The 278,172-nt window shown below is 48.8% G+C and overlaps 12 protein-coding genes, 2 long non-coding RNA genes and 5 other non-coding genes across 90 annotated transcripts in view; 4 read left to right on the plus strand and 15 right to left on the minus strand.

The window, feature by feature from the left end:
• Positions 1–360: 360 nt before the first annotated feature.
• Positions 361–21,817, minus strand: YTHDF2 (YTH N6-methyladenosine RNA binding protein F2). 2 transcript variants are annotated; one of them, XM_050983389.1, is made up of 6 exons: positions 21,585–21,817; positions 21,140–21,164; positions 20,791–20,870; positions 15,302–16,864; positions 7,406–7,473; positions 361–1,311 (listed from the first exon to the last, which is right to left on the minus strand). In XM_050983389.1, exons 1-5 carry the CDS (start codon positions 21,609–21,611, stop codon positions 7,417–7,419), a joined length of 1,752 nt encoding a protein of 583 aa, XP_050839346.1. In that variant the 5' UTR covers positions 21,612–21,817; the 3' UTR covers positions 361–1,311; positions 7,406–7,416. The 2 variants fall into 2 exon arrangements, with proteins under 2 accessions (XP_050839346.1, XP_009095774.1); XM_009097526.4 differs by lacking the exon at positions 7,406–7,473 and having other exon boundaries at positions 21,585–21,813.
• A 1,170-nt stretch (positions 21,818–22,987) lies between these two features.
• GMEB1 (glucocorticoid modulatory element binding protein 1) lies at positions 22,988–34,816 on the minus strand. Of its 3 annotated transcripts, none has more exons than XM_050983390.1 (10): positions 34,415–34,816; positions 32,838–32,998; positions 31,841–31,923; positions 30,833–30,957; positions 29,906–30,009; positions 29,334–29,488; positions 28,083–28,211; positions 27,239–27,376; positions 26,056–26,178; positions 22,988–24,984 (listed from the first exon to the last, which is right to left on the minus strand). In XM_050983390.1, the coding sequence occupies exons 2-10, from the start codon at positions 32,963–32,965 to the stop codon at positions 24,278–24,280; spliced, it is 1,692 nt and encodes a 563-aa protein (XP_050839347.1). In that variant the 5' UTR covers positions 32,966–32,998; positions 34,415–34,816; the 3' UTR covers positions 22,988–24,277. The 3 variants fall into 3 exon arrangements, with proteins under 3 accessions (XP_050839347.1, XP_009095775.1, XP_050839348.1); XM_009097527.4 differs by lacking the exon at positions 34,415–34,816 and adding an exon at positions 33,760–33,899; XM_050983391.1 differs by lacking the exon at positions 34,415–34,816 and having other exon boundaries at positions 32,838–33,728.
• Positions 34,817–34,914: 98 nt separating this feature from the next.
• On the plus strand, positions 34,915–45,305 carry LOC103822612 (discoidin, CUB and LCCL domain-containing protein 1-like). 8 transcript variants are annotated; one of them, XM_050983381.1, is made up of 16 exons: positions 34,915–35,066; positions 37,145–37,549; positions 37,640–37,861; positions 40,084–40,221; positions 40,690–40,741; positions 40,927–40,999; positions 41,166–41,299; positions 41,443–41,480; positions 41,600–41,794; positions 42,481–42,602; positions 42,692–42,860; positions 42,964–43,056; positions 43,246–43,336; positions 43,529–43,566; positions 43,733–43,849; positions 44,300–45,305. In XM_050983381.1, exons 1-16 carry the CDS (start codon positions 34,967–34,969, stop codon positions 44,686–44,688), a joined length of 2,376 nt encoding a protein of 791 aa, XP_050839338.1. In that variant the 5' UTR covers positions 34,915–34,966; the 3' UTR covers positions 44,689–45,305. The 8 variants fall into 8 exon arrangements, with proteins under 8 accessions (XP_050839338.1, XP_050839342.1, XP_050839337.1 ...); XM_050983385.1 differs by having other exon boundaries at positions 34,917–35,066; positions 37,145–37,207; XM_050983380.1 differs by having other exon boundaries at positions 34,919–35,066; positions 37,094–37,549.
• On the plus strand, positions 44,426–52,111 carry TAF12 (TATA-box binding protein associated factor 12). 4 transcript variants are annotated; one of them, XM_050983393.1, is made up of 6 exons: positions 44,426–44,540; positions 48,269–48,519; positions 49,690–49,767; positions 50,595–50,709; positions 50,896–50,984; positions 51,654–52,111. In XM_050983393.1, the coding sequence occupies exons 2-6, from the start codon at positions 48,352–48,354 to the stop codon at positions 51,687–51,689; spliced, it is 486 nt and encodes a 161-aa protein (XP_050839350.1). In that variant the 5' UTR covers positions 44,426–44,540; positions 48,269–48,351; the 3' UTR covers positions 51,690–52,111. The 4 variants fall into 4 exon arrangements, with proteins under 4 accessions (XP_050839350.1, XP_009095776.1, XP_050839349.1 ...); XM_009097528.4 differs by lacking the exon at positions 44,426–44,540 and adding an exon at positions 45,447–45,607; XM_050983392.1 differs by lacking the exon at positions 44,426–44,540 and adding an exon at positions 45,493–45,567.
• Positions 45,029–45,158, minus strand: LOC115484723 (U11 spliceosomal RNA). The gene has a single exon (XR_003945431.1). It is a non-coding gene; the product is annotated as a U11 spliceosomal RNA (small nuclear RNA).
• Positions 52,112–53,339: 1,228 nt separating the features above from the next.
• LOC103822551 (ras-related protein Rab-39B-like) lies at positions 53,340–54,936 on the minus strand. The gene is made up of 2 exons (XM_009097530.4): positions 54,671–54,936; positions 53,340–53,864 (listed from the first exon to the last, which is right to left on the minus strand). Exons 1-2 carry the CDS (start codon positions 54,883–54,885, stop codon positions 53,432–53,434), a joined length of 648 nt encoding a protein of 215 aa, XP_009095778.1. The 5' UTR covers positions 54,886–54,936; the 3' UTR covers positions 53,340–53,431.
• Positions 54,937–55,422: 486 nt separating this feature from the next.
• Positions 55,423–56,823, minus strand: LOC103822613 (ras-related protein Rab-42-like). The gene is made up of 3 exons (XM_050983146.1): positions 56,738–56,823; positions 56,398–56,631; positions 55,423–55,837 (listed from the first exon to the last, which is right to left on the minus strand). The coding sequence occupies exons 1-3, from the start codon at positions 56,821–56,823 to the stop codon at positions 55,423–55,425; spliced, it is 735 nt and encodes a 244-aa protein (XP_050839103.1).
• A 919-nt stretch (positions 56,824–57,742) lies between these two features.
• LOC103822552 (uncharacterized) lies at positions 57,743–60,663 on the minus strand. Of its 4 annotated transcripts, none has more exons than XR_007779411.1 (5): positions 60,218–60,663; positions 59,895–60,010; positions 59,309–59,354; positions 58,831–58,933; positions 57,743–58,198 (listed from the first exon to the last, which is right to left on the minus strand). It is a non-coding gene; the product is annotated as an uncharacterized LOC103822552 (long non-coding RNA). The 4 variants fall into 4 exon arrangements; XR_007779412.1 differs by having other exon boundaries at positions 59,895–60,013; XR_001991877.3 differs by having other exon boundaries at positions 59,309–60,010.
• LOC115484681 (small nucleolar RNA SNORD99) lies at positions 58,326–58,396 on the minus strand. The gene has a single exon (XR_003945388.1). It is a non-coding gene; the product is annotated as a small nucleolar RNA SNORD99 (small nucleolar RNA).
• Positions 59,154–59,270, minus strand: LOC115484715 (small nucleolar RNA SNORA61). The gene has a single exon (XR_003945423.1). It is a non-coding gene; the product is annotated as a small nucleolar RNA SNORA61 (small nucleolar RNA).
• LOC115484710 (small nucleolar RNA SNORA44) lies at positions 59,472–59,602 on the minus strand. Its single transcript, XR_003945417.1, has one exon. It is a non-coding gene; the product is annotated as a small nucleolar RNA SNORA44 (small nucleolar RNA).
• Positions 60,210–60,352, minus strand: LOC115484701 (small nucleolar RNA SNORA16B/SNORA16A family). The gene has a single exon (XR_003945408.1). It is a non-coding gene; the product is annotated as a small nucleolar RNA SNORA16B/SNORA16A family (small nucleolar RNA).
• A 5,482-nt stretch (positions 60,664–66,145) lies between the features above and the next one.
• TRNAU1AP (tRNA selenocysteine 1 associated protein 1) lies at positions 66,146–82,929 on the minus strand. Of its 3 annotated transcripts, none has more exons than XM_050983280.1 (10): positions 82,766–82,929; positions 80,444–80,520; positions 80,230–80,327; positions 79,292–79,391; positions 76,775–76,827; positions 75,997–76,128; positions 72,499–72,618; positions 70,891–71,053; positions 69,960–69,993; positions 66,146–67,539 (listed from the first exon to the last, which is right to left on the minus strand). In XM_050983280.1, exons 3-10 carry the CDS (start codon positions 80,313–80,315, stop codon positions 67,403–67,405), a joined length of 825 nt encoding a protein of 274 aa, XP_050839237.1. In that variant the 5' UTR covers positions 80,316–80,327; positions 80,444–80,520; positions 82,766–82,929; the 3' UTR covers positions 66,146–67,402. The 3 variants fall into 3 exon arrangements, with proteins under 3 accessions (XP_050839237.1, XP_050839238.1, XP_050839235.1); XM_050983281.1 differs by having other exon boundaries at positions 80,438–80,520; XM_050983278.1 differs by lacking the exon at positions 80,444–80,520 and having other exon boundaries at positions 82,766–82,922.
• Positions 82,930–88,208: 5,279 nt separating this feature from the next.
• Positions 88,209–184,514, plus strand: EPB41 (erythrocyte membrane protein band 4.1). 41 transcript variants are annotated; one of them, XM_050983346.1, is made up of 26 exons: positions 88,209–88,292; positions 133,380–133,822; positions 135,005–135,073; positions 136,462–136,692; positions 139,021–139,125; positions 142,095–142,137; positions 144,072–144,147; positions 144,587–144,805; positions 146,972–147,059; positions 147,598–147,750; positions 148,537–148,634; positions 148,937–149,109; positions 150,605–150,721; positions 151,976–152,104; positions 153,309–153,422; positions 154,917–155,122; positions 156,880–156,936; positions 157,051–157,095; positions 157,844–157,906; positions 160,840–161,019; positions 174,158–174,628; positions 175,834–175,962; positions 178,010–178,111; positions 178,550–178,630; positions 180,035–180,142; positions 181,032–184,271. In XM_050983346.1, exons 3-25 carry the CDS (start codon positions 135,059–135,061, stop codon positions 180,131–180,133), a joined length of 2,994 nt encoding a protein of 997 aa, XP_050839303.1. In that variant the 5' UTR covers positions 88,209–88,292; positions 133,380–133,822; positions 135,005–135,058; the 3' UTR covers positions 180,134–180,142; positions 181,032–184,271. The 41 variants fall into 41 exon arrangements, 40 of the variants coding, with proteins under 40 accessions (XP_050839303.1, XP_050839289.1, XP_050839292.1 ...); XM_050983332.1 differs by lacking the exon at positions 88,209–88,292 and adding an exon at positions 88,316–88,339 and having other exon boundaries at positions 133,363–133,822; XM_050983335.1 differs by lacking the exon at positions 88,209–88,292 and adding an exon at positions 98,335–98,483 and having other exon boundaries at positions 133,363–133,822.
• On the plus strand, positions 88,350–130,739 carry LOC127060408 (uncharacterized). Of its 2 annotated transcripts, XR_007779410.1 has the most exons (3): positions 88,350–96,035; positions 96,131–97,229; positions 130,474–130,739. It is a non-coding gene; the product is annotated as an uncharacterized LOC127060408 (long non-coding RNA). The 2 variants fall into 2 exon arrangements; XR_007779409.1 differs by having other exon boundaries at positions 88,350–97,229.
• TMEM200B (transmembrane protein 200B) lies at positions 181,124–199,253 on the minus strand. Its single transcript, XM_050983362.1, has 2 exons — positions 199,203–199,253; positions 181,124–191,131 (listed from the first exon to the last, which is right to left on the minus strand). Exon 2 carries the CDS (start codon positions 191,106–191,108, stop codon positions 189,792–189,794), a length of 1,317 nt encoding a protein of 438 aa, XP_050839319.1. The 5' UTR covers positions 191,109–191,131; positions 199,203–199,253; the 3' UTR covers positions 181,124–189,791.
• A 20,025-nt stretch (positions 199,254–219,278) lies between these two features.
• LOC103822554 (lethal(3)malignant brain tumor-like protein 4) lies at positions 219,279–258,330 on the minus strand. 9 transcript variants are annotated; one of them, XM_018922475.3, is made up of 22 exons: positions 258,202–258,330; positions 255,990–256,079; positions 252,465–252,569; positions 250,922–251,030; positions 250,517–250,625; positions 249,130–249,187; positions 248,029–248,117; positions 246,778–246,882; positions 246,018–246,153; positions 245,452–245,543; positions 244,359–244,510; positions 243,525–243,601; positions 241,247–241,332; positions 238,780–238,890; positions 237,508–237,622; positions 237,308–237,407; positions 236,318–236,494; positions 234,868–234,999; positions 234,425–234,486; positions 231,107–231,273; positions 226,603–226,665; positions 219,279–223,303 (listed from the first exon to the last, which is right to left on the minus strand). In XM_018922475.3, coding segments are annotated over exons 3-22 (2,070 nt in total). In that variant the 5' UTR covers positions 252,466–252,569; positions 255,990–256,079; positions 258,202–258,330; the 3' UTR covers positions 219,279–223,174. The 9 variants fall into 9 exon arrangements, with proteins under 9 accessions (XP_018778020.1, XP_018778021.1, XP_018778022.1 ...); XM_018922476.3 differs by lacking the exon at positions 258,202–258,330 and having other exon boundaries at positions 250,517–250,622; positions 255,990–257,119; XM_018922477.3 differs by lacking the exon at positions 258,202–258,330 and having other exon boundaries at positions 219,279–223,300; positions 255,990–257,119.
• SRSF4 (serine and arginine rich splicing factor 4) lies at positions 258,255–267,210 on the minus strand. Its single transcript, XM_009097534.3, has 6 exons — positions 267,044–267,210; positions 263,633–263,775; positions 262,678–262,790; positions 260,771–260,985; positions 259,854–259,937; positions 258,255–259,691 (listed from the first exon to the last, which is right to left on the minus strand). Exons 1-6 carry the CDS (start codon positions 267,148–267,150, stop codon positions 258,920–258,922), a joined length of 1,434 nt encoding a protein of 477 aa, XP_009095782.2. The 5' UTR covers positions 267,151–267,210; the 3' UTR covers positions 258,255–258,919.
• A 388-nt stretch (positions 267,211–267,598) lies between these two features.
• Positions 267,599–278,172, minus strand: part of MECR (mitochondrial trans-2-enoyl-CoA reductase) — a 10,599-nt gene continuing 25 nt past the window's right edge. Inside the window, exons 1-10 of one of the 5 annotated variants that reach the window (XM_050983416.1) lie at positions 277,590–277,806; positions 276,237–276,334; positions 275,931–276,062; positions 274,323–274,466; positions 274,137–274,239; positions 273,825–273,927; positions 273,339–273,412; positions 272,873–272,933; positions 272,306–272,378; positions 268,939–269,137 (exon numbers count right to left, since the gene is read on the minus strand). In XM_050983416.1, coding sequence (XP_050839373.1) covers positions 269,049–269,137; positions 272,306–272,378; positions 272,873–272,933; positions 273,339–273,412; positions 273,825–273,927; positions 274,137–274,239; positions 274,323–274,466; positions 275,931–276,062; positions 276,237–276,334; positions 277,590–277,750 — 1,038 coding nt within the window. In that variant the 5' untranslated portion in view covers positions 277,751–277,806 and the 3' untranslated portion in view covers positions 268,939–269,048. Of the gene's footprint in view, positions 269,138–270,694; positions 271,513–272,305; positions 272,379–272,872; positions 272,934–273,338; positions 273,413–273,824; positions 273,928–274,136; positions 274,240–274,322; positions 274,467–275,930; positions 276,063–276,236; positions 276,335–277,589; positions 277,814–278,002 lie in introns of those variants that run through there. The other 4 variants (XM_009097531.4, XM_050983414.1, XM_018922484.3 and 1 more) reach the window with 4 other exon arrangements.

The following is a 278,172-nucleotide window of genomic DNA, read 5'->3' on the forward strand; positions in this document are numbered from 1 at the left end:
GTTTTTTATTATTTTCTTCACTATGTGTTTTTCCCAGGGAAGATTATTTGGGCTGTGAGGTGTCTGTATTCCCCACACCTGGAAGGAACTTGGATCATCCCCAACTTACCCATGACATGGGAAGGAATCCTGGGAGCAAGGCCAGGTGGGCACTGCCCCTCACATCTGGAGCCAAGTGACACTATGGAGCCACAAAAATCCCAAAGAGCTTGGAACAGCCCCAGGATTGAGCTGGGGATGCCAAGGTGAGAGCACTCTACTTCAAAATCAAGGAGAAATCACCTCTCCACTCCTTTTTTCAGGTATTTTTCCAATAGTTGAGGAGCTGACAGCAAGGGGAAGGGAGCAGGAGACAACAGCGATGCTCAACAGGATCTCACATTTATTAATGAGAAGTGATTAATGGTGAAAAGAAAAGCAACGCCCAGTCCTCATTGGCTTAACAAGAAACTGAAACATAGTTACTACACATTTTACAATATTTCTTCCTTGGTTTGTTTTGGGCTTTTTATTGTCCAAAATTCCTTTTCCTGTAAACAAGACAATTTTTTTACCACTGTTCTCAGCTTTCAAAAATCAAATTCATCCAGACCTAATCTTTAAATCTATATAATGCACAAGAACAGAACGTTTCTTAGGACTCCTAGTACTTGACTTTTGAGTAACAAAGGGTCAGAGAAAAATAAACCACCTTTAAGACATAACCTCTTGGACAATTTTCTGTTCAATTCTTCTTAGACCAAAAACCCCAACTTCCCCATAGAATTTTTCCTCTTCCAGTCCGGGGAAAGGAAAAAATTTAAAGTTACTCCACTTTGCATGGTGGATATTATAATTCAGTGTTCCAAGTGCAAATATCAAAACCAGGGAAGGAGGCCCAACAGGGTGGAAAGAAGAGGAACAATGGGATTCAAAAATTAGACCAAAAAAAAAAAAAAAAGCATATGCCACTTATGGACTTGAAAATCCAAAAACCATAGTAAAAAGACAAAAACAAAGTGTATGCTCTGAAATCACAACCAAAGCCAAAAGTAAGGGGACAGGTTTTACCTCTACTCTACCTAGAAGGGATTTTTTTTGTAGTTGTTTTTGGTTTTTTTAGTCCTATGTCTTGTGATATTCCAATACCTTTTTTTTTTTTTAATTGGAAGTTTGTAAAAGTCTTTTTGAAGTCAAAGGAATTAAGAAAAAAAAGTCCTAATTCTTTCTGGGATACTCTTGCTCCTTTCTCTCTCTGAAAGACAGCTGGGATGCAATCTCTGCTGCAATCTGTGCTGGAATGGCCTTCTACTTGACACGGCCTTGGCGTTCCTGCAAAAAAAAAAAAAAAAAACAGAGATCACATTAACTGAGAGCAGTTTTATTCACCACTGTTACACATCAGCATTCCAAGACATGGCTCTCCCATGAAGTCTGTCCCATAGCCAGCAAAGCCAGGAAAAGAGCATTTTTCTTGTCAAAAGAAGTGCTGCTTCTGCATCCAGTCATTGCAGAGATGAGACATTGCTGAGTTCAAACAGCTCCTTATTCTCCTTTTTTTTCTCATCTCAGGTGATTCACCACCTGCAGAGCTGCATCCAGCTCTGGGAATTCCAACATCAGAAGGATGTGGAGCTGCTGGAGGAACTCCAGAGGAGACCACAGAAACACTCTGAGAACTGGAGCCCCTCTGCTCTGGAGATAAGCTGGGGGTGCTCAGGGGGACCCCTGAGGCCCTTTCTGGTGCCTAATGGGGCTCCAAGAGAGTTGGAGAGGGACTTTGGACAAGAGCCTGGAGGGACAGGACAAGGAGGAATGGCTTCCCACTGCCTGAGGGCAGGGTTAGGTGAGATCTTGGGAAGAAATTCTTCCCTGTGAGGGTGGTGAGGCCCTGGCACAGGGTGCCCAGAGAAGCTGTGGCTGTCTCATCCTTTTAAGTGTCCAAGGTCAGATTGGAGCAGCCTGGTCTAGCAGAAAGTATATCTGCATTGGAATGAGATGGTCTTTAAGGTCCTTCCAACCCAAATCATTCCATGATTCTATGAAAAAATGCCACCTGAACTCCCACGTAGGCGACAAAGTAGCCTGGAGCTCAAACCCAGGGAACACTGACATCAGCCTTGGTCTGCAGGGACTGAAACAGTCCCGGTCACCAGCAGAAACGATACCCCTGACACAACTTGATAGTGTCTCACTTGAAAAAGAAGAACTTCCCAGGAATTTCCCACTAATTGCTATCACCCTGGGTTTTCATCCAGCACTGTGGAAATGCCATGTCCAAACATCTGCACCAGAACAAAGAGGCAGCAGAGCACCAAATGCCCCCAGACACCAAAGGCTGCCACGCCCTTTGCTGTTCTCAGCACACCGTTCTCATCTCTTCTGAGTTCTGTTTGGGTTTAACGGAGAAGCTCTCAGAAAAGTAGGTCCAGGCTTCCCCAAAGGGTTATAACGTGTTTCAAGGGTCATTCCCAGATCATAAGACACGACCTCAAAAATGAAACCTATCAGCAGCCAGAGAGCCCTGAGCTGATGCTTCTCCCTGGCTCTGCCTCTTCCTTGAAGACAGGCAGGTCCCTGTAGTCTAGGCATGACATGCACTTCAGGGCTCCGGCTCCTGTGGAGTGAGCCTATCACCACCTAACTAGTCCGAGAGGTGCCAAGTCCATCTCACTTCTACAGCAAAGCTGTACCTGCAACACGTACCCACAGGTACAACAGGTTTTCCCTCTTCACTCAGAGAGGAGACGCTGTCAGGGCTCTGAACCTAGTACTTTGGTTCAGCTCAGGATGTCTCCCTGCATGTTCCTCTCTGCCTGGGGTTGTATCACCTGAAATAAGGGCAGCAACAGAGTCCTCTGCCTGCTTCCCATGGTCCCATGCTAACCTGCTGATGGGGGGCACCTTCCCATCTTGACAGCTCACACAACCTCTGCCACAAGCACAGGCTGCTAAAGGAAGCCCCATCCTTTCCACTGCTGAATCCAGGGAAAGCCCATCCTTAAACAGCTTCAATCCTGGGACAACAGCATGTGCAGCCATATATCCTTAGAAACCTTCCCAAAAAGGGAGGCCTGGCCTCCAGCTCAGAACACCACCACTGGCTTTAGCCTCTCAGCCACAGACCCAAGGAGGCTTTACTTCCCATTCCTCTGTAGGATGCAGAGCAAGGCCAGCATGATCCTCTGCTGTCTTCTTGGGACAGGGTTTAGACAAAGCCACATGTTCTTATCAAAAACAGTTACCCAAGTAAGTAAATTCAATTCCCCTTTTCCTGTAATTCTGCCCAAGTCTGTTGCAGGTGCTTTCATTCCCAAAACACCACAACAGCACAGCAAAATCCAACTGCTAGGTTGGGAAGCAGAGCCAGGCCTGAACACAGGGCACAAGAAGCACCGCAGGGAGAGTCACAAATCCAAAGGAAGGTGCCAAGCCCTGTTCCTGGTTCAGCAGCTAGCATGTTACATTACACAGGGACAGATGGCAATGTCACACATCCCTTTGGGAAGCAGCTGCAACTGCCTGAGCTAATGTAACCGCTTCCCAAATGCAGACATGGGATGATGGCTGCTGTGTTCAATCAGCCCTGTGCATTTCCAGAGCCAGTGTCCTGGGCTGGGACAGTGGCCAAGGTTCCTGCTGCACACATCACACTGTTTGCTGAGCAGCTGGACCCCAATCAATCACTTCTTCCTGCTGAGAAGATGACGGCCTGCGTGCAGCTAATAAGGAGGCAACCCCAGGGAAAATCCCCCCCTTAAACACCGATGTGTCAGAACAGAGCCTAGAGCAGATGTCCCCCATATCACCAAGCTAGAGAGGGGGCCAAAGTGAACATCTTCACTTCAGACCTGCTGTAAACCAGGACTGGGGAAGGGGGTCCCCAAAAGGTCCCCATTCCCCTTCAGTCAAGAGCCTGCCTCAAAGAGCAAGCCAGAGGGGAATGGAGGAAAGGTGGCTGGATATGAAAGGAGGTGGATCCCTGATCCAAAACCACAGAACCTAACTGGTTTGGGTTAGAAGAGAGCTGAAATCTCATCTTGAGTGCCTGTGGGCAGGCACACTTTCCACTAGACCAGGTTCTTCCAGGCCCTGTCCAACCTGGCCTTGAACTGTGGGGCAGCCACAGTTTCTCTGGGCACCCTGTGCCAGAGGCCTCACCACATTCCCAGGGAACAATCCCTTCCCAATATCCCCTCTGGCAGTGACAAACCATTCCCTGTTTTTTGTCCCTCCATTCCTTGTCCAAAATCCCTCTTCAACTGTCTTGGAGCCTCTTTAGGCATTAGAAGGGCCTCTAAGGTCCCCCTGGAGCCTTCTCTTCTCCAAGTGAACACCCACAGCTCTCCCAGCCTGGCTCCACCTCTTGGAGCATCTCTGTGGCCTCCTCTGGACTTTCTCCAGCAGCTCCGCATCCTTCTGATGCTGGAATCCCCAGAGCTGGATGCAGCACTGCATGTAAGGTGTCATCTGGGTGGAGCAGCGGGATCCAAGACATCTTGTCCTTAGGAGCATTACAGTGAGTATTCAACAACCAGCCAGATCTACCAGAATGCATAGCAAGGCTCAACCACATTGCAAACATTTCTCCTTCCTGGCTCATCCTCATCCAAATCCACAGGCTATGTAACAGTCTAAGTGTCACAGCCCATCCAGCTATGCAACAGCCCCGGAGGACAAAGCAGCATCTGCACACGCAGACTGGGCGTTGCTCTGGGATACAATCCCTTGAGAGCAAAGGGATTCCATCAGGAAGTGTTTTATGTCCTTTGGCTGCACTTTCCTTAAACTTGGGTCATATCTTACTGATCCATATGGGAAGAAGCAAGAAAGACATTGGCTCAGACTCATCCCCACCCATCAAACCCCTCAGGAACAGGAAGGGCAAGAGCAGCATGTCATGGAAATGGCTGATACATGCCATGGCTCAAATCCTGTGCTGACACAAAGCTCACACAGGACAAGTATGCAAACAGGAGCTCTCTCTGATCATACCACTCAAAGCAACTTCAGTCCTGTCACTGCTGTCCCCAGGGGCTGCAGCCATGTCACAAGCCAGGTCCTGATAATAGCAACTGAGCAATATGAGATCACCTTATATATTCACACTGCAGGGGAACCAACCACAAAAGGATCAAGTGTTTGCACCTGACAAAATGACAGCGAGAGACAACACTGCCCAACTGTTCAGAGGCTCTTGTCTTGATTGACAACCAAGGTTCAGCATCAAGACCCCTAGCAAAGGTAAGGATTTTATTGCCACACCACAGATTAACTTAGTCTGGCTATTTCCCTAAGGAGGACCTGAAGAAGCCAGGGCACAGCTCCCAGCTGTGTAGCATACAAACCCTAGTTTGTTGGGACCTGCCTGAGCTGCAGGCTTGCCTTGGAAAGGCCAGGCCAGGCACAGTCTCAGTTTGGCCTGAGAAAGTCCTCCAAGCAAAAGGCATCACTCACCCAGTGCCTGCCCATAGAGGAAACAGCAGGCAATTCCTTCATTGGAGCAATGGAACTCCCAGTATCATTACCCAAAATGCTAAGACACTCAATCAGAAAATCCTGAGTTGGACCCACAAGTATCATCAAGTCCAGCTCCTGGCCCTGAACAGGACACAGCAACAATCCCACCCCATGTTAGAAAGCATTGTCCAAATGCTTCTGGAGCTCTGGCAGCCTTGGGGCCCATGACCATTCCCTGGAGAGCCTGTAATCAAACTCTGGCCTTGGTACACACAGATACACACACACACAGATCAAGCACCTCAACAGCCCCACTCAGCCTGTGATGTTGCACTTCACTGTTTGATGCAATCCCAGCCAAACAACCCAGCGGGAATTCCACGTGCCCGTATCTCCAAGGCAGACATCTCAGATCACTGCCTTAGAAATCATGAGTTACTGCAGCCCATGGCCCTCCCAGCAGGATTTGCTCAAGGAAGACAGCACAAATTATGGATGATGTATCACTTGTACATTATGCTCAACAAGCAGTCTCAAGTCCCAGTACTTTCAAACCAAACATGACTTTTCCTGTTGTCAGCATTAGAAAGCCATCAGGGTTACCAAAAAAAGCTACATCCTCGTCTAGAAAAGGGGATAAAAATTGGGTAGTGATCTGCTTATAGCTTGACACCTTCATCCTACTTTCCATTCACTTAATGGGGAACCAAGGAAGACAGGAGATAAGGCAAATAAAAGTGACACTTTGTCATAGCAGGACAGGCCTTTTGTTCTACAGATCAAAATCCAAAACAGCAAACCCAAATATCCACAGAACTCTCAACAGAGCAAACTCATATCACTGAACAAGCAGGAGCCAAGAAGAGACATGGCCTTTGACACCTAATTTCCATGTCAGAGCAACCAGCCTGAGGACAAGAAGGGCATGAAGACAGCCAAGGCTTTTCTTCTACAGGAGGGTTTACACAAAGTGGTTCAAGCTATTGGATATCCTCAGGCCCACTGCTGTTCCCCAGAATCCTTCCAGGCACCTTTTAAAACTGATGCAATCAATTGCAAAGAACAAACCTCCTCTTGCTTAAACATCACATTTAATTGCCTGAATAAAACAACCCAATTCCCATATAAACATTCATAATTACTCTCACATAGGAACCCTTCTCCCACAGGGCAGGTAACAAAATGGTGAAAAGCTGAGAACATGCACGAATATTTAGAGCAAAGGAGACAGAGCAAGCTGGGAGGATTCCCAGTGGCATTCCATGGAAGGACAACTTCCAGTTCCCCCAGCCTGGAACTGGACTGGCTGACTTTGGAGCACAAGAAAAATAACACACATCCTTTCCAGTCATTAGGAAGAAAGAAAATTCTCCTGGTCTTCAACAGCCAAGGAGATTTTTATTCTTCCCCATCACCACAATGGAAATGTAATTCATTACTTTGGTTACCTTAAGCGATCGCTCAGGCAAGAAGTCTTACCACAAGTGCCACAAAACTCTTCAGAAAAGGAAGGAATTCCACTTTAATGTTTCAAAATCTTCACTGCTGTAGAGTTAAAGCCTTGGCAGTGCCCTCTGTCACACCATGCAGGTGTAATGTCAAGGACTGAAAATCCACAGAGCTTCAGTGGAATTTGTGGCTCCACATATTCACAAAACATCTAGAAAGAGGACTGACCAAGTTTATTGATGACATTAAGCTATTCAGAGTAATAAAAATAGCAGTTGACTAAGTGGACAACTTTGTGAAAAAAAGCTGCTGAACTTTACAGGTACACTTGAACTACTTGGTTGAGAAAAATTAAGCGATGCGTGTGCAGAAAACCCCTGCCCTAATTCCAAGGCTACAGGTTCCAAATTGACCATTAACCATCAGAAACACGATCTGTAATTCCAGAAAACTGACTAACCTGAAGAAAAGCAAATGTCACCCTGAACAAAACATACCACTGTGCTGTTATACAAACCCAGATAGGATTTATCCTGAGCAGAGCGTAGCTTTGCTCCTCTCCACCTCCACAGGCATCAAGCGGAACTGAAAAAGTGTCACAGAAAAACAGGGATGAGCAAGGGACAGTAGCATTTCCATCTGCAGAGCCACTGTGCTTTAACTCTCTGGCCTGGAAGACAGATGACTGGAAAGGCAGAGTAGGCACAGAAGAGAGTGAAATAATTGCTCACCACCTTTTCTCACACAAGAAAAAGGGAGAATCATGAGGCAGACTCAAAGCAAATCAAAAAGACACATTTCCCCACACAACACAAATTAGCTGAAGAACTGTAGATACTGTGGATGATCAAGGAGTTCACTGAGATCATGGACAGCAAAATCATTATTTGAGAAAGACAAAGATGCATCCTTGGGGTCACGTAAATTCCAAAGCCAACATATTGTTCAAGGGAAAGAAAACCTTCAGAGATGAATATGTGCCTGTACTGTCCTCACAGGTGTTTGCTCTCAACTGTTACTGCCAGCTGGACACAGGACTTTCTAAGAGGAAACAGGAGAGATACCCAAGCAACGTCTCCCTCTGTGCCCAGCAGACATGCAGCTCCTGCAGCCACATGAGACACACTTACACAGACTTCGATCTGACCGATGGCAGCTGACCTGGTATTTGAGGCTTGAACACCACCTCCATCCCAAGTAAGACAGAAGAGACACTCCATGCTATCACCGCTAAGAAAAGGTGCTATGAAAAAGACACCACAATATTCTGTATTGAGAATATTATGTACTGTGAGAGGACAAGAGAAGATCTATTTGCCTGCTTCTGTGAGCCAACATTCCCTATAGCATGTCCCATCATTTTACAGCCACTTGAAAAGGAACATAAAGCCACATTCACTGGATGAGAGTTTTGTATTTCATTTTTTTTTTTTCTTCCTCCTCTAAGTGTATCAAGAACATGGGTCTGGAATCAGCTGAACTCCGAATCAGGCTGCGACAGCCAAAAGGCTGATGATCAAGACTTCTCGATTTCCTTAATTTTGCAATGATGATTTGGAATTTGGAAATTCTCTGAAGGTATTTTACAGATGGTACCACAAATAACAGAGCTGAGATGGAGAGAGCAGAGCCTTTCCCCACTGTGCATAGAATACAAAGAAGGAAACTGAAGAGTGTGGTTTCCTTTCCCCCCCCAAGATTAGAAACAAAATACAAGCCTTTTAAGGTAGGTTTTATCAAAATCTTCCATACTGGGATTAGATTACAATAGTTCTGCAGTTAACCACACAAAAAAGCAGCTCAGCATTGTACTTTAAAAAAAAAAAAATTATAAAGAACCAGAAATTTCCAAGTTCTTGCAAAAAACCCAAATGGTTCATTATTAACTGCTCAAACACACTGTTATATGACTTATATGTCGATTTAAAAGGCTCCTACTGGGGACTAGTCACTGGAAGGAGCTACAAACAACTTCTATCCTACCCATCAGTTTGAGTAATGACCATCCTTGTTTAACAGGGACTTCCCTAGGAACTGCTGTGGTAGAGCAGGGTGCTAGCACTGTTTTGGCTGCCAAGCCTCCAGTGGTTTGTACCACTAAGGAACTAATTATTAACTCACAAAGCCGTAAGACAGCACAATTACTACCAGGTACAAACCAGAACATGCAGGAAAATGAGAGGACTAATGGTAGTGAGAGTGACCACACAGCACAAAACAAGGAGCTTCATGGACCTGAAAAGAATAAAACCGTTTCTTTCAGGCAAAAAGCTGGTGCAGAATTACAGTTTCAATAAGAACAAGGAAGGAACACTGTGCATGGAGCTGTTCTTGATTGACTGCTCACAGAACAATGCACTTCAACTGTTTTCTTGGGATCTTAATCGGCTTTCAAGCAATGTCTTGTGACCCACTGTACTTCTGCATTAGGGAAAAATCCAGGGAACTGAACCAGACCATGCCCTGGGGTTTCACTGAATGAAAGAGATGGCAAAGAGTTTTGCTTGGAAGACAAGAACTTTTTCTGGGGAAGCAGATGTTAATAAAATAACCTGAAAAACATACCTGTGTAAGTAGCTCTTAAACTTGGTGCCAGAAATTTATCCAGAACTCTTGGCGGAAAAAAATCAGAGGAAGAAAACCAAAGCAACCCCTGCTGCTGACAGCTTACACACTCCCTTCTGCATTCCAAGACCTCCACAGTATTTCTAGGGAATTTGCCAGCCATACACACACCGTTTATCACAGAATCACAGGCTGGTGTGAGTTGGAAGGGACCTGAAAGCCCACCCCATTCCACTCCCTGCCATGGACAGGGACACCTTCCACTAGACCAGCCAGCTCCAAGCCCTGTCCAGCCTGGCCTCGGACACTTCCAGGGATCCAGGGGCAGCCACAGCTTCTCTGGGCAACCCCTGCCAGGACCTCAACACCCTTACAGAAATTAATTTCTCCTTAATATCCAATCTGAATCTACCCTACTTCAGTTCAAGGTCATTCTTCCATCTTAATTCATCTGCTGAAGGGAAAAAAAGTTTTTTTAAATTTTAAAACATTAATTTGAAGTCATTCATATGTTCATAATCAATTCAATTAACATACTTATAAGAACAATTAGTTCAGGGTATTCTGCAGCTCAGAGCTGAAATCATGCAGCCAAGATAATCTGGAGTGGGGGGACATGAAGCTTTGCCCACACCGAGAGGGCAAGAAGTAGGTTGGGTACAAGTTCACAAGAACAGGGTGCAGAATAAACTCCCCCTAGTTGAGGCCATACCTCTAAGAGGTGTGAAACCCCATTGCAGATGGCCTGCACTTTGTCTGGCCCAGCACCAATCCCAGTCCTTGAACCCTGGAATGGCCTGGGTTGGAAAGGACCTTATAAATCTTCTAGTTCCAACCCTCTGCCATGGACAGGGATAAAATAACTGAAAAAATTTAAACAGTGCATCTCAACAGGCCCTTAAACTAACATCAACAAGTCAACTTTAAATATTATTTTATAATATTAACATTACATTAAAATATTATTTTAAAGACTTCTAACACAACACTAGTAGTGAGAGACAGGACTACAAGGCAAGTGCAAGTGGTTTGCCCTTTCACTGTTCTGATTCCACTTCAGTTGCAGTGAAAAGGCTCCCAAGCCCCAGCTGCTCCTGTTTTAGGGATGAGGAAACATATCTCCCTGTCTCACAGCAGAATATACGGATTAGAGCATCAGATGGATCTAAGTCTTCCCTCGAGTTTTCTCCTTTCTTTAGACACAGCTAGAATACAAGCAAAAGTCTGTGAGTGCTGTTAAGGGCTGGCTTAAAAATACTGTAAGCACAAAATATTCCTTACAAACAGCCAGTGCCAAGCCACTGGAATAAAGAGGATGGTTTGTTTCCTCCACTCCTGGGCAAATATATGAGCACTGACACAGACCTACAGGATTTAAACAGCCTGGAAATAAACTGAAGCCATATGCTGAGCAGCATAGCAGAAATTCTGTCTCGGTGTATCAATCAATTAATTTCACTATGGCCACAATTTGGAGCAGAAAACAGCAAATAGCCCTGGGATCACCAAATGAAAGGAACTGTGTGAGTGGAAGGAGTGTTCCCTTGCTGCCACAGAGAACAGTTGGCTTTGCCTTGATATGGAATATCCAGGAATTGAATCTTCAAGTCAGAAATACTGTCCTGTGGAACATGGTAAAGCCAAAGCAAATGCAGCATTCTCCAGAACAACTCTAACAGCTGAAGGAAAGAGTGCTGGTCCACCATACAGGGACTATTCTCTCTCCTCCCCTCTGAAATTACAAATTGGGAAGAAGAAAAAAAGAGCTTTGCAAAATCCATCAGAAAGCATTCATGTATTCCAGTAACTGGGAAATAGCCTGCCCATTTCACACAGGCTCATACAACACCCCTCAGTTTTCCCTTAAATCACATGTTCCAAGGAGGCAGTGACACTTGACAGTATTAATACTCCTTTAACCGGCAGACAGTATCAGCTGAGGCACAAAGCAGCACAATTCCAGAAATAATAGATCTAATCTGGCCAATCTGACCTCTGTGCTTTGAGAGCGATCCTCATCATGACAAACCCCAGCAGAGCTCTCCCTGTTCTGCACTGCTCAGCTTGACTCAACACTCAGAGTCCCAGCAGTGTCTCAGCTGGAAATCTGACCACTAAGCAATCTACACAGCACTGGTTTTCACGATAGCCTTCCTAAAATCCCTGGAACCTGTGAGTAGTCAAACATCTCAAGCCTGGGTAGGCAGAAAGAATCGAAAGGAATTTCCCTTGGAGTTTTCTACTGATTGCATTTCCACAAGCTGTCAACCTCACAGATTCTCACCAAGCAGATTATTATGGGAGACCTTTACTACAAGGTCAACACAGCATTCCTAGAAATCCAAGCACATAACCATGGGGCAGGGATTGTGTTGCTGTTTTGATTGTTTAAAGCAAAGATAAAATAATTCTTATGTGGAAGAAGTCAGTGACAAGCTCTACCATAAAAGCAGCTATTCTGGGTTTCAAGACTGCTCTGGGCAGGATTGCACTGTGAGTTGGCTCCACCATTTTGGGTCAGGAGAATATTCAAACCTTTTAAAAAAATGGATTAGTAGAACAAAGCAACACATGGAAAAGGAATGGGGATTAGCTTTAGAGGAACAGGATGGGCACAGGCAATGGGAAAAGAAAGAGGATTATTTCAGTGTTTTCAACACTGAACTACCCACCCGTCTCCCTTCACTGGACAACAGAAACAGTATAAACACTATACATTTTTCATATAATTTCTTGGACCTGCTTTAGGGGATTCTGAAGAAATGACTAACAGTGAGAAGTATAAAAGAATATTCAAGAGTTTCCAGACCTTCACAAGTGATCATCCATCTGCTCAGGCAGCAAGCTGCAATCAAACTGCAAATGAGACAAAGATTTGGGCAACCTGCAGCTGAGTGAAACAACTGCAGCTTGGGATAAGTTTGAAACAAGTCAAACCTTGAAACTTTTAAGCTTCAAAGAATACAACTGCAGAGCATCAACATCTCACACTTTAGGAGAAATAAAAGAGCTGGGAGCAATGGAATTTCCCCTGCACAAAAAGCAAGCAGGGAGCTACTGCCAGACCAGCATTTTAACTTTCCAGTGCTTCAGTTCTGGTTCCTCATATATTTTTTTAAATTCAGGTGATTACTTGAGATGCTTCAAGTAGACAGAGCATGGTTTGGGCTTTTTGGCACCTCTAGTCCCTTGGTAGGGATCACTCCAAGAAAAAAGAAAACCCTCCTTTAGCAAAAATAACTGTTTCTCAATGAAACCATGAAAGAGAAGTTACAGAAACCTTTACCACATTCCAGGCTGTGTCAGTGAATGATTGAGGAGGTCAAACTGTTGCTGTAAGAATGACCAAGGCCCAGAGAGTCACCTCCTCCATGCCGGATGTCACAGGGGCCCGAGCATGAAACAAAGGATGAGTAAATAGCAAAGAGCATACACCAACTGTGTTTACCCAACTCCCTTCTCCTCTGTGAATTCCAAAGACCTATGATTAAGTTCCTTTGCAGAGAAAGAGTGCTTTCCTAATCAACTACTGCTGCATCCACTAGAATATGGCTCAGAAAGGCAGCGCTGGCACTCACACTATTGCTGCTGCTTTCGACTTTCCACACCAGCACATCTCCAGAAGCAAGCAAGGGGAGGAGACTTCAAAATGCAATTGAGAAGATGAATAAAGATAGCTTACAGCTTTAAGAAAACTGCCAAGCCTCATTGCTAGTATATTCCTGATTTTCAGACTTTACATGGCAAACACAGCAGCCTTCCAGAACAGCCCATCATTCTGTCTGCTTTTCCCAAAGCCTTCTCTCTTTTCCTTCTTCTGCTTACCCATATCTAGCATTAACTCTTTTCATCCATCCATCCATCCCTAACCTGCCCTTAAGGAGCATTTTCCCCCTTCCCCTGAATTCTCCCACTGTGCCAAGGTCTGACTCTCTAACAGTGCTAACTGTTGCTACCTGAAGTCAGGTCTGGAGGGTTTCACAGAACACCATAATGATTTAGGTTGGAAAGTACCTTACAGATGATCCTGCTCCACCCCTTGCTGTGGGCAGGCACACCTTCCACTAGACCAGGCAACTCCATCCAACCTGGTCTTGAATACTTCCGCAGATGGGGCAGCCACAGCTTCTCTGGGCCAACCTCACAGCGAAGATAAAGGCCGGACAACAAGTGAAACAATTCTAGGAGGTCAAATCACACAAAACAGTCAGGTCCTCACAAAACACCAGTTTACACCTTCACACCTTGCCATTTATTATTCCTCCCTTATAGACTTTTGCTAAGCACTGCAAGTAACCACATTTGTGCTTAATTATTATAATTTATATGATGCTCCATGTAAAATATATATATATAAAAGAATTAAAACTGCATTCACTGTCACAGTGAGCAGCTGCAGCTCCTGATTCTGCTCTTCAAGTCTTAGGGGAAAAATTTCCCATTGTTCAAACTAAAGAGATCATCGGGAAACTTGGCAAACTCCCAGCCAGCTGTGCTAATGCTAATTTTTACAATTATCATTTTGATCAAACATAAGCCAGACCCACATTGAGGAGAAGGGCAGCCCCAGGTGACTTTACTACAGCTGAACCCAAGAAAGATTTAAAGCTCACTGGTTCCTGAATTTGGAGCAGGATTTTCAATTAATGCATCGCTAAGGAGTAGATGAAGACAGGAAGATTTGAGAGCAGCTGCAAGGCAAGTTGGGAGCTCAGCTCATGTACCACACTGCTGGCAGCACCACGCAGGTGACAGCCCACCATGGCCCCAAACAGAGCAAGGAGGAACACAGCGACCATGTCCACAGGACAAGCAGGCACAGACTTCAATCACAGTGAGGGAGATTTAGGTTGGGCATTAGACAAAGCCTCCTTACAGAAAGGATAATTAAGGAGAGGGATAGATTGCCTGGGGAGGGACAGGAACTGCTGTTCCTGAAGGTTTTACAAGTGGAGGGAGACATCTGTCATGCTGACCCCACTGTGGCCAGGGGTTGGATTAGCAGCCATTCGAAGACCCGGCTCTGGTTTCTAACAACTTCCCAAATGCCTTGCTGGTCTCCAGCTTCAAACTGCTCTGATCCAGGAGCTGATAATGGCACAGAAATACATTTTGTTTACATCACAGCATTTGGCAAAGGCTGAGATTCAGCATAACCAACACACACTCGCAGGCAGGGCCCTCGGCAAGGCTTCTCACCCTGCTCTGCCAAGTGCTAGCACCTATTTCATAGAATCATGGAACAGTTTTGATTGGAAGAGATGTTAAAGATCATCTAATTCTAACTCATGGGCAGGGACACATTCTGCTAGACCAGGCAGCTCCAAGCCACAACAAACCCGGCCTTGGACACTTCCAGTGATGGGGCAGCCACAGCTTCTCTAGGCAATCTGTGCCACGGCCTCACCACTCTCACAGGGGACAATTTTCTTCTAATATCCACTCAAAATCTCTTCTCTCAATTTAAAGCCATTCTCCCTTGTCCTGTCTCTCCAGGCCCTTGTAAATAGTCTCATTTTATCTTTCCTGTGGGCTTCCATCAGGCACTAGAAGGTCACAATTAGGTCACCCCAAAGCCTTCTCTTCTCCTGGCTGAACAATCCCAATTCTCTTAGTCCTTCCTCACAGGAGAGGTGCTCAATCCCTCTAATCACCTTGGTGGCTTCTCTGGACATACTTCCCCACAAAGACAGGCTATTATTTGGGTGTGGGTTCCAGGTATGAGGGGGCAGATAGCCAAAAGTCAGGCTAATACCCACAAGTCCACACCCCGGAGTTTGTCCAGTGCAAAGCAATGCCCACCACCTCTTGCCCTAGAGAACTCAGACAAAACACACAAACATGTTACCTTTTTAACATTCTCCTCCTCCTCTTGGCGTTTCTCATAGTGTGAGAAGTCATCAAAGATGGAGGTGGTGTGCTTGTAGGTGGCAATAATTTTCAACACCTGCTTAGCCTTTTCCAGAGGCACCTCCTGAGTGTCCCTGGAGTTGGTCACTGGTTTATTCTCGTTGTTCTCTAGGCGGATGTGTCGCAGCTGGCTGTTGGGAACGTCCTTCACAAAAATCCACCTGACATCAAAACGTCCCTTCCATTTGTCCTGGGACCACACACCTGCACAGGTGTTATAGTCCACAGCAGATTTCATTTCTGCTACACCGCAGAAGTGACCACTACCGTTGACACTGAACAATAAGTATACGGGGCCCTTCCCACTCATGGAGCGATAGGCTGCATCCAGTCTCTTGTTGCCATGCTCCGTACTGCACCAGATGTTGTATTTAATTGAACGGTGGATATCGTCCTCAGAGTAACTCTTAATGATGAAAACCCGCCCATGCTTTGGGTTCCAGTCAAAATCCTTGGGGTTGTAATTGTTAACAGATCTCAACTTCTCCAAGACTGGGTGTGGCTCAGAGAGAGAACCAGAACTGGCCTGAGCTTGTCCCACTCCATTACCGTCCACTCCATTCTGGCCAAAGCCGTTGCCACGATTCCGAGGGGCGACCCAGCGGGTGGGCTGTGCCGGTGGCACAGGCAGTGGGGCTGGTGGTGGCAGTGCCTGCGACTGCTGCCCACCCGGAGCCTGGGTCACTGGTGGGCTACTACTGATCTGTTGGCCCAGGGGCTGCGGAGACACCTGTGGTGGCTGCTGAGCAAGATTCTGGACCAAGGTCTGTGACGGGGCTTTTGCCACTGGCCCTTTGTTATCCCAAGTTCCAATATCCATGTTATGTTTTATGGGAGGTGGCGGAAGACTTGGCCCTGCAATGCCATTCTTGGCCTTCAGCTTGGGCTGCTGCTTGGCAGGTTTGCTGGCAATGTCAGCCCATGAGGTCGGCTTTGGTGGTGCAATTGTTGCCGGAGGCAAACTGTTCGTCACAATATTACTGGTGATAGATCCGCTCCCCACGGCTGAGCCAATGACTTTTGGGACACTGCTTGCCACCTCCGTGCTGCCCAGCTTGAGGGCTGCCATGCCCTGGTCAATAGTGTTCATGCCAGGAGCCTTGTTGAGGGTCTCATTGGTAAAGGCTGACTGCCCATCGATCATGGCCCCTCCTAGTGAGCTGGGAGCATAGGCATAATTGCTGCTGTAGCCAGAGCTCTGAGTGGATTGTCCCTGAGAACTGTTATTTCCCCAAGCTGAAAAGTCAATCCCACTTGGAAAGAAGTTAAAGCCGTGCTGCCCAAGGAATGGAGTGCTGCCAAGGGCCCCTGGCTGCCCGAACATGGCATCAGGAAGGAAGTGAGGCTCCCCATTGCTCAGCTGTCCATATGAGGTCAGGTAGGGCATGGGGGGGTCTCCCCCCGTGGACCAGGCAGCTTCACCTAAGGAGTAGGAGAATCCAATGGAAGGACTGAAGTAGCTTGGTAAGTAGGAATCAGACATTGCAGTGTATGCATTATTCTGAAAGAAAACCACAAAAACATAAGGACTGAAATGTTAGAAGGAGTTGAACCAATTTTAAGGGACTAGGAGTAAAGGCACCTTGGACTTCCCCATGCCCTACTCCTTCCTACTTTAGGGCTGGGCAGATAAATAGGCCCAGCCTTGAACACCTCCTTTGTTAGAAGGGCTCTAAAATCTGTTCCATTGTCAGAAAGGTTAAAGACAAAGGCTAAGAAAGGTTAAAGACAAAGGTTCTCATGCCAAGAGGGGAGTGTGTGGTATTCCTGACATACACTGGACACTGGGAATCCCCGGAGCTCCTGCTCAGGCTATAAATGCAGTATCTTGCATCCAAATATCATCTTCTGCTAGCAGCTACTTCCAACAAAGATTCTTCCTGCTCCTGTAACATACTTAAACCTTATTAGGGGGTTCCAGGGAGGATTTGGGGAAAGAATGCAGAGAGAAGGGGAATAAGAAAGAAAAGGATCCAGTGGAAACACACAGTGAAAATCACAAGTGTCCCTGATTGCTTTCCTTAAACTTACTAGCCATGAAAACAGCTTTATTCCTACAATTTAAAGTTCCACACTTCACAATATTCCAAGCAATTGCAAACAAACAGGGATTTAAGACCTATTCCTCAAAACACAAACTCCTCCAGTGCTGTGGGTACACAGTGAAAATTACCTGAAAATCGAAGTAATCAACAGGAGCCTTTTGCAGCATAGTGACAACACCAGCACAAGCAGCTTTCAAATTCAGAGAGGAAAAAAAAAAAAACCCACTTCCATGCCTTGATCTGTCTTTTAACATTCAAGTAGCCTTTAGGTTACAAAAACCAAATGCGTAATTTGACAATTAGGGAAGTCTCAGACATCCCCAAGATTTGCCTACATGAAAACATCCGTCATTTCCCATTCAAACCCAGGTCCCCTCTGGGGAGTGGTTTCAGTCCTGCTAAGGGGCATCATCCTGAGTAATGTGAACCTGTGAGCAGCAGCCTCTTGCTGCCCAGCCCCTAAGACACCAGCCCAGTACAGACAAGATCAAAGGTACATTCAATTCCTAGCTAAAAGCTTGGCTTTCAGCATGCTCTGCTCCATTTTTCGTTGAACCACGTATTCACGTGCTAAGCGCAGCTCCCTGAGGATTTTATGCCACACTGAAATCCAGGGAGTCTCTCAAGATGGCTCTGGCACCCTCCAGAAATAGCTGGTTTGCCACTACCTTCTACTTACAGGAGATCAACAGGTTTGGGGCTAACCACCCCCCAACTTCACAGAAATTAATAGGAATTATTTAACACCATTGTTCAGAGACAAGATTTCTGTGGTACTGCCTGAAAACTCAGAGATGCTCTGTTCAACCTCTGATTTCACAAACATCGCCCAAAAGCAAATTAGTTAAAAAACTCCCTCTCATCCAGGGTTTTATTAACTGAGGAATTCAATCCTGCTAAACCCAGGACTCAATACGTCCAAAAGCAACAACACTGACACTAACTTGTAAGACAAATGAAATTTAAACTTCCTATTACTATTTTGAGCCAGCAAAATCACTTCTTAAGTTTATTGCCTCAACGATAAGAGTAACATTTTCTCTCCTGAACTCAGCTTTAAAGAAACAGGAACATGCCTAGCCCATCCCTAAACCTGAGGCAGAGCCTCTCTCCACAGGAGTACTCAAAGCACATCACTGTCAGGGGGAAAAAAAAAAAAAAAATCTTTCTTCTTGTCATCTCAAAATATTTTTCCACAGGTCAATTATGTTCAACTTTCAACTTTGACATATTTAACACAGGGTGTATTAAGCTATGACCTGTAGAATACTAAGCACCTGCATACAGGTGGTAAGAAGGGAGCAGAGCAGTTCAAGAATTGAACATAGGCAGCTCAGAGCAGATTTGGGACTTCTCTTCCCCACCTGAATGTCTCCAACACTGCTTTGTTATCAAACACACCACCTTGCTCTGCTCCCCTGCCCTCGCACAACTGACATGCTTGCTGACTACCATGCAAATAAAACAACACCTGCTTCTCATTCTCTCCATGACTAAGACTCTTCATAGTTATTTCCTCAAATTCACTGCTCCTCTTCACCTCAGACCAAGGTTCTTAGTCAGCCTTGCTGTTGAGCTTTCGGTTTTAAAGGGTTAAAAAGTAATTTACTGTGTATCTGAGCTTTAAAATACACAGTAACCTCATGGGAACTGAAAAGTAACAGTCATACCTGAAAGAGAAGGCGGGGAAAATAAGAAGCAGTGAAACTTTACAACTTGGTTACCTCACGGGCGTGTGGAGAGCTCAGGAAGCAACTCCAAAACTCACTTACTTCAAATATTCAGAGCAGTTTCTCTAACTTCCTTTCCCATCTCCACCAAAGAGGTGTACCTCTGGATACCTATGTATTTTTGCCTCTCTCCAGACTGAGCGTGGGAGGTTTTGGACTCTACACCGCACAACAAGGAACTGAGAGTCACTCAAAGGTTCCACTCCAAGTTAACTTGGTGGTTTCACCTTGCTTTGGTTCAGTTTCTGCCTCCTGGGGCACACACAACCACTTCTTTATTTTTAAAATTAATTTTTACCAACCTGAGACACACTGAAAGAAATTAAAGATCCAGAAACACTTCATCAAAACATGTAAAAGAGAGTAAAACACTGTGTTGCTTCAAAATTATAGTAAACTTTTTTGTCTTTGGGAAATTAAATAAAACTGCAGTTTGTATAAAATACATCCATATTCAGAAAGAAGCTGGGAATTAGGGATGCTGATAGCTGAGAAAGAAAAACCAGCATTAAATGACAGCTACTAGGAAAGCAACTGCTTTTATTCAAGACTTGAGAAAGCAATAACGTTCTTTCACTCTATGAAGGCTGAATTTAGGCTTGTAACTTTTTAGGGGGTTGAATGCAATTAGTTGTATTGATGGACAGGATAAATTCTGAAGATTATGAACAGCTGACAAAGAATACTTATCCCTCAGATCTTTAGCACAAACTCAGAAAATACTTGCTGAAAATTTAACTGAGACAGTAACCTGTCCATGTGTTCCAATAAACCATGCATCACGTTTACATGAAAAAAATAATGTACTGAAAAATAAAAATATGCAAAAATACAGCAAAGGGAAACCAGAAGAGCTTATTTTTACTGATCACAACTGGAAAGAGAAGGCAAGAGAACAACCTGTCTGCTCCAGTACTATTACAGATGTTTATCTATGTACTCACTTGTACATCTAATCAGCCGAACTCCATCTGTTCTGTGTCACTCTCCTGCAGCTCATTACAGAAAGCAAACAAACACCAGTTAAGAGTGGTGTTACTCTAAGAGAAAGTGAAGAGGAAAAGTAGCTGCAAGTTTGACTTCCAGGATCTGGTCACAAAGCTCCAAAACTGTCTGGTTCAACTTGTAACCAAAGTTCTCAGAAAGTCTCAACACTTGTATCACATGTGGGCTCTGGATTTGGGTTTTTTTTTTTTGAAAAACAGAGAAATCCCCCTGATAGGCATCATCAGTTGACTTGGTGTTAAGAAGGTTGATCTGATCCTCTGAAAGGTGCAGTAGCCTGCTGTGAAGCAACGTCACAACCCAGCTCTGCACATTTCTCTGATGTAAAGAGCCAGAAACCAACACAGGCACAAGACTAAAACTGAAAGAGACAGTCACAATGAAAGAAAAAAGCTGGACACTAACTCTAGGAAATTCTCAAAAACTTGCTAAAAATCTTCCTACTTTACCCACCACAATCTAAGGGCAGTCAATGCTTTCTACCAGCAGAAATGCAGATATAGGATAGAATATTAGTTAAGGCAGCTGGCAAACATCAAAATGTAATCAGTGGAGATGGGGAACATACAAGGAGGCCAAACTTCCCTCCATTGGAGCAGCAGGAAACCTTGCTGCTCTTGGTCCTCCTGCCTACAACAGGTACTCACCGGGCGAGCCTGGGGACTCAGGTAGGGTTCAAAGTCATCATCATTCAACCCATCTTTTTGGTGCACAGAGCCGTTTTGCACTGAGAAAATATGTGTAATGTTAGAAAAACCTATGCAATAAGCTCCCATTATTATGAGCTTAAAGTATTTAAAGCCAAACCCTAGAATATAATGAAATTCTGCCAATTCTAACACACCACGTTCAGCCCACGGCACACAGACATTTTCCCACCGCACAGGCATCACCTGCAAACTATCCCCAGCCCAACAGCCAGGCCTGGTCGCAGGGTTTACTTCCCTCCCGGCAGAGGGATCCTCCCGCTCCCAACCAGGCCTGCCGGGATCTCACCTTTGTTGCCTTGGCCCTTGGGTCTCTGGCGCGACAGCAGCGACGTGGGGAAAGAAAAAGGGAAAGCGGTGAGTCAGAGGTACAGACCCGTCTCGGGTGAGGATACAGACCCGGCCCAGTGATGGGAGGACAGAGCTGGGAAGGGTAAACAGACCCGGCCGAGTGAGGAGAGGACAGATCGAGGGTGGGTAAACAGACCCGTCGCGGCGGGGGAAGCCAAGACCCGGCAGGGACAGACCCGGCCCGGAGAGGGGAGAGATCCGACCCATCAGGGTCGAGCCCTGCGGGGACAGGCCCGACCCGGCCGCATCACAATAGAGCGCGGCCATGCGACGAGAGAGGAGTGAGGCCGCAGCCGCCGCCCGGCCCGGGGCGCAACCCGTTAGGCCCAGAGCCGCGGCCTCGCCCAGCAGGGCCGTCCCGGTTTCGGCGAGGGGACTCCTACCTGCTCCAGGAGGCTGCTAGCCGACATGGCTCCGCGGCGGGGCTGCAGGCGGGGCGGGGCGGGGCGGGACGCAGCGGCGCTTTGTCCGGGCCCGGCGGGCTCGGGGCGGCCCTGGCGGACTCGGGGCGGCCGCCGGCAGGGCGGGGGGACGCTCTATCCCACCATTTCCACCCCACCCCCCCGGCCGCGCGTCTCTATGGCCCGGGCCCGCCGCCTCGCGCTCCCCCCGCCCGGTCACGCGGCACCGCGCGCGCCCAGGCACAATGGCGGGAAATAAGGGGGGGGAGGGGGGCAGGTGTAGGGTTGGGGGGCGCAGTGCATGCCGGGACAGTGGAGGACCAGAGCGGTGGGAGCAGCGCCCCCATTCGACTGGAAGTGGGAGACCTCTTAAAGGGCAAGGCGGGCTCGCTGAGGTTTTAAAGCAAAAAATTGCCAAATCGGGGCCCGGCTGCGGGCTCGGCCCAACCTCAGCCTGTCATTTCATTTTAGCTCCTCCCGTCCCCAGTCCAGCACTCCAGGGTGCAGAGAACCCAGGGAACATCGCAGTCCCATCAGACCCCCACCCAGGTCAAGGGGGCTACGTGGGTGCTGGGTAGGTGTATAGCGATCAGGGAGCACAGAGTCACCCCACTTTCCGGCCAAGAGAAACAAACAGCTCCAGCAGGGACCTGACAGAATCTGCTGTATGCCTGGATTAGGGAAGGGGGTCCCCAGAAGGTCCCCATTCCCCTTCAATCAAGGACCTGAGGAAGCCAGAGGAGAATGGAGGAAGCTGGCTGGATGTGGAAGGAGGTGTACACCTGATCCAAAACCACAGAATCCCAGACTGGTTCGGGTTGGAAGAGACTTGAAAGCTCATCTTGTTCTACTCCCTGCCATGGGCAGGAACACCTTCCACCTCCTTCGGGCTTGGAGGAGTCCCAGGCTCCTCCAAGCCCGATCCAATCTGGCCTTGGACACTGCCAGGGATCCAGGGGCAGCCACAGCTTCTGTGGGCACCCTGTGCCATAGCCTCCCCACCCTCACAGGGAAAAATTCTTTCCCATAACTCCATCTAACCCTGCCTTCTGGCAGTGGGAAGCCATTCCTCTTTGTCCTGTCCCTCCAGGCCCTTTGTCAAAGTTCCCCTCCAGCCCTTTTGGAGCCGCTTTAGGCATTGGAACGGGCTCTAATAATCTCCCCAGAACCTTCTCTTCTTCAGGCTGAGCATGGGATCTGGCTCCCAAAGCTGTTCCCACCCCCACCCCAAGCCAGGAAACACTTTACAGAGGCCAAGATCAGAGCAGCAGCAACCACTCCTCAAAAATCGAGTTTCAGGAATCCCTGCCCATCCCCTGCTGTCCCCAAGGCAGTGGAGGCACCACCTTTCACCTCTCCAATGAAAAAATCCATTGGAGCTTGACTCCATTTTTCCTTTTAATGCAAAAAAATAGGCCGATACATCTTCCTGCCCTCCCCCCACCCTCCTCAGGTGTGTTTCCTTTGCTTAGTATTTCCAGCCAAGCAGCTCCCACCCCCCCAGCCTCCCAAACCTCTGCACCTCTGAAGCCACCCATTGCTTTTTCCCCCTCCATTTTCCCAGGGTGGCAAAGCCCAAATGGATCTCCAACCACTGGAAAAAAAGAGGGAAAGTGGAAAAACAGCAGAGTGCACCGTATTTCAGCAATGTGCCAGTTCAAACCCTGCCAAGAGATTACAGGGAGAAAGAAGAAAAAAACAATACAAAAATAAAAACACCAAACAAGAAGCAACAAGCACAGAGCAGCCTCAGCACACAGTGTAAACAGAAGCTGTCCTGATCTGAAATTTGTCTCTCCCAGAAAGCAACAGCACAACATGCTTTGTACACCCTTAAAGGTCCCTGGAGCCAAGGGGGAGGATCTGGGTTTGAGCTTGAGTTGATATTTTTTGCCTTATACAAAAGGCTGAAGTGATCTCGGAGTCTTCAAGTGGCGTTTGCAGCACCGAGCCTTGCCAGGCAGGGAAAGGGATGGGGGAAAAGTGCCATGGGAAGAGGAGGGATTGGGATACAGGGACCCTGAGAGAAGGTCCCAGGGCTTTGCAGCTGGGAAATCTGGACAAGGGAAGGGAGAGAGCAAACAAATACAAAAAAACAGAGATACAAAAACAATTTGTGTGGAGGAGGAGAACATGGACAGTAAATTCATTGTACTGTCGGCCTCCTCAAAGCAAGAAAAATAATAAAAAATCCTATTTGAGGTGACAGTGAAGGGTCCAACGGAATTCCCTTTCCCTGGGGAAAATAAAAATACAAATGAGGTACCTGTTCCACCCCAAATCCGTCACCCCTTCTCACAGCCACATCCACACTCAAGTGTTATTGTCTCTAAAATAAAGTCTCTGGGCCAGGCAGCCCTGGAGCAGAAGCACCGAGGCATGGCTAGTTCCGCCTGGTTGGGTTGTCCAGCAGAGATCCAGTCTCTCCTTGACCCTGACACAGGAGGTATTGTTCAGTGCTCCACGGAGACAGAGCCTTATCCACGTCTCGTGTGTTTCTCCAGCTTTGTTTAAAAAAACAAAAGCAAACTTTTTACATATATATATGTAAAAATATACAGTACAATGAAAATATCCATGGTAACAAACGGGGTGTCTGGAAAAGATGCTTAACAAAAAAGCCTGAAATAAAACGAATTCCCAACTCTTCCCCTAACTGATGCTTGCCTTCCCCACTAGTCTTCCAAGACCACAATCTCCACATTATGGACCTGGTGCTGATGGTCTTCCACATCTCCCATCACTTTCTCCTCAGTCCTCAGCTCTGTCTCCAGGATCACAGCTTTGCCCTCTGATTCGTCTGTGTCTGCCTCAGGATCTGGCGCTGGGTCGATCTCTATGATGGTCTGCCCATCGTCCGAGGTGCCTTCCACAGCTTGGATGGTGGAAGTGATGCCAGACTCCATGGCCACTAGTTCCACAGGGTTGACCATGGTTGCCACATTGGCCAGGGCCCCAGTGTCCTGCATGGCTGCTGAGCTCAGCAGTGCCAGGCTGGAGGACGGGTGCAGGGTGACGGTGTCCGAGGAGCTGGTCTTGGAGGATGAAACCACGGTGGCATATCGGAAGAGCTGGGAGCCAGACGGCAAGGTATGAACAGTCACCGGGCTGGAGCCTTGGCTGAGGGTTGCCACTGGGATGTTGCCCACAGAGAACTGTTGTCCAACGGGTGCGATGGCGATGGGGGAGATGACAGTGAACTGAGGCTGCTGGATGGGGGTGGAGGGGCTGAGGATGGTAGCAGAGGCTGGGCGCTGCAGACGGGGTCTCTTGGGAGGCTTGGGAGTGCTCATGGGCATCAGCACCACATTCTGGATGGTTTGAGACTTGGTCTTCTGGTCCCTGGCAAGTTTCTTCTGTTCTTCCAGCTGCCGCTCCAGGTCTGCAGAGGGAATGGTTGAGCAACATGTCACGCCAGGGTAAGTAGCAGCTCCTGGGGCTCTAGAACCAACTACCACTCCCAGGTTTGTGACAGGAGGTCACCCAACCACCCAGCGAGCCTGATCTTGGCTTCTCTCTTGAGATCAAATGGCACTGAAGGAAAAGGGTAGGTTCTCCTGCCACCTACATAGACCTGGTCAATGTTCCAGCTGCCAGCACCTGGGTAAGACACAGGTAACATTCCATACATGCTGGCTACTCCTACTGGCAAGGAGATGGATATTTCTGCTCCCCAGAAGCTAAACCCACCTGCAAGGGAGAGTGGATAAACCCCCCCCGTCTAGGCAGTTGGAATTGCCTCCTGAGCTTGGCTGGGTCACCTCCCCAGGAGCCAAGCACCTGCACTGGGGACAGCCAGCAGGATGCCGGGGTCAATGAAACATCCCCCTCAACACCGATCAGTGGAAACACTGGGAGCCAGAAGTAGCACAGTGACCTCATTTATCCAGGGCAGTAGGGGACTAGGACATCTCAGATAACAACAGATCCTACAGTACATGGTGAGAAGGGAGACACATCCAGTGAGCAGCTCTGGGGATCCCGGGTCAGTCAGTGGCTTCAGCTCAGAGAAAGCTAAGCAGGACACCCAATAGCATTATAAGACAAGAAGACAGTCCTGATAGCCAAGACAGGCAAAAGCTCAGCACCCCATACTCAGAGAGGCTTATTAGCTCGGGTACAGCATAACACTGTCCACAGCTCAGGTGATCATGGCACAGCACTGAGTTGGTGGGTCCTGTCCATTGTCCTGAGGGAATTGGACTGAGGCCTGCAGCAACCCCAGTGCAGCAAAGGGCATAGACTTTGAGTTGTCCAATGTCCCAAGCAACTGCTCTCTATGAGACAGGGGAGAGAGGAAATTTCATTCAAGCTGTAGGACAGAAAAGGATTGGGATGCACTTGCTTTGGGGCAGCCTGTACTGAACACTAACCCTAATTAATTGAGGAAAAGGAAAGTCATGTCCATTCCCAAGAGTAGCAGCAGGATGTGAACTCCTGTTAGGCCCTTTACCTGCCAGTGTGTAAAGAAACTGTTCCTCTCCTTGCTCTGTCTGGTTTTTCCTGTTGTCCAGTACCTTCTTGACTGTGTCCATTAAGCCAAATGTATGGGCGACGTTGTTCAGGACTGCAGCATCTCCAAGGAAAGGGCACAGGGATGTTAAGACTTTGTCACTCAAAAGATGCTCCTGTTACACCAAGAATTTTCTACTACTTTTTAAAACTCTCTCTGTTCTTTCATAAGGGCTAGCTGAAAAAAAGGAAACTCAACTCCCTCATCGTTCTGACATTCCAGGATTAAATCATCCCATTCACATGATAAAGCAAATTTGACAGAGCTGTGTCACTCCAGCAGCTCCTAATTGCTGCAAATCAAAGTGTAATTTGCAGTCACAGAGATACAAATGAGCTCTCCACCTACAAACCATCACCCCCATGCTAACAGTGTCATTAACATGCCAAGCTCCACTGAAAGCTGTGCAAAATGTCTGTTATAATCCACTGACTTAAATCACCCATAGTTCCCAAAAAACTGACACCTATCAGACACAAAGATGCGCCAGCCCAAAGTTAAATTAGAAAAATTTTTAAAATATATCCTGGGTAATATGAAGTTTGTGGCTACATGTATGTTCTCTCAGGAAGAGCATCAACAAGAGGTGTTCACAGGGGCATTTGCCAAACCAAATTAGGGAGCCTGTTACAATTTAAAAATAACCCTAAAAAGGGAAGGAGGATTTATTTTTAACCCAGATAATTTCCCTCATCTGGTTCAGCCCCCAAAACAGGTTTTCTGGTACCAGTAAAAGCAGAACAAGAAGTGAGGGTGCAGGACCTGTTTAGGCCTGCAGTGTCACAGAGAAGTGTTGGACTAACTTCAGTCTAAGTGACTCTGGGAAAGCTTTCAACAGGGCTGGGAGCTGTGGACAGTCATCTGATGGTCTGAGCATGCTGCCAAGGTCACTTTGCTCAGGGAACAGGAGGGAATTGTGTATCCTTGTGCTTTGAAGCAAAGGCACTTCACAGCTGGGCAGGCTGAGAACACAGACTATGCTCCCACAACTCAGCTAATGAGTGGGAATTCGCTCCCCATCCTGACTCACCAGCTTCACATGGTGTAATGGACCCTTAGCACTGTTTTGTTGGGGTTTTTTTGCCTGCAACTGCACTTTTGAGGCTTTTTCCTCACAACCTACCTGTCATCTGGAAGGGAGACTGACCCAACCGCTGCTGCACACCTTTTAGGACTTCTTCTATTTCCTTTTGGATGTTGCACACCACCTCTTCCATCAGCCCCACATCAGCTATTCCTTTCCAGAACATCAGCGTGTCCTCTGGCACAAAAGAGGACGAAAAGTCAACATATACAAGCATTTGGCATTTTTCCCACAGGGCCACCTTAAACCTCTACGGCAAATGTATCTTTTCAAGGTAACTACCTTTGCAAGGTAGCTTGGCTACTGGGGTGGACAGGACATGCGAAAAAAATAACCAACCCCAAACCAAGTAAAATAGACTCAGGCAGCAAATAAGGAATAGGTTTTTAAGCAAGTCCATGACTTCCAAGGCAACGTCTCACATTTTTGCAAGCTTAAAATCATCATTGCAAAGCTTAAAATCATCATTTGAGGAAATTCTAGCTAAGCTTCCATACTGATACAATGGGATGGAAGGCCAGAGAGACACAGAACAGAGTTGACAGGGAACAAACATGACTCTGCTCTTTGTTGGTTCCAGCCTGGTTCCAGGCTGGCAGATGTCTTTCACATCCTTTGAATAAAACAGAAAAGCCCCTCACTGCAACCAGTAACATCAGATCTGAGGGATTATCCATCAGCCATGAGGCCAGGGCCAAAGTCCTGCAGTGGTGTGGAGCTTCATTGGCAGAAAGCCTGGATGCCTGGGTAATGCTGGATATCCAAGGAGCTGAGAGACAGCTTTGTCATTGCCCTAACTTTACTTATTTGCAAGATTTAGGTTTCCAAAATGTAACAGGGGAGGAGAGGGGAAGAAAACACCCAACAAGCAGCCTAAGCTTACCTGAAATCTCATCCGTGTCCTTTTTCATGCCTTCCTCAGTGGCCATGGTGACAGCAGCTGTCAGAGCCGAGTTCCACTCTATCCCCTCCTCCATACTCTCCTCTGACAGCGCAATCTGGGTGATGCTCCCTGCCAGAAAGCCCCCATCAGCTCCCTCTGACAGCCTGAATACTTGCTTTACTTCCCAACCCCTCAGCCCTCCTCAGGCTCTCTTTCACTCTTTGGGTCAGGTTTGTGCTTGGCTTCTTTCAACCAAACCAGTTAAAAGCAAGTATTGCTGCTTTCCATTGGAACTGTGACTGTGAAAAGCTCTGGAGCTTCTGGAGGGAAAACCATGTGCCTTGCACAGTAGAGTCCTAGCTCAAGGGAACAGAAAGAGATCAGAATAAAGAAAGGAACAAATAAGGCTCAGCCCAGCCACCCTTCTCCCGTCACATTATCCACAGGAAGCTCTGCACCCCTAATCCCTCATGAAATGGAGCTGAGGTCCCAGCTGGTTTACAAAAGGGAAATGGATCTGACACAATTCTAAGTTTCTGGATCAAATTTGGGACTTAGCAATGTGCAGCCACGGTAAGTTGGCTATGGTGCTTTCCAAAAGATTCTCCTTAGCCTATGGACAACTTTGCCATGTCACCCACCCAGGGGCTCAGAGAAATGTAACCCACCCAGCTTAACAATGGGGTAGAGCTCGGAATAGTCTTCTCCCTTAACCTCAGCAAAGAGATCAGTATCTGCTTTGGAGCACAGGATCACTGAGAACTTGTAGCTGGAATGACAATCAAATCATGTCCAACCACCACATCCTGTTCATGGATGTTCTGAATGAGGACAGCATTTCTACATTCACTCCTGAGACCAACTCATGCCTTTATAACAGACTCACAAATGGGAAATATATCGGAAAATGCTATGCAAGCTCTTACAAGTGTCTGCTCCTGTGATGATCCCAGAACAAAGATCCCTGCAAGGCTCTCAATCCTGCTCCTGGCTATGAAGGCTGCCTCTTTGTAAAGCAGCTTCTTGATGCCAGCTGTTTTCCAACCTTACCAGTCCCACAGAACAGAGCTCCCTGACAGATGCTGCCAAGACTTCTCCAAACAGATATAAGAAGCATTTTCCTTCCCATAAACCAGAGCAATCTCCTGGTGGGACTGCCCTGATGTGCCCAGGAAGAAGGCATAAAGTGTATGTAAGAGGGAGAGGAGCATCAGAGGGAAGTTCCCATGGCATTGGTAACTGGTTTCCTACCATCAGCTGAGGTTGGAGTCTGTACCACGCTCTGCTGCCCTGGCACTGGTGCTCTGGCACTGCTAATCAGGAGATCAAACTTGGTGCTTCGACAGGTGTTGGTGCAAACTTTGTCGTGTTGGTAGAAGTCAATCTGCCCTGAATCCATCATCTTCCTGTGCAGGGAGTGGGGATAAAATCAGGCTCAGTTCAAATCTCAGCCCAGAGACAAAAGGGAGTATTCCACCTGGGAATTGTATGGTCATGGGAAGGAAAGAGAAAGGGAGATCCCAGGGCTACTTTGCACCCAAAAAATCTCCTGCAAGGCTTTCAAATGGCAAACACAAGAGACCCCCAGCTTCACACACACAGTTTTAGTCCTGTTCCACCCCAGGTTCCCCAGACAATGCTACTTCTGTCCAGGGTGAGGAATCCTGACCCTCACATCATGGGCCAGGATCTCTGCAAGCTGCTGGCCAGGTACTGTGGGCCATCAAGAGGCCTCCTGGGGACAGCAAGACAGACAAAATGCCTGCTGGGGGTCTTGCAGCTGCAGGGCTGTAGAGCCCTGAAGCTGGACAGGGGTCAAATACCTTAGCATGATTCCTCCAAGGCGAATGGCTCTCTTCCAATCCTTCAGGGTAGACTTCCCAGCCAGGTGAACAAAGTGCTTCGGGCTAATCAGTTGGTCATTGAACTGGCAACAAGACAAGCAAAGGCTCAGCAAACAGGGTAATATCACTTGGGAGGACTGGAACATCCAATACAGCTCATCTGAGCCCCCACTTCCACCCAGAGAGAGGAACTGCTTCTCAGATCCCTCCCAGCTTTGATCCCCTGGGCACAGCAATGCTCAGAGCTCCAGGAAGCATGTCTGTAGGGATGACCTGCAGACCATAGGCATTCACTGCCCTAACCAAAAACAACCCTGAAGGGTTTATATGAACCAAATAATCTCCTATGAACAGGAGATTAGGGTATGGTAATTAGGGGTAATGTAGGGTCATTTTGGAGATCATTACAGGAGGTTTCTATTACATCCAATGGCCCAGCAGCATCCAGCTGACACAGGTCTTCCCTTGAGCATCTATTCTGCCCTGCTCCAGTGACTTGAGTAGTTCCTGCTGAGGGGCAGGAACACAAGGGGCTTGGCTGTCAAACTGCAACACTCTCAGGTGGGAAAAGGTAATATCAAGATTTCCCTTCTCAATGCAACCTGCTCGCCAAGGAAATGACAGAAGTGGAATACCAGGACACCGAGGCAAAGCTCTCCCAGATCTCAACACATATCTCCCGCCTGCCTTCAGTCTTTCTTCAAGGGCAAATACCACTGAAATATGAACTGGGTGATATCCTTCCCTCCTTAATCCACTCTTTCCATGCTTATCCCCATCAAAAAACAACTTTGGCACCAGCAATCCAAGGACTCAGGATGAAACACAAAAACTAAGGAATTCCTGTGGAGCCCGACCAGCACACATGAAGAGCAGAAAGCAATCCATCGTGAGTTTCTCCTTTACCTTCACACACTTAACATTAATTCCTGGACAGACAAACTTCTTCCAGAGGAGGATGGCTTTGCTCTCCCCACAGGTGATGGGATAGGCGATCTCGATTTCCTCACTCGTTTCGAGGGTGCTGGGGTCTGAGGGAGGAATGGCTCAAAATGAAACTTTCCACCCAAGAGGCTCCAATCCCACAAGGCGGGAGCTGAAAGCTCTTGGGTTATGAGACCTGCACTTAGGAAACCAAAAAAAATGGCAGATCCCAGTTCAGGATCAGTCCTCTCCATCTTCTCAGAGCTAGTTCAGATTAACTCTAACAGCAACTGGCATCTGCTTTTTGGTATAACAATTCTCCAAATGAAGCTCATCTATAAGGAAACATGAAATCAGAAATCCAATACATCTGTAAGGGGGGAGGTGTCAATGAGAACAATCTTAGTAGCAACAAAATGGTAACGATTAGCAACGATATCAGATATTTACTGATAATATATTCTCTTCATGTGCAGAGTTTCTGCTAATCCTGCCAAAAGACCCAAACCGACACAGGAAGCAGAACTCTAGTCAAGATCTACTGACAACATCTGGTGACAGGAGCCTTTTTCCACACACTGCTCAGGATATGAGAGAGCAGTTGGAGCCAACCTGCTCAGTTTTTATGAACATCCAGTCCAAACCATCAGGCAGCTGGTTCAGCAAAGACCCCACAAACAGAGCCTGATGCTTCAGCCACCACATCCTCATCACTATCATTCCTGCTGCCAGTGTCTGCACAGTCTGCACAGGACTAGGACCCCATGGGAGCCCTTACCATTCATTGAAGGAGAGCCAGGATCTCACTTCCAGGACTTTGAGACCAAGCAGTAACAGCAGACTCTTATTCCAGAGTAAGCCCAGCCCCTTTACCCACATCCATGCCTGGGAATCAGTATCTGCAGGGGCAGAGCCAGAAAGAAGCCCAGCGAACTGGAGAAAACCAGCCCTGCACAGGAGGGGATTCATCCACACCAAGTGGGAACTCACCAATCCCTTCTTCCAGCTTGTGGATGGTGTGGGTTTCCACGGCCACCACAGCGGCGCTGGCCTCGGAGGCCTCTTGATAAATCCTGTGGTGAAACAGGATCCATAAACAAACTATATAAATAGGATTCACAGAACAGGGTTAAAAAAAATCAGTAAATTTCTTTTTGCCTGTCCTTAAGGGACATTAATTTTGTCTGATGCAGTTGCAATCACCTGGAATTTTTTGGCGAACGCTAATAAAACACAACACTAGCAATCCAAAGGGCTGACAGACGCAGAGGCATTTCCAGTGCTGTCATCCCACCCTCCACTCTGCCAGCACCACTGAGGCAGCTCTGCAGGCTTCCCTGTGCTTTTTCCTCTGCTTTTGGTCACCCTCGACAACAGGAAGCAGAGCCCAGTGTCCTAGGATTTCCCTTCCAGCCCTGTGTGACACTGCAACACAGACAACCACAACGGGAAGCCACTGTCAGGCCCACAGCCATCTTGCCCCTGCAAATATTATCAAACTAGAGCCAGGTTTTTTTCCATCCTGATTGATCCAGAGTGAAGATGAAGCCACTCTCTGCAGCAGCTGCCACAGAGCTACTAAATTCCCTCCACATCCCAGCCCCACTTTATTTTAGAAGAGGATTATTTTAGGAGAGTGCTGGCACAGAGGCATGTGAAGGTCTGAACACACAGACCACCGCATCCAGCAGCTGCAGTGTGGCAAAAACCAACATGGGGACTGGAGAAGGAAGAGAGAGACTGGGACAGCACTGCTTCCACGATCTGGGAGCACTGCACCAACACACCCTCACAGGACAATTTCAGCCCTCGGAGGCCCCATGACAACCATACACACAAAAGATTTAATCTGTTGTATTTTCTCTCTCCCCTTCATGGCACAAAACCGACGCAGACCTGGAAAACACAGTGACACTCTGTACCCACACCACAAAAACCCACAAGGTTCCCCCCCATCCCCCCTCCTAGGTAGTATCATCCTACTCACCCTTGCTGCACCGGCTGGAGCTGCAAGATCACTTGGGTTTTGGTATCCTCCGGGTTCTCCCCTTCATTCCCGTCACTTGGTACAACCACCACATCACCCACAGGGACGCTCACCTCGGCATTCGCCATCTCTCACATGAACCTGGCAAGGTTTTCTCCTCCCTGTGGATCATGAGAGCTAGGAACAGATCCCAGAGGCAGATCCCCCCCAATGTCATCCCACTCATAACTTCCCGAGCCAGCAGGTCTCTCCAGCTCTGAACCCCCAACTCGGCACTAAGGAACAGACCCACATTGGTGGGTTTCGGCAAGAGTGTGTTTTCAACACATTGCTTCTCCCACTGGCCCTGGACAGCAGTGCCTCCAGCCACCCCTGGAATGCTCTAGTCCACCCATGGCATGCTCTGATCCCTCATTATCAGGAACATGCCTTCCCAGTGGAAGCTGGTGTCAAGGTATGGTGCTAACACAGGAGGACCTGACAGGGGGTCCCATAGAAGCTGCATTCCCAGGGGATGTGCCTATGGTTGTGCACAAGGCACAGAGGTGGTTTGGTTACAGTGTGGCTGGAGGTCATCCCTGCAAGCCTAAGGTCAACAAGCTGCTGGGAAAGCCAGTCTCAGAATTGTGGAACGGTTCAGGTAAGATGGAACCTGAAAGCTCATCTTGTCCCACCTCCTGCCATGGGTAGGGACACCTTCCACTCAACCAGGCTGGTCCAAGCCACATCCAGCCTGGCCTTGGACACTTCCAGGGATCCAGGGGCAGCCAGCTTCTCTGGGCAACCTATGCCAGGGCCTCACCACTCTCATAGGGAACAATTTCTTCTCAGTATCTCATGTAAATCTGAGATTTCAGGTCAGGATCTCCTGGCGAGTGACCGGGGTTTCGGTATCCCCTGCTTGGGATACACCAGGACAAACCTGGGGAGCCGCCGACACAGGGGCCACGCGCCCACCCGGCTCCAGGCGTGGGACTCCAGCAGTTTCCCGCACCTCATCCCGCTCCGGGGGACAGACAGAGCCACCCAGGACCCCTCGAGAGACGGCAGAGCTTTGACAGGATATCTGGCACGGGTGGGGGGGGTCAGTAGGACAGGGACGAATCGCGGCGGCGATCACGCCGAGGCCTTAAGTGAGAAGGGGGGAACTACACAAGGGAACACCCGAACACCGCGGGGTCTCCGGGTTGCAGCTCGGGGGTCGCCGCCTCCCCCGCGCCGGGGGAAGGGGGCGGGGGGGGGGGGGGGGGGGGGGGGGGGGTGTCGAGAGGTCACGTGATCCAGGACCCACGGGACCACCCCGCGGCGCTCACGGCGGCGAAGGGGCGTGGTCTGCCCGGGGGAGGGGGTGTGGCCTTGGCCCCCCTCCCCACGGCGCTGGCTACCCCCCGCTGCCCCCCCTCCCCCCCCACACCGAGCGGCGCGCGCGCGACGCCCGCCCTTGCGGCAGCGGCGGCCGCACGTACGGCGGCGACCCCTCCCTCCTCTCTCGGCGGGGCCAGGCCCCCTCCCGCCCCGCCCCTTCGCGCCGCATGGCCCCTCCCGGCCCCCGTAGCGCGGCGTCGTCTGGGCCTTACCGTCGGCGAGCGGCCGAAACCGGGGGCTGTGGGACGGGGGAACGGGGGGATGGGGAGGGGGGAGGCGGGCCGGGCAGCAGAAACGCATGCGCAGTGCCCACCGCGGCCTCGGCCGCCAGCACTTCCGGCCGCCGCCTGCCTTAAAGGGGCCGACCGGTGAAGCAGGCGACGTTTTGCTGCTCCCTGGTGGCCGCCGGCAGTATCGCCTTCGCGGCGCCACCCGCCAGCCCAAGCCACGAGTTGCCGGCGGGGGTGTCACGGCGAGGTTCGCTCCCCCCTGGTCACAGCAGCGAGTCGTGGAACGCGCTACAGGGCATCTCCCGCCCCGCCCCAAGCTAGCCCCAGTGGGACCACCGGGACCTCCCACGGCCGACCCGTCGAATCCCCCACTGCCCCTGCCGTGCCTGCCGGTCGACTGACAACGAGGCCGACCAATGGTGACGCGGGGTCGAGCGTCGACAGCCAATGGGCGTGGCAGGGCGGAGAAGGGCGTGGCCGGGGCGACGCGCTGCGGAGCCGTGGCGGGGCCGGGGTGGCAGCGGAGGGAGGAGGATGCGCGCGGGCGGCAGGGCGGCCCCGGGGGCGCTAGCGCTGGTCCGCCACTGCCTCCTGCTCGGCTCTCTGGGGCTGCGCTCTGCCAGCGCACAGGACGGTGAGTGCTGATTGCGGAGCACCGGCGGCGGGACATCCCACACCGGGACGCGACACCGGGAGCCCCACTCCCACCGGTACCGCCGGAGCTTCTGGTTCGCTCGCCGGGATGGGACCGGAACTTGGTGCGGTATGGGGACTGGGAAGGGGTCGCCTCTGCCCCGACACGGTCCGGAACGGGCTCTTCGCTGTGTCTGTACCGGGGTCGAATCCGGATGGGCTCCCGGGAAGTTCCCCCTTGTGACCAGAGCAGACCACACCGGCACAGGGCCGTCGTGGTGCGCCTGCCCCGGTTCCTTTCCTGAACGCGATCTCTGCCATCCCTCTGTCCCGGTACCCGACTGGACGGGGTCCCCGCCGTCCGTCTGTCCTGGTACTGGTCCGGGACGGGGTCCCCAGTATCCCTCTGCTCCTGTACCGGACGGGACGAGCTCTGTCCCTGCCCCCACCATCCCCGCATCACGCTGGTTCTGCACCCGCCCATTTTCCCCGCAACCCCCCCAGCTCTCTCAGTCCCTGCCCTGGTGGCGACTACGCCGGGGGTCCCGAGAGTCCCGCGTTCGGCTCCATCCCGCCTGCAAGGCTTTCCCGGGGAACCCCCAATCCACGGGTTAAGAGGATCGCTGGAGTTTACATGCAGAGCCGGGCAGTGGCCTCCATCCCGGGAATGCCGCTCCCGGGAGGATTTGTAGCCGTGGGGTCCAGGACGAGCCCGAGGAAATGATCAACGTGATCCCAAAGTTCATGTTTCCCTGTGTCACTCGTCCCCAACTCATCCAAGAGCGAGGAAACAACGACGGGTCATCCAAAGCATTATCCCCGAGGGGAAACTGAGGCGCTGGGACAGGCTGGGATCACTGGAGGCTGAATCCCAGTACGTTCCCGGTCAAAAAGTGTGGTTTGGGGCCCATCATGCAACGGGTTTCCACCGGATCGCCAACCCACTGGACCCGGGGGAGCTTTCCCGGGGCCAGCAGCATGACAGAGGCAGGAATGTGCTGGGCTTTTGTCGGAGCATCGCCCTGTTGTGTCTTTCTTGCATCCTGTGAGAAAACAAACAAATCCCTGGCAGCAATGATCCCAGCGGGGCCCGGCTGAGTTCACTCTCGCCCACCGGAAATCCAGTTTTCACATTTTTTGGGAGAGGAGTAAAGATTTGTTGCTGGGGGCAAGTCCCCCTGGCTCTGTCTTGGCTATTCCTGGCCCCTTGGTATCATCTTTGGAGCCAAATTCCCAGGAGTGCCTGCAGCTCTCAGTTTATCTCTGGCATTCCCTCTCAACACGTGCTGGTCACACTCAGGATGTTTTTAACAAAGATTTCCTTTCCTTGGATGGGTTTTTCCCAGAATGTGTCCCCACACTCTGCACTCCCAGTAGGGATATAGAGCTGGGGGGATCCATCCAAGACCCCCCAGCTGGGCTCACATGTCCAGCTGTCCTGGCCATAGAGGGTTTTCCATGTAGATCCCAGTGGCTTCAACTTTCTGTGCTAGAAACTCCTCCCAAATACCCCAAATTTCTCTCCCCCAGCAGAGCATCCTTTCTGGGAGCTGTTGTCCTGGCAGCCCTGGGGTCCCCGCTGCCTCCCACCGGCCTCCATTCTTGGAGGGTCTGTTCCTTCCCAGCTCTGTTTTGTCAGTGGACACTGCCCAGAAAGGGGAAAAGTTGGTGATTTTTCCCAGTCCCACAGGATAAACCTCCCCCAGTTTGGATGCAAGCCCTTCCCACAGGCTGGGGAGGAGAGGACTCAGTGCCGGGGCTGGCATCTTTTCCTCCAGTCCCCTGTTTTTTATTCCTGTAGGATTTTCCCTTGCTGGCGCTTTATGTTGTCTCCCAGCGACAGCGAGAGGAGCCAAGGCTGGGCAATTCTATGCCCACCATCCCTTTTCTTTCTGGCTGTGCCAGGATGATGCTTGCCAGGAGCAACAGCTTTTGGGGGATGTGAGGAGGAGGTGTTGAGCACTGGACCCCTACAAACGCCTGGCCCACATAGTGGGGCTAAGTGTTGCTTTCCCCCTTTCCCTGCAGCCCAGTTTTGCCAAGAAATTATGGCCAGGTCTCAATGCTTGGTGCTTTCAGCTTATTTCCAGGATATTCCCTCATGCCCAGACGCAGTGAGCCCAGAGAAAAGCCCCTTTTGTGGTGAGTCCGGCATCGCCCTGGGAAGGATACAATGGGGATGCAGCTGCCCAAGGTTATCTTCAAGGTCAAGGCTGCAGTCAGGGGGTCTTGGGGGCTGCTCAGTCCTGTATAGCCCCATGGAGTGGGGATATTCTCTCCTTCAATCCTTTTATATCCCCCCCAATTTGAAGTTCTCCTGGACTGCAGGATGTAGAGGAGCTGGAGGTAGAGGGTCATGCTGGGTGGTGTGGGGGAAGCTGTGGCAGCTTCATCCCTGGATCCGCCTGTGGACGGTTCCCAGTGCCAGGAGCATCCAGAAGAGCCCCCAGAAAATGATGCTTTGGATGAGGAAAATGTCTGCAGGTGCCCAGGGGTTGTTCTAGGGGCCTCACCAAGGGGGGAAACTGAGGCAGGGAACAGCCTGTCTGAGCACTATCCCTGGTATGTCTGCAGGAAACGGCTGTGGCCACACACTGCTGACACCCCACAGTGGCACCCTGAGCTCCAAGAACTACCCGGGCACGTATCCCAACCACACCATGTGTTGCTGGCGGCTCCAAGCCCCCCCAGGCACCTCCATACTCCTGGCATTCGGGGATGTGGATCTGGAGCCCTCAGAGCACTGTGCCCACAGTTCCTTGCTGCTCGCTGACCCCCAGACCGGCACTGCCTACGGTAAGGGGGTCCTGGGGGAACTGAGATAAGGGTGATACACTGTTGTGGATAGGGAGAATATCAGGAAAATCTGGGGGTTTAGCTGATTTCATCATGAGGAGGGAGAATACCTAAGGAGGGGGGTAACCAGGTGGGGCAGTATCCAAGGAGGGGTGTATTCAAGGAGGAGGTATTTAAAGAGGGGACTATCAGAGGATGAAGAGTATCTGGTATCTGACAAGTGGGTTATCCAAAGAAGAGAAATATCCAAGGAAGGGGATACCCAGATAGTGGGGGTGGGGATACCCAAAGATGAGGGTCAATATCCAAGGAGAAGGATATAGAAGGAGAGTAATGTTTGCGAATGGGGATATCTGAGGAGGTGGGTACCAAAGAGATGATTATTCCGAAGCCTGGGGGGAAACTGCCCAGCTGGGACCAGATGTAGCCACTGAATAATTAATTTGTTGGTCCAGCTGCTGCCCAAACACTTCCAGGATTTTCCCAGACAGATTTAATGGTCTTGGAGGGATTTGGCAGCACTGGGAACATGACGAATGCTGAGGAAAACATCTTGTGGGTGGGGGGAAGCATCAAGTGATGGGGTAAGATGGAGGAACAGCCCTGGAGAGGGGTAGGGGCTACACAGGAGATGCGATGGGAAATTTAGGATGGAAAGGAGCTGGCTTGGATTCATGGGACTGGGAGTTTTCCCTGTTCTTCAGGACTTTCACCCTTTCTGGGCTGGTCCCCAAAGGGGTGAGAGCACGCAAGGTCCCTGGTCCCCATCCCCTCTGCTGTGGCTTCAGGGACATAATTGTTCCCAAAGCTAAGAGACATCCTGGCCCCATGCTGAGATACAGCGATGTGGGAAAGGGGGGGGGGGGGGACTCCCAGATGATGCTCTTGGGGGGCTGGGGGAGGTGGCCGGGCACCTACAGACCTTTTGGGTACCACCAGAGCCATGCCAGCATGACACAGAGCTTGGGTTCCACTCCTTCTGCCGTGTCTGACACTGGTCCTTGAGAAGTTCTAGATGTTTTCTGGGAAGCGGCTGGAGCAGGCAGAGGCTGTGGGCTCCTTCCCTGACTCAGAGCTGGTGTCTGGCCCCTGGCCTGATTCTGCTGGGATGTGGCAGGGTCTCCATGGGGGTGGAAGCCTCTGGGGCTCAGCTGAGGAGTCCTCAGCTCCCAGGGTACCACCAAGATCCATATAGATGTGGCACCAGTAACCCAGGGCAGCGCTGCTATCTGGCAACCAGTGGAAGGGAAATCTGCATGGGGGTCAGCTACATCTCATCTGCATATTGTGCAGATCTCAGTTCTGTCACATATGTGAGATCTCTGCACGCACATGTGTCGCATGTCCCCTGGGATCGACCTCCTGGTTCAATATGACCCAGGCAGGATGATGGTATGGATCAGGGTAGAGAAACTGAGGTGCAGGGGGAGGTGTCATCAGCAGCCCCAGGGGAACATAGGGGCACAGTTCCCTGTCCCCAGGACAATGATGGCATTTGCTCAAAACACCTCTGGGTGTCAAGAGGCCCAAGTGATAGGCATGATACAGAGTAGAGTGATGTGAGGGACAGGGGGTGATGGCAGTCCAGGGATTGGGGCCACATTCTGTCCCCAGCCGGAACCAGAGAAGTCCCTAAGGAATCTGCCTGCCTGCTAAGCTGAAGTTTTAATCAGGGAGATAGAATTGCAAATTAATGTGGATTAAATGGGGGGAGGGTGCAGTTTAGGAGGCAGCTTCAGCAGCACTTCTGAAAGGGGGTGTGTAGAGGACACAAGGACACAGCTCTCATTTTGGGGTCCCGTGGGGCGATGCCGTGTGTACCAATCCCTGCAGTTGGGGATGTGGTGGCAGGTGCCCAATGAGGGCGATGGAGCCAACCTGGGGCTGGGACCAGCCTGGGCATGGGACCATCTTGTCATGATGTTGCCCTGGCCTGGGACCCATCTGGGTGCAGGGCTATCCCAAAACATTAAACTGTCTTCAAGATGGGACTAGCCTGGCATGGATCCATGCTTCATGGGACCACCCTTCAGCACTCTGGTGAGGATGAGCTACTCTGGATGTGGAACAGCTCTGGGACCACCCTGAGCACAGCCCAAATGCCTGAGCCCCCCTGGCCCTGGTGAGGGCCAAGCTGGGGGAGGTGATGTCCTGGGGTCTAGGTGTTGAAGCATGTTCCCAGGGACCCCAAATCCTCTCCTTGGTGTCATCCCTGCTGGCAGGGCCCTACTGCAGGAACTCCGTCCCTTCTGCCTCACTTCTGGTGACAAACTCCAGCACTGTGACCGTCCTATTCAACAGCACCAGCCACCGCTCGGGACGAGGCCTCCTTGTGTCCTATGCCACCTCGCAGCACCCAGGTATGGGATGCAGAGACACCCTTGGGATGTGTCCTGGCTCATGCAGGGACGTGAAGGAAGCTCCTTGCTGACCCCAGAATGAGCTTCTGTTGCCCTGAGCTCCCGAACTTCATGTTCTCCCTGGCTGGGGGCAAACATGGGAGACCTGCAGGCCATACAGCCATCTGGGACCCCTTTGAGAACCCTGAACCCCAAGTCAGGTGGCACCCCAATATCAGGCAGAGCCACAGGCAGCATAGATTGTGCCATGGGGCCAGTGGCTGCAGGGACCAAGGGACCATGGGGCAATGGCTGCAGGGACCAAGGGGCCGTCCCTCCCTGCCCCTCCAGACATGGGGGCGTGAAGGGCAGAACCCAAATGAGGAGCAGGATTCAGTTGGGAAGGGGAATGGAGTGCCCTGAGCAGAAGTGGGTGTGTGCTGTGGGGGAGGTGGGGGTCCCTCATCCTGGGGTGTCCCTGCTTTGCAGACCTGGTCTCCTGCCTGGTTCGAGGCACCCACTACACCCAGGAGCACATCAGGTGAGTGGTCGGGGTGGGGAACAGTCCTATTTTGGTGTCCCCTGCTGCAGGGGTCCCCATCAGTCCTGGTTTCATCCCCATCCCTCTCCTGACGTACAGCTCCAGTGGGATGGGGAGCAGAGCGGTTATGAAGAGGGGGTTTGGATGGGAGGGAGCTCTGACCCACTCCTTTCCATGCATTTCAGTGTGTACTGCCCTGCAGGCTGCAAGGACATCCATGGGGACATCTGGGGCAACCCGAGCCAGGGCTACCGGGATGTAAGTGTGGGCACCATGGTGCACCTGCCAGGGATAGTCCCCACAGCATGTGTGGCCACTGCTTGTCACCCTCAGTAACCCAGAGGTGATGCGTGTGGCCTTGGGGTGCCCCACGGGGTGCTCAGGCCTGCCGTGGGGGGTTGCCCTTATTCCCCACTCCCTGCAGACATCGGTGCTGTGCAAGGCAGCTGTGCATGCCGGGGTGATTGCGGATGAGCTGGGCGGGCAGGTCACCCTGTCCCGAGAGAAGGGGATCACACTCTATGAGTCGGCCTTTGCCAACGGGCTCCGCTCCAAAAGGTGGGTGAGGAGTGGCTGGGGCTGCACCCCACATGGAGCTGTGGGACCTACCCACACTGACACTGGGAAACTGCCACCCCTCAGTTTCAGAGACCCTAGGGTTTGTACCCTGTTTGATGCTCCCCCTGCTTTCTTCCACACAGGGGATCTCTCTCCGAGAAACGACTTGTATTCCACAAAGGTATTTTTTTTCCCATTTCCCTTGAAATTAAGGCAGGATTTTTGCTGTCAGACTTGCTGCCACTCCCCTGTGCCTAGCTGGGGTTTCCAGGTTCCCAGTGTGCAATCTCCTGTTCCCAGACTGTGATGATGTGCTGGAGGTGGTCACCTTCAATGCCTCGTCCTGGTGGCATGAGGTGGACGTGCTGGGCCAGGTCCGAGCCTGGGTGGCTGAACGGGCAGCACTTAGCACCACTGGCCACTCCTGGGCGGCTGAACCCGGTGCCAAGGCTGCCTGGCTGGAGCTGGACCTGGGCACCCGAAGGAATGTCACAGGTGAGAGCTGGCCATCAGAGGGGGTCAATAGCTGCCTGTGTCCCCATATACCCTGATCACTGTCCTCCTGCTGTGCCACCTTCACTGATCCCCACAAAACTGCCCAGGGCAGTTGCACCTCCCAGGATACACTGAAGTTCATTGTGCCATGGTTTACTGGTGCACAGAGATGCAGAGCACACCAGCCCCTCTGGCTGCTCCTGTCCTCCTTTTGTTCCTTTGCCCCCCTCATCTGCAGCCATTTCTGGGATGAACAAGTTAATATTATGCTCTTGCATCTGGTGCCAGTGAGCATCTTTTGTGCGGCCTGAGCCTGCCAAAAGCAGGGGCTTTGCATGCCAGCAGCTGGTGACCGCAGCGAGGAAAATGGGAACATTGTCCGGCCAGAGGCTGGAGGAGGGAGGAATGCAGGGCTAGCAGCCGGGGCTGGAGGTTATCAGTTTGTGGGGGCAGACCAGAGCATCCCACACTGGAATCTGCCACCCAAATCCTCTCCCAGGGTCAGAAGGATCCCCCTCTGCCTGGTGGCGTGTCCTGCCCTCCTAGTCCTTTCCCAGCTGGGTCTTGAGTATCTCAGAGATAGGGGCTATTCCAGCTGGAAGAAGAGGGCAGTGGGGTAGAGGGCAGCCATTCCCCAGCCCCGCAACCCGTAACTGACAGCAGGGAACTCCCTCCTGCATTCACAGGCATCATCACAAAGGGCTCCTCTGAGCAGCACAACTACTACGTGATGTCCTACCATGTCTCCTCTAGCCGCGACGGGAAGAACTGGAGACCCTACAGAGGCAGCAGTGGTCAGGAGGACAAGGTGGGCATGAGGAGAATATGCCTGCGCTGAGACAGAATATCCTGCCAGTGGATATTTAGCCACTGGTGCCTCTTCACCCTCTCCGGTAGGTGTTTGAAGGAAATGCTGACAGCCAGGGGGAGGTCTCTAACGCCTTTATCCCCCCCATCATCGCTCGCTACATCCGTGTCACACCGCAGAGCTGGCACCAGCGCATTGCCCTGAAGGTGGCCCTGATGGGCTGCCAGCTGGCACGAGTCCGCATACCCCGTCCCTATGGTGAGACCCTCCACAGGAGCTCACACCCCCATATCTGAAACATCCTCCTGGGACCTGCACCCTGTGGTGGTTCCACAGTCCCAGTCCCTGCTCTGTCCTGTAGTGCCCAGTGTCCCCAAGGAGGTGCTTGAAGCCACCCGCCAGCCAGCCAGCCGCACCCCCATCCCTGGCATCACCCTGGACCCAGAAAAGGCAGGTGGGTGCCATGGAGGGGCTGTCCTTGGGGTGCAGCATTGTCTTTTGGTGTTCAAGGTGACATTGGGGCTTCATCCCCCCGCAGGTACACATTTTCCTCCTCTAGTGGCCCCAGGTGGGCTTCTGGCACTCATGGGTGCAAAGGGGTGGGATGGGGGCCCAGGGCACTGACACTGCCCTCCCTCCCTAGGCTCCACACTGCTGGTGATGCTGCTTATTGGCAGCTTTGTGCTTCTCTGCTCCTGCCTCCTGCTCCTGGCTTTCCTCTGCTACAGGAAGAGGTTGGTCCTGCCTCATCCCCTGCTTTACCCTGGGGGACACAGCATCACCTCCCCAAATTCCAGCAGCTTCATCTAGCTGCTCACCAGGTCCCAAGGGTTGCAGCCCCTAAGGTAGTGGGTGTGAGGAGATAGGTGGTGGTGGGCACAGGGTAGCTGGGACCTCTTTCCCCATCTTGCATCTCCCCTTGGCAGGAAGTCAGCAGTGGAGCTGAACTGCGGGATCACAAAAGGTAAAAGGGTCCACAACTCCTCCCTAAAATCAGTGGTCTGTGTGCCATGGGGTACAGCTGGTTTAACTGATGCTGCTGCCAAGCTTGGACTTGTTCCATACCCCAGGGGCATCTGCATGTCCAGGTGACAGTCTGTGACAAATGAGGGTTTCCTCTCCCTGCCCAGGGTACCCCAAGCTGGAGTCGAGCCAGGTCTGCTCCCTGCAGAGCCTGCCAGCGCCCAGCCTGGCCTCCTTCCCCATGACCCCCACACCAGGGGACCTCAGCTGGACCCATTCGCCAGGTAACAGGGACATCAGGGCAGGAACTGGTCCCTCAGCCCAGAGCTGGAGCCGAATCTTCCCAATCGTACCTCCTTCTCCATTCTGGTCTGACCCCTCCTGCATCGTGGACCTGTGCAGCAAGAAGGCCCTGATAAATTAGACATGAACATTTAATTATTATAATTAGTTATTATCATTTATTGTAATAGCACCACACATGATTTAGTAGTAGTAGTCCACCTCAATTACAGCTGTTGGCACTGGAGGGTGGCTGGGGACAGCAGGAACCCCTCTCTGTGGTGTGGCAAAGGAATGTGGAGTCTCCATGGGTTGGTGCCCTGTGTTGGGTGGATTTTGGCAGTTTTTCTATCCCTGAAAGTCCAAACATGCTCAGTTTTTCAACCCACCTCACCCACCTCTGCTGCAGCACCACCACCCACCCTCCTGACATGGCAGCCTCCCTGTTTCAGAGTACACGGAGCCAGACCTGGTGCAGGTGAACCCCAGCAGCCAGACAGGTCCCTCCACCTTTAAGCCACTCTTGGAAGAGGGCTACACTCTACCACTGGTCCTCAACCACTACGACGTCCCAGGGAAGCACAATGAGTATGCGGAGCCACTGCCACCAGAGCCTGAGTACGCCATGCCATTCAGTGAGCCGGAGCCTGCCGGGATGCACCGCAGCACTTGCATCATAACAGGACCTGCCAGGTGCTCCCCGGTGCAGTACCAGACCCCTGCCCTGCGGCCTGGGGAGCTGCCAGCTGCGGTGGAGGGGACTGGCAGCCCCTATTCTGAGGGGTCCTGTGGGTGGCCTAGGCACTGTCCCCTTGCGCATGTGTACCATGAAGCTTTGTGAGGAGGGGAGTACAGCAGCACGGTAATGGGCAGGGGGGAAGGCGTGTAAAGGAGGACCTTCTCCGCACTCGCAATGGGCTTTTTTAAAGTTATTATATGTTAATATATGCTTTATATATAGAAAGACAGATATGGAGTGGAGTGCCCTGCACCGCCTGCTGGCCGGGGATGCAACCAATGCACCCGGGCCAGAGTGTTACAGTCCTTGTCGCACCTTTCTCGCCGTTCATGGTATCATAGCCTCCGGCCACGCTGAGAGACGACACAGTACGCCGGAGCACCAGGAACCCCTCGCAGTTACAGGAACTGCCCACAACCCGTTCTCTGCCATTCACTGATTCCGGGGTGCCGGAACAGGCGGTTACCGGCATCCCCCTCTCACAAAAATTGTGCTTCCGAAATCTCTTGATGTCGATTCCGCGGGGGTAGCGCGCAGCCTCCCCCGTGCCACGCACGGCAGAAGCCCTTTTTAAATCGTTTCTCTGACCCCACCCACAACGGGAAAGCGCGGGTGTACCCGCTAGGACAGGGCGACAGACGCCGCAGATACTAAACATGCTGGTCGGTATGTCTGTTCTTTCTTCCACTCTCAACTCATTTTTTATCGCCATTTCTGTGGTTTTCCCTCAAAAAAGCGCCCTTTTCCCCGCTTTTTAGCCGGCCAGGGTATATGCAAATCGCGCAGGGCATGCTGGGCACACTTCTTTCCTGAGGCGGCGGGGAGGAGGAGCGCTTTTGGCGGGAGCGTTATGGCGCGCACGCGCGCGCAGGTGAACTCGCTCCTGATTGGCGGTGCTGCGCGCGCGCGCAGGGGACTCGCTCCCCATTGGCGGCGGCGACGGCCGGAAGCGGAAGCGCTGCCGAGTGTCGGCTGGCGGAGGTGGTGTCGGGGCTTCGGACTGTCCGCGGGTCATGGGGAGGTACGGGGGGCTCGAGGGGGCTGCGCGGACCACCTGGGGATTCCACATCGGCTGTTGCAAATCCGGGAGGGAGCACAAGAGTGAGCGTCGAGTCGGTCCCGGTGGCGGTCGGTGACCTTCGCTCTGCCCCGCGACTCCTGGCGGGGACGTTCTGCACTGGGAGGGGGATTCGTTCCCATCCCGACTGTCTCCGTGGGGTGAGCGCTTTAAGCTGGGGAAGTTCAGCCTGGAGAAGAGAAGGCCCCAGGGAGATTCTTAGAGCGCCTTCCAGCGCCTGAAGGGGCTACAGTGGAGCTGAAGAGAAACTTTGGACAAGGACCTGGAGGGAAAGGACAAGGAGAATGGCTTCCTACTGCCAGAGGGCAGGGATATATGGGATACTAGGAAGGAATTCCTCCCTAGGAATGTGAGGGTGGTGGGACCCTGGTAGGTTGCCCAGGACTGTGGCTGCTTCATCCCTGGAAATGCCCAAGGCCAGGTTTGACGGGGCTTGTAGCCACTTTGGACTATGGAAAGTGTCCCTGCCCATGGCAGGGGATGGAATGAGATGACGTTAAAGTTTCTTCTCACCTAAACCATTCTACGATTGTATTTAGATATCTGGTAAAATTCAGTATGGTTAATAGAAGTGGGAGCCCCCTGAGCACTCCAGTAATGTGTTGTTTGTCATTAACATGAATTTTAGTTATGACTCTAATGCTGTGCTGTCGCAGAACTGAACAATTTGTGGTGCTGATCGCAGCACCCAAACCTCCTCTTGCCCTGGATGTTCTCCTGTGGGATGATGTTCTCTGCAGCAGTGACTGTGTGATCTTTTCTGACAATGCAATCTGTGGCACTGTAGTGAGGACAATTTGTGAAACTGTTTCCTCTAACCATCTTATATAGAATTGGTGATACAAAAAATATCTGGTGTTTCTGTAGGAATGAGAGTTATGTGAAAGAGGAGGATGCCAGAGTAGGTAATGCTGACTGGTGACATTCTGGGAAGGGTGTGGGCTCTCCACTCACTGGGCTCACAGCAGTTGCTGATGTAATTAAAGATTTAGACACTCAGATAGCATAAGTAAATGAGACTGTCATGTGGGATTTATCCTGTGAATCTGCTCCTCCCATTAGTTTTGTGTTCAGGGATCTTAGTGGCATGTGAAGGGTGCAGTAAGATCTGTGAATAAAGCAGCAAAATTACTTTAAGCTGCTAAAATGCTTCTACCCAAGGATACTGGGGCTTTGTGTTCAAGGATTTCGGTGCTTCCTTCCCTGCATAGTTGGTAGGACTTCCTGCTTTGTGGATCTGTGAAGTGAGGCATGGGGTAAACAGCCTGAGATCAACCTCAGCTAAAGCCAAGACTGAAGGTCCCTCTCAGTCTTGTGCTGGACTTCTCAGCCAGAAGTGCCAGCTGACGGGTTTAGGGTGTGAGCGAAATGATTTTCCATTGTTAATTCAATGAAAATTGAGCTGGAAATGTGCCAAGGGCACTGCAGAAGGCTGTCAGGGACATAAATTCCCCTCAGAGGGCTCCATGTCTGCAGGTACATGAGTGTGCATTGGAGTGAAGTACTAAAGCTTTTAAATTCTCTCGTGTACTTTCTTGTGTGGCTTTTGATATTAATTAATCCAAACTAACTAGGCTTGTTTTGATGAAGGGAAATGTCTGTTTGTAAATTAGGGAGCAGACGCTGTGTGTGAATGTCCCTAAAGCTGGTTAAACAAACTCTTCTTGTGAGTTCAGCCTTAGCTTCTCAGCCATCTCTGGCCCCACCATGAGAGGCTTTGCCATAAAACTGTTCCTTAAACTCTCCTTCCTGTGACAGATCCGTCAATGCTGCCCATGGTGATTGTGGTAGTGGAAGGTGCAGGGTTTGGATGAATTTCCTGTCATGGAGAACTGAAGACAGAGCAAAACTTCATTGAGCCTGAGGCTTAGAGCAGAAACAGAGGAGGTGCCAGTCAGTGTACACCCCGTGACCAACAACCTGAGTAATTTCAGCACCTGGAGGATCTATGTAACCACACAATCCACTTGTAGTTCACCATTGGGAGCTCTGTAAATCCCACTCCATTTCCTGTGGCTGTCAGTTGTCCAGTGTGGGCACACACATGTTCCTCCCCCTCTGAGCACCAGATTGTGTTCTCAGAACCCAGTATGAACCAATGTTGTCAGTCCCACATGGAGGGGTCACTGCAGGCCAGGCTGTGAGCATGATGCTGTTAAAAGCAAGACCCCAGGGGGGCTGGGTCACCTTTCTCTCTGAGGCTCTGGATTGTGGTGATGAGGGATTCCATGCTGCTACAGCAGGAGCAAGCCATGTCCTGCAGTTAAATCTGCTCTGAGTGGTCTGTTCTTTGTGGGAAATGGGTTCAGGAAGGCTGTGTGGGGTTGGATGTGGAGGGGTTCAGCTCAAGGGATGAATGGGTGGGTGGGTTAGTGCTGTCACCAGCATGCAGCCACTGTGATGCTGGAAAACTTGATTTTCTGTACATCAGGGAAGGTTTTCTCTGCTACTAAGCATCACTTCTCCCTTCATGCTGTGAGCAGAGATTCCTGATCTGTAAACTGCAGGCCCTGTCAGAGCACTGCAGTTTTCTTTGCACAAAGACCTGTTCACCCTGCTGATTTCCTTCTGTTTGCTAACCATAACTTTTCTCTCCCTTTCCAGTTGATTGCTTTGGATCCCACAACCCCGAGAAGAAGCAGGACCTAGACAAGCTTTATGATCTAAAAGCTAAAGCCCAACAGATTATGAACCAGTTTGGCCCTTCTACCTTGATCAACCTCTCCAACTTCTCCTCAATCAAGCCGGAACCAGCCAGCACCCCCCCACAGAGCTCCATGGCCAACAGCACCACTGTGGCAAAGATGCCAGGAACACCCAGTGGAGGAGGGCGGCTCAGTCCTGAAAGCAACCAGGTAATTCCATCCCAAGTTTGGGACAACAGGGGTGATGCTCGGGCATCACATGTATCACAGATTTGCTTGTGGCTTCGTTTGCCTTCTTTAAATCACCAGCAGAAATATAATGTTTATTAAATTTACTCAGTTACTGAGTGAACAAAACTTCCTCACAGAGTTCCTCTTTCCCAGGTACTTCATGGCTGGATGGGGTTTGGATGCTGTAAGTGTGGAGCTTTTTCCAGTCTTAGGAAAGTGTGTATTAGAGTGTGACAGGGGAAGTTATTTTTAAGTGGGGTTTAGATGGGAAAAATATGGGGAGAAGTGGGTGGTGAGGTGCAGGTGCCCAGAGAAGCTGTGGCTGCCCCATCCCTGAGAGTGTCCAAGGCCAGGTTGCATGAGGCTTGGAGCAGCCTGGGACAGTGGAAGGTGTCCCTGCCGATGGCAGTGGGTGGAATGGAATGAGCTTTAAGGTCCCTTCCAACCCAACCTGGCACATAAAACAAACTGCTGCCCAGGAAATGTCCTGTCATTGCTCCCTGATGACTTTGCTGGCACCCAGACTCTTAGGAAGTGCACTAAACCCCAGCATAAAACAGCCACAGCAGCAAAGGAATGAGGAAGGGCGGGAATTTCCCATGTGTCTGGTTGGCCCGACCAGGCTGACAACTTCCATCCTTGTCTTTTAAGACTCAGCATCCTGTTGTTCAGCCCAGTGTGGTTTCTGCTCCTGCCACATCTGACTGCCCTGGAATAACCCAGCACTCCCACAACTCTGTTTTCCATGTGAAGCACTAAAGCTGATAAGTGCTAGAGCGATGGAAATGCTTCCCTCATGCCCTGGGCACAACTTTAGTCATTGATACGCTGATTGCACTTGCTGTCTGCATCTTAGCAATTGTAGTTTTGCCTTTCCACTCCTTGTCAGCCACATTTTCATGCCGGAAACATTTATTCTGGCTGCTGCACTCCAGTTGCTGTCCAGAGCAACCACTGGTGCTTGAAAATGACTCCTTAACACCTGATATTTCTTATCTCTGCCATTCCTGAGCTGATAGACTGTGTCAACAGTGTAACTTGGCCCTGGGGACATGGGGGAGGAGGCGGTTGTGGTTGTGGCTGTGCTCCATGGGCAGCTTCTTTGCTGGAGCAGGGCAGTAAATCCTTCCTCTCCTCCCACACCCTCAGGTTTTAACCAAGAAGAAATTACAAGACCTGGTGCGTGAGGTGGATCCAAACGAGCAGCTGGATGAAGATGTTGAAGAAGTAGGTTCCAACCCGTGGAGGGGACTGCAGAAAGAGTTAATTTGTAATTTGTCACAGATCAGTGGCCCTTTGTCCAAGGAGGGAGCATTTGGTTCATGTAACACTTGTTTTCCCATGCAGCCTTCAGCCATCCCTGGTTTTCTGCATCCCAGTCCCAAAAAGGCTTTTAAAACACCAATTGCAGCAAACTCCTATGAAAACCACTCCTTTGAGTGGAATTTTGGACACCACAATATAAGAAAGATCTAAAGCTATTAGAGGGCTCCCAAAGGAGGCTCTGAAGATGGGGAAGAATCAGGAGGGACCACAAGAGGAGCGGCTGAGGGCACTTGGTGTGTTCAGCTGGAGCAGAGGAGATTGAGGTCAGAGCTCAGTGGGGGCTGCAGCTCCTCCCAAGACGCAGCTCTGACCTCTGCTCCCTGTGGCAGGGACAGCAGCCAAGGAATGGCTGGAACAGGGAGGAGATCAGGGAAAGGTTCTTCCCCCAGAGGGTGCTGGGCACTGACCAGGCTCCCCAGGCTGGAGATCAGGGAAAGGTTCTTCCCCCAGAGGGTGCTGGGCACTGACCAGGCTCCCCAGGCAATGCCAGCTCCCCAAGCAGCCAGACTCAAGGAGCGTTTAGACAGAGCTCTCAGGCACAGGATGGGGATTGCTGGAGTGACCTGTGCAGGGCCAGGAGCTGGCCTGGATGATCCTTGAAGGTCCCTCCCAATTTAGGACATTCTGTAATTCTCAATACCAACTTCTGAGGGCTTGTTTTCATCTTCCCACATAATTTCAACTGCTCAGTGTTGACCAGACTGATTGTTGCCCTTGTTCCACCACAGATGCTGCTACAGATCGCCGATGACTTCATTGAGAGTGTGGTGACAGCTGCCTGCCAGCTCGCACGGCACCGCAAGTCCAACACTCTGGAAGTCAAAGATGTCCAGTTGCACCTTGGTGAGTGACTCTTACCTGTTTTTTTCCCTTCTACCCCCTGCTCTCAGCTCCTCCTGGAGTCAGGGCACAGTTGCAGTGCTGTGGTGGAAGCCTGTGAGTAGATAATGCATCCCTGCCCGTGGCAAGGGGTTGGAACTGGATGAGCTTTAATGTCTCTTCCAACTGAAACCATTCTGTGAATTCCAGAGCGCCAGTGGAACATGTGGATCCCAGGCTTTGGTTCTGAAGAAATCAGGCCCTACAAAAAAGCCTGCACTACAGAAGCTCACAAACAGGTAAGGAGCCCTCACAACACCAAGAATCACATGGAAGAACAATATGAGGATGGTGGTCATAGCCTCCTGGCACTGTGAATTTGTGGCCTTTTTCAAATTGTTCTGACTGGAAATGACTTTCAGAGCCTCCTGACCTGTGTAGCAGGCTGAGGTTGCTGTGTCTCCTCAGCTGTGTTGGTTTTGCCCAAAGAGAAGCAGTAGCTCTTGGTGCTGAGGAGCTTGGGAGGGTTAAAACCAACTGGGAGCTGCACACAGGCGCTTCTTGGCTGCCCCGGCAACTCCATCTCTGTGCAAAGGGACTGAAAACACCCTTAATTTTGCTTTTAAACTGCATTGGACCATTGGTTTTTAAGCCGTGGTCAGAGCCTAGAAGGAGCTGCCCTGCACTACGTTCATGAGAGATGCTGCAGCTCCGACTGGGCAGAGAGGGGGACCTTGAGATGGGCTTTGATTCCACTGCCCCAGATTGCCAACTGGAGAAGCACAGATACTTCCTTCTCTTCAGCCTGGAAGCCCATTAAGATTCAAACAGACCTGAAAGACCTGTGTGGAAGCAAGTCGGACAGCGTCCTGGGAGCACCTGGGATGCCTTGTTTCTGCTGTGGGTGGTTGTGCAGTTACCTGCTCTGAGCTGCTCAGGTTCCCATGGTTTTCCCTCTCTTGTTGCAGAGAATGGCACTGATCCGCAAAACTACCAAGAAATAGCCCCTGGACAGAGCCGGAGACACCACCGCAGTTTGGGATACCTGCCGCTCCACTGAAGCCTCCATGTGTCACCTGTGGGATATTTTTTTAATGCTTTACAGAGAAGCATCTATTTTTTATTAACAGTGCAGCAATATCTTGACTTGATGAGGAGACCTGCCAAAACATTCTATGCCCTCTTCTCATTCCTCCTCAGAGTGCGACATATCTCAAACAGACTTTTATTTGTGACTTGAAAGTGGTTTATTGTACAAGTGATTATCCAAGGGACAGAGCATTTGATTGTGTGTGGGACAGTATTAGAAGCATCTGTAGAAGTTTTTGTTTCCTCCTTCCTGCCCCTACCTTCTCCAGTACTTTGTAATGTCAGTGTTTATATAAATACTTGCATTTGTTTTACATGAATAAAGAAATTATTCTAAGCTGCTGGTAGAGGCTTGTGCTCTTCAGGCAGCATTGCACAGGGATGGCAGGGGGAGGGTCCCTGTCACTTCATCTCTGTGTGTGGTGCTGTTCTGTGGGAGATCACCTGAGAGTTTATAGGGAGCAGAATCGTGGAATATCCTGAGCTGGTAAAGATCCCCAAGGATTATTGAGTCCAATGCTCTCTGAAACTGTGCTAAGCCTTGGGGCTGTGCCTGTTCCCGGGGGAGCCTGGTCATTGCCTGAGCACCCTCTGAGGGAAGAACTGTTTCCTAATATGCAATCTATCCCTCCCCAGACACAGCTTCAGCTGTTCCTTCAGGTTCTCTCTCTGGTCACAGGGAACAGAGGTGTCACTTGGGAGGAGCTGCACATGCTGCTGGTGAGTCTCCCCTGTTTCCTCCAGGGTGAACAAACCAAGTGCCCTTAGCTGCTCTTTCAGAGGTTTCCCTCCAGACCCTTCTAGACCACAAGAATTTGGCTAGTCCCTCACCTGCCAGTCAGGATGGCCAGGTCACTTCCCTCCTCACCTCCAACCTATTGCTGGGATATTTGGACTGTTGGGAGGGGGATGTTGTGACAAAGCAGGAAGTCAGGGTCCCCCTGATTCTGTTTGTGCCTGGACATTGAAAAGGCCACATGCCCCTGACTGTTCCCGCTGTTCTGCTCAGACCTCAGGGAAGCTGCGGGGGCTGTTGTGGGGTTGCAGGAGCTGTCAGCACTGCAAACCCCTGCATGACAGAAAGGCTCATGAAGGCTCCTGCAGCCCTAGGCAGAGCTGGGCTCATCCTCCTTGTCCAGCTCTCTGGAGTCTCCTGGTACCTGCAGGGGAAACCAGGGTGGATGAAGTGACTCCATGACCATCTAGGACTCCTCATGTCACTGTGGGATGAGGAGCCTGGGAAGCTCCTTTCTTCAGCCTTGTAGAGAAGGGTTTTTTTCAAATTACATTGTATGAAAATTAATCTGAAAGTGGGCATTTCCTCAGAATGGTATGTGGTTATTTTTGCTTTGGACTCAACTAGGCATGTACTCAGCCGGAGTGGCAGATACATCATCTGAGTTCCACAATAAATTTGTCACTTTTAATTCTATTTGGAAAAACTTAAAGATTTAGGGCTTTATGGTAAGGGATCTCAGTCAGTACAAGAGAGAATGGGGGAAGGGGTTACATTGACCTCTGCAGGCCTGTGGGGTTCCACCTGGGGACTTTACCCTTCCAACATGCTTCCCATGCCACCCCTGCCTGTGCCTGGCTGCTCCATATCCACTTCCCCTCCTGAGCCCAGCATGTCCCTGACTTGCCCATGTCCTCAGCTCTAGCATGAGCATCTCTTCCACTTCTCCTCCTTCTCTAGTGCCTGAGCCTTGGGCAGCACTGGCAGCGGGATGCTGCTCTTCACCCCGTCCCATGCCTCAGTGGCCACCAACTGCCCCGTCTGCAGTGCTTGGTAAATGGCCACTGTCAGCATCCGGAAGGCCTGGACCACATTGGAAGCATCTTTGGCTGAGGTCTCCACATACTGGACACCCAGTGAGGCTGCCAACTTCTCCGCCTCCCTCTGGCCCACCTGGCGCTGCTCAGCCAGGTCACTCTTGTGCCCCACCAGCAGGAAGACCATGCGGAAGGGCTGGATCGTGTCAGTCACCTCCTGGTGCCATTGCCGGATGCTCTCAAAGGACGTGCGGTTGGTGATGTCGAAAAGCAGCATCCCCCCGGCCGAGTTGCGGTAGTAGGAACGAGTCACGGACCTGGGGAGGGGACACCAAGAGCAGGGGAGTGAGTGGCCCCTGGGGTTTCCTGTGTCACCTTGGGCAGCATGTTTGCTGCCTACAGAGTGGCCCTGGCTAGGACCTGCTCCTGCAAGCAGTACCCACCTTGCATGCAAAGCACCATGAGAGGAGTGAGAATCAGCCTTTTGCTGTGTCAATAAGAGCTCCAGGGACAGCTCTGTCTCTGCTCAGCCACCAAAGCTCATCTGTCTCTTGCAGCCACAGCCCCCAAGTGCACCTGTGTCTGCAGCCATGTCCCCAGGGCTCCACCATCCCTGCTATCATGGTCCTGGAACTCTTCTGTCCCTGCTGCCATGTCCCCAGTACTTCCCCATCTCTGCTGCAACAGTCCTGGAACTTTCCCATTCCTGCAAATCCAGATCTGCCACTCTCTCATCCCCTGCAGCCACATCTCCCAAGCTTTCCTGTTCCCAGGAGCTGCCTGGAGACAGCCCCACAGTGAGGTGTGAGGCTCCTAGCAGCTGAGGAAGATGTTTTACCCAGCCCTCAGTGGGTTCCCAGGTGTTCGCCAGCCACTCTGCAGCTGGTGCGGCAGGGGGGTTCTTGGGGGAGTACTGTACCCCCTTTAGAGCTGGAGCAAGAGCTTACAAGGCAGTCCCAAGGGCTCCTTTCCCTTGGCTTTTGACATGGTGGTTCCTCGCCCAAACGGACAAGAGGAACGCAGCCACATCAACAGCTTTCTAGGGCTTGGAATCACAACACTCCAACCCAAATCTGGAGGGGGACACCCATCTCCACCACCCCTCCCGACCCCCTGGACCCACCTGAACCTCTCCTGCCCGGCTGTGTCCCAGAACTGCAGCTTCACTTGCAGTCCTGGCTCCAGCTCCACGAATTGGACGTAGAAGTCCACCCCCACCGTCTGGTTGACAGTGTCCAAGAAGATACCTTCGGTGTAGCGCTGCAACAGTGAGGATTTCCCCACTGTTGAGTCCCCCAGCATGATTACCCGGAATTGGTACTGCCACCGTGGCTCCATCGGTGCCTCTGCCGCCTGCCTGGACCTGCCACCCCCACACCAGGAGCATGTTCAGGCAGGCAGGGAGCTCCTCCACCCAGGAGGCGTTCCCAGTACCATTGGTGCTGTGTGGCCCCTTTGGAGCACCTTTGTCCCTTTATTTTGGCTCCATCCAGCAGGAAGCACTCAGGGGTGCCTGCTCCCATTTTCCCATGGACAGGACACCCTGAAAAGTGTCCCAGACAAGGGGACCTGTTGCCCCACTAGTGATGCCCCCCAAAGCAGATGATCCCCCATACCATGGATTGAGTGCTGTGCCCCTGCCTGGGATGCAGTGCTTGACACAGCCCTTTATTTAGTGTGGAAAAGCCTTAGGTTTATTAAAAAAACTCCTACAGCAGAGTACTATTTTTTTCAGAGCCCCCAAATTAAGGTTTGAAATAAACCCAAGCCCAGGTGGGAAACCTAACCTCCATAATCACCCAAGGGCTGCAGATGCTGGGTGGAGAGAGAAGCATCGCCACAACAGGGGGTCCCACCTCCCTCCCCCTATCCCCATCAGCACTGGCCGCGCTCCCAGGGCTCCCTCCCTGCCAGAGGCTGGCGGTTACTCTGGTTGGGGATGAGCCTGATGCCATCACATCCCTGGTGTGGAGCAAGGATCCCTCGGTCCAGTGCCTGCTGGATACCTCCAGCCAGTGCCTGGAAGGCCAACTCCACGTTGAGGTTGCTGAGGACCAAGGTCTCCATGAAGACCATGCCCAGAGTGGCGGCGAGGTGTTCAGCTTCCTCTGCTGACATGGCTCGTTCACCCACCAGGTCACACTTGTGTCCCACTAGGACAAAGGCAGGCAGCCGGTCCCCCGCAGCCTCGCGATACCACTCAGGAACGTGTTCAAAAGATGTCCAGTTGGTGAGATCAAACACCAGCAGCACCCCCGCCGCACTCCGGTAGAAGGACCTGGTGATGGATCTGGGCATACCCAGCAGGTTTTCAAAGGATACTGGGAAGCTCTGACACCAACAACCCTAGGATGGGGCTTGGGAGATTTTTTGAGTGACAGGTCAGACCTCAGAAGTGGGAAAGGGAGACCTGTCTTGGGCATTTACAAATAGGGCACCACCAAAGCCAACCGTGGGGTCCCCAAAAAATACCCAGGGATGGGGAGGGCCTGCGAGCCCAGATCCAGCCACAGCAATCAGCCCTCTGATCTTCAGCCCTTCATTCCCATTTTGAGCCTCTCTCACACTCCCAGGTGCTCCTGGCTCCAGCCTGATGCAATCAGGAAAGAAATCACCCAGCCCCAGCCCACCAGCACATGGCAACAAGCACCTGGCCCTGCTCCCTTGGCTGCTCCCCTGAACCCCTCCAGTGTCACTGCAAGCTCAGCACAAGGTGTCACTGGCCTCTAAAGTATCACCATCCCAGTGAGCCATTGCTATCTGTCCCTGCACACCCAGCTGGGGATTTACAAACACCCCAGAGTGGGAAGATGAGTCAGTGGGGTGCTGGGGTCCACATACCCAACTCGCCTGAACCGCTTCTGGCCAGCCGTGTCCCAGAGCTGCAGCTTGGCCTTGCCGATGGGTGGCATCAGGATAGTCTGGCTGTAGAACTTGACGCCAACAGTGGGGCCTGGTGTGGCTGCCCCACCAGGACCCCCACCCGGCCCATCAGTGAAGCAGTGCAGCAGTGAGGACTTGCCCACGGCTGCGTCTCCCAGCACAATGACACAGATTCCCCTCAGGATCCTTCGGGTCAGGATCCTGGGGGGAATCTGTCTCCATGGCTGAGCTGACTAGATCCTGACCCACCATGTTCCTGCTGTGCTAGCAGCAGCAGGACAGGTCTCCACCCTTGTCCCCACCCCACCTGGGGACAAGGACGGCTCTGGCCCTGCAGTCACCCAGACAGACAAACTGTCCCAGGGAGGGAGCAGCTGCCAGCTCTGTCCTCATCCTTAGGAAACACTGAGGAAAGAAGTTTAATTCTTCTTCCCAGGCGTAGATACAAAAAAGGCTTTGGAGCTGCTGCAGAGTTCTTTGAACCACTTAGGAAAACCACTGCATTTACTTACTTGCCTTTTTAATTCCCTTGTTTTTAAAACAATTTTTATCCATTTACCTGTTTCCCAACCATCAAACTCCAACACACAAACCCTAGCAACAGCCCGGCATCTCAAACTTTAGCAGCAGCACAGCTTCAGATCTAATCACATTGGCATTTAGTCTCCATTTGTCGTGGCCAGGATGTTGTTTAGTTTTGCCATATGCCAGCTCTGGATGTCCACCTCTACTGGCAGTCTCTCATGTCTCCACTGCCTGGCTTTACTGACAAAAGGGACAACCAGGCACTGAGTGCACTCACTGGTGTCCCCAGGAGCCAAGATCCTGGGAGATGCTCCACAGGGAAGGGGCTCTCAAGACCTGCAGGAGACTACAGGAGTCAAGAGGCACCAGCCCAGTATTCCAGGACAAAAATTTACCTCAGTTCAGGGACTTTGCCACAGCCCAGCCACCCAGGGACAGAAATGAGTGGCTCCAACTCATGAGGCTGTGGCTCCCTACAACCCATTTTTCTCCATGGGGAGAAACCAGAATCACCAAGGATCCAGCTGAGGGTGTTGGAACATCCTCAGGTTGCCAGGAGATGCTCTCTACCCCCTCCATGTAGGCCCACGGTGTTTGTTTCTGCATTCCAGGGACCCCTGCAGAGGGCTGTGGGGGACATCCCACTGGCAGATGCTACAGCAAGCACAGGAACTTGCCTCTGAGCACTGGTGAACTCCACTGGAAGGGGATCCTCAGGCTCCATGGCTCAGAGCCAGCCCTGAGCCTCACCCCATCCCAATGCAACTCAAACACAGGAGACACCACAAAGATTTGAAATAATTGCATTTATTCAAACTCCTATCACACACAGAGAATATTCCAAGCTGGAAGGGACCCACATGGATCACTGAGTCCAGCTCCCTAGTGAATGGCCTGTACAGGGATCAAACCCACCACCCTGGCATTACTGGCTCTCTGCTCTAATCAAGTATTTAAAATCCAGACCCCCTCCTGAGAAAACTCCATGGAACAGACTGCTCTTCCATGTGGAGCATCTGAACCAGAGCTTCAGCAATACCTGGAGCCAAACCAGTTCTATCTCTGTCCACTGCAGGTGAGCGGAGCTCAGGAATGGCTGATCCCACTTAGTGGAGCTCATAGCTCAGGAAGGAGCCAGGATCTGGCTCTGCAGAGCTCCCACTTCTGGAGGAGAGGGCTGGGAAAGAACAGTCTGGTACTGCAGCACCAAGTCCCTCAGGGATGGTTCACCCTCTGCTTAGACCTGAAAACAGGGATAAAATAAATCCAGTTGAGTGATGAGCAGTCAGGCTCAGCACTGTGTCAGATTCCATCTACATTCCAGAACTCGTGGATGTCCCCTCCCTGCCCTGTGGTTTTGGGCAGTTCATGCCTGGCCTCAGCCCCATATCCGCAGGACTCATCCAACAGTCTCCAGACTCAGGAATCATCACAGACCAGGCTGCACTGCCACTGACCTCACACCCTGCACCACAGATCACAACTCTGGCCCAATGAAAAGCCTCTGAAAAAAGGTTGATCATTCCCACCTGCACAGTTCAGGTGAAAACCAGCCACTTCCAGCACAGTCAGCTTGAGGTGTCCCCTGTCCTCCACACCCCACTCCAGATCACACAATCCCAGAACGATTTGGATTAGAAGGCACTTTAAAAGCTCACCCCATTCCACACCCTGCCACGGGCAGGGATACTGTCCACCAGACCAGGATGGCCTAAGCCACATCCAACCTGGCCCTGGAATCTTCAGGAATGAGGCAGCCACAGCTTCTCTGGGAAACCAGGGCCTCCTCACCCTCACAGCCAAGAATTTCCTCCCAGTATCTAGTTTACACTTCCCGCCCATGCCAACAGCAGAAGTTCCCCAGAGGACACTCACATGATCCACATTGCAGCTTTCCCAAAACTCAGGTCCTATAGAAAGCAAGCTGAAGCCCTTGGACAGGGCTCACAGGGTTTAGTATTTTTCCACAGAGTTATTGCTGAAAAAACAGAGCCAGAGTTTAGTGCCTGAAGCACTACAGGGTCACTATAAATCCACAGCTCAGATATTCCTGAGTATTTCCAGCCCCGCCCACCCCAACCCTCATGGCACATCTGCCCCCCTGTGCCCCATGTTTATCCCTTCTCCAGACCAGGAGTTTCCTTCCTAACCAGAATTCCCAAAATAGTGAGGCCAGCGCAGCCTGTCTTCCTAGTGGCCCCTCTCAGCACAGGACACACCTGCAGAGAGCCCAAGACCAGCATGAATCTTACTCTTCCTCCTTTTTCGACCACAAGATCGGTATTCAGATCTGATGGGAAAGGGATTTGGAGGGATGGGCTGTGGAGGTCCAACAAGGGTACTACCCTCTCACCTGGGTTTATCCAACAGATGGGTGAGCTCTGGAACACCCAGGACCCCTGGAAGACATCACAACATACACCCAACATCAGCAGTGGGCTGCAGACTTTTGTGGACACACCTTTGACTCATTTGATCCCTGGAACCCAAAACAAGGAACAGCCCAATTCCCAAAAATGTATTGGAGGGGCGAGTGACAGTCACAGGCAGAAGAGGCCCAGCAGTCAAAGACCTTCCTATTGCTCTGGCATGCTGTTGGAGACCTGCAGCTACTGCATGGAGCCACAGCTCTTGGATTAACATGCAGGTTAACACAGAGTTTATACTCTGTAAAGTCTGTGACAGACTCATTGACTCGCTCCGGGATCAGGGTTGACCCCCAGTTCTGCCTCTAGTGGGCCCCAGAGAGAGGAATTGCCCTTAACCCACCCATACATCGTCTGGATGGAGCAAGCACTAAGTACTAAGGCCCAGCCCCAAGGACAAGCCCTGTGGAGGATGCACAGCCTCGGAACTGCACATGCTGGCATTGTCCAATAGCAGAGCGGCAGGAAACGCTGGTGGTTCCTACTCTGGTCCAGGGAGGCAACAAAACCAACCAATTCTCAGCCTCTCAAAAGAGGACTCCAGAACCAGGATCGCCCATCTCACTTGCCCGAAGCTGAGGCTGTCACCAGTCATCCCATGTCCCGGGATCACTTTCTACGCCAGGATGCTGCTGGGGAAGAAGAGAGTCTTGAGCTTCAAGTAAATTGCAAGGGAAGTAAAATAAAATAAAACTACAGAAAGACGAGATACACTCCTTAACCTCCCCCCACGCCGGGCATCAGTTTGGACCCGAGGGGCAGGGATTTGCGGCAGCCGCCTCCTTCCAGCACTGGTAACCACCCCCACCCCCCCCAGCCCATGGCGGGCCATGTACTTTTCCGAAATGTTGCCGGACAGTTACGAAGACTTTAACTGAGCGGCGACCGTCGAGGAAAATCCCTTTGCTCTTGGCTCCTTTTTGACCGCATCTACCACAGCACCGACAGACGCAGCTTCGATAGGGCCGGGCGGCTCTTCCATCCGCGGCCGCCTGTCCCGGGACAGGGCATCAGCTCAGCCTCGGAGGTCCCTCACTCGCCCGGGGCCGGCCCCAACCTGAGGAGGAAGGCGGGGGCAAGGCCGCGCTACCCTTCGCAGCCTTCGAAGCGCGATGAAGCGCAGCCACCGGACGCGATGCCTACAGGGCGCCGATGCGGCGGAGCCGAGCGGCGGGAGAGCCCCAGAGAAGACGGATGGCGGTGGATACTCCCCAATGGCCGCCGCGAAACACCCCGGCTGGCCGCCATGGCTGAAAGAGGCGGATATCCTTCTGCGGCCATCTTTTATAGCACGGCAGCGCGGGTTCCGATTGGCTGCTGGTGCCAGGCTCTCCCGCAGATGCTTCTGGGAGTTGTAGGTCGCGCTGCTTACTGTCCCAACCATCGTTCCTGCTTTTCCCCCTTCCAGCCTCCCACTCCACCCCATCCCAAAGGATAAACGAGACTCCCGAAGAATCTGCTCTAGTGGCAGGTGATCCTGCCCATGGCAGCGGGTGGAATGAGATGAGCTTTCAGTCCTCTCCCAACCCAAAGTATTTCATGATCCCATGAACAACCCCCACTAGCACTGGGAGCAGCTGCACACCCCCACCCCACCTAAATGACTCTCCAGTCCGGGTGGTAGCAGTACAATTTCTCTCTCCTTCTCCATGCAAGGTCCACACCAGGGGTTGCTCTTTGAAAAGCTGAAAACAGCAGCTGCATTTCCCCTTCTCCTTCCTCCCTTTTGGAATGGGGTGGGGGGGAACACTCCACCCTCGGGGAATAGAAGGAAAGGTTCTTGGAAACAGAAGTCTGTTTGCCAGCACAATACCTCTGTGAGGCTCCTGGTTCATGATTCATAATTCGTGGAAAGTATTTAAAATGGCAGCACCTGACAATGGGCAGGAAGGAAGTGCTGGAACAGCTGCTGGTGCTGACGCTGAAGGCACAGCCATAATGGGAAATCAGCTGGAAATGCCTGAGTGTGCTTCCTGCCCAAATCCTGGAGAAAGGGCAAAAAGGATGGTCATGTTTCAATCTGTTCTGAGCAAATGAACGGATTAAACAATTCCCAATGTTCAGTATGACCTTTTGAGCTGGTAATTCTATCAAACATGGCAGATCAGCAACAAAATAAACCCTCAGTCATTTAAGGCTGTCATGGTTTGACGCTGGCACAATGCCAGTGCCCCTATGAAAATACATTCTCTCTGGAGTCTACTGTGAGATGTGATCAAAAATAGAGCAAAGCAGGCTCTAGCTTAGGAATAAAAGGAAAGAAACTTTATTAACCTACAACTATATGTAAAAAGAAACACACACAGAACTCAGAATGAAAACTTTCTAAAAACATTCCTCCTCCCCCCACTAAATTTCCAATACATCACAGTAGGACAAAACCTTGTATTCTCAATTCAGTTACCACTCTTCAGATCACCAACTCTCATTCCATCACAACCCTTCAGATAATCAATTCTCAGTTCAGGAGAATTGGAGAGAGGAGTCTCTCTTGTACCATAGGCTTCCCCTGGAAACACAGTTGAAACCCCTCGTGTTTCCATGTCACAGGTGGCACCTCCCAGAGGTCATTTTGCCATTGTGACATCTTCCTTCCATGCCCAGTGCTCTCACCACTGCACATGGACCAGAGCTGCTTCTGGGGTTTTCTTTTTAAGGGTGCTTTGCTCAGCTCTAGAAAGAGCACAGTCTCTCACTTTCAGGACACCTGTCCCCCCAGATTTCACCCCCTGGGGCCGAGGGGTCTCAAGAACAGAGATCTTCTTCTCTACTGAAGATCGAGGGCACCGACCACCCTCCTCACCCGTTCTCTCTGTTCATGCCACTCCTTCACATCACATCACTGCACTCTCTTGGCTCCAAGCCATTGCCTCCCCCCTTAAAGCAGTCTCTGTGTCACAGGAGAAATGGTTCTGTCCATGGCTATACAAGAAAAGTCCAGCCGAAGGCCACTCCATCATCTCCTCCCACCTAGGATTCTCCTCAACTTCTCTCAGACATCTTTCACTTGCACAAACTTGCATCACACTTGCCCATTTTCTGCTATTCCATCTCTCTCTCCTCATTCAGCTCTAGGAGGATCAGCACTTGTAAGGTTTCTATCATCCAAGAAAAGGGTTAAAATCTCAGGCTCTGCCTGTCCAGACCTCCCACACAGCCGGGCACCTTCTCGCTGCCCCCCTTCTCCTTCCCAGCCGGCCGTGCTGCCAGCACATGATATCGAATTTGCACAAGCACAGGCACAGGCACTCTGTCTGTCTGTCTGTCTCTCTCTCTCCCCCAGGGTGTCTCTCAGTGCTCCTCCACCCTTCCATCCTGCAGGAGCCTTCACCTCCCTTCTTGGTCCAAGGCCCGGCCCACCTCACCCGGCCATGCCCTCCCCGCCCAGCCCAGGCAAGGTCTGACCTCTTTCATGGACCGGACCCAAGAGAGCTTCCCCCTGGGAGTTCTCAGCTTTTAACCCCGCTGTGTTCTCAGAGGCGTACCCACACCCTCAGGGGCCATACCAGGTGCCAATATTCAAATCTGAACACCTATTAGTTTGACCACAGCATCCCAAAAAACTCACTTCCTCTCAAATCAGGACAAAGGCCAAGTCTGGGAACAAGCTCCAAACTTTGTGTGGCCAAACCCTCCCCAAGACAGCCCTTGCCAAAGCTGTCAGGGACAAGGCACAAGCTGCTCCCATTCTCCTCCTACATGGATCTCACAGCTGCTCTGCCAAGTCACAAGGCAATCCCTGGAATTTTCTTGGCACAGCCACTGATACAACATGTGCCTAAAAATCATGTCAAATCCTAGGGCAGAGTAAAGCCTGGGAGATTACTGTAGGAAAAAACATCAACCTTCCCCAGAAATTCAAACCTTGGCAAAGACTGCTTGGCAAGAGACTTCCAAATGGTGAACTCGGAGAATCTCCAAAGAGCAGCAGTGAAAAGTACTGGATGCCCAGCAGACCTCAGCCTGCTGTGACAAGATGGATGGAGATCCAAGAGAGGCAGAGAAAAATCCCACTGCATGTCCCTGGTCAGCAAAGCCCTGATAACACCAGCCTCTTCCACAGCACAGGACAGAGAGCACATGCTGGAAGATGCTGCAGTTCCCAGCACCTGACAGATGCGAGCAGACAATGCATAGAGAGGTGAAAACTCTCAGTAAGGAAAAGCAGGTGTGCATTAGTGATCCAGGTGGATTGTTGTGCCTATGGCTCCTGGGGACAGATCAAGGGGCCGAAGCATATCTTGGCCATGGTCAGCTCTCAATCTCTACCAACTTTGTCATCCACCATTACTTTTTCCCTGGAAATTTTACAGCAGAGTCAGCATGATCTTTGAATGATAGAATCATGCAACATCCTGGTTTGGAAGGGACTCACATGGATCATCAAATCCAACAGAACTGCACAGAACACCCCAAGAATCCCACCATGTGACTGGGAAAAATGAGTGTGTGCTGAGCAGGACCCCAAACACCTACTTAAAAAACTGGCTGCGCTTGGAAAAAAAACTTTTGACTTGGAATAACTCCTAAGGAAGAAAAAAAATTGAGATATTTTCTGAAAAAAATGCTCTAACCAGGAAAAAAAGGAAAGTGAGCTCTGTCAGTGACATTTCCTGAAGCAGCTCTATCAGTTCCTGTTACTGCATTTCAAACTCACACCCCATCCTGCCACTGAATTAGTTTGATGGTTAAGCAAATCCCAAGTTAAATCCAGAAATGGGTGTATCCAGTAAGCTTTATAAGATCACTGAGAGATAGCAAGGCAGGAATGTAAAAATTTCTCTCAGATCTTGTTTAGCAAAAACTGAAGATCAACAAGCAGTAATGAGATACCCAGTACAGGAAGATTAGAGTCAAATATTTATTTCTGTTCATCAAAAGAGATTTAGAGAAATTCCTAAGGGTGTTGTGTATGTCTCAGTATGTGGCATGTGAACCTGTCTCCAGAAACTGATCCAAGTAACAGGAATTTTCACTAGTCAGACTCACATGGAAAAAAAAATCACTGTCAGCCCCTTTCAGCCCTCTTATCATTTGCTAAAGAAATGCTTTCAAACTCCTCATCCCTTTGGAGGTGGGTCAAGCTTTTAATTAAACACAGACTAATGGCAAGAGCCCTCCCTGCAGCCTCAGAGCTCAGCCTTTGGACATCACCCCTCTGTGCCCTAAAACACCCTTGTTCCTCCAGCTCTGCTGAACATTCCTAGTCTGTGTAACTCAAATGAGAATTGGAGTCCCTACACTTTCATCTAAATTGGATGATCTCATTTTCATCAAAGAACACAATAAGAATATTTGAATAGTTTTTGGGATTGCTATAAACCCTGCCTGCTGAAGGGCAGAGTGCTTCTTGATCTCTGTTGCTGATATGGATGTAATTTTCAGGAGCTGTGATATCATCTGCCTTGGACTTCTCGCCTTTAGCACATAGAGATAAAAGCAGAATTTACCTTTCTACATGGAGTCCTTGTCTGTCATCCTGTGTGACACTGAATGGTAATTAATCTGGGCTTTTCCTGTAGCCATCCAGGAAAAACAAAATCCCACACTCTATTTAACTGGCATTCCAAAAGGAAAACCTTACAGTCCCAGGAGGTGGCTGCTTTGTAGCTCCATATATAAGTCTCTCCTTACATATAAGACTATATAAGACACAGCATTAATGGCCGGGAGCTGAAAACAAACATTAAGATGAGTAAGTGATATTAAAAAAAACCCCAAAACAAACCCAAACAATGCAGAGGTTTAATAGCTCCAAGCAACCTTGGCTGAGATTCTCCTGAACAACCCCAAAAGCCTGGCTCATACTTCCAGGGAATGAGGCCCAGAGCCTTGCATCAACCTCTCTCTTGAAACAAAAGCTATTTTAAGCTCGGCAGCACCAGTAAACAGGAGTCAGCAGGTCATCTCTGCTGGCTTCTACACTCCCAAATTATTCCGCACAAGGGTCTGTACATGTCCAGCTCTCCCAGGAATTAGGGGTTAGTATGGGCTGGATTAATATTTACCATTTTTCTTTCCACCACAAAACAAAAGCAGAGAGCAAAAGGATTTTCCCACAGGGTTGCTGTCTGATCCCTGACAACCTGTTCTTCTATCCTCTAGAGATAGACTTGTATAGATATAGTTTATCTAGGGATTAGGGAATACTCCACAGACAGCAATGCTGGGCAGATGAGAACAGCAGAATAAATTTATATTGATAAATAAATGTGGCTTCACCTCCTGAAGGAGGTGAATGGGATGGAGGAAAATGGGATGGCCACATTGTAAAAGCCAAATTTCATGGGGGGTAGGAAAAGACAACTCCAAAATAGGAGAAGGGGAGGCACACAGGGCAGCACAGTAACAGAATGATCTAGGAAGTGTTTTAAATGCCCTTCTTTACATAATTTCTACAATGCCACTTTGCTGAACTTCCCAAGAAGAGAGGTGTCTTGAGCTGAGTGACCACATCAGAGGATATAAGTCTCTGCTCTCTTCCACTTCTCCTTCCAAAACTCCTGGCATACACAGGGAACATTCCTTTCCTTACGTTCAGAGCCGCTGAAGGTGAGACAGCAGCACAGTCAGGGGCACAGCAAGAGGAAAATTCACAGCAGATGAGAACGCAGGAGTCCAGCAGTCCTCTAGTTCCTCTAGTCACTCATTAGGAATAACCTAACTCCAGTCACATCACCATTCCCCTCACATCCCACTTCCAGTTGATAAAAAAGACCACAGACTGACAAAAAATAGATCATAATTATGGACACAAACAAAGGTGTAGTAGAAGTAACTTTATCAAAGTATTTCAATTTTATGGTAAATCTCTGCATCAACATGGGCAGGGAGGCAACAAAATGCTCTGCAGTAGCAATTTCAGTTACCAAACTATTCCTTCGATAGACATTTATTACAGGTAGTTTCTCTGTTCCTATTTCTTCAAGAGTTTAAGGCACAAAAGCCTGAAAAAGGGCTTATAACATGTATATAAGTGCTATTATTTTCACTTTCACCTCTAATGCAACATATCAGCTTAAATATATTGCTTGTCCCTCCAGCTTATACAACATCCAGCAGAAAACTGCTTTCCAGGCTAACAACCATTTGTTGCACAATATATCAAGGCAATTGCTCTGACCCGTTTTTGCTGCAACATTTTCAGTTTCACTCTGACTGGACAGTGGAAGACACTACAAAATCTCATCATCTCAACGAGACCACCAAAGTGTGTCCACAATAAAAAAAAAAAAAAATAAAGGCATGATACACAAAATAACATTTAAATATGATTGCTGGAAAAAGTGTTTTAAACTGCTGGTTCATGGGGAATTATTTCCTCATATGCAGGTGGAGAAGCAGGCCAGGTATGCAAGATACCACCAGGTAAAAGCTTTATAACACTGCTTTCTGCCTTTGCTCTCCAAAGTGCTCTTTGGGTTGATTGCTTAAGTTGCTTCAAACTTGCAAGCTCAAAATCACAGATTAAGTTAACCACATCATAAGCTTTCATCCCATGCTCAAGTTACAGCAACCTTACCCAGTCACTGGAAAGATTCTGAGACATTTTAGTGGTGTCTAACAATGATCCTTTTTTGAAATAACACATTCATGAGTGTTGGGTCAAATGACTTAAGACAGTTGAATGGGCAAGCAAAGCAGAAAGATGGGCAGGAACCAAATTGCAAAGGGCAATTTTACTTAAAAGACCAACTTTTTTATTGTATGATGGAGTAGAGTCTCTCTCCTGTGCCATCTTGTTGAAAGTTTATAAGTTACAATTCCCAGTAAGTATTAAGAGTTCATTTCAAGACAAAAGGAATAAAACTGTCGCAGTTCTAATTTTCACCATGAATAAAGGTTTCCGTGATTCTCCAATACTTGTTCTCTACAGGAAAGGCCACAGTCCTCCTGTATTCCGAGTACCTGACCTCGGTGGGGAAAGGGCCACTCCTCCCAACTGCAGGATCCGGGGGCACTGCAACAGTCTGGAGCGCACTGGGAGGATGTCTCACAGACACCACACCTCAGCAATGAGGCTATAACATGGCTGGGATCTCTGATGAGACAGTGTCCAAAGGCTGCCAATGACAGTCCATCAAGGCATCATAGAGCTCTTCACTCTGTTCCATAAACTGCTTGTTTGCTTCATGGACATCTAACTGAGGTGTGGGATCTATGGGAGGAAAGACAGACAAGTATGTCACACATCAAAGGTGTTCAGAAAAAAACCCACCCTGTAAACAAGTTGGTATATTAAAACAAACATGGGAGGAGTCTCAATATCTCCAGGGCAGGTGTCAGAGGATAGTGCCAGACTCTGTTCAGCGGTGCCCACTGACAGGACAAGGAGCAACCATTTCAACATGAACAAGAAATTCTTTTCATGAAGGGTGGCAGAGCACTGGAACAGCTTCCCAGGAATGTGTGGAGTCTCCCTCTTGAGCCTTTCCAAACCCACCTGGATGTATTCCTGTGTCTCATACTCTAGGTATACCTGCATTAGCAGGGAATTGGACTGGTTGATCTCCAGAGGTCCTTCCAACCCGAAGTATTCTGTGATTCTGTCATACACCAAACATTCCCAGCACTTGCCCAATCATAAACTGACCCAATCAGTCCTACTCAATTTCTCTGCAATGAGATAAGGAATAACTACATCCAAAGGGACTACATGTCCCTTTTGACAACAGTGATTGCCCCACAGGACAGCCAGTGGAGGGAACATACACCTGCACCTCACAGCCCAGTGTAGCCACCTGTACTGCCAGAAGGGGCTTGCCCTGATGGAAAGGGCGGAAACAGAGGCAGGGCACCTATTCCCTTCTGCTCCCTCCACTGTGAGGTCACAAATGATGGATGGATGGATGGATGGATGGATGGATGGATGGATGGATGGATGGATGGATGGATGGATGGATGGATGGATGGATGGATGGATGGATGGATGGATGGATGGATGGATGGATGGATGGATGGATGGATGGATGGATGGATGGATGGATGGATGGATGGATGGATGGATGGATGGATGGATGGATGGAGAGATGGATGGAGAGATGGATGGAGAGATGGATGGAGAGATGGATGGAGAGATGGATGGAGAGATGGATGGAGAGATGGATGGAGAGATGGATGGAAGCATCCTGTGCTGCTGCAAGCAGTCACCAGAGCTCATCCGACAAAGCCTCCATCAGTTCAAAGCTGGAGTCTCATTTAGGAATGAAGGGAGTGTCAGTGGCACCACTCCCATCATGGTGAGCATAGCACTATTTGACATGTGGAACAAATGTTTGGAAAGCATTTTGGAGCTGGACAACAAGTGTGCAGGTCCAATCCTGCTGCTCCGAATGCACAGTAATGGACACCCCAAACCCCTGTAGGGTGTAAAGTTCACCTGACAACACCAGCAACCCAAAGCTCAGGTTATCAGAGTAGCACAATCACAAAGGTCAGTGAATGACTCTCAGTACAAAGCTGAATGATTGGAAAGACTCTAAAACACATCAGGAACAAAATGTTTGTAAACATGTAACTTCTCTGTGAGGGAGGCAAGGCCCTGGCACAGGTTGCCCAGGGAAGCTGTGGTTGCCCCATTTCTTTGAGTGTCCAAGGCCAGGTTGGACAGGGCTTGGAGTGACCTAGTCAAGTGAAAGGTGTCCCTGGCCATGGCAGTGGGTGAATAAAGATGGCTTTAAAAGTTCCTTCCCACTCAAACCATTTCGGGATTCTATGTTTGGTTTTAGCTACATCATGTTGTAACACATTACAGGAGAAGAGATTCAAGGAAAAGGAATGATACAGTGACAATACATTAATTCAGTTTCCTACAAAGGTAGGAATCTTTCATTTAATCAACCAGGAAAAGAAATATCCCGAGATATCCCAATTCTAGTCCTGGTATGTTTGGTTCAGCAAAAGGAAAGCTCTCCTAGAATGCTTTTAACAGCTTCCACACATCACGCATACCTGTGGATCCTGAAGACCTGTTACTATGTAATTTTTAATACTTTGGTTTTTTAAGAATAGCGTAACTGCATAGTGCATATTGCACTCAAGACAGAAATCTGGAATGGCTGGCATGAAATGATAGTTTCTTGCATCAATAAATAAAAGCTACTTGTACAGGTATCAAAACCCCCAATATGGTTCAGTGACTCATTTCAAGCAACAACTGCTTGAAATATTTCATCAGCGTGACTAATATTACTCTCCCTTTTACTTGTAAACTAAAAGCACAATGAAGTATTCTGGGCTCTAAATGTCAGGATTTTATAGAAAACCAGAATATCTACTTTTTTCTTGGTAGCATATCAGAAAAGAAACCCTAGTAAAAAAGGATAACAATTTCAGTACTACAGAAGATTAAAATCTCAGTGCTGGGAAAGTCAAAGAGTTTCAGTCCTCACCAGGTTCAGAACAGGACGAGCAACAGTAAAACCAGCATGCAACTGTTCTAGGTGATAGTGACCCACAAATTTTCTCAGATTTACTCGAAGATAAAGGTATATTATAAATTGAAATTAGGGCCAATATGAGAAAGTCTATCTCCAAGCAGTGCAGAACATACGGACAACTTCAATTTGAGAAACATACCTTCCAATGCATCCTCACCAACTTCTTCATATGTCTACAAGGAAAAACAAAGCCCTTAGGATAGTGGATAATTATCTTATCTTTTCTAAGCATCGCTTGTTGATTAGTACTGTCAGAGACTGACTTTTATACTGCAGCTATTACAACAGAATTCTTCACACATAAGCCTGTGTTCCATTCCTAGCACTCCATGGGCAAGATCCTACACTGAACTTCTATCAGAGGCAGTTTTTGAAATTCCAGGGTTGAAGTGGGGTGATTGTTCTGATGTGTTCTATCCTTTATAACAAAGTTTATGAAGGATCCCAAAGGCACTCTGAGCACTGCCTGTACCTGTACTCTTCTATCATCACAACTGTACTAAGAGACCCTTTGTGTCCTCCAGACTTTTTTTTTAACCTCAGCAATATACTCTCCATAGGCAACAGGACACACCAGGGGCTAAACACTAAATAGTAGTGATATTAAGACTTCTATCAAGAGGCATATACTAAGAATTCTTGGTGTGTTCAGTTTGGAGCAGAGCAGACTGAGGACGGAGCTCATTAGGGTCTGCAGCTCCTCCTGAGGGACAGCTCCGATTTCTGCTCTCCATGACCAGGGACAGGACCTGAGGGAATGGCTGGAGCTGTGTCAGGGGAGGTCAGGCTGGATATCTGGAAAAGATTCTTCCCCCAGAAGGAGCTTGGGCACTGAACAGACTCCCCAGGGAATGGTCACGGTCCCAAGGCTGCCTCAGCTCCAGAAGCATTTGAACAATGCTCTCAGGCACAGGGTGGGATTGTTGGGGCGTCTCGGGCAGGGCCAGGAGCTGGACTCAATGATTCCTGTGGGTCCTTTCTAGCTCAGGACATTCTGTGATTCTCAGAGCTGAAGATGAGATGTTCCCATCCCACCTTTCAAGCTCTGTGGTGTTTCTGTGCTGCCCTACCTGCATGGTGCTCTGCGTGTAGCCATACTGGGGGTAGCTGTAGCTGTAACTGCCCGTGTTCTGGTCGTACCCCCACTGAGCGTAGTAGTTGTGATACTGTTGATAATACTGGTTGTAATTATAGTTGTACATCTGATTGTACTCCATTGGTTTCACACGATTACTTCAAAAAATAAAGCAGGATAAAAATAGCAATAAAATAGCAATAAACCATTTTTAAAAATTACAATAAAATAGTGCAGAACAAGTATGGAAAAAGCAGTGAAATAGCTTAAGATACAATGTGGTAAAGAGACAAGGCTTCGTCTAACATGCAAATTTCAATCTTTAAAATATATTCACTATTTACTGCAGCAATATTTATTATTTGCACAAAGAAGTGGTTTAAATGTAATACCCTTTCCTGTATTCATATTCCTCTTCATTAATAAACATGACTTTCACTCTTTATGAGCTAATTGGATATCACTTCCTGGCTTTGAGAAGGGAAGAGTTCAGGACTATGAGCTTCAGTTTAGAACAATCCTGAACCACAATCCAGGTACTGGAGTCCCTTCTTCTGTCTGGTAAAGAGGATGAAGTTAAGTGATCTGCAATTTTCTGAGAGAAAGTAATGAGTCCTGATTTACATGAAGAGTTAAAGCCTGGAAAAAACCTGGAAAAAGCCAGGAAAAAAGTCTTCTTTTGTAAGAAAGGAAAAAACTTTCCCTTCTGCCACTGTCATACAAAAACCTAAGCAAGGACTCGTCCCCTTTCTCTCTGAACGGGGTAATCTTCAATGCACAGACTTGAGAAAGTTCATGAAAGACAAACTACTAGTAATCAAAAAATAAACTTAAATACCCCGAGAACTGACTAAAATTCCTATTCCTTGGCACTTTATGAAGTGGCAGCATTCCCAAGGAACACCATTCCACCTAACTATCAAGATTTGAAATAATGAGATGACAAATATTGTTTGGAAATGAAAATACGTCACACATATGAAATTAGTGAGAAGCAGGAAGAAGGAAACATCAATCTTCTCACCACAATGCACCCATTTTTTCTGCTTTTCTCTTCCTTTTCCCCCCCAAGCCTTATGAGGTCACTGAAAATCTAAATATTATTCAAATAGGGAGCAATTACTATGATTTGTATTACCCTAGTGCTACGAGCCCCAAGTCAGACCAGGATCTCATTGTATCAGGTTCTGAACAAACACAGAAAAAAAAGTTAATCCCTGCCCCAAAAGTCTTTTATGTAGTAGATATCATAATAGAATTAGCAAGGTAGCTGAGCTTTGCTATCCAGACATCATTAAGAAGATTTAAACTATTTCAATTTAATGCAAAGGAACATACATTTTAAAAACAATCATATTTAACTACAGTGTGTGCACATGTGTACGGATTTAATAATATATACAATTCAAAACAGTGTAAATTGCTTAGTCTTGAGCTAATGTTATAATTGCTTTGAAGCCCTGGGCATTCTGATACTCCCCAAATTCATGGGTATTCTTTCATTTTGTGATGGAGACATCCAGGACATGTATCCAAAGCACTAAAAGGCATTTAAAATCAGATGTGATTTTTCATATAAATGTCCAGCTGTTTTTCTACTCACGCTTTTGGTATAGCCACACTCAAGCGTACAGGTTTAGAGCCCAACCCCACAGCTCCTTGACACTCTGTCAGTGCTCTCCTCTGTTCCAGTTCATCTGTGAATTTCACGAACCCATAACCTCTGCAGAGACACAGAAAAACTCACATAAAACCAGCCCCAAAGAGCAATGCCACATTATAAAAATTAGTTACAGTGAAGTTTGATTTGGTTTGGGAAACACAGTGAACAAAAAGGTTCATTAGGGTTGTTGTCCCTGCTCTTTGTAAAGATGAAATTATTCTGCCTTCCAGTTGCTTTTCCAGAATTCCTGAAGCCACACGTCCAAGCTCTGGCAGTACTTTCAAGGGCTTGTCAATGTGAAGTAGTTCTTGTGCCAGTGGATTCTGGCACAAGAACTGGAAGTGAGCTGACACAAGCCATGTTGAAATGTGTAAACTGACACATGGTGAAGCCCCAAATCTCTGCTGGGAGGATACTGATAATCTCAAAAGCACAGCTGGAACGGGGACAGCCCATCCAGTGTAGGAATGTGCCCCCTGTTGACGGAGTGACAAAATTATCCTTTGTCTCCTTAAAAAAGAAAAAAGCCCAATTCTCTCCTCAATTAGGTAAAAATACACCTCATAGGACCTGGGGGATTTCACCTCAAACTTAAGGATAGCCAATTGGACAGAAGCCAAAAAGTCCCGCCTAAGTAATTCACTAGAAAAAGAAGACAACAAAGGAACAAAGAAACTAATCACTTTTGTGGGGTGTTTTACCAGGAGCAAGAGCGTCTTGCACCTGGTTTGGATTTTCTCTGTAAAGAGCTTTGTTATTTTGGCTTTTATTAAAACCCTTCTGTTTCCAACACTGCCACAGAAGCCATCCTGCTAAAATCTGAGGTGGCTGATCTATCTCGGGTGTGATATAGATCTCCAAGAGCTTATAAGACCTGTCTGGAAAAGACTGTTATATCAGTTCAGAACCCCTGGACTCTGCAACAAGCTTATACTCTGATGTGGCAGCACTGAACATCAGCCAGACAGAAAACTCCAACTCCCTCCAACCCCAACAGTCCTTTGTGTGGGATTTTGATGCTGTAATGAGTCAGAAGCAATGCAACAGCATCCAAGAGGGCAGTGCCAGGATCCCATCATGGGACGGGCTGCCTAATGCAGCAGAAAGATCAAAGACAGATGTGGGAGGGTAAGAGGAATCCATCTAAGCAAAGGAAGAAGTTTGGGAGGGAAGGGCTTGTCTATCTGGGGAAAAGAACAAGCCGTAACCAAGGGTGTAAATTTACAGTACGTTATCTATTCCGTGGGAACTGCTAAACACCAGATTATGTCCTATTTTGAAAGCAGCATCACCTACTACTCATGGGAGGTCCCCATTGGCAGCTATTTCAGAGCAGTTCACGCCCCAGAAAATGCAGTACCTTGCACAACAAGCTCCACACACAAGATACAGAAATATCTTAATTATATATATACATATATATACACAGGTATGGATGTATCCTCCTCACAAAAAGACCAGATCAAAGCTTAGACTTATCTACATACAAACTAGATTATTAAACTCAAGCAAAACTCTACACCGACCCATGTTCATTTAACTTGCCCTGTGCCAAAGGACTATGGCAAATTAATCCAGGGCAAGTCAACTTCTAAATCAGTTTAAGGTGTTCACACACAAACCCAACTAAGTTTCTAAGCTGCCAAAAGACTCCTCCAGCTTTTCATATGGGACCAGGAGTGTGTAAGGGAAACTGGGAAGACTGGGAAGACTGGCAGTTCCAAAATAGAGACAGATAAAGATGGATGCAGTGTACAGGAATAGATGCTGGGTGCTGCAAGGGAGACAGTGATTCTTCCAAGGCTTCCAGACACTGATTCTTCCAACTCTTCCACACATTTAGCTTTTCCACACCAATGGCTAAACCACTGGTGAGGAAAGAAATAATTTCTTCCTGGCCAGGACCTCCCTGGAGACCTTCTGTCCTGCACCTGAAGTTTGGAAAAGCCCCAGCACCTGTACCCTCAGCAGAAAGCAGAGAAGTAGGCACAGCACCACAGCACCATGCTCCAAGCTCCTCTCCTGTCTGGACAAGAGGTGCTGGGAGGAGGCCTTCCTGATACACCAGCCCTGGCCGGAAGGGCCAGGCTTCAGGGCTTCACTGGGCATGTCCAAAAGCCCTAAGCTCCTCTCTCACATCACACTGACACCTGCAGATGCCTCAGCTTTGAGCAATTGTACAAGTCCCAACAAAGCCCCTGGCAACAACACTGGCACTGCCAGGGGAGACAGGCTTTGCTCTTCCCAGAAACAGGACTCTAAGTCCCTGCTCCTTCCCCACTTCCCAAGCTACCACAGCTTGGGACGCTACCCAGCAGCTACCTTTCCTTGAGGTCCGCACCTATGCATAGTTCCCAAAACCCAACTAATAGTCCAACCTGCAGCACCAACACCTGTTCTATAGACAGAGACTGAAGCAGGTGCAGCACAATAGGAACTGTAGGGTTTACACTGAGGAGGAGCAGAAGGCACACAGAGCCCAACCCAGCAGTGTCAGTCCCAGGGGAGGTGGCAATGACAGCATGAGGACCCAAGAGCCAGAGAGACTGAGCAGCTCTGCAGGAGGTTCAAGATGCACATGAAGAGGAACTTCATGACTGGGGAGGAGTGCAGCTCTGGAAGAGGCTGCCCAGATAGATTGAATTAACTCCATCCTGGGAGGTTTTCCAGGCTACACAATCCATGGATGATACGATCTAGCACTGGCTGCAGTCCTGTTAGGAGCTGGACCAGAGACCTTCAGAGATTCTTTCAAACCAACCTGTCTAAGACTAAGAAACCACGTATGAGAAGGTGGAGGGACCTATAGCCATAGCCTATATCTTATTCCAACATTCTCAGAGGTGTTATATCACAAAATTTTGCTTCACTGAAGCCATGCTCTGCTTTGAAAACAAGGATGCTCACCAACTGCTCCTTCCCTGGAAAATACAGCTTAATTTTGTGCTATTTAGAAAATGTTTTAATTACATTAAGAAATCCAACCTTTTGATACCTGCTTTTAGCAAGATATTTTCAGGAAAGACATACAAGGCAGCTACTGAGAACCTGACAGTGAATCATAGCTTTGTGTGCCCTAACCTATTTGAAAGAAAACCCATAAAGCTCGCACAGGAATGTACACTCAATAGCCTAAAGTTTGTAAAGCACAATTCCACCTAATAGTCTAGGAAGAGAGTGTTACTTAAGATTACTTAAGATATTTTTCAGCATTTTAAGAAGTGCAATAACACACAAAGGGCCTCACACTGACAGAGGAGTGACAATACCCACGGTGACTATCAAAACTCAAGCAAACTGCAGACTAAATGGCCAAACCCACTACATTTTAAGATTACTAAAATCTAAGCCAAAAGAATTTTTTTTCCCCTTGCTGTGTTCTATTTTTCCTGTTGCCACATATGAAGTTAAAAAAAAAGTGAATAAAAGACAACTTACTTGGATACTCCTGCCTGGTCCAAAACAACTTTTCCACCTCTACACGACGGATAAACTTTAACAAAAAATTCATATAGCATCCCATCATCCACGTCAGGAGTCAGGTCTCCCACAAAAAGGGAATACTCTGGACTAAAGAAATCAAAAGAAAACATCTTAAATACAATCATACAAAAAAAAAAAAAAAAAAAAAAAAAAAAAAAAGGGGACATGCTGAGTGAGTAGTGCAGTAGTGACAGCTACCATTTAGCCTAAATATTTGAACTCAGAGAAGGGTGATACTAAAAGACCATTTAATGGAGAATTTAAAGTGCCACTAGTTAAGCTGCTTAACTAAAAATTTGATTGTCACTGCTTTTTCAAGTTAATTGAAGCAGCACAACCAACCAAATTAATACTGCTTTTTATTTAAAGATTATTTCCCTGCTTTTTATTCACAGGATATTTCTGATTTCTAAAACGGCAAGAAAAAACATCTCATTTATAGATATGCTATTTGCAATACATATAACTTAAATTATAATATATAGATCTTAAATTATAACATATATATTTGGTACTTTGATGCTACAAAGTTTAAATACCTTAAAGGACACTGGATAAATTTGCTGTGCCACACACAGGGCAAAACACAAAACTGGCAGTCTAAGCTCTCTTCCTTCTACTAAAGACCGGCAGTAATGAACTTTGGGTTTACATATTTTGAATACTTTTTGCAAGGCAATTAATAGAGAGACATTAAGCAGGAAAACTTAATATTTAAATATTAAGCAGTTACCTGTTATCAGGCTGTTTGCCATATGTTGCATAATTCAATTTAAATCGCTTCGCCTGAAACAAGGCAAAAATGAATCCATACATTCAAATGTTGTCATGTGAATTCAAGCAATTAGGGAAAAATACAATAAGCTGATTTAATACAACTTAATGCTGACACATGTTCAATGCCTTCATGCCAGCCAGTTAAGGTAACAAGCACATTTTTATTTAGCATCAGTACACATATAATAATGAAAATAAAAATGTAAACAGAGGTAGTAATAACAAATGTTAAATTTCTTCCAATTTTAAGGTCTTAAAATGAAATGACAGTACCATTACTGGACTTTTGTGATTTAACACAAACACTGGCAGACCAGAATCCAACACACTGGAAAACGGAATCAACCTGTGTCTGGAAGTGTGGCAAAATACTTGGCTCTGGACATTTAGTAAGATTCAAAATTAAAGGTTTCTGAAAGAACTACATTGGACATTGGAGCCCTCTTTAAATTTTGCATCTGAATTTATTTTTGAAACAATTTTCCCAGCAGCCCAGATTTGTGCCCTCTGGCACATCTGGAACTCTCTGTCCCCCACCTACCAGACTTTTAGCAATTTTTACCCAACTTACATCTAAGTTTAGACAGAGATCTAAGGAGACCAAGATCTTTGAATCAGCCCTTAGAGATCAGGGGCTAATCTCAGGATCAGGATTTCAGATCCTAAAATCAGGATTTTGGATCACAATCAGAAATGCCCTAGAGATCAGGGTACTTGTTCAGTACAGTGAAGAGCCCTTGTATGATGGATTTCCTTCACTTAAAAACAGGTAAATACTTATTGGGAAATAGAACACAGGCTTAACTCTAGGCTATGATAGTGCTCCTTGCACGCTTGCATTCTCTGGAGCACAGTACTAAACAACTTTCTGTGGATTATTTACAAGCTAACACAAAATTTAGATTCCACTTTGAAGCATTTAGATCTTTTTTGGGGGAGGATCTTGCTCTTCACTGCAATATTCTGGGTATAAAATCAACAAGACACCTGAGAGTACTTCCACTCAGATGGGAACTGGGAACACCAATGCTTGGAAAAAAAAAACACCACCAGCATCATGGCTTTCTGTTATTCCTTTGACTGATTCAGTATTTAAAAATAAATAAAAGCATGAGCCACACTCAAGTTTTCTGTAAACAAAATTCTCTAAATGCAAAGGATGAGCTGGGCAGTTGCCTGCTGAGTGGATTGATTTGAGCTGCTTTGGATCTCTGCCTGACATCTGTAGTTCTCTCCATGTGTTATGCAAATCATCCCTACACACAACACTGTGTTCTGAACAAAACTGTGAATAAAGATGGGTATTTCCAAAACTAAACTTCCATTATTATCTTACTCCTTGCTCTCTTTGTCTCTCCAGTGACTATAGAAGGCATCCAGGATGATCAGCTTGCCTTAATCATGAGCAAACATGTGAAACAGGTATCTCCAGGCCTCTCATCGACTTCTTTTAACAGGGCACGTCACCCTCTCAGAAATGTTGATTAAATAGCTCAATCTGAACTTCCCAGTCTCCTACTCCGGGTATTAACTACTCTAAAATAGGAATCCATTTATTTTGTATATCACACCATAAGTGAGGTGACTCTAGAGCTGCTTTATGGATCAGTCACCCCAGCTTACTGCAGCCAACTCCTGTGGGTACAACAGACAGCTGTGTCAGCCGTCATATTTTAATCTACCACATATTTGAGTCAACATCCTAAAATTAGCCTCTCTGCCTATTCCTCCTCTTCTCCCTAACTACCCAGCTTTTATGTAGAAGAGATATTAGTTATGCACTGCAATTATTCAATACTCTGTCTTGTTCTCCACTGCAAAGAGGTTTGAGTAACTTCTGTTTGCTAAGGGCCAAGAACAATGCAAGATTAAAAGTCATATTTCTCTTGCCAATCAGTGTTACTCAAAAGACAGTGTAAACTTGCAAGTTCATCATCTACACACACAGCTAAATTCTCAGGTTGCCTCATCCCCGAAAGTGTTCAAAGCCTGGTTGGATGGGGTTTAGAGCAACTTGGTCTAGTGGAAGGTGTCCCTACCCATGATAGGGGATGAAACATGGTAAGCTTTAATGTCCCTTCCAACCCAAAACACTTTGTGACTACATGATTATACAAAAGGAGAGATCTGGAAGAATTGTGGCAGACATACACTATACTCAGTCTAATTTCTTCCTTGTTCTTCTCAGGTTTCTGATTAGTCTAACTTTGGTAACAGCAGCAATGGTTACAAAAAACATCACACCCCACAACACTTCTACACCTGAATTTTATCCAGACAGTAACAAAGAAATTGGTGTTTTTTCTCAACAATTTTCTGAGCAAGTACATTAGCAGTTTTATAGTCATAACTTCAATTCCAGAGCAAAGATGAATCCCAGTTTGCTAACAATTGAATTATCGGTACTCATTAAAAATACACTATCTGTCCCTTCCAAGTTTTAGTTCTCAACTGGCTGATCCCATTTACTTACTGGTGTAGCACCAGGAAGTGGTTTTCCGTTGATTTTGTGTAAGCATTTCTCTGCAGTAGCTAGATCTGCAAATTCAACAAAGCAATAGCCTGCGGGAATTCTGAACATACAACACAGAAGAGAAGAGACAAAAGTTATAAACTTAAAACACATTTGATGAGGAAAGCTGTATTTTAGATAACTGGTAAGAAATTTGCCATAGTCGCAGTACACAGAAGAGCTACTTTCTAGAGTATAAATATTAGCTACCAAAGAGAAGCTGGATCTCAAGGGATAGCCCCTACTTACCATAAGTCAGGTCAACATAAGCGCACAGAAAACGGTTTTGCTTACAGTTTACTTCCTACTTTCATTGACCATCAATTGGTCAATTAATGGTCAATGGGCGGGCCCGGGCGGCGGCGGGAGGGACCTGGGGAGGGACCAAGGGACCGGGGCACCGGGGGTAGGACAGAAGGAGGGGTGGCAGCGCTCCTCCTTGGGCATTTTGCCCGCCCAAGTTTAAACTACTGAAAACTGAAATTACAACACTTGAAAGAATAATGAATAAGAATGAAACTACTTTATTCTGCATAAATTATTCATTTTATTTCAAATGAACTCTAACGGTTCTTTTATTGCTCTAAGTCCGACTTCCCACCTCTGCCAGCATTACATAGCTGCACTACAGACTAGCCTGGGGAGGTGTAATTCCCAGAGGGATTAAATGATACATACACTGCTCTGACTGAGTGCTGGAGCACTGCAGATACGGGCCAAACTGTGTTTGTTGAGGGGAGGTTGAAGAGCCAGCAGTGCCCTCTCCATTGCTCTCATCAATGTTCTCATATTGGTGGCAGCAATGGTGAGAAACTCAAAGGGAAAATTCACTCTGATATGGAAAGACCACAGCGAGGCTTCAGTCCAAATGCACTTGGAGAACAAACAGAAACAGTTACCCTGTCAACCTGTTTCGAATGATTTTTACACTCAGTACAAGCTCTCCCATGGTGGCAAATGCTCTTGAAACAAAGTTTTCATCCATATAGGGCTCCAGCTAGAAAAGCAAAAGAAGAAAGAAAGTTAGATTAGGGCATCTACAAAAAAAGAGAATATATGTGTCAATGTCCCTCTAAGCAGTTAAAACATTATTGAGAAGGATTTTACCCTTACACTTCAAAAAGAAGACTCATTTAAGAGGGTCGATGCCACTCAAAACCAGCAGGCATGCATGAACCAGGCTCAACAGTCTGCAAAGTGGAACCCAAGAGACAGTATGAATTTCAGAGAACAAGGGAGCTTCACAGAAGGACAAAAGCCACTCAAAAACATACAGCAACAAACTGAGCATTTGCTACAGGGAGCAGGGGAGAAGGTGGCAGGCTCCTTCTCTAGGTACAAGCGAAGGCTGGGCCAGCACTGTGGATAGACAGTGTGGCACAACCCCGGGTGGCATGTGGCAGGTGACACTGCCCTGTGGAGCTGCAGTAGGGGTCTGCAGAGCTGTGTCTGCCTCGCACAACCCCTGTTATACCAGGGCAACACTCAGGGGAAGCCCTGGAATCACATCCCACAGCAGCTCTATGCTTCGTCCTGCCCATGGGAGCACTGACCCTGTTCATGTCACAGGGAAGGACTGCACTGTGCAGGTAAGAGTGCATGTAAACATGCTGGAGAGCAAGTGTCTGCATGGTGTAAGGTACTGACAAGTAGCAAATGGTGTGGGAATTTGGATCAAATATACTACGAAGAGCCTGAGTGAACAGGGCACCTCTGTGTATAACAGAAACTTGAGGAGGGAACTAACCAAAATTAGAATGGGGGGCAGTGTGTGTGACAAGTAACATGGAGCTGAAAAATATATGTATATAATATATATAGCTCCATGTATTTACCTGTGTAAGACAGGTGGCTCACAGTAACCTACGGCCCTCAAGTATTTGCATATCTGTCAGGTACCAGGTGGCTCCACCACTTGTGTGTATGACAGATTGTGCAGTATGTCAAAGAAGGTGACCATACTGCACTTGCACATGTCAAAGGCAGCAGATGCCCTGTGGAGGTGAGTGTGAAGCAGAACTGACTTGTTCCAGGACCAGAGGCAGCACCACTCTGCACAGATGTGCCATGAGTGATCCTGGGTGTGTGTGTGTACAGGAAAGCTGTATTTGTAAACACAACCAGTTGCTTGGATATGTCCGTATGGCACAAAGAGCCAAAGCCTGTTTGTGAGAGTAGTAATGAAAAAGAAGATGGGCTTTATCATAGAGAGGTGGCAGAAAACCTTCTCTGTGGGGAAAAGGGAGAACAGACTCTACAGAGTCCCCATGCATGAGCAGAGGCAGTTAGAGGACGACACCCTGATACCGTGGCAAACTGGGTGTGCTGAGTGTGTGAGTGGGAGAGAAGTACCCAGTGGGATTCTCAGGGATGTGTTGAGCTGTGTGTACACACACATGTGAGAGATGAGGAATACTAGGTGCAAGCAGGACTTTGCTGGTGTTAGCTGCAAGAAAGGGGCTGAAGGAAGATGCGCATGCATGTAGGAGAGTCAAAATCCCTATGAGGATGTAAGCGTACCCACGGGTGTGCATGTAAGGGGCAGGCTGTGAGGGATAATCTTGGAAAGGTGCATACAAATGTGCCTACAAGAGTGAGCACAATTAGCAGCAAAGCCATGTCTGTGTGTAAATGCCTTGCACAGTGTAAGCATGTAAGTGTCTATAGCAGCTGAGCAGGTAAAACAGCAGATAAATCCTCGATACATGCAAGTGTACACGCTGTGAGTATGGGAGCAACTGCCTCTTGAGAATATGGAAGTGTGAGACTTTTTGGTGCCCATGCATGTGTCTGACCACCAGGGACACTGATGTAAGTCTCACTGTGACCTGGCTGCAGGCAGGCAGTGAGGGTCACTCTGGGGTGTGTGTGTGTCACTGCTCACAAATGTGTCTGTCAAGCTGGGGTTTATGTGTGAGTGTGTGCGTTGGCCTGTGTCAGCATGTCAGCATGCACAGGAGTGTATGACGTGAGGGTCACTTGGGGAGTTCAGGTGTGTCTGAATGTGTGAGGGGCTGTGAGGTTGTGTCAGTGGTGTAAGGGGTCAGGCGGTCAGGGAGAGGGGTCAGCTGGTGTGAGGTGTCAGAGTGAGGGTGTCAGAACTGTGAGGATATCAGTCTGTCGGTTGTTGTGTGGGTGTTAGAGTGAGAGTGTTAGTCAGAGTAAGGCTGTCAGTTGCTGTAATGGTGTCAGACAGTCAGTGTGACGGTGCCAGAGTGACGGCATCAATTGGTGTGAGAGTGTCAGTGAGTGCGAGAGTGTCCGTCAATGAGAGGGTGTCAGTCGGTCGGTGTGAGAGTGTCAGCCATTGTGCGGGTGCAGGTCAGTGACGGTATCAGCCGGTCAGTGGCTCCAGCGCCCCCCCGACCCGGCCGCGTGCCCCCGTAGCCCCGCCGCCCCCCGCACAAAGCCGCGCGGTCCCGGCCGGACACTCACGTCCCCCATCCACAGGCTGGCGGCCATGCTGCTCCCGGAGGCCCCGCGGCGGCTTCAGCGGGGCCGCACGTTCCACCTCCCGGCCCGGCCCGGCCCGGCCCGGCCCGGCCCGGCCCCGCCGCCGCCCCTCCTTCCGTCCTACCCCCGGTGCCCCGGTCCCTCGGTCCCTCCCCAGGTCCCTCCCGCCGCCGCCCGGGCCGGCCCCGCCGCCTCCTCCGCGGCCCCGGCGGGCGGAGAGAGCGGCGCCCCTGCCGCCGCATCGCCCCCTGGCGGCAGGAGGAGCGACAGCCGCGGGAGGGAGCCGAGGGCAGGGGGGGGTTTGAGGCAACCTAGGGAGCCTTTGGGGCAACTGCAGCTGCCTGAGGGGAGACTGGAGTGAGGGGGGGAGCGGTCTCTTCTACAACGCCTGCAGTGAGAGGGCAAGAGGAAATGGCCTTAAGCTGAGACAGGAGATTCAGATATCATAGAATATGCTGAGTTGGGAGGGACAATCCGGGACCACCGAGACCAACACTTAGCCCTGCACAAGACATTCGAACAATTCCACCCTGTGCCTGAGAGCATTGTCCAAACGCTCCTGGAGCTCTGGCAGCCTTGCAGTTATGACCATTGCCTGGGGAGCCTGCTCAGTGTGGCAGCACCATGTGGGGGAAGAACCTTTTCTGCTATCCAACCTAACCCTCCCCTGACACAGCTCCATCCTGTGACAAGCACTTTGGTCATCTCTTCAAGGCACCACTGCTGTCAGAGATGGCACAGGGTTTACAAAGTTGGACAGTTTTTGACAATGCTGAAAGGCCAAAGACATGTGGGGGTTCATTTGTTGTAGACAAAAAAAAAGGTTCGTGAGAGACCATGGCTTCCCTCCACTCAATGGGGCAGCAGCTGCATCAGAAGCTTCTAATCCCAGCCAAACTGCCTCCTCATACAGATAGAAGATCCATCCTTGGGATCATCAGCCCGAGACGCGGGGTTGGATTGGGTACGGTGCGATCCTCTTGTTTACTTCCGCAGGCCTTCGACAGCGATGGTGGCGATTCCTGGAGAAGATGAACCCCCTCGTACCGACAGAGCAGAGACGAGTGAGCCTGAGAAGTGGTTGGTATTTTCGGCATCCCAAGAGCCGGTTGGAATTTCGCCATTCTCCGTCACGGGTAAGCCCTTTGCTCTGTTAGGGAATGCCACGCATGGGCTGAATCCCTGGCTGTGGTTGGGCAGGCGCTGCTGCACGCCATAAATCCAGCTCCTGGCGACAGGGACACTTCAAAGCCTCTGCGCTATTTTTGCCGCGGTGGCTCGGGCTCCGGGCGAACCGGGCGGTGCCTCCGCCGGTCGTATCCCAGGAGAGGGCAGCAAGAGCCCGCCGGTGTCGGGTGGAGGTTTTCCGGTATTGGCCTTGGGCAGCTTCGTGTGATGGAACCAATTCTAGAACTCCTTCCGAAGTGATGTGTTAGCGTTCACTCAAATCTTGCCCCACAACATCCCTCTTCCATGACTAAGGGCAGAGACCCACCGGGAGGGGAGCAGAGAATTCCTTGCTCTGCTTTTCCCTGCGGACAGAGCAGAGCACGTTTGATCCTTCCGACATTCCTGCAGGAGACAGTGAGAATCCTTTGTCCTCATTCTGAGCAGGATCTACATCTCTCATCATGCTGAAACACGGCCAGTATTGGCTGCGCTAGAATATCAAGTCTTGGGGGGTGCAAGATGTGAGATTAACAGTTTATGTGTTTTCTGACTTCTGAGTCCTTAGAGCACCCTCAGATCATTTTTCTCCAAGTTCTGCCCTAAAGTCTAAAATCTATCATGAAATTAGAAAGGCAGCAAAACCCACTGTTGATAACTCAGCTGAACAAAGACCTTGGGTTGTCAAGTTGCACTTTTTGTGCCTTGGTGTCACTGGCAACCTGGTCTCTTGCAAATTCAGCCCCTTTGAAGCCCCTGCTGTGTCTGCCTTTCAGATGTCGGCTTCCAGAATGGTTTTATGTTCCCAACATCACAATTTATCCACTGGTTAACTTGGAGCTCTGCTCTGCAGAGCCCACAAAACTGTCCCTCATTCTCTGTTATTACTTTAAAAGCCAGTAGTTCTTTGTCATTTAATGAAGTGAGTCCAGTGTCTTTAATAATCCCTTTCTGGCTTTTTCCTTCCAACTGAGTAACATGAAACTTGCTTTTCCTAGCATAATCCAAGACGTGGATATTGGGCAACAAAAATGCAGAAGGATGTGATTGTGTTGGACCAGGAAAAGTTTAAATTCAGTGTTATATCTGAAGTGACTGCTGTTTATGCACTTAACCTTGTGACAGAGTAAAAACAGTGCCAGGAGCATGTTAATATGTGAAAAAGTGTTTATTCCCCTTTAAACATTTATGAAATGGCAAAGAGGCCATGAAGGAAGATGAGGGTATTCCTCTGTCCTGAGTGTGAGTGTCAGTATTTAGCAGCCAAAGCATATGTGTCCCTTGTTCCCTTTGCTAGGACAGCAGGTATTTCTGGATCTAGGAACTTGGTCCTGAAAACTGCTGAGTAAATTCCAACTAGTGTTTACTGGAATCCACTAAAGGGGTGATCCCTGAGCCCATGTTTAACTGGTCTCTGGGAGCTGTATCCTGTTGGAAGCCCCAGTCCTGGAGGCTTCATACCTCTTTCAACTCTTGGTAACTTTGACTGGGGTTAAGGGTCACTCAGTACCTCATGGGAGGAGGCCCTGACTGCTTTCAACTTTTAAAATTAATGGTTTTGATCTTGAGAATCTGGCCTGGGAGATTTTAATTTGATTTCAGACCCCAAGAATTCTTCCAGCATTAACTGGTTGTTTCCAGGCTGCCAGACCAAGGTGTGTCCCCTGAAGGTGCTGCTCTGGGCAGCTTTTAGTGCCTTGATGAACATTTCATAGAACCGTGGAGTGGTTGGGTTGAAAGGCACTTTAAAGCTCATCTTGTTTCAACCCCCTGTCATGGATAGGGACACCTTCCACTAACCCAGGCTGCCCCAAGCCCCTGGGGCAGTCTGGCCTTGGACACTTCCAGGCATGGGGATGGGGCAGCCACAGCTTTTCTGGGCAAGGTGTGCCAGGGCCTCACCAGACGAACAGGGAGTGGCTTCCTAATCTTGTCAGAAATGGCTCTGGGGTGGGAGAGGGACTGGACCCCACAAACTTACACACGCACAGTGAGGCTGCAACTGTTTCAGTTCTGGAGTCTTTACTCTGGATGTTTCTAAGTAGGAGGATCACTATTCAGCTTCAGTCTCCCTGGTGATTTTAAGGTACTGGCAAGAGAAATCCTCCTATTTTTAAATGGAGCAGATCCCATCTGGAGTTACTGGGGCAGTGCCACAGGGAGCTGTTGGCACTGATGTCTCTAGCAGTGGGATTTCCTCCTGGCCACAGACCTGGCAGAGTCTCTGCCAGGAGAGGACCCCATTGCCAGCCCATAGCTCCAGGAAAGGCCATCAGCAGCCAGTGCCAGTGGTATGTCCAGCAGCAGCTGTACAGCAACTTTGTGGGACTGCTAAGGTCTTGTCAGATGTGGAAAAATTTTCTGATTTTTAGCAGAAATATCCAGGTACAGCACCTGATGCTGCTTCTTAAGTCATCCTTGCCTATCACCATTGGAAATCATGAAGAATTTCTGTTCCAGCCAGGGAGGAGCAATTAACCCCAAGGCTTCACCTCACTATGTCTTCCTACCCCACATTAGAGCCTGATGCCAAGGACATTCCCAGCTGTCCCCACCTGCTGCCCTGAATTTCCAGATTGCTGAAACATTCAGGGCCCATATTCCATCTCAGCCTCTGTTCTTTCTCTCAGCCTGCAGCAGCTCATGAGTCTTCACCCTCCTGTAATCAATTTGAACTGTAAATAATTTATCTGATATTGTTTCTGTTTTTAAGGCCTTTGTACAGTCCCAGGATCCTGTTGGCACAGCCCTGCTCAGGCTGTTACTCCTCTCTGAGCTTCTCTCCTACCATTCATACAGTTGCTGAGTCTCAAACCATCCTGAGGTTGCACTTTACTCAACGCTAATAAATATCTCTATTTTTTATATTTCTGAACTGATCCCTTTGTGTGGGGCTCCTGCCTGGTTCCTCTGCTGACCTTTCCGCAGTGCTGGGACCTTCTGTAGAGCTGATGCCTGGGTACTGGAGGGGAGGGGGGGTGACAGGTTTTTTTTTTTCCTGTTCCCAAAGAGCAGCAGGATTGATGTTAGTGTTTTGCAGACACCTCTGCAGCCCACAAAACTCAGCTCGTCCCTCCACGGCTTGGAGGGGGGACAAGCAGAGCCCCCCTCTGCCTGCCGAAGGACCCACAAGCCCTTAATACCAGATTAAAAATAACTCCGGGAGCAGATGTGAACAGAAGTCGGTGATAACAGGGCCAGAACGCGAGGGGCTTTGCAGTGGCTTAACAGCTTATGGATTCATCCCCTCTCATCACATTAGCAGGGACTCCCCCCTCTCCCACTCTGTAGTGCCTAGAGGTTCTTCCTGCTCCCAAACCTTCAGCCTCACCGGAGAAGCGGTGGGAGGGGGGGCGCATAAGGGGGAACAAACCCCTGTCACGCTTGAGTTGCGTGGTGTTGAAGTTCTGATCTCGGGGCAAGATCCGGCCCGTGCAGCTCTGGGGGCTGTAAAGGCCCTGGCAGAGGCAGCGGGAGACACACAGTGACGGCCCCCGCCAGTGTCCCCAGGGTGGTAACCATTAGATGGCACTAGTAACCTCCCCATGGGGACACCGCGTCCCCAGGGCAGGGTACAGTGGCGTGCCCCTAGAGTGCTGAGCGTGACCCCGGGAGTGCCCGCTGGGTACTCCAGCCTAGTCCCGGCACCCACTGCCACCGCAAGGCCACCACCGCCAAGCCAACGGAGACGACAGCGAGGCCCTCGGTGCTGGGGCCGAGTTCCATCCTGCCGCCAGCTCCGTCCCCGTCTTCGCGGGGGCCCTATTCCGCCTTATCTCCGCAGACGCCGCCTGCGCGGCACCGATAACCCGGGCGCGGCCCCAGGAATGGGGTCGGGTTTGGGGGCGCTGCAGTGACCCTGACGCCCTTACAGGCTCCGGCCACGCTGCAGCCTTCTGCGGTGGGCTCAGGATGGGGACACCCCCGGCTACTCCAGCTCCCAGAAAGGACGGGGTTTTCCCTAAGAAAACTTCGGGAAGTAGTGAAAATAAGCAAAACTATCTACAAAAGCCCTGATTCTGCCGGTTTTTGGGGGGTTTGGGCCTCTGCCATGACGTGGGGGTAACTCGGGGGGGGGGGACACGGGACCTTCTCCTTATTTGGGCCTATGACGTCACGGGGGCGCAAGGAGGAATCTCTTGGCCCCACTCCCCGCCTGTCACCTGCGGGACCCGCCCACTGCAGCGGCTCACGCTGTCCCCGCCCCTTCCGCGCTCTGACGGGCGGGGGAGACAGCCAGCGGGCGCGGCCAAGGTGGGCGGGGCTCGTGTGGTGACGTCAAGTGGAGGGGGCGGGGCCGGTGGTGCAGGTGGAGGCAGCGCGGAGCGGAGTGGCGGCCCCGGTGAGCGGGGGCAGGTGAAGTTCCTCGGGTGTCAGGCCTGTTATGGGGTGAGAAGGGTTTTGAGGGGAGGGTGAGGGCTGTAGGGGTCAGGCAAGTTATGGAATGCGGGAGTCCTGGGGTGCTTTGGGGGGTATAGGGCTCAGGCAGGTTCTGGAGGATTTGGGGCTCCCTAGAGGGACCCATGGTGGGTCAGTCTGGTCGTGGGCTGCGGGGTTGTAGGAAGAGTTGTGGTGCTGTGGGGGCACATGGGGACTCAGGCTGTTTATGGAGTGGAGGGGTTGCCAGAGGACATGGGGTGCTATGAAGCAGGGGGTCTCCGGTGGGGTCAGGCTGGATGTGGGGTGATCTGCGGGAACCAGGGGTACCCGTAGAGGTCAGGCTGGATGTGAGGTGGTTTAGGGTGCTCAAGGGTTTGGGGGGGCTGGGGATGTCAGTCTAGATGTGGGGGACCCACGGTGACTGAAGTGTGAAGCAGGGGGTTGTGGAGAAATGGGGGATGTTCAAGGGACTGGACGAGACTAGGGAAGCACCTGCAGCGCTCTCTGGAAGCTATGGGGCAGAAAGGAAGTGAGGTGCTCTGGAGTGGGGAGATTTCCAGTAGGGTCAGGCTGGGTGTGGGGGGAATGGGGTGCACTAGAGCTGTCCTGGAGACTCTGAGTTGGGGCTGCCGGGGAGGATGTGGGGTGGAGGGCCACCCACAGTGGTTTCATGCTCAAGAGGTGGATGGGGCCCTGCCTCACGGGGAGTGACCAGCCCTGGGATGTCTCCCCCCATGCTGTTGTTTCCTCTGGTGCAGTGGAGGGGAAAAGGCAGGTGCAGCCTCGGGGAGTGCGCACCCCACACTCACGGCAGCAGCACTGGTTTCCCTTTCTGGGAGGTGGCAGCTCCCGCTTTGGCATTTGGGTCCAGCTCTGTTTCCTGGAGCATTCGGTGTTGCTGGGGCTGTGCCAGAGATGCAGCAGCTCAGCCTGTGGCTTCGGGGTGGCCGCGATCTCTTCCCGAGACACCGTCTGTGCCCGCCGGACGGTTCCCAAAGCCGGCGGCAGTGGCCGAGCTGCGGGGCGGCGGGGGCTTCTCCTGACGTCGATCCCAGTCCTGGCGCCGGTCGGGGCCGCGCTGAAGCCTCCCATCGACTTCCCCACGCCCGTGGGGGGGTCGATGTCTTCACGTCCCCTCCTCGACGGGAACACTTTGCGCTGATGTTGCAACCACAGGCGTGTGCGGCGTGCCCGGCGGTTCCTGCAGTCTCTTCCTCTCCTGAATTTCGCCCTTCTGCAGTCGTGGTGGGACGAGAGGCTTGTGAACCTGCCCGTTAGTCCGTGCCGTTGGCTGTGCCGGTGGCGGGTCCGAGCGGCTGCTGGGATGGCAGGGGACAGCGGGGGACAGTGACTATCTTTAGGGCTGTGTTGCAATGGAGGGGTGTGCCTTGGCTCGGCGCTGCCGGCAGCCGCCTCCTCGCCCGAGGATTGACTTACTCCGAGGCTCTCGCATGGGGAAAACCAACACTTGCTCTGCGGTTTGTGTGAGCAGAAGGAGGGGGGCTGTGGTGGGGCTCTGAGGCTGAGCCAGGGGTCTGACAGTATGGGGGCTGGTGTCAGTCACACAGGGCCTGCATGAGGTCAGGCTGTGTGAGGTGTGCAGGGCCGAGGTTTGGGGTGCACCGTCGGCCCCGGCACTGTCACGTGTCACACATGCTCTGCCACTGCCTGGAAGTGGGAACACCTGAGCTGGAGCAAACGGCCAGCATGGGAAAGGTTGATGGTGGAGGGAATCTCTTCTGCCTCCTGGGAGAGAAGTTGCCCTGGAGCACGGGAGCAAGTTGGGTTCTTGCAAAGTGCATCCCAGAACGTTCCCATCCCTGTGCTCCCTTCCTGAGGCTTAGTGGAAGCACAAATGCAGCTGTAGGAGAGAGCCAGAGTCAGGTCTCTTTTGAGTCCTGTTTCTGCCAGAGTAACCTGGTTAGTCCGTGGGAATAACTTGCACCAGAGTTGGGGTGACATGGAACCGAGGCTCTGTGTTTGGCCTCTGAGCCATTGTCCTGCTCATGGCCACTATGCCTGAGGTGGTGCAGCTGCACCATGCCTGTCTCTGAGAGGAGGCAGCTGAAACTTGTGGAACAATTTGCATCCCCCCACGAGTACAGTTCCTCTCCCAGTTCCAGGGCCTGTATAGACGTGGGTCTCCTACAGTTCATGGTGCTGGCAGCCCCTCAGTTTCTCTGACAAAGTGGGGCACGTGCTGCTTCTGCTTGTGGTGATGATAACGGCAAATCGGCAGAAGCAAAAAGTTGATCTGTGCATCAAACTGCTTCCCATGGTTGTGCTCAACATGTTCTGTGGATGTGGGTCTCTCCTGTCCCTTCACTTTGCTTCTCCTCACGCTTAGGAGCAACTTCAGGCCTTTCCAAGCGGGCTTGAAACCTGCTGAAGACAGAAAGTGCCTTCTCATCTGCAGCAGTGCTGCTGGGATGAGGCTCCCTCTTCCTGACGCGCAGCCTGGCAGCTGCTGGAATTGCCTGCAGCCGCAGTGCTCCGCACCGCGCGTCCCCCCAGGCTGGCATGGTCCTTTCAGAGCCAATGGTGGGGAAAGGATTTCTCAGAGAAAAGGCAAAACATCAGCTGTTTTTCAAGGAGGGTACTTTGGAGTTATATCACTGATTTAATATATAGCAAGGTTTTTCTGAGTTCCCTCCCTAGCTATTCCCCAGAGGGAAAGGCAAGTTGCAGGTGGTCCCTGTCCCAGAGGGCAGGAATTGTCCTGTCTCTGCTAAGCAGTGTTTCACCTTTGTGCTCACAGCTGCAGGAAGAGGCTTGAGGCTGTGGTGGCTGGAAGAGTCATAATTGGCTCTTGGCGACTCTGGATGCTGTGGTTGGAGGTGTGATTTGGGAAGAGGGTGGACTTGCCCATCATTAGCCCAGAAGTGTCTCTCACTGAGCTGCCCAGGAAAGAGGGGGATGTCTTGGTTGTCCTTTTTATGAGTTTTGCTTCATGCAGTGATTTGAGTGAGCTCTGTGCTGGGATTCCCCAGGAAAGGCTGCAGTTAGTTTTCCCTATTTAGCCTGGGACTAGCACCCGGTGGATAAGCAGTCTCACTCAGCAGTTATTCCAATGAGGCCATGATGGTTCGGGTCCCTCATATTGGGACTTTGTCATGCCATCCCATTCTGAGCTGGTGGGAACAGCCAGGGTGGGCTGGCTGGGGCTGTGGGGTCTGGCCAGAGCAGCCACCACGGCTGCCCATCTCTCCCCACTAGAGGCTGCTGATGACCAGAGCATTTTCCATCTCTGCTCTGAGAAAGCTCCGGGGTCTGGAATTTGCAGGGCCGAGCATCCTGGCCTGAGCTTTTCCTGCTGATTCACCCTGGAGACAGCAGTGCACTTGGCAATGGTTGGGTTCAGGGGGCACATCTGCTCCCCTGCCAGGCTTACAATAGATCTCCCTACTTCATTAAGTCTTAATTAGGTAAATGCACTGGGACCACGGGAGTCCATTGCCAGGGAACATGGGTCCTGCGTGGAGCTGGGTACCAGGGATGCCGGCTACCATCCTGCCTGCCTCAGGGGTTTTTCCAGCTGGGTGCTGAATGTGGAATGAGTTCAGGCTCTTGTGTTGTTTTCCCAGAGGATGTGTGCACAGCGATAAGAGCTTCAGCCCTCTGGCATAAATCAGTTGGCAGAAAAGCCAAGGATTAGTTAAGCCATGGAAAGGATCCTTCACCTCTGGGCACAGCCATGGTAAAGCCATCCTGTAGACACAAACAAGAGTCTTAGTGCAGGCCACCAAACAGGTGGGCAGGATGGGTTGGAAAACAGAGACCCTGGGAAGATCGTTAATCACAAAACAATGCAGTGTAAAATGAAAGGCAGTGGCTGCTGCAGTGAAAGTGCAGGGAAGGAGTCTGTGGAGTTGCACAAGCCCTGCTGCCCTTGTTGATGCAGGCAGTGCTGGGTGGGCAAAGTGGTGCCAGCTGGCTCTGGCACAGGGCACAGCTTCCCCCGACAATAGCAGAGCAGTGCTTTACATAATCTGGGACTTGCCAAACAAGCTTCAACGTCTGGAAAATCCTTCTGCTATTGTTCATGCTCAAAGTTTGCTAAATTTCCTGGTTTGATCTGCAGGGCTGGATTTTGCTCTGGGACCACAGTGGGGGAAAATGCTCTTTGCCCAGAGGGAAGAAAAGGGTGTTTGTGGCGTTTAATCCATTCTCTGTAGATGAAACTATTTTTGTGGTTCACAAGAGGTTCTGAGCAGCTGTTCGCAGCTTTGCAGGGCTGCAGGACTCTCTGTCTATCCAATTAGTATGGTTTGTGTCTAGACCCCTCCTGATGCCCACCCCCCTCCCACCCCACCCCGGGAAAAGCCTGGACTACCAGATGAGGATGGGGCGCCATGGGCAGGGCTCACACAAACATCATCTGGGCTCCCAGCTCAGAGCCTGTGTCAGGACACAAATGCCGTGTCGGGACAACTTTTTGCTGTCTTAACCTCTCAGACCCTGAGGCTTCAGGAAGGCTCCAAAACTGCCACTCGTTGGCAGATTTTAGGAGAAGAGGTGTGATGGGAACTTGGGGTGTCTTGTTGTGCTGTGTCAACCCTGGTGGTGACTTCCTGGTGATTTGTGGCAGCTGGGAACCCCTCTGGAAATATACTGATGCTGTGGGAGCCACCCCAGGCCCATCCCAGCCTGTGTAAGGCTGGATGTGTTTCCTGGCCCCTGAGAAGTGTTTTGGGGTATGGGGCCTGCCCTTGCTCCTCCATTTGCTCACCCCCAAGCCCTTTGCCAACACAAATAAAGTCCCCATATGCTATTCAATTAAACAAAGAAATCCTGCTCGTTTGTGGATACATGTTCTCTGGTCATTTGTGGATAAATGATTGAGAAACCCAACTTTTCTTTCCATTCCTTGGAAGGGCAGGTTTTGTAACAAGGAATGGGGTGAAGTTCTTACTGGTCCACTTACTGTGAGGCAAGCTTTTGACCCCTGGAAAGCAGCAGAGGAGATGGAACCTCAGCCTAACAGTATGAATACATCTTCTTATTAGACTTGGCTTTGAGTGCCTTTTATGTAGGTAATTACATCTGGCCACAGATGTAATTGACCAGAGCTGTATTTAAGGAGGGGATATAAGGCTTGGCACATGCTGGGAGCCTTCAGAGTTGACTGCAGTGGCATTATAGCAATCTGGTAGGTGTTGCTAACAAGGCAGTACAGGGCAGCTACAGGGAAGCTCTGAGCCTTAGGGCCTGGAAAACTTGGTGTTGGCACTGATTTCAGCTTTGTGGAGGGAAGTGGGGTGGACTGGTGCCTCAAAGCATCACCAGGGTGTTAAGGCAGCTGTGTATCATCTTGAATGTGACCTCCGTGACCTGATCTCTGATTGCTGTGGTGGTTTAGGTGCTCACTGGATAGTACCAGCCATCCAAGGGCTTGTATTTTTGTATCCACTTTCCAAAACCCCTTGGAGATGGATAAGCTGCTTGTAGGCACTTCAGAACTTGAAGGGAGCCCTTTGTCCCTGCTGAGGATATGTATTGGACAGGACAGCATGAGTTGCCTCCCTGCCCCTGGGTGAACTCAAACGTTGAGTGTGGGAATGAGGAAGGGCAGATGTTAGCCTGGCACAGAGCCACGTTGAGCTGTAAGGTGACTTTTGCCTCTGTGTTGATGTTGGTGTCTGACCTGGAGGTGAACCCCTCCCATATGGCCAGGGTTGGCCAATCCGCGGCTGCTCAGAGGCTCACAGGATGGCAGATGGGGTCAGCACTGCTCGAGAATTTCCTTGGGTACAGAGTGAAGGCTTTTAAATAGCAAACACAGTCATGTGCATCATGACATGGCACTTGGCCCTGAGGATCCATTGGCAGCTGGGCACTGGCTGAGCAATATGTCCACACCTGCTGGAATATTTTTTAAGTGTTAAAGTAAAATGATTTTGAGTACAAATGAAATAAGACCTAAACCTGTTGCTGGTGGGTTTGAAGTGCAGGTCCTCCCTGAGAGGTAGTCTGGAGAAACCCTGCCTTTCTTGGGTAGGTTATGTGGCCCCATCCCAGTGTGCTGTGCTGATAGATCCCATGCCTCCGCTGGGTGCCAAGACTTCAGCCTTCTAGGAAAAACAGCAGGAGCCAGTATGGGTTTTCTTCTGCCATCCCTTGGGCACCTGGTGCTGTGTGAGCAGCGTCCAGAGTTGCAGATGGCTCATGTTGTGGTTGCAGTACTGCTTGGTCCATCTGAGCTGCCTTTGAGTGGGAACACACGAGATATGCAAGTTAAGAATTGATCTGTGGTGCTGACCAGGATTTATTTTGGTGCTGCTGCTTTTTCTTCTGCTGTAGCATGAAGTGAATGTGATTTCGGCAGCTGCCTGGCTCTGCCAGTTTGCATCCTTCCCTCCCTACAAATTGTCTTCATCCTGCTCAGCTTCCTGACCCCTGTCCTAGTCAATACAAGGCTGTTATTGGAGCTCCGCAAGCCATGATGATCACATCCAAGTGCTGGACCTCAAACTACCTGGCAATGCTGGGCTGGATGAAGAAGCTCATTTGCATTGGGTGGTTAATTCTCTGTATGCTTTAATCTCTGTGACCATCTGTGTTCTTTCCCAGGCTGGGGAATTGGGAGCTCTTTGGATTTTCCCAGGAGGTGAACATAGAGAGGACTGCTTATTATGGCTATGCTGAAAACTGCCCAGGGTCAGAGTAAGACATCCTCATTAGCTCTGGGAGCAGTTGTTCTGCACCTTTGTGTCACCAACATGTTTTATGAAAAATCCTTTCCTTAGGATTTTTCCTCCTGAGAAGCTGAGAGGCCTCAGGAACAAAATGTAAACAATGATTATCTGCTGCTGTGGAATGCAACAGGTGGATCTGTGATTGGTCTCATGTGGTTGTTTTTAATTAATGGCCAATCACAGTCCAGCTGTCTAGACTGTCTCGCTCAGAGACAAACCTTTGTTATTGATTCCTTTTCTATTCTTAGCAAGCCTTCTGATGAAATCCTTTCTTCTATTCTTTTAGTATAGTTTTAATATAATATGTATCATAAAATAATAAATCAAGCCTTCTGAAACATGGAGTCAAGATTCTCATCTCTTCCCTCATCCTGGGACCCCTGCGAACACAGTCACACCTTTGGGCAAGGAGGCATTGATGTGTCAACTCTACTCTGAAGGAGCATCTCAAGGAGATGCACAGCGGAGACGGGGGCAAAGACTAAAAATGGAAACCTCTGTGAATGCTCTCCAGCATTCAGTCCCAAACATGGAGGGTCTGTGACCAGTTTGGCCGACATCTTGGAGGGCTGAGGTACCAGGGAAGGCTGTGTTGGTCTGAGGAGAGATAGTACACTAAAGCATCTCCTGGTCATCTGAAAAACCCTGCCAGGTTTTGGCAACCTCTGGGGTGTACCTCATCAGCAGCTACTGCTGTGTCTGTCCTGGTGAACTGATTGATTTGAGCCTCAAAATCTGCTTTGGAGACTGGGGTGCTCACACACAGCACCAAAATAAGGGGACCGGTGCCTACAGGTGAGCAGCACCTGAACTTTCCCCGTTTTGTTTTCTCACATTTGGAGCATGAGGCTCTGCAGACCATTTGCAGCCCCAGCTGGGATCCTGCTCACCATGGACAGAGGTGACACTGGCTGTGGGCGCTTTTGAGGAATGCCTGACCTGTGGGGCAGCATGGCCCTGCGGAGGCTGCTGCTGGCATCCAAACCCTGGAGAAACCCTGCCTTTCTTGGGTAGGTTATGTGGGAATGATTCCTGCCCTGTAATTAGGCTCTTCTGCTCCTGTTCACCACACTAATGAGCTGTCTCATGGATGTGCTCCTCAAAGCTGCTCTGGAGCCTCTGTGTGGCTCAGAAGCTGAAGGTGACTTTCCAAGAGAGCCACCTGCAAAGGGCAAGATCTCCATTCCTATCACGTTGGGGTGAGGTACGTGGGCTGGGAACCTTTGACTGTGAAGGCTTTTCCCTGACTACACCCTGTGTGCTGTGAATTCTTCTGCCATTGTACACCCTAGCTTCTTGGTGAGGAGAGCCCTTCCTGCTGTTCATGCTTGCAAGGCTGGGCAAGAGGAAGGGGCTTACCAGCCTTCAGCTGAGGGACTGAGGCTGCCTCTTGAAAGGAGAGCTGGTTTCTACCTGCATCCAGGCTGGATAATAACACTTGAAAAATAAATGGTGCTCCATCTGGTCTCCTGGTTCAGTAGTTTGGGTTTTTAGTCTTGATGGAGATGATGGCACCAGGACTGTAGGCATCAAGGTGCATCCCAAAGGATGGGTATAGGCTTGTGCCCAAATTTCCACCTGGTCTAGTGGAAGGTGTCCCTGCCTGTGGCAGTGGGTTGGAATGAGATGAGCTTTAAGGTCTCTTCCAACACAAACCATTCCATGATTCTGTGATTCTCTGGCATGGCAGGGTGACTGTTGAGTCCAACTTGTGCCACGAGTGTTCGACTGTGTGCTTATGTGAGGCAGGTCCCTGTACCTTCAGTGGGGCTGTTGCATGGGCTGGGGATCTGGCTGAATTTCAGACCCTGGTGTGTGCCCACCGGAGCACACAGCCAGCCTTGTCGCGGCTGGGAGCACCGTTGCTCTCTTGAATCTCTTCATTTACTTAATGATCCTTTTGTTGAGAGGATTAGGGTTTAGTAGCCTCTGGCCGAGTAGTAATTAAATTAAGGCTCTGGTGTTTTGTGGAATTTTTGAAGCCCACTAGAGGGCTCAGTTGGAGGCCTGTGGAGCCGGGACCGGCGGCGCTGGGCTGTGTCCAGCTCTTCAGAAGTTTACACGAGAAGTTATGTAAGTCCGGAGGAGCTGGACGGGCGCAGAAGTTGTACGGGGCCAGCCCGCAGCGTCCACGGAGCCCGCTGCTCCTGCAGCCCGGTTGTGCCCGGAGCTCGGCAGAGCCCGGCCCGTGCCCACGCGAGGCGGTACTCACCGGAGGGGTTACTCACCGGAGGGGTTACTCACGGGAGGCGGTACTCACCGGAGGGGTTACTCACGGGAGGCGGTACTCACCGGAGGGGTGACTCACGGGGGGCGGTACTCACCGGAGGGGTGACTCACGGGAGGCGGTACTCACCGGAGGGGTGACTCACGGGAGGCGGTACTCACCGGAGGGGTGACTCACGGGGGGCGGTACTCACCGGAGGGGTGACTCACGGGGGCGGTACTCACCGGGGGGTCACTCACGGGGGCGGGTTATCACGGAGGGGTGACTCACGGGGGGCGGTACTCACCGGAGGGGTGACTCACGGGGGGCGGTACTCACCGGAGGGGTGGCACTCACGGGGGCGGTACCCCGGGGGGTCACTCACGGGGGCGGTATCCCGGGGGGTCACTCACGGGAGGCGGTACTCACCGGAGGGGTCACTCACGGGAGGCGGTACTCACCGGAGGGGTGACTCACGGGAGGCGGTACTCACCGGAGGGGTGACTCACGGGAGGCGGTACTCACCGGAGGGGTGACTCACGGGAGGCGGTACTCACCGGAGGGGTGACTCACGGGAGGCCGGTACTCACCGGAGGGTGCACTCACGGGAGGCGGTACTCACCGGAGGGGTGACTCACGGGAGGCGGGTACTCACCGGAGGGGTGGACTCACGGGAGGCGGTAGTTTCGGGAATCACCGGAGGGGTGACTCACGGGAGGCGGTACTCACCGGAGGGGTGACTCACGGGAGGCGGTACTCACCGGAGGGGTGACTCACGGGAGGCGGTACTCACCGGAGGGGTGACTCACGGGAGGCGGTACTCACCGGAGGGGTGACTCACGGGAGGCGGTACTCACCGGAGGCTGGCAGGCATGGGGTGCCTACGTCACTGCTCACTGTATAATCAGCGTTAGGTAATGCCAAGCTGATGTTTTTGGTAGGTTTTTTTTTTTTTTTTCCTTCCCCACTTGGTGTTTACGTTTCTAAGAAGTTGCTGACCGTGAACATCCGGTTCCACCTTCACTTCTGGAAGAGTCAGATACTGAAGTTTGCTCTGTTGCCTTGCTCTTGTGGGTGCAAGTGTGACCTTTTGGCTTTGTGGCTCGGGTTTTTCTGGTGGGTGCATGGGTTTTTCGTGTTTAGCCAGAACTGCTCTTTAACCAGTGTCTCTTCTCCTTTCTCTTCTATCCATTGCCCCGTGATGGATTTTGGTGCTTTGCCTGTGTGGTTGGCCTGGCTCTCTCATCTCTGGGTAAGTACCTGCTTTGTTGGATCAGTGGGCAGAAATAGTTGAAACAAGTTGCTTTGACTTAATTATCAGACCTATTTAAATAATGAACTGACCTATTTATTCTGTCTTAAACTCTGAAGCATTGGTTGTTGTCAAACACCATGATTTATTGTCCGTGTGTTTGTCAAGATTTTGGATATTGAAAAGCCCTTAGCTGGCCTGGAAATTGCTGTATTTTATAATATGAAGAAGCCCCCAGTAGTAGTTTTTCCTACTGGCCTAGGCTGTGGAGCACTGACCTGGGGATAAAAGCACACTTGAGTGCCAGCAAGTGAGCAAAGGGAAGGGAAAATATTTTTGCGAATGGAAAGCAATGCTTCCTGTTCTTCCCAGGATGTCTCCTGACATCTGTTGGTGGCAAGTCAGCACTGTGGTTATGAAAGGAGCTCTCTGATGGTACTGGACTACTTTGCCCTTTGCAAACCATGGGTGTTTCCAGGGCATGGACAGGAGGCTGAGGCCCTTCTGGCAGGAGAGGAGGGGAAATGTGTGTCAAGCTTGGAGAAGAGCTTTAGGTGCTGATGATTTCAGTTTGTGTTCATGGAGCACCTGCTTTGCATAGGGGAAAAATTGCCCTGGTGGGGTGGATTCTGATGGTTTCCCTGCAGAGGTTTGGTGCCTGCCATGAACTTGGCTGTGAGGTGGTGTGTGTATATTAAAGCCTCTGAGGACAAGGTCTATGTGCTCAGAGCGGAGGGAAGGAAGGGATCTTCTTCGTGATGCTTTTTCTCTGGGTGCCTTTGCATCGAGGTTGTGTTCTCTGGAAACTTCAGTAAGTTCAAATTTACTTTTTTTCTATTTTAAATTCAAATTATCCTCCTGCTAAGCTTTCCCCTCTCTTACTCCTCCAGTAACACCCTCTCCTCTCCTAGTAAGGGAAAGGGCTGAGCACATTTAGAGCAGCTCTGTTCCGTGGCTGAGTGTTTCATGTGCTGCCAGTCATTGATGAAAAACTTGAAGTGAAAGCAGAGGAAGGTGCTGAGAACAGATTGCTTTATTCTTAAACTTGACATCATTATACAATGCCTTATGGCAGGGCAGGAGAGATGAATCAAATCCAAGCATAAACCTGTTGTTCTTACTCAGAAGCAAGTACTATATTTGGAAGATGAGCAGCTGCCTCCTGATCTGAATGAGCTTTGCTACCAAATCTCCAAAAGCAGGATTGTTAATAAACTAGAAAACCTGCCTTGGTCAGAGGTGTTGAGCTCCAACCCCGCCAAACACCCAGCAGGCATTTGAATGCAGAAGAAAACTCTTCCACGTGGAAGGTACAGCTGGAAGCTGCTGTGAGCTTGGATGTGGAGCAAGATACAAGTGCTCACTTGCATGATGGTTGGAATGGGTTAGTGAGAGGCAAAGCTGTACCAGCACAGCAGCTGTGCCAGGGTAACCTGGAGCAAGTCTTTGGCCAGAGAGTCTTCCTGCTCAGTGCTTGAGCAGGCCCTCAGGACAGTCACCCATCTGGCTATCTCTGTATGACAAGTCTCTGGTCAAGGGTGAATTTCTCCCTTGTGAAGCACTGATAACCTGGACCATCCCTGGTTTGCTGTCCCAAGAGCAGTCTCCATGTTACTTTTGTCTGTTTTCTTGCACATATTGCACAGAGGGGAGAGAATTGCGTTTTGGTGATCCTGCTGGTTACACGCTGTGGAGGTTTTGATCATGATATGAGATTAAATTTGCTGCTGAATAATTGGTGTCAGTCTTTGTCAGCAAACAAGAAAGCCATCCCTTGTTAGGGATAGCAAAGATAAAGGGGGTATGGTACAGTATCACTGGCTCAGAGACAGCCCTGACCTTCACTCAGCAGAGAAAACAGCAGGCTCAGATTGCCTCTCTATCTTTAAGCCTAGCTTATCTCATAGGTAAACAAAAAATGCATAGGAGTTTAGTGATATATTTATATTAAATATAAATTCAGTAATATAATCTCCTCTCCTGACCTAGTAAGTGTTGGGCAAAGTAACACGCCAGCAGCTTCCATGGAGAGAAGCTGGGAGTAGCTGCGGGGCAGAAACTGAAGGAAAATGCTAGAAAACCCTCTCTGTTGGGGACCTTCAAGCTGAGATTCACATATGTTGCCATTATTTAAAGCCTGTCAAGAAATCCAAGGTGAGATCGCTGCTGAAAAATTGTTCAGAGCTGTGTCTGTGGTGGTAAGTGCAGAGTGTGTCCATTCATGGGCTATGTTTGGGCTCTGCTTTTCCATAGAGTGGCACTTGTGATGCTGGAAGCCATGTGTTGTTATCTATCTATACATGTTATTTCTTTCTATCCTAGAATTCATGGGTGACCTGGAGAAGGGCACTGCTTTGCAGGGCCCTTGAACAGCTTGTTGTGTTGTAAATTTGGGTCTCTCCTTAGTTCTTGTTTACACATAGCCCAAAGAGGAAGAACAAATGAGGCTTCCAGCACCTTTCAGTGAGATTTTCTTCTTTAACCTCTCCTGTTGGTTGACAGTGCCTGAACATGAGCCCAGGTGTGCAAGAAGGCCAATGACATGTGGCCTGTACGAGCACAGGTGTGGCCAGCCGGACTAGGGAGGTCCCCTGTACTGGTCACTGGTGAGGCCAAACCTTGAATCCTGGCGTCAGTTTTGGGCCTCTCACAACAAGAAAGACATTGAGGGCCTGGATCGTGTCCAGGGAAAGGAACAGAGCTGGAGAAGGGGCTTGAGCAGCAGGAGCAACTGGGGGAGCTGGGGCGGCTCACCCTGGAGAAGAGGAGGTTTGGGGGGACCTTCTGTCTCTCTACAACTCCTTGACAGAAGGGGGCAGCCTGGAAGGGATTGGTCAGGGAACAAGGGACAGGATGAGAGAAAATGGCCTCAAGCTGTTCCAGGGGAGGTTTAAGTTGGACATCAGGGAAAAACTTCTTCATGGAAAAGGTCATCAAGCGCTGGTACAGGCTGCCCAGGGCAATGATGGAGTCCCCATGCCTGGAGGGGTTCAAAGTCCACGTAGATGTGGCACTTAAGGGCATGGGTTAGTGGTGGGCTTGACAGTGGTGGGTAAATGGTTAGCCTCTTTGATCTTGAAGAGCTTTTCTGACCTAAATGATTCCATGATTCTATGGAAATGTGGCAGCAAGGTATCTCTTCCACTTGTCCCACCCTGTCACAGGAGACTATGGTCTCTAACGTGCTGTCAAGTTCTAGAGCCGGTTTAGCTCAGTGTTTTCACTTTGTTGCTTAGTAAAGCAGTGCAAACAGTTCTCACTGTGGTGTTCAGAATAGCAGTGCTGCCCTCTGAATTACTATCTAATTAAATGAAAGCAAAAACTCCAAAACAAGTGAGCTTTCTGTTGCATAAGAAAAGCTGTTTTGGTTGACCTAAAAACCGACATTGAAAACCAGCCTAAACAGAGATGCTTTCCCTCCCAGCTCCATGGGCCATGCAGAGCAGTTGCTACTGTTCTTGGAGAGGCATTCATGCTGTGGCAGCTGTGAGCCCACTTCAAAACAGTTATGCCTTTGAGACTTGCTTCCCTTTTGCTTGATGGTTGGAGAAACCCTGCTGTGGAGACAAATAATTAGAAATAAAAGATGGCAGCTTAATGATTAGCTTTTCTGATGCAGCCTGCAGTGAATGCAGGGTGAGACTGGCATCTCCAAGCTGCTGCTGCTGCATCTCCTGCTCCAGAGATTTACTGTGTGCACTGGTACTGTGCAGCCTCAGTGGACGTGCAGAACACCCTGAACTAACAGAGTTATTTATTTTAGTAACAAACCTTTTCATTCAGAGTCTTGGCATTTAACTGTGACAATGGCAGTATGCTTCCTGCCCTCAGCTCCCTGTCTCTCCATCCATGCCCACAGCTTTCCTTCGCAACCTTATCCCCCTCACCCTCCTCAATTTCTTGGGTTCTGTCTGTTAATATGAACCATTTTGGGTTCTCTTAGTAAAATAAGCATGTAAAGTTACTACCTTAAAATGCCTCAAAATGCCGTATTTTGAGCTCCACAAAATCTGGCAGCAGTGGGATGCTATCCTCTGGGATTCTGTCTTATTGATATTCATGTTTTTGAAGCTGGTATCCATGACTGCCAGTTTCAGAGGTTAATATACTGCCTTTCAAGCAAGCTGAGGTCTTTTTAATTTGTGATATGGAAATGTGCGCCAATTAATCATTGTGCACCTGCAGAAATGCCTCTGGGCAGACTTTGGCTGAGCTCTATCAAGTTCTGGGAACATCCATAGGCAGGACTCAAAGTGACGAGACTGATCTAGTTCAGTAGCTCAAGACAAATCCTGTGAGCTCCAAGGACATGTCAAGCAGGGGACGCGGTGCTGACCAAGGTGGTGCAGAGCTTTGGCTCTTATTTGTGGAAAAAATAGTAGTTAGAAGTTGTATTTGTTCTCCACAGTTAAAGTGTAATTTAAATAAATGTTAGGTTTTGCCAGGGGTCTGTCACTGATGCACAGGTCTAGCTCTCAATCACCAATTGCTGTCTGTTGACTAGAGCTGGGTTTGTGGCCTTTGGATCACACGGGATATGTTAGTGCAGACTCGAACGCTCTCTGCCTAGCATCTGCCTCAAACTTACTGCTAGGTAAAGTTAAATAGTCCTAAATAAACCCTGATCTTGAAACTGCCCTTCCCCATACCAAGGAGCTCTAAGCATTTTGAAGCCAAGGGGTGCTCTTTGCCCAAAAAGAGCGTAACAGTATGGAGTCAAATCTCCTTCACTGAATTGGTGCCTTTCTGGGGAGAAGCTGCCATTGAAAACACACCTACCTGGTGTTTTTTAAAGAAGCCAGAGCCTCTCTTGGCTACAGTTTGACTCCTTATCCATATGAGGAGTAAATCAGTCCCTGACATCTTTTGTTTGTAGTGCAGCTTGGCTGCCTCCCTGATGGAGCTCTGGTCTCTAGGTGGCACTGACTGTTATTTTTGGGTGCATTTCAAGAAAGGCTGCATAGCTGAGCTTGTCCCCCGCTGAAGGAACAGCTGCCTCTCTGGCCAGGCTGGCCGCTCCTGTTGGCTTAGGAGGCTGACACAAGGGCTTGAACTTCTTCTTGCTGCCCAAACATAGGAGTTTCCAGCAGCATTCCTGAAAGAGGGGTAAGGAGTCAAGTGCTGTTTGTGAGCACACTCCTCTGGTTTTAGTTCTTCACTGTGACTGCTGGGAAATGAAATCCTAGTAAATGCTTGGAAGGAGGGTGAGCTCTCAAGGTGATGGAGATGAGTGTGCTGTGGGACAATCTGAGGCTCCTGTGATGGTTCTTTCCATGGTTCAGTCAGTTTTCTTAGGTTGTTTCTGGAGCTCAGGCTCATGCCACACTGACTCTGCCTTTTCCTTAGCCTGCATTGCTTGAATTCACAGCATCACCTGTAATCTATTCTCCAGGATTTGTTAAGCTCTCTATAGATCCTTGCAGTGCAGACACTTGTGTGTTTAATACGTTCTACTCTTACTTGAGAGGAAAAGTATTTCTCTGTCAATGTAGAAACATTGCCCATATGAGCACGCGATCCTGCAGCGCTGCAGCTGACGTCCTCTAATCTTTATTGGTGCATCTTGGCAGAAATGTGCTTTATGTGCTGACTCTAAGCCCTAAGTCTAAACAAAGATGACTCTCTAGGAGCTGTTCTTCCCTGCACTGGCTCACAGCCTGGAGAGAACTGAAGCTCCTCTTCTGTTTTATTCCTCTTTCTACTTGGAGTTTGTCTGCTGTGCTGCAAGACACTGACTCAAATGAACATCAGCTTCATACAAATCAATGAAACTCATGATGGGAGCTTTTTGTATCAATTAACCAGATTGCAGGTGGGATGGGAATTCCTGGGTGTACAGACTTAGTTCCCAGCCACCCCCTCTGCTTTTCCCATCTGCCCAAAAGGGATCCAAATGAGCCAGCCCAGTACCAAAAAGATCTAATGGCTAAAAAATGGGATTCTTCTGCCCATGGGAGAACACACGGTTGTAGTTTAGCAACAGCAGCTTTTGAAGGCTACAAATTACAGCCAACAAAAGAAAATTCTCCAGAAGGACACCACAAAGAAAAGGATGGCAGAAGCAGTTTGGATTTAGCAAAATTGGAGGTGAACTGCCCTGATGCCAAGTGTGATTCCAATACCTAAATCACTCAGTCTCTTTAGCTATGGAGGGTGCTTCTTGGCCCTTTAATAACTATCTCAGCAATGAATCAGTAGTTGGTTTTGGAGAGTGTTATGATGGGCTGGACTAGATTTAATCTTTGGTTAAATACTTGATACAGAGCCAGGTGAGTGTAGATGTTTCTGGTTGCCTTCACTGTGCACACCATGAGTTGTAGCAAAGCAGTGCAAGTGTTCTAGACCTTAGTGAAAATTCCTTGAATTTGCAGTTCAGCCTGTCAGAGGCTTTTTCAGCAGTGAATTCTGTGCTGGAGAGAGGGGTGGGCAGGGGAGAAATGCAGCATTAGGTGAAGCATTCTTTCCTTCCAGGTGAATCATTTACCTGCAATATCTTAATTCTAGATCACCATTTTACAGGAACACAAAGCTTGAGAAGTCAAAAGGAGGTTTCCTTTCCTCCTCATTCTTGTCTTTCGCTCATGGCCAAATCAGCACTGCTGACGGTGACAGCAAAGCTGGAAGAGGAGCCAAGGGCAGAGGGCCAGAAACTGGCAAAACTGAGCCACCTGCTCTCCTCCCACCTTGTTTGCTCTTGTGAAATGGCTGCCGCTGCAATGGAGACTGTCACCTGTGTGCAAAGTGTGTGAGTGTGAGAAAGGGAGACAGAGTGTGCCTGTTGTGTGTTCACATATGTGTGCGTAATACAGCTCATTTAGAGCAGGATAGAGAAAGGATTCATCTGACCAGCCTAATTTTTTTACTTCCCTAGAACTTGGTGTAATCCCAAGTATTTCTCTTCACTTTAAATCCTGCTTGTTTTGGGGAAGGGAGCACAGCACCAGTGTGATGCACAATTGCTTTGTTTAGACTGGGAGTTCCTCACTGGAGAAACTCCTCAGGGCAAAGAGGAGAGAGCTCTGTGCCTTTTTTTGTTGTGCCAGTAATGCTCTGGGCAGTGTTCCCTAGCACTGGTATAAACTGGGAGCCCTGTTTTGCAACAAATCCTACCTGGAGTCTATCTTGTGGGGCCTACAGAGTGCTGGATCACCTTACAAAGATCTGTTCTATGAAGAACTTAACTTGAGCTAGATTTAATCTGCTGTCTGGTTACTCCTAGGGTGCTGCAGAGTGTCCTACTGAGCTGCTTGCAAGTGCCTGCACATTACCCAGGCAGAGGGCAGGGTTTAGCATTGTCCTCTATGACCCAGTTGGTTTACACTGACTGAATCCATCAGGATCTGAGCACTCCCAGTGGCCTTTCACCTTGTGAGGAACAACCTCTGCCTTAGTGACCCCAAACACATGCCTAAAATGAATCTAATTCCTTTCCTTATTCCTATATCCAGCAGGCAAATACCAAGAAATCCTGACTTAATAAAATAATTCTCAGTTTCTAAATGACTCCCATAAAATGACTTTAACCAGCTGTAACCAGGAGAGTTCTTTAAATAGTTGCAATTCAGGCTTGGCACAGGGCAAACTGTTCTTATAGTGAAGAATTTAAGAAATTTCCATTACTTTCTGTGGGATTTCAGAAGTCAGTTTGGGGCTATGTAGGAAGGAAAAAGTTAGAAGCTAAGCCAGTGGCTTCCAGCTCAAGTGGTGTGGTGATGGGTTTATTTTCCTGAGAGTGGTGGTTGTGGGTTTCTTTTTCCCTTTTTTCCCCGTGTTTTCTGCTCCCTATAAAAAATTGCTTTGTGTGGGCTTAGATCCCCTTGCCCCAGAAGAATGTTTTTCAGGCTCTCATGGCATAGACCAAGTGCCTCTTTTTGTATTTAATAATTCAATTTTTTAGTGTCTCTTCCTTTAGCTTTTTAGCCAGTCAAGCTCTCAGCCATTTGTTTGGGGTCTGAAGAGGTGACAGCATCCGTTGCCCTCATGCACAAGCACGTTGGCAGCTTGCACTAGTGCTCCCTGAGGATAAATGCTTCACCTGGGAATACAAAATGCAGGAGCTGCTGCTCTCTATTCTCAGCTGCTGGCAGATGGAGTTGGGGATCATCTGGTGATCTGAGCGCAGTGGATGATGCACTGTGTGGTGTTAAATCACCGCTTTGATGCAAGGTTTTTGTTGCCCTGGTCTCTCCGTAATCTGCTGTCTGTAATGTACAATGAAGCAGTGTGGGTTTGTTTGCTTGTTTTTCTTAGTTGCAAGAAGCTGTTGCCAACCAAAACTTGTGGTTTCTTTGCTCCATGGTTTTCTCCTCAAAGCCAATTGGACTGGTATTTCTCTTCTGGCAGTGTTTTAAGCCTACCCATGGGTGAGCAGTAGCAAAGGCAGCAGTTGTGGTGGGTCAGCACTGAACATCTGACATTCCTCCATGCACTGTCTGGGCTATTAAAATGTGCTAGTTTATTGCACTGGGGACTGAAGTCAGAGCTTCAGGCCATGTTTCAAAGGAACTACCTGTCCCTAATGTAGGAGCAGCGACTTGGAGCTGCCAGACCTTTCCCATCTTGTCTTTTTTAAAAGAGATATGCTCATCTAAGTCCAAGGAATCCACCAAGTAGTAGAGATTTAAGGCAAAAAATATCTGTCTTCCCTCTCATTAAGGAGCTTATTGCAAGTGGTCTCAACACTGACACACAAGGGAGCTGCTCTGTTCTTCTTGGCAGAGCTGATTGTTGTAGACGCATAAAGGAGAAGGGGTAAATAGCTGTGAGAAGCATGTTAATTTTTTTCTAAAAATCTGGGTATTTTTAGCTTCATATAGCACAAATACCCTCAGTGTGTGAGTAGCCCTTGCTAGGTCAGTACCAGTGATGGAGCCATCCCAGCCAGGGTGCATCAGCCTTGGGTATTATCTGCTGATGAAGAGGCAGGGCAGTTGTTCTTAATCCAAGCAGAATAATGTGCCTGAGACCGTAATTCTCTATGGGAGACAAATGGAGATGCCTTAGTGCCAGGCGTATCTTGGAATTGTGCAAATATATGAGGGGGATTTGGTTCCTGAGCTGGGCAGGCTGGCAGCAGCTTTGCTGGAACCTTTGGAAGTGTTCAAGAGGTACTGGGCAGTGTGTTTTGCTCTGATGTACAAAACAGGGAGAGCTGGACAGCTCTGCTTGACAAAAATAACTGATTCTAATTTGGCTGTAAGTGAGGAAAATCCAGGTCATGCTGGAGGTGCGGGATTCCACAGCAGGGGCAGGGCAGGCCCCTCGGTGGGGCTGTGCTGGGCTCCTGGGGACATTTCTTGTTGACCAAGCCGCCTCAATTGTCGCTTTTTTGGTTTGCCACAAGATCGAGGCAGTACCTGTTCGATTACGTATGGACTTACGCTTAAAAAAATGAAGACTATAATAACAGCATAAAAAAAACCCCAACGCCCCCCCCTCCCCCCCCCGCCTTTCTTCATACACTCCTCCTTGCTTCTTCACCCCGGGTTTCCCTTCAGAGCTGCGCCACGACTTTCTCTGGGAGGCAGCGAACGGTATTTAAAATTTAGGTCACGGCGGGAGGGGGAGCGGCGCTGCCGCCGGTGGTACAGGCGGGCAGGACCCCTCCTGCCCCCTTCCTACCGGGGCCGTGCGGCGCCAAATTATCGCCCCCCCGCCACCATCACTTTAGCGAGGGAGGGTGTGGTCGTGGCAGGAGCAGGCGGTAATCCCGTTATTTCAGCCTCTCGCTGCCCGGGTGTTGTTGTGGCGGGCTCAGGAAAACGCTCCGGCGCTCCCTCCGGACCGCCCGCCGAAGGGAACGGAAGAGAACGCGATGGGGGGAGCCAGGAGGGGGCGCACGCTCCCCCGCCCGCGCCGCCCGCCGCGGTTTCCCCGTGGCCAATGGCGAGGCGGTGCTGGCGTCCCGCCCCTCGCCCTCGACCAATGAGAACTTACTACAGTGTTGTGGGGGGAGGAGGCGGGGCGGGGGGGGGTTAGAGCCGCGGGCGGGCGGGTGGCTGCGGGCGCGGAGCGGCGGGCGCGGAGCGGGGAGGAACAGCGGCAGAGCGACTGGCTGGGCACGGCACGGCGCGGCCCCGGGGTGCCGCACCGCAGCGGGGGGTCTGCGGAGCCCGGTGGAAGGCCGGCGGGCGCCGCGCGCGGGGGCGGCCGGGTAAGTGCGCGCGGGAGCGTGTGCGCGGCGCGGGGGAGTGCGCGCGGCCTTTGCGCGGTGGGTCCGTGTCCGTGTGTCCGTGTGTCCGTGTGTCCGTGTCCGCCCACGGCGGGTCGGTGCGAGCCCGAGGTCTCTGTGCGGGCAGGCACGTGTATGTGCGCGTGTGTGTTGGTGCACTGTGTGAGTGCGTGTGCCCATCTGCGCAAGAGCATCTGCACAGCGAGTGTGTGCGGTTGGTGTGCCTGTGCGTGTAAAGGGTGTGTGCGCGTGGGGTGTTGGAGTGTGCACGCGTGGTCTGCACAAGCACCCCGTGTGTGTAGTTTGTATCGGGAGTGTGTGGTGTGACTGGTGTGAGCACTGCATGTATACGCACTGCGTGTCCGTGCACCGTGTGTCGCTGCACACCAGGTGAGTGTGCCCCACGTGTATGTATGTACTGTGAATGCGTGCAGAGTGTCTGTGTTTGCCCTGTGAGTGTGCACGGTGTATCTGTGTGTGCACAGTGTGTGTTTGCAGTGACCGAATCCAGTGCATCTGTGTGCGCGGCTCGTGTGCCACCGCTCCGTGGGGCTGTGTGTGACATGGAGTACTGGAAGTCAGAAGGCTGAGGCTCAGCCCAAGACAGATTCTTCAGGAGGCAAGAAATCGGGATAGCAGGATAGGGGAGCTGGCACCGAGTGTCCCTCTTTGCTGCCGGGCTGTCGTGGCCGAGCTGGGATCCCCAGCTCTGCCTGGAGTCCATTGTGCAGGAGGGGAAGGAGATATGGCAGGGAAGGGCTGCTGGGGCTCCACAGACCGATGCCTGCTCACCCACCCCTGGGACAAATGTGGATGCTGTGGTCTGGTATCAGTCAGGCAAGTGCTCTTTCCTGTCCGTGGATCCTGCTTTGTTCTGAATTCTAGCTCAAGAAAACACCTTGGCCCATTGGGAAGTGATGCTCTTACTGGATTTTCCACCAAGGCGTATTTTTATTTCCTATCTCCAGCGAGGCACTGTTTGTGATGAAATTTACTCCAGAATGTCTGGAATGAGTTAAAATCCACCTCAGACACCTCTCTGAGTGCTGCAGCTGCAAGTGTTCCAAGACCTCACTTCCCTGTCTTTTGGGGAAAAGGAACTTTTTCACCCTTGGTGCACTGGTTTGAGGAAGCTGGTTTTGGGCAGGGTCTGGCAACTTTTCCCTCTGTGGCTGTGTAAATGGTAATTCAAGAATTGCATGATTGAAGAGAAGTTTTCTTAGAGAATGTCCAAATTCTGGGGTTGGTGCTATGCTGGTTTAGTTAGAATTCTCTGTGTTAATTTAATTAAGATACTGGACAAGCAAAGCAAAATAGGTCCCTTCCAATCCAAACTATTCCATGAAAATCTAATATATGAACAGTACCACAAATCCCTTTTTGCCTTTCCTTGCTCTTTCCATTTAGGATTTGAAGGCTTTTCAAACACACTGGATTTTGCTTGCCTTAATTTGCTAGATCTGGAGGGATGGTCTTTGAATTAGTGATTCTTATTCACAGTTGAGATACGTAAAAATAACCCCTGTAAGATCTCGTGGGGCAGAGATTAGGCTGGGTCTGGATGAGGGATGCAGAGGGGCTCTGCCCTGGCTGCTGCAATGCCATGGAGTGCAATTCCTTTCACGGTTAGCTAACTCTTGTGTCACTGCCCCAGGATCTGCTCCCTTTGCTTCAAAGGTTGCTTTGTGGAGATCCAAAGTAGGTTGTTTTTCTTTTTTAAGGTCCACTAATATTTTTGATGAATTTAAGTTTTTCCTGAAGCATTGTGGTGACTGATAAGGGTTGTGTGTCCCATGTTAGTGATACTGATACTCTTGATGTTTATATTTTACATCATCATCTTGCCTCTTCATTTGCACTTCTAGGTCAATTTTGAGCATTGGGTGGGATTTAAAAGTCAGTGCATATCTCTTCTGTCACGGCCTTAATAAAGAAGGTGAGGATTTTCTAGGATTCCCGTGGACAAACATAATCTGCTGTGGAAGATATCAGGATAAGCATAGTGCGTGCTCCTTACCTTGAAAACTCAATTAGAGCCTTATGAAACATAGAGAGGGATGATTGTTTTCCTAATATAAACACATTAATTATTTTCTGTATCAGTTTAGATGACAAGAACAGGTATTACCTGTGATTTCATGATCTGATCTCACAATTGCAAGTTAAAACAAATAGTCTTATAAAAAGTGAAGCATTTCATGGGAAAGCAGCAATCCTGAGGAGTAAGGACTCCTCTTGTCCTGTTTCCAAACATTGTATGTTCCTGAAGCCTATAAATGCTTCAGGCAATGATACTCCAAACCTACATTTCCTGGCTCCAGTATCTCCCTGCCAAGTGCCTATGTGCTCTGCATGAGCATCCATGGTGTTTTTCATTTGGCAGCATTTGATTTTTGGAACGTGGTAAAACAATGTCTCTCCTACTGCCCCATTTACTCATTGTTGAGCAGATATTTGAATGAATGGAACATAGGCTGGCAAGGATGTGGCTTATCTAGTGAGCAGCCACCTCCACAAATTCATTTATTAGAGATCAAAATGTTGCTCTGCCAGGATAACTTGCAGGGATGTTGGGATGCTCCGTGTGCTTTGATACATTGATAGGTGAATGATGATGATAATGATGTTGTGAATGTGTCATGTAATGTGCTGGAATAAAGTTGTGTATACAGAAGGGTTGCTGATGGAAGGCAATGGCTCTGTACTAGGTTTTCACCAGCAGTTACTTGGCATCTCAAAGGAATCCTGGATTTTTGGGGTCAGCAGGTGAACCTCAGGCTCTTCATCTTTGGATGTTCCTGCGTATCCACAGCATCTGACTTCTTCTCAGACATCTTTCCTTGTGTTCCCAAATGAGGGGCATGTGCTGAGAGCCTCTTCATTTTGGGGGAACCGTGACAGTACCTGTGTCACTGCAGGTAGATTTGTGCTCAGCCCTTTACTCCCATATTTCACCTGTTTATTGGAAAAAGCCCTGGAAATCGGTGATGCTCAGAGATCTTGTCTCCATGCCAGGTGGGAAAGCTCTGGGCTCTCCCCACCTATCCAGGCCAGAGATCCATGCTCGTGATGAGAGCTTCCCACCCCTCTTTGGATGGAGGAATGTGTGGATGGGGATGCAGTGGGGAGATAGAGCTGAGCTGTACTGTGTGCCACACTGGGTCAGTGTCTGAACTTGCTGGAGCTGCTTTTACATTCCTGGGAAGCTGTGATGAATCTAAGGGCTTTAATAGGACAGTGTGAGGGTCCCTGCAGTGGCCCTATGAATGCAAATAATTTCCCATCAGAAACTTTACTTTGTACTTTTAAGCTCCACTGCAGATCTGTTGACTTCCCTCTAACTTCTGTGCAGTTTTCCTAGAGCGTTCAGGAATAGCAGACACTCATGTTGTTCAGGCTTGGAGCTGTTTCTTGCTGCTGTGTATTTTTTATAAAGCTTTGTATCAGGACTAGAAATTGCAGTCTGGGCTTGGGGATATTTTGCAATGATTATTCTTTCTTGGTGCTTGGTTTTTGGTGTAATCTTGTGTAGGTGAAGCAGGCAACGATGTGTAAAGATTTCCCTTTGTATGTCTTATCTACTACTGTTTTGATCAGTATTGTGGTTTCTTAAGTTGCAAAGAACTGTAGATGCAGCATAGCAGGGATTTATCTTTGTCCATCAGATGGATTAGGTAGGAATGTTTATGGCTTGTACTTAATCCAGATTAATATTATTAGTTTCTTTACGTTCGGTTGGTTGTTTACGCTTGTTTTCTGTTTATGTGACTTTTTGCTTGTGTAATGCCCTTCACATTGTGTATTAAAAGCCAGTGCTTTTAATTTGTCCATGTAGATCATGTAGATGGACTAAATCTTTCTCTCTCTCTCTCTCTCTTTTTTTCCTTTTTTTAAATGAAGCAGTCCCACCGAGAGGGAAATTGTGTGGGCTTCGGGGCTGTGTTCAAGCAATCGTACTCTTTCAGGCCGTGTTCCTCCAGACCCTGCTGCATTTCGGTTTTGGGATTTTTAAGCAAATCCCCATGCCAGCTTGCTTTAGCTGCTGTGCTCAGAGCAAATATTGATAGCAGTGGTTCGTAGTTTATAATTTATAAAGCCTTACAGCACTTGAACTCTCGTGCTTTTGGAGGAGCCTGAGAATTTTGTATCTCCCTGATATCAGTCCAGAGCCTAAAAGATGTAGGAAGATGAGAAGCTCAGGCGAGTGTTTCGTCTTGCAGGTGGTGGGAGAGCTCCATGGCTGCCTGGTTGCATGGCCATGGCCACAGTGTTGGGTGCTTCCCTCCCACATGTGTATTTTTGGGGAGCAGCTCAGTCCATCTGCTGGTGAGGGCAAGTGCCGTGGGATGTCAGCTCGGCCTTCAGACTGGGTCACACAATGAAATAACCTTCTGTGGCTGTGTCAGGAAAACTGGAGCCCAGACCTGTGGAGGATCCTTTGCTCAGTCAAAAATGAGTCCTTCTTACAGGATCAGCTCAGCCTGAGATGTAACCACAGCAAAACACGCCGTGGCTGGAGCCTGGGGATGGGAGTACGGTTTGCAACAGTGGAAGAAGAACTGGGCTATTTAGCTCTTTCTATGAAAACCACAATTCCTTTGGACCCTCCGGTCACTGGTTGTAGGCTGATTATTCAGCTCCTTCCCCACCCCATGGAATGTGTGTGTGAGAGAGATAATTAAAAGCTTTTAGTTAAATAAATAACTAAGTTTCTCACATGGCTTTATAGTAGAATTGCAGAGCCAAACCCTTGGAGGTGGAAGATGGTGTGTGCTGCTGCTGGTCCCGCAGCATCTCCTTGCCTTCCCATGCTGGTGTGGCCTTGGAGCATGATTCCATATGGACTTTTCACCCCTAGGGCCTGTGTATCAATGAATATGAGAGCAAGCAGGGTTTAACTGGGGGCAGTCCCATCCCATGGTGTCCAGGGCTCCAGGCTGTATTTATTCCCTGTTATTCAAACTCTCCAAAGACAGGATTAATAATTCCCACCCAAATTCATCAGCAGTGCCAGTGTACAAATAAATCAAAAGCATGAGCTGGTCTTTGCAGTTCACTCATGAGATGGTCTGGATGCCCTAGAATGGCTTGTAGGGTGGTTTGGTTTTATCCCATTGACATGGAGCTTTTGATGGAATGTTTTATGTTCCAGCCCTGGTTTCTGTCTCTGTGAGCTGCCTGCAGTGCCTTGAGCCAGGCACTTGGAAAATGAGAAACATGTAGCTGGTAACCATTCGTGGGGAGTTTTAGGAGTTGTTTGTCATTGGGCAGGGGTTGTTCATGAAGGATAAAAATCTTTCATGTCCAGCTTCAGCTGCCCTAAGCAGCAAATATTTTTCCTCCTGCAGCCCTGCCTTGCATGCTGCCTTCCAGTTCCTGAACCAATGGATAAGAGGGCCCTATAGCCAATGTCATAGAATCTCCTGAGTTGGAAGGGACCCACAAGGATCATCAAGTCCAACTCCTGGCCCTGCATAGGACACCCCAACAATCCTACCCTGTACATCCTTGAGAGGGTTATCCATTGTCCGAATGCTCCTGGAGCTCTTGTCAGGTTTGGGGCTCTGACCATTCCCTGGGGAGTCTGGTCAGTGCCTGACAAGCCTTGGGGGAAGAAACTTTTCCTGGTATCCCACCTGAATGTATATTCCTGATTTCCCCTCTTAACATGAGGGCCAGAGGAGAGCAGGATGCCCTGGGACTTTATGAGAAAATGCAAATTTTAGTCCATGCAGAGGCAGCTCAGGGTAACATTTGCAGACTGACAGAAAACTCTCTTAAATCCATAAACAAAAACTGCTGGTCTGTCCTTTAAATGCTGGATTCTGTGTGTGCATAGTGTATTAGTCCTCTTGGCAAAGACACGTATCCTGGCAGTGTCACTTTGATATGCACATCAGACACAAGCCAGTGGGACCCTCCAGGGATGGAGCCCCTTGGAGAAGAGCAGTGGTGAGCTGTCATCCTCCTGGTACAAGGGACTCCTCCTGTCCTTCATGTACCATGGAAACTCAGCTACTCATTTGGTCTGAAAAATCTTGAAATCCAGCATTAAGCCAAAGTTTTCTGGCCTAAATACCTTTTGCAGCTATTGGTTGGCAGTGAATTGACAGGCAAGATGGAAATTGTGTGTTTAAATTGTGAGGGTGGTTGTTGGTCTGAAGTCAAAAGTCACCTAACCAGCATCCCTCTTTCTCCCACATGAGTGCATGTAAGTGTATAGAGGCAGTAAAAATGCCATTTAGCATGTAAACATACCCTGACACAGACAGAAGGCAGACCCCTATAGCTTGTAGGAAGAAAGGGTCACATTCCATGCAAGAAAAACAGCATTTTTAGGACCCTTGGTAGCACGTATTACAGTGTGATCAGGGGAAACAAGGTGGGAGAGTATCAGGCACTTCCCTGGTGTCCCTCCATCCCTCCTCTTGGGAAGTACCAGCGCTGCTCCCATGTCCCTCCATTTCTCCTGGGATTGGTGCTGGTGGCCGATGCTGATATCGCTGCTTTTTTATCTCCAACTGCCAACTTGAAAGCTGAGTGTGTGTGGTGAGAAGTTCATGAGAGTCTTGGTGAATACGCACATGAACTAGCAACAAGATAAACTCAGTGTGGGCTGCCTGGTACAGCTGTGGGAATAACTTTCATCACTTTTTCTCCTTTTCAGAGGAAAAGCTGCAAGCTTTTTGGGGTCTGGAGAAGAGTTCAGTTGCAGAGAAAATTAGAGTTTTCAGCTGTTCATATGTGTTTCTAGTCAAAAGGGTTTAAGGACTCCTCCCCACACTTTCTCAAAGAAGGGGAACAACTAGCAAGAGAAACTGTTTTGGATGAGAAAGAATGTAGGGTACATATAAATTGCTTTTCCATGGATTTTTATGTGCAGCCAGCCTCCCCCAGGTGTTTAAACAGGTTGGAAAAAGGATCTTGCAGAAGTGTGAGTTTGCTGACTCACACACGTGAGCTGGCTTCATTCTTCAGGGCTTTTTGAAAAATTTAATATTGTCAGGATGGCCCTGGAGAATAGAGTTTATCTGCAGTGGGAGCAACTGCATCAACATGGGAAGGGTATGCTGGTGATACTGGGGGGAAATGGCCACGTGCTGAATTCCTCTAGCACTGCTTCTAGTAAGTGCTGTAGTTTCTTCATACTTCTGGAGGGGTTTGTTGTTGTTGTTGTTGCTGTAACTGCTGCTTTTGTTACTTCCATCAGGCCTGTCTAGATGCTGCCTTTAAAAAACACTTCCTTTATTTATGGGTAGCAGTATCAGCTTGTTTGCTCCCACCCATCTCTGCTCTTTCCTTCGCTCCTCCAGGAAATGGTGGAATAAAGCTGGGGTTGGTTGATGAGGTCAGAGCAGCTGTTGTGTCCATCCCAGTGCAGGACCCCTTCCCTGCCCATCTCTTCAGTGAAGTTTGGGGTGCTTCATTCCTTTGACAACAAGAACCCAAGGGACTTGTGGTGTCCAAGCAAGTTTGTCTCAAAAAATGACCTTTTTTCCTCTGGTTACACACTGAAGCAAGTTTTTTTATTTTGTTTTGTTCCAAAGCAAGATGCTTTGAGTAGCTGGTGTCTCCTATCCCCTCAGTTTTGGGGCACTAATGCAGAAAGCATGCCCCTTCTTGGTTCAGGTGCTCTTCCTCCCACCTGCAAACATGCATCGGATGCCTGTGGGGAAACCAGCAGTGGCACGGACAGCATTAGTGGCTTCATGTTTTGCAGCTGCTGCTCTTGGCTTATTTAAAAATTATGATTGACTCTCTTAATCTATCCTGATGATGACGTATGGCGATATTCCTTTTGCAGACACATGGCTCATTAAAAAAAGAGTCCCTGTTGCATGATGAATTGAGAAGGAGCACTCAGAGAAACAGAATCTATTAGCGTTACTTGCCTGTGTGCCTCCTGAGGCAGGAATGGGAGTAGATAATGGACATGAGGGACAAACTTGCAAAGCAAGGAGGCTTGCAATTTGGTATTTCACTGTGATGCTTTTCTTGCAGGTTTATTATTTTTTTTATAATTGAGCTGGACTCTCCAGCTTGAGCATTGCTTGACTGTTACACTGGTGGGTTTGACCTGCACAGTGCTAATCACAGCAAAGGCTGGCAGTCAAATACATTATATTATACACAGCATATGCAAATACGGTGGAATTAAACTTTTTTCTCATTTTTTTGAGGAGATGCACAGCTTCATCTGTGCCAGTGATACGGTTCTCTGCAGACACAGGTGAAGGAGAGGGGCCAGTGCCGTGTGCCTGCAGCTCCATCACACACAGGTTCAGGAGGTTGGAATGTGTGCATGGAGCTCATTGGTGTCTCAGTAGGGTGCTAACCTGGTTACAGGGTTGGCTCTGTTTGCTGGGCTGATGCTGCTGGGGGAAGTGGTTGTACGTTAACCATTTCTCATGATTTCTCATCACAAACAGTTTTAAATCGCTCCTGTGGTAGGAGCAGCTGCAAAAAGCGCTCAGCTCTGGTTTTGCTGTGCAGAGGTACCACCTCCGGCCTGGCCTTTGAAAACACAAATGTAAGGAAACAAAGAACTCTGCCCTTTTGAAGTATTAACTACAAAATCAGCTGAAAATTTGTTGATAGATTCTGCTTGTTTTGGAAACAGGTTAACCTTCTGAAACTTCTGACTCTGGCAGAAAACCCGGGAGTGATGAGTTACACTGAAACTGAGGTTTGATTAATTGTAACTTTCATAGCACTTCAGCTTTACCGCTAGAAAAACACTATAGGATTGGTGAAGAACATTCATTTTTTCACTAAAACACTTGTTCTAATACATTTTCTAGACGGGGGGGGGCGGGGAGAGAACATCAACTGGAGCTGCAGCTGTGCACCTCTGAAACAGGAGGTTTGTGAGTGGGTGGTTCCTGTCTACCTCAAGTGTCTGCTTATGTTTTTCCCCAATTCCCTTCAGCAGAAACACTCCCTAAGAAAATATTTTGAGACTTTTTTTAAAACAAAAAGCAAGGGGAGAGAGAAAAGAACAAGCCTCTCTCTTGTAAAAGATTGTCAGAGCTTTGCTATTGGAGCGAGAGCGTTTGGGATTTAGGGAAGTAGGACAGACATGCAGCTGGCTGCGCCTCATGAGCTTGACTATCATCTAAACATGCCTATGTCAGCCAAGCCTAGCAGTTGCTCAATTCCACATCTCCAGAAGAAACAGTGACTGGGGAATGTGCAGTTTTTGTCTGTTTTTCTGAGTTAATCTCCTTGCCCTGCTTTCTCACCTATGGGCTGTGGTTTTGCCTAGTCACAAGGTGTTTCATGGTTGCAGTCATTTCAGGTGCTGCAAGTCAGAGATGTCTGGGGATGAGTCACTAGAGCTCAGGATGGGACAAGTTTCTGAAAAACAAGAAAACAGGCTTTGTGAAAACTTAAAATTAAGAGTTGATTCCCAGACACAAAAACATCCAGACCTCTTGGTATGTGATGAGCTCTTTTGATGTGCTTTGAGAAATAGGCTTGAAATTTGTTGCTGTGTTTAAAAAAAAAGTATCTTTGCTTCTCCAAGCAGTGAATTATATTTTTTTAAAAAATCTGAATTGGAAACAAATGCAAAATGGAAAAATATTCAGCTTGGAGCTATGCAGATATTTGATTTTTAAGCTGGTAATTTGTCACACAAGTAATTAACCAGTGTGATATCCAGCACAGTCCCTCCTGACTTTTGCAGTGATCATATATGTGATCTGCACTTACTGTGGAGAAAAATGGATGTGGTACTTGCATTTTAGATGGAGGACTGACTATTTTGGGTTGAATCACTGTAAATGGGGATGTGTATGTTTCATTTGGAATCTGAGATCTGCCCATCTGGTACTAATGAAGTGTTTGGTATAAGCCACCTGCAGAAGGAGCCTATGCATCCATTCTTGATTTCCCAATGGCATGAGCATGTGTAGGATTATGTGGCACCTTCTTATTTTAAGCCGTGCTGGAAGTTGGTTTTGCAGCTTAAAGTGAACTTCTGTAAAGTAGCAGCTTGCTGGGTGACCACTAATTAATTTAATTGCTGCTCTTAATATGAAATATGTTGTGGGTTATGGAAGCATGTTCTGTTGCACCACAGTACTAGACGGATACTGTCCCAGATGTGGGACATGTTCCCACAGGCAGGCATGTCCCAGGTGTGAGCAGTTCAAGCCACCATGGTGTTCCCCACCTCAGTGCTACAACATGGATTTTTCTCAAAAGCTGTGCTTGGCAAGGTCTGGGAGCAGAAGTGAAGCACAGAGAAGAATTATTCTCCTTTTTATCTTTCCTCTTGTATTTAGATGTCTAGCACTGATCTTCCCTGCTGTTGTCAAGACTGAGTTTTGCAGTGCTGTTGGTGAAACACTTTGAAAGTGCACTGCACCATGCAAAGGGAAACACATTTTTGAGAAAAAAAAAATCTAATATTCAATTTAAAAATAAGTAGATAATCATGGCAAAGTGCTGTTTCCTTCTGGAATATCACTGTTTCATGCAAGAGTCAGTGAGTTGTGCAATAAAGATCTATTTGTAGAAAGCAAAAAAAGAGGCCAGAATTTAGGGGATTATTAAATCTGAGCAATGTGCGTTGCAGAATAGCTTGTTATGCTGCTGTCTGCAGAGGCCACTGCGTGAAGGCAAACAGGCTTTCTGTGCTCTTCCTGAAGGCTCACGCTGTACTCCTGGGTCCCTGGGCTCTGCACAGGGAGCTGTTTTGGGTCTTAACCTCACAGGGCTGTTATTAATGCCTGAACAACGCAGTTCTTGCCATAAAGTTGCCTGTGCTTGAAGGGCCACGGTACACAGGCATTTCTCCCATAGAGTTTGGGTTCTTCATCCTCCTGTTTTTGAGTGCTTTGCCGAGACGCTTAAAACTCATGGGCATTTACATAGCACTGGCTGCTGTTGCTGGTGTGTGCCCTTAATCCTGGAGATTTCTGGGTTAATATCCTTAGGCTTGAACTGCTGCTGTGTTTCGTTGAATCCCATAGGGAAAAATGGATATTTATTGCTGTGGATACTTGGGGGATCCAAAGGGCTGCTGAAATCTGGTCATTGAGGCTGTGATGCTCATAGTCTGTTTCACCAAACCTGCCCTTCATGCTCATCAGGACTGTTAATCCACCACTGGAGGAATCTCTGTTTCTTCTCCCAGAGGAGAGACTGGTCCTGAATGCTTCAGCTCTTTGCAGTTCAGCAGACAGCAGCCTTGTTCACAGGTTACTCTGTAATTAATGTCGACTCTTAAGCACCAAGTAATTGGGAGCAGTAATTGGATGGTGGCTTAAGAGTAGGAGCACGATTTAATAAAACAAACAGGCTTGCAGTTGTAATGTCAGCAGGTAAAACACCTGGGAAACAGCAAATCCTCATGGCGGTGACGCCAGTGAGGTCCGTGCTCAGCGCAGGCGCTTCCAAGCCCAGGCAGTGAACTAAAGCCTGCAGGACAGGGCAGGTCCTCTTCTCCTTCCCTTGGTGCCGAACAGGGGACACAGCCTGGTAATGCAGATACTTTTTAAACATCTGCCATGCTTAGGAATAAGAGAATGAAATGTTTGTGTTGTGGAGTTCTAGTTCACTTCTAAAGAGTTTTTGCACCTTGTTTAGCTGGGGAGCTGGAGTGAGCTCAGGCTGTGCACCGATGTCCTAACCTGAGACCAGCTCATTGCGTTTGTTTCTGCCTCGTTTTTGCTGTTTAAACTACACTTCTTGCCAGTGCAAGGGCTCCCATTTATCTGCTTTTATTTTCTGTATTGCCCTGCTCACAGCTTACACTGGCAAGGAGGTGCCTCCCAGCTAGCTCAACCTGCTCAGACCATTTGTATGTTCATTGTTTTCATCTTAGAGAGGAGCAGGTGACTATTTACCTTCAGATTGTGTGTATAGAAAGAGAACCTGAAGGAAGTGCAAAAGAGGTGGTTTAAGAATATATTTATTGGAGGACCAAAGAGCAGGTTTGGCTGGGGCACCTGGGTGAGCTCACTGATGCTTTTTGCTCTCTCCACTCTTTCACCCTGGCCTCGTTTGAAGGGTTTTCTCATGGCAGTTTTAACCCGAACAATGGTATCACCAGAGCCTGCAGAAAAGAGGATTTGTGTGGCATTTTATTCCCTTGTGCTGCATGAATGTGGATTTCAGCAATATTGTTGTGTGGGTCCTGCTGTCAGCAGCACAGTGAAAAGAGTGGCTCACTTGTCTGGAATTGTGACTGTGGGATTTGCAGCCCTTTAGCAGCATAATTTTAGCTGAGGCTCTCCATTTATTGCTCAGTACTGGGCAATACTAATTGATTTTGGATCAGAAATACTGAGAATATGGTTTATTCTTAATTTGCTGTTGCTTTTGATACTTGATAAATACCTGAGCTATGCTGAGTCCCCGTGAGTTTGTGGAGCTTTCAGCTGGATGAAGCACTCTTGGGCTCAGTGTGGCTTCAGCTGTGCATGAAGCAATTGCACAACAAGTTCTAAATACAAAAAAGGCAAAAATAAGCAAAGCTTCTCCAAAAAAACCATGTGGTTGTTCCTACCACTATTATATTTTTGGGGGTTTGTGTGTATACACACAAGCACACACTTTGAATAGAATAAGGATTATTTTGAAACCTAAATCATAAAATAAGTATAAATGGAATGCTAAATTGTGTATATAAGGCCAGTAGCTTATCCAGAAAGCACCACTAGCCCCATGTACAATTTATTTTATTAGGGAGAAATTTAAACCAGCTACTGTTTCCTGCATATTCATTATCCCTACTGAAGAATATATTTTGTCATTATTGGCTTTTCATTTATTTTAAAATATTAAAATATCAAAACAGTTGGAAGCTGTTTATTGTTGTCTTTTCAGCTGGTTGGTGGCCAGCAGTGTCCTGGTTGTGCCATAGCAGGTTGTGTTGGCACTGGTGGGAGTGGAGAAAGCTGCTTTACAGCTTCCAAGTGCTGTCCCAGTTTCCCCAGTGCACATGCCCACCTGACTTCCGAACCACACTCCCTTTAATGCCCTCATGGGTGTAAAACTTCTCCCAGTGTGGTGTAATACAGGATAAAAGGGTGAGAACTTGAGTTGGTGGGGAAAGGCATCCTGGACAGCCCCTGGAAGTGGGGGGAAGGTTGGAAGTAATCAGGGGTTGTCGAAGAAAGAGCAGGTCTGGTGCAGCCAGGCAGGAGGGTGGGAGAGATCCTTTTAGTGCATGTTGTCCATGGAACTCTTGAGTGGAGCAGTGTTTGGATCAGAAGGATTAAGTGTGGCTGGAGGAGAAGGTACTGTGGTGTTTTGTTCAGAAACACAAGGGCCGTCCAGGGGCACCGCTGTGATACTCAGCACTAACCTTGCTGTGGTGTTCTGGGAGGCAAAGGTGGGCGTTGAAGAGGTGGAAAATACCTCTTAAGAGCCGGTGGAGCATGGCGTGCTGGTGTTTGTTCAGTGAAATCACAACCCACAACAGCCTCCCACACCAACCCATCCGGCACAGAAAGGAGGGCGGTGACCAAAAATATGAGCAAACAGCCCCTGAATGTGGGTGCAAAGTGTATTTCTGACCCCTCCCTGCTGCATTGAGGGTGAACACAACTTCCTTTTCCCTTCTGTATCTGAAGAAAGCTATGTTTGTGTACATTTCCTCTATGCAAATAATTGCAGCAACTCTGGGCTGATGCTGGAGCTGAGCAGAGTGTGCTGCCGTGCTGCCAGAACCAGCATGGATCCTTACTTGGGTCTCCAGTGTTGAAAAAACCCTCACAATACCATCTTATCATTCATCCCATTCTTTAAATCAGTGCTCTCCTTTCCCCCCATGATGGTTTTTAATATCCTGGTCACTGTTTCCCACTGCTTATAGGCCAGGCTGCTGGCTGGAGCTCAGCTGCTGTGCCCTGGTGAGCCATTAGTACATCAGGATGGGATCTGGGGCAGTAATTCAAAGCAGGAGTGAGCACAGGCTCCCTGTGGGATAATGCTGCCATGGCTCTGTGGGCAGGCAGAAGGTGTCAGCGTCGTTATTTTCATTCTGCAGCAGAAGTGGGGGTGATAAAGTGCTCACTGAGTGTTTGCTGTCCCAGAGGATCAAAGGGATTCCTGACAGCTGAGCTGCTGAAATGGAGCATCCTCATTGTCTGCCTTAAACTGAGCTACTGAATGATGATGGACCAAAATCATCAGGATAGCCACTGAAATGCTCTCCCTCCATCCTGTGGGTCAGTATTGGAGAGGATTGCTTGAAATGGTCACTTTTTTGCTGTAAACTTCTGAGAGCTGTGCTCCCATTCTGAAACCTCAGACTGCCAGTGGTTTATTTGCTCTGCCAAAGAAAGATATGACTATTTAATGAAAATAGCATTTCCAACCTGTGTGTCTTGTTAGAGTGTCCAGAACGCCATGTTGTGTCTTCTCCCCGTTGGTGACACTACACAGTCAGTGTGGGAATTCAACAGCAATTTTGATTCAAAGCTACCTTCACTGAAAATGGTTGTTTGTAAATGTGTTGCATCAGATGTGTCAATGATATAATTAAGGAATGAAGACTGTTGCACACTCCTAATTAAGGGGATTAAAAACGAAAGCTGCCCGATTCCACTGCTAGATGGAAAAAACAGACTGGTGGAAACAGCTGGAGGCCAAATCTTTGCGGAGTGAGAGGGGTTCTGCTGCAGTCCTTGTGCTCATGAAAGGAGCAGCCCTGGGAGGTGACAGGACTTAGCTGCTCTGCTACATGCCATAACTGATTGTTGACTGGACATGATGGTATTTAATTGCTGCTTCACATTCCCTTTCTGTTTGATTCCTGTTCCTGGTGGGGATGGGAGGATTTTCATCCCTGCCAGCCATGCTGGGGTGCAGCCTTGGGAAGCTGACAGTTGTGTCACCCCATGTTAGTTTGGTGTCTCCTACCATCTTGGTACCCATCCCCAACTCTTTGGTTTTTCTGGATGGTGCTGTGGGATCTTGTTGTGTCGAAGTACAAGTGAGATGTGTGTGAGCACACAGGGCAGTCCCTCCAGGCATCTGTGAGGTGCTTTTTGCAGGCCAGATTGTGCCAATAGAGGATGAAGAACATTGTGCAAAGAAAACATTAGGAAGCTGTGCTCACTGAGGGCTTCTCCCTAGCCTTGTTAAGAGGAGAATGACTTTATTATGGGATGGGGACTGCCAACAAGAATGTCTCATTAATCCAAGCCCTGATATCCCGTTGATTTTTTTTTTTTTTTTTTTTTTTTTTTTTTTTTTTTTTTTTTACTCAGGGTGGGCATTGCCTGCCCTGTGGTGCAGGGATTCTGGAGAATGTCCTCTGTGTGGGAGGTGTTACAAAGCTCGCTGTGATTTTCCAGGAACCGTCTTCTCCTTTTGCTACCTGGCTTGTTGAGCCACCCCAGGGTCAAAGATGACTTTGTGGTCACTGCGCATCACGAGCAGGAAAGCTGGAAGGAAAACCATCCCTATGGAGGTGGTGTGAAGTGTCAGAGTGTGTTCCTGGGACATGCAGTGCTCTTCTGGTGCTGCATTCATTGGGGCAACATCCTTCTGGCTCCCTGGTGGCACTGGAGTTTGTCCCAATCAAACAGAGTCAGTACCTTGAGGCTTTACAAATAGCTTCTGATTCCTGGCTCTGAGTGTTTGGGGGAGCAGTTGAGTGACTGGCTTTCTGTCTGTTGCCTGTGGACCTGGTCTGTTGGGAACATGGTTACACCCAGGATTTGGATGTTTGCCTGCTCTTCTTGGGCATAGAGAGGAGCCTGCAGATGTGCAGTAGGATTGTCCCCATGGTTTTTTTCCCTGGGAGTGGTGCAGAGTTTTCACCTGCAATATTTTTTTAAAAAGGAGAAAAAAGAAAAGAGGGCAGCTTTCTGGAGGAGGCGTCTCCTCACCTCCCTCCTGTGCAGAGTGCCCACAGAAGATGCTTTGCTGTTTCCAGTCTTAAGGCAAGGTCAGCAGCATCCCAGTTTGCATTCCTCATTGCTGTGTGCCTTGAGGAGCTGCAGCCAGCTTGGAGTGGGCTTTTGCTGCTGCTTTTGATGGGGGACCACAATTAGCTCTTAATGGGCTCTAAAACCAAGCTGCCTGATCTTGTGAGTTTTCAAGTTGTTGAAGGTTGGGTTCTTTCTGTGATACTGGGAGTTTACAGCTCGATGTTTTTGGTGGGAATGGATTTCTTCTCCTTCTCTGTGCTGTTGCATGTGGTGCTGAGCCCTGAAAGAAGAGGAGACTTGAGAAAAGGGTGAGCCTTCCTGAAACAAAGCCTTCCCCCAGCTTAGGAGCAACACAGGCTGCTGCGTGCTGATACCTGCGGTGTTCGTACCCACCCAGCGAAACGTGGCTTCACAACCCCCCTGCTCACTGACTCATTCCCTTGGGCTCCTTGGATCTTTTGCTGTCCCAGTTGTGTCTCCATAGCTGGCATCCGTATCTGTGCTGGATCTGGCTCGTTCCATGCTGGTGGATGCTGAGATCTCCAGCTTCTTCACCCCCTGTGTTGCTTTGCAGGTGTAAGTGGCCGGGGCTTGGCCAGAAAACTAAGAATTGAGGAATTTAGTAAATAATCTGCAGCTGGCCAGTGCCTTCCTGCACTGCTAGGTAAGGGTCATTAATCTTTCAAAGTGCAGTGTTCAGGCTGATAATTACTGTAATGGTAATTTTAGTTACCTTGCAGCCCTCGTTTCACTCCTCGATGGTAGCAGTGAGCATGTGAGAGCAAACCAGGTAAATCAACTCAGCCTGGCAGCTGGTACAATTTCTTAAACTCATTAAAACAGCACAAAACCACATTGCTGTGCCCTTGGGCAGACCCAGGCACCACTGGGTTAGGCACCATGTCCTAGGAGTTTCCCTTGCTGCAGGCTTTTGGGGGGGAGAATGATGTTTCCTCTGCAGTAAATGTGTTTGGAGTGTTGCTGTCAGAAGAAAAGGTCTTGAAATAATCTTAGGGTAGTGTAGTGGCTAACTTAAGTGTCCTTAACAAGCTGAGGGAGTTGTGGGTATTCAGACTTGAGAAGAGAAAGCTCCGGGGAGACCTTAGAGCCCCTTCTAGTGACTAAAGGGGCTTACAAAATGGAGGGAGATGGACTTTATTCTCTCACTATCTGCCTGTGTAAAAAAGAGGAATGACCTCAGGGCAGGACTAGGTGGGAGAGTGGGGAGAAATTCTATGCTGGCAAGAGGGAGACGCCCTGGCACAGGTTGCCCGGAGAAGCTGTGGCTGTCCCTGTATCCTTGGAAATGTCCAAGGCCAGGCTGGATGGGGCTTGGAGCATTCTGGGGTAGTGGAACCCATCTCTGCCCATGGCAGGGGGAGTAATGAGGTAGGTTTTTGGGTCACTTCCCACCCAAAACATTCTAAGATTCTGTGATATTTGATGGCAATTTTGAAACAGTAAGCCCAACTGAAAGCTGGGGTTGAGGATGTTTTCATTCAGCTTTCATGAGGGCTCAGCAGAGAACAAGCCTAGTGCTTGTTCAGCCAGCCCTTCCTGTAAGTGGTTCCCTCAGATAGTTCAAATATTGTGCATTTCATGTGTGCTAATAGCATCTGAATAACTGCGTGATCGTGATTATTTTTAATGAATTTGGGGCGTTGTACCAGGGCGCCGCAGATATATTTGAGGCACTTGGGTGAATGCAAATTGCATTCACCGGTGAAGTATCAAATGAAGCACTTAAATGCAATGTCCCTGGCACACAGGGGAGGAACAGCCCATGTGTGTGAACTGGGATAGTCAGTGATGGAGCCTGTTAAGAGGTTTTAGCATCAAACATCCTTCTGGCTGTTGTTGCAGCCATGGTTCATCCTGGCAGGAGCCTCTGTGTGTGTGTGTATCTGTGTGCAGGGGTTGTATTTATCTAGTAAGCAGCTCTTTATCAAAGGAACATGCAGGGTCCTTGGGGCTTCTCATTATGGCTTTGGTTTGGAAACAACCAAAGGGTGAGCAACAAAAGCAAAAAGTGCTTTACTCATGTTCTTGAGAAACTGTAAGGAAAGAATATGAGCCCTGTTATGTTAAACCTTGAGTGTAAATGAGGCACAGTGTAAGTAAACACATCTGTGTTCAGTCAGGAAAAAAAAAACCACTTTATGAATAATTCATGGAAAAAATCCTCCTGTTCAGCTGATGGAGAGCTATTGCTTATTTCTGTTGAACTGTTGCTTTAACAAGATGGAATGCTGCTGCAGGGAGAGCCATCGTCACACCCAGCGGTGGCATTGTCATCTCTGCAGTGCTGTCATCGCCACCGTGGGTATTCCTTTGGTGCGGAGTCAGAAGTGGCTGTGACAGAGTGACCTGCTGGGACGGAGCCTGTCCTTGCCATTGCCTCCCTGTGTTGGAGTGGCTCGCTCATGGTGCTTTTGTAAGCACTGTCCTGCTGCTTTTCTTTGCACAGATTTCTGGCGCCTGCCTGGTGCCTGTGCTCCCTGTTTCCATGGGAGGCTGGTGGAGGGAGCAGCCCCAGGAAGTTATCTGCACCACACAGGGACTGAGCTGCTCGTAGGGTGGGGATGGGCTTGGATGGATCCCTCCCTCCCTCTGCCAGCTTGGGCAGATACCGGCTTTTTTGGCAGAGGATGGTTATGGAGTGACTGCTGCCTGCTAGGCTCAGCCGCTGTGTCTTCCAGGAGGATTTGGGGACTTGTTTCTGAAGAAGCAGCCCCATTAGGCACTGTGTTTGAGACCAAACCATGTTGTTTCTGCTCTGGCCTCTGCTGCAGAGGAGAAGGGCGCCCCAAGGGTTACTGCTTGCTACTGAATAGGAAACAGCACTTGTATTAATCTGATGATTTTCTTAGTCTTCTTAGCCATCTAGTGCGTTTCAATGGGAGGAGGGAGAGTCTATGAGCAGCTTGATTTTGCTGGCAGTCTGGTGCATGTGCCTTCTTTGTGTCTCTGTTCTGGGTCCAACTGCTGCAAGTTCAAATGAGTTTTCCAGACAGGTCCCACACGGGCAGCCTTTCCAAACCCATTGCTGTAGACAAGGCCCCAGTGACAAGTACATGTTTTCATTTAAATTTCAGCCCTTCACCAATGAGCAAAGCCCATGAATTTCCATGTAAGGAATTCTGTACCATCCGGGAGGGCTTTTGAGGATACGGGGGAGGAGCTCTCAGCTCCCTTTGGTTGTAATGCACTTACTGCTTCATTTAGTGAGGTCATTTTATAAGCCCAGTCTTCAATTTGACATAAATGATTTGCTTTCAGCAGATGGTGAGCTACTATTTTTGCCCTCATTTAAATAGGAAAGCTGTACTATAGCAGGAGATGGGAGAGGGGCACGGTGCTGCCGACATACAGTAGATTACCAGGGCTGGTCTGGTGAGAATTAAATCCGGACAGCTGTAATGTGCCATCTGTGTTGTGTTGGGTGGTTTATTTTTCCCCCATTCAATGAGGCTCCTGAAGTCTCCTGTTACCCTCCAGGTCAGGCCGAGTGACAGCATCCTTTATGTTCATGATCCAAAGTACCAGCACAGAAAGATGAAGCATGTTAATTGTAAGAGGGGTTATAAAATGTCAGCACTAATTATTCCTCTAATTAAATGTATTAAATAAATTCTGAAAGATTCTTAGTCTTTAGATTATTTTAAAGTTGTTTGAATTTCTGTTGAGAGGCTTATTTTATTGCATCTGAATTTCTTACCTTGTTTGAAACCCCCAAGCAAACAGCTCTCTGCTATGGTCATAGTATCCCAGATTGGTTTGGGTTGGTAGAGACCTTAAAGTCCATCACATTCCACTCCCCTGCCATGGCCAGGGACACCTTCCACTAGATGAGGTTGCTTCGAGCTCTCTCCGATGTTTTCTTTCCTGTAGTAAAAATCACATGTAGGACACATAACACACACACACACATGGAGTGAGTCGTGCTGGTGGCAGCTGCAGTTTCCTCCTCTCCCACCCACAGGTTTGTTGCACGTGCACCAGGTCTTGACAAAATGGAATTTTCAGGGCGTGCTCTCTATTTCAAGCAGTGTTCTGTGTAGTTTCCCTGGTGAATTATGTGCTTTTCACACACATTATGAAATGGGAAGGAATGCATTTTAAAAAACCCCACCACACTGTTGCTGAAACTATTTGATTTTTGCCTATTTTTAGCAGAAATTTCTGTCTTATGATTATCTCCAGCTCTTGCTGGAGCAGTAGTGTTCAGTGAAGCTACACATTTTTGCGTAGGAAAGTCAAGGCAGTTTGTCCCACCCGTTATCTGGTGTTAGGCATCTCTGCAAGACAGTTTGTATTTCCAAGAACTGAACCTTCCCCATGGACAGTCCTTTTACTTCTTTCTCTGAAAGACTAAGCCACTGGGAATTAAGTAAGTTATGACATAAGCCATAAATAATTTTTCCAGGCTTGGAAACAGGGATAAGTTAGATTTTTCACAGAATCACAGGCTGGTTTGAGTTGGAAGGAACCTTAGAGTCCATGTCATCCCACCCCCTGCCGTGGGCAGGGACACCTTCCGCTGTCCCATGGTGCTCCAAGCCCTGTCCAGCCTAGCCTTGGACACTTCCAAGGATCCAGAGGCAGCCACAGCTTCTCTGAGCAAGCTGTGCCAGGGCCTCCCCACCCTCACAGGCAGGAATTTCTTCCTGATTTCTAATTAACCCTTCCTTCCTTCAGCCTAGGTTCAGTTTACTGTCACTAAACTTACTGGGTGCCTAAATAAGAGAGACTGAAGTAGGCTGACCGGTAGGAGAAGGTGACAGACATATGTAAACTTGCCTGTTTCATTGACCCTCTGTAATGCGTCATGGAGCAGCCCAAATGAGCAGCACTGTCATTTCCAGGGAACTCGGGTGCCACCACTTAATGAGAACCTTCCAGAGCACAGGCGCCATAAGGGAGGAGGATTGAAGGCTTTCTCAACAGGGAGCTGTTGCAGTATATTGAGCTACTCTAACATCTTTTAGATGAGTCTCTCTGTGTCTGTGCAGCATGGAAAATCAGGATGGTTTGGCTTAGATTGGGGTTGTCTTCTGATGTCTGCAAGAGCAGAACCCATGGAGCCGTGTGGAGATGAAACTGAGTTTAGCAATCATCTGCTCACCAGATAATTAGTGTAGGGAGGATGGGGCTTGGAGCAACCTGGTCTAGTGGAAGGTGTCCCTGCTAGTGCCAGGGGGTTGGAATGAGGTGAGTTTAAGGTCCCTTTAACCCAAAGCATTCCATAATTTTATCATTGAACCATATATGTTTGGAGCAGGGTGAGCAGTGAGCACTTGCGCACTTTTTAAGTCTGTTTTGTTTCAAGGATTTTGGTGCAGGAAAGAGATATGTATGAATTACACCAAGTGCAGGGAGATTTTGTGTGTTCCTACAGCTGTGCCCTTGGCCAGAAAGAAGGATAAGCACTGAGGTTGGGGGGCTTGAGTATTGGGTGACTATAGAGTCTTTGTAGGTAGAGCAGGTTCAGGAGGTGCCCCTGCACTGTTTTGCTTTGACATTTGGTGTTCAGAGTTGCTGATGCCTTTTGAGAGAAGATCTGTGAAGCTCCCTCTTCATCACCAAAGCACCAACATTCTTGAGGAGGTCCAGGTGCACCCCTGGGGGCTGCTCCAGTCCAGGTGAAGTGGGATGTTGCTGGTGGGAGGTCACCCCAGGGTGCAGATGTGCTCAGCTTGTTTTCTGCTTTGGAAGTATTTAACACCTTTCTCTTCAGGTTGCTTCCAGTTACCAAAGCCACCTTATCTGGAGGATGTTCTTCAGATTAAAAATGCTTAGAGATATAAATAAATACTTGTACTCATTTCTGATGAGATTTTTACTCTGAAATCTCTCTCTGGGATCATATCTGAATTTTGTTGTGGTTTGCTTATTTCCATAGTGTTTAACACCTTCTTCACTCCAGACTTGTGAAGAGCCTGCCTTTTACAGGCTGTCTGACATCAAACCTTCAGCCTCTACCAAAGAAAGCCCCTCCAAATGAAGTGTTTACAACGATGTGGCAGTTCAGAGCAGAAGGTTAACAGCACTGCTTGAGTGCTCATACAATAGCAGAGCATCTTCCTCCAGCATCCAGGGAGCTCCCGAGGCACCTGCTGGCTCAGCAGAATCGTCTTATGGAATAGCAAGGAAAGAAAATTTATTTAAATAAAAACCTGCTTGTGGTTTGGCTGTGGGCGGTGCTTTCTCCAAGGGATGGGTTGAAGAGCAGTGGAGCGGGAACTTCGCTCTTTGTGTCTGCTCTGCTGTGGGCTGGGTTAGAAACAAAACACTACTTGGCACCCGACTCCTTGCAGGAAAGGCCCTTTTCTTCTGTGTATAATCACAGAATCAGAGACTGGCTTCAGCTGGAAGCTTTAAAGACCATCTCGTTCCACCCCCTTGCAATGGTCAACCTCTCAGTTATGTTACTTACTTACAAATCTCTTTGCTTTTGATAATGAATGTATGGGAAGTAATTTCTGAGCATAAAACTTCCAAGGGAGGGAGCCGGCCAGGAGTCCACGCATTGGAGCAGTGCAGTTGGGTCTCGCAGCAAGGTGTTTACTGTACCCAGTGAGTTATTGGTGCTGGCTGCTATGAAGTGTTTATTGAGAGAAGGGCTCCTACTCTGCATCCCCAGTGCTGCCGAGGGGATCTGGCTGAGCTGCAGCATGGTTCTTGGGGGAGGGAGGAAAGATAAGGAGATGTTTGCTCATTGCCAGCCAGACCCATCTTCCTGCGCCAGGAAAGGTCTGTGACTGTGGCTTTGAAATGTAAACAAGGCAACAAATCTTGTTCCAAGTTGTTGGTGTTTAAAGAGAGAAAAGTACATCCAGAGGAAGTGTTCCTTTGTGGACTGTCCCTGGGGCTTCCTGCAGCTGATAAGAGCTGCTCCTCAGCTGTGCCCTCCCCACTGACATCATCTCTAAAGCTTTGGTTCTGCCTTTTTGGTTGGAAGAGTAGCTCATCCAATCTTATGTGTTTTGATAACGATTCCTGCAAATGTATTTATTCAAAACAAACACAGTGGGAAGCAACGACAAAGCAGGCTGCTGCAGCAGCTGGTGCCTGAGGGAGCTGGCTGCTGGTGTGTGATTGTGATGGGACAGGCTTGCAGAATATCCCTTTCATTTTGTGTGTGCTGGGGCATTGGAAGCTTTGCCCTGGGTGTTGGCATAGTGGGTTTGGGGTGATGGGTGTTTGGCTGAACAGAGTCCTTGGCCTCTTCACTGCCTTGTGGCATCTACAGGAGTCCTTAGAGAGCTGATGAGGACAGAAGTTGGCTGCGTGGTGGCTGGGGTTCTCTGCAGTAGGAGCCATGGGTTGCTAATGGGGCCTGCAGCATCTGTGGCAAGGGATTGCAGGCGGAAAGGGAGCAGAAGTAAGAGCTGCAGGGACAAGTCACACATATGCTGCCATCTGCAGACTGATCACAAACACATCTGGGCACATCTGGGTTTGGGCATCCTCTCTGCCTTGTAGCATCCCTTTTCCACTGGGTGCTCATGATGCAGGTTCTCTTCTTGGATGCCTGTGTCTTCAATGCAGGTTGGAAGCTGCTGTTTCAGTGGCCTCTGCCACTGGGTTTGGGAATACCCACCCTGCTCCATTGGGTTTGGAAATACCCAGAGCAGCTCACTGAGGGGAGATTGTGAGGGGAGAGTAATTCTGTCTTCTGCTTCTGCAGGAGACCATGCAAAAATGGGCCCTGCATCTTGTCCCCAAGGCTGGCCGTTGAGGCTGAGTCCAAGTGAAAAAACCCAACAAAAACCCCAGACCAAACCCTGTAACCTCTGGAAATTTGTGTTGCTGCAGAAACAAATTCAGGGAAGGTCTGTGATGCTGTGCTGATTTTACCATAGTGTTAGAAATAATATGAAATGTTTGCATTAAATGCAGGGAGAATCCTTTGAAGAGCTGGGCGGGCTTTTCTCCTTCAAGCACTCTGGTCTTTTAGCAGTCAGGATGAGTTAAATTGAAGTTGATGAATGCAGTAATACATAGGAGGATGACATCTTGAAGTGTTTCTTAATTTTAAGTGTGTATTCTTGAGCAAATGTTTATACACTGAGGCTCAGGCTGGGGGATTGAGGCATATTGGATTATATGCTCTTTGCTCAGTGTAAGCAGTGGTAATTTATTGCTGCAGATACATGTGATACGGTGTGCAAAGATTAGTTCTATCCCCTCTAAAGCATGATTATTTTGGGTCCTCTTTATACCTTAAATAGATATTCTTCTCATGTGATTTCCATCTTTTTGTGTCAACAGCTGAAACAGGCTAAAGTTGAAATAAACATTGCATCAGCTTAACAGCACAAGCTCTGAGGAAATCTGCTCTCCATTATAGATGTTGTTTGGAAACCTTTTCATTTGACATTTTTCCAGTGTGTAGTGCAAATATCCTGTGAATCCCAAAGCCTGCTGGGCTCCACTGGATTCGTCTGGTACAGAGCAGTGTAATTGCTCAACACCGCTGGGTCCTGTTCCCAGCAGTGTGGTCTTGGTGTGTTTTAGATCATAGAATCCTAGAATGGTTTAGCTTGGACAGGACCTTAAAGACTCTCTTCAAAGTGAACTGTAGCAAAAGGAATGACTTTGCTTTTGCTGACTTAGTAGGCTGGAGTCAGCCATGGTTTCATCCCCTTACGGGCCATTTGCTTCAGAGCGGGTCCCTTCCACTCTGGTTCTGTGGCAGGGTAGTGTGGCTGGTGACCATGGCATGTCTTTGCTCGTGGTTGGTTTGAATAGCTCAGTCAGATATGGGTAGATGGAAACCTCTTGACTGAGCCCTTTTGCTCCTCTCATACAGCATCATCATGACAACAGAAAAGAGCCCATCAGCCGACACTGACAACTCAGAGCAGCAGCAAGCCAAGGAAGAGGAAGGAGCTGCCGAAACACAGAAGCAAGAGGCTTCCCTGGAGGAAGGGGCTCAGCCAACACCGGAGAGGAAGCCCCAGAGGCAGAAGGCCTCCAACGGAGACACCCCCACGCACGAGGAGCAGGGCAAGAAAGAACGTCGCACCTCTGAAGGCCGAGGTCTGTCCCGCCTCTTCTCCTCCTTCCTCAGGAGGCCCAAGTCTCAGGTATCTGAAGAAGACAAAGACACTGATGCTCCTAAAGAGGCGGGAGGTGACCAGAAAGATGCAGGATTAGGAGCCAACCCTGATGAAGATATCCTGGTGAAAGCCCCGATTGCAGCTCCTGAGCCTGAGCTCAAAACCGACCCATCACTGGATCTCCATTCCTTGAGCAGTGCAGAAACACAGGTAAAACACCCTATTCCATGGGACATGCTCCCTGCTGCTTTAAAGTGTGTCTTTGTAGGCAGAACTATAAAAACTTCATATCCCAGGCTAGTGAGCTTGACCAGAAAAGGTCATGGGATGCCAAAAAAGCTCTTGTTAGCTCCCTGTGTTTCACCGTGTACTTCCCACTCTTGCATCCCTGCATCAGACCTGCAAAGTACCTGTTTTGGGAATTAGGGCATACTCCACAGCATAATTTAAAATGCCCTGTGCTGAATCATTGCTCTGCTGAGGCTTGGGATGTCACATCAGAACACAGAGGGTTCACACTCGTTGAGTCCAAACCCAGGGCTGATTGTCAGGGTTTCCTTGGTGTGAGCAGGATCAAGGCAGGTCAGCGGCCCAAGGTGGACGTTGCAAGAGTTTTTGGATTTGGGAATGGGTTTCTTCAACTTCAAGGAGCGCAAGCACGGCATTTTAGGACCTGGTCATCTGCTTGGTCCAGGCTAGTGCTGAGCCTGCCAAATATAAATATTTTCTGCTTATGCATGACGTAGACAGGGATTTCTGCATGGCACATGCACCGAACCCAGTTCCTGGCACGTGTCTATGTCTGCTCTTTCCAGCTAGGGTCATTTTCCATGCAAAATTTAAAGTTTAAAAATCTAAAGCAGAAATTGAGGCAGAGACACTCCCAGGGAACATTCACTGAGCTGTGGCTGGTTATTGATTTGGGGATGGTGGGTGCCCTCTCTTCCTTCTTGGGTAGTTACAGCTCTATTATTACTTGAGCCTGAAGCGGAAAAACATGGGTATTCCTTATCCTCAGCTGGGAATTTCTTACATCCCAACCAACCTGTGTGTATTGCTGGAGCCAGACAGGGTGAAATTTGGATTTCTTACCTACTGCCTTAAGTTCACAGTAGCTCCAGATACCCACAAATGCTCAGTTTTGGAGCAATACTTTACAAATTCAGGCAATTGCCAGTAGGCAATAATTGTAAATCCACCTCCTTAAAATTACAAAGTTTTAGAGAGGGTAGTAGGTAACAGCTTTTCCTTTCTTTTCCCAAATTTCTGAGCCTGTGAAGACCATGGGATGATCTCTGCTCATGTTTTATACCTCTGAGGGTTGGGATTAGCAGGATGGGGAAGAGGTGGAGATCTTCAGGCAATTTCAGCCCAGAAACTCTTATTTTCAAGAGGAACTTCTTCTTGGAAGTGTTTAAGGCCAGGCTGCATGGATCTTGGAGCAACATGGTCTGGTGGAAGGTGAGATGGACTTTAGGGTCCCTTCCAACCCAAACCATTCTGGTTTTTTTAATGCTTGATTTCTTTCTCTATTTATGTCTGATTTGCTGGTCCTGAGCAATGTGAATTTGCATCCCAGCCTTTTTTCATGGGTCGTTCATTTTAGACTACGCATTTGTGTCATTTTAGTTCTTATTTTAGATCACTGTCAGTGCCTTTCTGAACTGTGACACTCGGCAGATATTTCTGCTGTGAAAGCATTTGCAAGGTGCTGCGGTTTGTTAAATGCTGACCAATAGGCATTAGGAGCTTTGACTGATTCCCTGCTCCCAATTGTCTCAGTTCTGCTGGAACAGAAGTCAGCAGCTTGTGGACATTATTTAGTTTTTAAATGTCTCTTTGCCTGGGTGTGATTTCATGAGATGTGATGGGATGAACAGACAAGGTTTTGCTCTTCTTCTGCTGCAGCTCTTTGCTCCTACTGCATTCAGCCCATTCCAGCATCGTCACAGCCTGCTGTGAACTCATTTAACCTGCTGAAGTGGCAGAGGAAAAAAAAAACAAACAGCTTCCTTCCTCCTCTTGTCCCCAAACTGCATCTCTTTCTGCTATTTGAGTGGATTAAACTGGCTTGCAAAGTGCTTCCATAGGCAAAGGGAATGGTGGTGTGGAGGCTGCCTTCCCTTTTTTGTGGCAGAGCTGCTCGGTCAGCTCCAATGGCCATGAAGCCTCAGCCCTGACCCTCCTTTTAATGGCACTGCTACCATAAAATCCCACAATGGTTTGGGTTGGAAGGGACCTTAGAGCCCATGTCATCCCACCCCCTGCCATTGGCAGGGGCACCTTCCACTATCTCATGGCGCTCCAAGCCCTGTCCAGCCTGGCCTTGGACACTTCCAGGGATCCAGAGGCAGCCACAGCTTCTCTGAGCAAGCTGTGCCAGGGCCTCCCCACCCTCATGGGAAGAATTTCTTCCCAATATCCCATCTAGCCTCTGTCAGTTTAAAACAATTCCTCCTTGCCATGCCAAGGGCCAGTGCGCTGGAATGGCAGCTATGCCAGTGGGAGCCCTGGAGATCCTGCCTGGGAGAGAAAATCCTTCCCAGTCCAGAAAGTGCTGTCACTAACACTATGAATGCATGATGTAATCTGCCCTGATTTCTCTAATCAACCCTTACTTTTTTTTTTTTTTTTATTACACCATTTACAAAATGAAAACTTGAAAAGTACTTGGAAGAGTTTTAAAAATTAATACCATTCCCTTGGTCACCCCAGTTGCTGCTCCAGATCCTGGGTTACAGGTTAAAATGGGATAATGAATTCTGAGTGAGATCCCAGCCCTGCAGTGCTTGTTCCATGTGATGCTTTGTTTGTTTCCTTGTTTGACACCTCTAAATTGGGGGTTCCAGCCTGCTCAGGAAGAGAGGAGGGACGACCAGGAGCCTTTGGGAAGAGACCTCGAGGGCAGGGAAGAAGGGGAAGCAAAGGAAGAGGGTGTCAAGCCAGAACAGAAGCCAGAGTCTCTGGAGACTAAAGAAGACAAGGATTTGAAAGCTGCCCAAAAAGCAGTGAAAAGACACAGAAACATGTACTGCAAAGTTGTCTTGCTGGATGACACCATTTTTGAGTGTTCTGTGGATGTAAGTATTTTGGGGGTTTGGTTCTGCTTCTCCTCTCTTCCCTCTCCCTTCTTGAAAAATCACCACAAACACGATTTAATAGGGGCCTAATGTGCTGCCAGGGAATTACATGACAGGTTTTACTGCAGAACAAGCTTGCTGGAAGCTATAACAACTTGTTTAGTGTGTTGTAAAAACCTCTGGGTACTAGGAATCTTTATTTTATTGTTCTGCAATTCCAGGGTGCCTTATTTTATAAAGGCAGGGGGAAGTTAAAGAAAAAAGAGCAAACCCAAACTTTATATTACTTGCTGTTCATGATCTCTCTTATTTGTATCCCTGGCTAGAGTTTAGGTTTTTGGGGTAGGTTGCAATTGTCTAAATAATTTTTGCCTCCTTGGCTTTGAATAAAATGGGTTGTATAAAATTGATTTGTGCTTTTCTAGTCCCCCAAGGTACCTTTACCTCTCAGGCTACTGGTTCACTTAGCTCCTGGTGCTTGGATGTAAAGAAAAACACACTGTGTTTAGCCTGCAGTTGAATATATTTGCAGTAAACAATTTAAAATTATGTTGACTTAGAGCACTGCAGCCCTCTTCATATGAGAGCTTTTTTTCTCCTTTAATATGTGTATTCTCTCACAGGGCCGTGGTGCTGTCAGGGCAATAAAAAGAGAGCAGAAATCCCTATTTTAGTAATAAAGTACTTATCTGGAATATTAAGAATCTGGTACTTACGATTGGAACATACTTCCACCAACTTGTTTTCCCTCAGTCCTGCTGGTAAATGGGCTAGGAGCAAGTATGTGTGCTCAGGACTCCTTGTGGGAACAATCACCTTAGGTGATCCTGGGCAAGTAGGTCAGTAGTGTTTGTGTGATGGTGGTGCTACTGGTACTGCCTGGGATAAGCTCAGAGCAACACTGCCCCCATTACCTTCTCCTTGGCCAGGGAGACAGTGTGCAGCCCCAAGGAATCTCTTTCCCAAGTCCCAGTGACAGCTTGTTGTGGCTTTGTGCCTTAGTTTGCTGCAGCAATGCCTTTGGATACCGTCATGGACACTGTTGGAGGGAGAGCCATGGAGAGTCAGGGAGAGGCTGACTTGAGCAGCACATGAGAAATGTCTCTCTGTAGGTCCAGAGTGTCATAATGCACACTGCAGAGGGTTAGGGGGCCACTGTGTCAGTGAGACTCTTAACTTGAGAAGCACCCTTGGCTTTAGTGTCAGTGTAATTCTGCTCTTGCAGTTTGAGAATTTATTAAGATTTAATTGGGGAGTAATTGCAAAGGTGCAGGCAAAGAGCGGCACAAATGCCTTCATCCAGGGAGAATTAGTGTTTTCAGACATCCTTTCTGACTGACAGCCCTGGAAGCTTTTTCGTTCCTTTATCAGTGCCAATTCCTCGAGGAATACCCAGGCTAACACATACATTATGTTACCTATAGAGTCACAATGTGTGCACAAAGGACCTGACAGCTGAAAGGCTGAAATAAAGCCAAGGAATAAAACAAGGCAGGGGTCTTGGAGCAGTTGCCATGCAGAGAAGGCTGACAGGAGAGCTGCGGGCATTAGTGAAGCTGATTTTGCGTCACTGGAACTGCACTTTCTTCTAGCAAAGCCACCAATGGAATGAGCTGCTTCTGGTTGCCATAGTTTTATGCCTCAGGGATGTTTTCCTTCATGCTTTTGGACTAAAAGGATTTCTGTTCCTTGGCCAGTTCACTTCTGCAGGATTTGGGGACGAGAAAAAGAGGAAATAGGAATGCTCAAAGTGTATTTCTGGAGGTAGGAAGCTGTGTGCTGAGTAGCTTTGGGCACATGAGGCAGATGGAAGAAGCTGGTTTTCATCAGTAGAGAGGGGTGATGGAAAGGCCATCGTGGGCTTTGTTTTTTTCTGAACATAAGTCAAGTTACTCCTGAAATGAATAGGTTGTAGCAGCAGTTTCACCTCTTGATCGACACCTGAATCTAGGAGATACCAGCACTGTAGATGTACCTTGGGAGGGAAAACCTGTACAGATCCTTGGTGTCTATTAAGCTGTATTGTAAAGGCCAGCTTTGGGGGATTTTCAGACATGGAGCTGGTGGGAAGAGAGAGACCCACTGTGGTTCTTGTTGTGTCCATGGAATTTTTATGTCTGGTTGCCTCTGGAATTTTTATGCCCTTTCCTGTAAGGAGTCCTTGCTCTGAAACAGTCAGGAGGTAAGATTTGGAGCTACTCACGACCTTTTTTCCCCTTACTGACAGTGCACAGTGTGGTTTGATCCTGTTCCCTTCTTCCCCTCTCCTGTGAACAAAGACAGGCAAAACCCAGCTCTGTCCTACAGGATTTCTTTGTCTATTTGCAGAAACACACCAAGGGACAGGATCTACTTAAAAAAGTCTGTGACCACCTCAATCTGCTGGAAGAAGACTACTTTGGTTTGGCCACATGGGACACACCAACCTCCAGGGTAAGCAGCTGCTGGTCTCAAGGGGATTCAGCTCTTTCTGCATCATCTCCCCAGGCTAGGAAGTGGGGCAGAAGCTCCTCTGCAAACTTGTTTTGGTGTCCTCCCTAAATATGGATTGTGGGTCATGACACAGGAAGAAATGGTGAATAAATGACTACAGGAGTGTGGATTTTTGTCAAAAAGCTATGTGAATCATAGAATGAATCCTAATGAACTTGCGTCTTCACCTGGAGAAAAGTCATTATATTCATTTACGGCAAAATAATGTCATTAAGTTATACAGCTGGAGGAGTCAGGCTGCCCTTGCACTGGTGTCAGCACTGGGAAGGTTTGGTTGGAGCCATCCAGAGCATTTGGAGTTGAGCCTTTGCCCTGCAGAAGAACAGATGTGACTCTCTACCAAAGCTCCTACTCATGGTTTCAGTTTAAGGTCTTTGTTTGATTTGACTCAAGCAGTATCTTTTGAGACCTTGGTTACCCTTTAACTCAACAATTTCTCGAGGTCTATTTCATAAGGCCAGAAGTGAGATAATTGAAATGAAGGGCCCAAAGCTGTGTCCTTTAGATCAGTCATGTTGGTCCGTATTCTGACTCTTCCTCTGCTTCACCGTCAGCAATCCCCCTGGCCAGGTTACTGACTGACAGATGTCTGTTATTAAATACTTTATATTGTTTTATACACAGGCAAAATAACAACCAAAAATAACACTATTTGAGACAGACAGAACTCCTAGTTTATTTTACAGTCTCTGGCATCTTCCAGTTTTCTTGGATGTGAAATGTGTTTCCATGTATATAACCTGGATATTTTTTATATCACAGGATTTTTTTTTTATTAGTTTGTTCTTGCAGAGGGAGTGGTAGGTGTACTTTTAGATCAAATTAAGAGCAAAAAGAGTGTAACTGGAGCAGCTCAGCTTCTTCTGTGTGTGCTGTGGGCAGCTCACTGCTTCCTTTGGATATCAGGAAAAATTCCTTCCTGGAAGGGATTATCAAGCCCTTGGCACAGGCCACCCTAGGAAGTGGTGGAATGTCCCTGGAAGTGATCAAAAAGCTTATAGATGTGGCACTTGCAGACACTGCATAGTGCTAACCTTGGCAGTGCTGGAGTAATGATTTGACTTGATGATCTTAGAGGGCCTTTCCAAATGATTCTGTGGTTTCCTAGAGCCTTGGACTTGCTCTTCGCATGCCCAGGCTTTTGGAAGCAGAAGCATGTACCTTCTCCCCCAAACCAACAAGGGCTGAGAGGTTGTGCAGCTTTTTAACTGTAGGGACTGAAAACAGATTGTTTCGTCACATCTGTGTCCCAAAGCTGGAAGCTGGAGCAGATGAGGCCCACTGTCCATGGATTGTTCAGCTCCAGTGTGGAGCAAGCTGGTTTGGTTTGCTCTGATGGGTGAAAACACCATTATTTTTTTTAATCTTGCTGGTTATGTTTCCTTGAAGTTTGAAATCTGAAGCTCTCCTGCTGTAACTTCCAACAAGACCTCCCCAGAGTTACTGATTCACAGGTGAAATGGTGTTAATAGGATCCAGGGATGAGCTCCTGTGCCTCAACTGCAGCTGTGTAGAGCAGGTGGAGATACACGTGTATATTCCTGGATAGGGAAGGGTTGTATGTGACATTTTCCACCTTGATATTTAGGGAATAAACTTTCTGAGGACCAGTAATTACCCACATGGGCATGGCAGAGGGTGACAGTGGGATTAGGAGGTTGTGACAGTGGCTGGAGCAGCTGGGCACCATGGAGCAGCAAGGAGCTCATTGCCCTGAAAGGGAGGTTTGTTTCACACTCATTCACGACCCAGTGGGATAAAAGTGCTTTTAATTGCTGTTCCCATCATTGTCTGCTGGATCAAGCAGGGTGGGATGCATGACTGCACCCTGGGCTCACCCCCGTAATGAGCAGTTGTGGCTCAGCCATGGAGATGCTGTGCTCCAAGCTGTGGCCCTAAAAAGACAGCAGATCTTCCTTTTAAATGGATTTTGTATCCCCACTTTTATATGTTAGAGTAGGCATATAAAAAGAGGAGATTAAGTGTAAGTATTGATGTCTCCCTGCCATGAAGTTACGTGTCCTTCTGGTCAGGAGAGATTAGCTTGGGGGATTCAATGAGTTAATTCCTTCACCTCGTGAGACCTGGACATCCAAATCCTATTCAGAGCTGGTGAAAATGAAGAGGTGGTTAAATGTAACCTCTCCAGGAGGGTTGCTAGCCCAGTGCCAGTGCCTGCAGCAGGACAGGCCCTGACTCCTGCTAAGGGAAAAGCTCAGACCATGGAAAAAGCAGGAATTGTGTTTTGAAGCTGAAATTGCACCACCATCCCACAAAACCCTAAATTACAGGGGAGGGGGAAAAAATACATTTCTAAATTTGTAGCCGAGATAATACTAGAAACTTGAGTCAGAGTTAAAAGATGTGAAGTTTATGTCACACTCCTTTAAAAAATTCCAGCCTTACTCAGGAATTGGGTGTTTTTACTCAAATTTCGGCAATTAGGTCATTGAAAACTATAGCTAATAATAGAAAGTCTTGGTGATCTTTGATCTGAATAGGGTAAGTAAGGAGACAGAGTGCTTAAAATTAATGTATCTGTCCTATTTAACTATTTTTAGGGGTTCTGGAGAAAAAAGCTGTTGTACAAGTGCCCCTCGTAGCTGGGTGTGGCTGTGGCCATACCTGTTACTCTGTTCTTGCAGCCCTAAATAATCTGCTTTTTTTTCCCCCCTCTTGTTACTCCTGCCTCCCTTATGAATCCCCAGTAGGTGAATGGTTGGAAATACACCCACGGAGACCACCGTCTGGAGTGAAAGTAGTGAAGATGCACCGTCTCTTCAGTTTCCATGGCTGCCTTTGTGTCAAATATTGTCTTTTTTTTCCCCCCTGTATTTTTAGCAATTTTCAGCTTTCTGCGGTGTTTCTAGAATGTCTGGTAAACTGTGAATGTTTTTATCCTCTTACAGACATGGCTGGATCCTGCCAAAGAAATAAAAAAGCAGGTTCATGGTAAGTAGATGTAATTTATCATGTGTGGGGGGTAGTGGTTTCTCCCATTGTGGCCCAGGGATGGAGAGAGGTCAAGTGAGAGTGTCTGGCAGGGATCAGCACAAGTTCAAGCAGTCTGTGCATTCTTTCTGGCCTTCTTAAGATTTTCTTAATCTAGATTTAGGAAAAAATGTCATTTCCTTGGCAAAACAGCTTGAGGTGTGTTTGCCTGAAGCCAAACCACACTGTCAATGCAGTGCTGAAATGGGGATGTGCTCCTTGCTGGAGTATAGGAAAATGGGTGTCAGTGGGAACCACTGAAATCCCAAAGGAGATTGGGAGACCTCAGGAAGAATTTTATGGTGGAACAAGGTCTTATGGACTCTGAGGCTGTTTTGGGGTCCAAATAGGGGCACTGGAATGATAAATGGCTTGAGAAATATCAGCTCAAATGCCAGATGCTCTCCCAAATTGAGTTTTAAGGTCTGCTAGCACTGAATTAGTTCAAGATGAGGGCATTGTTAAAATTAAATATGTTTTAGAGGCTTTTGTTTTCTCTTGGGAGCAAGTCTGACTACTTTAGAAGTTCTGGGAAGGAAAATACTGGTTTTTGGATACTTGTGGTGGGAGGCCGAGGACAAAGTGTGTCATTAAATGCAGATTAGGGGGGCAGTGCAAGGCTGTGGAGTAGGGAAAGCTCCTGGTCCTACCATCTTCTCTTGGAATCAGTAGCAGGCTGCATGTGAAGGGCAGGAGCTGCTCCATCCCTAAATTCATCCAGAATGTAATGAATATCACCCTGCTGTGAAATCTGGTCCCCTGGGGATGGGTTAAATGGCAAATGACTTGATTTTACTTGAAGTGAAGGTACTTTGCATGTACATATGAATGTGTGGACACCAGTGTGTGGCAGTTTAGGTAACCTCTGCTCCCTTCATTGTCACCTTGGAATCACTTGTTTTGAGCTGTGTGCGATGAAAACAACGCGCCTTGTGCTTGGTCCCAGTTATGGCATTGCATAAGAAGTAAATCCAGGAATGCTCCATTTCCCCTTCTCCCTGTGTGAGATTGGGATAAACTTCCCAGTGAGTTAAGTGCAGGGGTAGATCTTCTCTTTCTGAAATAAATCTTATTTGGAACTAGTGTTAAAGGGCACAGCAGGGGGAGATGTAACTATGGAAATCGCTCAGGATTAGCTTCTACTGGGAAATGGGATTGTTGTCAAGGAAAAGAGAGAGTTACGTCTTCAGCTGTGTCATCTGGGCTGTCCATACCACATATCATGCCAATTCTATTTGTGTTTATGTGAATTCTGACTTAGTTAATGCCTGTAATGGTGCTATACAAGGTTTACAACAAGGTGTATTTAAACAATTAGGTCTGGATTTGAAAAGCTCTTCCTGTTTTGGTGCTTTCTGTCTTCATCCAGAGGTTGATGCTTGTGTTGGGCTAAGTTTAAGCTGTGTCTAGCACCTGATCCCCGTGCATTAGGCTGACGAGTGACTTAACACAGCCTTCCTTGAACTTTGAAATTTGGGTTAAGTAGTAAGCCAATCCACATAATTGGTCAACCAACCAAATCATTAATTTATATAGCATATGCCTGACCTATCCTCATGCATTCCTTTTCAGTCAATGAAGAAACATGTCAGTCATTGAGCTTCTTAGCAATTAATTTAATTTTTGCCACAAATTGTGGTTAATCCAGGTGATTTTCCCTGCCTTGTTTTTTTTTCTCCTGTTTTTCTTACCTACTGTAAATGAAATCACATCTTACACTTACACAGGTGTTAAGCTGCAGCCAGCTGTGAGAGCAAGCAGAATCGAATCAGTGTTGCATCTGCTAAATTCTGAAGATCAGATTGGCTATTCCCAGTTCTTTTTTTGTATCATCTGACCATCACAAAGCTGTCCCAGTGTGTTTATTTTTCTCAAGCTCTCCCTTGTCATTGCAGGAGGCCCCTGGGATTTTACCTTCAATGTCAAGTTTTATCCGCCAGATCCTGCCCAGCTAACAGAGGACATCACCAGGTGAGTTATCTGGGAATCCTACTGACATGTTCTCCTGGATATGGACTAGAAATGTTTCACATTTGGGTGATTTTCCCTCCTTCCGGAAGGACATCAGATGCCTTCGCCGTTTGGAGGGCGTTTGGTTTGCTTTTAGTGGATGTAAGGATGCTCCCACCCTCCACTGGAGTCCATGTGTAAAGCAGTGTGCGTGTTCATATAGAAAAGTAAATTCTTACCTAAATCCAAGATTTTCTGGTCATAGTGTCCTTTACTTCCTTTGCAGAGTGGAGGTGACCTTGAATCCCCCAGTCCTCCATGCTGTTTACCTTGGGAATAAGTAAAAATTGAAAACAAGCAGTGTCATATGTTCATCGGTGGCATAAAAAAAGAGACTGATCCTCAAGTTAATAAATATCTCTCTGTTCTCTGTCAATAGTATTTTCCTTTCTGCCCTCAGGTATTACCTGTGTCTGCAGCTTAGACAGGACATCCTTACAGGGCGGCTGCCCTGCTCCTTTGCCACCTTGGCTCTGTTGGGTTCCTACACTGTCCAGTCAGAGTTGGGAGACTATGATCCTGATCTCCATGGCCCAGATTACATCAGTGAATTCAAACTGGCCCCAAACCAGACAAAAGAGCTTGAAGAAAAGGTTGTGGAGCTTCATAAAACATACAGGTAGGGCCTGATGGCTGAAGGACTTGTTTGTGCACAGCAACACATAAAAGGGAACTAATGGGATTTTCTGATGTTTTCCCCACCTCTGTGAGATACAGAAAACCTGTGGATGTCCCATCCCTGGAAGTGTTCAAGGCCATGTTGGATGGGGCTTGAAGCAACCTGGGATAGTGGAAGGTGTCCCTGCTTATGGCAGGGGGTGGAACAAGATGATCTTTGAGGGCTCTTCCAGTCCAGACCATTCTGTGATTTCATGGTGACTCTGTGAACATTAGCTTTTAACAAAAAACCTAATACTTTGGATAAAATCTTTCTAGGAGCAGGAACTCTTTTTTTTCCTGCATGAAGAAGAAATTTTTTAGAAAGCAGATGGGAAGTCTTGCAATTATTTATAGTAACAAGTGCTTTTTCCCCCCCCCACAGAATAGCCATGAAAGTGAAGTTTACTTCATGTGCAAATGCAAAATTTACTTGTTTTAACCTTGCCCTTTGCCTTTTTTTAATATATTTCTTTGGGATTTATGTAATTTTTTATTGTAGTTTGATCTAGTTTCTCTGTTTACACACCGTAGCCTACAGCCTGCTTGGGCCATTCTTCTACCACATTTAGGGAGTAACATTCATTTCCTAATGAAGGAAGTGGAAGGATTCCAGGTGATCCAGGAATTACAAACCTGCAGTAAGTGTTTCCTACTGCAGCCATGACCTGGGCAGGTGTGTCTGGTTCAGGTAGGGTTGAAAAACTCCTGAGACTCTCCCTGCTATCAGATTCAAGGGTAAACTTCTTTCTCATCCTATTTTGGACATACCTTCCTAGGAAGGAAAAGATGGAGCAAAGACAAGATTTTCTGACTGGCAGAAGGGAGCAAAAAAAATGGAGCACATTGGGATGGGTGGATGTGGGCTGTGGCTGTGACCACTCAACACTTCACTCAAGCCTGCAAATCAATATTTTAAATTGATTCCCCTCCTTTTACACTGAGAGGAGAGGAAATGAGGGAAAATAAGTATTGGGCCTCTGACAAGCTTCATGACTTGGAGTCAAAGGCCATTTGCTGTGCTAGAAGTGGTGGATCACAGTGCTGAATTATTCATGGCCTCATCAGAAGGAGACTTTAATGTATAAGATGTAGTTATATTTAATCTGTCTGCATGTGCAGGAGAAAACAAAACGTCCCCATTTAATTTCTGGTCTATATTTTGTGAACAGTAAACTTCAGAGGGTTTTCAGTGGGAATCATAGAATCATGGAATTGTTCAGGTTGTAAAAGACCTTGAAGACCATTGAGTCCAGCCACCACCCAGCACTGCCAAGACCATCATTAAACTATGTCCCCAAGAGTAACATCCGTGTGTTCTTTGGACATTTGCAGGGAAATCTCTGCTAAACCATGCTCCGGCTCTTGCTACTGTATTTGCAAAGCACAAGGCACATATCCAGATGGTGACTGCTCCTGGGGCTTTCCTACAAGATTGTCCTTAGGTGGTGGACTTTGCCCTGTCTCCCACCACTCAAACCTCTATTTACATCACACACAAGATGTATGTGAGCGCTCAGTAAGGAAGACATTAAAGGAGGGTAGAAAATGAAATGTATGCCACTGAATCCTCTCCCAGCAGAGCTGTTAATGTACCTCATACACCAGAAATGTATTAACAGGGACACTTCAATAACGTTGATAATGGCCTCCATTATCAGGATGTCTTTGTTAAATTGTGCCCCTCCAGCAGACAGGGCACCATCTGTTCCTAGAAAGCCCCTCATTCATCTGATCCCCTGGTTGGAATCTCTGCTGAGTGGTTTCAGCTGTCCTGTGTTTGGTTGGAGAACAATAGCTGGGTTTGGGGAGGTCTGTGGGGATTAGGACCTATCACCTTTTGCTCAGTTGGGTTTCTTCTGCTGAATCAAGTTTTGTCCCCTCACTGCTCTTCCTCACTTCCTTCTCTAGTGCCTTTACAGCTTCACAGGAATAAAGTGCACCCGTGTTACTGGGATATCTCAAAGCACAAATTTGGGCAGTAAGAGTGATTTCATAATTCATTATCTGGGCACAGATTTGTTTGTGTTAAAAGCATAAGTAAATCTAATGGATTTCATGAAGTCTGATGTGTCTCCTCTTAAAAGCACCAGTTTTGAGAATACCAATCCCTTTTTTTTTTCTGCAGATCCATGACTCCAGCCCAAGCAGACCTGGAATTTCTTGAGAATGCAAAAAAGCTGTCTATGTATGGAGTCGACCTTCACCAAGCCAAGGTGAAAACCAGCGTGTGTGCACCTACCTGTGGATTTTGTAATTTGATTATCCTTCCCTTGCAGGAGCAAGTTTACCTGTTTTGGGAAGCTCCTCTGGAAAGAGAGGAAGTACAGAAATACTGACATATAACAGGAATGCCTCAGGCATTCCTGCAAGAGAAGTGATTGTTTGTGGTTGCTTATTATTTATATGCCACAGGAAACTTTCCAAAGCTCCTCGTATAGACAGGTCTTTTCTCTGAATAACTTAGAATACAAGACATATTCCCTGCCATATGAGCCTCTGTGCTCCAGGAGATGCAGAATGGGCTCTTGGTGAGCCCTTTGGGCAACCAGCAGAACAGGAGAGCCCTGGAGGAGGGAGGAGGTAGTCAGGAAAAGCGTGAAAGAAGAGGAGGGGTGGCCATGGAGCTGGGAACTGGAATCCGAGTGGTGGGGAGATGAATTTATGGGAAGACCGGAGGGATAATTTGGAAGGCAGCTGTTGACATGAAGCTCATAAACCTGACACTGCTTAAATCCTCATCTGCATTCCCAGGACTTGGAAGGAGTGGATATCACTCTGGGAGTCTGTTCCAGTGGCCTTCTTGTTTACAAAGATAAACTGAGAATCAACCGCTTCCCATGGCCCAAAGTCCTGAAGATTTCCTACAAACGCAGCAGCTTCTTCATAAAGATTCGGCCGGGGGAGGTACGACTGGCTCCTGTGGGCTCCTGTCATCCTCTGTTTCCTTGGGATCGGCACTGTGTGTGTCCCTGGAACAGAGCGGGGCGGGGTCAGGCTCTCTCTGCAGGAACGTTTGACATGGGGGTGTCTGATCCCAGCTGAAGCTCGGAGCCAGCTGGTGACAGTGTAACAACGTGTCATCCAGCACCACCTCCTGGCATCACTGGGTATTCCCAGCATCCAGGGAAAGGCATGGGTGGTTGACAGATGAAATTGGGGCAGAGCTAACTCATTTTTTGGAAACGGAACAAGACAATGGCTCTTTGTCTTGTTTGCATTCAAAGAAAATAATTAAAAATTAGAATTAGCTTTTCATCTAAGTGCAGGAAGCAGGGAATGGATGCATTGGTGCTGCCTCTCCTGAACCAGGAAATCCCTGGAGCAGCCTGGTTACATCAGGGAGAGAGGCTACAATGGGGATCCACCTCTTTCCTCTTCTTCCTCCTTCTTCTGCTTTGACTGCCAGGAGCTAGCCTTGCAGGGAGGTCAGTGTTTGACCTCAGCTGACAGCTGGGCAGTATGACAGGGGGGATAAACCCACAGCATGTTGCTCTGCAAAATCCCTGTGCATCCTGAGGGATGCCCAGGCTAGTGGCCAAGCCCTCTCTTTCCTCTGACCTGAGGTCCTGCTGCACATTGTGGGGCAAGTTCAGCAGTTTATGCCACAGCAGACCAGAGTGGTGGGCTGGGGACTGGGCTCCTACCACATTTATTTCCTGCTATTCCAAAATAACTTATTGCTTTCCTCAGCAAGAACAGTATGAAAGTACAATTGGGTTCAAGCTACCAAGTTATCGAGCAGCAAAGAAGCTCTGGAAAGTATGTGTTGAACATCACACCTTCTTCAGGTGGGTTTTCTGAACAGTAGCCTTACCCTGAATAACTTAGTGCTTGAAATTAACTATTAAAAATGAACACTGTTCCTTAGCTTTTTGGGAAAATGGGGGAGAAATGGTTTCAGGGACAGTAGGTGTTTATTTTGCAGAAAATGTTTAAGCAGGTTCGGTCATGTAGATGTGAGACATCATTAGTATGTGCATTTCCTTGGCCAAGTGGATGCAAGAGACTCCTTTAATTTCTATTTTAATTCTTCTTCACATGCCCCTTCCTGGCTTTGGAGGTGTGATTTTTAAATGTGTGTATCTTTCAGGCTGACTTCCACTGAGGCCATCCCGAAGAGCAGGTTCCTGGCACTGGGCTCCAAGTTCCGCTACAGCGGCCGGACGCAGGCACAGACGAGGCAGGCGAGCGCCCTGATCGACCGACCCGCTCCCCAGTTCGAGCGCACGGCCAGCAAGAGAGCGTCCAGGAGTCTTGATGGAGGTGAGTCAGTCCCTGCTGTGTCTTCTCTCTCCCTTCTGGAGTCACCAGGATGCTGAAGTACTCCTTAAGGAACCCCTGGATTCCCTGCTTGTACAAAAACACAGGCTTAACTTGTCGCTGTAGTACAAGATCTTGTTCCTGCCCCTTACACGTTCAGGAATTATGTGCCTGTAGTGAAACTGAATTGGTGCTCAGTTGGTTAGAGCAGGGTGCTGATAACACCACTGGAATGGGTTTGTTCCCCATATTGGCCATTCACTTAATGGTGAAAGCAGAGTTTTCTGTGATTCTCTGATTCTGAGTTGGACTCAATGATCCTTGTAAGTCCCTTCCAACTCAGAAAATTCTGATTCATCACACAGCCTTCATTCACATCAACAAAACCACCCAACCAAATCAAAAATTCCCCCAACAGAGAACATAAGTGGACAATTTGGGCCTAATCCACCCCTTTTGCCTTCACCATAATTACAAGAATTCCTTATGATCATTCTTCTCTCTAATATTGCTCAGTACTTTTGCCCATTACCTCTCCCAGTTTTTATCCTTTTCTCAATATCACAGCACTGTGAGGTCTGTTACAGGTAAATTAACTCTATCTCAGGCAGACCCAATACAAAAATGCAGACCAGGGGTGGTCCCAGCAGAACTGACTGATGAAAAGAATTTAGGTAGGTGCTGAAGGCTTATGGCTAAGTTCTGCTTGTAAAGATATTTCATCATTTGATCTCAAAGCTCTTTCCTTTAGAAAATCAGGAATTAAGCCATGTTTGTTTTGTTTAATATGACTTCTTAAATTCTGTAGTTTTACATGAGGGGGAGATTTTTTGCCATGATAGAAACTTTTTCAGTGTCTCTTAAAGTGATTTTCAGGTTGGAGTTGAGGTGTGTCAGTCAGATGGCCTCATGCCTGAGATTTTTAAAAGAAATTGATAGCAGCAGAAGAGGTGAAGCATGGAAAAGGGAGTGCCTAAGTTTGGTCCACATGATCTATATCACATATTAAGATCCAGGGAAAGAGGAGCATCCCTGTGAACCGCGGACACCTGCCTGATGGAGCAGGGACTGTGTTGCTTTGATCCTTCAAGTTTGTTCTGCAGCCTGGGGGAACCAGGGCTGCTCAGCACCCCATGGCCAGCAGCAGCCAGGCTGTCCCTGCTTCTGGGCTCAATGCATCCCTGAGCCTGGGTTTTATGTTATGGAGCTGGAGGGAAGGGATGGTTCAAGCTCCATAAGGTAGCAAAGCCAAATTCCAGCTTCCCTGCAGTCTGGGCATGCGAGATTCCTCAGGCACAGCAGCAAGGGAGCCGGTGCTGCTGGTTGCCCATTGACCATGCCATTATGACTCCAGATGAGTAGAGAAATCACAGCTGCAGTGCTACACCTGGATGGCAGAGCTGGGAGAAGAGCAGCCTGGGAATGTGACACTCCTGCCTCCTTGACATCTGTGCCTTTGCCATGCTGGCAGTCATTAACATGTGCCCCGTTTCTTCAGCTAAACGTGCGACTCAAAAGGTTGAGTTCAGAACCATAGAGGAAGAGAAGCAGAAGGAGGTGGTGGTGGTTGAGGTCCCTGAACCAAAACCTGTGGATCAGATCCAAGAGAAGCCAGGTATAGCTGTGGTGGTGGCTAAAACTCTCTGCAGTGCCTTTCCTATCCTCTACGTGCTCGTTCCTGACAATTTCCAATTTTCACCAAATTGGGTGGCTTTCTCTCTTCATTTCTTTGCAAGAAGAGTTTCCCAGTGAGAAGAGATACGGCCCAGCTCTGGAAGACTCCTTAAATTTCCACCTTGCATCTTGTTAGACTGCAATTTTTGTGGGCAGGTGGGGAAAAGATTAGGATGTGCTGGTGCTTGAGAACTCTCTTGTTAAATGCGGGTAGTTTTGTATATATGGATTAGAAAATTTTAAGTTTTCATGTCTCAGTCTTGAAACTTCTCATGAAGTTTCTGAAATTCTTCATCCCAGAACGTCCTTGCCATTGGGTTGGGGTATTTTGTGGTGTTTGAGAAATGCTACCCATTTTGCTCTGTGGAGCTTATATTTCTCTTAGAATATATAGTATTAATAAATGTGAATGTTCTTAGGAGGTGTGTAGGTACAACAGCATGTTCAAATACTCATAAGAGTATCATAGCAGCAGTGTTGCAAATATTTGCAGTCTTCATCACTTGGATAGTGACCACCTGTGGTATGTTAGGGCTGGAGATAATTCACATGCAAATACTTTGGGTATCTTCCTACCAGGCAGCATTTTTTGACTGCTTTACTGCTTTTGACTGCATGACTGCTTTTCTATATCTAGATGAAGTTTTCATGAAGTGTGGTAAACTTCCTCTCCATGGGCATTCCTTGAATCCTCACTAATCAGCATCTCCTGGTGGGGAAAGCCAGATGCTGTAAAAGCAGAAGGTTGGGAATTTCAGACACCAGGGTGGATTTGAAGTTGATCACTCAAGTACATTTAATTAAAGCTGCTAGGTTTTAGATAGCTTTTTCATCTGGATGTGTTTTTCCTGGATTTTGACAGCCAGCACCTGCCTCCCTCCAGACTTTGCAGGCAGAGTCCTTCCTAGTTCCATGCTCAAGAACTGTTCGTGTGTCCCATGTCTCCTTTCCTAGGCAAGGAGCCGATAAAGCTTATTTTTGTGTTCTTTCCTCCTCTCATCCATACACTGTTGGGTCTGACAGCACTAAAAGCACTGACACACAGTTCCATGATGGAAAATTACTACTGAGCTCCCTGCAAACCTCCTTGCTGTTCCCAGCTACTGAGAAGGATCTCCTCACTCCTTGCTGTGGTGACCATTGTGTGTTTGTGCGGGTCCCCAACCCCCATTAACACCTGCAAACCTCTTTCTAGCCAAACACACTCTTGAAACTTTTGAAATGAAACCCATTGCAGAGGAGGAAGAGGAGGAGGAGAAGGTAGAGGTCGTTAAGGTTCCTGTTGTCAAGCCAAAGTCAGTGGAGCTCGTGCAGCCGCGGTCAGGTACAGCTGAAGTGGTGTTTGGTGGCAGTGGCTCCTGTGCTGATGCTGCTGAGGTGAAGTGATGCAGTGCTTTAGGACAGTGGTTACACTGTTTGTGGTGGTGTTTGTTGGCACTACAATCCCTCCTGGCTTTGCTGTGCGCTGCTTTTCAGGTGTGCTCTGGGTGCAGTGAGGGGGTGCCATGCCCTGGCTGTGTATGGAAATGAGTGTGCAGCTCTTAAAGCTCCTTCCATACTGTCCCTTCTTGTGAGGTTTGTTCCCCTGAGCTGCAGGAGTGTACTGGAAATCAGGTTATGAGTTCTGGGACTGCTGGAGGTCACCTATATTCCACTTTATTTCTTCACTAGGGAGCTTGCCTAGTTGGGGAAGGATGTCAGAGCAACATCGCTGCTGCAGACAGATTCATATTAATCATAATTAAAAATAGAGTTGATTATTTGTTGCAGGAAAAGGAGATTGAGGCCATAGAGGGAGGTAACTGGGAACATCACATGTTTCCTTGGTTGCTGTAAAAACCACTGGAGAACAGTCATGGCACCAAGTCTGCCAGAGCTCCAGGAACATTTGGACAATGCTTGCGGGCACGGGGTGGGATTGTTGAGATGTTCTGTGAAGGAGCAGGAATTCGACTCGATGATCCCTCTGGGTGTTTTCCACCTCAGCAGATTCCATGATTCTGTATTCCACGGAATGTGTGGCAGCAGATCAGACATCAGCTGGTGTCAGACCTCCTGAGCACATCCAAGGCTCTCCTGCTGTAGCTAGCCCTTCTCATCCACCTCCTGTACTTTGCCTCATCCTGGCTTTTCTGCTCCAGTAGGGACTGTTAGTGAGGTGATGGCCAAGGTGATGGTGATCAGTCATAGAATTCTGCAATGGTTTGGGTTGCAAGGGACCCTAAAAATCATCCAGTTCCAACCTATGCTTAATATTTCAGTGCTTTTTACTGTGTTTAAATCATGGGTTAAAATAGTCAAAGGCAGTTAATCATGAAAATGCAACTAAAATAAAGTTCTGGCAGCCCAGAACTTGTTGTTGGATGGCACAACGTGTCTGTTACAGTTTGTCTGTTACATTTTTTCTGCATGTCTTGATACTTTGGGTGAGCAGCAAGAGAGATGACCCTACCGATTTACTGGTGGCAATATTTCCTTTGCTGCTTCCTCCTTAATGTGGCATTTTAACACGTCCATAACTTTTTTAGCCAAACGTGATCTTGGCAGTATTGAGATAAGCCCAATTGAAGAGGAGGAGGAGGAGGAGGAGGAAGAGAAAGTGATGGTGGTGAGAGAACTAGAGCCGTTGCCGAAGGAGTCAGGTACCACCGCCATGACAGCTTTGCACTGCCAGCATCCTCGTCATCCCAGCCATCCCTGCCATCTCACCTCTGTACAACCTTCCCAGCAGCTGTCACTGCTTCCGTGACATGAATACACTGGGACGCAGCACTGTTGTCCTTTGAAGAGGATAACACAGTGTCTGGGTCACAGAAATGAACTGCTGTGCCAAGGAACAGGGAAAGAGTGGAGCTGGCAGTGGTGGGGTGGGTTTTAAGGTTGTTTACAACAGGATGTGGTGTCCAGGAGTTTTTCTTGAAAGTGTCATTCTAATCTCTGGAAATTCAGAAATTTAAAAACATTCTTTTTTTGCCTCCACCTTGTACGTTTTTGGCCACATGGACACCTTGTTCTCTCTATGTTTTATTAAGACACAGATGAAATGTTGTTACCTTTTCTGTACAACAGGAGTTCTTACTAAGGAGTTGCTTGAAATTACAATTTTTATTTTAACAGCAAATTTTCTGTGAGTGACTGGCTGGACATGAGTGACCTCATGTTGGCTGGAATATGATACACAGTATAGTCCTGCTGCAAACTGTGATTTTGGGAATGTGAGATCATGTCAAAGATATTCTTTTATGTGACAGGGTATCTTTTTAGTGAAACATCCCTAAAAACCAACATGAGGAAAACCAAATCGCTTATTATATACCTAGGTGCACACAGGAAATTGATTTGGGCTTGCTTTGTCACACAGCTTTGGCTTGACTATTTCCTTGGGGTCAGGCAACTACCTGGCAAATCAGGAACTGAAGTAGGCAGTTGATTTTGTGTGGACCTAGTGCTTGTATTCACAACTGTCATCCTCTGAAATTATGACTTTTGGCAGCATGCGGTTCATTTCTGCCCTGTCTCTGGCCTGGAGGTGCTGGGTATCTTCCCACTGTGTTGCCTTGAAGATATCCAACTCAGACACACAGCCCCCAGCCTCCTTGAAACCCACCGGGAAGTTCCTAAGAAGTTTGCTGGAGCAATGCTTGTTGATTTTTTTTTTTTTTTTTGGGTGGGGATTGAAAGCCTGTGTTTTTCTTCCAGAAGCCATCTGTTTCTGTGTGAGGAGATGCCCATGAGTACAGAACTCCTCACGCCGTGTCTTTTCTAGTTGTGTTGGAATGGAGTCTGTGTCAGTTGTGTGTAAAGGACCCAGAAATCCATGGCACAATGTCAAAAATAGATTTATCTTTCTGGTGTGGCTTCTCTGCAGAGTGCAAGCTTGCTTTTTGTAAACCATCTGGTATAGGGTTTTATTTTATTTTATTTTAAACCATAAGGAAAATAATCTCAACTCTCCTGTACTAAATGCACAAGCTGCTTTGCTCAACATCTTTATTTCTTTTCCCTTTTTTTTTCATCTTCCTCCTCCTTCTCCCTTTTTTTTTTGAATGATAGCACTGTAATTTGGAAAGACTTTGCACAATCCTTTGAAAAGTTACCTGCTCTGAACCTTGTCCCTGTCTGTCCCCCATCCTCAGCAGTGGCTGTGATAACCCCAGAGCGGAGTCCCCGGCCTACCTCAGCCCCAGCCATCGCTCAGAGCCACCCTGCAGAGCCAGCCCCAGCTAAGTCCAACGTGAAGGACGTGGCCTCATCTAAAGTAGGGAAGGAAACAGCAAAATCTGATGTAAGACGTGAAGAATTTCCACTAGAGAAACCCAGGGAGCCAGTGGATGCCTCAAAGGTAGGTCAGAGCAGAGTCTCTTGGGAAGAGCTGGGCTGGAGCATCACTCAAGAAAGTCGCCCCAAAGAAGCAGCTCTGTCCTGGGAGATGAGGGGTTTATCCCTCATCCCTCAGTGCTGGGTGGGAGCAGCACGGGGGTCTTGGTGCCAGGGAAATCCCAGCTGTGACGTTCGGTGGAAGAAGGAGCTCCAGGGCAGTCAGGTATTAGTGTCTGTAGTCAAAGCAAGTGCAGCCTGCTGATAGATGGTCAAAAACACTGGCAAGAGCTGTACGTGATCATGGAACTAGCGTTCAGGGCTCACCCATGGCCAGGCTGTGCCCCCTGATTCCTGGTATGACAGCAGGAGGGAATTCCAGTGAAATCAGTGATAATGGAGCTGGTCTGCAGCCCAGCGCCGGAATGCTTTTCCCCTTGATAGGCTTTTGCTGGGAGAGCTGGTAATACAGTGCTGCAAAAACTAAAACTTTAGTTGAAAATGGCACTGGTGAGACTTTGGGGAGTTTATTGTTTAAATGCAGTACTTTTAACCATTTGGTCTTTCTACAAATGTTTGAGTTCTTTGCTGGGGTTGATATGTGTGTGCTGTTCGAATAAGTTGAAATAATGTGCAAAATTATTGCTGATATTACAGTGTCCTTAATATTAGCAGATATTACTGACTTACTGAAACCTTGCAGGGGTGCAGCAGAAATATTTGCCTTGAGACACAGTTTTCACATTACTCCAAAATTTAGCTGTTCTCAGCATTGCTGGAGCCATATAATTCTAAACGTATCACATAGTGGGTCTTGTGTGAGCATCTCCAGGGAAGATTCCTATTAATTAAGGTTTGGAGATGGAGGTGAAGAAAGGGCCGTTGCTTCAAAAAATTCCATAGCCTGTGTGAACAGTAATTTTTAAATGAAAATGCTGAAAGGAACTTCGGGTTGGCACTGTGGGGTGGGAATCAGAGCACAGAGATCCTGCCCTGCTGTTCTTGCCCAGCTGTTCCCCCTCCCTCATGTTACACTGAGAGCGAGGAAATTTTACTTATCCCATCTTACTTATTACAGGTTTTTTCCTAAATGCTTGAACATTAGATTTTTTTCCCCTTTAAACATAGATGTGGGAGGAAAATGTGGATTTGAACATACTAAATTTACTGTTTCTCCAATGGAGCTGCATCACTTCTTTTAACACCCACTGATGCTTTTGCCTTCAAAGTACGTGGCAATCTAGTTTCCCTAAAATACTTCCCTTAGAGTGTTAAGACAATCTTGGCTCTCTACTTATGGACAGGAAAGAACCTAATTTGTGATGTTAGGCTTGGTTTTGTGGCTCTGCCTCTTATTACTGCCTCCTTCAACATAATACCTGCGATACAACCAATAATTTCTGATTTTGAGAAGGTCTCTGTTAATTTGAGCATGTTGCTTTGTTTGGATTTTCACTGGGAGATCCAGCTGCAAATGCCATTTGAAAACATTGCCTGACCAGCCTACTGCAAGTGGGAACCCCTTCTTCAGAAGCACTGGAGAGCACTGGTTTCAAATACAAATAATTCTCAAGCTGGAGGAATTATTTAACATGCTGTTGACTAACAAAGTGCTGGGGAGCTGCTGTGTCATTAACCCCTTCCCAGGGCTGCATGTTGGTTTTTGCATGTTCCCCCAGCATTTCAAAACCAACTTTATGCAGCTGTGTTTGAAACTAAATGGTTTCTTGAAACAAATCTACTAACAAGAAATGTTTTTACCAATTTATTTCTTAAAAATAGGTGAGGAAAACACACATTGAGGTCAGAGTCCCCACCACGAATGGTGCCCAGCCCCAGGTTTGTGCTAATAATTCAGTTCAGGTTGCTCACATTTTTTTTTTTCCCCAAGGTTCAACATAGTTAATGAACCAATAACTCTTTTTTTTTTTTTTTTTTATCACTGCCCAACAGCAGCAGCCTGCAGAAAAAGAGGAAGAGCTGATAAGAATGAGGAAGGTTAGCCATTTTACCCTTTCACCAGCCAAATTTGACATATCATTCATGCATATGTAACCTGTTTAAAAAGACAGTGCTCCAATTTCTTCATGGGCTTTGGGTTGGGGTGTTGGTTTTCTTTAAACTGTCAAATACTTGATTTGAAAATTAATAGCTTTTTGTCCCATAGACAACCTCATTACTGAAATTATGCGTGTTGAATATTCAAAAGAAACACGTGTTTTGATTTATAAAGTTTCTTCTCTGTAACAAATTTAGTTAGAAACTAAATGTATGCTGCATTACAAGAAATGCCAAACAAAAATCAGGAGAAAGCTTCTTTGGTCCTGATTAAGTAATAGGGGAAGATCCAAGATGGGAAGGTGGTTAAGGGCTGCTGTGTGCGTTGGGACCTTGTAAAGTCCCCCCGGCAGTGCAGCCTCGAGCTCGGGGTGGGCCTGCCTCTCTCAGGAGCCTGGGGTGGTGACTGTGCGAGGCTTCCACAGAAAACCAGGAACTGTCTCTTTGTGGCCAGAGCCAAGGCCCCCTGGGAGCTGTCTCTTTAAAGGACTCATTGCATCTCCCATTCTCCATAAGCCAGATGCTCATTCCCAGCGGGAATTCCCACCACATGCTGCCACAGCACTGCACTCCCAACGCTAAGTTAACTTTTTAATTTGCCAATTTATCAATCCCACAAGACCAACGTTTTAATTTTTTGTGCTTTTTTTGTTTTGTTTTGTTTCCCCCTTTTCTTTCATTTTCACAGAAGAGATCAAAGAGGCTAGATGGTGAAAACATTTATATCAGGCATAGCAATTTAATGTTGGAGGTTTGTATGAACTTGAAGCTCTTTTTGAGTTGCATTTGCTAAACCTGCATCTGTGCTGAACTTCTTCCTCTTCTGCTGCTGCCCTTGTTTTTGCATGCTCTTGCATGAAAGACCTTTTGATTTCATTTCATTTTTTAATTATGCTTCTGCATGGTGACAGTAACATGATGATGTACAGGCCTTCTTCCTTCTTCTTCTTCTGACTTTCATTCTCTCATACCTCCCCAAAATACATGATTGGCAGTGTTCAGATCTGCTCTGGGACCCGCTGGCTGCTCAAGGGCTCATGGATTGTAGTGCTGGGCTCATTGACCAGTTTTTCACTGCTTGAAACAAATTATTTTCCTGGGGGAAAAGCCAGTCTGTGAAAATATAAAATTCAGGATGAGCTACTGGTGAAGTTGGGGCAGATTGCCCAGAGCAGCTGTGGTTGCCCCTGGATCCCCGGCAGTGTCCCAGGGCCAGGTTGGACAGCATTTGGAGCAAGCTGGGATAGTGGAAGGTGTCCCTGCCCAGGGCAGAGGGAGAATGGGATGGGCTTTAAGTTCCCTTCCAGCTCAAGCCATTCCAGGATTTTGTGAAATTGTCACCCCTGCAGTGTCCAGGCCACCACAATGTCCATGTTGCTTCAGGCAGGAGGACTCTTCTTGGATGCTGCAGTGGTGTTTGCAGCTTTTCCATCCTCTTCCCAGCTGTTTTTGGCCTTGCAGCTCCTCATCACCCCTGGGCTCCGTCCTGCCTCGGTGCCAGGTCCCTCTAGATCTGATAGAGAGGCTCAGTGGTCACGGGTGGCTCATCCTTCCACATTACAGCTCCTCCCTTTGGATTTGGGAGCCCTTTCCACTTGTTTTCACCTAAGCTCAGTCTCAGAACAGACCATGCCAATCATATATTTTATTTTCTTTAATACACTCTGTTATGGGAGATGTTTTGTGGCTTCTGATACTCTGGTCCTGTGTTACATGTTTCTACTCAAACTTGCAGCACCAGCAGCACGTAGGGTTTCCCTGGTGATATCTCTTGAAAGTGGAGTGTACTAACTGCCTTCCCATCAGAATGTTCAAAGTATTGCAGCTTCTGTGTGGGTTTCTTGGGGTTTGTTGGTTTTTGGTTTTTTGTTTTTGACTGCTGAGCTTTGAGTGACAAGTGAAGGGTCTGCACATGATAGGCAGAGTTCAGCTGCTGCCGGAGCACTCTGAAGACCACGCCTGGAGCTTTTTCACCCAATTCAAACAGCTCCAATTCCCCAACCCCAAAGAGAGCTTTGTCATTGCTTCTAACCTCTTTTTTACCATCAGTGCAATACTTGACTCCAAGCCCTTTCTGTCTCCACTCCCCTTCCCACTGCTCTGTTGCAGGTGCTCCAGTCCTCCCCTACAGTCCGGCTGACCCAGCAGCTCACCCCCTTTATTCCCTTTATTTTTTTAATCCGTGCACTTGGCAGATCAGATATTTTCCTGGCAGACCTCACCCTCCTGAAGCTGCCTGGTGATTTTACTGAAAGGCTTTTAGCACTCCACATGCACCAGCTTCTGCACAAAGGGAGAAACAGGAGGAAAAGGTGACACTGAGCAAGCTGGTTCCTCAAGGTGCTTCCCAGACCCAGCTCCACAGAGCTCCTCGTGGCTTTGGCTCCTCTGCCAGCCCTCCCAGGCCCTGCTCCTGCGCAGTGCTGGAAAGCCAAGGTGGTCCTTCCCTCTTCTCTGGGCCAGGAGCAGCTGTAGGGTTCTTGGACCAGGCAGGGATTTACCCAAGAGTCCACAGCAGACTCATTTCTACTTTTTTTTCCTACCTAACAGGCACTTGCCTTATACTTTCATCTAGGATAGAAGCCAAAATTTGTTATTTTCCCCCCAGAACTGTGCCAAAAAAAGTAAATATTGTTAAAGAGACATTTGGGGTTTAGCCCTCTGGAGGGAGGGTGGTGTGTCCTTGGTGAGCTGCAGAAATGGAGATTTTTGGGAGGGCCCTCCTTTAGGGATGCATTTGCTGTCCCATCTTCTAAAATCGATGGGCTGAGTAATACCTAAAAGCACAAAAAGAGTGACATTTCCTGGTGATGCTTTTACTGACCTTGATTTCCCCATTTCTTGCTGCTTTTTGGCCCCGTCCTGAAAAGTTGTTTGCCTTCTGCAAAAGCTTTCTTTTCTATAGCCTCTGGTTTGCTTGCAAGGAAGAACTATTTTTAACAAGTTGACTTGCCTTGAAGTATGGGTGTTTATGCTGTAAACTGGCATCACACAGTAAAAATCTGACTTTTTCCAGATGAAAAATTTTAGCAGGAGATTCTTGATTGATCCAGCATAAAATAAATTTTCAGTTTGATTTTTTTCCAAAAACAATTATCTTATCTTTGTTTCTGAAGTCTAAGACTGCCTATGATAGCTACTGGAGGGATGAGATGAGAGGGAGGGGAAAATATGGTAATGGGGATGTTCTGGAAACAAAGATAATTTCTGCTAGGAAAAAAGAGAAACAGGTATGAAGCGAGTAAATAAAATTGCGAAAACATTTTCTTTATCATCAATTGTATGAATTCCAGGAAATACTCAGGCTAGCAGAGGGTAAAGAAAGCAAAACTGCAAAATTTAAAGATGTTAAATTAAATAACCCAAAGAAACATAGTCTGGCAACTTTAAAAAATTCTGTCTGGGGAAAATCCTTGATATTCCAGCTCAGCTGTCACCTGGTTTGGTGTAGCTTGAGATGAACCACTGGCATGTCCTGCTGCTGGACAGGACCCTGTTCTGGGCTTGCAGTTTATCCCAGTTAATCAAAGAGGAGGAGAGAGGATGCTCCCTTTGTGTGTTGGCAGTGTGAGCACATTTTGGGAAGTTGTCAGTAGCTCTGCTGAGTGCAGCTTTGCTAAGCACCCCTTAGGCAGTCCTGGGTCTCTCTGTGTCCCTTCACTTATCCTGTCCTTTTGCTAATAGGATCTAGATAAGACCCAGGAAGAAATAAAGAAGCACCATGCCAACATCAGTGAGCTGAAGAAGAACTTCATGGAGTCCGTCCCAGAGCCTCGGCCGAGTGAGTGGGACAAACGTTTGTCCACCCACTCCCCTTTCCGCAGCCTCAACGTCAACGGGCAGATTCCCACGGGAGCGGATGGAGTGAGTACCTCGGCACGGGGTGTTCCAAGGGCAGCATTGCACTGTGGGATTCAGCTCCCCTTAGCTTCTGCTTATTTTCAATTTTCATAGTTAGTATTGACTTGTAACGTGTAGAATGTTCTCTGAGGGAATCAAAGCTTTAGCCATAGTATCATAAAAATGCGATTTTTTGGTAGAGAATGATGTAAGAATTCCTTAACTGGTATTGATGCTACTTTTCCTAGTGTTGCTGTCAATGTCAGATGCTAGAGAGCACTTCCCATGGCTGGTTTGGGGACTCGGTTATTCCTGGGTCTCCCCAAAATGGGGAAAAAACCCTGACAAACCCAATATCCAAAGTCCTAAATTATTACTTCAGAGATAACATTGCAGATAACCCAGCGGAGAAGCACTGGGATGGGATGATTTTTCCAAAATCACTTTATTCTCCAGTTAATCTGGTATGTTGTTGGGTTTAGACTTGCATTAGGAACTCCAGGTGCTGATCTGCTGTGGAGGCTTTGAGAAGACTCCTCGGGTGGCCACAGCAGGGCTGTTCAAACATGATGAGAATCTCCCTTCCTCCAGGAACTGTGTGTTAGTAACCACATACACTCACAGTTTCTCTGCTAATTTCTTTAAAAAGGTAATTTTTCAAGGAAAAACCAGGCACCATCTGGTTTCTTCTTGGCTAACAGACATCTCTGTGTCATACTGGTGGCAACTGGCTCAGATTTCGAGTCTGTGAGTAAAACTGTAGTTAGAACCTGTGGTAATCAGTCTTTTAAGTGGTAAATGCAATTTTTTATTGAAACAGAAAAATTGCATCCTGACTGCAAGTGGTTGCAATTGAAGACTCTCTTGGTTGAAAGCCCAGTTTTTCCCCTTCCTTCCCACAGCCCTGCAGATGAACTAGTATTTCATGTTCAAACCAGGCTGATACTTATTAATCAGGAAATAATCTTTCAGTGGATGGAAGGTAATTGTAACATGTACAAGGGGTTTAACACCAAGTTTACTACGGGCTCCTCAAAGCTTGGAGTAAAGCCAGAACAGCTAAAGGGCTTTTTTTGCCTACTAGAAAAATGAACTTACTCAGGGTTGGTTGTTAAAAAATCTCAGAATGGTTTTGATTGGAAGGGAATTCAAAGTCCCTCCAGTCCCCACCCTGCCATGGGCAGGGGCACCTTCTGCTTGTCCCAGGTTCCTCCAAACCCCATCCAGCCTGACCTTGGACCCTTCCAGGGATCCAGGGCCAGCCACTGCTTTTGTGGCAAACTGTCATTGGGATCACCCTGTTTAACACATGGATAGACTTTACCCTCTGTGGCTGAGCCTCAGCAGAGATTCCTCAGCAGTGTGGGCAGCAGAGCTCTGCTCACAGTGCCCAGTGGGTGGGACAGAGCAGAGGCTCTCAAGCTCTACAACTGCAGTTCAAGAATGTTATCCTTGGTTTTTATGGAGAATTTCTTGCAAGGTGACCACGCTGAGACCTTGGGGGGCTGCTGGTTACCATAAGTGGATGGTGTGGGCTTGTCCCCCCTAAGGCAGCAGTGGGTCTGCAGCACTGCAGAATTGGTGTCAGCACTAGATTTGCATTTCTGGAAGTTCCTCCTTAATCTGGTGCTCTTTGAAGTGATCTCACTCTGAAGTTGCTAAGTCCTGCTATGAACCTCCAGAAATGCATCTTCCCCAGGCACTGACTGGGGAGAGAGTTCTCCCTCACCTGGATGTGTTGAAGGATCATAAATCACGTGTTAATTAAGAATTGTAAATCATGGTGCAAAGCCATTGCTCCTGTTCATGATGGTACTTTCACCCTGCCTTAGTGGCTGAAGGGTTTTTTGCCAGGGGCCACTTTTCTGCTATTCCTGTATGTTTTGTTATGAGACAACTGAACCTTAACACGCTTTGTGTGTCCAGGTCAAGAAAGTCACTGTCCCATCTTCTGAGAGGCAGGTTGGTGGGCTTGAGGTAAAGCTGCTGCTCTGATCTGTGCTTCTGAACCAGACTTGCTACTGCAATGGCACCAAGCAAAAACTCAACAGCAGCTGCTGGATAACTTTTTTTTTTTTTTTTTTTTTTTGGCTACATGAAGTAGTTTCATAACTCACACTCAGAGGACTTTGGCACTGCTGCAGCTTTTGCAGCTTTCAATTTTTGCTTATTTTGGTGCATGGCTGGTTCGAAAAAGCTGCATGACCAGTATAACTGTATATTCGGGGACAAAAGCAATTCTGAAAATTTAACTGTTCCCTGTTCTTTTTATGTTGTCTTTCTTTCTGGTTTCTTTTTTTTGGTTTTTTTGTTTTGTTTTGTTTTGTTGTTGTTGTTTTAATGATCATGTTACTCTTGCATTTTATATTTTCTTTTGCTGCCCAGTCTCCCAGCTACTTTCTCCCAAATTCTCACCACTTAGGGGTGTGCAAAGAACCAGTCCCAAAATACCGCACTGACCAGCGGAGGTTGGCTCAGCTGAGGGAGCTTAGAGCCAAGTTTTTCCTCTCCTAAGTACACTTGGGTTTGACCAGGGCTGACAAACTAAAGGGATGCAGAGTTACTGAACAGCAACATTCCCACAGTCTTTTCTTTCTTCAGCAGAAGTGCTGAAGCCCTTGCATGGTCCTGTGTGCTGATTTACTCATTCTGGGTTTTTATCATTCTTTAAACTCCAGAAACAAAAATACTAAAACACGGAGCAAAATTCCAGGAGTTTCCACTGCTCCTACTGCCACCCTGCCTGTTCCATGTGTGGGATTTCTAAGATTTACAGTTTTTCACTTGTTCAGTAGAATTTTCAAACCACTTGAAATTTTGATACTCTGGTCAGAACTTTGGAAAAGCATTTTGTATCTGCTCTGCAGTCTGGCTGTTCCATGGGATTTTCCACATGCTGGGTTTTAAGGGCACTGTAGATTAGGAAGCTGTCAGAGACCACATTTTGTACTGCAGCTGTACCATTCCCGTTTCAAATGCTTCAAATGTTTTTCTCACCATTCCAATTCCAAAACACTCTGGGAGATTTTGGGCATCCACTTTTCTGGGAGAGCAGGCACCAAACACCCATGATCCTGATGCAGATGTTGATGAGCTCTGAAGAGAGAACATGGCTCTGTAGCTCCAGGGCTGGTGTGACCCAGGCCATCAGCGGCTCTGCTCAAGAGGCAGCTTATTTTATGTTGAGAAGAGCTGCCCTAATGCTTTGCACATCTCCAAGTGTCATTTTGGGCACTTTCCATCTGTCATTTTTGTTCATCTCTCTCTGTCTTTCTTGATCTTCTACCATGAAAGCAGACACGGGAACGGCCTCTGTTAGTACAGGATGAAGACAAACTAAAAGAGCAGGAGATACCTACTGAGACAGCCTTTCCCCGGCCAGCAAGTGAAGCAACTCTTCCAAAGGTTTCTATTGCAATCCCTGAAGACCAGAAATTACTCAAAAAGTGTCAGCTGTACTCTAGCGTTTTTCCTTCTCCACGTATTCCCTTTATGATGTCCTTTCTCCTGGTTATAGCACTGACTGTTTGGTGGCTGCTTTTTCTCTGAGTGGCAACAGGGTCATGTTGAAACCTCAAGACCAAATTTCTGGGCTGTAGTCTCTGCTGCATCTTCTTTGTCCTGGTTTTTGATCTTCGTGGTTGGCTGTCCCTGGGAGGGATACCCTGTGACTGTTATGTTAATCCCACCATATGTCCTTGTGTGGCTGTGATGGGACCTAGCAGGAGTGGTCCTGGATTGCCAGGTCCATTCTGAAGTTTCCTATGGTGCAAAAGCAAATTCTTTGAATTGTGCTCCCAGCTGCTGTGGGAGGTTAGATGGGTGGAGGAAATCCTGAGAGGAGAGTCTGGCTTCCCAAGCCCCTGAAGACTTCCCATAGGAATTGCTGGAAAATTGCTTTTAAGCTTGTTGTTTTAAATGTAAGATATTCACAAGCTGAAGAACATTTGACGCTGATCTAAAACGTACTTTACAGGAATCTGCTGAATCACAGAATCCTGGAATGGTTTGGGGTTGGAAGGGCCTGTAAAGATCATCTCGTTCCCCCTCTGCTATGGTTAGAGAACCTTCCCCTGGACCAGGTTGTTCCAAGTCCCTTTCAACCTGGCCTTGAACAATTCCAGGCATGGAAATCCACAGCCTCTGTGGGCAACAAGAGGTTGACTCTCTAGGAAAAACATTTGAATCAAATCCATAAACACTAAATTTCTAGGAAACTCAGATTTGCATTTCAATAAAAAGTACTGGTTCTCAGTGCTGCTCTTGGTAATAACTTAGGTACACAGTCTGCTTTTCATTTTCTAGTGGGGGAAGCCTGTGACAAAGTATCCCAGCTTCCCTCTCCCCCCCTGTTAACACATCCAAGAAAATACATAGTGTTACAGGAGAAAACTCATTGCAAGGAGATATTTATTTTAAACACAGATTAATATTTTTTTTTTTAAATCTGAAGGTCTTTGTGCACTTGGGATGTGTTTTGTTTAATTTGTGTGGAACTAACTGATGCATGTTTGCTTAGGTCACAGAGATGGAGTTACTTGTTTGAACATTCCCTCTGTTGGCAAGTTGGCTTGGCCACATCAGGACACACATCTAATGTTAAAGCCCTCGATTGTTTTTGACTTCTTTAACCAAACTGTTGCATGCTGCTCGTTGTTTATTGCCTACAATGTAAGTGTCTGGATGATGCTAACTATTTATCCAAGTTATCCTGCCTGAGCTGTGCAGGCTCCAACCCAGCTGGACTGAGCAGAGCTGGTTTGTGACCTGGAGGGAAGGTGGGACTTTGTGTCTAAGGGGTTTCTTTTCTGTAAATAGTAATGATGGGGCTGAGCTGAGCCCCCCATTTCTCCTTTCAGCACTAATCTGTGTTTTCCTGTGTCCACTGGAGGACTGGGCTGGACACAGTCACTCTGAGAACACCCCCCAGTGTTACCAGTGGTGGCAGCTGCTCCAGCAGCATGGAAGAGAAAGGAGCAGGCCTTTATTACATGGACTAAAATGTGTAAATACATATAAATACCTGTATTTATAACCCTTTCTAGATCTGTACCTGTGTGAACAGTATTATTTAGGAAGCTAGCAGATAAACTTGAAAGAATAAGGCAAACATGGCATGTGCTGTCTGGTCTGAGGGTCCGTGGGGTATCATAGGCCACTCAAGCCACCTCTTGCTCTTGAGGTACAGGTTGAAGTTCTAAATGCTGCCTCAGAAACTTAGGTTGCTACTGAAACCCTTTGTTTTAATCCCACAGGAATCTTTCCAATTCTTCTTGTAACCTGCTCCGATTAGTTCACCAGTTTGTGCCTTTAGGACTTTGTTTTGTGAGAATGCTGATTTTTTCATTGGAAAATATTCCTACCTTTTTAATACACTGCCTTTAATACACAGTCTTCCTCCTTTTGCACTGGGAAGTGTGTAAGTCTGAGGGTTGTTGTCCAGGTGTAGTCTGGTGTGAATAAGGGTGCTGGCAGGCTGTGTTCCTGAATCCTTGGAGCATCCCTAGGAATGCACATGGACTCCAGCAGATCTGGTGTGGAGTTTAGGAAGATGGAGGTGGGCCCTGGAGAGGAGAGGTGGGGGGGTGCTGGGATGCCATGTGCTGTGCAGAAAATGCAGGGTGGAAGAAGTCAAGGGATACTTGTGGTTGGCATTCCCTGCCTGCATCTCCTTCCCAAAATGCTAACAATTGTGATGAAGAACAGGGATTGTTTGTTCTCCCCAATGTGGCATGAAGAGGGAAGAAACAGGAGTTGTTTGGATCTCTCTGTCTATTCCTGTCCGTATTTCCTAGAGTTTGAACACAGGTGCTTCCTTCCCAAAGCCATTGCTCGGGATTGCTGCCTGGGATGCTGCAGTGAGCACTGCTGAGTTTACTGCATTTCTGATCCAGTGACAAGAACTTGGAAGCCACACTGGTGGCTTTGGCAAAGCCATGGTTTCTACAGCTCTGTCACTCATTTTCAAAGGACCTGAATTCTAAAACTTTTTGACCAGACCAGCCTTAGGCCAGAGTGCTCAGGGTGTCTCATCCCAGTGGGATAAGAGATGGGCTCTGTCACCTCTACTCAATTCTTTAACTCTTTAATTGAAGTGGTCTCCTTCTCTCTTTTTTAGTCTTGAGATAAGGCTGGCTGTCATCAGCAAAAAACCTTTACACTCTGAGAATGCTCAGGAACATTTCTGGGATTTATATACCAATTATCACTGCAGAGTATAAAGAAATTGAACAAATGCTTTCTGTATCTCTGGCAGTTTAGAGGCCAGTTATCCATATTCATCCAGGTAGATCTGATCCCTCCTGACAGAGGAAGCCAGTAACTTAGCAGGAACAGAAACCTCATCTGTCCAGTATCCCAGGGATGTGCCCACTGGGCTACAGCCCCTTTCCCAGTCACTCCTCTGCTTTTTTCCCTGTTTGCTTGTGATGCAAAGGGAGTGACAGTCCATGGCAATCCAAGTAAGGTCTCATTCCTGCATATTCTGTATCCCGTTTGTGCACATTCCATATCTTCTACACCTTGGTGCTCTGGTTTCCCCCTTTTCCCATGATGTCAGCACAGGATGCAGCACCGAGAGGAGGATTTTGTGAGTCCTGCTGTCATCCCTGTGCACAGGGAGAGCTGACTGGCTCTAGTGCTGTTTAAAGGCTGAGATCTCAGGGGATCTATAAAAGAACCAATACATGAACTTCATTCCTATTTTCCTCAGGAACAAACTTGCTGGGAACACAGCAGCTCCTGGCTGCCTGCCCCAACACTGGCACCCACTGACACAGGGATTCACACACCCTGTTCAGCCTGGCTGGTGCAGTGCCAGGCTGTGAGCGATGGAGAGCTCAGTTATCCCTCCTGCAGGGAAGCTGTAAATGTCTGCAGCATGTCACCTCATCCAAGTTGGCATGAGAAATCCTGATTTTTCCATGTGACCTGCTGTAGAAAATGGCATTCTAGTGACTGGCACCTGGTGACACAGGCAGGATAAGCTGAGGGACCACACCATAAAACACTGGCCAGCAGTTTTGCCCAGTGTTTTGTGGTGTGGTCCCTCAGCTCTTTGATGCTCGTGTGTAGGATCCCGTTGGGAGCTGTAGAGGGTTCAGTGATTCCCATTGTGATATTGTTGGTTGGCTTCACACTCACTTTCTGAATCTCCTTACCTAGATTCCACCTCTTTTGGACACCACCTAAAACACACAGGAGTTTCTTGTGCTTTCTTGATTTAGGAAAAAGTGGAAACCAGTATTCTGAAGCAGCAGATGTGCCACAGCCAATAGCTTGGAGCTCAGATTCAGCTCTGAGGCTGTGCTGGGTGTGGGGCTCTGTGTGTGATGATACTTTGGGTCTTCATTGCTGTAAAACAACATCCCTTTTTCATTTTCAACTGCTAAAAGGGATAAAGGAGGGTGTTGCCTGCATCTCCTCCCACCTTCTGCCTCACTCAGGGAGTGTTGGAAGGTGAGCTGAGGTCTCTCCATGGGCAGCTCAGTCGGGGCAGTGTTCAGCCAAGACTGGCTCCCCTCTCGTGTGGTTTGTCCAGTAACTAGTGATGACTCTAAAGAGTAGGTATTCCATATCTCCCTCCTATTCTGAATTAATCAGTAGAGGTGGATTTCCTCAGCACCAAGGGAAGTAGTTTGTGTTTGGAGGAATGAGGCTTGGCTGTACCACCAGCTCCTGAGAAGATTATCATAGAATCATGAAATACCCTGAGTTAGAAGGGATCCACAAGGATCATCAAGTCCAGATCCTAGTGGTTATGGGCAAAGTCTTTCACTTCACATCAGTGTTAGTAATTTATCACTCTGAGAATTGTTTCACTGGTTTATTGGGTTTCTTTTTTCCTTGCCATGAGTTGATGGTGCCTGTTCTGACCTATGGGATGAGGGAGGAAGCTTTCTGGATAAATTCAGCCCAAGAAAGCATTATGGATTCATGCAGAAACTCCTTGGTTGGTACTTATTAGTGGGTGACACTGGAGAACCTGACAGAGGTGATTCCTCTTGTGTCTCTGTTTGCATCTGTTGTGGTTTGTGGGGCTGGAGAGAAAGACCTTGGTTTGGGCCTCTTTGGAATCTTTTAGCAATGATAGACAGTCTTGTTAGAATAGTCCTGTGGGGACTAGAAACACTTTTTTTTTTTTTTTTTTACCTAAAATGCTCTTTTGGAACACTTTTTTGGTTTTGTATTTTTTCTCAGATTTTTCTTTGTAAATATGTATATTTATCCATTAATAAATGTTATTGCAAATCAGATTTTTCTTTCCACTGCTTATTAACCAAAAAAGCTATATCTGATCTGTGTTAATGACTTCTTGGACTAACCTTCGGTATTCCTTTCTCAAAGCAGGAGCCATCAGACTCTGAGTCATTGCTGATGGCATTCAGAGTATAGGGCCTGTTGGACACTCTTGGGTGTGGATTGGGTGCTCCTGGAGAGAGGGAGTACACAAGGCTGCAGCTGTAAGATCTCAAACTGACCAGAAAAGTTCAATTGAGGATTAAATCTAGCTTGGTTTAAGACAGGCTTTGTTTGCAGGAGTCCTCTACCAAGTGCTTAATGTCACTCTAGCACCTTCTCCCTCTTTGCTTTGGAGACTGTGTGGTAGGAAAAATCAGTTGCAGAAAGCTGTTTTGAGAGCAGAAGTGGAGGAGGTTCTGCACAACTACAAGAACCTCTGTCCCCCTGGTGTGTTTATCTGGGGACAGAAATGTTCCTTTTGGGTTTTGTAAGTGAAGAAACTTCATTCCTAATGAGCCACTGTTCCTCAGCTTAGTGATACAACACAAGCTTCTGGTGGACTTTTTCTGCTTGAAGCTCAGGTTGTGTTTTGAGGTTGTGTCAAGAGTCAATTTTAAATCCTGAGTTTTTTGAGATTACAGGAAGGCAGATCTGGCTGCTCATAATGCCAGTTCCTGAGATGAGCGTGGCACCAAGGCAGAGCTGTAAGTTGATGTCTTGATTTGAAAAGTCGGGTGTCTGTTAAGGAAGGCAGGAGTATCCCTTGAAAGGGAAAAATGTAAACCCCCTGCCTCTGAATTATTATAATTTTAAAATTAAGGAGCTCTCAGGTAAAGATATGGGAGTAGGAATAATAGTTCTTTGTTAGAGAAAAAATATATTAAAAAATAAAGATAAAAATGAAAATGCAGTAATACAAAACAACCCTGGCAGAGTGAGAGCAGGCCCTGGCACGCTGTGGCTCAGGGTGGGGGCACAGTCCCATGCCAGGGGGGCTCAGCCCTCCTGCAGTGCCAGCTGTGGCTCTGCTGGAGCAGGGATCCTGCACAAGGGGGGAGTTTTCCTCTGCAGCTCCAGGGCTGCTGGAGATGGGCCTGCTCTCCCTCTGGGAATGCAGGGCAGCAGAAAGCTGCTCCTCTGGGAATGCAGGGGGCAAAGGCTGCTGGGCTGTTCCAGGGCAGATTGGATCCAGGCAGGAATGCTTGGCTCCTCCCCTGGGCGCAGCATCTCCCCATGGGATGCTGGAATTGGATCAGCCCTGCAGGGACACTCAGTGGCCATGGACAGCAGAGATCTCCTGGAGGGAGGGTTGGCTGTGGCAGAGAGAAAGAAACCTGCCCCAGGGACAGCAGAGAGCTGCCCAGCTCTGACAGATTGCACACAGAACACACCCCCAGCCACATCTTGCAAGCTAGGACACCTCACTTAGGGAACGAGGGAAGTGGAATGAGCAGCACAAAACTGATGGCATTTATAAACACTGACTTTATCCCCTCTTTTCACCTGCTGCTGCTGCTGCACTAAGGCAGCTCTTGCAATGCCACTACTTTGTTCTCTGCAGAGGGATTTTGAAATAAAGAGCCCTTCCTGTGACAGTACCTGTCCCACAAAAGAGATGGGAAGGAGACCAGTGGGGATGGGCAGAGGAATCACATTGCCCAACAACCTCATTTTGGTAATTTAATTCTTGATCTTGAGGCTGTTTTATGTTGCCCAGACATTGATGCAATGATTGGAGGTGATTGCTGTGTGTTGTGTAATATATTGGATTCTTGTTCATGACAGAATTTAGTCTTTTAAAGGGTTGGGCACACAATGTGTTTTCTAGCATTACTTTAACTTTTGGTCAAAATCTCTTTTATCTGTCTGTCATCTGAGTAGGCTGGTCAGGATGTTGTGATCAAATCAATGGCAGTGAGAAAATCCACTGAAAACCACAATTCCATAGGTAATGTCCATCTTTTTCAATGCCAGCGTGTTTTGAACAGCTTCTGAACATTTCTAACTTTTACCTCAAGGCAAAGCAGTTTGGTAAGGCAGTGGCAGGTACTGTAAAATAAGGATCTCTTGTTTTCTGCTTTATAATACTTTTTACCCAAGTGCTTTGCCAGCTGTGAGATTGAGCGTCAGTTGATCTGGGAGCGCTCTCTGGTGAGTGTGGTTTGCTGCAAAACTAAATCATCTCCTTGTGCATCCCTAGACAGTCACTCCAAGCCTGTTAGCTTCTGTGGATCCTTATTTGGGGATAACCTAATAACAGCGTCAGCAATTCCATTGCCATGCTGGAAGAGAACAGGACTGGGAAGTATTAACCAGCTGGGATTCCTAGCATTTCATGTGGTGGTTGTAGGCAGTTACTGTGCACTATAATTTCATGGTTTTAGCAATTTTTATTTAATAGTAACTGGCAGTTGACATAATTTTAGCACTCCTTAAGTTTTCTGCAGAATAGTAGTCTGATTTGGGGTGGGAATAATGGAATATTCAACAGAGAGAGGCAGCAGCATGAAAAAAAAGTCTACTCTGACAACACAGGCCAGCTGAGTCATACAAATAGATCCTGATCCAAAACAGCAGTCTTGAAAAAATGCAAGCAAACCAATTTATACAAAACCACTTTTTGAGAAAAATAAATCCTTTTGGCCACTGGTGTCAAACATGAAATTAAGCCTGTTATTAATTTATCCCCAGTCTGAATTATTGTGTGTCACTTCATTGCAATGCTTCAGCTGTATCTTCAGAGGCACGAAGATTTTTATTTCAAGGGTGGTGCTTTAGTTGCATTCATGTCTGGGTCAGTTTGTTTCTTCTGGGGCATTGCATCCTTGTATTGGTCTTGTATTTAACTTACTTTGTGTTTGACTGCTTTGTGCTTGATTTAGGCCTCACTGGTTTGGGGCTATGTCCCTGGAAATGAGTAGTTGGCAGTCCAGGCACCTCTCAGGTTTCCTGGGTCTCAAGGCCTGCAAATCTGAGCCCTAAACATAGGTATGTTTTGGCATTTGCAATTTAAAACAAATCTTGATAAGATCAGACTTTGTAACAGATGCTGAAATTCCTATGGGGGAGTTTTACGTAGATAACTTTATTTAGAAACAAATACCTTCCCATTAGTTTATCTTCTTAATAAGTGGAATAGGAACGCAAGGCAAAAAGTGTTTCTGATCAGTTGATCTTATCAGGATTTCATTCTGTCTTTCCAGCTTGCATGTTTGTTGCTGCACTTGGCTCTACTGGCGATGAGAATATGCACAGCACAGGCTCCATTCCAGCTCTCCCTTCCTTTTTGCATCTGTCATACAAGATGCTTCCAAATGCAAATTATTTTATCTGTCTGTGAAAGGGAACTGGGAGGTTGTTTTGATTGTATACAGATTTTTGCCTTTTAAATACATCAGTGTTTGTGTCCTGCTTAATCTTCTTTGTTTTATCTGTAATTCTTCTGTTGGCTGAGTAGTGCTCCAGCTCTTACATAAGGAAATCTCACTCCTATGGCGTGTTCCATTAAACCCCAGAAAATGAGTTGTGTCTTCTCAAGGTCCCATGAATAATTTGCAAGGTTTAGCATCTATAATTAAGGGAAGGTCAGCATATTGGCAGTATATAAATTCAAGTTTTAAACCAACAAGACATGGCTCTACACAGCTGACAGCCCCATTCATGTTCTGTTTTGTGGAATATTGCAATGTAGGGTCTTGCATTAGGAAATGAGGGTGGGATCTGGATTTGATATCATAGAATATCCTGAATGGGAAGGGACCTGCAGGGATCAACCAGTCCAGCTCCCGGCCCTGCCCAGACACCCCACCAACCTCACCCTGGGCATCCCTGGAGCTCTGGCAGCCTCGGGGCCGTGCCCATTCCCTGGGCAGCCTGGGCAGTGCCAGCACCCTCTGGGGGAAGAGCCTTGCCCTGATCTCCAGCCTGAGCTGCCCTGGCCCAGCCCCAGCCGTGCCCTGGCTGCTGTCCCTGTCCCAGAGCAGAGATCGGAGCTGCCCCTCAGGAGGAAGCTGCAAACTGCCTTGAGGTCTCCAAGTTTCTCCATGTTTGGAGAAAAATGTGGAAGTGGATTTGCTTCAGAAATAGCCTTTCCCTCTGAGCACGGTCTGACCTGCCCATCTCAGTGCTGATTGCTCTCCCTCCATTCGTATTACATGCATTTTGCTAAGCAATATCCCAGCAACTTAAGACAAGCACAAGAGGCTGGAAATTCTAATAAATAGAAATCTTACAGCTAACCTGTCTGCAACATAAAGCAGAGAACTGAAAAATACCATGAGAAATGGGGGAAGAGTAATTTCTTGAAGTTATACTTTAAAAAGCAGCTCCTGCTCTTATCCTACCATTGAGCTATGCTGTGAGAGGAGGTCAGTCAAAGTGAAAGCCCCTGGGGTATAAAAAATGAATCATACCAAATAACACACAGGCTTTAGGCCTCACATTTTAAGCACAAATTGCAGTTTTTTTGGTTGCCCAGGGAATCTTGTTAGAAAGTGAGGCAACAGTTTCAAGGAGTTAAAAGCAGAAGCAGGATGGTTTTGGTGGGTTTTGTTGCTCATGGAAGTTTTGGATGTGCATAAGTCGCCTCTTGATATGCTGATTGATACACTGAAATTATTCCAAACTGAGCAAAAAGTGCTTAGTGGTAGCTCTTCCTCTAGGTGCAGAGAGTTTTCACTTTACTTCCTTAAAATTTAGGAGAGTGGATTATTAATGTACCAGGAGGGCCGTGACAGTAAATGCACTGGGTACAGCACCGAGGTTTTCCAGTATCCAGCCCCACTGTTGCATGCGTTACTGGAGATATGATATAAGAACCTGATGTTTTACCTTGATGCCTTCTGATCTCCTGCTCTCCTTAACTCCCTGCTCTCTTTCTCTGTCTCTCTCTGGCCCTTTTTGTGTATCCATTTCTTTTTAGAAAATGAGTGACTTTCTCTCCCAAGAGGATGTGGCTGCAGTGGCAGAGTGGAGCAGTTTTAACACTGGCTTTGCGAGGGAGGGCTCAAGGCAGTCGGTAGTTTTTAGTGAGACTCCAGTGCCACCCGCTTCACAGCCTTCTGCCAGCTGGCATTTTGGTGCTTCCTCCCTAAGCAGCGAGGAGGAGGAGAAAGAGGAGGAGGAGCAGGAGGAGGCGGTTCCCAGCCAATCCGCCAGCGAGGAGGACCTGACATGTGGAAAGGGGGTTTGTGTGGATGTGGAGAAGGACTCGGAGCTCTCTGAGCTGGAGCCCCCCCCAAGCCCTGCCACACTTCCCCGGCAGCCCTGGGGAGGAGAGGAGGAGGAGGTGGCAGAGGATGGTGAAGACAGCTTTGCCTTTAGAAAGCCACATGGTGAATGTCCCAACCCAGATGCTCCTAAAAGGCTGCTGGAGCTCATTCGCAGCTTCCAGGTAGTGAGCCCAGCTCCTGCACCCCACGCCCCGACTACCTTTGGAGTGGGAACCCAAACACTGCAGCAAGCAGATGCCACAGACCCACACAGGAGTTGGGTTTGCTTGGCTGGGACTCGTGCTTGGAGCTAATGAGCCGATGAATCTTCCACAGTCAGTGCAATAATCCCCTCTCAATTTATCTTTGAATTAAATATGAGCCACTGTCAATTTGTTTTTGCATTAAATATGACTCCTTCTCAATTTATCTTTGCATAAACTACATTTGCTGTAGTACAATGCCCTTTGCTCTTCTTGGATTGAAGCATCCTGTGGCATTCCCATGAAAAGGCAATATTTAGGCTCAAAAATTGTGTAATTTTAGCTCCTTAAGGATTTTGCTGGCTGCAGCTGGACAGGCATCTGACCCTCAGCACAGCAGAGCAAATTTGAGATGCTGTCCAGTGTGTCCCTTTGTGCTCCCCACTGTGGGAGGGATTTTTGCCTGCTCCAGTGTTGATGTTGCTTTTGGTTCAATAGATGCCTGTTCCCCCCTAATGATCACAGTGGCATCTGGCAGGCTTGGGGATGGTGGCAGAAATCGAGCCCTCTGGGAAAGCACTGGCTCTGAACTCACTCTGTCTTCTTCCGGATAATCATCAGGTGTTGGAACAACTGATTTCTCTCCATCCTTATTTTAATTCCTGCTTTATCTGACATTGATTTAATAAAAGTTAAAGATCTGATGAGGATTTTTCATAATGCAGTGTTACTCTTGAGGTCAAGATAAAGCTGCTCAACTGTGATAAAGTCTTTTTGTGCCCAGGGCTGGTGTTAATCCTGACACTGGCATCACCAGATGAGGGTCATCTTCTCCTAGCAACTGGCAATGAGCTTCTGGTAATGAGAAAGTTAAGAATCAGTGGAGACAGCAGTCTGTGGTGTTGTGACACACCCTTTAAACCCTTAATGTCTGGTTTGGGCTGACCAGAGTCCACAACGTGGGGAAGGACTGGAGGATTTTGCTGCCTGTCTAATCCTCACACCTGATCGCTGTCCTCGGAGCAGTGTGTTGTTCCAGAGACCTAAACCCAAAGATTTCCAGGCTGATCTTGGTTCCCACAGTACTTTTATCAGATCAGTGTCAGAACACTTGCCAGCAGTCCAGTCAGGATGAGGAGATGGGAACTGGCTGTTTACAAGATGTTTTTAACCCTGTCTCACAGCCCCCGCTAGTGAAGACACAGACTGTCACCATTTCCGACGTGTCCAGCGCTGTCAAAAGTGAAATTCCCACAAAGGAAGTCCCTATTGTCCACACAGAGACAAAGACCATCACCTACGAAGCTGCACAGGTAAGGTGTGTTCTGATAAGTTTCCTAGGGCTTAATTAAACCCAAGTAAACGTTTTGTTTCTGAATCCTCAGGATGAGACAGCAGCACCTGCCTGTCTCTGCACGTCTGGGTGCAGCAGGGGCATTAACTGATGCTGTGGACACTATTTCCCGGTGCATCTGGTATTTTTAGAGAAGCAGTGGTTTTGCTATCCCTGAAGAGTAATTATTTTTTCAAGATGTGCTTGCAAACAGAATTTATCTTCAGCCACTGGTGGCTTCAGGATGTGGCTCTCTCTGTACAAAGTTAACTGGAGTTGGCCTTTTTTCTGCAATAAATGCCTTGTCTTGTTTTCCCAGATCGCCCAAAGAGGCTGTTTATGCCTCTGCAGAATTTGGTTTATAAATTATTTGGTCATCCTTAGGTTTCAAGATGGAAATGGTTGTTAAACACCAAATGTTTGTATAAAATGCAACCTCAGTGGGTATGTGGTGACTGGAAAGTAAAAATCTTAGTTTAGCAATATTACAAAGCAGAGGATATGCAGGTATGGATTCACTGCTGAGGTTAAAATGAATCCTCAGTCTAAAACAGGTTCTAATCACAGAATGGCAGGATGGTTTGGGATGGAAGGAACCTAAGAGTTCACCCAGTTCTTGCCCCCTGCTGTGGGCAGGGACACCTTCCACTATCCCAGACTGCTCCAAGCCCTGTCCAACCTTGGACACTTCCAGGGATCCAGGGGCAGCCACAGCTTCTCTGGACAACCTATGCCAGGGCCTGCCCACCCTCCTGGGGAACAATTCCTTCCCAAGATCCCATCCATCCCTCCCTTCTGGCAGTGGTAAGCCATTCCCTGTGTCCTGTCCCTCCATCCCTTGTCTCCAGTCCCGCTCCATCTCATCTGGAGCCTCTTTAGGCCCTGAAAGGGCTATAAGGTCTACCAAAGCCTTCTCCAGGCTGAACACCCCCATCCCTCCCAGCCTTTCCCCATGTATTTGAAATTTTGGAGCCTGTGTCAGCTTGGATTTCCCATCACTCTGGTTGTCATCAGCAGCCTGTGCTCTCCTGTTGCAGTGAAGTGACTGTGGGATGTTGTTATCGATGCAGGAATCTCATGATTGTATAATTTGGGATTCCTAAGGGATGCTGTGGCTGCTCAGCATCCTCCCAACTGCAGCACCAGAGACATCATTCAGACAATGGTGGTGAGCATTGCCCTGGCTTTCAGCAAGTGTGTAGGTGAATGGAGGAGTTCTGCTCTAACTGGGAAATGGAAAGGAAAAGAGATCTCCAGGACTGGGATCAGTCAGGTGTGTGTGCACAGAATGTGATGTGCCATGAGATCTCTTCCACCCTGTGGAAAATGGTCCCACCTTGTGGTAATTCCAGATATTGTCCCAGTGCTGAGCAAGGATGCTGCCCAGTGGGGACGTGGACAGCACAGCCAGGATGAGCTGGCCAGGATGACTTAATTTGGGATTTTTGGCAGACCTTGAGTGGTTGAGTCAGGCAGGATGAAATCCAAGAACCAGCTCTAAAAGTTATTCCAGTTTCAGCAAATGTCTGGATGTTCTTTACTTCTGCAGAGCATGAAGTGAGGGATGTGCAAGGTGTTGTCAGGAAGGAGAAAGGGCGACAGTTACCTTCTGAATAAGGTTGTGCTCTTGGCTTTGTTGATCTCCATGGATGCAGGCAGGTGGAATTGGGGATCAGAGACAAACATCAGTCTGTGTTTGTCTCCTGTCATGGTTCAGACATGGGTGGTATGACAAGGACTGCAGGGCCAGCAGCATTCCCAGCTTTGGATGCATCCCAGCGCCCCCGGTCTGAGGGGTGTCACAGGTCCTCCCTGAAGGATCTGTGCATCTCCAGCCTTAAAGCATAGGGACTTTGAGCTTTCAGAGACTTTCCCAGCTCTTGTGCACCTAAGCACAGGTTGACTTGTGTCTTGTGCACAATGGAGCTGCTGTCCTCAGATTATCCTCTGTCTGGCTCTGGTGATGTGGAGCCTTTGCTTCTGTCCCCGCTGCTCAGGGACTGATGGCCTGTTCTTGTGTCCCACAGACAGATAGTGGCAATGGGGATTTAGACCCTGGCATCCTGCTGACTGCCCAGACCATCACTTCAGAAACCACCAGCAGCACCACCACCACCCAGATCACCAAGGTAACACCAGGGAGCACCACAAATTACCAATTCAACCAACAGCCTGATGGAGAGATGAGCAGGGATGAGTGAGAGGAAAAAATGTTTTTGGAAGATGCTTTCAAATACATGATTAGTACAAGGAGCAAAGCGTGAAGGGTTCAGTTTTGCCTGTGTGGATTGTGCATTAATTGTGGCACAGTCTGGACATGGACTCTGACTGTCCTGTGGGGGACAGCAGGAAGACTGTTTTGTAAGGAGAAGCTCTTCCCTGGCTCAGCTATAAAAAATAACTCTTTGACAGTTTTTCCTTGAGCAGCAGCAGTTTTCCCTGTGACTCTAATGCCAGGTACAATTTGGTGACACTATTTTTGGATACCCTCTTTTAGACAGGCAGCCCCAGTAAGCTCAAACGCCTCTGCACTTTTACACTAACAGCAGCTTTTCCTTCTGCTCTAGACTGTGAAAGGTGGCATTTCAGAGACACGGATTGAGAAGAGGATTGTCATCACGGGAGATGCAGATGTAGACCATGACCAGGTAGGAGTATTTTCCCAGAGCTGGCAAAAATTAGTCAGGCTGCTTGTTCAAAGAGAGTGCCACCAAAAAATGAACCAGATAAATTCTACTGGGATAGAGATGAAAGTTAATATTTTTAAAAATTGTGGGTGCTCCATCCCTGTAAACGTGCAAGGCCAGGTCGGACAGGGCTTAAAGCAACCTGGTCTAGTGGAAGGTGTCCCTGCTCATGGCAGGGGGTGTAATGGGATGAGGGTTTATATCCATTTTCGACCTAGCCATTCCATGATTCTATATCAGTAATAAATTCCTTTTTAACATTAGGCATCTGAGCCAGGAAAGCTGAATTCTACTCTGAAACTGATGAGCAGCAAAGTTTTGATTCCAGAATTGTTTTGAACAGTTGTAGGCTTTTTTAAAAAATCCATAAAAATGTGAAATAAAAGTTTTCCTTGACATCTGGCTGATCTGCATTCCTTTTCTCATAATTTTGAAGCACTATTGCTATTCTATAATGCCAGAAGTAATTTCAGAGCACTCAGCACCTGTGTTACATCTCTTTGGTTTTATATGAAACCTTTCTGATGACTCAGCCCCATTGGCCTCTTGCATATGTTGGAAGTGATGATTTTGTCATCAGAGAATTATACTTTGAATTTAAATTTAGTCACAAGTATCATGGGGGTGGAAAATATTCTTATGACAAGATCTAGTTTAGTAACTCCAACAGAAAATGTCTGAGATGTGCCTATCACACTTGCTGGAAGAATAAGCAGGTTATGGTTAAATGCTCTCATCCATCTTCTGCCGTGGGGCAGTGGAGAGAAGGGAGTATTCTTCAAACAGTGCTTTTCCCTTCCGAGATAATGTAATAGCACCTAAAGTCACCAAAGTATGTGGCTGAAGTCCCGGGGACAGTGTTGGGCACTACAGTTTAAGACCTAAATTCCAAAGGAAGCTCTGGAGATGGTGAATGATCAGGAGGGGCCATAGATGAGGGCACTTACTGTGTTCAGCTGGAGCAGAGGATACTGAGGGTAAAGCTCAGCGGGGGCTGCACCTCCTCCCAAGGGACAGCTCCCTATGATATAGGAAGTTTAGGCTGGAGATCAGGGCAAGGTTCTTCCTCCAGAGGTTGCTGGGCACTGCCCAGGCTCCCCAGTAAATGGGCATGGCCCCAAGGCTGCCAGAGCTCCAGGGATGCCCAGGGTGAGGTTGTTGGGGGGGTCTGGGCAGGGCCTGGAGTGGACTGGATGATCCCTGTGGGTCCCTCCCAACTTGCAATTGTAATTTCCCTATGATTCTATCAAGTGCATCTACTTTTCTTTTTTATACCCTGAAGTTAGAGGAAGGTTCCTGTGCCCTTGGGGATGGTGGGTGCCATGCTCTGACGCTCTGACATGCTCTAACCATGCTCTCCCTCAGGTCCTGGCACAGGCGATCAAGGCTGCTAAGGAGCAGCACCCAGACATGTCGGTGACCAAAGTGGTTGTGCACCAGGAGACAGAGATTGCAGAGGAGTAGTTGGGCTGTGTGAGTAGAGACATCACCTCGGGTGGGGGCAGGGGGTGATTGATCTCAGTGCACAGGAGATTTGGGTAAACAGGGTCAGAGTTGAAGTAAAATGATGATTGTTCTCTGCCGAGTCCTGCTCAGGCTGTTCCTGTTAGATCCATGGAGGCTGATGAGGCAGTCACAGACAGACATCCTGTGGAAATGAGCCCAAATGGGTTAAAAGCTACACAGCTCCTGCCATGAGGCTACTTTGCCTTCCCAAATATCCATGATGTTCTGGGAGCACATGGAGCAGCTGTAGGTGCCACATAGACCCCTGCCCACATCAGTGCCCAGTAACCCCCAAGCTGGACCCCAAGCTTGCCTGGAAATCCCATTTTCTGTAATTTTTATAAGTTTGGGAAGGAGCTGCTAAAGGAATCCAGGAGCTCTGGGTGTGCCTCAGTGCTTTAAAGCCCATCCTGCCCCATGCCACTGATCACAGAATCCTGGAATGGTTTGGGTTGGATGGGACTGTAAATTAGTTAATCCAGTCCCACCCCTGCCATAGGCAAGGACACCTTGCACTATCCCAGGATGCTCCAAACGCTGTCCTGCCTGGCCTTGGACACTTCCAGGGATCAAGGGGCAGCCACAGCTTCTCTGAGCAACCTGTGCCAGGGTCTCACCACCCTCCCAGGGAAAAATTCCTTCCCAAAATCCCATCTAACCCTGCCCTCTGGTTTTCTTGTCCTGTTGCTCCAGACCCTTGTGCAAAGTCACTCTCCTAGAGCCCCTTTAGGCACCTCTCACCTGCCACTCATGGTAATTCACCTGACTTCCGTTCCCATCCACTTCAGGGAGGCATATTCCTGTCTCTTCCAGCATGCTACTCTTGGTCCAACTTACCATCTTCCTCTCTTGCTAGGAAACGTTCCTGCCCACGACAACACCAGGAAAAAGAAACCCAGCAAAACTACCAAGAAACTACCTGGAGCACAAAGACCTCGGATTTCAGACTTGACACTCAGAGACATTCTTATCATTTATTAAGATTTGCGCTTTGACATTTTACTTGAGATTTTTCCAGAGTCCACTAGATCCTATTGGATATAGGGTTTTGTTTTGTTGGGTTTTTTTATATCTATTACAACAGAAATATGCCATATTTCTAACTTCTAAAATATTTCTAGTATTTTTTACAGGTTTTCAGTTTTGCATTCCCTCTCATGCAAAGCTTCTTCAGACACAGAATCTCACCTCACAGGGCTCCAGGGCTCCCTGTTTTAACTTGTGTTCCCTCTGCCTCGTCAGGGATAACGGAGCTGTCCTGTGCATGTTCCCAGGGCAGGCTCTGTGTGCACATTGACAGAGCCATGGGTCCTTCTTCCAGGAGAGTCAGTTTAAAGGGTCAGACTTTGTGCAGCATTTCCAATTGCCTCCAGAATATTTTTGTAGCTCTGGGGAGCTCCAGCCCTGCTGCGACCCCTGGGCTGCTCTGAGCTCCCTCCCCACTGGGTTCCAGCCCTGACGTGTGATCACAGTAGGGTTTTGTGGTGTAGCCTATGCACACATCTGAATAGTTGACTAGATTTAAGGAATACTGGAAGTTGCTTCAAGTATCTTATACTGTGAATTTTAGAGCTTTAAGAGGATAGCATCTCGCCTTCTTCCCGTGTGTCTCTGCTGAGTGCTCCCCACCTGTTTGTGTTTTCTAGATGCCATTAAATTAAAAAGCCCTTAGAAGTGTGTGTTTAAGGTGTTTGGACTCGGGATGCTATTAAGGTAGGCTTGTGCAGCATTCACAGTAACTGAGCTTTTCAATGTCATAGTTTTTCACTTGTTTGTGTTCATGATTTTTAAATTAGGGAGGAGTTTTTTGGGTTTTTTTTGTAAGTCATGGGTTGGGTTTTTTCCTCCCCTCACAGTGCTATTTAAAGGTGAACACGTTACCCGTTTCTCAGAGTGTGTATCCTACTAGCATTTAATTTAAATTCCTTTAGACAATCGTTCCTAGGCCTGCAAGCTGTATTTGGAGAGGCTGAACAAGGAATTTTAGGTGTTAGGTGTTGCTGGTTGTGATAGAGCCAAACCACATGGGAAGTGTTGACATTCCCTCTTCCACACTGGCCTGTGGGTCTGGATTTGGCTTCATGATCCCCTTGCTGGAATGAAATATCAGGGTGTTTGTCTGAATCTTGAGGCTGAGCTTACAGACCCCCAGGGCCATCTCCAGCACAGAGGGGATGATGCAAAAACATGATTTCAGGGGCTGGATGTGCTCCCATTTCTGCTCTCTAAGCTTCATGGGAATGGTCTTGCCTGGTTTGTCCTTCCACCGTTTAAATTCAAGAAGCAAAAAACCAACCAAGCTCTCTAAAGAGTCTGCCCAGACACTTGTGAACACTTTAGTCCACTTGAGGTTGTGATTTTTTTTTTCCATGTATAAATATACATACATATATATATATTTATATATATAGTGTGGCACAGTGGTAGCTGAGGGCAAGGAGTGCTCTGCTCCTCAGATGAGGATGGGAAAATAAATGGCAATAAAGAGAAAAGCTCTCCAGTTTTAAATTTGAATCATGTATTTCAGAAGTCACTGGATTTCACTCCAGCTGCAATGACTCCACTCTTTAGCTGCAGCCAGCCCTGGACCTACACTGGGGCTGGTGCAGCTTCTCAGCTTCAGGTGCAATTTTAATTAAGCTGACAGTATTGATTGGAGACTCTGCTGGAGCTGCTGGATTTTGGCTGTCTTTGAGCCTTGCTGCCTGGGTCCTGCTCAGCCTCCAGCCTTCCCATGCCAGCAGCTGCCTCTGGGCTGCTCTGGTGCAGGTTTCCCTCCTGGGATGCTCTGCCTCCCTCAGGGCATCGTGCTCTGGGGATTTAGGGAGTCCTGGGCTATAGTGCAGAATTTAAGTCTTCCTATCCATGTGTGAAAAGCCCTTTCCTTCCCTATTCTGCCATGCAGGCCCTGGAAGAGGCCTGTGTCTCTGCTGTCCTCAGCTTAGTTGGGTAATGCTTGCCTTAAACACCCATCATGCTGAGCACCCTCTGGCACTGCCCTTTTTCTGGAAATTGAGTTCTTTGCCGCTCAGTCCTTCCATCTCATTTGCAACAGACATCTGAAGAGTGATGGGGCATGTGGAGCAGTGGCTGAGAAGATTTCTGGGCTTTACCAGGCAGAGCCAGCATGACAAATTAAGTTCGTCCATAGCACTTAAAGGCACTTGGCTGTCAGGAGAATTTAGGGGAATGTGGTCCATGGGTGTTCCCTTGGGGTGTCTCATGCCCTGAGCACAATGAGTGGGACAAAACACCCCAAGCAGGGGATTTCTGGGGTGAGAAACCTGCTGGTAGGAGAGGTGGTTCCTTTCCAGAAGGATGTGCTCACTGTTGCTGCAGATGTCCTTTGTTAAAGGGCCTGTAGACCAGAACAACCCTATTTTTATTTTTTCCTTGGATTTTGGGTAGCTGTTTCCAGGTTGTCCATTTTCACACTTCCCCCTGCTGAGTTCTTGCTTCTCCTGGAGTAATTCAAACAAGTCATAGCCTCATGTGCCCTTTGCCATCACCTGCTGTCTGACCTCAGGGGTTTCCAGCCTCGCTCCTGCCAACACGGTGCCCAAGCCAGGAGCTGGACAGGAGCCTGGGAAGAAGGTACAAGTTAAAAGCAGAAGAAGCTTCTCGCACCCTCAGCCAAGGCCAAGGTGGGGCTGCCCACTCCCCTTCCACCTCTAGTGGGATTTAAAGTCCTTGGCTCTGAGCCTGCTGTGTCAGCTCTAGGGACAAACCAGCTAAGTAAGGTCTATTTATGTGAATGTTCCCAGCTCTTCCCACTCCACAAATTCACCCAGAGACTGTCTTGATTGTATAATATGCATTATATGGAAGCTATTTATATATGAATGAATGTTTTTATAGAAAGGAAGGCAGGGAGCTCTTGTTCTTCTCCATTAAATTGGAATGGCAGCTCCGGATGCCCAATAGCAATCCCTGACCAACAGAGATGTGTTAGCAAAGGACTGACTGATTTCTGATTTTAATAAACTGTGGTTTGTTGATTTTCCTAATTGTACAATTACCTTAAGAGGTGGTAGCATCCCAGCCTTAGAGTTGAAACTTGTAAAAATAAAAAAAATAAATGATTTAGATGAGAAGATGAAGGAGCTCTGTAAAATTTTTTAAGACAATTGTGAATTGTCTAGGTTAGGCATTTACAACTCTTTATAAAAATAGGAACTTTTAAAGTTGGCAAAACTTTCTAGATCAGCTAGTGATGGGAGCTGTTATTTTGGATTTTCATAGTGAATCAAAGGGAAAGTTGCCATAGTGTTTAGGCAGACCTAAGTGTTCAGTATTGCTTCTTGTATTGCATTTTTCAATAAATCTTCAAACAAAATTCTCTCTCTGGTGTTGAATTCTCTTCCTCCTTCTCACCTTCCTCCAGGTCTCTCTCCTTAGCCTGGCTTTCTGGTGACTTGGTTTTACCAGCCTAAACCAAAGCCCTCAAATGTAGCTATGATGGTGCCAAAGCTCTCCCAGCCCTGGGCCAATATTTCTGTGGTGCTTTCCCACCCTTTAAACAGTTCCCATTGTGGTCACATGTGGGACCAAAGCCCCCAGAAGGACCAGAAGCAATTCCCAATGGCCAAGATGTCATCATCTGCTCCACTTTTGGCCCTATTGAGCATCATCTGGGGAGCTCCAAGCTCTGTCAAGCTCCTGTGGGTCCCAGTCTGTCCCACAGCTATCAGCTCCAACAACAGTATGGGATTGTGCTGGACTGCACCAGTGTGTCCTGGCAGAAACACCATCGTCAGCCTTGGGACTCCCACAGGGAGGGGACATGGGGCTGATGGTTCCCAAGGGGCTTCTGGCACATCCCTGTCCTGGGCACTGCAGGGACATCAGTGGCACCAGGGATATGGTCCCATATTGCCCATCCACCCAAACCATGGTGCTTTGCTGGGCAGGAGTGGTGCCATCACTAGTGAAGGGACACCCCAGCACAGGTGACACTGGAACCCCATCCAAAATGCTCGAGGGAAAGTATCCTCAGCTTCTTTCCCCAGGGTACAGGCACAGAGACAGCAAACACCCACCTCGATGCTCAGCAGTCTGGCGACATCCCAGGAGACTGAAAGGATTTTCCTTAAAGCTCCCCAAAGCCCCTCTGGGTGAGTGTCCCAAACCCAGGGTGCCTTTATCCACCTCACAGCCAGAGTAGCAGGGTGGGTGGTAATGTTGCCTGTGGCATTTTGCCTGGCTACAAGCTAGGAAAAATGCTAGGCAAACAAATGCCATGGCAATCCAGATGCAAATAAATAAAACCCCCACCCCTTGTCCCAGCTGTGCAGGAGGCAGCAGCTCCTGGCAGACCGAGTCTGCTCCTGGGTGACCCCACACCCATCCCAGCCCCCAGATCCCGCACCAAAGGCAATGAGTCTGTCTTGGAGACCCCATCCTTTGGGAAGATGCCACAAAAGTGGCTTTACTTCATCACCCATCCCTGGTCCTTCCTCATGTCACCATCCCAGCTGTCACATCAAGAGAAGAAAGTTCCCATTAAGTAACCAGCTTATTCCAGCCCAGACTATTTTTAGGCTGTTCCTCCTGGTTTTGGGGCTCAGCAGCCAATCGTGTTCCTGGAAGATGAGGGCTGCTCTCAGGACTCCAGGGGGAATTGCTGTGGGAACCAGGCAGCAGTGGGGTGACTCCACCCCTTCCAGCTGGGAGAGCCCAGGGTCTGAGATAAACAGGATTGAAAGGGAGGAATTATGTTGGCAATCGGCCAGGTTGGACACGCTGAGCTCAGCTCTGAGCTCCACCACTGGGGAAACTGAGGCACAAAAGAATAGCCAAAACCAGGTGGGAAATCACCTCAGCTCCTGCAGTAGCTGGGTCAATGGCCTTGGATTCATCCCTGCTCTGTCCCCAACCACCCAAGGAAGCACCAGTGCAGACTCCTGCAGATTCAGGGGCCTCTTTTGCTTTTTGCACCCAGCATGGGCAGTGGTCCCTGATGGGCTCCAAGCCAAAGCTCCAGAGATTTGGGCTCCAGCCCCTTGCCGGTGCTCAGCTGTCAGGACACATCACACAGACGCTGACAACACTGAGGGAACTTTGCCCAGGACCAGCCCCAGGGCAATCCATCCCACATTGCTCAGCCCATTTCTACAGTAGGATTAATGTGCAGAGCCTTGGGTGGCAGAGAACCTATACAGGATGCCCCCAAACCCACAGGAAAAAAAATTTAAAAATAATTAAGCAACTATTCCCAACCCCACCCCAGCTCCAGCACCATTCCAGCTCCCCCGGGTACCAGGAAGCACTAGGATGGATGCCTTTGGCTCAGTGCTGGCTCATTAATGCAGAGAGGCATTTTGAACCACGCTCTTGCCCTTTTTTAAAATAGAAATCAGCCCCCTGCCAAAATGGACAGGGTGTTACAGACCTGGGGAGCACACCTGCACCCATCACACCACTCCTCTTCAGCCATGGAGGACAAAAGCCACACTCACCCAGCACAGGTCACACTGTCCCCTACGCGTCATCCTCCCAACACCTCGGCAGGAGATTTACAGCCGGGATCACTCACTCCTGGCTGTACTGCAAGTGCACACTGGGAGTGGAGCCCTCGCCTTCCCACAGATCTTAAATCTTAAGGAAGGGCACTCCAGCCAAGCAGATTCATGGCTGTGACTGGCCCCTCTGCAGGGAGAGGAGGAGGAGAAGAAGGAGGAGGAGGCAGAGGAAGAAGAGTAGAAAGAGCTGCAAACCAGCCAACAGCTGAGCAGTATCAGGGAGTGATTGTCCCCAGCTGTGGTTGTTGTGCTCCCTGGGGACAGAGCAGCAGCAAATCTGGAGACCCGCTGGCACTGCTGGGGTGTACCCGGGCATGAGAGACCCTCTCACAGCCACCGGCAGGGTCTGCACCTCTCCCCAGGGCACTTCTCCCACACAAGCCTGTGGTAGTGGTTCCCTCAATCCATTTTCCCCATTTTATCAATTTTTGGCCCAAACTAAGCTGTCCTGTAGCTGTGCACTAGCTGAGAGGTCTCTTGGTATAATGGGGGATAACTGCAATTGTCTTTGGTCTCTCCAGCCTCCATCCTCTGGTCCAAGGGACCCCCGGGTCAGTCCTCGTCAGCCTGGACATGTTGGGAACAATCCCCCAGTTTTCTTTGCCGGTGTTTATGATGAAATTCCTTCTGTTGGTAGGAATCTCCTCCTGCAGTGGCCACCTCCTGGGGTGGGATACCCCGGGGGGTGAGGACAGCTGGATATTTAGTCCATAGTGTATCTAGCCTGCTCCTGAGCAGGACAGAAGGTAGCACCAAGCATTGTCCTTCGCAGGCTGTGCAGTATGGCATCTCCAGGGCTTCCAGGATTGTTCCACTTCACAACCCTGAAGCCAAACAGTCAATCCCGGGTGTACATTTTTACTTTCTCTTTTACTTTCTGTTTCTAACCTCACCCTGCCCAGGTCATTCCCAGAACCCTGTGAGCACAGCACACATGGCATTCATCCACTGAAACCAGCACTGCTAATATCCCACAAATACTCTGGGAACAGTGTCCATGGATGGAGCTGAAGGTGAGGGATGCACAGATGCTGCTCTTCCCAGGAGAAGGCACAGTAATTAATCAAGCTGCTTTGCATTTTGAAATTATCCCTGTGTGACTCAGAAATGCCTGCCCTGGAGGATGCTGCTGAGCTGGGAAGGAGGATGGGGAAGGAGGATGATGATGGAGACACATGGTTCATGCAGATTGCCCTGTGGTCCAACCATTTCCCACAGTTAGACTGAGCCTTAACCAGAAAACGAAGGGGAAAAATTAAAACAAGCACACCCAGTAGTTTCTCATGCAGCTCCTTGTGGCATTTTGGGCTCCAATTTCTTGCTGCCAGTTCCCAAAGCATGGCCCAGGGCCTGGCATTAGCTCTGGCTACAGATGGTTAAGCCCAAGCAAAAAGTTATTTTGGGACAAAAACAACCTTCTGGCGCTTCCCCTGTGATGCTGCTCCAGTGTAGCCCCCAACGGTGACTTTTTCTGGTTGTTGTTTATTGCATTGAATCAGTGCCTAAATAATCTTGAGATTAAGCAGCCAAATAAATAGCTGAGCTTGGGCTAGTATCACTCCCAGAGGATTGTCTGGGATGCAACTGGGCCCAAACCGCAGCTGTGGGTCCCATCTCTGGTCCCTGCATGGGGAAAGCTGTACCCAAGCTCTCTGGGAGGGCTGGCACTGGAAACAGGGACAGCTTTTACCTGTAAAGCAGAACCCTCCCCATCAAAGCATTGTGGGGGGCTGCTTTTTGAGAGAAGAGGCAGCTGGGGTAGAAAAAGCAATTTCCAAATGATTTTACTGGGATGTTTTGATCTGAAGAGGGATGTTGCTCCCAAAGTTTGCAAGGTCTGACACTCTGTGCTCACTTCAGACCAGAGAGGGCAAAGCAGAGACAGGAATAACCCCCTCACCCCCCACCCCCAAACATTTAATACAGATAAAAGAGATTTCAGCCATCCCAAGAGGCCCTGGTTTTGGGAAGGCAAAAGGCAAAAATCCCACCTAGGCTGCCACAGCCATTTGGAGGCCTCCCGAGCTGTGGAGAGCAGAGCTGTCCTAGCTCCAATCCATCCTTCCACATGCCTTGGCATTCTGGGGCTCCTCCTGCCCAAGAGGGAGCTGGAAGGAGTAAGAAGGGACGGGATTAACTCCCTTTTCTCCAGGAATCTACCCCAGTGCTGAGGCTGCCTCTCTGGCCTCATCCCATACAGCTCCTGCTCTGCATCCAACAGGCACCAAAGAACAGAACAGCACTAACTGGACCTGGCAAAACCAGCACTGATATTCCCCTACCTCTCTGCCCCTTCACATCCTTCCTCCCACCACCTGCATCCTCCATCCCACCAAAACCCAGCACAAACAAACCCAGATCCACTGAGAAGCTCTCAGAATTGCTGCACCCCAGGTGGGCAGCAGCACCTTGCTCACTGCCTGCAATTCCTTGGATACCTTTTACATCCCTTATCTCCATAAAAATCCCAAACCTTGCACTCATCACCTCATCCTCTGAATGCTGAGCAGCTGGTTATGGAGCATCCCTTCTCCAGTGAGTCCAGGTGGGAGCCCAAGGTCTCACAGACCCTCTGGACAGACCGCTGCAGGCGCCGCCCCTCCCATGCATCCCACAGGCAAGAGCAGGAGGCAAGGCAGGACCACATGGCATCCAGATAATATTTAATAGCCCTGTTGGGCCTACGTGCTCTGGCCAAGCAAATTTTCTGGTGGGTTGAGGCTGGACAAGGGGACACCACCCCCCAAAGCATCTCCCTACCCCAAACTTCTGAGATACAGCGCTGTGGGGGCTGGTGGGAATTCACCTGCCCCCACATCCCTATCCCACAATTTGTGTGGGGTCTCAAAGTGAGGACTCCTCTGGAAAAGTTACCAGGAGAAGGTTTTGTAAGGCCAAGGGCATCCACCTGGAAGGACATCCCACCTGGGCGAGTCCTCACCCAGGAGCAGAGGGTCAGGACCTTCCTCTTGGCATTGGCTTAAAAATGCTGCCCCCAAAACCCCTCCTGGATGTGGGGTTTTGGGGTGGCTGGTGGGTGCTGGGGGCCTGGATGAGGAACTGGGATGTTACAGTCCCCAAAGGTGCTGGGGTCATCAGACCCGTGTGCCCTGCTCCATCCCCAGCACCCAGGAGCTGGGCAGGGGCTCGCCCTGGCTTGGGGGCTCGCTGGGCTCCAGCAGCTGGTCTGAGGACTCGCCGGTACTTTCCAGCTTGGCGTAGCCCACAAGGCTGACGTGGTCCAGCCGGGGCCAGCTCCGGTTCTTACGGTCCTTGATGGGGGCCAACAGCAGCACCCCTGGCCGGCCAAGGTCCAGGGATCTGGAGTGTCCCGGGGTGTGGAGGTGCACGTGGGGCCTGAGCCCCACCAGTGGCTCTGCGCCGCGACAGCTGTCACCCACGTCATCCATGTTGATGACAACGTGGCCACTGCCACCACCACCACCACCACCACCATCCTGGCTGCAGGGTGCGGTGCTGTCACCGACGGAAAGTGGAGCCCGGGAGAGCTGTGATGTTTTGGGGGGATGCCCAGCAGGGCCCTTCTCTGACCTCACCCCAGCCCCCCGTGCTGCCCCGTCCAGCAAGCAGTTGTTGAGTTTGATGATAGGCAGTGTCAAGGCCCCCACGGCCGAGGACAGGAGGGACTCGGCTCCGGCATGGCGCGGAAGGCTCAGGTTGACCTCGGTGGAGCGGAGGCTGCGGAGAGAGGTGGCAGGGGAAGCTGCCGGGTGCTGCAGGAACTCGGCCATGGCCTGGAGCCGGTTGGAGACGTAGCAGTCAGACCACATCCTGCCAGGGCTGGGGCTGGGCTGACAGGACAGGTCCACCTGGTAACAGCCCTCCACGCACTCAGCATTGGCCCTGGGGAAGGCCTTGGGCTGGCTGTCCCCGTGCTGGCAGTGCCCATCCTCGGGCCTGGTCCCCTCAGGCAGCCCCACCGCCAGGCTGTAGAGCCCCTTCTGCATCAGCTGCCGGGTCTCCATGTCCCTGTTCTCGTACAGCATTGTGTTGGCGCAGATGAAGATGAAGAGCCCAATGCCCATGATGACAGGGCCGATCAGCTTCAGCCTCTCGCTGTGGGGCATGTGGCGCCCGGCCACCACCTCCCTCCTCATGTCCCCCACCACGCTAGTGTTCCCCGCGCCGGCCCCAGTGCCCCCATGTCCCCGGTGAGGCCAGTAGCCCACCACGGCAATGGTCATGCCCACCAGGACCACTGAGATGCCCACCATGAGGAAGGCCCCCGCGGGTGAGCGCATGCGGAGCTGCCCTTTCAGCGAGGGCTCCGTCAGGGGCTTGTGCCGCAGGCGGCGGCGGCGCCGCGGTGGGACGGGGGGCACTGGCACCTTGGGCCCTCCGTGCTCCGGCTCCCGCATAGGCCCGTTGGATTCGGCACTCTCTGCAGTCATCGTCTCTGGCTCAGCCACAATTCCTGCACAACGGGAGGAGAAAAAGGTGAGCAGGCATCACTGGAGGTCCCTGTGCCCGGGATGCTGGAGCATGGGCACCACAGGGACACTGGGGGTGCCAGGAGCACAAGGACACCAAGCCCACAGGTTACACTAGGCAGGGACAAGCAGCTTTGCTCTGCCCAATTGCTCCCCTCTTTCCTCAAGTCACTCCTCTCTCCCCACTGAGGAGTGAAGGGCTGAGGCACCCCTTCCAACCACACTCCCAAAGCCCCCAGACTCATCCCTCTAAACCCCTGAGCTGCACAGGAAGCGAGGACAGCTGGGACCCTGCTGTGTCACACTCAGCACAGAGCCATTGCTGACATCACAGCCTAAGGGACCTGTCCTAGGTCACCCCAGTCCCGCGACACCTGCAGAAGGTGCCACCCCTAGTCTGCCACAACAGCAGTGAGGGAGGGAAGGGGCTATTTATTCATCTGCTGGGGAAACTGAGGCACCTGGAAACTCAAATGAAAGGTCTGGCACAGCCACAACACCCAGAGCCCTGTGAGTGATGATCCAAGAAGGACCTAAAAACCTAAACCAACATCAAGGCACTCATCAGATGGCAGGACTCACCAATCCATGGTGAATTAAGCTAAAAGAGGTGTTTTTCCTAATTTTCTGCTGTCTACTCTTTCCTCTGACCTGCTCAGTGCATCCCCAGGATCCTACCCTCACACACACCAACAAAAAACTCCACATCTAGGGATTTATAGTCCATGGTGTGTCATTTTACCCAGACCTTTATTTCCTAGATGAGCAAAAAGGTGTGGAAGCTGCTGCCCAACACAGCAGGTGACCAGCCTGGCAGGAAGCATCAGCTGGGCTGGCCATTAACCATTTTGCCTGGGTTAAGTGGAACCCTGGGAAGCTAAAACAGGCCTTGAACAAGTCCCAGACCAAAAACATCTTAAAAAAACTATAAATAAGCTCATGCTGACAGGAATCCATGTCCTCGCAGCGTGGTGCTGCGTGCCCAGCCATGGCTGGCAGTGGGGCTGGGGCAGGATGGGGAGTCCATGCACTCTCCCGTGTCTCCTGGCACTGCCAGCATGGAAATGCTGCCCAGGCCATTCCCAAAGGAACATCCCAAAGGGCATGTGAGCAGGGAGAGCTGCAGGCTGGCCCCTAGCCAAGGGATGCTGTGGGAGGGGGCTTGTCACCCCACTGCATCTTAAACTGTCAAGAAAAGCATTTGGACAACACAGTCATGGATATTCAGCAAATCAAACCCAGAAACTAAACCCAAGGAGAGCCCTGCAGGAGGAGAGGGATGACCACACCAATTTCACTCCCCAAGATGAATGAAGTACTCAGAGCCAGTGATCAGAATCCAAACAGCAGAAAAATACTACTTTTCCCCCCCAGTAATCATCTTAAAGTGTTATTAGCATCAGAGGGAAGGAATTAAAGTTATGAGATCCAGGATGACAGCTTGTTCCTGGCACAAGGCTGTCAGGCTGTGACAATTCAAGTAAGGGAGATTTCAAGGGAAAAAAAAATTAAGGCCCAAACAAACCAGACCAAACCCCAGGCTACTGCTGAGTGGGGTGTTAAGACTTTTCAGAAAGATAAATTGATAATCCCACATAGCAAAGGGAGAAACACAATAAACCCAAAGTAATGTTCATCCTGAAAAATGAGGCTTTAAATATTTTGGTATTAAAAGCAATCTACTGGACACTTGAACACATCCCAACCCAAAGTCTGTGAGCTTTTTGCCTCCAAATGCCCTGATTAAGGTTATGTCTCAATTTTCTCTAATTGTCATCTTAGCTTCAAACTCTCTTAATTTTTATAGCAAACCCTTGAAATGCCTTGCTGGCTACTTAGAGATTAAGAAGAGAATGACCCTCTACATTGCAAGAGAAAGCTCTTGGATACAGACTGGGGGGAACATGATCCCCACAGCTCACGACCCCAGAGTCACACTGAACACACCCCTGTTTTATAAAACCTGTTTTATTCTGGAGCCTCAGCCATGCCTCTTTAACTCCAGTTCCTCTAACCTCTCTAACCCTAACCCCCCCCGGCCCCCACCACCCCGTGGAATCAAGATCAGTTCCACAGGGACCAGGAGCATCCCTGGTGTCCCACCTGTGGGGACAGAGAGCCTCCCATGGGGACAACAAGCTTTGCTGGACCCTGCCTGTGAGGACCATGAGAACCTCCCAAATCCCACCTGTGAGGACCACACATCCCCTGTATCCCATTCAGGACAATGATTTGGGTCTAGGTGATGTTCACCTGGGCTGCATCAGGCTGTTCTTGCCACAATTTTGCTCTGGATACAGTCTGGGATTCATCTCAAGCTGCTTGGGAATGGGTACAGGAGGATGAGGGGCACCCACCCACCCCACATTCAAAGGGTCCACACCACACTGGAGCTGAAACAATCCCCTTCCCGCCTCCTCTCCTTTTCCCTGGGAACAGGGACAGAGGTGCTGGCAGGAGGGACAGGCAGATGGCACCAATCTGGCTGCAGGCAGGGAATCCCCTCTGTAGCCCTGGCCACTATTCCTGCCCAGAGTGCCTGTCCCTTAGGTGCCCACTGCTGTGTTCCGAACTTGGAGAATTTCCATGCTCATTGCTGGGGCTGGTTGTTCCCGGAGTTCAAAACCATTATTTTTATTAATAGAATCCCCAAGCTTATATAACCCTTTTAGAAAAAAGAAATTAAAAAAATACAAAACCCAGTGTTGCCATTCCCTCCTGCACCCTGCAGCTGCCGACTCTGCTGCGAATGGATGAATCCCACGTTAGAGCAGTGGCGTCAGACACAGCTCGGAGCGCAGGAGCAGGGCTTGGGGACAGCCCGGTCCCATGCTGGGGACAGGCAGTGGCTCGCTGCCTGTGCACTCCTGGCCACCTCTGTCCAGCCCGGAGGCATTTGTGGCTCACCAGGACCAGCTCTGAGGTTTCTGTTCCCGGTGGGAAGGAATGACAGTATGGAACTGTACATGTTGTTCTGGAGCGGGATGAGCACTGTTCTCCTGCCAGGTTAAGCTCCCAATCCTTGCAATAAACCTGACATTAAAATAAACCCAAATATTTCTCTAATCCCTCCCATCACGAAGGCACATTGCTGGCTCCACCCTCCCACCTCAATCCTCTCTGGCTGCCTTCGCAGATTGATTCTCCTAAAATTTGATACTAAATCCCAATGCATCTGACAGCAGCAGAGCTGGGTGGTGGTAAAGCAGAATTTGGGAAGGGTCCCTCCTGCAGGCAGATCCTCACATCCCCTGGGTGTCCCTGGGATGTTCTGCCCCTGTTTTATTCTGGAGCCTCAGCCATGCCTCTTTAACTCCAGTTCCTCTAACCTCTCTAACCCTAACCCTCCCCGGCCCCCACCACCCCGTGGAATCAAGATCAGTTCCACAGGGACACTGCCAGCTTGAATTTCCAGCATCAAAGGCTATCAAAAAGCATAAATGGCCTCCAAATCTCCCTCTGGATGAGGGAAGAGAGGCTCTAAATGTCTGGAAGTGCCACTCCAGTCCTGTGCCACAGGAGATGCCACCCAGCTCAGTGACGGGCTGGAGATGCAAAAATGCCATATGGACAAGTGCCAAGTGCAGGCAGCTCTGAGGGCCTTCTTACAGGTTTATCCCTCTTGCCAGTTATCCTTCCAGGAGCTTTTTCTTTTCCTTGGCTCACACCTGAAAAGACTTCACTGCAAGACAGCATCCACCACACAGAAGAGAATCAATCCACCATCTCCCCTAGAGAGTTTTCCCATTGCTGCCATGCCCCATGCCAGGCTGCGCTGCCCAACCATGGGGCATGATACCATTCAGCACCCAGGATCCCACCTGGATGCAGGATCCTGTGGGTCCTGTGCAGGGCATCACCCTGGGAGCTGGCAAAGGAGCAGCCCCGGCTGTAACGAACACCCAAGAAATGCCCAACAAACAGAAACCACCTCTCTTTTCTTTTTCTTTTCCTAAAGTACCATGACTTTAAAGATACTCTCCTTATTTTGGGAATAAACTGGTTTTGTAATTCACTACTGAATCAGCCAGCAAAACCTGCAGTGTCTAAAGGCCACAGTAATGGGTGAGACCCCAAACAAGCAAGCACAGCCCAGCCCCCTCTGCCTCATCTAAGCCCTGGGGAGCCTATGACATCCAAGCCCGTGGTGGCTGAGCTCCCCAAATCCCTCTCCACAAGGAAAGGGGACCCAGGCAGACAAGACCTTCTGGGCATGAGGCTGTTGTTGAGCTGCTGGAGCCCCCCCCCCCCCCCCCCCCCCCGGTTCTCCCACCCACAGGGAAGGTAAGGAGAATGGGAATGACAGTCTGCACTGAGATGTGTTGCTTAAAAATAACTCCTTTTCAGCCCAACCTCCAATGCCGCCCCCGGCACGGGGCAGGAAGCGACCACAGGAGCAGCACCCAGGCACCAGCTCCTTCCCCACCCCACCTCCCATCCTGGCTGCAGGAGACCGAAGCCAAGGCCCGCAGGGGAGCAGCAGCGATCCCAGTGCACGGTGCATCCCTCATGCTGGATACTCAGGGTGGTCTGAGCCCTCATACTCCCTCCTGTGCAGTGCCTCCTCCCTCCCAGTTCTCTGAGTTCACTTCAAGTTCCCCTCCTTGGCTACACATAAAGGTCTCCAGAGAGAGAGAACAGGAGAAAAATCTGCCAGACATTTCTGGGGGTTTCCCAGCTGGATCAAACCCTGTCACCATCCCAGCATCCGCTGGCAGCTCCCAGTCCAGAGCCTCCCCTGGGCTCATTCCCAAGCAATAAAACCTCCCTGTGTGAACCTGACAGAAGTGTTCCCAATGCAGAGACAAAATCCGTGGCTCCAGCTCCAGCTTTAGCTGGGGACACACATTAATCAACCATAATTAATTAAGTTCCCTCATGCAAACTTTCACATAAACTCAGTAACACTAATTATCACAGCATGGGAAGGATTATCACCTTCCCAGCGGGAATCACCTTGTGGTCCCGGACTGGGAGTCTCACTGGGGTTCTGACAGATTTTCACCTTTGCTGCAGCACAGAAGATCCTAGGATTAAGAGCCCAAAGGTCAGAATTGCCCCTTATTCCCCTCTCTGCAGCACAAAGACCTCAGTTTTCCCAGGTGAAGGATGGGATGGAGGAGGGATTAACACAAAACCACCTCCACCAAGCACCTATCAATGAGGGCATCACCCCCACACCTGGCCCAGGCTGTGGCGAAGCATCGTGCCTGCTCCCCATCATCAGGTCACACGTCCCAGACAGCAGTCAGGAGCCACCAAGGCCACTATTGTCACTTGGAATATGATGCAGGGAAAGATGGTGCTGGGGTGATTTGGGGACACACGGGTCTCTCCTTTTGCTTTCTACCCTGTGCTTGATCCCAGACGAGAGGGTCCTGATGGGCAAATGGGATGTGAGGAGTGAGAGCCATCAGTACCTCCCGCTCCATTCACCTTGAGTTCTCCAAACTCCTCCCTGCTCCTAAAAAATAGGGCCATGCTCTGAACCACTCTCTATCCCTCAGGCAAAAGAAAGTGTGTGGAAACATCCCACTGATTACTAATTATCAGAGCTTGCCTTACCCAGATTTGCTCTGCTAATTAGAGTAATCTCCACAGCTGGGAAATGAGCTGCAGTCACCCATGGTGAGGAGCTCACGCAACTTGGATGTTGCTTAACTCTGACACGTCAGACCCCTGCGATGGGAGAGGGATTGTAATTCCCAGCTGCTTCTGACAGGCCATTGTTTAAGAAGACAATGAAAATCCACAAATTTGGTGTTTCTCCCTCAAGCCAGTGCTGAAATCAGGACATCTGCATTGCCCAACTTTTTTGATAGAAATCAGATGCAAATAATTAATAAATACAAATTCAAGATAATGCAGACATCTAAATTTAAATGGAGAGAGCTCTTTGCTCATTTGGAGGAAGGGGAGGAGTGAGGGGCTCAGGGGGATTTCCTGGGAGAATTCCTACCTCTGGGAAGTGGTGTGGGGTGGCAGGGTACCCAAGGATGCAGGCTGTGGCTAAGCACTTTGCAAATCCTCACAGGCAAGAGTAAAGGAAGGAGAGTAAAAGAAAAATCCATAGGCTGAGATTTCCAGGGAATTAGGACCAAACTCTGAATCTGGCACCTTCCCTGCTGCTCCTTTGAAAAATCCCCGCCAGCATGGAGGGAGGGGATGGGATGGAAGGATAGAGTCCAGAGGCTGCCTCTCTGCTCCCAGGCACGGCTCAAGTTATCCAGGGGGGGCACAGACACACAGATCCCATCTCCTGCTCCACAGGCCCGCATCCCACTCGGCCTGCAAGCAATGAAGTTCCCAATTGTATTCCCAGCTGGTCTCACTCTTAACTCACAGCTTTTTAACGCCCATCTCTCCTACTCTTTTCCCTGCAAAATACATAGCTTGCTGATTTCATGAGCAAGGATCCAAACCCACCAAGAGGTGAGACAGAGCCATGGGTCTGGCTGCGGTCGCTGACCCCTCCATGCCATAAAGCTCAGCCCTTGCACACACAGTCCCTCCTGATCCCAAACTCCAGGATCTAGTGGGATAATTTCCACCCACTTCTCTCTCATACATACATCATACCCTGCGTGGGGATCAGCTGCGGGGCTACTCCTCACCCCAATCCTCTGCCAGGAGCCTCGAGAATTGCAAAAACTGCTGGGACTGGGCAGTTCTGCTCAGCTCCCGGGTTTGGCTGTGTGAAGATGCGTGTGCCTCTGGGTGCGCTTGCACAGGAGTGTGTGCGCACATCTGTGCACGCGAGTGTGTATGTGTGGTGTGTGTCCGTGTGCGTGTCTGGCTGTCCCTGAGTGCGCTCGGTGTCTGTGGGAGCACATTCGTATCTGTGGGAACACCGTGTCCGCGGGTGCCCGGTGCCCTTCAGTGTGCAGTGCCTCTGGGTGCCCGCTGTCTGTCCATGGGTGTGCGGGGTGCTCAGTGCCTGCCTCTGGGTGCTCAGTGTCTGTCCATGGGTGTGCGGGGTGCTCAGTGCCTGCCTCTGGGTGCCTGCTGTCTGTCCAGGGGTGTGCGGGGTGCTCAGTGCCTGCCTCTGGGTGCCTGCTGTCTGTCCAGGGGTGTGCGGGGTGCTCAGTGCCTGCCTCTGGGTGCTCAGTGTCTGTCCATGGGGTGAGCGGGGTGCTCAGTGCCTGCCTCTGGGTGCTCAGTGTCTGTCCATGGGTGCCCGGGGGTGCTCAGTGCCTGCCTCTGGGTGCCTGCTGTCTGTCCATGGGGTGTGCGGGGTGCTCAGTGCCTGCCTCTGGGTGCTCAGTGTCTGTCCATGGGGTGAGCGGGGTGCTCAGTGCCTGCCTCTGGGTGCCTGCTGTCTGTCCATGGGTGTGCGGGGTGCTCAGTGTCTGTCCATGGGGTGAGCGGGGTGCTCAGTGCCTGCCTCTGGGTGCTCAGTGTCTGTCCATGGGGTGAGCGGGGTGCTCAGTGCCTGCCTCTGGGTGCCCGCTGTCTGTCCAGGGGTGTGCGGGGTGCTCAGTGCCTGCCTCTGGGTGCCTGCTGTCTGTCCATGGGGTGTGCGGGGTGCTCAGTGCCTGCCTCTGGGTGCCTGCTGTCTGTCCATGGGGTGTGCGGGGTGCTCAGTGCCTGCCTCTGGGTGCCTGCTGTCTGTCCATGGGGTGTGCGGGGTGCTCAGTGCTGCCTCTGGGTGCCGCGTCTGTCCAGGGGTGTGCGGGGTGCTCAGTGCCTGCCTCTGGGTGCCTGCTGTCTGTCCATGGGGTGTGCGGGGTGCTCAGTGCCTGCCTCTGGGTGCCCGCTGTCTGTCCATGGGTGCCCGGGGGGGCTCAGTGCCTGCCTCCGGGTGCCCGCTGTCTGTCCATGGGTGCCCGGGGCTGCTCAGTGCCTGCCTCTGGGTGCCCGCTGTCTGTCCATGGGTGCCCGGGGGTGCTCAGTGCCTGCCTCCGGGTGCCCGCTGTCTGTCCATGGGTGCCCGGGGGTGCTCAATGCCCGGCGCGCATCCCGCCCGGGGTCTGAGTGCCCGAGGTGGATGTGGATGTGCGCGGCCGGTGCCGCGTGTCCGTGTCCCCCCCGCCGTCCCCCCGTCCCCGCACTCACCGGCGGCCGCCGAGCCGTGCGCCTCCCGCCGGGGCCGGGGCCGGTGCCGGTGCCCCGGGGGCGGCGGGCGCTGGGGTCCGCCGCCGCGGCCGGGGCCATGGAGCGGCAGGAGGCAGCGCGGTGTCGGGATCCCGGCTCCCCGCTAGCTGCCGCCGGGACGTCTGGGCGCGGGCAGGGGGGGCGGCGGGTTCCGCCCGGCCCAGGGTCCCGCCCCGGCCCGCGGGGGGCGGAGCGCGGCGGGGTCGGGCGGGGGGGACGTGGACTGGACGGGACCCCCCTGTGCCCCTCCCGGGGCGGGCTCCGCGGGGCCGGCGGCAGCTTCCCGGCCGTGGGAAAGTTGCGATCGCGGTGCGGGATCGGTGGGATTTGGGATTTTCCTGGCTCCGAGCGGGGCCGGCGGCGGCGGGGGATGGAAGGGGCCGGGCTGGGATCCTTCCTCCGCCCCGCTCCCGGGTCCCCTCGCCCAGCGGCGACCCCAGGCCCTCCCGCAGAATGGGCCCTGCCTCGCCGAGGGATGCTCCAGTGGAAAGTGTCCCTGCCCACGCCGGGGGGAGGGCTGAAACTGGATGGTCTTTAAGGACCCTTCCAACCAGACTATTCCGTGATCCTCTGATCCTATGAAATTCTCAGAGCTCAGAGACCTTTCTCCACCCCACCAGCAAAGCCCCCCCAGCCTGCAGTGCACCAGAAGACCCCAGTTCTTCAAGCCAGGCCAGCCTGCACTGGGACTGGGGCTGCAGTGGGTTCCCCCTTTCAACGCAGGGAGTTCAGCAGCTGGGATGAAGCGTTATCCCACGTCCATCCTGGCAGTTGGAGGCGTTTGCTGCAGCCCCCCCAGACGGTACTAACGCAGATTCCAGAGGCACTTTCTCCTCCAGGCAGGCACCGTGCAAGGACCCTCTGCGAGGAGCTGCTCAGAGCGCAGGGCGTTGTTTCCCCTCCTCTCAACTTGCCAAGGACACAGCAGATCTCTCTGTCAGCCCCAGGGATTACGGCACAGCACCCCATTCCTGCATCCTCATCCCTCATCTCAGCTGTAACCATGGGCACATCCTGACACACCAAAACTGCCAATCCAAGCCTTTACCAGTACATTTCCACCCCAGCACCACACCCCAACACTCCAGCAAGTGCTGTGGAGACCCCATCTCACCCAGAGCCTCAGATGTTCTGCAAGGCAAAGGCTCTTTCTCAGTCTTTAATTAAAAGTGTGCCATGGTCACATTCCTCAGATCCCTGCTCTCCCTAGAAGCCGCAAAACAACTCAGCAATTCCCTGTGTAACTTTGCCACTGACACCCCACAGTCCAGAAGGAGATCCAGGATCCAGCTGAATGTCTCCATGGCAGGGAGCACTCCCTGGGAAACGTTTTTAGGGATAAAGCTTGAAAATTAGGTGCAGGACACCAGGTTCCTCACCTGTCTCTGGCAGGGAGCATCATCCAGAGGGTTGATGATGAGGGAATTTAATCCCCAGTTCTGGAGGAATGCTGCATAGGGTCGGTTCTTTGCCTCCTTGGTGGGCTCAGTTAAAGCAACTTCTGTGAATCTTTGGAGTTTCTTGAGGGAAGGAATTATGGCTGTGGGTCCAAGGTGCCAGCTGCATTGCTGGAGTGGAGCAATGCCTCACTCATCCAAGCCTTCCAGACAAGGAACACCACTGCCCAGGGAAGAATGGGATTTGACTTTGGCTTTTCATGCTGTTCAAGCAACACATTCAAGGTCTCCCTTTGCCACCACTGGAACCCATCTGGGTTCCCCATGATCCAGAAGAAATGAGTGCTTTTGAGCAAAATTTGATTTCTATTCAGAGGCTGTACATGTGCCAGGTACTCTGGCCAAAGAGTCAGAGAGGGAAGTGGTGGGAGCTCTGTGCTGGCAGCTTTTGGAGCAGGGCTTGGCAGCATGGGCAGGGCAGGGGGCTGGCAGCATGGGGCTGGCAGAAGCCACCATGCTCCAGTAGTGTCCCTCCCTGCACACATACTGTCTCCACAGCAGCTTTCCAGTCACAGGTCACCAGTGATGCACTGAGTGGACTGGTCTCCCCCAGGGCTCAAGTGTTAATGTGGGGAGGGATGCTGGAGGCAGGACTGGGGCAGAGGGAAGCTGCTTGTGGTTCCCTGGGGTTAAAGTTGGACTGTGCAGGAAGAGTTCAGCCTGGATTTTTCACCCTTCCCAAGATGGAAGCTGCTGGGATGGGGATGTGGGTTCCTCCTGTGGGACCACATCTCTCCAGAGGAGCAGAGGGGTGAAGAGAAGGAAAGAACACACTGGGGACAAAAGTGGCAGCAGGGAGAGAAGAGGGGGCTCAGGGAGGAGGTTTTGGAGAAGAGCCCATGGCAGGGCAGGAGATGAGCAGGACCAAAAACTTTTTGAGAGCTTTTTCCCTATACCCTGGGAGAGGGTGGCTGTGGTGGCTCTTAGAGACCCATCTGGGATGGGGAAGATCAACAAAAAACAATATGAAAAAGAACCAACATCATTGCTTCTCTTTAAATAGAGAAAAATTATATCTCATGATAACTGGGCACCTCCTCTTGATTGCAGGGGAGGGAGGGAACCTGAATCCTTCTTTGAAGCTCTGGTAACCCTGGCAAAGCCTTCTCTTCTCTCTGCTGCTTCGGCTGGGACTGAACCTGGGCAGGAGGGACCATGTACATGGAGGAAGGAGGACCAGGCAGGGAGTGATCACAGCCAGGATCTGAGAGCAGAGAGAAGGAATGTTGTTATGGAGAGGCTGAAAGCTCGGGGTGGGGATGACTCATGCTGGAGAACATACAGCTGTTGGAACGGGATTTGGCACTGGCTCGCAGGCCTGAGGAGCCTCCCCCATCACCAGAGAGGGGAAAGAGGAGGCTCCACAAGGGCTCTGACCTAGCAGAGGTAGCTGTCGACCTGTGCTGAAGGTGATGGGCAGAGAATGCTGCCTGCTAAAGCAGGGTGATGGCCTGAAGAGGTATTTTGGGCAGCAGAGAGTTCTCAGTAGTGAGATCCCCTCTGGCTGAGGGATGTGTATCCTGAGTGCTGGGGCTCCGCTGCTCTCCATGATGCTGCCTTGTGTTGTGGTGTAAAGCGAGGTTCTTCCCCTCAGCTGGGACTACTTCCTCCTTGCCTGTCCCCTGCCCAGTTCCGGATTACTGTATAAAGAGCCACATTTCAGCAAGAGCATCGTGAGATTGGCAGAAGTTCCAAAGATGCCCTTCAGGCCTGCGGTCATTGGCCTGTCCAGATGTCATTGTTCCCTGAGACCCTCCCCCTCCCACCTGGTTGGTGGCTCACCTGTCCTCCCCCCCCACCTTCCTGTGAGATTAAAAGGCGCTGGGGCCATGCGGTCGGGGTCTGTTCGGAGCAGTACTGAGATTCGGAACTGTAATACCTTGGAATAAACTCTGGATTTAACCCTCCAGCAGAACACGCTCTCTTTCTCTTCACTATCGCCTGGACTTTTCTACTAGAGGTAAAACTGAGTTCTGCTTTGCATGGGCCTATCTCGAGTGCTTAATAGTAACTGCCTGCGAGCCGGAGGTGTTTCTGAGGAGAAATATCCCCAGTAGCCACTTTTAGCTCAAGAGAAAGCAACAGCCTTGGGGAAGGAGAGTCAGAGCAGTGGGGCTGGGATGGGGCTGGACAGGTCAGCTGTGAAGGACAAAGCACGAAGCAGACATGCCCACCTTACCTAGTGACAGGGGAACCAAGGCATGGAGCAGAGTTATGCTCCCTGTGGGCTCCTTGGCCCATGGTCATGGTCTCCTCGTGGTGGGAGAGGTGGATGTGGGGCCTGGAAGTGATTTCTGTCTGAGGACTCAGACCACCATCCCTCCTGGGCTGCTGGCAGCTGATGCTTGTAGGGCACCAGAGCTTCCATCCAACTTCCATCCAGAAGATGCTGCAGCAGCTTCCACAGAATTCACAAGGCTGGCACAGAGCTCAGGGGGAAAAACAGTCCCCCACATCCCCTGGGGCCTGGGCAGGCAGAGAAGGAGATTTGGGCAAGGCATTAGGAGCAGAAGGGGGACTCAGCACCTTCCCAAAGTCACTTTCAGAGAGATGGTTTTTGTATGATGCCTAGAAGTAACCACAGCACCAGATTCCTGGTGCCGTGGGCTGATAGCTCCATAGACTGGTTCAGAGGTGGCCCCATTACTGGGGTAAGTGAAACAACTGTAAATACAAACAGACTTGTAATTAATCACGCTCTGTAAATGTGAAGTCATTATCTGTATGTCCCTGGAAAAGTAATTATCTCAAGTTTTTCAACAAGAACTTGGAAAAGCCTAAAGAGTTGAGTTCTGGAAATGTCATCCATCTCCTTGTAGAAGAAAAGCTGCATATTTTCACATATTAATGCAAGTTAATAGAATGTACAAAATAAGAGAGATTTAGTATGTCTCCAAAGCTGTCAGTTAAATGCCTCTTCTCTTCCCAGGGATTTATGAAAGTGTTTCGCAAACTTTTCCAGTATTGGACACATTTTGTGGTACTGTGTTTAATTTTCTAGCCAGTGGACATAAGATGGGATCTGATTTACAGATCTGTCCTCCCCTGCCATGTAAAGCAATCCTTCCTTGCCTGACTGGGCTCATGGATGCAGAGCTCTGTGTAACGAATTCCTCTTTCCAAACCCAAATGTTTTCCAGTTGAAGGGAACATCAAGTCAACGACTTCAAGCCAAAGCACAGCTCTGTGAAGTTTTATGCAACTGAAAGTCCACAGAAACACCCATGCTTGACCAAAAATATTTGGGAAGATGACATTGCCTGCTGCATTTACATTCCTGATGCTCCAGCAGCCACTTGGCTAGAGGAAGAGCAAGAGGAGGAGGAGGAAAAGGAGGAGGAGGAGGAAAAGGAGGAGGAGGAGGAGCAGGAAGCAAGAGGCTGCAGACCTGGGGGCAGCACTTGCCAGAAACTACTGGGCCATTGCATTTCTAGCTTGGACAGTGCAGTGTTAGCACAGGCTGGGTAGGACATCTGCACTAAAGTGGCTTTAAAGTCACCTTATATCTCTAACACACACTGTGAGCAGAGAGCTGCAGGGAAGGTGCTCGATCTTGTGTACACACACCCAGCACTCCGTGGGTGGCTCAGGCTGGGGTTAGTGCAGCCAGAATTAATTTCAAGCAGCCAGAAGCATTCAGGAGAGGAGCTTTTGCTCTGGAGTAGCTGCATCTGGTCATCACTTGCTTTTCTTGGTCACACAAAGGATCAAGATCCACATCCTGATGGGAAGGGTGGACTGTCTCTAAGGATTATTCCAAAATGCACCAAAAGGCTCATCTTTCTATCTCTTCACCAGCTTTCGGAGAGTTTCTTGCATCAAAGTGTTTTGGTTTGTCATTTCAGTTATATCCTAAATTACTAAGCATTAGTACTTGCTAATGTTGAAGTAACAGAAATAAAAGCTGAAGTATTTCAGCTAAAACTGGGATGAGATATTTTACAGAAATGCAATATTCTGAGATTGCCTTTTCATTTCAAAATGAGCCATAATATTTCCAGCTCCACATGCCTCTTTGTGGGGAGGAAATTTGGATTTTCAAACCTTTCTTGCTTTGCCGGAGCAGGCAGGAAAAGATTTGAGACAGGCTGGGCTCTCACTGGCAGCATCTGTGTGAAACCTTGGGGCAGAGGTTGAGGGATCTTCCTGATGTCTGATCTTACAGGAGAAATGCCATGGGAATCCAATGAACCCATCAGGGCCAAATTTGAACAGTCACTGAGGGAAATGCATTTTAGACCCTGTTTAATCAAATTGCTGAACTTGTCACTGCAGGAGCTCAAGAACAAGTTCAGAAGGGGCACACTGCAGCTGAGGGGAAAGAGCTTCATTGTCAGCTAACAAACGTGGTCGATGGGATGACGGGATGACGTCTGCACTGCAGAAGCCCTCAAGGCATTGTTGCTCTGAAGTGATGAGCACACCAGGAAAGCATTGTCCTCCATCCATCCCAGACCCATGCCAAGATCCACATCTGAAAACCCCCACCCCGTTCCTTTTTCCCTCCTTCATTAAATCACACCCTCATTAGCACCAGGTCTTCATTGGCAGCTTGCAGGGGGAAGGTGCTGTGCCCTGAAGGAGATGTGAAACCACAGGGCCTGGCAGTGTCTCTGCTCCTTGTTCCCACAGTGGGACATGTACCCATCCTGTACCAAAAGCCCCTTCCCAAAACGCTTCAATATCTGCTTGGGTGATGTAGAAGCTGAGCATCCCCAGTCCATCACATAAGGAAAACTGGACGACTCGGGTGCTTGGGTACCCATTGGACAGAAATGTCCCTTTGTCTGCCTCGATTCACAGACTTAGGACACATCCTGGCCCAGAACATTAAATGGCCGTTTATTGGCACTTCAGATACCTGAGCCCAGTGCTCCCAAAATACAGCAAATATCCTCACTGAAATGGTGTCTCTTGCCTGCCTGAGCACCAGGTCTTCCAGCAGCCCTAGAGAAGGCTCTGGTTCTGCTACCAAGCAGCTAAAGGATTAGTGAAGTAAAAAAAAAAACCAAAACCAAACCAGAATAAAAAAATCACGCAGTGCAATATCCACAGCCATTTCTTGTGCTTTAAAGTTGGCTACTGCAGTCAGGCAGGATCAGGGGGAACCTGTGCAGTGCCTCAGCACTAACACATTCATCTGCTCCTTGGCCCATTAGCTGCATCTCAGCATCTCTGGAACATTATTGCATTTATCCATGTCCCTGTTTCAAATAACATCCAGGGAGCTGAGACCTCAGGAGGGGAGAGGACTTGGGCGAGATCCTCTGGAAAGGGAGATGAGCCCAATCTCAGCCACAAAGCTTTCTTGTTTGGAATATTCTATTTCATCCCAGGATACAAACTCATCCTCTGCAGCCCTATCCTTGACAGATTGGGAGACCCCCACCCACATCACCTCACTAACATGGAGCCACAGCACACAAGAGTTTCTCCCACTTTCTGGAGCACGGGAGGATGCAGAATGCTCCCTACACCTCACATCAAGGCAGCCCCTGAGGTTTTAAGTGATCTCAGCCCTAGAACACCAGAACCCCAGCATGACCCCACAAATCCTTCCTCCCCTGCTCCCCAGGGACACCAGCCTAGAAGCAGGGCTGGAGCTGTGCCCTAGTGGTGTTTAAGGTGATGTTGGCAAAATTAAGCTGATGGGTTTGGAGCTGTGGGACCCAAAAGGCAGGAACACCCAGGCATTAAACAGCAACTTTTGAGGAACTCATTTCTCTCTGGTCAGCTCAGACATGGGGTTTGTCTTGGACAAATTATTTTCTCTCCCCTGGGAAGATCCTGGAAACCCCTTGGCTGCTTAGTGGTTGAGATGTGGTGACTTCATCAAAAGCCATGGGACTTATATAGGGCTGGGATTCATCCAAAGGACACATTTCCACCCAAAGGGCACTTTCCTACCCAAAGCAAGCTGGAGCAGAGCCTGTTTGCCATATGGTGCAACCAGGAGTAGCTGGGAGGAAGGCTGTGGAGACCTTCCACAATTCCATCTTTGCAATTTCTTCTCTAAAGTGAGAAGATCAAGAGGAAGAAGAAACTGAGAGGGGACATTTGCAGGCATCCTTCTCCTTCTCTGCTGGAAAGCTCAGATGTTGAGGATGGAAGCACACCACACCTGTGATCTCCAGGAAATTATTTGGGCTACAGCATCTCACTGTGCTTGACCTTCCCAGGTCACTGAAAGGCTCCATAGACAGAGGAAGAGAAGCTATTAACGCTAATGGGTGGGAAGTGGCCATGAATAAATCAGCAGCATCTTTCCAGCCATCAAAGCCTGAAACTCTCCCATATGGAGTGAAGAGCAGATGGGAGGAAGGGTGATGCATGTTTGATTTATGACAGGGGTTATCAGATGCTGTTACCTACCAGCCCAAGAGACTCGGCCCCACAGATCCCCACCCAGCTGCCATGGGGGGATTTTGAACCTCACCCCCCCAGCCCTGAACAGAAATCTCCTCCCAAAGCCACAACTGAGCATCATAGAATGAAGCCTTTCCCTTTGGAACAGCTCTGGGCTGCATCTGTGCAGGGGTTTCACACTTCCCTGCCCTTTCAATGCCACAAATGAGAGACAAGATGAGGAGAAGCACCACCAGCCCAATATCTCCCTGTAACCAGACACTTCCTTCTACCTCCAGCCATCCAGCCTGGCCCCAGTAATCCCAAATCCCAGGCATTAGACATTTAATCTTACATTTTATCATGTCTCCTCTTACCAGAGGGTCTGAAATTAAAAGGGAAGGAGGGAAGAGCTGAGCTCCTGTGAGTTTAATTGGTTCTGGCTTGTGGATAAGAAGGAAGGAGGGAAACACAGCAGTTTCTTCTGCTGGCTTTCCCTGGTGTTTCCTGAGCAGCTGCAACTATTCCAGAAGAGGGAAAGAGATGCAGGATTGGAGAGGGAGAGGACAAATGCCCCCTCCCCGGGGGGAAGGACAGAACAGGAGCTCGTGTTTGTGTCTCAGCTGGCCCCGGGCATGTGGAGCTGAGCCAGCAGCCTTGGCTGCGCCCGTGGACATCATTTTCCATGATGCAAACTGGGACAGGGGGAGAGAGGCCAAGGCAGGGCAAGGATGAGGCAGCGGTTTGGTGCCTTTGATGTCCTCTCCTGCCATGCAGGAAAGTTGGAGGCATCTCCCCTGCCCCAGGCTGGTGCTGGGGAGGGTCCTACTCGGGCTGTGAGTGGGGCTGGATGCTGAGCACTGGAATGAGTGGAATAAACTGGGGACAGAGACAGAGGGGATCGAGAGCAATGAGCTAGGGGTCAGGGATCCCCATTTCCGAGCACAGCAGACTAGATTTGGCTGTGGCCACCAGGGGGTACAAGGTTCAGGTCACACCTCCTTTTGCTAATGCCCTACGGGTTCTGGCATACAAAAATTCCAGTTTCCATTCCCTCCCCCCAGCCTGTAATGCATCCTGGGGACATCTCAGTTTTTTATCCCGTAAGTCCCAGAGCAGGATACTGAAACATCTTGCTTGTCATCCCTGGGTCCTGCTGATGCTAATCAAAAAATATGTTGCCCTGGTTAATAAATGCACTTTTAAAATTATTATTGGCAGAATAGATAATTCTTAATTGCACCCCCCCCACATCCCCCAGATGAAATGAGGGATGGTACTTTGATCTCAGTTGAAATAAATACAGGTATGTGTTTTATATATATGGATACATTTTAAATATATATATATCAATACATTATTTTCTAGATTAAAATAGTCAGATCCACAGCTGACTGGAAATTTTAAAAAAGCCCAAATGGTTAAGCTGTAGCCCCATTTTTCCTTATTTATCAGAAAAAAGCAGGATGTAGGAGTTCTAGTACCCCACAGCAGTGGCTGTTGGATGGGGAAGGAACTGGGGACCATGGGCTGGGATGCTGCAAGATTTCCCTAATGCCAGCCTGCAGGAGCTACTGGGAGAAGATGAGGTTTGGAAAAGCCTCACGTACTTAAAGAATAATGCAACCTGCCAGGCACTTAATGCAGCCAGATAAATGGAACTGCCAGCTGGAGCTCAGCCAGGAGAAACTGCCTGAGGCAGAGCTCTGGGGACAGGGATGAGCTTGGGGATAAGGCCAGACAGTTCTGGAGCTGACACTGTGAGGTCTTTCCTTGTGTGGGTGTGCAGAGGCTTTGGAAACAGGGCAAGGTGGGGAGTTGGGATCTCCCTGTGGCGCTGGGCAGGATCCTCTGCCGGGCTGGGATAGCTGAGGGTGGACAGGAAGGGTCCAGGAAGACTTGAGAGTTCCTTCCAGGGACTAAAGGGGTTCCAGGAGAGCTGAAGAGAGACTTTGGACAAGGGCCTGCAGGCACAAGACAAGGGAGAATGACTTCCCACTGCCAGGGGGCAGAGATAGGTGGAACATTCCCTCTGAGGGTAGTGAGACTCTGGCACAGGTTGCCCAGAGAAGTTGTGACTGCCTCTTCCCTGGAAGGGTTCAAGGCCAGGTTGAATGAGGCTTGGTCTAGTGGAACTCCCTGCCCATAGCACAGGGGTGGAATGAGATGGGCTTTATGGTCTCTTCCAAGACAAATCATTCTGTGATTCTGTGGTCTGGGGAGATGGCTTAAATCAGGGGACTCACAGAATTGTTCATGTTGGAAAAACCCTCCGAGATCATCAAGTCCAACCATTCCCCAGCACTGCCAAGGCTACCATTGACCATGTCCCCACGTGATACATCTGCACATCTCTTCAATCCTTCCCTGCCCTGGGCAGCCTGTGCAGGCCTAGATCACCCTTTCAGTGAAGAAATATTTTGTAATATCCACCCTGATCCTGCCCTGGCCCAGCCTGAGGCCGTTCCCTCTCCTCCTGTCCATGTTCCCTGGGAGCAGAGCCCGACCCCCCCTGCTGTCAGGGAGTTGTGCAAAGCCAGAATATCCCCCCTGAGTCTCCAGGATGAGCCCCTTTCCCAGGTCCTCAGCCATTCTTCATCAGTCCTGAGCTGCAAAGATGAACAAGAGACATCCTGAAGTGCCCAGCGCCACCCTGGGGGCTGGGGATGGGGCACAAAACCAGCAGTGTCAGGAGGTTTCATTTCCCAACACTGGCAGCACCCCCAGTGTGTGACATCCCCCAGACGGCCGCTCTGCAGGGAAATGGGCTCACAAAGGACATTCTGCAGCTTAAAATGATCCTGAGAACCAGGCTGTGCCCGCTGCCGGCCGAGCATCCTCCGCCCCGTGCTCCATATGGCAGCTATTAGTGCTGGCAAGGAGAGAGGTTTGCACTGTGAACACAGACACACAGACACACAGACACACAGACAGACAGACACACAGAGACAGACACAGACACACAGAGACACAGAGACACACAGACACACACAGACACACACACACACAGACACACAGAAACAGACACAGACACACACAGGCACACAGACACACAGACACACACAGACACACAGACAGACACAGACAGACACACACAGACACAGACACACAGAGACACAGAGACACACAGACACACACAGGCACACACAGACACACACACACACAGACACACAGAGACACACAGACAGACAGACACACAGAAACAGACACAGACACACACAGGCACACAGACACACACAGGCACACAGGCACACAGACACACACAGGCACACACAGAGACACACAGACACACACAGACACACAGACAGACAGACACACAGAAACAGACACAGACACACACAGGCACACAGACACACACAGGCACACAGGCACACAGACACACACAGGCACACACAGAGACACACAGACACACACAGACACACAGACAGACACACAGACCCCCCCGAAGCCCACGGCTCCCCCCGGTGCTTTAATCAGCCCCACATTCTAACGAGGGAGCCGAGCCAAGGCACCTTCCCCCCTTCCCTGCCCTCTGCCTGTGTGGGCTTGGGGCCCAACTCGCTCAGAGGAGCCCGGCACGGACACAGGGTGGCTCAGCCTTTCCCTGCCCCATCCTGGGCTTTGGCTCTTGGGGAGAAACATCCAAAAGCTCCTACTTTAGACCCTGGAAGTGAGTGCTGAGAGCTCCTGCTCACTTGGGACAGGTTTGGAGGGGGTGGCTGAGCACACAGGCATTTAGGAGCGAAGCCAGTAATGCTGTTTGCAATTAAACAGCCCAGCCCTTTCCAGAGCAAGACTGCTTCTTGCCCCTGAACCACAGCAACCTTCAAAGCCCTTAGCCAGAGTTCCTTGGCACAGGGTGAGTTTTCACCCCTCCCGTCCAACAGGTCTCTGGAAAGGACTCGCTGAGGGTACACAGCAGAGCTGAGGAGGCTGGATGCTGGAGGGAATTCAGGAGGGGAAATTTCACCGGTTACCACCCAGAAGTTTTACCTCAGGAACACCAAGCCTCCCACAGCCCATCCCAATCCATGCTCTGCATCCATAACGGCAGCGAGTGGCTGCAGCCGGCCCCAGTGCCAGTGCGAGGATGGTCACAGCTAAGTGGGCCCCGCTGCAGAGGCAGCAACAACCATGACAAATGCTCTTCATAATCCCTCTGGAGAGGATTAGCCATGCTGAATGCAGAAATGAAGACATTTTATGGCCACCTAAGGGCTGAGCAAGAGAGCAGACGCCACCAAAGGGACCCATGAGGGAATGAGTGGAAGTAACAAGAAACTGGGGGTTTTTTGGGAGCAAAAGGGATAACTTTCATTTAGGGAACCTGACGCTGTTTCTCCCAGTAAGTTTTCAACTACAGACTAGGAAAATCCTGTAATAATTTCGTCCATATTGTCGTATAATAAAAAATGCTGAAATGGGATTGGGGCTGTACTAGGCTCCTCCACAGAGCAGAGGGGCAACATGCAGCCTCCTCCATGTGCCCACTCCCCTCCATCCTCTCCTGCTCCTGGCAGAGATTCCAGGATTTGGGAACCCTCCTGATGTGCAAAACACCATCATGAGGTGAGGAAAGGCTGTGGGTTTCTCCCACTCTAAGCACAAGCTGGAATGAGTTAGTGAAGGTCTCAAGACATGGTGGCTTGGCCAAGGCTTTCTAGCCCTCTGATCCTCTTCAGCTTCATCATCTCCATCAGTGAGATTTTTCCTGGAGGTATTTCTGGCTCCTTCTGTGTTGCTTTCCATGTCCCACTGAATATTGCATGTGCTATTGCTCCCCAAGGACTGTTAGTCTGAAGAAAACTGATTCTTTTCTAGAACTGCTAAATGGCACCTCTCCCGTTCCCTGGCGTGATTAGATCTGTGCATTTACCACCGGTTATGTTTGCAGGCACTTTTGGGTGTGATTAGCAGCTGAAGATTGTCAAGGAGTCAAACTCAGGCGTTAGAGCCTCTCTGGGGGCTGCAGAGGAAACAAAGGCAGCATTTTTTCCTTTCCACAGAGGCTCGTGGTTGAACTCAGCACAGATGGGTGGTGGCAGAGTGACCCTGAGAGGTCTGAGCCACCCACAAGGGCCCAAGCACCCACCCCATCTATTCCCAGCCCTCGTGCCATGGGGTGTTTGGCTGGAGATCCTGACCCAGACAGAGCAAGAAAAAAGGAGTTGGAGCTAAATCTGGAATAAAAAAGGGGAAGAAACAGGGAGGGGAGGAGACACCTTCTAAAGGGGCCGGGGAGGGGAGGGGCCCAGAATCTGTGCCATGTGGCCTTCCAAAGCTCTATTCCTTACAGAAGTGCTTATGGAGATTACTGTACTTAATTTATGTAGATCTACTCTGGCACTAGAAGAACTTAGAAACTAATTAAACAGCAACTGAAGAACATCCCTGGCCTTGGATATCACCCAGAGGGAAGCAATTCCTGGGAATTCTAAATCAAGAGGGAGCTCAGCTGTCAAAATGCTGCTTAATCTTCTTAGAGATGATATGAAAATTGGGGTGATTTTCTAGAGAAAAGGGAAACAAATCTGCTCAGAAATCCTGGAGTTTTCCCAAGACAACAGTGCAAACTCTTTTGGCATCAGTGGCCCAGGGGAAAGAAATCATCTGATGAGCAATGATTTTTGACACTATGTTAAATAGAAGACTAGGATCTAGTCACCAAGTGACTGTGTCTGGATGAAATCCAGGGGAAAAAAGGAGGTGACTTTTGGGAGAACACTTTGCTAACCCTACTAACGGGGACTGGAGCAATTACACGCATGGCTGTAAGAGGCAAGAAAACAGTTAACACTCTGCCACAGCTCAAGTAGTGATTTTATGAGTCCTGATGAATTTGAGCTCCCATAGGAATATCAGGGTGGGGTTTTTTCACTCTTTTGGGACTATTCCAGGATCTCACATACAACTACTGAATTTTTCCATCTATGGATTCAACTGAGCTGCCTGATCAGCAGTGAATTAAGAGACCCTCTTGTCCTGTGAGGACAGAGCCCTGCCACACCTCACCTCTGTACCCCTTCAGCGGGGGATCCTTTCAGTTGATGCTTTCCTAAAGTTATCCAGCATTTGCTGAACATTGCAAGGAGATTTTTCTAGGCTGATCATGCTCAGAGCCTGGGCAGGCAGGCATGAAGAAAGAGAGAGGAGAAAAATCTTGCCATGTTATTATAATAAAACACACAATAAATACCAAGGAAAGCATTCTATACATCCTGTCTGAGGAAATTCACCATGCCTGACCTCAGCCAGCTGAAAATCAGCCATCCCCTGGGCTCTTCTGAGGGTTAAGGGAGAAAGTCAGCATTTCCACACATCTAATCCCAAAAGAGCTGTGTAAGAGAAGGGCATTCCTTCGTTTCATCAGATGATGATTCCTCCTGTGTCCAGCACCAGAGCCGAGGTACCTCAGACAAGATGTTCAGCTTTGTGAGGGCTGATGCCACTTGAAAAAAATGAGACTTTTGAGAGTGCCCAACATGCTCTGGACCACACCAGACCCCATCAACACTGTCCTATCTCATTCCCAGCTCTCCTTGGCACGCCAGGGAGAAGGGATGAGAGCGCTGGCGTGCAGCAGGAGCAGGCTCAGGCTGGAGCTCCTGTCCTCGTTTGCCCTCGCTGAGCAGCTGACACTCCTCGTGGCAGCTACTGCAGTCCCTGCACCCATCTGGGTGATGCTCCTCTCTCTCAAACCAGGCCATGGGATGATCCCTGAGGTCCAAAGCAGAGAGCAGCACAGCAGAGCAGGGCCAGGGAAGGTGAAAGCATCCGGTGCTCACAGGGTGTCTCTGGCAGGGTGAGCCTGACCCCACGGGATCAACAGGAGACTTTGTTTCCTTTTTCCCTTCCAATTAATCAATTTTACTGCTAAACAAAGATGACTCTTTGAAAGAGAGGTCTCCTATTTAAAATCTTGTTTCAGGAGATGTTGTGGATGATCTTGACCAGACACGTCTTAAAGTTATGCAGATGCTACTGCTCTGGCTGAGCACCCTGGAAGGTCATGGAATCCCAGAATGTCCTGAGCTGGAAGGGACCCACAGGGATCAGCCAGTCCAACCCTGGCCCTGCCCAGACCCCCCATTAACCCCACCCTGGGCATCCCTGGAGCTCTGGCAGCCTGGGCAGTGCCAGCACCCTCTGGGGGAAGACCTTGTCCTGATCTCCCTGGCACAGCTCCAGCCATTCCCTGGGTGCTGTCCCTGTCCCAGAGCAGAGATGGGAGCTGCCCCTCAGGAGGAGCTGCAGACCTCAGGGAGGTCTGGGCTCAGTCTCCTCCGTTCCAGTGGCTGAGGTCACACACCAGGTGACCTCAGCCACTCCTCTTGTGGTCCATCCAGATCCTTCAGCACCCTTGTAGGCTCTTTTGGATGCTTTCTAGGATATAAGATCAAACAGCCCTTGGAGAATTCACTTTAATACCTCATATCCCTCTTCAAAGATGAGTTACCTGCTTTCTAACAATCTGAAGGACTTAAACATATATTACCAGCTCTTCCCACTGGCAAAGCTCATGCAGGAAGGTCACATCCATTTCACGTGGTTGACAGAATGCTCCTGAGGAGGATCTGGGCTGCAGCACTGACCTTCATCACCTCACCACAAAGACTGTGAACGCCTGATGTCTTTGATGCTATTAAGCACCTCTCGAGTGAGGGTGAGAGCCAAAGCTCATGGTTGACCCATGGCAAGTCTCCAGCTGGGCTGGATATTGATTTTTGGGGGACTTTAACATATTATTCTCCCCCTGGTTATCACCACAAGCTCTTAGTGCTTCCAAGTGGACAGGGACTATTTGGTCTGTGCACATGTCCAGTCCTTCTCTTTGCAGTTTACAGGGGCAAACCCTGTATTTTTATCCTGTCTGCAAGAAAGTTTCTTGTCTCCACGATCAGAAACTCCAATTCAAGTTTATAAAGACTTTCCATTTGTAGTGGAGTACAGAGTTCCAGTTCCAGCTGGAAATACAGTGCTAACATACAATAGAGCCATCCACAGCATCACTCTTGGTTCTTAATGGAATTTGCTTGTAAACAGACATAAACAAGCACCAGCTTCAAGGCAAGAGAAAAGTTTTGGTGGCTCTGTCCTGGGACAACCTTGTGCAATAGTAAAAAAACCCCACAGTCCGCTTCCCACCCTGCTTACAATGAGTCCTCATGCACATTTTATAAGAGAAACTGCCTGGGTATAAAAAGAAATGACTCACAGAAACTGGTAACACTGAACACAACTTGGTTTTGATCCAAAGCCAAAAATGTTTTATTCATTTGAAATGTAAACAGTTCCTTTATCAACTGCCTGTTTCAGAGGTTGTTTAGGGCAGTTTCCTTCCAAATAGGTTGCTCAGCCCAGAGTTTTGCAAAGTCCTGGGAAACAGGGAAAGCAGCAAGGAAGACACAGAAACCCTGCTGGCTGATTTATGGAAAGTGGAATCGGCCCTCCCATCCCTGGTGAAAGCCTTCTCAGAGCTGCCTTTGCTGGAGACTTGTTGCTGCAGCAGGATGAACAGTGCAGCTTGTGCTGCAGCTGGAGAGCACCATGGGGGCACAGGGGGCACAGGGAGCCCCTGTGGGGGCACAGGGATCCCAACAGAATCCTGTGTCATTGCTGGAGCCTCTCCCCTCCGGGCTCCATGGGATTCCCGCTCGCTTTGGGTCACTCTGGCTCTGGTGGTGGGTGCACAGACAGGGCTCCTGCCTCCCGCTGGGCTGGGTGGATCCAGTGCTGCTGCTCTGCTTTACCCTGGGCTTTCTGCCATGGCAAGGCTCTGCAGCCTGGCACAGTGGGAGCAGGGGAGGCTGAGATGCTGCTGGAGCTGCACTGCTGCTGCCCAAGAGCATCTTCCGGCTGGTTTGTGACCGGATTTGGAAGAGCTGGAGGGAAATCCGTGGATCTGCCTTTACTCCACCAGGCCCAAGGGACACCCCATCCCCTGGTGCTCATCCCACCCTCCCTGGGAGGGACACAGGGTTAGGGGCATCTGGGGAGTGGATGGCGTTGGGAAGGAGGGATGGTGGTAAAGAGAAGGGGATGCCCGTGGGCTCACACATCTGTGCAGCATTCATGAACAGGAAGGAGATTGATGGTGGGAGAGTGGCAGAATTAACTGATTGCATGAAGAATTGATCAGTGAAGAAGCAGCATCACAGGGCAGGGAAATCCCATGAGGGACAGCCAGAGAGAGGAAAAAAAAACCCCAAGGAGAAAAAGGGAGATGGTGCTACTGAGCACTGAACACTTAATCTGGTTAATTCTTTCAGCATGCGGTGTGCTGGCAAAGCACAAGGGGGAGGAAAATACTTGTTTGTGGGGAAGAAAACAAAAATCAACATTTAAACTGTTGTGTTTCTTCTGAAATGAAGAGCAAGAACTTCCCCAACCATTAAGCAGCAGCCCAGACATGCTTTGGAATGGGGAAATTTATATCTGAGCCTCTTCTCTGGCCTTTTTCAATTCCACCCATGAGAGAGATGAGTTCAAGTCATTGTGAAAACCATCTGGAGACTCATTGAATAGTTGTGTGGTCCCACTTTGAGCAGCAGAGACATAGCACAGCCTCCCCTGCTCTGGTCCTGCCAGGGATAACAAACCCTGGAGCCGCAGGCTCCAGGCACCTCAGCTTGGAGTGGAAAACCCCTCCGAGTTTTAGGAGGGTGCACAAAGTGGAGGTGTTTTGGCAACCATGACCCACAGAGCTGCTGGATTCCAGAACAGCTATGACCCCAACCATGGAAACCACCTCAGTTTGGAACAAAGTTTTGGAAGCATTTCTGAACACCCAGGGAGTTTGAGTCAAGTACTGAGAAGGACATGGACAACACTCTGGTTTAAAAAGCTCCTTCAACCAGCATTGCTGCAAAAAGTCATTTATGGCCCAAAAAGACCCACTGCTGATGACATGTGAAGGCACTAGGCTGAGTGATGGTGAAGCCATAACCCTTTTTTTGAGAACAAAGCAAACAATTGAAGTCACCAGTGCCCTGGTCCAGGATGGGAGTGGGTGGGAAGGGATTTCCTGGGGGAAAACCAGCATCTCTGGGGCTCAGGCACTGATACCCTTCTGTAAAGGCCTTCAGCACATTTCTTGAAGAAACAGCTGGAAATGTTCCAGCAGCAAATGTATCTGACTCCAAAAAATATCTTGCTTACATTAGAAGTGTCTGGATAGTGAATAATGTAGGGACGAGAAAGTGTCAGGGGGCAATTAATAAGCCAAGGCTGTACATGGTGGCAAGGAGAAGAAAATATTAGGGGAAGTGACAGGCAAAGTCAATAAATAGTGGAGTGGTATTTGGGAAAGGTCTGGCACTTCTGCAGCTGGCTGGGCAGAGCACAACAGCCCGCTTGAACTCTCCAATGCTCCATTTTTCTCTAATACCACCACTCTCTTTTTCTCCTGAAGCTGGAATTTGCCCGTCAGCTGCAGAGTGCAGGATGGAGACAGCAGGTTCCTTCTCCATCCATCCCCACATCCTTCTTCCCACCGGGTTGGCCTGTCAGGAGAGTGCAGTGGTTTGTCTTTACAGTTCCTGCTCCTGAGAAAGTTGTAGGATTTGAGAATTTTAGGTTGTCAGATGAGGTTTGTTGTGGAAACCAGGGTGGTGCAGGATGCAGACAGTGTGAGGTGAGAGCTGGGGTCCGTACCCCCCTCCCTGTACACCCACAGCTAACAGCAGGTCACTCAATAAAATGAGAGACCCTCCCGTCCCTCCAGGGGATTTGCAAAGCCCGCTGAGCATCGTGTGATGGGTCTTAGCACAAAGGACAAACCAGTCCCACAGAGCATGGTCAGGGCTGAAAGAGTAATTTGAACAGGCAAAAAGATCAACCACAGGTTTTCCCTGCCAAAGGAGAAATATGACTTGGGACAAAAAAATTTCATGTTTGCCTGAGCAGAATAATCTGCAAATGCAATCAGCCATTTGGGTAATTGATGTTCCTTGCTCTGCTCAAACTTCTCTGTCAAAACTGTGGGGGAAAAAATCGCTGCTGAGGAGAAACTAAGATCTCTGAAGTGCAAAGGACACAGCCACAAGAGCCAGCACAGCCCCAAGGGAGCTAACAAGAGTACAGAGCAGCATCTGATGTTCCCGAGCCTGCTCCAAGCAGCCCAGCTCCCCAGACCGGGAATCCGATCACGGTAACAAAAGCAAACAAACCACAGTTTAAATAGAAGCAAAAACGTTGGAAAGGAAAAACCAACGAGAGCAAATGTTTACCTCGAAGATGGGATAGTTTAGAAATTATGGCTGGGAGCCAACTCTCCAATATTTTTAGTCTCAGAAGGCTTGCAAACCTCAGCTGCCAATGTGGCCCTGGCCCCTCTGCCCTTGGACCAGTGACCTGCTGCAGGTGCAGCTCCAGACACCTCTGGGCAGGAGCAGGAGGAAAGGTTCAATGCCTCATTTTGGGGCACATTAGAGACTGGCTTGCAATTTATCAGATTAGCACAGAAACAGGTGAGGTAATTATCATGGTTATGGACACAGAGTGAAGAAGCTGAGGGGGGGGGGATTAAGGAAAGGGAAAATAGACTGACTCTAAAATGCAGTTTTAACATGGCTTCATACTAAGAACAAGTTCTTGCTAGTCTTAGTTAAAAACCCAACTTTGAGAGCTGCTTTAAGAAGATGAAGTTCTGGGATTGTTTGTGATAGGAAACCATGAAGGATTAAGGAATTCAAGAGGAAAGCACAAACCTTCCAGTGCCTACAGGGTCTCTGGGAGACCCAGAGAGGGACTTAGGACAAGGGACTGGAGGGACAGGACACAAGGAATGGCTTCCCACTGCCAGAGGGTAGGGATAGATGGGATATTGGGAAGGAATTGTTCCCTGGGAGGGTGGGGAGGCCCTGGCACAGGGTGCTCAGAGCAGCTGTAGCTACTCCACCTCTGGATGGTCTTTAGGGTCTTCTCCATCCTAAATCATCCCAGGATTTTATGATTAAAACCTGGCAGCAGCAGAGGAGAGTGAGAACTTGGAGAATCAGCTGCAGCAGCCAGTGCTGTCCTGTGAGCACATCAAGGAGAGCTCAAGCAGAGAGATGAGAGATACAGACAAAAAGATAAAAATTAAGACGCTGCCTTGTGTTGTGACTGCCGTTTAAGAGAAGGACAACAATGTGATGACCAAGCCCTCCCAGTGCCAGCCCTCCAGGGAAGCCAGCCCATGTCTCCCTGAGCACTGCTGAGGTCAGCCCAACACAAAGAAGAAACAAACCAGGTGTGAACTTATATTAATTTTATTCACATTTCCAGAGGAAAGCATCGGTGGAGTACAAGGTCATGGCTAGTGTTGAAAAGCTCAAGTATTTGGTTTAGAACAGGCAGAAATTTCTGAGGCTGAGCTGAGCCCCTGATATCTTCCCCTACACGTGCTTCCAGTTCAAGTAACAGGAATCTCCAAAGTAAGCTGGCTCATCACATCATGGGGGGGATGTCAAAATCTTTAAAGCTCTCTGTGGTATAAATCCCTAAGTAGGGCACAAAAGTAGCAGGCAGGAAATCTTGTACAGCTGAACTGGCTTATCCCTGGGCCAAGTGTTGGGCTTTTCCTTCAGCAACAGAGTTTTGCTGTCAGCGATGCCAAATGCTCCTGTCCAACTTTAATGTGATTTATTAGCCAGAGCTGAAATTTGCTGCTTCTGGATTATGGGGATGATTGTTGGTGATGGCACAGAAAAAATTTAACAGGACTCCCAGCCGAGGAGAAGGAGAGAAAAAGAGAAAAATTTGATTGCTTTGTATTTCAAAAACAAAAAGGGAACAAAACCACAGCCAGGAATAAGATTTTGAGAACTGGAAATTCCTAATTGCACTGCTGACCCATGGGAATTGACACAGCTCCGAGTTGCTTGTAAGGAATATAACTGTATTGCTAAGAGACTCCTGGGTTCAGCTGGGCCAACAACTGGTTCTTGCTGACATCCAGCAGACTCAAAATCATCTCAACCCCATGTGGCATTAACCAGCTTCAGATTTGCTCCCCAGAGCCACAACTTTTGAATTTTTGCTTCAAAGTGCACATTTCAAATTTCAGAAGGCATCAGATAACCAAAGGCCTCTGCAGAGCCCTGGCTGTGCCACAGGCCTGGACAGGACTGGGAACAGGCAGAGCCGAGTTTGGACAGGCAGCAGGAACCAGCTGTTCTGACACAACTGGAATGGCACCAGCAACCGATGAATTGCTAAATTACAGGGCTAACAGATGAGATGGTTTTGGTTTTTGCTATATTGTAAATATCAGCGAGTTTTAAATGTGTCCAGTGAAGACACTGGAAGTCCTTTGTCCTGTTGCTGGATTTAACTGGAATACAGCTATATTTGGGAAAGGAGTGGGTAATAAATGTGTGCACATTCTTGCTTGCTCTGCAAAGACAATTATCAGATTACAAAAAAAGGCACAAGAAGCACATTCCTCCTTCTTTCATCCCTAAAAGGTTCCTCCTTCCCCCCTGCTGAAAGCACTGTGCTGGCTGTCACTGAACAACCTCCAAGTACACATTTCCCTCTTTGATCCAGCTGGCTCAGAAGCCCCAAGGATTAAAGATTTCTCTTCTGTTTGAATAATGTCACTGACTAGAATCTCATGGCTTGTTTAACTGATTCTCTTCATCCTCCATCTATATATAGTAAAAAAAAATTGAATTATTTTATATTTTGGTTTATTGCTAGAGGCAATCTGCTGTCCTCCAAATCAGGCTCCCAAAGGAAGGAGGTGAAACAGAAAATCTGGAAGGACCTGCCTGCTTGAAACAAGAAAAAGGCAAAATTGCACTTGCCCCACCTGGCTGGGTGTCACAGTGGGGGAAATTGAGGCAAGGAAGGGCTCAGGATTATTTAGCAAGTCAGTGGAGAGCCAGGAATAACACAGCCCAGCTCTGGATCTGCTGTTCCAGTTGTCAAGAAACAGTTTTGCTTTGCCCAGAAGGCAATTTCTGTCAGAGGACAGGACATGCCACTTACAAGTCTTAATGTTGACATTGGATGTGCAGAGTGGGATAAAGGAATGTGACTCTTTGGTGAATACACTGGTTATCATACTAAAAATGTATTTTAATAAACTAAATTCACCCCTTGCCTAGTCCTTAACACTGTAATCAATTTCTCCCCTGCAGCTGCCTGGCTGATACTTAATGGTTCAGCTATTAAATATCCCACCAAACCTGTGTCTTCTCTGTGAAGGCTTAAACTCCTAAAATTCTTATTAAAAAAAAAAAAACATGGAAAAAAACTGCTCTAAATATTATTCCAGGACTGAATTGCTTCAGTGGAGTGGATTCTACTTACAATTTTAAGGAACCTCCTGCTTCAGACAAGTCCCAAGAACGTTCTCAGCAGCAGGAGGGTTGGACACAGAATGTGGGTGACACAGAAGGGGGAACAAGTGTGTTCCTTGTGTCACCACACAGTCATGGACAGCATGTTCGCTCTGTTCCTGACAGCTCCTGGGAAGCCACGCTGGTGGCAGAGACGCCAAGGGAGTTTGAGGTGCCTGTGGATGGATTTCACCCCCGTGCAGTGCCCTGAGACACCCCAAAGGCTGGCGGAGGCTGAGGGGAGAACCTGCCTTTGGCAGCTCCAGTGCTCCCAGGGGCTCCCACACACAGGATTCAGCCTGGCAGCTATGGATGAAGGGCTGCAGGGGCTGCCTGAGCTGAGGTGGTTCTAGAAGGGCCAAACAGCCATCAGGGAGAGTGGCCAGAGGGAGAGCCAGGAGCTGGTGCTGCCAGCAGCAAGGGGAACAGCGCAAGGAGCCCAGCAGGACTCGGTGCATCTGCCATGGGGAGAGCAGGACTTGGGAAGTGCCCGTGTGGAAACCTCCACCCCAGATCTCCATCAGCATGCTCCTCAAACTGCCTCTGCTGCTGCAGGCACCACCTGTGCTCCCAGCCAGGAGAGGACAGGCTGCAAATGCAGGAACAGACCCAGGCTCCACTCCTCTCCCCCCACCACACTGCAGCTCTCTTTCTTTTGGGAAGTTCCCTCATTTTGCTGTTTAAGCCCTGATTTTCTCTCCACTCTCACACCCCTGTGTGCTCTGCCTGCTCCCCTCCAAGAGGCAGAGGAGCTGCTACCCTGCCCTCCAGCTCTCTGGCAGAACACATCGAAGCCCACCTCAAGGGGCAAAGGCCAAATGACTTCACATTCATCAGTTTGGATGGTTCAAAAGAAAAGCCACTTGTTTCTAGGAAATCTGTTTACACACACACTCTGGCCACTGCTGGCTTTTCAACTCCTTTTCCTAGCATTTGGCTGACAGTGGAGAGGGCAAGAACAAACACACCAATCCCCAAGTGCTCTTGAGTGTGCCATTTTGCCAGATGTTCCTGGTGCAGAAGGAGCTGCACAAAAGCACTGATGGGAGAACTACAGCTAAAACACCTCTCTGTCTCCAGCAGCAGATGCCCTTATGGGATCCTTGCTACCCGAAGCCCACCCGCACTGCCCTTGCCTCCTGACAGGGAATGACAGGAATGAGGACATTCTGCTTGCTGGCAGAACCAGAGCAAGCCATCCCTGATGGAAACCCTCTGCCCATGCTCCCTTCCTGCTGGGGTGTAAGCAGCCCAGCAGCCAAGGGTATCACAACAACCAGGATCAGTATGGAAAAGTGGAATTTAACCATCAGTCCTGAAATGGTCAGCTCGTGAGTCACAGCAGTGAAGGACAGGGGGGAATTGCTTTGAAGTGCATCTTTTTCCTCTCTCTTTTATTACACAGAACATATTAATCTCGCTGGTGGTCACTCAGTTTTTCAGGCACTATCACTGAACACAAAGCCAGTTTTACTCAAAACTTTCTTCTTGCTCCTGCAGCTCCACCAGTGCTACCCTGGATTCCCCTTAGAACTGGAGTTTCTTCTTGATCTCAAAAAGAGATTGATATATCAAAACCAAATTCAATTACAAAATATAATATTATCCTCTTCTTGGAAGTGAAGCTGCCCCATATTCCGGACTGTGGCAGGATTTTTATAACCTCAAACCATTTTTACTAAATCCTACTTAAAATACATCAGAGTCTCAATCCACCTGTACATTACAACCTGGTGTGTTGTAATGCTCACAGCTGAACACCCATTCCCTGTCAATTCCTCCTGGATCTGCCAAAGGCCTCTTCTCAGTTGTCTTCTGCTGACTTGAACATGAGGATTGCATTGTAGATCTTGAGGGCAGGGCCCAGCTTGATGCTGAGTATTTTAACGATGTCATTCTGCTTGAGGAGCAGGAAGGCCTCGCCATCAATCTGCTGGAGGATGGAACACAAGCAGGACAAGGATTAACCACCAAGGGACAGGAAGGATTTCCACTTCTGGTCACTCTGGGATTGCTGCCTAGTTCTGGCCCCTACACCCCCTGATGTCCCCTTTCCAAAGCACACAGACCTCATCTCACAGTGCTTTCCCTAGGAATGGAGACACTCCACGTGTCCTGCCCGTGGTAGAGCTAGAATGAGATGAGCTTTGAAGGGCCTTTCTAACTCAAACCTTTCCATGATTCCATATGCTATACAGATTAAGGCACAGTGAAGATGCAATATGGCTGGAAAAACAGAGCCTCCTAATCCATCAACAAGGACATATATTTGATTAGATGCAAATTAAGCAAGTGATGAACATAATACCATGTGGAAACACAGGATACTGTAGGTAACAGCGAGTAAAATCAGGACACACTGTTTCTGAAAAAGGTTAAAAATTCACTCAAGTAAGAACATTCACAGAGACAACACAGATATAATTAATATAAACCACAAATGCTATAGGGATGAAGCCAAAGATTAATGGACACAGACAAACAATAAGTGTCTCCCTGAGTTATTCCATTAAAATCCATTTACAGAGACTGACAGTCTCCTCCTCTCACTTGATGCTCACCAGTGCAGCACACAGCACTGGACAGTCAGCCCAGCCAGAATAACAATTCTGCTATTTCAGTAGTCTTCCCAAATAGAATATTTTTGGATGTCAATGCCAGGTGCAAGAGGAAACACTGAGTAAACTCAGAGAACACATAATTAAAGCAAAGAGCTGGGAGCCAGGAGATTTGGTTTTCCCACCTCTCACCACACAAGAGACCCTCAGCAAGTTACTTAACCTGCTACTGAGAGTAACTGGGAAGTTAATTCCTGCACTGGGAATGACAGCAGTGCTCCCAGACCACAGATGGCCACACTATGTCCTTGAATCTTATTTTCAAGCTGCCTCAAGTCTACAGTGCTGCAATGAACGTGTTAAAAATAGCTTGAAACAAATAGGACTGTGCTGCTTAAATTAAATAACATAGTCAAGAGGAGCAGAAAACTGCTGGAAAACAGTCCTACATTTCAAAATGGCTTTGTGTCCAATATTATTTATTCCTATGCTTCATTTTCACTGCACTTCCTTACACTCACTTATTTTAAACAGTCCTGCCCTGAACTGGACCTAGAAGCAAGTCTGTGCTTTATTATTCATTCCTTTGTTCCATCTTATTGGATGGGTTTTAGAATTCTGTGCACAATTTGTTCTCTTCACTCCTAATGTAAGCAGCAACTTCTCCCCCTCCAGCCCCCCAGCAAGGGAAGCCTGCAAGGGATTTATTTATCCTGGACATGAAGCACTTGGAGGCTGATCCTGGACACTGTGGGGGAGTTCAGCTCTCCTGTCACTCACACCTGTATTCTGGCCAAAGAACAGGCTAAAAGGGTTTTAATTTCAAACTGACAATGTGGTTTGAGCATAAACTGGAAAAACAAGAAAAGCCCCTCTAAGTTGGGCCTAGAGAACCACACTTTGAGACTGCAGAAAATAAGGATTAGAACAGACTGTGGCTATTTGCACTCCCAGAACCAGAAAGTATTCAATGTGTTCAGGACCAGAAGAAATTAAATACAGGGAGAATGGTTGGATTTATTAGGAGATTTGCTTGGACATCTCCCCTCTGTATACACCTTTCCTAGAAATCCCTTTAACACAGCTACAGTGAAAGATGGGTTCATTTGATGGATTCAAATTTCACTATTCCCACTATATTCAGTTCATAAGTATTCTGCTGTATTGTCACATTGTGGACAGTGCTTTTTGCAAGCCTCTATTTGTTTTGCTTCCTATTTTGTGTGAGTCTCTAGTTTTTAAAACAAGGGAAAACAAAACACAGATACATAAATCCACAAAATGCACTGCAGCCTGATTCCCCCTGAAAGGGAGCCAGCTATGGAGCAGACAGTGATTGCAGAGCTGCCCTTTCCAGTCACTGCCATGCAGGAGGAGTGGCTCCAGCCCTTCCCTGGAGCTCCTACAGCCACACGGGAGAGCTCTGAGGACAGAATCACAGAACCATGGGATGGTTCTGGTTGGAAGTAACCTTAAAGCTCATCTTGTTCCACCCCCTGCCATGGGCAAGGACACTTTCCACTATGCCAGCTGGCTCCAAGTCCTGTCCAACCTTGCCTTGGACACTTCCAGGATGGGGCAGCCACAGCTTCTCTGGGCACCCTGTGCCAGAGCCTCCCCACCCTCACAGGGAGGAACTTCTTTCTAATGCCCACCCTCGCTGAGGTCAAGGCCATTGCCCCTTGTTCTGTCACTCCTCATCTAAAGACCCTCTCCAGCTCTCCTGGAGCCCTTTAGACCCTGGAAGGGGCTCTAAGGTCTCCCTGGAGCCTTCTCCTCTCCAGGTGAGCACCTCCATCTCTCCCAGCCTGGTTCCAGAGCAGAGGGGCTCCAGCCCCTGGAGCATTTCTCTGGTCTCCTCTGGATTCACTTGAGGAGCTCCACGTGCTTCTGACACTGGTGCCCACAGCTGAAGGGAGCTCTGTAGGTGGGGAATGACCTGAGCAGGACAGAAGGGAAGAATTCCAGCCCCACAAGCCACCCACACTGTGAGATGAGTCCAGGACCAGATGCATCTGTGCAAATTCATCGGGGGCTCCTAAAGAACCTCTGAGTGATACCTGAAATGTAAGTGGAAGCTGAAGCACCCAAGAGATCCCTGTCTGTGATGCAGCCACAGAGCTGTGCCAAAAACCAGGACAGCCACACCCTGTGCCCACGGAGGTCTCCCAGAGGCCATGGTGAACACACCAGGAGTGGGAGCAGAGCCCAGCCCATGGCAGTATTGACAGGACATACATCACACAGGACATGCTCTGACTTTCCAACCTCTGCTTGTCCAACTAAAGGTTCCCCTCCTGCTCTCACCCCAGCCCACGGGGGAAGCCAGAGATTCCTGGGAAATCCTGTGCCTGCCAGGCTCCCCAGGAGAAACAGGCATATGTCCTTGTTAGAGACAGCAGCTGAGATCCTCACTAGCCATTCCAACAGGGCATCTTTAGAGCACTGCCAAACCCATGGCACAACGGTCCAAGAGAGGATGTTAAGCATAAGCTCCATGATTGGAACTGCAGGGGAAATTTAAAGCAGCAAGATGCAATTAGCCATGCTGGAATTCAGCTCCATGCTGAGGCTGCCTCCTAAATATCACTGCAATGAAAGGGCTGAGCAGGTCTGAGCTCCCTGCTGTAATTCCAGGGATCTGCAGCACAGGGTCTGGGCCCACCCCACTTACCTCTTCCCTGAACACAGATGCTTGCTCTTTGCAGCCAGGTAAACGCTGGATAAAGCTCACCACCTGCAATTGCATGTAAGAGAAAGGAAACACAGAAAATTAAAATGAGATATAATCAAGAAAAACCCTCTTATTTGTGTATGAGAATTCCCTAGGCAAGAATTTTTAAAACTTAAATACTCAAAACTCTCACTTGAATGAAGGATATAGATGGAAAACATTGCTGGGTTGTTGCTGCAACTCCTCTGCATATTTTGGTTACCACCAATAACTGCCCCTACTGCCATTTGACCATTTCTCTCTGTGTAAGAACCCAGCTTCTCCACTCCTCTACAAGGTTCTCATAGGATCAAAATTATTTTTACAGATAAAAAGCTATATATGGCTTAGACAACTTTAAATTCACTCACAACTTCACTTTCTCTACAGTACTGTTGGAAAGTAAAACAAACATGAAAAAAAGATGTAGACAGTTTCCCAAGATGACATGCCTGTAAGAGACAAGATAAACCAATTGAATGAGCACTGCTGGTTTACCAACATGCAAAGGCAGAAGAGATGGAAAGGAGGAAGGCAGAAGAGAAGGAAAAGGAGTTTTGGTTTCATTTAATCTGTGCTGGGTGCACAGGATCCATGGATCCAAGAGGATTAAACAAATAAAAGTTAATTTTACATTGCACATTAGGGAAAACCTTTCTAGGCAAGGAATCTGTTAACATTGGGAATAATCTCCCTGGACTCATGCAAGCAGCCCTGGGGTTACATTATATAACACCAAGGAGTGTGAGGAGTAGCCCTGAGTGCAGCCGAGGATGACTTAATGTGCATTGTCTTCTCCAGCTGCAGCTTCACTGGTTCACAGGAGATTTGTACACTGAGGCATAATCAGATCAAACATCTCCTGTTAATTGGATGCTCCCTTGCAGGAGGAGCTCTGCTTCATGAGGCATAACCATGTGAGTTGTTCCAGATGTGACATTTCTTCCCTGTACACAAACAAGCAGTTGGGAGGGGTCACTGTCAGATTCAGGCTCCCTTCAACTCAAAATTGTCAAAGTCTCTCCTAAATCACACCCCTGTACCTCCAGATCGTCATACCCCTTGGAGTCATTCCCTCCCCTCCAGTTCCAGCCAGGCAGGAACAGGGCTCTCAGAGTGCCCTCCAGGTTTACTCTGCCCTGGCAGCAGCAGCTCTGACTCCTGTGGCTTCTGTTACGTAACCTGAAAGCAGAGCATCCCTCTCCTTCATCCTCCTCTTCCGCTCCATCTTAAAGGCAGCCCCTAAAATCCACCTATCTGTTGGACAGGGACTCCAAATTTTCTTCTGTAGAAGCGTAAACTCCTATTAATAACCAATAACAAAACACTACTTTCCTTTTGAGTCCCCCTGTCTGCTAATAATTAAAACACAACTGAAAATCTTTCTGCCAGGTCTGGCTCCTTTGAGAATTTACAAGGCAGTTGGATCCTTGGGGCAAGAGCTGAGTGCTCTGCAGTGTCTGTGGCACTGAGAGGCTGGCAGACCTCTCTAGGCAATGAATGACCTGGGCTTGGCTTGCTCCTGCATCCTCCCCTGCACAACTGCTGCTGGCTACTGTCACTAACATGGAGTGACAGACCTTTGATCTGCCCCAAAGTCCTTTGTAGGGACACTGCAAGCTGCCTGCACCACTGGAGAGGCCTCTTGAGCAAACAGCAGCCCTGGGGTTTACCGGGAATGGAGAACAGAGGGAAGAGAGATGCAAGAGGAGAAAATGGGAGAGAAGGTCCCCTGGACATGAGACAGACACCACCGAGCCACAGGGACCTGCCTGGGTGTCACTGGGGGGAGAAGGGCTCCCAAACCAAGATAGGGCAGTTGAGGGACGAGGGAGGCTTGGGAGCACAAGAACAAAACACCCCAGCAATCCAACACAACCCCACAATACTGGAAGGGAAGCCTTGAACCCTGAGAAAGGCTGAAATGGGGAGGGCTCAAAGTGAGGGTGGGACAGGTGTTGGACAGGTTGGGAACATCTCAATGGGATCAGAGCTTTTCTATGGGGAGGTCTGCTGGCCCTTCCTGCTGTAACCATCCCATGGCTCAGAACTGCCTGCTAGAGACTCTTACCTCCCAAAGCACGCTGGTGAAGGGAAAGGGCTTGAGAAAGAGCCTTGTGCAATCCTGAGAACACCCTGGAAAATGGACACCACCCTTCTGGAAGGTGCTGATGTGTGGCAGACACTGAAATCAGCCTGTGGTGACAAGGCAGCCCCACACCACACCCCTTCAACAGCTACTGCAGGACTGGCCCCCTCTGAGGCCCAGAGAGGAGCTGGGTTAACTGGGGTTTAGAAATCCACCTACACTTGGCACAAGGACAGTCCCCCCCACCAGGGTATTGGCATTTGAAGCAGGATTAACTAATGAACAATACAACTCTAGCACATCTCAATAGTCTGTGCTCTGAAAACATGACAGGAAGCTTTCAATAAATACCAAAGCTGCATTAAAGTAACTACTCTCAGTGACTGCTCAGTGTTACCACGACTTTCTTAGCTTGAGGGCCCCTCGATACTGCTACTGCTGCTGCTCTGCCATTTCTGCTGCTCTCAACCAGCAGAGAATTAAAGCAACGTATTTTTCCTTAATGTGGGTTTTATAAAATAAAAACAGTTCTTCAGCCTGAAACCAAAGGAGAATTTTAGACCCTCATCACTCTTGTTTCAGAGCAGCACAGGACTCCTTTGGACTCCTTCAGGACTCCTTTGTGCAGCAGAGTTCCTGCCCTCCAGGAAGATGTTGGGAGCCCAAATGCCGACAGACCAAACGTACTTTGGACTCCCTAACACAGAGCAAGTCCTGCTGCTTTCAACTCCCACATCTGTGGCTACACTGCACTGCATATGCTGATCCTGCAGGTGCTCAGAGAGAATCCAAACTGATTCCTCTGGGAATCTGTGATGAACATAATTTTCAAAACGAGATGCACTTTACTGAAATTCAAGATAAAACCTGTAATGACTTCAGCCAGTACATTGTGGTGCTACAACTGAGCTTTTTAATGTGCCATTCACACTGCTACTGGCAGCCAAAAGTTCCCCAGCTGTTTCAGGCTACAGCAGAATTCAGTTTATTCTGGGTTTGAATCACTATATCCAGTGCCCTGCATCCATGTCTGAGTCCCTGCTCACACTCATCTGCTATCAAACTAATATCCTAGTTAAATTTACCCAGCAGTTGCTTTAAAGGTCAACTGCAAAGGACAAATTTTATTTGGCTTGAATCCTGACACTGTACTCCCATGAAGCAGCCTCCTGCTTTATCCAAAAGAAAGAGATTTTGATTATCATGTCAGAGGATTATCTGCTTCTGACTTTATTGATTTGATAAAAGACCTTTTGGAAAATCATTGGAAGCTTTCTCAAAAGGACAGGAACAGTAAATCTTTCAGAGATGTTTTTTCCCTCCTCAGTATGAATTTAATTCTAAGACATTTTTATTAAAAAGAACAAAAAAAAACACAACCAAAACCCAACACTACCACCAAACCACAAAAACTCAACACAAAAAAGGTCCAGGTTTTAAAACATCAGCACTAATTGCTCTGTCCCCTTTTCCAGCTGCTGTGGTTCCCATCTCCCACATCACTGCAAATCCCACCAGACTCCTACCACTCCTCCAGCATGAAGAGCAAAGTCAAGATAGGATTTATCCAATGTTAAGAGGCACTAAGGGAAAATACACTTTCTAAAAGTCTCTGAAAATCCTCTCTGCATCATGAGCAGCAGTACCTTTCTCCTGCTTTGCAGATTCCCTGCATCCTTGCAAGCACAACTCTACAGCACATTTCTCTGGAATTAAAGGCCCTGCAATTAAGCACCAGGATCTAAATTATAACCACTTCCCAAGCACAGAGAGAAATATTATTTATGCCCAAGGCATTGAGGCAAAAACCAACTACTCAGCACACAAAACACTCTGGCTTTTTCACACACCACCTAATTACAGGAGACATCTCGAGAGCTGCAGAGACACATCTCCAGCTGCAAAGCTACCTCTGCCAGAAACCAGGTCAGGCTGTGGGCAGTTCTGTTCCCTCCCTCAGGCAGGGAGATGCAGCAGGAGTGGGCATGCACAGTGCAGTCTGGAATTCTCTGCACTGTAAAAGTGAATCAGCAGCAAAGTCACAGGAGAGGGGGAGGGAGATCAGAGGAAGGAATCGGCTGTCAGAATGATGCTTCAGGCTGAGGACTGAGAAATCAAGGGATAAATAAACAGAGGGAGGGAATCCTTTTGAGGGCAATAAGCTGTGGATACCAGAGGGTTAACAGGGGTCCTTTCCCCTTCATGATAAAGGGTCTTGGGTCTAACTTCCAGCTGAGTCAGCTGTGGCACACGCACAGGAAACAGAAGAGCACTGCCCAGGAGAGGAAAGGAAATGAAGATGTCTCCCAACAAGCACTCCAGAGGAAGAGTGCTCTGGCATTCCTGCATGCCGGGAGGGTGGAACAGGTAACTCACCTCCTCCACAGTCCATTTGGCAACTTGTTTGGCTGTCAGGCCTAAGACCTCTGGCAAGAGCCTGCAGTGCTGCTCCCAGAAGAGATGGAGGCGGTGGGTCGGGTTAGAGGCCAGGGAAGGCATGAAGATAGACTGGTGGAGGGCCTGCTGGAGATCCGAATCAGGGCCTGAAAAAGGAAACAAGACAAGTCAGAGCCAGGCTTCAAGTAGGAGCAACTACACCAAAGCAGGAAGAAGGGTCACAGCCTGGAGGGGAAAGCAAGGCAGGGTGAGCAGAGCCAGGCACGGCTACTGTGTGGCACATGGAGCTCTCAGGACATTCTCCCCCTGCCGAGCAGGAGAGAGGGAAATAAAAGGCAAGATTGCCAGGCTGGAGGCTTTATCATTAGCTTCTTCCCTGGAAAATGATGTCATGCTGCTAACAGAGAAGATGTTTGCAGCATTTTTTTGACAAGGTGGAGGAATTCTGGTAACAGCATCCTCGGCTGGGAACTGATGGCACCCTTCCAGCCCCAGCTGTAGTCACCGCCCTGTGCTGCCAGCATGGCCTGGGCTCGGTCCCCAGGAGAATCCCAAGCCAGGAGTGCTCAAGGTACCTCCAGACATCAGCTCCCTCTTCATGTGTCAAGTGAAGTTCTGAAAACCAAGGCAAAAAAAGGAAGAAGGAATCTCCCCTCCCTAATGAGATCACTGGAGCAGTGCAGAGTCACGGTCCTGCAGGGATGTGCTGGTTATACAACAGGAAGCCAGGCAGAGGATGAGAGCAGGCTGGGAAGCACTCCCCTGGTTTACACTGCACAGGGGGCTACCCCCGACCTCCCCCCCCCGCCCACCCCCGCAGGCTGCCCAGCGCCATCCCGTGGCATCCCGGAGCATTACCACCAAATCCACGTGCCTGGAGCAGCCGCTGCTCTGCTGCCCCTGCTGCCCCTGCTGCCCTCCTGCCCCTGCTGCCCCTGCTGCTCTCCTGCCCTGCTGCCCCTGCTGCCCTCCTGCCCCTGCTGCCCCGCTGCTCTGCTGCCCCTGCTGCCCCTGCTGCTCTCCTGCTGCTCTCCTGCCCCTGCTGCCCCTGCTGCCCTCCTGCCCCTGCTGCTCTGCTGCCCCGCTGCTCTGCTGCCCCTGCTGCCCCTGCTGCTCTCCTGCTGCTCTCCTGCCCCTGCTGCCCTCCTGCCCCTGCTGCCCCGCTGCTCTGCTGCCCCTGCTGCCCCGCTGCCCCTACTGCTCCTGCTGCCCCGGCTGCTCTGCTGCCCCTGCTGCCCCTGCTGTCCCTGCTGCCCCGCTGCTTTGCTGCCCCTGCTGCCCTGCTGCTCTGCTGCCCCTGCTGCCCTCCTGCCCCTGCTGCTCTCCTGCCCCTGCTGCCCCTGCTGCCCCTGCTGCTCTCCTGCCCCTGCTGCCCCTGCTGCCCCCGCTGCTCTGCTGCCCCTGCTGCCCTCCTGCCCCTGCTGCTCTGCTGCCCCTGCTGCTCCTGCTGCCCCTGCTGCCCTCCTGCCCCTGCTGCCCCTCCTGCCCCTGCTGCCCTCCTGCCCCTGCTGCTCTCCTGCCCCTGCTGCCCCTGCTGTCCTCCTGCCCCTGCTGCCCCGCTGCTTTGCTGCCCCTGCTGCTCTGCTGCCCCTGCTGCTCCTGCTGCCCCTGCTGCCCCTGCTGCCCCTGCTGCCCCTGCTGCTCTGCCGCCCTGCTGCCCCTGCCGCCCTGCTGCCCCGCTGCCCCCGCTGCCCCAGCTGCCCCGCTGCCCCTGCTGCCCTGCTGCCTCTGCTGCTCCTGCTGCTCTGCTGCCCCTGCTGCCCCTGCTAGTTAGCAGCCACTACGTGGAAAGCACAAAGGAAAACGGCAGAAATACAAAGAAAAAGCAGATTCCCAGGGCTTGCCACCTGCCCCCTAGCTGAAGGGGAAGCAGCTCTGGAGGTAAAGCCTGTCCTAGTGAACAGTCATTCCCCTGGCCCCAGAGCCCACTCATCTCATCTCCACATCCCTAACAGTCATGGGACAGCATCAAATAACATCAAATTCCTAAAAATGAAACCAAGGGAGTATAAATAAAGCCTGAGTAAGAACTGCTTAGTTCAGGAGCTCTGGGTGGAGAGAGGGCACAGGACCTGCTCCTGAGAGGGCTGTCACCCGCTCCTTCCCTGCTGCACTGGTGGGGATGGACAGCACCTGGTCTTGTCCCCACCTCCTGCTCCAGGAGGTCGCACCTGTGCCTCCCCCACTGCCACATTCCTGCTTGGGTGGGCATTACTTCTATCTCAGACCAATTCCTTTTCTCCACTGAGCACAAATCCTTGGACTAAGCACGCAAATCATGACCTAGACAAGTGACTTGCCCTCTGACGAAGAAGTAGTGATCTCATAGTTTAAACACAGCTGGGAAGAAAGCTCTGGCTAATTGTGAAATTACAGGTCAGTGGATGATTGCATTTCCCTCCCCTAATTTCCATCACTCCATGGAAGGTGAATGTGAAGGGAGAGTGGGCAGCTTTCCCTGCCAGCTGCAACTGCAGCTTGGAGCTAGCAGATCCCTCAGCTCTGACTACAGAACTCAGCACTAGGCAAAAATGAGTATTAAAAAAAAAAAAAAAAATTAAAAAAATTTAAAAAAAAAATTCAACATCCAGGCACCTGTCCCAGTTTCTGCCTGCTTAGCTATTTTTGATTGGAGACTTATTACCATCTTAAATCCTCCTAAAAGCCTGGTCAGCTCCGTTCTCTGAAATGGCTTTTTATAGTAAATCTGAAAGTTAAGCATATGGTTTGCTAAAGTGATAGCAGAAAGCTGCTCTGATAACTTAACCTGTCACATACCAGAAAAAAAACATCACTGTTTTTCCATTTAGCTTTTCATTTTCTTTTTAACCCTTAAGAGAACCTTTAAAAAGTCCTCCAATGATTCAGAATATGTTTCTGAATACCCATGAGGGTCTAAAAAAGGGGTTGATGGAACCTAAACTATCTGCTCAGTTTTGAGCAAGTCTCCCTGGAGCCCTGTGCTGGCTCTGTCACAGCCTGACAAAGGTCACAGACTGTTTGGGAACCCCTTGTCACTACAGAGGAGTTTGCAGTGGCAAAAAAAACAATGCTAACTTGTCTTCTCATTTAATAAATACAAGGGTCCACTCTACAAAGTATTAAATCTTTCACTTCTAAGTAATTTTACCCTTTCTCCTCATTTTAAAGGAATTGCCATCATCTCCAGCATGTGCTTTCTCTTGACTGTGGCAATAAAGACAAAAAAATCTGTGAATTCGGAATGCTCCTCCTGACTATGGGGGATATTGCAGAGATAGGCACACACACAGAAAGAAGGAATAAAACTTAACCAACCTTTCCCATTGCTTTCCTGTTTCACCAGCTGAAACTTGATATAGGCATGTGAGCACCCGAGCCTGAAAGCAACAATTGTAAAACATTTCAGAAGACACAGAAATGAATGCAATTTCTTCTCCAAAGATAAATGAGATTTATAGAAACTAAAAACTTTTTCCTCTTAAAATAAGCAAAAGCTCTATCCCTGACATCTCTCTGAGCTAAGGGCTATTCTATTAAATTCATGGCCAGAACTCAGATCTGAGTTTACTCCAGGAAAGAGAGGGCCCAAAACAACAGGAGGAAGGGAGGAGATTCACCATGTCATTCTAAAACACTCTGCTGCAAAACTTCAATCAAATTGGGCTGTTTGTTATTTACATCTTTATTTCAGATAGAGCAGCAGCATCAAGAAACACAACTGTTAAAGCATGAAAATTCATTACAAAAGTATTGTTTACATTTTTGGCGTGGCTTTGATGTCTGCAGAGGAATCCTCCTCTCCCCAGCCTCTCTCCCGACTATCCTCCGATTGATCTGATGGAGTGAGGATGCTGCTTTGACACCACTTTTCATTGTCTGGTGCAGATTTTCTGGAAAGACAGATAAATGGCAGTAGCTGAGCTGACATCCTCTGTTCCCTTTTCCCACAGGAGAGCAAAGCTGGCTGCTCCTGGCAAGTGAGAACAACAACCACCACCTTGTGGCAGAACTGTCCTCTCCCCTCCATGAGTACAAAGTGCTTTGTTCCTCTTCTGCAAGGATTGAGAGAGTTTAAGTGAAATAAATCAGCCTCTGTGGACTCAGACTCTGATCCCAGCAGCTACAGGAAACCACTGTATTTTGGTGAAAGCAAGAGATTTAACATTTCTGAATCTTGATACCTCTGGGTAACATTTAAGAGTTTCCATTACGAAGTTTGAGCTAAAGAGTTGGCCAAGGGAGGACAAGCAGCAGGATGATATCAGACTTACAGGCTTAATTCAGACCTTCCACTATCAGGAAATGAAATACTTGGAAGAAAAGAAATACATTACAATTCTAAAATGCCATTTATTCTGTGAGAATTCAAAATGTCCCGAGAGCTTTAAGGTAAGACTGCCATTGAAATGCAACCAATTTTGGTGTGGAAATTAGGGAATGAAGATGGCTGCATAGCTGCAGCATGGGAGGAACAAATTTGGCCATGAAGGGTAGGGAGGAGAAAGACGCATTCATTCCTTTTTCCTGGACAAATAGATCTTGAAAATGTTATAAATCTAAACAAATAGATGAACTTTAAAATATAGATAAGCCTTCACATACAACAAAAAATTGAAGTATTGATGGAGTTTGCCCTAGTGAGACTGGACTTGTGAAGACTAAAAATGATCTTAAAAAATCCTTCATATCCTGGTCAGTCCCATGACAGGTTTAACTGACTCCTGCACTTCAAGAACCAAGGCAGTTGCCTTCAATGCTGCTCAGTAGCAGGATTTTCTTGTGAGAAAACAAAGTATCTGAGAGTGCTCGGCTTGTTTGCTGCTAAGTGATACACACACAGTGCTCAGCTGACCCAGGGTGGATCACAGTTACAGTTTAATAGTGCAAAATTGCCTTGGCTTGACAGTTTTAGGACAGAAAACAAAGGACAATAACATATTTTAAATTGAAACAGAAAGGAAAAATTTATGGAGACATAAATTTGCAATTTCCTTTTTTGGAATGTGACCAGAGCACCAGGATTAAAGAATCAAGAAACTTATTAAGGCATATGAGGGTACAGAAGTGCACTACTCTATGTTAAGAGTGATGTCAATATTACAGGCAGATGAACTCAATGCTCCACTGTGTCGCTGCCAATTCCAGTGGTTTTCATCCTTGTAAATGGTTTTGCTCCCAGTACCTGGCCAAGAGTAAAATCCAGCTCACCTGGATTGTGAAGAGTCGCCCTGAGAAGACTCTCCCGCTCCCAGCAATGGGCCAGGGGTCTCCAGCCTCCTGGCTTTCTGCATGATGTTCCCAGGGGAAGGTCTCTCCCCACTCAGCCGGTCCTGTAAGAGGTTTTCTCTGCTGAGGTTCACATCAGAGTATGGGCAGCCAACTAAGCTGTGATGGAGAAACAAAAAAGATAGAGGACAATGAAAGTTTTACAGTCATACAGAGTCTTCCCTACCTCAGGAACAGAAATCCCTCACAAACCCAGAAAAAATGAGGCCATCTCAGGAGATGCTGTTACCCAGCTCTAGGTGTGAGAAAGCAGGGGACTGTATGGCAGAATTAAAATCCAAAGTCATATTGGTAAAGACCCACCACAGAGGACAAGAGTTCATCCTCTCTAATGTGCTTATCGGAACAACATTTCATGAATCAACAAAGTTCTGAAACTTTCAGACTGAAAAATTCAAAGTCCTTTGCTGTATTATAAACTACCAGGTCTTCTGACCTCCCACCTGAGATTGTTTTCTTGCTCTTAAAATAATTTATTTGAGAAAAAGCTTCCTCTTCCAAGAGCACACAAGAAATCAAAAGGCAGAGCACAAAACATGAGCAACCTCTCCTCACTTTTACTTTAACATCCTTCCCATGCCCTCTCCTCTTTAACTGTCTCCTTGCACGTTGTTCTTGGGTATATTATTTCACAAATATAACTCCCTCAGTACTGCTGGAATGTAGAAACTGGAGTGAATGAGTATGTTTGCATTGCAGCTATCATGATTATAGAGGTATGAACAAAATGTATGCTCTAGCAGCCTGCTCAGACACACGAGGGCGCTGCGATTGCAGCTATAGCTTCTCCAGAAGAACTACCCTGAGACCATTTCAGTGCAGCGCAGTTGCCTGGTGCTGCATCATTATTATTATTATTGTTGTTGTTGTTGTAGCTGCTGTGGCTGTCGTTAACAGCTCTCATCCACATACGTGTAATGTGTTCCGTATCGGGGGCCCCGGACGTGCCCGATCCCCTGGCAGCCCGGAGTAGGACACACCTGTCCCACTGCTCCCTCTGGATCTTCAGCACCTGGGAGTAGTAAAAAAAGGAAGATAAACAGATTTGCACATGAGGAGCAGACTGCACTTAGGAACTTATCTGGCATAACAGAAGTGTGTGCTGTATTTACCTAGAGGGACTTGCAGAGCGTGTCCAGTTTTGTCACACCAGCCTACAGGATGGATGTCAGGGCTGTCTGCATCCACCCAGAAATCGTAGTGAGGGTCCCAGCCATCAAAATGTATCTGAAAGAAGCAGAAGTCTCAGGGAAAGACACAGTTCAGGCATGACTCAGCTGTTATGTTAACTTCCCCCTTTGTTTCACCTTGCTCAAGCTTGGGGCTGATTCATTCAGTCTTTCAGATCAATTTTTCAGTCAGGCACAATCATCTCTGTGCTCAGCTGAACTCTTTGTTTTCCTGCATCTGTGTTTCACAGAATAACCAGGTTGTGGTGACACAGTCTGTCACTCCACAGCCTGTGGGATGCTCTAACATGCAAAGTCCGAAGCTATGCAAACACAAATGCTTATTTGTTTTGTTTTCTGTGGATCCCAAAACCACCATAGAAGCCAACAAGCATGATGAGTTTTGCAGTGAACAAGCTGCAATTTTCTGCTGGAGAAGAGACTGGCAGTAGCTCAGATCCAGGTCAGGTTAACAGAGACTGAGGATTACTGGAGTTTAAAGACGACTGGGTTGTTCATGCATGAAAGTTTCAATGTATGAATTGAGTATCATGCCACTATGGACTGGCAAAGCTTGGCTTTTGTTCACAGCAATGAGACTCAGAACCAGCCAGATAACAGGGAGTGAATTCCACTCCTGCCCATGTAATCATCCTTTGGGAAGGAGAATTGTGGCCAAGGAGTCTCCATCAGTGCAGCCTCCACTCTAGCTGGTTAATACTTAGTTTTTCAGAATCCAAAGCACAACGGATTATTTGGGCAATATATTTGCATGAAAAGACTAGGTTAAAATGCATTTATGTGACAAATTTGTACTGGAGAATGACGCTGCTTCCCACATGTACCAGGGTTTAAATTGCTTTGGGTTTCCCTTTCCTGATAGGAAAAAAATGCAGATAGGCATCTTCCCCAGCGGAACACTCCTGCTGCCATCAGTCACAGAGATCCCAGGGAATATGCCAAGAGACGGGACATCACACTGTCAAAGTGTTAGTTGAAAACAGCTAGGTTAGAACAGTAACTAACACCAGGCCAAGTCCATCAGATTTCAGCAAAACACAGCAACAGGAACCATTTCCAGCTGGGCAGGCCTGGAGGCCACAGCAGCTGCCAGGCTGTTGTTTGCTGCTCTTTGATCCCAAGTGTTGTTTTCCCTGCACTGCCCCCATCCCAGGGTTCTCAGCACAGGCTCTGCACTTGGGAGGAAGGTCATACCTTCACGCGATGGCTGTCTTTGTCAATGATTGTTGCCACTCTTATCAAGATGGGATTTCGTCTGTCCACAGCCTCTAACTTCGTATTAACCTGGAATCCGTGAGGAGGACGCTGGAAGAGAGGATTGTAAGCAGAATGCTAAAAAGCCTTGGAGTTCAGAGCTGGCACCTGCTTTGAATGAAATGTGCTCCAGTTCCATCCACCCCTAGCTGCCTTTGGAGCTTTGGGTTATCTCACATGGCAGACTGTCCAGAGGCTAAAATCAGAGTTTCCAAGAGGTTAAAATAAGAGTTGCCGAGAGGACTTAGCTGAGTGTTTGTCAGCAGCCCCAAACTGCTGCAGAGGCAGCCTGAGGTGGCTCAGCAGAGAGGAGCTGTCCCAGCCAAAACAAGAGACCCTTCCCTCACAGACAAAAGGCCAGGGACCACCACATGCGGCTCCACTGACATGGCCTCCCCAGCCTGACAGCACACCTCCCCACAGAGCAGGGACATGGTCTTCTCTAGAAGAGGAGAGATCTCAGCAGTCCATATAATTATCTCCAGAGCAAGTGTCAGAGGATGGTGCCAAACTCTCCAGCAGGGCCCAGTGACAGGAAAAGGAGCAATGGCCCTGAAATAAAACACTGAAACCTCAACATGAGGAAGAACTTTTCATGGAGTCTAGCAGAGCACTGGAACAGCTGGCCAGGAAGGGGGTGGACTCTCCCTCTCTGGTGACATTCCAAACCCACCTGTGTCACCTGCTCCAGGTGACTCTGTCTTGGCAGGGGGGTGGAATGGATGATCTCCAGCCTCTCTTCCAACCTGACTATTCTGTGATGTCACACCAGTAAGGACAGTGGCCAGTTCTCCACTTTCCACATCTGAACAAACCACTGGGTGAAGCCTCTCTGCACTACCCTACATCCTCCCTGGCATCAGCTACAGCACCTGGCTATCAGTTATCCTCACTGCACAGATTACTCCCCATGACAACACCTGTGCTGCTCATGAACAACTGCTGGGAGCTGCTGTGCTGGGGCTCACAGCAGCCCTGGCCCTGGAGCCTCCCCTGCAGAGGTTCACTCACCTTTTTCCTCAAACCCTGAAGACTTTAAGAAAACTCCTTCAAGTCCTTTGACCTGATGTGTGCCCTTTGCAGCACCCTAGGTAACCTCTAAGCAACCGACAGCTTATTCCTCCTCTGACCTCCTCAGCAGGGGGTTACGAATGCTCGTTCAAAACATGTCCCTCTTCACTTCTGCACATAGAGGCGAGGGCTTTAGCAAGAAATGATAAATTGTCTATTTGAACATGACCAGGTTAATTAAATGACTCTTCCCTCCCAGTCTTCCTTACCCTCGTTATTGCTAGCGACTGGGGGCAGGAAGGAGATGCACTCCTGAGCTAAGGGGTTTAACTCCACACCTGAAGTTCCTCTTTGGCCATTTCACCAGGACACAGACATCTATCAATGGGCTGTCAGACACTGGACACACCACAAAATATACAATCTAAACTGCTTTTATTTTCAAGAGCATCTTATTGAACCAGCCAACCTTGTCTGTCCTCCCTGAAGAAGGAGCTGAGTGCTCAAGGTCCAAATCCTGCCCAGAAGAGGAGCCAGGCTCTTTGCTTAAGCCTTGCTGAAGGGTTGCTGCCCTTTTGGCAATAGCTTAGGAATGTTTTGGAACTGCCAGCCCAAGAGGATGGGCTGAAATAACAATGCTTACGTTGGAGCTGTCTCCTGAGTTTTTGGTGGAGAGGGCAGAAATCCAGACCCAAGACCTGCTATTTGTGCTGATGACCCGTGTCTCCAGACTTCGTAAGACAGCTCTTTAAAATTGTTAAAAGCTAATTCAGTGAGAAATGCCTGTTCTGGCTCTCAACCTGCATTTTTATGTACTGATTTCCTGTAATTGCTAGCTGGAATAATAATAATTATTTTTTAAAAAATCAATAGCTTTGCCATTTATTTGAACTTCAATCCAACCAAGCCAGAAAAAATAACGAGGTTTGATCTTGAAAGAGTCCTACTAACTGCTGATATATCAAATACCTTTTCTTTTTTGTCTCATTTTTGAAACACAGCTTTAGATGTTAATTTGCAAATTTGCACCCTGGAGTTTCATGAGGGCCAGAATTGGTCTTTCTACTCTTCTCTCAAAACCTGATATCTGAAGGAGCAGAACAATGGCTGCAGAAATGTCTGGAAAACAGGAAAGAAGGCAGACAAGGCAGCTGCACGCCTCTTGGGAAGACACTTCACTTTGGAAGAATCCAAAGAAGGGAGTTCTCAGTATTGACCAGGCTCCCTATTCTGGAGCAAAGCCCTCTTATGTTCAGATGACATCTCTCACCACACTTTGAACTATGACCTTGGCGTTGTTAGCACCAGGCAAGGTGAACCATGTTCAAATAAGGCCTCCAGCAAAAAAGGGTGGATAACAGCACCTGAGCAAGAGCAATCAAAGACATTCACCTACCAGTTTAAAGGCTCTTGCAGGAGCTGCTTGGGAATTAGTTTCTTCCAAGTACCTTTCCCATGAGAAGGCTTTGGAATCCCTGTGTCCTGAAAAAACAGAATAAACATTTCTGTAAGAAAACCCCCACATTTACTGTTACAAACAGCTAAAAGACAGCTCTGTGACACTATAATGATCACTTACAATGCATGGTGCTGCAAAGTGGCCTGTTTGCTCCTACCCTCCACCTTCAGCACCCAGAGCAGCTCTGCCAGTCCCCCAGTTTTACACTGAGCTCAAACCCTGGCCAGTTCACTTCTGCATAGCTTCATCAATTGTTATCCTCTGAAGAAAACTCCAAGTGTGAGTTGTGAGCTAGTCAGACGATTCTGTGATGTGCAATGGCATTACTAAGTTAATTTCCTGTTTTATTAACTACTCTATATGTGAGCACCTGTAAGACTGTAGAACCTTCTCCTCTCCTGTGTAAACCCAGCAGCATGGAGAGGAAAGGCTCCACAGGTGTGCTGCTCTAACAACAGAGCCATGTCCCTCACAGGCAATTACATTTAAGAAACTGTATCACGTTTTTCCTATTGCGGTAATGTTTGCCCCCAGGACAGGTTCTTTTTGGCAGGCGGGTGCAGTGACAAAATGCAGAACACAGCCTGCAAACTGCTGCACTTAAGTCCTTTAGCAGAGAGACCAGAACTGGCTGCAGGTTTTGTGGGGGCACAGGAAATCCTGATATGAGCAGAGAGCTGTAGAGCCCAGCCCTGCTGAACCTTCCAGGAGCAGGGACAGATGTGGTGCTGCTGAGAGGGAATGTTCATAACCCCTTCTACATCTACAGTGAAGACACTGAGGCCAATTCCCCCCATGCAGAGGGATCGGGCAGTGCTTCCTGCTCCACTGAACCTGGAACACAGCAATTACAGGAATTCTTGCTGCAGGGCTGTCGGTCTGATAAATGTCAGGCTTAATTTTGTTTATGTTTGCAATTCTTAAGCTGAACGAGCACTTCCAAGGCCTGAAAATAACACTGGTTTCGCTGTACGTTCCGTCCTCTCTTCATTCACCAACATTCTCTTCATTTACCAAATTCCAGTACAGCAGAAAGAGATGTGGATTCAGCTACTCCTTCATTCCCAAAAATTCCATCTAGGAAATCATTAGAGCATGGTGCTAACAACGCCAAGGTCATAGTTCAATCCCTGTATGGGCCATTCATTTAAGGGTTGGACTCAATGACTCTTGTGGGTCCTTCCAACCCAGAGTATTCTGTGATTTCCAGAAATTCCATCTAGGAAATCATTGTACAGATCCTTTTTCTCCCAGCTCACCTTGAAGGAAATGCTGGAAATCCTTCTCACTTTCTCCCTTCTAAAATCAAATTCAATTATAAATTACCAAACCCTGTTCCATTTTGTCCTAGCTTGTAAGATGTGGCTGGGGCTGTTCTGTCCCCCCCTGTCAGAGCTGGGCAGCTCTCTGCTGTGCCTGGGGCAGGTTTCTTTCTCTCTGCCACAGCCAACCCTCCCTCCAGGAGATCTCTGCTGTCCATGGCCACTGAGTGTCCCTGCAGGGCTGATCCAATTCCAGCATCCCATGGGGAGATGCTGCGCCCAGGGGAGGAGCCAAGCATTCCTGCCTGGATCCAATCTGCCCTGGAACAGCCCAGCAGCCTTTGCCCCCTGCATTCCCAGAGGAGCAGCTTTCTGCTGCCCTGCATTCCCAGAGGGAGAGCAGGCCCATCTCCAGCAGCCCTGGAGCTGCAGAGGAAAACTCCCCCCTTGTGCAGGATCCCTGCTCCAGCAGAGCCACAGCTGGCACTGCAGGAGGGCTGAGCCCCCCTGGCATGGGACTGTGCCCCCACCCTGAGTCACAGCGTGCCAGGGCCTGCTCTCACTCTGCCAGGGTTGTTTTGTATTACTGCATTTTTATTTTAATATTTTCTTTTAATTTTTATTTTTTCCTAATAAATAACTGTTATTCTCTTTGCCTGAGAATCCTTTATTTAAAAATTACAATAATTTGGAGGGGGGTGGTTTACATTTTTAATTTCAAGAGAGTCTCCTGCCCTCCTTAGCAGACACCTGTCTTTTCAAACCGAGACAGATTTTTTAGATGAACTATGAAACAACATAAATTGCAGTGGCAAAAAGTAGGAATAACAATATTGTTCAGGCAGTAAAGAGTTCTGAAGCAAACCTGGAACTTGCAAATATGTAATTATGTGGAAGATATAGTTTGCAGATTTTCTGGCTGAGGCAGAAAGTAAGTCTCACTTGCAACCTACCAGGTGGTGTTGTCAGGGGGGTTCCAGTTTCTTGGCAGTAGCCGACAGGGCGGATATATGGGCTGCTTGTTTCACACCTGTACCAAAGAGGGAAAGTTGGCACCAGTCAGATGGAAAGTAAAAAGAAAGGCAGGATTTCAAATGCTGTGTGCTAGGCCTTTGCTGGGTGAGCAGATGCTTTCAGTGGGTGTGATCATGGTGTAGAAGACAAGCAGTGCCTTGTCAGAATGCGTAACACTGGGTTTTCAAGGCATTCAAGCTGTCCGAAAAGAAAGGGAAATACAAAGTAAATCTTGAAATGGTTTAGTTGGAAGGGACCTTAAAGCCCATCCTGTTCTACCCCTGCCATGGCAGGGACACTTCCCACTATCCCAGGCTGCTCCAAGACCCGTCCAGCCTGGCCTTGGGCACTGCCAGGGATCCAGGGGCAGCCCCAGCTGCTCTGGGCACCCTGTGCCAGGGCCTGTCCACCCTCCCAGGGAACAATTCCTTCCCAATATCCCATCCATCCCTGCCCTCTGGCAGTGGGAAGCCATTGCCCTTGTCCTGTCCCCTTGTTCAAAGACCATAGTTCAGCTCTCCTGGAGCCCCTTCAGTCACCACAAGTTTTCTTACCTCCAGTGCTTCCGAGACAGCTCAGGCAGCCCCCACTGGTTCTGCATGGAGCTGCCCAGCACTCAAACAAGGGAGGGAACTACCGGGCAACTGGCTCTTTGTGAAAACACCAAGTAATTATTCAGATGCCTGAAAATTGATAAAAGCTCCCAACTTTAGGGCCTGCATTTAAAACAAAGCCAGTCTACCTTCAGACATGTATCAGAAACAGTCTCTTACCAGTAGTCGTAGCTCTCATCCCAGTTATCAAAATGGATCAGCAGCCGGTTTTCCACCATGTCTGTGATGGTGGCGACACAAACCAGGGATGGGTTCTTCTTGTCCACTGCCTCCAGTTTCATTCCCAGACGAAACCCAGAAGGTGTGACAGGCTGAGGAACAGGACACCAGGACAGAGAAATCAGCCACATTCTTGATCAAGCCATTGAAATCCCCGTTATAAACTCCTTTGACCCCAAAACCCACAGAACAAAACACACTACAGTGACTATCAAGAGGTTTGCAGACAGGATTTTCCATGAGTTCTGGCAATGACTATTACTAAAAAAGACCGAATGTGGCTCAAAAACCAGCACTTCCAGGTACACTGACCACTGCAGCCTCCCAGGCCGAGACACCCTGCAGCGATTTGCTGAGGATAATGGGCATTGCATATCCTGTTTTACTGGTGGAAAAATCAGGAGAGTCTTCAAGGAGACAAAGTGACAGAGTGGGAAGGAGGGCAGAGCTGGGCCCTGATCCTACTGGAGTCAGTGACTGTCCATGTGCAGCCTCCAATCCACCAGCTCGTGGGCTTCGTGCATCCCAGGAACATGGAATGGGATGGAGGATTTCACAGGAACTGAGGTTAACAGCCACTGAGAGAGCACCAGTGGGGAAGGATGACAAAAGCTCAAGATCCACAGCCCCATAATGAATCCCACGGCACACATGAGCATGCTGCTGGAACCCAGAAATTATTTTGGAAATTATTAAATTACATGAAAGTGGCACAAATACCTTGACTGCAGAGACACAGTAAAACAGATAGTTGTATTATATTAAATAAATGCTTCAGTAAATCTTTTCCTCCAGCATTAAGGAGGAAGGGAAATACAAATTCTTTCTCTGGAAAGTCAGTGACTGGGGAAAGGAAGAAAAATTGCAATAATTTTCCTTCTTAAAAATAAAACATTGCAAGAAGTAGTTTGCATCTGATTGTACCATGGTTGTACCTCTGACATAAGCATATTAAAACCACATAAATATTCTGGTTAAAATTCACTTAGCACCAGACCTACTGAAACCACTTCTATTCCTTGTCACCACTTACATTGCTGAGGGTCTTAAAAAGGCTTTTTGGAGCTGCTTGAGCTTTGCAGTTCTTCAGATAGGAAGTCCAATTAAATTCTCCCTCCTTGAAACCTAGGAATAGAGAAAATTCTGGTACATTCTGATGGGTTTTTCAGAAATGGAAATTACCTGGAAAGAATATGAACTTTGCATGAAAACTACCCTGCTATGATCTCTGGTGGCTGTGCTTTTCAGCTAAATCAGCTCTCTCTTTTTCACCATAATGTCCAATCATTAATCTCAACCTTCAAATGTTTCTAGGAAATTGAATGCAGAAAAGAACTGAATGCAGAAAATAAGTGTGTTCTGAAGCACAGCGAGACATTCAACCCAGAGTTTCTGCTGTAACTAACAACGTCAGTCCTTAGGAATATCACAGAGAAGATATTTTGCTCTTTTGTGAGTCACTGTGTTAGCTAAACCTCTTCCCTTTTGCCCCTCAGACCGAGTTCCACAATGAAATCACACTAAAAATGAAATATGCAGAGCCAGGACATCTTAGTAGAATGTATGGTTTCTTGTACACCGCTCTATTTTCTGCCATACCTTTAGGAGGGAGCAGCTTATGGCTTGTTTTTTCACACCAGCCCACAGGGTGGATGTCTGAGGAATCAGCATTAGCCCAGAAGTCATAGCACTCGGGGTAACCATCGAAGTGCAGTCGCAGCCTGTACCCCTGGACCTACAGTGAGAGAAGCTCTGATTACCACCAAGGGTCACAAAGGAGAAAAATAATCACTAATAAAACGCTCCCTCATATTTGCACTTACAGAGAAAGTAACTTAGGATCTCATTTATTCTCAGAAACTCTAGCTGTATTTTAACTTATTTGCTCTCCCAGTTTCCATGCTCCTCCTTCCCCACTTCAAACAGCTGGAAATAGAGCTGGTCAGCAGAACCTCCCTGAGCCCTGCTCCGTGCCATGAACACATTCCTGGGGTACAAAAGCAGCCCCAGAACTTAAATGTCTATACCAGATCAACCCAGATTTCACATAACTGAACTTGCATAAAAGCATTCTGACTTGTTTATATTTACTAAGTCTTAGGGCCTCATGGCATTGTTCTTTTTCATACTTGTTCACTACAGGCAATTAATAGGTTTGCTATTCCTAGTTACAAGTGCAAAAATCTGCCAGTAGGATTTCAGGCAAAAATCCTTAATTACATAACACCTTTCCTTCAGTGTCACCATTAATTAACTAGCTGAAGTACTATTACTCTTATGTTTCTACTTTTTATTGAAAAAATAAATTATTCTAGATGTACATGGGACTTTTGGAATCACAGACAAGAAAAGCAACTACCTCAGCAACTGTGAGAACACAGAATCGAGAGGGGTGTTCAGGATCCACCCCTTCCAATTTCATTCCAACTTTAAATCCATTTCGGCCTTGTGGGAATGACTGATACTGTGAGGGGGAAAGAAACATTTGTTTTTAATTCCTAAAGACAAAATCTGTTGCAGAGCAGTCATAACACACTTAAGGCTTCAATTTTTATATTTCAGGCTTCAAATGCTCACCTCAGAGAAGAAAATCCCACCCCAAGTGACTGTGGCTCCAACAGACAGGTGCAGGCTCAGGGATCAGTAATGGCACCATCACCTTATTTCACATTCACTTGTTATTCTAATTAATCTCTCAAAACCACTGCACTGTTGCAATTAGCTATGAACACATCTTTGAGCAGATGCAGAAATGAGCTCTTCTCAAACACAAAAGAATCCCCTCTCAATGCAGAACTAAAGAGCTGGGAAAGCTACAATCACTTTGCGTCAGTCTAGACTCCCACCAAAAGGTAACTTGTCAACTTCAAATGGTGAAAGGGACAAGGCAGGCTTGAGCTGCAGCTCAGTTTTACAGTTCTTCCAGAAAACATTTGTGTTTTTCATTTATCTGCAGTCTTAATCCAAGTGAAACAGTTGAAATACAGTAAAAGTTTAAAAGCACCCTGTACTGGGATTGCAAATGACCCAGTGCAGGAGTGGACACTGGACGTTCCTTTTAAGCTCCCTCTGGAAGGACCAACAGCCCTGGGCTCTGAAGAGCTCACTGGGAGCTGCACATTTAACTGGGGTGCAGAAGCAGCTTCACCAAGGCTGAACTCAGCCTCTGGCACTGCCATGTGACTGCCACAAGGGCACCCTCCCTCCTGGCACTCCCCAGCGTGCCCACACCATTGCCTGACCAGCACAGGGACAGGCTGCGAAGGCTCTGCTCAATGCCACAGGACATGTGACAGACAGCAGACTGTCCCTCTCCAGCCATCCTTGGAAGCTGCCTAACAGCCCACTGGTCCAGAGGAGAGCAGATCCAAACAGCTGCTGCTTATCTGTGATATTCAACCAGCATCTTTTACACCCTGGTTTGGGATGAGATGCCCAGGGCAAATGCCTGTTTCCCTGGCCTACCTGTACCAAAACAACTCAGAAATACAACTGCTAGTTTAAGGGTGGTCTCCAGTCCCACCTCCACCGAGCTGGTAATCCTGTGACTGCCAGTAATCCCGTGATGTTGCCTGAGAAAAACAGCAAGAGAGTGAAAAAAGCTGCCAACCTCTCTGAACAGCTTTTGGGGAGCAGCTGGCATCTGTTCCTCTTCCAAGTAGGAAGACCAGTTCCATACTTTCTTCTTTCCAGGAGGCACTAATTAATCAAAAACAACAAGAAAATGAACACTTCTCTCTGATGCCTCCTGCTCAGCTTCTCCTCCTCTCTTCTCCTTCTCCTCCCATGTTTGCTGTGGCACCCCAGAAGAGGCAGTGTTACTCAACTTCTGAGGAAAGGTTTTGCTTTCCTTCTTTGCTTTTGCCTGCTTTTGGAAATTCCAGCAATAGGAAAACTGTGCTCATTCCTCAAGAAATGAAAATTTATTGTATCACAGGTCAAATGCACTGTGGCACCTGGACTGCTGGCAAGCTGCCCATGGAAACGTGCCAAGGAAAAGTCTGGACAAGACAGAATAACTTAAAATTGTGGGAATTAATTCCTCCTCCTGACATAATAGGCAGCAGAGAGACAGATAATTGCAGCCAAAATAAGCCTAAAATGAAATAAATTAAAAACCAAGTGATTTTTTTTGTTAACTTCACAATGTTTTTTTATATGCACACATATATTTATAATGTCCTAATAACACAACGCATCTACTAGAGAGGCAGCTCCCAGATGATGGAAACAACTTGGATTCATTCTGGTAGAACCACAGTCATACACACAGAAAATTCCATTCTAAATGTATATTAAAACTCTCCCCCCAGTTACATAATGACTGATTTAAGGTATATAATACATTTAACTCATAGTCTACAATCAATCATGTTGTTTACAACTTATCTTTTACTTAGCACTCTAGGCTGTGGCTGAAGCTCTCCAAAGTCAATGAAAAAAAGATTCTTATTCTCTTCAGTGAGCTCTGGATGAAGCTGACTCCTTCCAGATCCTTACCCTATGTCCATTATGCAGACAAATCCAGGATATTCCAGCTAATACACCTCCGAAGCTGACAGTGGTAAGAGGGTTATGGACCTAATAAGCTGTTCTGAATGTGAAATGAGCTCTCCTGTCCTTTATTTTTCTGTTTGTTATTATTCATTTTATAATAGCTACTAAAAAAAACTATAAACATTAAAGAAAAGAGACTATGAGCTTAGCTCACCTTGTTTTATTGGTTTAGTGTTTCTGCGGCTTTTCATATTATTTGATTTATTCTTCTCCTAGACACAGATATGTTAAAAAGAAGTTTAGCAAGATAGTTTTTCCTTCCCTCTGATCATCTCACAATGCAGGTACAACACGGATGTAACAGGTAACTAAAAGGACTACTGGCCAGTATTGCTGTCTCTTTAACAACCCTGAAAGAACATCAGGTGGGAATGGTATAAAGATAACACTGACCTTGGTATCCCAAAGTGCTTTAGAGTTATTTAATATATGCTACTGAAGTTCATTTAAATCTTAAAGAGCAGCACAGGACCAAAATGTCCATTACAATACAGAGGATTAGCTTTCTGCAATGCAGGATTTGCTGCTCACATCAGCAGCCTTACTGGAACACTCCTTTTTCCTTTCCCTTTCTTACACCTGTCTATGCCAGGGAACCGATACAGGGGGAAAAAGGCATTTATGAAGCCCTGAAGGAAGTAGAAGCTTCAAGTAACTCCTGTCATAGATGAGCACCCCAGGCAATGTGTTCTCTCTGTGTCACACTCCATGCCCGACCCTCATTCCCATTTCTTCTTTGTGTTTGCAAACTCGGGCTTGATTCCTCCCAGGCTGTCACTTCTCAGAGCAAACCAAAACCAGGCCAAGTGTGCCATACAAAGCTGCCTGCCAAACACTCCCCAGAAGGGACAGGGGGACAGTTTCTAATGAGAATGAGGAGAAGGGGGAAGAGAGAGACTGCAAGGACTTCTGGAAACATCCACCCCTTAAAACACCTCACCCACATCCCAGAGAAAAGCTCAGAGAGACGATGAGTTAAACTGCTCATGACAGCAGAGGCTGCAGCTTCATTGCCCCTGTTCTGCCATACAGAACCCTGATGTGAATAAACATAAAATGGCTCAGAGAGGCACTGATGGGCAGGAGCAGAGCACAGGGCCCCAGGAGGGAGTTAGGGGCTGCAGGAAACTGAATGAAAGATCAGTTCAGGACTGAGGTACTGCTGTTTTTGCACCATTAATACAGGTTTCTGGTGGTGCAGTGAGAGTACATTCAAGTATGTAATAAAACCCAAACAAACCCTGTGCTTTGACACTGATCTTCAATATCACACAACAGTATTTGAGTGCAGTTATTCTGGAGACATGTGATGTTATTACTGTGAACTCCTGACTTTCACTTCACCTGAGCTATTCATTCACCCCTGTGACTCCTCAGAACAGATATTCCCAACACTGATGTAAATCAGGATCAGACTCAGACCATTCCCTGGGTACAGAACAAGCTCCCTCAGCCCAGCTGTCATTGCACAAGGAACTCTGAGACAACTGCCCCTGCTTTCCACAGCTCTCCCTAAAGGAAGTACATCCAGCCTCATTTACCTCATCCTCATAGGCATTTTCCTCCTCATCCTCTGAATCTAGAGGCAATCTTCTCTTCCTCCGGAGACGTCTGACAGGTCTGCCAGCCTCAGCCACCTGACTGCCACTGCTGGTAGTAAGATTTCCATTATTTCCCGTTTCTGCAATCATCTGGAATGTCTTTGATATCATTAAACATCCAAAATTAAAACCAATATAAAATTAAAACATTATTCCTGCACTGTTTCCAGTGTCTCTGAACCTCCTGGAATGAGGAGGCCCGAGGACCTGAAGAAATGAAAGGTGTCTGCAGGATTTCCTGGATATAGAACACTTGGTCTGACAGGTTCATTCTACTGACACCAACACTACACTCCCTTTAAATGTTTTTAAACAAAAAATGGGAAAAATCTGGGATTTATGTACCTCTCCCTGTGCTGCTGGGAGCCTGTTTGAGTACAAATCTTTCCATTCTCAAAGCAATCCATTTGCTCACAGGTTTGGGAATCAGAGCAGGGCACAGCTTGTCTTGGCACTGCAGAAGTAAAGAAAAAGACAACTATAAAATTAAAACGTTAAAACACCTTTTAGACAATGAGATCTGCCAAAGTCCTTCACAAACTTTCATTAACTGACACTCAGTAGAGCAGGTTTGCTAATATGAAATCCACACAAACCCTCCAGAAATAATCTGTCCTTCCAGAGATGTTCTTGAATGGTACTAAGGAAAAATGCATTTTGTGCATGCAAGAACTGGAATAAACCAGGAAGAGAGAGGAGGAAAGAGGATTAAACAGGAAAAAAAAAAAAATATTTGGCATCTTAAGGACAAAGCAGCTCTCTGGGCAGCCAGCTATTGTGTTCCAGCTGAACGTTTCAACCAGACCCACTAACCAAGGTACTGAGGGCTCTTACACTTGATCATCTAATATAAAACAACACTGCTGAGCCCCACACAAACCTCCACAGGGCTCAGCTGGGAGCCCCAGGAATGATTCCTCCAGAGCTGCTAATCCCAGTCCCTGGGAATCACTTGTAATCACTGCAACACTTAAACACACTTCTGAACATCACCTGGAGCCACACAGGCATTACACACCTTAAAAACCTTCATGCTCTGCAGGAGTGACCCAAAGGAGAATCACAGAATCCTAGAATGGTTTGGGATCAGAAGGGTCCTTAAATCTCATCCAGTCTCAACCCCTGCCTTGGGCAGGGACACCTTCCACTATCCCAGGTGGCTCCAAGCCCTGTCCAACCTGACCTGGGACACTTCCAGGGATCCAGGGGCAGCCACAGCTATCCTTGTGCCAGGGCCTCCCCACCCTCACAGAGAAGAATCCCTTCCTAATATCTGATCTAAACCTGCCTCTGTCAGTGTGAAGCCATTCCTGCTTCCCCTGTTGCTCCAGGCCCTTGTAAATAGTCTCTCTCCAGCTTTCTTCTAGGTGTGTTCCCTTTAGGCACTGGAAAGCTGCAATTAGGTCACCTCGAAGCTTTCTCTTCTTCACGCTGAAAAATCCCAATTCTCTCAGCCTTTCAAAAAGTTCAAAAGCTACAGCATAAATAGGGTTGTCAAAACAAATCCTGTGTGATTCATGAATACAACCTCTATCTGTTTGCTTAGCTCTACCACACATTTATCCCATCACTTTGCTGAATTCAATCAGAAATTTAAAAACCCAAAACCAAACAAACAAACAGGAGATGAGCCAAAATATGCTAAACCCAGCAATAAAACACCCATTCCTTGGGGATAAAATATTTTACCACTAAATTGAACCATTCTCTGGAAAATAAACTGCCTAATTCAGCAAAGCACATCTGCCCTCACACCTCACCTGCGGAACACAGTGAGTGATGCTAATTAGGAGAAAGAGGGCTTGGTCAGATCTCTGTTGGCTTTGGGTGCTAATTGATTCCACGTGCAGGAGTGTGCAGCTGCCAGGCTTCCTTAACAAGGACTCACTTGGTCATTTTTCCCCCAAGTCTCCAATCTGATTTTTCATCCCACTGTGTCTCCTTCTTCCCGCTCTTGTGCCCATGCAGCACAACTGGAGGGCTTGAGGAAAAGCTGAAATAGATTAAAAATTACAGAAAATATGGGACAGAGAGAACAGTGTGTGGGGAAGAAGAACCAACACGGCAACTCATTAATCACCTTGTTATTTCACAGAGAGGCTGTAAATGCCCACTGCTGTGGGTCAATCTGGTTTTGATCCAGTTTATCTACATTTCCTTGATACTCAAACCGTGCAATTCTGAGAATGAGATTTAGGCGTCCAGAACACTTTCCTGCCCAGAGGTGAGGCATGGACTGGCACATGGACACTCCACACCTTATTGTCTGACAACACTCACAGTGGGATTGCTGGGGTGTCCTGTGCCAGGACTTGGACACGATGATCCCTGTGGGTCCCTTCCAACTCAGGGTATTCCATGATTTTATGATCTCCATCGTCATCCTGAGAGGACCTGATTCCACGTCCCAGTGTCAGGCTTGCAGCACATGTCATCTCTCAAAAACTACCAGCACTAATGGCAAAGGATAAAGGGGTTACACTGAAGCTTCCCCCTCAACACCAATGGAATATATTGGCATTTCCAGAGGTATCTGCACTAAACAGTTTGCATGAAGATAGAAGTGAGATAAGGGCTAGCCAGGCCTTCTCCTGCAGATAAACCAACACAATTTTAAGCACATTTAAAGTAAGACGGCAGACACTGCTTCAAATGAATTCACAGTGTTACTTTTAAAAATCAGTGTGAAGACTTAAAATTTCAGTAAATAAAGAAACGGAGATAAAATTGCTGACAAACAGCATGGCTGATGCAAGGAAAACAGACCCTAGGTCCTGAGGAGCCAGTGGGGCAGCAATGGTCTGCAGAGTACATTTAGATGTGTACCCACTCACCCTCCTGCAACTTGCTCATTATGGCAATGAAACCCTGAAGACAGAATAAATCACCTCTGGCCAAAACAAACGGAGCTGGCCCTGCACACTTTGCCCAGCAGTTGTACCCAGCTCTCCTCAGCAGCTCAAACTGGGCTCTGATTCCACCCCAGCACTCACCAGGAATTACAGTTCATTTCACACACGTTCAGCTTTAATGGGATTACTTGCAAAATAAGGTGCAATCAATTTCAGGGCAAAACCAGTGCAGAGAGGCCAAAGACATCCTCTGTTTTAATTGCATCTGTAAATACTTTGTAAAACTGCAATCCAGCAGACTACCCTGGGGACTGCTATTAATCATCATTACATATCTCCCGTGGCCAAGCAGGAATACTCACTAAGGAAAAGACTGTTCCCATCCTCAAAAATGTATAATCTAAGTAGATTGTAGATCATGAACTGAGGAAGCAAAACGCTGATTAAACCACATCAGACTGCTCTTAATTGCTGCGTAGGGAAGGAAAGTTTGAAGCACCAAGTCTGTTTTCCCTCCTTTTGACTTCTGTTCTACTATGTTATAAAACATAGACCTAAAACGTCTCTTGGCACAAAATATCAGAACTCTTTATCCCTTAATCCCAGTTACAGGCTATTTTCAAAAACTTATCTGGGCAGTAATTGAATAAATTAATTGTTTTCATAGTATAAATCTAATCCGATTCCTTGCAGCAGCAGGAGCCCATAAAACTGTCCTAATCCCCTTTTCCTGACACCAAACATCACTCAGACTGTCCCACACCGACCCCTACCGCAGCCGATCGATACTTTTGAATTATTATATTTATCTCTCTATTTATTCAGCGCGGACTCCCCCTCCCAAAATCCCCATTCCAATAGTTCGGCGCTCTGAATTTGCTGCCAGAAAGTTTGATGGTTTTTTGTTTTTTTCCGTCATGTAAAATCTGTTTTCAAACTTAAATCTTTCTGGTTTTCGGGAGGTTTCCAAGAACTGTTTCTACTGCACTGGATTTATGTGTTTGCTGATATTTTTGAGTTGTCACAGTCCCGAGGAGTTTCGCCGGAGCAGCTCCCAGGCGGGATAACCGCGATTTTCTCCTCAACTTCTTGGGTCAAAATTGGGCAATGACCAGCTCAGAAACTGTAACTACTTTATAACCGTGCAAATAACTTTGGTCCGCGTTCTGCCGGCGTCCATCGGCGGGTTTGCGGTGGTTTTGCCTCTTTCGGGTGTTTAAACGCACTTTCCGCCCGCGGGGCCCCGGCAGCCCCGGCCCGGCGGCGCCATTTGCGATCCCGGACCCCCACCCCTCCAAGATGGCGACGCCCCCGCCCGGCCCCGACCCCCGCCCTCCCTCACTCACCGCCGGCCTCGCCTGGCCCGGCCCGGCCCGGCCCGGCCCGGCCCGGCCCCGCCGCCGCTCCGGGGCCTCACGATGGAGACCAGGCAGCGCTGCGAGCCCCGCGGGCCCCCGAGCGCATGCGCGGCCCCGGCCCGGGGGAGGTGGCGCTGGCAGAGGATGGGGACCGAGAGCGGGGCGGTACTGGATATGGGGTAGTGCTGTATTGGGATGTGGGGAATTGGGTGTGTGGTACTGGGATAGGGGGCACTGGGTACGGGGTGTATTGGGATGTGGGGAATTGGGTGTGTGGTGCTGGGATAGGGGGCACTGGGTACGGGTGTATTGGGATGTGGGGAATTGGGTGTGTGGTACTGGGATAGGGGGCACTGGGTACGGGTGTATTGGGATGTGGGGAATTGGGTGTGTGGTACTGGGATAGGGGGCACTGGGTACGGGTGTATTGGGATGTGGGGAATTGGGTGTGTGGTACTGGGATAGGGGGCACTGGGTACGGGGTACCGGGAGGACCTAGGACTGAGCTGGCAGTGGGATGGAGATGCACTGGGGTAGGGATGGCACTGGTATGGGCTGGTACTGGGACATGGAAGCGTGGGATGGGAGTGAACTGGGATAGGGCTGGCACTGGGACAGGACTGGCATTGGGATAGGCATGAACTGGGACAGAGCTGGCACTGGGACGGGGCATATGGGTGTGAGGGGCACAGCCCCGCTCCCTGAGCCGGCCGGGTGAAGCCTGGGCACGGCCATGGGCGCTGGGACACGTTCATGGCTGACAGGGGATTGGGGCAGGGGAGGTTTGGGACGGGAGCTGTAAATCGCCATTGCCGCCGGCATCCAGCAAATGGTGACCACGGTGTCCCGCTGCCTTCCCCCCCTGCACGAGTAACAGAGGATATTGCCCCCTCTTCTCCGCATTTGTTAAACTTGTTTGCCTTCTCATCTGAGACTGTTATTTTCCTTTGTATTTTAATTTTGGAACAATAAAAGAGTTGGGGGTAGGATTTTTTAATGACGCGTCGCGGGTTTCCGCCAGGAGCACAAGCAGGCCCCAAGCTGTGACAGCTTAAATGGAATGGGATTTCAGGAAAATAAAAAACGAGATTTGCAATGGCTCATTTGAAATACATATCACAATATTCTTCATCTCTTGAGTGAGGCACATAAAATACCCTTTAGAATCTTTAAATTTAGTCAGAAAACAAATACGTTTCTTACCTCATCTGTGCCAGCAAGTTCCAGCTAAAACAAATCCTGCAGAAGCTTTCTGCCAGTGTTGAAGCATTCAGTGGGTCCAGGTTTGCAGGGCTGTTGGAGCCAAAAAAAATTTGCAAGTAATTGAACCATCCATATTTATTTAAACTCTTAATTTGATTTGAATTGTAAGTTTTGTTGAGAGATCCCTAGTTTGAAGCTTCATGCCCTTTTATTTCACTGATTGTTTTACCAGAACCTGCCCACTGCTTGCATTCCTGCCTTCCCTCCTCAGAGCTCTCACCTCCAAAGTGCCCCATAAGACAGTTACCCCAACCCTACATCAGATTTGGGGCTGTTTTTCAGTGCATTTTGGGTAGGTACTTCCAGCCTAAAGCTGAGTCCTCACCTTGTATATAATTATTCACACAGAAATGTTACTTGGGAATATTGTGGAATTATTGCAATAGACTTTCCACTAATCTTCCTCTCTGGCTATGCAATATAATTATTACTGTTAATATTTTGTATTATTACCATTGCCCTGGTTTCACACCTGCTGCCAGGCAGATCTCTGCAGTTTGAGATCAAGACTGATCAACTCCAGGCTGAGAAAGGCAAAGTGCCCACACCAGGGAGCCATGAGTTGGAGGTTTTGATGCAAACCCTACACTTAAATGCAAAATTAATGCGTGAGACTCACTCAGTGACGTTTGTGAGACAGAAATGAACATTAAATGATGAGGCAGCACCCAGCTGAGGCGTGTGCCTGGCCCTGCCCATGGAGTCACTGTTCTGGGGGCACTCCCAATGCTTCACTATAATTATCAGCACTTAAGATGTCTCAGAATGTCCATTCCCTGGGAATTCCTGCTCCAACACTGCAACCCACACATGTGGTGGCTGGGGAGGATGAGCCCATACCAAGGTCTGTCCCTGCTCTGGGCAGTAAAGCACAGGTGCTCCTGCAGTGGGTGGTGTGTCCAAACCCTGCACTGCACACCCAGGAACCACCACTGCTCCAGGTGCTCTCACATGGAGGATTTTTGGCTTTCCCTTTTCTTACTACACAACCTCCACCTCAGACAAGTTTCCTACATACCTCCGTTAGGTATGTGGGAGGTCTGTCCTCAGGTATTTAAGGAATAGATGATTCTCCCAAAGGGCTCACTAAAATCTGGCTTGGTCATTTGGAATGGAATTGCCAGACAGCAGAAACTGGAGTCACTGTTTAATCTTTACCTAGACTGTGTAATTTGCAGATTTTCTTAAAATTATTTTTCAGTTAATTATCCCTTACTAGCAAACATCTTCCTTGGTTGGTTTGCTTCTGTATTAAGCAGCAAAAAGAATTAAAAATGTCATTTTAAGACTATAAGATGTTAAAGCACTAAATATATATACAGCTGGAAAAGGCTTTTCCTTCTGAAGATGTCACTTCCACAGAGATTTCTCATGCTGCTGTGGTAATATGACATTTGATGAAGTCTGAGCTACTTGCTGAGCCCTGACGCCTCTCAAAGCGTGGGGAGATATTTTGTGTTGCAAGCAACTCTGATGATCTGTTACCTCTTCTCTTTTTAATATGGCAGGACAAGTTCCAAATGATCAAATTATATGGAATTACTACACCTATGAAGTGACTCTTGCTGGAAAGCTGCTGCCATCAAGTTGTGAGCAGTTTGGAATTGGCCAAAGGACAGTTTTAGGGGAAGCTGTAACTAACCTTTTTGTTACAGACCAAGAACTCACAAAATACATTTTGCCTTCTATTTTTCAGAATGTTGCTTGCAGGCAGAACAGGTGCTGAGGATGTCACTTCTTCATTCGAAGCCGATTGTGCAGGAGAAGAGCTTGTGGGAAGTTCAGTCTGAGCAATTTGCAAATGGCCCAAGTCTAAATTTGGGGTATTATTCTGGAACACCTACAAAACTCTTGCTAGAAGCTGCCCTCCCATCTCTCCAGGTCCCCAGGGATGCTGGGGACATACCACAGAACAGGCACCACCACCCTCTGTGCTTCCAAGCCCAGAAGCACATCCTGAGCTTTTTCTTTTATGAAGGCTCTTCCCAAGCACAGGTGTTTTAGTAGGAGGAAAAACTCCTGAAAAATATGCTGGAGAAATAACTTCTTTATCTGGACTGTATTCAAGTGTTGTGCCTACACTGAATGTGAAGTGACTTTTTGAATTAGGAACTTTTTTTCTGTGAGTGACTCTCTACGAATTCAGCCTTACCTTGATCAGTAGAAAATGCTGACAATCACAACACAGCACCACGTAACCAAATGTCATCAAGCAAAAATAGTCTTTATTCAAATTTCATGGAAACGGGGATCACTGTACTTTGCAAGACAGGGAAAAATAAAATAAAAAAATTTAATATAAAACAAGGATATTGTCACAATACCAGAATATGGAACTATAGTTCTTTTCCCTATAGATTACTGCAAGTACCTCTATTTTTTTTTTCCTTTTGACTGTGCTATTCACAACTTTGTAAGTCCAAAAAATATGGAACAAAAGTAGTATGAAACTTAAGACTTAGCACTTCCACTAAATGGCAGACATCAAAGGGCATCAATCAAGGGCAAAGTCTGTTGAATCCATCATACCTACCTATCAGTCATCACTGCAATCCCATAAACCCACCAGGGTGCAGTGCTCATTCCCTGGGCTCATTCCCTGCAAGGCTCTCCTTGGAAAACCGGCCAGTCTGGGGGGCTCGAGGAAGAGCTGCATGTAAAGAGAACCTATCTACTGGATTGAAAATAAGCGAAGCAGCCTCACACCAGAGAGCGCTGCAGGGAGAGAGCACTGCAGTTAATGACAGACAGACCATCAGGTTGTTAAAAATACACAGCATCGACAGGGTTTCTACTTCAATCACTTGGTTACAGCTACTAAACATGTACAAAAGACTTTTCCAACCATTCCAAGTGGCATTGCAGCAAGGTTAGGATCTGGAGCGGGACCTTGACCTCGACCGGGAGTGTGACCGAGAGGCAGACCTAGACCTGGACTTGGACCGAGACCTTGGCTTTGAATCAGATTTAGACCTGGAACGAGAATCTGATTTGATATTTGGTTTGAACTTGGAAATGGACCTAGACCTGGAGCGGGACACTGCATCCTCCCCCTTGCCTTTCACCTCTTTCTTGTCCAACTCAGATTTGAGCTGCTCCTTTTCTTTGGAGCCTGACCTGGACCGCTCGTGGCTGTCCTTTCTTCTCTTCTTGCTGCTGCCTTTGCTGTCTCGCTTGCTGCGCCTCTTGCTTTTCTCATTCTTGCTGTGGCTCCGGCTTCTACTTCTGCTATCATCCCTGCTCCTTTTCCTACTTTTCCTTTTATCCTTGCTGTGGCTCCTGCTCCTACTCTCATCCCTGCTTTTGCTCCTGCTTCTACCCTTGCTAATGCTCTTCTCTCTGTCTTTGCTTCTACTCTTCTCCTTGCTTCTGCTCCTCATGCTCTCCTTTGCCTCTCCCCTCTCCTTACTCCCACTCCTGCTCCTGCTCTTTTCCTTGCTGTGGCTCCTGCTCTTGGCTTTCTCATCACTGTTATGGAGAATGCCCTCAGATTTATCCTTGCTTTTGTTTCGGGATTTCTCTGCACTCCTGCTGCGGCTCCTACTTTTATCCTCTTTACTTGGAGTCCTGCTTTTCTCTTTCTGGCCTCTGCTACGGCTCTTGCTTCGACTACGGCTCTTGCTTCTGGAACGGGACACAGACCTGGAAGTGCAAAAGCAACAGACAGCTCTGCTTTAGTGTGGCAAGGGTTTGAGCAGAGCATGCAGAGAACGGGAGGGAAAAGAAAACCAGTGTTCCTGCTGCAAACTTAACATGCTTCTCACTGAAGTGGGAGCCCCCAGTTCTCCCAAGACAAAGACATACCTGGATCTGGATCTGCTCTTGGAACGGCTGCTACTGGCACTGTGGCTCCTGCTCTTATGCGAGTGCCTGCTTCGAGAGCGAGACCTGCAACACAAGGAACCAGCTCCATGTTAGCACGTGTCCATAGGGAGCTTGTGACCCCCGTGGGCAGAACCCCAAAGGGCTAAAGCACCTTTCAGCAGCGAAATGTTTAGAGTTACACAACACACTTACAAACTCAGAGCACCCTCTCCCCACCTTTCATCCCTGCTACCATGTCTGGCTGCGAGCAAGGTGCTCATCTGGAAGAAAAGATGCCAGTTTATTTAAGGGATAATCACTTTCCCAATCAAATCACAGTTTGAATACGGTGAGACACTGGCATAAAGCTTTGACTTCGGATTTTGATTTCATAAGCAAGTTCTTCTAGGAACAGTAAAGATTTGCCTGAGTTTTCTTGCAACAAATTCTACTCCAGAATGGAAAGGGGAGTACACTTGGTGCTGCTGAAGCAGCTCTTGGTCAGTCAAGGAAAGCAACAAATCTCTTAGAAACAGGGAACAGGTGGAGGTTTCTAAGCTGAGAAAGAACTGTTAGTCCTGATGCTTGGAGCAGAACACAGTGTTCAGAGCTGAAGTGTTAGAAGCACCTTCTGTTTCATTCCATGAGCATGGCTCCACTGGCCACGCAGCTGCTCCCACAAGGAACAAGGGCTGAGTTTTCAGGGAAGAACACTGACAGGTGTTCAGGGAGCAGGTCCACCCATCCACCAAGGGAGACACCTCAGAACACAGCTCTCATTTGCCCTGGATATTAATACCTGCTCAAAAAACTAGTCCTGTTGAAAACTCCAAACATTTCCAGAGTGTTTTGGAACCCAAAAGTCTCAATCCACTCTATGTTCCTTAACTGCAGCCTGAGATACCTTACAGACATACCTTGAATGGCTTCGGCTTCTGGAGTAAGAGCGGCGCCGTCTCGATCCAGGTCTGTCTTCCATTAATCTAATCTTTCTGCCGTTTACTTCTGTCCCATCCAGCTTTTCAAGGGCTCTTTTCATGTCAGAATAGGATTTGAACTCAATCACACCTTCATTTTTCCTTCCTTTGTGTGCATCTGCATATGTCACTTCCCCTGCCTGACGCATATAATCCTAGGGGAAGAGGACAGAATCACCATCGCCTTGAATCCAGACCCAGGCTTCCAGCTGACCCTGCTCACTTCTGACACGATGCTCCCTGAGCATCTTCTATTCACAGGGATGTCAGCAAGTGTTTGACCCAAACAGCATCTGTAGTGCCAAATAACACACTATAACTTCATGAACTTGGTGTGATTAGAACCAGGCTGATCATTTTGAGACAAATTATAACTTAAAGTCTCCCACTTTAAGTCTTAGATCAAATATGCTCTGGGCTCTTAAGTTTGAAATTACAGAAGTGATTAAAGAAGTAAAATGCTTGCTCTCCAAATCATGTTTTCAGAAATAATTAGGAAAGGTGATAAAGGTTGAATACGAAGAGGTGAGAAGCCCACAGAGAAGCAGACCTCCCTTATCCTCTACCTTGACAACATAGCTCATTCTGCTGGGAAAAAACCCCACAGAACTCCAAGCTCAATTCTTTTTCCCAGTTTATGCTTCCTGGCTTCTCTGTTTCAATTCCTAAACTTCTCTGGTTATCAGGGGTCTGTTCTGCCCAGCTTTGGACAAGGCAGAACAGGGCCTTTGCCAGGCCAGGGCATCTTTCAGCTCCTGGGGAAATTGGCTGCAGCAGAAACAGGGCACAGAGCTCCAGTTTGTTTCCAACCCCACTACTCCCATTTTAAGTACACTGAAATGAAAGCTATTCCCAAAAAAGCAGTAATGCATCCACTGGAGGATTAATCATGCCATGCTCTACTTAGGATTTTAATACAAGAAGCAAAGCTAAGCTATTGATAGTGTGAAGCATTAACAACAAAGACACTGGAAGCATCTCTGTACATACCTGAACTAGTGTAAAATTCACTTACAGACCAGTTTCTACTACGTCAAAGCTTGTTTAGAACAAATTTTACACACCCTTAAAAGAGAACCATAAGATAAAGTGTTCCAGTAAAAACAAGTAGGTTTAACCATTGCTGCTCAGTTTGATAAGGAAGCACTAATCTTTTTGCATCCACTATTGAGATCCTGCTCCCTGAATCCATGATGTGGATAAACACAAGTCAACCCATCACCTCCAGAGTACTCAGAGGTACTGTGGGCTCCACAGTGTCACTCAACACCTCCACTATTGAGAATCACTTGCCACTCCTCTGGACTTCAAAAATAGGTTTTTGGCAGAGATTTTTCATGATTACTCATTCTGGAAGCATCCTTTCCCCGAAACACTCCTTAAAACAGCTTTAGATGATGTAGAAATTCCTAACAGAGACTTTGCAGGAACAATGCTGTTGTTTCAAACAGCTGTAGCACCTTACAAGTTGATGGATTAAATCCAAACTGACAAGGGCAAACTCCTTCATCTCTAGTGAATCCTACCCCTGGCATGATTTGAGTCTGTTTTGAGAGGCCTTAAGATAAAACACACCTGTACGTGATGTTAGCTGGTGATAAGGATAAAATTATTCTCCCACTATCCAGTGCCACCAGTTCTGCAGGTGCAACTCCCAACCTCTCATGAATGGTTTCATATATGCAAACATACTCCTGCATCGAAATGTGTGTTACTTCCAAAATCTACTCCCTGTGGAGTTGCTCAGTTGCAGCAAAGCAGAGCAGCGCATCACTTTGCCTTGCTGAAGATGGCTTTTACCCTTTGTGTTCTGTAACAGAGAGAGGGTAAGGAAAGAGGCCCCATACCTTCAGATCCTGCCAACTGCAGCGGCTTGACAAATTTTCCACAATCAATCTGTATTCTGTACGGGTCGGGGGACCGTACTTATCTCTTCCGCTTCTTCTATAACCATATCCACCTTTAGGAGGTGACAAGCAGACAGCAGAGCTTCAGCCAGGGAAATGGAGCCTCGCTCTCCGCCCCAATGGAACTGCTCTGCCCCGGGTGTTCCCAAAGACATCACAGACCCCCCCTCAGGGCTAAATCAAACCCCCTTTATGTAACACCTTGCAAAGACCCAAAGCATTAAAACAGTTTTACTACTAGCTTGTAATTAAACGAGGCACAGAACTATAATTATCCTAGAATTAACATGCCATTATATTTAATATTATTTTTATAACAGTTTGAAAGAAGAAACTGAATAAAGCCAATTGATCAATGTTACTTATATTACTTAAAAGCTTTCTGAATATCTGGCATGAATAAAGCTTTTCAGGCACCTATTTCAGATTAATCTCATCTGTCTCTAAGCCTTGGGATCCTCACCACCCAGGTCTAATGGGAAAAGCTTGAGGTTGTCACATGGCTTCTCTTTTTTTTGGACAGCCAAGGGCCAAAGGTACCCCAAGGTCAGCAAATGGAACGGGCAGTCATCTTAGCCTCAAAGGACTCTTTCAATTAAAACATTGAGGTCTTTGTTATATCTATGTTAAACATTCCACTGCAAATTAACGATTCAAATAGTTAAACGAAATGATAATAATAAAAATGGTACAAGAAACTGTGTTTATTAATGTATCAATTAAAACAGTTTAATACAACAAACAAATTCATAAATATTCAGATCAACAATTACATTTACAGTTACAGAACACTAGTCACAACTTTGTACTGCTTTCCTTTTATATTACTTTTATAAGAGAGTAAAACAATGTTTTATTTAAAATAAGCCATGGATACAAATGCACAAGTGCTTACTGCGTCCAGAACCGTAACTGCTGTCCCGGCGTGGGCCCCGGGCATGCTCCACGATCACTCTCTCCCCACACAGATCTTTCCCATTTAGCTCATACACAGCATCATCGGCGTCTCGCAGGTCATCAAACTCCACAAAGCCATACCTAGGGACAGGGAAGGAAAAGGGATCACTGGGAAGGAACTGAATCTGAGATATCTGTGCTCAAGAGCAGCTCACAGGTTCCTGCAGAGGCCTGTGTATGCTGTCCTGTAGATTTCACAAAAAAATGAAAACCCTTCCAAAAACAGGGAGATAAATAGGCATGAAAATACATCTGCTGATTCGCTGAATTAAACCTAAAGTCATTCTTCATCAACAAAATGATAAATCATGTGAGAGTGTAATGGCTGAATTCCTTTATGTTAGCAAAAGCTTACTATTATGGCATACTCTGATGAAATCAAGGGTGTTATCTTTTTAAAGGTAGAAGTTAAACACCCCCCCCCACTAAAAGTGAGCACTACCCCACACACCAAATAAACACAGAATCACAGAACTGTTCAGACTGGAAAAGCCCTCCAAGATCAGGGAGTCCAACCATGATGTTAGAGATGGCCTTCATCATGCCTGGAAGTATCCAAGACCAGCCTGGATGGGGCTTGGAGCAGCCTGGAACGGTGGAAGGGGTCCCTGTCCATGGCAGGGGTTGGAGCGGGATGTGCTCTAAGGTCCCCTCCCACCCAAACCACTTCTCTTTGGAAAGCAAACACTGATTTGGATCGGAGGTAGATGGAAGGATGGAAGTTTGAAGCTTTGACCTTCCATTGACCTGTGTTTCTCAATCTAGTTCCTCAATCCACTGCAAAAGTTACATCCCTCTGTCCTGCAGGCGTTGTATTAGGATGAAGCCCTGAATTCTTCAGAGCTGCCCAGAGTAATGCAGGCAGGTAAGTATAGGAGTAGAACTGGTTTGGTTTTTTTCTTAGAGCCATCACAAGCAGGTTTTAGTGTGTTCATAGAAGATAAAAAGCAGGCTGAAAAGTTCCATTTTCTGGTCACTTCATACATTCACTACACATACAGAGCTGTGACTGTCAGTGCAGCTCTGAGCAGGAAGGAGTGTGAAAACTAAGAGCACACAATTAAAAACTGCAATTTGAAATGGAGAATCCTATATGACCAACATTTTCATTTCCATGTCCTTCCCTCAGGTAATAATTGCTTTAAGCCATTGAATCTCAAGCTCAAATTACAAGTAGTGAGCCCCAGCTAAGCTTTTAGAGCTCTGTGGTATCACTTAGCATGCCATTGTCTCGCTGGAGCATTCCAGTTTAGCTGCTGAAACACACAGTGGAGGATACACCGAGGAGAACCCCCAGATTCCCAGAAACAACTGCAAGAATCTCTCCAGATGAACACTATGCAGGAAGTTTGAATTGTTTCCTAAGCAATACCAGAAATAAGCCATGGAGGAAGGCTCAGAAGAGCACAGCTCAGCCCAGGGCTTCCCAAGCACAGACACAAAACCTGACTGCTCAAGTTCCATTATGGACAAAGAATTTAACTTCAAACCTGTCAAATGACTTCAGAATATTAAACTAAAAAAAACAATTAAATTGACTTAAAAGCAGAAAGACAAGTCCCTTTACCACATCAGCCACATAACAACAGTTTCACATCTGTTAAGAAAGTTTAGTTGGCGTCCCTTCCCCCCCCACCTCCAACACGTATGAAGCAGAAATACTAAAATTGGGGCTTACTCACAAACAAGAAACTGCCCCCCCCCAACATTTCCAAGGATACACAGCAGGACTGGAAAACAGCAGCCTCAGGTATTTCAGCTAATCTTCAACAACACCTGAGGCTGTGTAGGTTAAAACACTGACACATGAAGACTTGTTTGCTTTAATAATGGATTTTATTCATCTTACAAACCTGTTAAATGTCCACCTGCCAGCACAAGCAGCATTAAAACTTAATGAGCCTCTTTAATGCTCAAGGAGTCATTTGTACAAGAAATTCCTCTTCTCCAAGGAAATTAATACGTGCCTCTCCTAGCTATATAATGATAAATCCATATTCCATTCAGCCTTTATAAGGAAGGCTTCAAGCTGAGTTTCTTGGAAAAAACAAAGGCTCTTATGAGGCTTTGGGTGTTGGGGAAAACCCCACCAAAAATGGCAATTTGCTTTTTCTTCAAAAAATCCACACTTGAATGTCTTGGCCAAGGCCTGGTGGAGCAGGATCCAACCCTTGGAGCTGCAGTGAGGGCTCAGCTGCTGGAACAGCACAGGTAAGAACACAGAGGTATGGCAGGTTTGGGGTGTTTGTGGGGGGGCAGAACCCACCCCCAGAGAGCCCGAGGGCTCTGGGAGTAGCTCTGCCCCCCATACCCAACATAATGGGGTTCTTTTTGGGGAGGTGTTATCCTGGGTGCAGCCTGGCTCACCCTTGACTGCTTTCCCTGGGGTGCAGGGGGGCCTGGGGGACCCGCAGAGTGACACCCCCTCGCTACAGAAGGCAAGGCAGAGAACAGATGAGCTGGCCCTAAGAACTGAAGTGGGACTCAGCTGTTGTCCCGCAATTGTCACAGAAACCCAGGTGTCCTGCCTTCCAAAAAGGAGAAGCCCACCCATGCGAGCGCTCCCCAGAGGGGGCGCCGGTGTCCTGCATCCACTCTAAAAAAAGGGGAATCCAACCGCCCAGCCCCCCTGACTCCCGCCCAAAGGAAAATCCAGGAATCCACAAGCCGCCCTCCCCCGAGCCCCAGCCATCCTGCACCCCCAAAAAGGCCCAGGCGTCATGACCCCCCCTTGATAAGAAGGGGAACCCAGGCATCCTGCTCCCCACCCCAAAAGGGAACCCGAGCATCCTGCTTCCCCAAGGTTCCTTGCTACCCCCTCCCAAGGAGATCCTAGGCAACCTGTCACCCTACCCAGAATGGGGAACTCGGGCGCCCTGCCTCCCCCCACAGAAGGTAGAACCAACGCATCCTGACTCCCCTCCAGTAGGGGCCCAGACGTCCTGCCCCTTTCCCCCCAAAAAAAGGAGAAACCCAAACGTTCCGTCCCCCCCAAAAAAGGAACCAAGCAGACTGCCCTCTCCCGACAAAAGCCCAGCCATCCTCTCCCCCGCAGGAAGGGCGGACCCAGTTGCCCTGTCCCGCCTCCAGGGGAAGTTCAAGCATCCTGCCCACCCCCTAAAAGAGACAACCCAACATGCCGCCCCAATAAAGGACCAGGCTTCACGTCCCCCAGCAAGGGGGAGCCCAAGCTTCCTGCCCCTCTCACCCCACCCAAAGGAGGCGACCCAGCCGTCCTGCCCCCACCACTGCCCAGAGCGCCCCGGCCGCCTCTGCCCCCGCGGCCTCTCCAAGAGCCTCAGGTGCCCGGGCCCTCCCTTCGCGGCAGCCGGGCCGAGCCCGCACTCACCCGTTCTTGAGATCCACCTCGAGGATCTTGCCGTAGCCCTTGAAGAAGCGCTCCACGTCGCGCTCCCGGGCCTGGTAGCTGAGGCGGCCGATGTAGACCCGCGGCATCGCGGGGCCGGGGCTGGGCCCGCGGGGCGTGAGGGGCCCGGGGGCCGCGCGGCCGCCTGACGTCACGGCGGCGCGCGGGCAGCGACGCGAGGCAGCGTCACCGCGGGCCACGCCCCTCGAGCGGGTTGGCTCTTAAAGAGGCCATGGCGCCGTGTGGGCCCCACCGGCCCGGAGGTGGGGGCCCCGTTCTCCATGGAGGGGATGGCTCGATCCAGCTTTCCCGTGTGCGGAGCCCTGAGGGGCGTTCCCACGTGTCTGATGTGCAGGGCGGTGTGGGATCCCCCTTCCCATGGGTCAGGGGGCTTGTGAGGTGCCCTCTCCCCAAGCACCGCGTGTATTGGGGTTCGCCTTCCCATGGGGGTCCCGTTCTCTATGGAGAGCATGGATCGATTCCCCCTTTCCCACGTGCAGGGCGCTAATGACGGTGCCGAGGTGCTTAGGGGTCCTCTCTTTGGCAGGGGCCTGAGGATTGCCCCACTCCCAAAATGCTGTATCCTGATGGGACCCCAAAGGCAGGCAGGGATGGGGGTCCCGCATCCCCACACTCGGGGTGCCCAGGCGTCCCCCCACGGCATTCCCCATCCGTGAGCAGACTTGGCTTTTCCTCATTCCCTCTTGGGAGCAACAACATCCCTCTCGCGGAACTCTGAATGTCAGGTTTGGGGAATTATTTTTATCCTTTCCGTTAAGACGTCAGATGCCTAAATCACACCAAATCCCAGCAGAGGCTCTTGGAACATTCCAGCATTAGTAGCCACCCCCCTGAAAAACCCCACAATCACCTCCAAAATGATTAATATTGTCTAGGTGCAACACCAGCAGCTGGATTTCCAGCCATGATCTTGCTCATTTGACAAAGAGAATTAAGTTTATTTATTTATTCCTTTGTGCCCTGGTATAGGAGTGAGAGGTCAGAAAATTTTGTGTAAGAGTTCTCTAAAGCATGTTGGGTTTTAATAAATGCTGAGCCCAATAAACAATGGGGGATAAAATCTCTGCCTTAATTTTTCTGGTTTATGCCATGCTTGATAGTGCTCGTAATGATCTCTTGGCTCTTTTTTTGCTTTTTTTTCCCCCACTTTATCAATTGATCCGGAAGCAAGGAGGCACACAATGGGGCTCTGCCTCCAATGCTGGCAAGGGGAAAGGAAATGCAAAATATTGGGGGATTTATTAGGGAGGGAGGAGCAGAAGGGAGACGCTGGCACAGAGTCTATCCTGGGGCACACCTGCTTTCTGCTAAGGGAGGTCTCAGTGTGAAGGGTTTTAGGGGGGATAAAATGACTTTGACATGTCCATTTAGTAGCCAGCATGGCAGTTGGGTTTAATTTCAGAGAGTTTTGCTCTTCCAAGTGCACATGCAGTTGGACAGTGCTCCCTCCAATCCTGAGCAACATTCCTGCCCTGCTCTTCTCCTCACCCCTTGGGACCAGAAAATCCCCCAAATGAAGGTACACCTTCCTGGGCTGTCCCCCAGACCCTCTCTGTGCATGGGAATGACACTGCCAGCTCCCAGTGAGGAGTGACCTCCCTGGGCCCCCCAGGTCCTTGGTAGATCCAGAGAGGCCCTGCCATAACCCCACCAACTTGTCCAGGACTCCAGGATGAATCCCAGAAGAGCCTTCAGCTGACACAACCAGTCCCTCACAATTACTCTGTCCATGCACAATTCCACACAATTCCACAGTCCTCTCACTCGGAGCATGTTGGGAAATGGGCACAAGGTGGGAGAACACCAGTGAGGTCCCTGGGCTGGGTTCTGAAGGTTCTGAGGCAAACAAAGTTTGAGGAACCCAACCCAAGGGAGGTTATTTCCATTGCAAGATGTGTTTGAGGAACATTTCTCATACAGTTCATGCTATGGAGCAGCATGGAGAGCCTGCTGGGATCCGAGAACATCACCCAGGAACAGGGACAGTCACACGAGAAGCAGCCCTGTGGATACCACACACTTGGATCATTCCAGAGGAATTCCATATTGGCATTTCTGCATGGGGGAGAAGGTCCCAAGTGAAAAACCTGAGGTCTGGGGTATTTGGATGCCCAATGCTGTCCCCTTCCCCATCCCTCCCTGGGTACTGCTCCCAGGGGCAGTGGAACACAGCACTGCCCTGGCAGGACATTCCACATGGAAATACAGCTGGAATCAGCTCTGGGCTCAGGAAGGAAGTGCTGGGCAGGAGGGGGACCCAGAAGATCTTTGAAACCGAGTCCATGAGAAGCTTTCTTCTCCAGCTCATGTTCCATGGATTCTGCAGAATGGAAGGGGATTCTCCCCTGCTGACCTCCATGGAGGAACTCAGAGCAGTAGCAGCAGCTGGGTCTGCACCGGGAAAGGTGCATCAGCTCCTCCTAACTCAGAGGTTCCTCGGGAAGCTCACAGGGAGGTTCAAGTTCAGCTAAAATGAGCCTTGACAAGGCTGGAGACTGGATGGGAGCAGACAGCTTTGTTTTGTCTTGGGGTCAGTTCCTCTGGACATGCTGAGGGGCCTGAAAACTAACGGACTTCGGGTTTCTTCAGCAGTTTTCTGGCTTTTGAAAACCCTACACTTCTCTGCTCCCAAATGCTCAAAACATGAGGGTGGATGTGACTTAACAAAGCTCTGTCCTAACACTTTACTTGGCCAAAGCCAGAGTCCTTTAAACACCCATTTTAAACTCCCATTTTAAACACCCATTTGTCCTTTCCAGCCAGCTCCTGGCTCTCTCAAATTTCTTCCTCCACCCTGCAGCAAACAACTCCTTTCCTTTGCCTTTTGTAGCTGCTGTTCTACTCCAACCCCTTTTTCATGAGGGATGACCTGCCCTGTGTCCGGAGGGCTCTGCAGAGTGCTGGGGAAAGCACAAACCCCCCAGCTGTGCCCCCACCCCACCCCCGGGCACTGAAATGCTGGCAAAGCTCCCAAGGAAAAGGTGGGATGCTCAGCCGGTGGAAGGAGTGGAAGAGGAGGAGGATGAGGACACCCAGACATCTCCGAGCAGCCGCTGCACGGTGCCCGAGGCCCGGGCAGACACAGCCCCCCGGGCGGGCAGTGCCAGGCGCTGCCCACACAAACGGCCCTGCAGACACAGCCGGGCCCTACAGAGCAGCCCCGCAGGCTTCTCCTGCTCCAGCCGCGGCTGTTCGGCCCCACACCGCCCTTCCTGCCCCACACGGGCCCGGCCTGCTCCCACTGCCCACACAAACGGCCCCGCAGACACAGCCCGGCCGGCGCCCCGCAGGCTGCTCCTGCTCCAGCCGCGGCTGTTCGGCCCCACACCGCCCTTCCTGCCCCACACGGGCCCCGCCTGCTCCCACTGCCCACACTCCGCTCTGGGCAGCCAAGCACAGGGGCTGCGCAGGGGCCCGGGGCTGAGCCGCCCCCACTCTCCCGTCCGTGCTTTGGGATGGCCACGCTGCGGCCGGGGCCAGGGGCCGGCCACACTCCAGCACGCCGCCACTGCCCCACCTGCACAGCCAGCGCTGCCGGACCTCGGCCAGCTGGACTGGGAAGAGCAGGGACCATGGGGAGCTTGTGGGGTCATAGAGTAAAAGAGCAGCACAGGAGGAAGCAAGAACACATTGTTGGTTGTTCTCAATAATAAATCTTTTCACATTGCTCTGCCGTGTCACAGTCACGGTGCCACACCCGGGCAGGAGGGCCTTCAGGGACACGGCCTGGCTCCAGCTGACGATGGCCAGAGGCTCTGGCCCCTGCAGTGCCCTTGGCCAAACTCAGCCAGGGGTGACACAGGGCTCCTCCAGGAGCTGCAGCAGCACCTAGAGCCACTCCAAGCACAGCACTCCTCATCACTGGGGCAGCCCATGCCCCTTCCTCCTCCCACTCGGAGCTGGCCTGAAGGCAGCAGGGCTGCAGGGAGATGACTTGGGCTTCCCTGCCCATCCCACATTCCAGCTGGGATAACTACAGCCCTGCCAGCCCCAAAAGCACATCTGAAGGGAAACTGCTCTCTTTTCACACCCTGAGCTGAGCGAGCCATCATTTGGGATCCCAAACTCCCCCAGCCACAGTGAGATGCAGCCTCCCACCTGCAGCACTTCCACACAAAGCTGTGGAGGCTTTTAAAGCTTTCAGTGGGCATCCAAAATGTGAAAAACAAAGGAAAAAAAAGAAATTCAAGGGATCTGAGGGGTCTTTTCCCCCCTCAAGTCTGTGGACAAGAATGTGGAACAGGACAGGGCTCCAGAAGCTGCAGGTCAGAGGAGGAGGATCTGCTTGGAGGACACAAAGGGCTTCATGGAGGCTTCCAGTGCTGCCCTGTAGTCCTGAAGCGGGACCTTGGTGCAGGCCGGCGCTGTGAGCTGGCCCCTGCGGATGAGCTGGCACAGGGCGTCCATCATTGCAGCCACGCTCTTCTGGTCTGCTCAGGAAGGAGGGAGCTCTCACTGTGCCATGCAGGGCCATCCACCACCCCTGGGAACACCCACCTGAGGCCATATGGGGTCCCTGGGTGTGACATGCCCCAGCTCAGGCATGTGGGATGAGGGAAGAGCCCCTGACATGGTCCCTGCCTGAGGCCCCCAGTGATGGGGTCCCTGTCTCAGGACCCCAGTGATGCCTTAAGTTTTAGCTTTCATATTTTCCAGATTCTGTCCTGCATTAGTGTGTAACTCTGAACTTCATATAAAGTGTCAGCAAGCTCTCCTCACAGCTCAGTCACACAGAACAATCCTTTTCCAGACCCAGAACCAAGGACACCGCTGCAGCTTCAGGCCCAAAAAGTGCAAACAGCAGTGAACTGAGGAGAGCAAACTGGGAGGATGGGACTGTAACTGGACAATTAACCCCGATACGGAAATGGACCAAAACTTATAGAAGTGTGAAAACTTGTGACCCACTGTCCATCTTGGGTGTACCCTCGGCCAGGCTCTTGCACTGCCCAAGGTGTGTCCTTTGAAGGAAGCCTTTTAATAAATACCTACTTTATTCCTTTAACACTGTCCAGCCTCTGTTCTAGGCAGCCTCTCAAGGCATCACTGGGACAAGAGAGATGGCTCTGTGAGTGGGAGGGAGGATGGTGCTGAGTGGGGTTTGTCTCCACTCCCACGCCTGACAGGGGACAGACCCTCAGCACCACCAGCTCAGGCTCCCCAGCCCCCTGGCTCATGTCCCTCAGCCCCCCCAGCTCAGGTCACTCAGCCCCCCCAGCTCACCCTGCGCGTGGTCCTTCCGCCACTGCGTCATCCAGAACCCACGGAGCCTCATGTCCCGGAAGATGAAGGCACTCTGTGGAATGTGTGACACCTGTGGGTCCTCCTGGTACCCAATGACACACCTACGTCCTCTTGTGCAAATGACACCAGCATCCCCTTGTGCATCCAGTGACTCCCATGTCCCCTCACTCAGGCAGTGACATGTGTGTGTCCCCTCCCAGCATGACAGTGGTGGGAAGTGGCAGTAAGGCCCCTTGTTAGAGCTCCCATTTGCGAGCCAGGGATGCGGAGAGGTGACTCCGAGGTGTGGAGTCAGGGCAGGTTTGATGCTCAGCACCTGCGAGATCCTTTCCCCCCTGGAATTTTTTGGCAGCCCAAACCCTCCATATAAAAAGCCAAGAGCCCAGCAGTGGGACACAGCTTGTCCTGTGATGGATCCCATCAAGCAAATTAAAAAGGCTGGAGGGTCTCAATCTGCACCTGCGGAGAGCCAGGTGCCCACAGTACTGAGAGGATGGGACGTGCAGTGGAGCACAGGAGACTAAGGAGGGACACCCCAGTACTCACCACAGGCACCATCACAGGCTGCTTTGCCATCCCCCCATAGGTGACCACGGTCCCCTTGGGCCTGGAGTAGGAAAGAGCTATTACGTTAGGTGGTCCCAAAAGTGCAGCTCTGAGTTGCCACCTCCTCCTCTGCCATCCCCAACTGCCCTGGGGCTGTCCTTGCACCCAGGGCTCCCCAGTTACCCCTCAGATCCCACTTTCCAGGCTCTCCTCTTGTTTCCATGCACCATTAGCTGAATTTGCAGCTCAGCACATGAGTTACACCTGGCCAGGACCTGGTGGATCTTTACAACTGGACCCCAACTACCTCCAGTAGCGTGAGACTTCAAATCACTGCTGTTATCCAAAACCACTTTTCCATTCATCTTCCCTCTCCAAAAGTTCAACAGACTCCAGAGCAAGACCCTCTATTGCCAGTTTCTGTCCCCAGGCTTGTGCCCAAGCCAAACCACTCAGCCAAACTTACTGCAGATGCCGCAGCATCTCTGTGGTGCTTTTGCCTCCAACACAGTTCAGGGCGAGCCGGGGCCTCGGGATGCTCTGCAAGGGTTTATGACAAAGGTTCCCAAATTTTATGGTTTCTTTAGGGATGGGACCATGGTTCTTGATAAAGCATCTGCATTAACCTCAACATTTACCTGAGGGCTGCTGAGAGTAGTAGAGCTAAAATCCATGAGACTCAAGGAACAGCTGGGGTTGGAAGGGACTCATTCCAATCCCCTGCCATGTGCAGAAGATAACTTCAGCTAGACCAGGCTGCTTCACGCCCAGTCTGATTGGAACCAAAATCTGTGATCCTTCCCTTGTGGCAGCAGCAAAATCCCTCCACTACCAGGGCTAAATCCTGATCCAGAGAGAAATTTGTCCTTCCCACCATCCCTGCATTTCTCTGCAGTGCTGAACAGCAGCAACAGCCCTGGACCATCTCTCAGTGGGATCAGCATTGAGGTACCTTAAATGTATCTTTCATCTCTGGCTTTCTCAGCATTTCCTCGGTGATGACATGGTCAGCGCCCAGGGCCATCAGCCTCTCCACCAGTTTTGGGAGATCAGGTCTGGGGAGGGAAAAACGAGATAAAAAAAGAGGAGCCAGGATGAGCCAGGAAGCAGAGTTCCCCCTTCTCCTTCCTTCTTCAGTGTTGCGTGGGGACAACAGGGAAGAGGCTGGAGAACAACTTGGAGGAGGAAACAGAAGAAAATCCTGGGCTGGATGGGCAGGATGAGCAGATCCAGCTCCCAAACTCGTTCCTCCCAGAGGACCCACCTGTCCCTCACCACATTGATGGTCTTGATGCCGGAGGCCCTGGCGATCTGGATGACGGCCTGGCCCACCCCACTGTTGGCGGCGTTCTGGATGACGGAGTCACCTGGATGTGAATAAACCCAGATTCCCACTGCAGAGGCAGCCAGGAAATCTGGGTGGAATTGCTCCCTCATGGCAGGGCCATACCAGGTGCCAGGCTCTCAAAGTCAGCCAGCAGACGGAACGCTGTGCAGGGGTTGACGCTCAGAGTGGCAGCACAGAGCATTGGGATGTCACTGGGCACCTTCAGCAGCATCTTCTCAGGGAACACTCCCCGCGTCCGCCACGTCCCTGGAAACAGCAGCACCACGGGCACATCCACAGCAGGGGGGAAAGCAAAAGAAAACCATCAGCTCCCATTGTAGCCTTGGCACTGGCAGCATCAAGTGCTGGGAACCAGCTACACCCTGGAGAGAGAATTATTGAATGGGTTCTCATATGGATAGAGTCAAAATGCTTCAAGGGCAAGGAATGGATTCTTCGCTGCCTGCCAAGATTTATCACCCAGCAAAGCCTAATCATTTCCCAGAGGGATAATGGGACTGGGGCTCCCTGGATATGTATGCAGAGATAATGGAAATACTCTCCATCCTATGGATGAACCCATATATTCCAAGCCAATTTAGTCAGCTTTACTCCCTCTATGCTTATATCCAATTTAACCCTCTATCATCTATTTACAGTGGTTTTATGCTTAAAAATACCCCATTAGGCTCTTAACTTTATCGTTTTCCTTCTCTCATTTAGCAAAAAGTCTTTTAAGAGGAAATAGGCAAAGAACAAGCTGTGACACTAAACCACAACCAGCAAATATCAGGCCATTGGCATTTTGGAGGAGCATGGGAGACATTTGTTGGGAAATACATTCCCACACTTTCTCAGCAGAGCATTATTAAAGAGAAAACTACGGTGAGAGGCCACCGTGACCTTGCCCGTGTGAAATGTTTTATCCCAGGTCTTTAGGGAAGCTCTAAGCTGATGGGACAAAACGTGGTTGTTTCCAGAGAAACAGAGATTGCTGCAATGCTTTATAATAGCAGACATTCCATAAAGGGTCTATGCTACAGAAAAGAAGATTATTGCTAAATTTAAGTTTGGCATAAGGAATGGCATTGCCACTGCTCCTATTCCAGGTGTTCTAGGGTGCATGGTAAGTCCTGTGCACAGAAGCCCCTTTCCTGGGGACCCCTATCCTTCTCAAGAACGTTCCTATGTCTGTGGAGGATGAGCAGCATCACTTGCTAGGGCTGGGCAGCAGGAACTGAGCTTGCTTTTAAAAAATACATTAAAAATAAAATAAAAATTAATTAATTAATTTAAAAGAAAAACAGGTGGTGAAAATAAACCAAGACATAAACAGGTAAGAAATAACCCCACCAATCATCCCAACTATTTCACTATGATTGGTCTCACATGGTACTAAATAAGTTCCAACTCCTGCTTCCCTCACCCAGCACTCCCTAATGGAGTTTGTTCCCCATTTTCAGTCCAGTCCCATCAGGTGTAATTGCTGAAAGTGCAGGGGTTCATGGCTCTACCCACACCCTGGTGGGGTAGATGGTGCTTTGGAAAGCTGTACTTTTGCTCTGGAACCCCCAAAATCCCCACAGCAGCTCACACAGGAGCTGCTAAGGGTTTGCTCTCTGGGCAAGCCTGGGCGTCCCCCCATGGGCTCCAGCACCCCAAAGATCCCCTAGGAAGATGCTTAGCAGGAGGGGGTGAGCAAGGACCCAGCAGTGCCGAGGATGAACTCACCGAGTCCGGCGTCCGCGGGGATGACCCAGTCCCCAGGTTTCAGAGCTGTCACATGGCGCCCAACCTCCAGCACCTCCCCGACACCTTCGTTCCCCCCCACGGCCGGCAGCGGCGACAGGAGGGGGTAGGTCCCTGTAGGGAAGCTGGAGGTGAGCTGGAGACCCCCTCATGCCCCAAAATCCCCATGCCAGGAGCCATATCCGAACCCTCCGAGACACGAGCTGGGTTTGAAGATCCTCGTGGGTCCCTTCCAACTCAGAGCATCCTGCAAGAACCAATGTGCAAAGTATTAATCCAACACACTACCTTGGATCATGTTGATGTCGGCGGGATTGATGGGGGCTGCCAACATCTTGACGTGGACATCGCAGTCCCCCAGCTTGGGCACTTCCAGATCCTTCAGTCTGAACAGGGAGATACAATGGAAAAGGGCATTAACACCAGTTTGCTGATGTCTTTTGTGCTGTGGCTGAAGCTGGAGGGTGCCTGTATCACCTACACACCTCACCTCAATTAACAGCACCGTGTGCCCCATCCCATCAAAACAATCAGACTTCTGTTAGACAGAATGATAGATTTTTGGAGGAGGCTGCTAAAAACCAACCACCCAAACCAATCCCATGTCACCAAGCCCAGAGATGCTCACTAAACTTAACAACTCAGCAGATTGTGTAAAAAAGCTGCGGTTTTGGCTGGGGATTTTACGACTCATCCTGCCCCGCTCGAGCGTTATGGGAACCTAGGGTATTTCTGGAAATCTGTGAAAAGGGAGAAGTCACAAAGCAAGACCAGTCTTGCACAAGCAATGGGATGGTAACAGCAAATCTCAGGAAGTAGCAGTGGTGACAAGCACCATTGCACAACTAAATGATCATTTGGAAGAACAACAGTCCTTCTCCAAAAAAACAGGGGGTTGGTGTCTGGATGCACCTGGATAATGTATCAGCATGAACTGAGCTGGTTCAAGAGGGGCAGCAAAAGCTCAAAGTCTCCTCCCTTGAAAAAAAAAAGGCCTAAACTCCACTAAACAACAACTTTCTCCTTTCCAGGATTTGTGATGCCAAGCATCAGCAGTTGTACCAAAAAATGCTTGTGATGCTGCTTTAGTCCCTAAATTGGGATCTCAAAGGGAAGACTCATCACTGGGATGCAAACCAGCGTGAAGTTGGGGCACAGCAATGCTGAGGCTTTGACCTCCCTGTCATACCCCAAATTAAGCAAGGTTTTTGAGAAAAACATGAGGTTTAAGGCCAACTGACAGAGCAGCAGCAAGAGGGTGAGGGATATGGAGGCATCACCCCCAGCATCCACCTGTGAGACCATGGCACCAGGAAAACATTAGGGCATCCTAGGGTCCTCCAGTACCTCCCTGCGTGTTCAGGGGTCCCATAGGGAGCTGCAACCCATCCCCACCCTCTGCATCTGGGGTGGCCAAGTCCTGACCCCCCTGCACTGCACCCCCAAAGCAGCCCTGCAGCACCCCAAAACCTGCACCCCCACTCTTCTCTGCACTCCTGAAGCTCCACATCTCTACCCAGCTGTGCCCCCCCACCCCAGCCTTGGCTCTGCGCCTGCATCCCCTCTCTGCAATGCCCCCCCACATTCACACCCACCCCGTTCCTGCACCCCCTGCAATGCATCCCCGTGTCCAACCCTTACTGCACGACAGCGGCGGCCTCCCCATGCCGCTCATAGAGCAGCCCGAGCGGAGGGGTCCCCGCCGCGGCCGATCGTGCCCGCCCCGGGGGGGTCCGAGCCAGGCAAGTCAGCACCCGGGGGGTCCGCGCCCCGCCCAGCGCCCGCGACGCCGCTCGCTGCATTCGCCTCCGCTCGGCGGAACTCGGCTCCGCTCGGCTCTCCCCGGCTGAGCCCGGCGCTGCCGCCGGTGACGCTCGGGTTGGCCCCGCCCCGGCCGGCCCCGCCCCCGCGCCTTAAGGCGGCCCGGCCGCTAGTGCGCCCAGGGGGCGGGGATTCGGCGGGGCCGCCTCGCGCCCTCCCTGCGCCCGCTTCCCGCTGCTTTGTCCCCAAAACGCGATAAAGTTATTAACTGTCCCCGCCTCTGCGCAGCCAACCTCTCTGTGAGACGGGTATCGGTGATGGGCACGGGAGCATCTCGGTCCGCGTGGTTACTAGGTCATGGAATCATTTAGATAGAAAAATTCCTCCAGGATCGTCGTGGTGAGACAGCCCTGGATCCCTGGCAGTGCGCAAGGCCCGGCTGGACGGGGCTGGGAGCAGCCTG

Source organism: Serinus canaria, chromosome 23 (assembly GCF_022539315.1).
Source record: "Serinus canaria isolate serCan28SL12 chromosome 23, serCan2020, whole genome shotgun sequence".
Taxonomy (NCBI): Eukaryota; Metazoa; Chordata; class Aves; order Passeriformes; family Fringillidae; genus Serinus; species Serinus canaria.

What these genes read in the sequence shown, in the direction of transcription:
- GMEB1 (XM_050983390.1), bottom strand. Translation starts at nt 32,965, where the DNA reads ATGGCGAATGCCGAGGTGAGCGTCCCTGTGGGTGATGTGGTGGTTGTA. An exon ending in CAAGCTGGAAGAAGGGATTG is followed by an intron (nt 30,958 to 31,840) that starts GTGAGTTCCCAC and finishes TTCCTCCCTCAG; the next exon opens with ACCCCAGCACCCTCGAAACG. An exon ending in GGACACGGATGAGATTTCAG is followed by an intron (nt 27,377 to 28,082) that starts GTAAGCTTAGGC and finishes CTTTTGTGCCAG; the next exon opens with AGGACACGCTGATGTTCTGG.
- TRNAU1AP (XM_050983278.1), bottom strand. Translation starts at nt 82,792, where the DNA reads ATGGCCGCCAGCCTGTGGATGGGGGAC. An exon ending in CACTTCCTGGTGCTACACCA is followed by an intron (nt 76,828 to 79,291) that starts GTAAGTAAATGG and finishes GCCTTGTTTCAG; the next exon opens with GCGAAGCGATTTAAATTGAA. An exon ending in GACCAGGCAGGAGTATCCAA is followed by an intron (nt 72,619 to 75,996) that starts GTAAGTTGTCTT and finishes GTGTCTCTGCAG; the next exon opens with AGGTTATGGGTTCGTGAAAT.
- SRSF4 (XM_009097534.3), bottom strand. Translation starts at nt 267,150, where the DNA reads ATGCCGCGGGTCTACATCGGCCGCCTCAGCTACCAGGCCCGGGAGCGC. An exon ending in GAGGTGGATCTCAAGAACGG is followed by an intron (nt 263,776 to 267,043) that starts GTGAGTGCGGGC and finishes CCCTGTCCCTAG; the next exon opens with GTATGGCTTTGTGGAGTTTG. An exon ending in AGAAGCCGAAGCCATTCAAG is followed by an intron (nt 259,938 to 260,770) that starts GTATGTCTGTAA and finishes CTTGTGTTGCAG; the next exon opens with GTCTCGCTCTCGAAGCAGGC.
- LOC103822612 (XM_050983380.1), top strand. Translation starts at nt 34,967, where the DNA reads ATGCGCGCGGGCGGCAGGGCGGCCCCGGGGGCGCTAGCGCTGGTCCGC. An exon ending in CGAGCCAGGGCTACCGGGAT is followed by an intron (nt 41,000 to 41,165) that starts GTAAGTGTGGGC and finishes CACTCCCTGCAG; the next exon opens with ACATCGGTGCTGTGCAAGGC. An exon ending in CCGCATACCCCGTCCCTATG is followed by an intron (nt 42,861 to 42,963) that starts GTGAGACCCTCC and finishes TCTGTCCTGTAG; the next exon opens with TGCCCAGTGTCCCCAAGGAG.
- LOC103822554 (XM_018922475.3), bottom strand. An exon ending in TCCCAGCAGCACAGGGAGAG is followed by an intron (nt 250,626 to 250,921) that starts GTACATAAATCC and finishes TCTTACTACCAG; the next exon opens with CAGTGGCAGTCAGGTGGCTG. An exon ending in CACTAAACCAATAAAACAAG is followed by an intron (nt 248,118 to 249,129) that starts GTGAGCTAAGCT and finishes TTGATTAATTAG; the next exon opens with TGCCTCCTGGAAAGAAGAAA.
- LOC103822551 (XM_009097530.4), bottom strand. Translation starts at nt 54,885, where the DNA reads ATGGAGCCACGGTGGCAGTACCAATTCCGGGTAATCATGCTGGGGGAC. An exon ending in GCCGGGCAGGAGAGGTTCAG is followed by an intron (nt 53,865 to 54,670) that starts GTGGGTCCAGGG and finishes TCCCCTCCCCAG; the next exon opens with GTCCGTGACTCGTTCCTACT.
- YTHDF2 (XM_050983389.1), bottom strand. Translation starts at nt 21,611, where the DNA reads ATGTCGGCTAGCAGCCTCCTGGAGCAG. An exon ending in CAAGGGCCAAGGCAACAAAG is followed by an intron (nt 20,871 to 21,139) that starts GTGAGATCCCGG and finishes ATATTTTCTCAG; the next exon opens with TGCAAAACGGCTCTGTGCAC. An exon ending in TGAGTCCCCAGGCTCGCCCG is followed by an intron (nt 16,865 to 20,790) that starts GTGAGTACCTGT and finishes GTTTTCTTTCAG; the next exon opens with AATAATGCATACACTGCAAT.
- TMEM200B (XM_050983362.1), bottom strand. Translation starts at nt 191,108, where the DNA reads ATGACTGCAGAGAGTGCCGAATCCAACGGGCCTATGCGGGAGCCGGAG.
- TAF12 (XM_050983393.1), top strand. Translation starts at nt 48,352, where the DNA reads ATGAACCAGTTTGGCCCTTCTACCTTGATCAACCTCTCCAACTTCTCC. An exon ending in TCAGTCCTGAAAGCAACCAG is followed by an intron (nt 48,520 to 49,689) that starts GTAATTCCATCC and finishes CCACACCCTCAG; the next exon opens with GTTTTAACCAAGAAGAAATT. An exon ending in CTACAGAAGCTCACAAACAG is followed by an intron (nt 50,985 to 51,653) that starts GTAAGGAGCCCT and finishes CTCTTGTTGCAG; the next exon opens with AGAATGGCACTGATCCGCAA.
- EPB41 (XM_050983332.1), top strand. An exon ending in AATAAAAAAGCAGGTTCATG is followed by an intron (nt 142,138 to 144,071) that starts GTAAGTAGATGT and finishes TTGTCATTGCAG; the next exon opens with GAGGCCCCTGGGATTTTACC. An exon ending in TTCCCACGGGAGCGGATGGA is followed by an intron (nt 161,020 to 174,157) that starts GTGAGTACCTCG and finishes ATTTCTTTTTAG; the next exon opens with AAAATGAGTGACTTTCTCTC.
- LOC103822613 (XM_050983146.1), bottom strand. Translation starts at nt 56,823, where the DNA reads ATGAGGACAGAGCTGGCAGCTGCTCCCTCCCTGGGACAGTTTGTCTGT. An exon ending in AGAGCCGTCCTTGTCCCCAG is followed by an intron (nt 56,632 to 56,737) that starts GTGGGGTGGGGA and finishes GATTCCCCCCAG; the next exon opens with GATCCTGACCCGAAGGATCC. An exon ending in GCTGGCCAGAAGCGGTTCAG is followed by an intron (nt 55,838 to 56,397) that starts GCGAGTTGGGTA and finishes GGGTATGCCCAG; the next exon opens with ATCCATCACCAGGTCCTTCT.